This window comes from Rhea pennata, chromosome 25 (genome assembly GCF_028389875.1).
Source record: "Rhea pennata isolate bPtePen1 chromosome 25, bPtePen1.pri, whole genome shotgun sequence".
NCBI classification, from domain to species: domain Eukaryota; kingdom Metazoa; phylum Chordata; class Aves; order Rheiformes; family Rheidae; genus Rhea; species Rhea pennata.
In genome coordinates, this window is record NC_084687.1 from 1,142,611 (window position 1) to 1,363,833 (window position 221,223).

Here is a 221,223-nt window from a genome sequence, read left to right on the forward strand (position 1 = left end):
AGCTGGAGTGGTTTCAGGGGCAGGGCCTTTACTGCTGCACTGTACCTACTGTCCTGTGATGTAAGCAAGACACCACAGTGATAGGCATGCTGTCAGAGGTCTCCCTCTCTCTCCTCTGCTCCAGAATGGATGAAGCCTGGTTCCAGGTGCAAGGGTAATCTCCCAGCCTGGAGATCTCCCCACTGTATGAGGCTAGGACATGGCTATCCAGATTCTGCTGTACCACTGCAGCTCAGGCCAGCATAGCTTTCAAATATTCACAGTTTGCCAGGCACTTCCCCATCCCCCTGCTCCTTGTGGTAGCCTTTGCTGCTTCATGGAAAATGTGATGACTCGGCAGCCCCTGAGTTTCCAGGCCTGGTTCCAGCTGCTGGGTGGAGAAAACTTCTGAAGTTGTTTTTGGGTCTGGCACAACTGAAGGCTTTGCTGACAGGGGGACAAAAGGGGAGCTCTGGCATCCCCAGCTGTAGGCGGAGTCTGTGTTCTTGCCTGTGGCAAGCATGGTGTCACCAGAGTGGTCAGGCAGAGAGCAGCACTAACATATAATGAGTGGCCTCTTCCGTCCAGTATGGAAAGCTGCTGAGCCTCATGGCGCCAGGGACAAGGCCTGGGTTTGGCTCCAAGTAGCAATTCAGGCTGCTTTCCACCACAGGCATAGCCTGAAGTCCAGCTCAGAGCAGAACTACTGGGTCCATGGACAGGAATCAAAGTAGGCTTACATCTGTGGGACTGGCATAGACATGGGTTAGAGTGTGATGCTGCTAATGCCAAGGTTGTGGGTTCAATCCCCATACAAGGCTATGCTGAGGGTTGGACTAGATGATCTCCAGAGGTCCCTTCCAACCTTACCATTCTATGATTCTATGTCACCAAAGTCAGCAGGGTACCAACTCTGCCTGCCCTGTGCTGCACCATCAGCAACACACAGAGGCTGGAAAAGCAGCTGGGCTACTGCTGAAACTGAAGCACCTAATGATCAGCCCTAGCCCAGAGGGCAGCAAGGCAAGGTGCTGAGGCATCCAACCAGCCAATGCTCATGCAAGCCACAGGATAACCTCTTCTCCTACCCAGAGAAGCATGAGGCATCAGCACAGCATGGCAGGAGGTTCCAGTGGACATAGGGAAGACATGCTCGAGACATTCCTGCTCTACTCAACAACCTGCAGACTGAGGAGGGTAGGAGTGGTCTTTTGGTGCTCGGACAATGCTCAGAGAAACTAATCTGGTAGTGGAGTTGTATCCCCAGCACAGGGAGCTGGCAGCTGAAGTTGTTTGCCAACAAGCTCCTGAGATGGCACCACCCACCCACTTCCCTGGCAGCTCCATCCTGCCAAACCAGGATGGCTGTGTGTCCCTGTTTGTTCTCTTCACTGTTGGACCCCCTTGCCCATCTGTCAGACAGAGCAATTCCAAGGAGCCAAAATATGGGGCTCTATCATTGTGGCCACAAGACCACAGGAAAACCTGTGGTCCAAAAGCCAATGATTTTCTCGGCCTGCAGCTCTGCAACACTCCCAGTTTTGCCAGTGAAACGTGGGCATGCACTTCACAACTCTGCCAGCTCCTGTCTGTCCTGAGCCACGACCTCTAGTACCATGCTGCTGTGCACAGCTGGATACTGAGGGTATCCCAGAGCATGAAACACAGCTAGTGTGACACCAGGGAAGGGGTTTCAGCCCAGAGCTGCAGGGATGGAAGCATAGCTGACAGGCCCTCAAGAGTACACCCCGCACGGATCCAATCTGTCTGCACAGCAGCAGTGCACCATGGGCATCATACATACTATGTAAACAGTGACACACTCAGTCTGAGCTTCCAACCTCTACTAGTTTCCAGCCCTTAAGCCTCCTGTCCTAGAATGCAGGACATCCAAGGACTGGGATACCAAATCCTTGGAGATTTATGGGAATGCTCCTAATCCAGCAGGGAGACAGTTAATCTTGGCATGTCTAAGGCAACTGAACCTGCTGTATCGTACAGTGGCTGAGAGCTGTTCTGAGATGCAGGGAGGGCAGAGCAAGGGTAAGAATGGAAGGAATCTCTGGAGATCTTCTAGTCCAACCTCCCAGCTCAAGCAGGGTAGAAAGAGAGTTGCAGATCCTGTTCCCTTCTGTGCTTGTCCCCATCAACCTGGGAACTGTCAGGAGGCTTTGGGCATGGATCTGGGGTTGGAAAGGAGTCACAGTTTGGGGCACTTGAGAATAGTTGCCCCTCCATTTTATCTTTGTTCTCAGTTACTTGCTAGAGCCTTCCCAAAGCTTTGGCCCAGGCACTTGGGGCAAGTCTGGCCCTCACAGGTCCCACCTGATTAGCTTCAGAGCTTCCATGGGAGAGAATCCACCATCCTGTTGGCCAGTTGGGGGATGAGTCCCCGTGGGATCCCACCCTAACATGCCTGGGGCCTAACAGGCTCAGGGGCTCACAGAGTCTGGCAGGGCTTTAATAGCTACCCTTTGTGGCCATGCTGGCAACCAGGAAAGGCTCCCAGGACTTCCTGAATAGATGCATCACTGAACCTCTTCCAACACTGCTCCAGATCTCCAGTGCTGATGTGAAGACAATAGCATCTCCACTCTGAGTCAGAGCTGGCAACCAGCCACATATTGCACAGGCACAACACACTACCACACAGTGCATGGCACTGTGCATGGCTGGGAAGGCACAATGAACTCCCAAGAGCAGCATTGCAAAGCACATCTCCTACAGCCCAAGGGCAGATGTGGCACAGGTCAGAACCAGCCAATGCTTCAAATAAACAGAGCAGAGTCCAGTCACCTTTGCACCCATGGGAAACAGCACACACGAAACTCTCACAAACCCCCCACAGTTCCAATCTGTCTGCACAGCAGCAGTGCACCATGGGCACCATACAGAGACACACATCTCCCACGTCACCAGGCATGACCAAAGCTCACATTCCCCATCAGCATCATGCACAAACACACAGGCATACAGAGATAAAGGGTGTGTGAACATTCTGGGGATAGGGATACCTGGCAAAGTGCACAGCACCCTAGATCTACACTCATGCCAATGCCTCCTCCATACACACAAGCCCAGCTGCTGGAGGCTGTGGCCCGCCCTCTCCTTGCTGGGGGCTGGTTTGGCACTCCCTTCCAGCTCAGAGCCGCCATCTGGCCTATCCTGTCTCCTCCCCTCTCCTCCCCTCTCTGCACCAACACCCACAACTCTGCGGAGCTCCTGACAGCCAGACAGGGCTCCAGCATTGCAGAGACCTAGCCACAGCACCCCGCCGCCACACACACACACACATACACACACACACACACCCTCCAAGCCCCCCTTCCCCCCTCCCCCGGCAGGCAGCTCTCTGTCTGCAGCACACACACGCTCCACAGAAGAACAACTGCAAAGTCACCGCAGACAGACACAGATTCACAGGAACAATAGCAAATGCTCACAAGGAGACGCGCACGCACGCACACACTGGACCTCTCCCAGCCTGGAGGCGCACTCTGCCCCTGCCTAAGGACAGCTGGCAACGCTGATGTGCAACGCGCTGGCATGCAATGCCTGCTCTCACTGATGTCATCCTGTCCCTCGAGCTTGGGAAGCATGTGGGGACACAGCCCCTTGCTGCCATGGCATAAAGGACTAGCTGGGCACAGACACCACTAAGAAGCTCTCCCAATTTGCTATTCCTTTATTCTGCAGCTGCCCTGGTTCCAATGCAACTACTGCTCCTGTCACTGCTTGTCCTGTGGGAACCATGGCTCCTGGGAACCCTGGTAAAGGTAAGCCCTTGTCTCTTGAACCCTTCATTTGTCTGTGCGGGATCTTGGCTCCACATTCACTGGCAGTAAGGGGCTTGCATAGTCCTAGCACACTGAGGAATGACGGCATATTTCTGGGCTGCCTCTCCAGCCATGCAGCTGCACCAAATTAGCAACGTTTGCAATTATGAGCTGGCTCTTTCCTCTGCTTCCCCCCATGACTATGCCCTCTCGCCCCAGTGCCTGAGATCAGAGCTTGTTATTGCTGCCATGGCTGCATGGCTCTTCTTCCCAGGAACTGGCTGGTTGCTATTCCCAGGGGGTCCAAATCCCCCTCACTCCCCTCCACACACACTCCCAAAGGCAATTGGTGGAGGAGCCAGAAATGAGTCAGACACAAGAGCCGAGGGGGAAATAACTACAGAAAGATGAGTGCTCCTCTGTGGCTTGTTGCTGGACAGGGAGTGGATAGAGATATTTCCTTTAATGTGGAGGGAACTTGCCTCAACTTAAAGCAGAGCACACCCTGCTTGCCCCATTTGCCAGCAGACTGTGGAGAGATGGGTGTTCCGAGAGTTTGCTGAGCACCCATTGTGGGGCGGAGGGTGCTAGATGCTCTGAACCTATTAGGCCAAGCCCTTGCTTGGGAGCCTGCAGGGGATGGCAGCTAGTCTGAGTTCTGGGGCCCCTTCATCCTTCACCACGGCCATGGGAAGTGGTAGTACCTGTATAGGTAATGAGATTGCTAGGGCCTGTCCTGAACTCACTCCTACCCAAATCTTCCTCTTATGCTCTGATAGTTTCAGTGGGAAGTCTCCACACCATGGGCAGTGTCCCACGCATGTCTGCTGTCCCAGGACACATCCAAAAGGCCAAGGCATCCCAAAAGCTATGTCTGTCTCCCTGCCTTGTCTAGGGGAGGGCTGCCATTAAAGATGACCTGTGCTCTCCTGGAAAGACAGGGTCATAATCCCCAGATGTCATGGCTGAGTGGTACCTATGTCCAGCTATTCTGATCCCTGACCTGGCCCGCATCACCTGTCCTAGCCTTTAGTCTCTGTTTGGACCACCTCACCTCACCTCTGTCTCTCTTGATGACCTCACTCCCCCAGGGCGAGAGATGCAGCCAGATGGCATGGGCAGGGTTGGAAGGACAGGATGCACCAAATGATAGAGGTAAGTCAAAGATCAGGGAAACAAGGAGCTACCTTGGAAGTGGAGGATGGGCTTGGAGTCAAGGAGCTGGTAGATGAACAAGTGTGCTGGACTAGGACTTTTGGACATAAAAGTAGCTTTGCAAATATCTTGCATTAGACTCACTGCCCATTAAAGCTGATCGTGACCACAGAAGGGGAGGGTGTCAGCTCCATCCTCTTCTGGCACCTAGTCTCATGGGGGCCATGGGAACAGCCCTGTTTCTCCCAGCAGAGATGAGCTCCATGGAGGGCAGCATTTGGGAGAAGGAAAAGACTCCAAGCTCCCTTCTTCCCACAGAGCATCAAGTGGGCACAGCAGCGATGCAGCCACAGGTCCCCTACAGGGAGCCTTGGAAACAGTCAGGTGGGATTGTGCTTCATGGAGCTGCTCCATGGCTGTGTCGTGCTGGCTGAGGAGCGACACAGCCATGCTTGCTCTGCATCTAGTGCTTCCTCTTATGTGCTTGCATTTGGCTCATTCCCCAGCACTGCTCTGGCCTGTTCCAACAAGCACTCTCCCAGATAATCCACAGGCAAAATTTAGGGCACTGAATGTGTCTGGATGTGGTCGACTGTGATGTGGTTAACTGAACTTAGCTAGGCTTACATGGGCAGTATTATGGCCATGAGTCTCGGAGCCAGATGATGTGTCTGGCCTATTTTAGGCATTAGTGTAGCTTTACCATAGACCAGAAGATGCCTGGGAAATGACAGACGGAGGAAGGCTATTTAGTTTGTTGGAAATAGGACCATCAGACAAGCATGGGTGGAGAACTCCTACCTTTAGGGGACATGAAAGATCCCATAGTGGAAAACAATCCTGGCCTGTCTAAAGCTTCTTGAACTCTGTGCTGGGCATAGCTCATCTGGACATCTTCGGGAGGAGATTACGCAGGCCCTCAGCTCCATGTGCGACTGTGACTGGGTCTCTGCTGACAGCAAAGGGAGCCCAGGACAACTGGCCCAGGTGTTGATACCTAACTCACAGACACCCAGCTGCATTTACGTAACCCTTCCCAAGCAGACTATTTCCGTGCCTGTGTTTGAATTGCTCAGGGATGGCTCTCAGAAAGTGTTTTCTGGGACCTGGCTCCCTTTGCTCCCTTTTTGGCAGTCTAGTTTTCTCTATTCCATTTGCACCCTATCTATGGAGTAAAGCTCTCTTTAGCCTAGCAGCAGGCTCCAAATGACAGCACTACATGAAACAGAAATATAGTTATGAAAGCTTCATGCCTCTCCAGTTTTGTAGGAAACCTGCACAAAACACCTGAACAGTCCAGAAGATGTACCTGGCTCAAAGACTCACCCCACACTATTGCCCCTCTGCTGCATAAAGGCAGCCACTGACAGGCCTTTGGGGCAATACCGGTGCTTGTTTAAAGCTTTTTTGTCCTGCCAGATCACATGTAAGTCTGTTACAACACATTGCACATCATAAATTTTAAGTGCTAATTATTGCACAAATGTCCTATTAGCACTAGAACTGCAGATCATCCATGGTGTTTCCCAAAGGCCAAAAACAATAGAAAGCCTGTCGTTAACAATGATACTGAGGAGTGGAGAGTGTGTGACAATCTGTTAGCAGAGTGCTCCCCATCAGGGGCTTGTGGAGGCCTGACTCCATAACAAGGCAATGTGGAGGCATAGAGGAGTAGACATGGTGTGTGGAGGGGTCACATTACCAGCTTGGTCTCAACAGATAGGCTCTGTCTTGCTCTCTTTTGTTTGTAGGCAGTTTCTGAAAAATTCTAAGAGCAGGGATTCAGTGGCATTTTTGGCCATTGACCCACATATTAGACAAATCTCTATATGCCGTTTCCCATTCCCAGATGCTCTCTATCTGGGTGCCACAGCGCTGGCCCTGAAGCCACAGCATGCCGATGATGCCACTGCAGCAAGTACAGGACAGTGACACACCTTAGCAGTAGATTATGCAAATCTGGTGCCACAATTCCTGCTCTCCCTGTGTCTTCTCTACACTGAGCAGAGCAAAGCATAGCATTGGCCCCAGATACCTGGGTGGCACAGCAGGCCTCTGAATGCCCTGCACTGGGTGACCTTCACTGGGCTATGCTGCAGCCAAGTGCAGGACAAGCCCCAGGCCTGTTGCTTCCTAGCAATGAGTCTGATTTATCCATGTTTTGCAGGGACCAGAGTAGACATCTTGTCTTTCTCAGTCCAGCTACAAGTTTAGAAAGAACCTCCCTTGCCCTCAGCCTCAACAACCCTGTCTGCTCTGCACTGGTGACAGTGGGGTGTCAGTGCCTGGACCCCTCAAGGGCAGCCTTCACCATCTCCTTTGTTGGGGCTCACACAGAGACAGGTACTGCTGCAGGGAGAATAACTGCCCCACTGCCATTTCCACCCTGTTCTCATGATGTCCTTTGTTTTGCCCCTGCAGCTGCGTCTAGAGCTCTTTGATATCTTTTAGGGTGCCCATAGCAACCAAGGAAATACCATAAGATGACAAGCAGTGGATTATAACCAGACAAGGCAGCATTCCAGCCATAAACCTGGGGCTATCTGAGAACAACACAGGATGGCCTGAAGCTAGAGGCCTGGTTTTTGTCCACCAGAAGAGATGCTCTGTGCTTAGGAGAACCTCTTTCACGTAGTGTCTTTGACCTTCATTCCAAAGGGTTTTCAAACACTCTTGTGTTTCCAAATGCTGCTGAGACCTTGGGGTTAGGGGTATCTGGCTGCAGTGCATCAGTGCCCATGGAGTTGGCCTGTGTCAAGAAGTGCAGAGAAGGTTGGTGGGCTGGGGAGCCTGGCCCCGCACACTGGCTGCCCTCTATGCTTCTGCTGGGTCTAGCAGCACCACAGCTCTCTGCTGAGGCTTTCGGCTTTACCTCTCCAGGGACCTTTCTGAACCTCAGCGTGAGTGACTATGGCCGCTCAGACTCTCTCCTTCTATCCTGGGATGAGCCAGAGGGGGGTGCCATGGGATATTCACTCACCCTCTCTTCCCTGGCACCGGACATGCTGCTGCAGAACAGATCAGTTGAATCCAACAGCACCAGTTTCTGGTTCCACGGGCTGACACCTGGCACATGCTACAAGATTAAGATGACAGCTACTCTTGCCTACATGGACATCACCAGCCAGACAGTCACAGGACAGACAAGTAAGAGATTCCCCATGGACTGCAGAGTCAATGGGTCTAAGTACTCCTTCCTACCCTATCCTACCCTACCCTACCCTATCTTCACACTGGTTTGGAGGGGGCAAAGTTCAGGGCTATGTGGAATCCTGTGAATCCACGGGGAAGTTGGGTCATTCCCCACTTCCTGTCAGTTATAGTCCTTTCCTGATCCCCAGGACCCATGGGATTATCCTCTCATCCATGAGGAGGGAGGGTCCTGTCCCTGCACCTTGCACTAGTCAGTCTTCTCCCAGAATAATGCAACAAGTGATGGACCAAACCATGATATGGACTCTGCAAAGAGCTAAGGGATAGAAAGGGTCATGCTTGGAGGTCTAGAAAGAGGTACAAGGAAGTTATGTCAGCTCCATGATTTTGGCACACCTCTGGCAAACACTTGTTTGTGCACCAGCCCTTGCTCTTGGCCTTTCCTGGCTCATACCAAGGGACTAGGGGAAGGAAGAGCAGGGCTGATAAGTCTGTAGCTCAGGTGATGACATTAGCCATTGCCTGCTTCTCTCCAGAAGATTGTTGAGTAAATCAGTGCAGGTGAAGGTAGAAAGCCTGCTAAAGGAGGGCAGACCAAATGCAAGGGGTTGGCTGGAAGAACAAATGGGGAGAAGATGATGTCAGATTGCCATAGTGACTAGGAATCCATTTGGGAAGAGCAAGAGTTGGCTTACAGTACAGGGCTTACAGTAACGCAGTTGTCAGGCTCCACATGCCTGGAGGAATGGAGGGCCCTCACGCTGGATGAGCTTTCAGGCAGGTGTTGCTGGCCTTGCCTTTGTCAGTGCACATCCAGCATGTTGTCCCTGCCAGAGCTTCTCTGCCCAGCTTGAAGAGATTGTGCAGAGACTGATTTAACACCCATGGGAGACCAGGGGGGCTGGCAGGGAGCTAATGGGGCTGTGCTTTGGGTATTCAGTCTTGTGGTGGTGGTCAGTGGGACCTCGCCAGGTGAGCTGAGAAGCCACTGTCCCACCAACTCCTGGGCAAACTGGCAGATCAGACATAGCAAGGCAAAGAGCAAACCCTGTCTGTGCCATGCCTGACCTAGGTCCTTCACCTGTCCACAACTTGAGCCTGAGCAGTGATGGGAGATCTGCTGTGCTGCATGCCTCCTGGGAACATGCCACTGGGCAGCGAGACAGCTACCACCTTGCCCTGTACCACAGCGACTCCCAGACGCTCATGAGAAATGCATCCATCCTGCCAAATGCCTCTACATTCCTGTTTGATGGGTTGTTGGCTGGCAGTGAGTATGCCTTGAAGGTCAGCACACTGTCTGGAGCCAGCCAGGCCAGCACCAGTATCCATCAGTGGACAGGTAGGGAGGGATGGGTGTGCCTGCCCAAAGCATAAGGGAAGGGAAGGGATAGAGGTTAGAGTGGCTTTGGCAGGGGAAATGCAGCACGTGTGCCAGCTGGGCTGGCAGAGAGGGGGAGGAAGACTCCAGCTAGGATGGGAAGTGTGCATAAGTTAGGGAGCATCTGGAAAGTTTTCACATCCCTGCTGTAAGCTGAGAGATTTGATAAGGGCCATCTTTGCCCAATTTGTCAAGCCAAAGGGAAAGACCTGACACCTCAGTCCTGGTCTTGAAGAACAAGCCCACAACTCAAGCTTCTCTCCTCTATGTCCCCACAGGAGAAGGGCAGTATGGGGATCTTGGCAAAAGACCTTGGCTGGTCAGAGCTGTGGAAATGTTGCATTATCCAGACTGCCACCTTCCTCTGCCATGGGACCTAAGAAAATATGAAAGTATGGAGGGACCTCAAGACCTTTTCAGCCTGCCTGAGAAGGAATGTGGGAGCAAAATGCTGCAGCATTGCAGCAATGCCCCAGCCAGACCTTCAGCCCCTGGGCCAGCATAGAGAGCACCAATGGGTAGAGGAGACCCTGGGGAGGGAGAAGGTTCTTGAGCCCCGAGACCTATTCTGCCACTGCTGAATCTCACTACCTCCTGCTTTTCCCCTCAGCACCCTCCGTCCCCACGCAGCTAAGGCTCAGCCCAGGTTCCAGCACCAGCCTCTTTGCATCCTGGACTGGTGCTGAGGGGGCTGCCTGGCTGCACCTCACGCTCCGCAACCTCCTCACCCAGATGGTGACCAAGACCCTCTCAGCCAAGAGAGGCCTCACCAACTACACCTTCCAGCACCTCTACCCTGGCACCCAGTACTGGTTGGGTCTGAGTGCCATGGCCGGGCCTTACACCATGATGGGGCCAAATGCCACAGCTTGGACATGTGAGTACAGCACACTTGGGTTAGGGGAGGTGACCTCAGTTACCATTTATTTGTCTTTAGGCTCAGAACAGGCACTGCAAACCAAGGGCTCAGAAAACAGAGAAGATCAGTGAAGATCTGAAGAGCTGACTCTGTGCCTTGGTGACCATGGCTGTCTCCCTGGTCTTTTGTCCAGCCTTTGAATGTAAATGTCTCCTGCGAGAGCCCTGAGTGCAAAGGGCAATTCATCTTCTTGAATCCAATTTGAAGTTGCTCCAGAACCTAGCTCTGGAGCTCTGTGATAACAGACAAGGGGAATGGGGAAGCAGCAGAGCCAGGGAAGGTGAACAGCCTGTGAGTCTAGAACAAGCTGGAGAGTGCCCCAGAAGAATAGGAACACCAAGTCCTATAGAACCATGGGCAGAAACAGGGCTGCAACATAGGCTTTGAAGGAAGCCAGAGATGGCGGTCAGGGAGGGAACAGAGGGACAAATGAGACACAAGGAAAGGGCCTGGTTGTAGGACCAGTGTCCCCTTTGGGCAGGTGAAATCCCACTGCCTGGTTTGCAACAGGATAAGCCTGACTTCTCCCTGAGGATGGCTGTGGAATGGCCAGAGCCTAGGCACCAGACCTGACTGGTCTGCAGTACAGCTGGGGCCAGTCTCTCATGTGCCTGGGGGCTGTCCAAAGGCCCAAGAGGAAATGGGGAGCTAGGGGACAGCAATTTAGCGGGTATAAACTGGAGGCTTCTAAAGTGAAGCAGAGTTTTGTCCATCCTTGGTTGCTGTCAAGGGTGTGTTTTGGTAGCACCTGGAAACCTGCTTTAATGGATGTCCTTACTGCACTACATGCTATACACACATAGCCAAGGAATACAGTCTCTGGCAGGTCAGAAACTGAGGACAGCACTCCCAGATCCCAGCTAGTTGCCCCATTTAGCCCCCTGGCCTTCACCTTCTGATCTCTGGCTGATAAGGCCCCTGAGAAAGGATAACTTCCATCATCTTCCTTGTTTGCTGCCAACACTATGTGCACTGCCTTGTGAACAGTTCTTGCTGCAGACTCACTTTCCCAGACCTCTCCAGGAAACCACAGGGAAAATGAAGAGAGCAAATGCAGCCTCTCAGATAGTGCAAGATTCATGCCAAAAGCAAAGAAAACGGCCTTCTGTAAGGAAGAGCAACAAATTACGGAGATGTCAAACAACTGCAAACTCAAAAGTTCCTCTGCCCAGTGGCTCGGCCTGGTCCCAGGCAGAGACAATGGCTGATCATTGCCAGGTGTACACTGAAATCTGAGGACCTGGGAGCCACAAGATAGCAAGACAGCTCTTTCCTGTTCAGCCTGTTAGTCCAGAAAGCTGTGGCATGGAGCCCACTCACTGCTAAATCTGCAGCTGGGATTTTGGAAGGTTTCCACACCCCCAGCTGGTTTGTTTCTGCTATGAAGTGACTTCAACTACATCTCTGCAGTTACTGTCTATGGCTCTGATTTACCGGACCGCAAAAAAAAATGTCTTTGGTGCCAGATACAAAAGTCAGGGGCAGCCAGCCAGCAGTTTGATCTAGGCTAGTTCCCGGGAATATCAGCAAACTCAGGACAGGACACAAATGAAGATGAGAGGAATGTTTAGGAATTTCCCAGCAGGGCTGCCAAACTGATCTAAGCTTCACTAGACCAGGAATGGTTGCACTGGGGAATGAAAACAGCATGCTCTAGCAGAATGTTTAAGCCAGGCTTGTAATGGTCTTCCAAGTAAGGGAGCCGGGAATGATACTCAGGAGCATGTGGGGAGATCTGAGGATCTCGTATGGCATCTGCTCACACAGCAGTCTGTCTTCTTTGACTAAGCAGGACTGGACAGGAATGCAGGTGTGCCATATACCTCACAGCCCAGGACCTTCAGGCTAATAGGCTGTCCTTAAAGCTACAAATGCTTAAAGTGCTACAAAGTAAATCCTGGGAGGGCTGGGTTTGGGGTTCTGTGCACCTTGTAATCCAGACACACACAATATTGTTCCTTTCTCTTCCAGACCCCCTGAGCCCTGGCAATGTGACCCTGAGCAGCATGGAGGAACAGAGCTCCTTGCAGGCTCACTGGAACACCCCAGCAGGAGAGAGAGACTTTTATCTGGTGACTCTGCAGGAGGGAGAGGATGGTGCTCCGACCAGGAACATTTCTGTTGGAGGAGACAGCAGTCATGTCACCTTCCATGGGCTGAGCCCTGGGAAGCAATTCTCTGTCCAGGTGACAGCAGTGGCTGGGCCTTACCGGGCTTCTGCCTACAGCATGCCTACCTGGACACGTAAGTAAAAAGTCTAAGAACACCTCTTTGAGGCCATTTCTGCCTCGCCACAGAGGGACCAAGTTCTTCAATGCTGATGCCCAAAGTGAGGCCCATGGGGAGGGAAAGGGATGACTGCAGCAGATGGCGGAGATGGAGTTGTGTGGTATGATGGCACCTGGTCTCAAGAACAGGTGTGGGTCAGAATGACAAAACATTCTGCATCATGGATCCTCTTGAACAGTGGATATCAAAGCCTGTTGCAGACTCATGCCAGATAGTGTCAGGCACTAACCAAGCCCTGACCCTATTCAAAAACCTTCAGATTTAGCACTTGACAGGCATCAGGACAACTTCCCCTCCCTCTACTCACAACAGTGTGGTTCTGTGGATCCTGAAGCATTGTCAGAGCCATTAGAGCAGACTGGCATCTGTCCTGTACTCAGTTCCTCCTGGGTGAACCCCAAAGCCACAACCAGTTCTTATCCAATTGCCCCAAGGCTGCCAACCTGGGAGGGAATGACTGGAGCTCTCTCAGGAAGCACAGGGTGGGGAGGCACACACCCAGCCCCTGTGCTCAGAGCAGTAAAATGGTCTCCCTGCAGCCCTGGCTACCTGTGCTGTGGAGGGGACCACCACAGACTGTCCTGAGGCTAGCTGCCTCATCACTGCCCCACCCAGTGATGTGCATGATCCCATCTTTATCTTTTGTAGAGCCATTGGCACCATCCAGCGTGAGCCTCTGCAGCCAAGGTAGCTCCTCCAGGCTGCTAGCCCACTGGCAAGAGTCAATGGGAGAGGCGTATATGCTGGCCCTCAGTGCTGTGGAGCACCCTGTGAAGAACAGCTCCCTTCTCAGAGGTGTCACCAACTTCACATATGAGGGCCTTCACCCTGGAACCCTCTACAGCTTTGAGATCAGCACTGTGGCTGGCCCTCACACCTCTGCACCTCAGCGCATCACTAACTGGACATGTGAGTGCTACAGCCCTCACCCCAGCCAGCCTTTGGGGTTCTTGTTGGATTCTGCCCTTCCCAGTGTTCTCATGCCTCAGGCTGCGTGAAATCACAGATCCCTTGCAGCTTCACGCGATAGAAGGGCAGAAGGCTAGGGAAGAATGCAGAGCTATGGTTGGATGTACGCAACCCTGGTCTGCATCTTGATTGCATAGCATATGGGTTAGCAGAGTCCAATGCCCTCCTCTTCCCTTCATAAGAGAAAGATTCACCCACTGAGGTTCCCACTCCAGCTGAATTCCTCAGGCTCGATCTACCCTGAACCTGTTCCCTTCCACTCTGGTTCAGGCTGTGCTGCCCACATAGCCTTCTCTTGCCATGTTGCATTGGATTCTATGCTGCCCCAGCCCTAGGCACTTTGGGGATGCAACCCCCCACACACACCCCCACTAGTCTGTGGGGGTTAGAAAGGGTGATGGTGATCTGTTCAGATCTCATAAGTAGCCTGAGAGCTTGGCCTCACTGGGATGGGTGTGTTCCTAGGGAAGGGCTTCACATCAACACATCTGGGGTTGCACCTGGGCTAAGTGGCCCCTGTCAAGCTATAGCTGTGACTCTAGACCTTGTCTTTCCTAGATCCTTTGCCCCTTGAGCAACTGACCCTCACCAATCAAGGCCTCAGCACCTCTCTACAAGCTTCCTGGAAAGCAGCTTCTACTGGCAGCACTGGCTACACTGGCACCCTCTGGGAGACCAAATCCCAGAAGTGGGTCAGAAACATGACTGCAGGGAACAACTTGACAAATGTTACCTTTGAAGATCTGGTCCCAGGGCGACAGTATACACTGAAGATGGTTGCCATGGCCGGACCTTACAAATCTCCCATGCGATCAGCCACAGACTGGACATGTGAGTGCATAACCCACCCTCAGAGAGGGGCAGGACTCCTAGCCAAACCCTACTGCAAATTGCAATCACAATCTAGCCAAAAAGAGCAAAACGTTTTCAGCATAGAAGCAGGGCAGAGTAGGGTATTGGAAACAGGGATGACTAGGCAGAGGAAGGAAGAGTGGAAGGACAAGCTAAGCCACATTCAGCCAGACTGGAAGCAAAAGGGTCTTCAGTGCAGGACTTCACTAAATGTCAAACATCTCCAAATTTCACCCGGAAAGGTGAGAACAAGGTCCCATGCATGTTGCAGAGTGAATGTCTAGACTATTCTTAGGGTTTGGTATGCCAGCACCAATTTCTAACCCGATTCCATCAGAAACACGCAATCCACAGTGCCCAGGACTTGGAGACATACAGCCCTTTTTGCAGACAGCTCTCCAGCCCCCAACTCCCCTGTATTCTACCTCTGGAACAAGGAGCTCAAACTCATGCTAGGGCAGACATGGGGGTCTCCTGAGTCAACACAGCACCGCATCACCAGGCAGCAGCTTCCACCTCCACATTATGGCAGCTCCAACACAGCTACTTTTCACTGTCTGTATGTCTCTTCTTTCTCAGACCCTGTGGCTCCATCCGGTGTGACCTTGACCAACACTAGACGCCCATTAGGACTCTCTGCCTTCTGGGACAAGGCTGCTGGTGATGTGGACCAGTACCACCTCCAGCTCTACAACAAGAACCTTCCAGCACAAAGGAATGTCTCAGTGGGCCCAGAAACTCAGAATTATACATTTCTGGGGTTGACTCCTGGCATTCAGTACTTTCTGAAGGTGACTGTCCTCGCTGGCCCATACAGATCCTCGTCCTACTTTGCGACTGAGTGGACATGTGAGTGAGGGGTAATACCAGCCTGCTGCAGGGACAAGGCACACTGGCACTGTCCACAAGGTTTACAGTAACACAGACACAGCCAGGCTATCTATATAGGAGGGCTCTAGTGAGACCTGCGTGCTCCATAATCCTGGGAATCAGAGCGTGTGTCATGAGCTAGGTGCTGTATACTCATCTCAGAGCCTACAGCTCAGGCTTTCCCCAGTCATGCTGGAGCTCCTGCTTAGACCACTCATGATTCCAAGACCTGTTTGTGACTGCCAGGAGAGGGATGCAAGAGGGGAAGCACATAGATCCGTCTGGGCCTGCTGCTCCCTTTGCTTAGAGTAGAGCAGCCCACTGTGGAGCTGAATGCTCTTAGTACAGCACCTTCCTGTTAGCAGCACGCTAGGCATATGTATGGGCAGCTTCACAGCATGCAAGCAAAGGGAGACCTGGCAGCCAACTGTCACAGCTTATCCTTTAGTCCTATGACAGAAGTGCAGGCTGGGTCCTGGCTTCTCTCATTGCTTTCTTCTGCCATCTTATGTTTCTCCATGATGTGTCTCCCCCTAGATCCATTATCCCTGGCTAATGTGAGCATACAGCCTGGCCGGAGACCCCAGGAGCTGCATGTGAGCTGGGTAGAGTCAGGTGGTGGCAGAGAGCACTTGGTACAGCTCTCAGTGGCTGAATCCCTGTCCATCATCAGGAATGTGTCTGTTCCCCATGGAGTCACCCACCTTGACTTGGATGGGCTGGTGCCAGGGTCCCAATACCGTGTGGAGATCTTCTCACAGGCTGGGCCTCATCGCAGCTCCTCTCAGACTGCCATTGGCTACACTGGTAAGAATAGGGCTCTTCTGCAACTATCCCCATGCCTGGTACCATCCTGGCTGACCTGATGAGGATCTAGGAGCCAAGAGGATAGTTCCAGGGCTGTTCTGTGGGAGGGTACTTAGACCACATCACTGCTACACCATGGTATCTGTCTTGTACTCAATGTGCTGGCTATCTTTTTGGAACTCTCACAGCACAAAGTGCTCACCTTGAGCCCACCAAGCTCAACAGGGCATCCTGTCATGCCTGCCCCAGCCCTGTGGCAGAGAGAAGTCTCAGGCTGTGATTGCGACTCACTGCTACCACCTGGGACGTGGAGAGCAGGTTTGATCTGCAAGCACTCACTGCCATCAGCCCCTTTAGACAGCATCTTAGAGACTCGCAGTCCTGCAGCTTCCAGTTTCACACCCAAGCTACCCTCAGTCCTGGGCACACCAAGATTTGTCCACTCTAACGCTGCTTCTCTCCCACAGTTCCGCTACCTCCTCTCTCATTGTCAGCAATCCCTGTCAGCACTTCCTGGGCTCTGGCTGTGCACTGGGAGACCCCTGCTGGGCAGAGGGATGGATATCTACTCAGTGTGCATGAAGAGGGCTCCTCTTCATCAGAAAGGAATCTGGATGTAGGAAAAGACAGCACCAACATCACCCTAGCACAACTGACACCAGGAACTTGCTACCTTGTTGAGATCCGGACTGTAGCAGGACCCTACTGTTCCCTCCCCAAGAACATCACTGGCTGTACAGGTGATCATCCACACCACTGTCATGTGACTACAGGTGGGAGAGTTTCAAGGAGTTGTAGAAAGGAATGGGGACTGACGTTTGCCATCTAGAGAGAGGAGAGCAAGAGCAAGGTCAGGTTCCTGATTATGCTGGTCTGCAGTCATTTTCTGCCTCTTGCAGCCTTTTCCCACCAAGTGGGCACAGCATCACTGGCTGGCCTGACACTGTTGGTTGCCTAAGGGAAAGCAAGCCTCCTCTCCAGAGATGGCTACATGTTCAGAACTCAATTTTTCTCTCTCTGAATCATGTCTGTGTCTTTTCTTGCAGTTCCTGCTGCTCCTACAAATCTGAGCCTTACCAACACAGGCAGCTCCTCAGAGCTTTTCACATGCTGGAACAAGCCCCCTGGCAGAAGGGACCATTATCGTGTTACTATATATAGCCTTACCTCTCAGAGTAGGGAGAGGGTCCAGACCTTGAGGCCAGATGCCCAGAATGTTACCTGGACTCACCTGGAGGCAGGCAGCAGGTTTGCTGTGCAGGTCACTGCTGTGAAAGGCTCATTTGAAGCTTCTTCTGCCAATGTCACCCAATGGACATGTAAGTCTGATGCGGTACAGTGCTTTCTTGTGCCCCAGACCCACTATATGTGAGTCTTCAAGAGTATCCCCACCTCCCTCTTTCCCATCCCAAACCATCCCCACAGTGCCTCTGCACACTTAAGCCATTTTCTAGGTCACTAGCCCCCTCTCGCCCCCATATTGGGCCAGTCCCCCCATCCACCTCAAAGATGCTGGGTATATCTCATCTATTTTGCACATCTGCAAGTCCCAAAGATATTGTGCTTGGAGCCATGTGCACTGACTGCCCCCTTGCCTCCATGCTTTTCTGTGGGAGGATCTCTGGTAGCTCCTGCCCTACAGGAGCTTGGAGCTGGAATCCAGCCCATGGTACTGCCAGAGTACGAAGAGCCAGCTGGCAAAGCATACAAGCAATAGCAGTCAGCAGCGAATGGCAGCACACACAGGGGCTGACTATTTCCCTGTTGTGTTCCAGATCCTCTGGCTCCTGCCAACTTCACCCTGAGCAGCCCCTCTGCTTCCACACTGCAGGCCTCCTGGGCAGCAGAGGACAAGGGAGCAGAGGGCTACATGGTGGATCTCTATGACACAGCCTCCAGCAGTTGTGTTGGGCACATGGTGCTGAGTAGGCACACCAGGAGTCACACCTTCAGCAACCTGAGCCCTGGCACTTACTACAGCGTAGTAGTGAGGGCCACAGCTGGGCCCTACCATGCCAGCACCCTCAACCTCACCCACTGCACACGTGAGTATGTTGCAGTCAGGTGTCTTCCACCAGATCTCCTCCTTTCCAGTTCAAATCAGAGGCCATACTGGTCCAGCAAGATCCCTACCTTCCTCTCCTCACCCTGTGCTCATGACTAGTTGCATGTAGCATAGGGAAATTGTGCTGGACCCTGTGGCCTGGCCACCTGCCTCTCAAGTAGCCATCCACAGCCACTGGAGAGAGGGATGACTGGGGCACAAGCAGCACCAGGGAGGAGGGAGTCCCCAGAGGCAGTTGCCAGAGAGGTAAGGACAAAGCCAGCCTTTAGGACCTTGCAGGGCTGATCCACTGCCTGCAGCTCTAGGGGTTTGGTATGGAGATGAGACATCTCCCTTCTCTTCAGCTCAAACATGGCTCCTGCAATGACTTATATTTCCTCCCCAGACCCTCTTCCCCCTGAGGCCGTGCACTTTCTGAGCATGGGACACTCTGACAGGCTGAGTGCATCTTGGAGAGCTGCAGCTGGGAAGCGAGACGGCTATGTACTGACTCTGTACCACGTGAGGTTGAGCACCATGGTAGCAACAGCTTCAATTGGGAGAGACACCCACAACTTCACCTTCATGAGCCTGGACCCAGGATATGAGTACTCCCTGGAGGTCAGTGCCACAGCAGGACCATACCAGGCAGTGGCACAAAACATCAGTGGCTGGACACGTGAGTGCTCTGGAGTTCGGTGGGAGGCCTGGCACAACTGGATAGCCTTGAAGGCAACTGAAAGGTTTACAAAGCAACTGGTGCCTTTGGAGATGTGCATACACATGCATGAAAGCACCACATACTAGTTAGTGCTTGGGCACACTGTTATCCTCACAGACAAAAGGATGTTCATGCATGTAGGCTTGCATAAGGATGCGCTGACATATAGTGGTATCCATGGTGCCCGTGTGGGGACATCCCAGTCCCCATGCAGCTGAAAATCCCTACATAGCTGAGCACTCATACCCCCACTGAGTCTCCTCCAGCAAGTAGAAAACACACTATCATAAAGGTTCATGAAACAGTGCAGGAAGAAAAGGCATGGTCTAAGAAAAGACATGGTCTTCTCAAGAGAACAATCCTCTGCTGTGGAGATGGACCAGTCCAGTACCTCTGCTCATCCCAGAAAGATTTTAAGGCTGGACAGAGCATAGACTAGTCCTGCCCAAGGCTGACTTTGGCAGCTGCACTCCAAGCAGTGGAGTGGCAGAGAATGTCTGGAGAATGTATGTGCATGCAAAAGGGGGAATGGCACTCCAGCTGGGCTATGGAGAGATGGGTGAGAGATAGGAATTGGATGGAGAAGAGCTGGCACATGAGGGGCTACAAAGAATGAGCAGCATTAGAGATCAAGCAAGAGGGGAAGGGAAAAGACAAGAGTAAGATGGAAGAGCATGCCAGAGAAGGCCTGCTGCTCCCCAGCCCTCAGGGAGAATCTGTCCTGCTGTACAGTGTCCCATCAAGCATGTATTTCCTTCTGCATAGTCTCTGATCCCTAATATCAGGTCTGGTGAATCCCAGGTCCCCTGCCCCCTGCCACAGTGTGCCTGCTGAGCGAGGGGCACTCCGACAGGCTGAGAGCATCCTGGGGAGCAGCAGCCGGGGGACGAGATGGCTACGCGCTGACTCTGTACCATGTGAGCTTGGACTCTGTGGCAGCTACAGCTTCTTTGGGGAACAACACTCACAACTTCACCTTCATGGGCCTGGCTCCAGGAAGCAAGTATGTGTTAGAAGTGGTCTCCATAGCTGGGTCCTACTGGACACCCGCTGGGAATGTCAGCAACTGGACATGTGAGTACCATAGTTTTGAGGGTGAACTCAGGCTTTGCTGGGGCAGGGACAGCCTGCCCATCATGAAGGCTCACAGCAAAAAGAATACAAGCATACAACTCTGCTGGCCTTCATGGCAGATCCCAGACACCACCTTAACCCAAAGTAAATGTCAATGCTGCAGCGCTGAGCAGGGCTCTGCCCGTCAGCTCCACAACCCTGGATTAGGTCAGCTGCAGAGTCTGGGAGCTGTGGTTTAGAGGAGAGTTGGTCCCAAGGCACAGAAGAGAGAGCAAGAGAGCAGAAATTGAGAGCTGGACGACAGTGAGATGAGGAAATTCAGCTTCCCTTCTCTTGCAACTGGTTGGGTGCAACCTCTTCTCCCACCCCAGGGCAATCAAGGTAGCTCGCTCCATCTGGAACAGGACTGTCTTTGCTTAGTCAGGCAATAAGCAGTTTTCAGAAGTTGTTTTTAACAGCCTCCAGGTTATTAGGTGCTGCCATCCAGCCAAGATGAACTGCCCTGTCCTGTATGGTGCACTGTTTGCAATGACACTGCCAGGACACCTGAGCAATGTCCTCAGACCCTTCGCTAATACATCTGTCTCCCATCCTGTCTCTCCAGATCCCCTGGCACCACGTAATGTGTACATGACAAATCAGGGATATCCCAACAGGCTGAGCGTGTCCTGGAAAGAGGAGCCCAGAGGACACGACAGTTACAGGCTCCTTCTATACCATGTGGGATCAGGTATCATAGCAGGCAATGCATCTGTTGGGAAAGGCACCAACAAATTCACCTTCTCTGGCCTGGCTCCAGGGCACAAATATCTGCTGGAAGTCCTCTCCATGGCAGGGCCCTATGCAGCTTCAGCAGGGAACATCAGTGACTGGACAAGTAAGTGGCAAAAGCTAGAGGCTTTTGTGTCATAAGTGAGGTTCAGCCTTCATGAGGCAGGTAGGCTCAGCACTTGCAGTGAGAAGGTGCAGAGACAGGGCTGGGAGTTTTGCCTGGAAGCTAAAGCTACTATTGAAGCAGCTGGTTTATGATCTACCTGCCCTTGTGGAGGGGGGAGCAGGGGACTGCTGTTGTCCATAAGACAAGTCTGGCAGCTGTGGTCACTCGCTTAGGGCAGATCTACTGGCTTGCAGTCAAACTGATTATAAATTGCTGGTTCCTCCAAGTGTAAGTGATTTAACAAGAGCAAGGGATCCACTGGTGGTAGTGCTACTCTGATCAAGGACACTTTCACATCCTGGGAGACCATGAGGCCCTACAGTAGGGTGGGGGAACACTCTGCCGTGACACACTGCCATTTTCTCAGGCACTCAGGAAATTCCTCGCATAGGGGATAAGGGCAGGCTGGGCTTCTTCTTCTTCTTTTTTTTTTTTTTTTTTTTTTTTTTTTCCAGGGATGTGGAAATTGGAGATAAGCACAATAAGCCTTTTCATGTGCTTGTCCCCACAGACCATGCACTTCAGCTGGGGAATCCAGTGGTCTCTGCTCCCACGCTCAGCCAGCCCCTGGCAGGGTGCTAGGAGTCATGTGCAGAGCCCTTCAAGCAGGTCTTGAATACTTGCTAATTAGCAGGAGGAAGAACCCATCTCCTCATGCTCATCACTCTACATGTGTACCCATTACCATTTAACGGCCATTTCTAGTAGTAACAGTCAACAGCTGCAGAGATGTTACTACTAAAAGTAGGATATTTCTCTCCATATTTCCCATCTCCTGTTTCTGTCTCTGCAGAATGGAACTGGGGGTCTGGCATGGCAGTAACACTCCCCCAATGTGGTTTTCATTGTAGTCCCTTCAGTTCCCAAAAATCTCTCTGTGGTGGTTGGAAAGAACAAGACAATGCTCATCTCTTGGGACAGTGTTTCTGGCCAGCAAGATGACTGCCAACTGTGGCTGCGAGATCCCAAGAACAGCTCATTGCCCCAGCATCACACTGTCACCAAAGGTCAAGTACAGCACATCTTCCAGGGGCTTATCCCAGGAAGGAACTACTCCATCTCCTTGAGCTGTGTGGCTGGGCCCTACTGGAGCAGCACCAAACCCTTGGCAGTACCAATAGGTGGGTTTGATCTGCTGTGGGGCTGGTAAAAACATCTGGTTGCCTCAAGGCTGGACAAGCCCTTGGGGCTTGACAGCAGGGTGGGAAGTCTTCATGGTGGGAGATAAGGGAGACCAGCAAGGTGACGCTCTGGTAGCCATTAGCCCCCTGAGCTTTCCCCAGCACAGAGATTCGCTATTAGCCAATGGCCTGGCAACCAGTGAAGCAACGCGGATTCTGTAGAGGAAATCTGCAATGGTCTAATTCTCTTACAAAATACCTCCTTCCCATGCCCTGGCCCATTCACTTTGTCTTTTGGCCCTGAGCACAGATGGCTCTTGAGCTGCAGATGTCCAGCTCTGCCCTCTCCTATTGACCTAGGGACCAGCAGTACAGGGCCATAATGGCTCTGGGGTGATACATGGGTTGGTACTGGGATTTCTCTGATCCAATAAGTTCAGAGTCTGTTATATCCAGGGTTCTCTCTTTTGCAGAACCAAACCCAGTGGAGGATGTGCAATGCCTGCCGGAGTCCAGGAGTCTCTACTTGAACTGGACCAGCTCTTCTGGAGATGTGGAGGCCTACGAGGTGATGACAGAGAGACTTTCTGATGGACCTCCCACCTCCAAGTACTTTATGAGTGTCTCTAGAAGTGAGGCCAGCGTGGAAGGACTGGGGCCAAACTCTTTATATCGAATCACTGTGAGTACAGTGGGCAAGAACAGGATGAGGAGCCAGGCCTTATCTCTGCTATGCAACACAGCAGTGGAGGGTGAGTTCTCTCATTTCCTACAGCCTATCCACAAACCCCAGGAGAAGACATCCAGTGTTGCTAATAAGACTTAGGAACTTTTTCAGATATCTGTGAGCCAAATGTGGTCCTGCACTGGACTACAGTGGGGAACGGCTCTGAGGTGGTAGTGCTGGAGGCACTCACAAACTGAGTAGTGCATGATAGGTCTGTTGGAGCAAGAACACACTAATAGCCTGTGTTTGTTGGGTTCCTTTTCCAGCTCTGCCTCCACCCCTGCGAGCAGATGTCTTCCAAGTGGAAGCCAGCTCCACAGTTATCATTTCATCCGACCTGTTCAGTGAGGAGAATGGCCAGATTGAGTATTATGGTGTCATCGTTACCACTAATGACTCGTGTAAGTGCCCCTGCACATCCTAATCTCCAGTGACTCCCTGGAGGGCAGTAGTTCCCCTGGACATCACTCTGGGGCTACCACTGCCACTTTGTACCTTCCCATCCAGTGCTGTGGCCCACCCAGGAAATCATGTCTAGCACATGGTATGACCACTATTATGGAACAGAGGACTCCTACTTGGCTGTACTAATCCCCAATCCCTTCCATTCGAGCCCCAGGAGCTCCCCTAAAACCTGGCCAGTGCCAGTGGGAATAGAGGAGTGTGGCCAGTCCAGGACAACATGCAACGGGAAGCTGAAAGCTGACAAACAGTACAGGTAAGAGTTACTATCCTTCCTGGGGGGAAGGGGATGGAGGATTAAAGGGACTGCATATGTCCCCTGGCAAGGTGCCACCAGCTCCCTTGCCCCAGCCTCACTCTCATACTCAGCAGGCACCCGACAGTGGAGCTCCAGAGTTGCTCTGCAAAGCAGTGTTTGAGGAATGCAAGGGCTGACAAATCAAAGAATATTAGTGTCAGTAGGTAAGGAAAGGGACAGCAGAAACAAAAGCTGAGGCTGACAAGATTTGTGTAAGTGCTGCCTCAGCAGCTGATCAAATGTCCATCTCCAGGATAAGAACAAAACAGCCACATTGGCCTAGACCAAGATATTTTTGACGCCAGCAGCCTCAAAGAGAGTTTAACAACAGTACAAATATACTAAGATACCCTTTCATCCACCAGATACTTTTTCAGCCACCAGCTGGTCTGAGAGTGTTTACCAGCCCTTGCTGCTTTCCAGCAGAGAGCTGACATTTTCTCTGCAAGACTACTTCCTGCACAGAGGATGCAGATAGCTAATTCAGAGCCTATCACTGTGTCAGTAGCCTGCTTAGTGTGACTGAATAACATGTATTTAACTGTATAGTCACTCAAGAGTAGGAGATCCTTTTGTAGATTTTTATAGCTTGCTTTCATTTTGACAGCCATAAATAATGTGTATCTTCAGTAAATTGTGTTGTCTTTCTAGTTAGATCATTAGGAGTGTGATAAAAAGCACAGACCCCTCCAATGGCCCCTCTCCATTATAAAAGTTAACTCTTGTTTCCTATCTTTCAGCATCTTATTTATCCACAAGCTCTTATCTCTTATGCCATGGTATCTGCAGGCTCAGTTTCCAAAGACATCCTGATTTCTAGCACACCAGGTCTGGGGTGCTGCCAGAGGGAGTTCACACTCGATTCCACAAACTCTTTACTCCTAGAATCCAAAGCTGATTTTGAAAGTCCTAGCTTGCATTTAGGGCACATGAGGATCTACTCCTCCGGGTTAGCTGTTCAAAGGACAAGGAAGCCAGGTCTGTGGGGAGCTGTGATGCTTGCTGTGTGCATTGCTTGGAGTAGTAGGATCTAGGACTGAAGAAGAGAATACCCCACGGCCCACACACAATTCTGTGTGCCTGAGAATGGTTGTGAGTCTCAGCTCAGCATTTCCTGCAGAGGTGCCCTCTTTGGGCAGCTCAGCTCTCTCAGTAACTAGTGGATTGACATTAACCATGACAGTGACTCAGCCAAAACTTGATTTTCCCTAAATACTATTATCTTTCCCTGATCCTGTCCTGTAAGAGAGCAGCAACTTACTACCTGTCTCTTCAAAGAACCCTTCAGAGAAGAGCTGTTTTCTTTTTGTGCTTTCTGACATTTTTTCATGTTCTCCTAAGTGCAGCAAACTTGTCCAAGAGGCAAAAGTGGGAGGAAGGACCATTTCTACACATTACCTAAATTCCCATGAGAAGAAAAGCATCTTCTAATACAGCATTTCAAAACAGACGCAGCTGACATGTCCCTTTGGGTCTTCTGGCTGCTGACTGCATGGGTGTTGTGATAAGCTCAGCTTTCCCCTGGTTACAGGGCTCTGCTTTTCCATAGGTTCAGCATCGCAGCCTTCACCAGATATGACCCAGTAGCCCCTGCAGTGTCATTCACCACATTCTCAGGTAAGATGGAATTTATATCTCACAGCCATTTTGTCATCTTCCCTACTTGGTTGTGGAGGTAGAGATAATTGATAACAAGCTAATGGAAGGACAGAGGGGAGTTCAGGGGCTGCAGTAAATGTTGTAAATGCAGTAAATTTAGCCATTTACTGCCTCTGACTTCTGCCCCTTCTTTCTCTTTTTGACTTCAGCTGCTGGAGCCAGTGCAGATGCAACTCCATTCCCCATGCCAGTCATAGCTGGAATTGTCGTGGGATTTCTCTTGACACTCACAGCTATTTTTGCTTTAGTCTATCGGAAAAAGCTCAGAACAAAGAGGTGAATATAAGCCATCTTTTACTGAGTGGGTGCAGAGTGAGAATCTGATGCCAAATCTCACCTTCAGTGCCAGGCCAGGAGAAAGAGCAGTGAGCGGGTATAAAATGAACTTTGAACAAACTAGGACACCCTCTAGTTGGAGCTGTGCCTGAGAGTCACAGATAGGCACAGAACCATATCAGGCACCTATGATTAATTCACAGAGCCTTACAAATTTGCAAGGAAAAGTACATAATGTGAGTCGTGTATTCACAGGTGCTCTGTGAGCCAGCAGTTTGCAATATGCTTGTAGCATCAGTCCCTGAAATGTAAGGAAGAGTAACATCTGCACTTTGCTTTTAGAACCAAGAAGAGCAGCCTGCCCCAGGAAATGGTGACTTACAGCCTAAGGTAAGTGCTCCTGGCAGGGCTCTTTTCTTCTCCCTCCCCATTGCTTTGGGGAGCTCTCATGCTTTGAATCAGGAAAAATCAAGCTATTGTTCTCTCTTTTCAGTTGCTTTTAAATCCCAGGGTCTCCCATGCACAGTATTTATTGCCTAGCTCCATTCTAAGTCAATGGAAGTGGAAATGCATTGTCCACATCTCCTGTGTAAAGATTTCTGTAGTAGGGGAACATGTTCATCATTCTGAAATCCCTCCCAGTACTTAGATAAACAATGATCTGCAGAACCAACTTCTCTGGGCAATGACAAAGGATATAAACCATCCCTGTGTGTGTACATCTAGGTACTGCAGGTCTCAAGGTTGGACCATGTCATTGGCCACGTGTCCTGGCCTGCCGTACCTCTCAATAGCTAAGGCACATTCTTCTCTGGATTTCATTTCATGCAGAAATGTCCATCAGCCAATCCCCATACAGAACTTCAAGCAATACTATGAGATGAAGACAGCAAGTGGTAATCATTCTTTCTTCCAGGAGTTTGAGGTAAGAGAACACTCCTACTAGGGATGAGATTTAATTTCCCCTCTAGAACACTAGTTCAAATCCAGCCTGGCTCAAATGATGTTGTTAGGCCTCAGCCGTTGTGTGGCCTGTACATATTCCACATCTCCAGGGCCTGTAACCCACCTCTTCAGCAACCCAGCCACACTGCTAGACAGTCTAAGAGGCCAAAGACTAGATGGAACAAGTAGTCCATTGTTGAAGACCTGATTTGTCCAAGTTCTAGTAGTAGCACATGTTATGTGTGATAGGATGTGAACTAGCACTGTTGACAGCTGATGATGGACAAATCTCCCTGAGCAGGGCTCACCCTGCTGGTGAGGCCTGGACTGGAGGCAAAGATGCTGAGTGATGTTGCAGAGAGATCCATCTTGGCACTATCGGAAAAGAGTCTGCACCCAAAATGAAGGTATAGAGGCACTGTCAGAACTGTTGGACCAGGCTGTGAAGTTTACCTCAGACTAGCTTCACTGGCTCCCATAGCAATTTCACTGCAAACATCTGTAGGGTCTGATTTGCTCTACAGCCAGCCCCTTTAAAAGCCCCACCAATGACTGAAGCAGAAGCACCACAAGCTTTCATTTTTCATTTTTCTCAGCACAAAATGCTTGAGTCTCTCACAGATTTCAGACTTCTGGGAGTTTTTCTGTTTTTTCTCAATAATTCTTGTTGTTGTTCTGATGCTATTGGAAAAGGCACAGAGAAAAGCCACTAGTGGCTCAGAGTACATAGACTATGCTGGGGAAGGAGTAGAGCAGTTCCTTGTGCATGGGTAAGCCCTTTCCTGATGTCTTGAAATACTAGACAGAGCCATCACAATGGGCATGGAGCTAGCTCAACCAGGAACAATCTGTAGAGACACCTATCGTGCTCAGTTTCTCCATTGCCCTGCAGGAGCTGAAGGAAGTTGGAAAGGAGCAACCAAAGGTGGAGGCTGAGCTGTCTACCAATATCTCCAAGAACAGATATCCACATGTGCTGCCCTGTAAGTGCTGTCTCCTCCTTCCTTCTCCCGAGGGGCCCAGTGATGGGAGTTTGTGCTGTAACGGACAGGGAAGGATTTACCTTGCAGCACTGCAGAGTTTTCAGTACCTGGATCCTCTCCTGTTTCTCTCCTGGAAGGAGTCTTGTATGGCTCTACAGTTTCCCTTTTCCTGTTGAAGACTCAAGATTTAAGGGCTGAGCTGCCACCCTGCTCAGCTCCTCCATGTGGCTGTTGGGCAGCTGCTGGATGAGCCCTGCTCAGGGAGTATCCTGGCTATAGAGGAAGTAGAGACCATGAATATCCCATGGTGCCAGATGACAGACCAAGGAGGAGGAGCTGCTTTCAGCCACCCTCAGACTTCCCTGATGGGCCTCATAATAATAGCTCCTCTTTCTTATCCCCCTGCTAATCCAGGCAGGCTGGGAACACCTCCCTAGTGAGCAGTGTCTTGCCGGAGCACAGAGCATCATGGCTGTCTACATCCATGGAGCTAGAGGAGATGCTAGGGCTTGTGCAATGTGTTATTCCTGTGAAGGAATTGGCCATGTTTTGGTGAAGGGCTGCCTTGGGGAGTCACGTTTGTTTGGTCTCTTTCAGACGATCACTCGCGAGTCAAGCTGAGCCAACTGGGGGAGGATCCGCATTCAGACTATATCAATGCCAATTTCATGCCTGTGAGTGCTCGCTTGCTTTCCCTGGGCACAGAGACAGCACACGGCCACAGAGTACCAGCAGAGAAACTCTGCCTGGATTCAAGACATGAGGGCTGGTGGGCAACAGCTACCACTGAAATAGCAGCTGACACAGGCTGTGGCAAAGTCTTGGGAGTCAGGCAGAGATGAAGAGTTGCCTGCTAGCTGGGGTTGATGGAGACGAAGAGAGATGGTGGATGATTGCTGTGAATGCATAAGTGTGAGTGTGGGGAGACTGGCAAGGCTTTCTGCTTTCTCCTTGAGGACTATCTTCTTTCCAATCTCTCCCAGCTTACCGCTCCATCTATCTGTCTACTCTTTCTCCTTCTGGTCTGTACAGCTGCATTTGAACAACCCTGGACCTGTGCCCATGTCCTCCATCGGGGGGTGTTTCCCAGGTAACAGCTGGGGCACACAGCATGCATGGTTTTGTGGATTTGTAGTGCATGTGTGTGTTGAAGGGACAAAGGCAAAGAAGCTGGCGTGAGACCTTGCATGCTCTCCTTATCTCAAATAGTTGTTGGGAAGCACAAGAAAGACCCTGGTCTGTCTTTCTCTGATTGAAGCTGGATTAGGAACTCCTTCCAGATACATAATGAGCATGTGTTGAGGAGCCTCTGGGTAGCTGTGCCTACATGGGCAGCTAGGCTGAGGCAAATAGGTATCTCCTTGTCTACCACAAAGACAGACCAGTCACTGACTCTGTCCCAGGGCAGGACCCACCTGCCTTGGGAACTTGCCAACATTTTGTCTGGCTCTTGCTTAGGGCTATACATCCCAGCAGGAGTTCATTGCCACCCAGGGGCCCCTGAAGAAAACGATAGAGGACTTCTGGAGGCTAGTATGGGAGCAGAATGTCTGCAACATCATCATGTTGACAGTGTGCATGGAGAATGGGCGGGTAGGTATGCACTGCATGTTAACCACAGCCAAGCCATGGGTAATAAAACCTGAACAGGTCCATTTTTTTTGTGGGGTGGGGGGGCGTCTCTGGAATACAAGACAAAGGGAGGCGGAGAAGAGCTGTGCAAAGCTCCCAGTGGCAAATGGAATCATCCTTGCCTGTTCTCCACATTTCTGCCCCTGCTGTCCTGGCTTCCCCTGCAAAGTGGTCTCCAGTTGCTCCCAGAGAGCCATAAGGTGACCCCTGTGGGTTAGCTAGGTCTGTTCTTCTCTGTACTGGCCTTCCTGTGACCATGACCTGCTTGTGCTCTAGGTCCTCTGTGATCATTACTGGCCATCAGAATCTGCCCCAGTATCCTATGGGCAGGTCCAGGTCCACCTGCTGAAGCAGAGCAGCTCTGAAGAATGGACCATGCGTGAGTTCAAATTGTGGCATGTGAGTAAGAGCCCGAGAAGACAGACTCAGCACCCCATCAAAGCCTGTGGATTTGCTAAGGAGAGAACCTGTCACTGGATACAGTGGTATTTCTTCTCCTTGTTGGTAGATATCTGGAATATTCTCCTTTCTCTGGCAGTATCAGAGTTCAAGGCCTAGTCCCTGGCGAAATAGTCTGTCTCACCTTATAGTTTGGTTACACAGAGGTATTCAATGTGTACCATTCCTTCCTTCCTTCCCACTGGCCTGCCATCCTTGCAATGGAACATGACCTGGACCTTCAAGGAACTTTGCTGAACAGCTTTCAAGAGGCCACATTCTCAGAGTAGGCAAAGGAGGTCTCTTCCTTGCCACCTCCACACAACTCATCATGGCAGGGAGCTATGGAGAAAGGCCAGGTCAGTAGGAGCCATGTAACATTACAGTGGACTAGCATCTCTCCTAGCCAGATAACAGCCACATGCATAGAGCTCTGGCACTAACTCTGTGCAAAGAGACCAGAGCCAGCCAAGGGACGATGAGCTTTTCTCATATTTTCAGCTCCAGGATGGATGAGGAAAGGCAATGAGTCATCATGGCCTCTCTGCAGCTCCAGTACAGACATATCCAAATGCTGTTAGACAGACATCCATTTAACAGGGTATCCCAGGATCCAGCACTCCCAGAGCTGCAGACTGCATGCATGGCTGTCCCACCAATGATCAATGTCCCCTCTAACAGGAAGGTCTCCAGGCAGAGCGACATGTGTCCCACCTGCACTACACAGCATGGCCTGACCATGGAATCCCTGAGTCTACAACTTCTATTATGGCCTTCAGGGAGCTAGTCCGAGAACATATCAAGGGTGCCAAAGATGCTGGGCCAACTCTTGTGCACTGCAGGTGAGGCATTGCTCTGTGGGGAGAGGGCTGGTGCAGAAGGCAGGAGGGGAAGATGGGGAGAGCATGTGAGCTAAGATCCCCACTCTTGCATGAGCCCATGACCCCCTCCCTCTCCGAACCTGTGGAGGCTAGGGATCATGAGGAGGGAGAGCAGCATCTGGGGAACACAGCTGATCTGAAAAGAGTCTTCCTGCTTGGTTGATGGGGATTACAGGGAGCTTGTAGCCTGCCTTCCATTCCAGGGGACTGGGAAATCTGAGGATGGTCAGTACCCTCTCAACACAGTTTGAATGGTTCCTTAGCCCCAGAGTCACACTGGGGCAAGATCCCCAGGGTATAGTATCTGAAAGCTATTGCTAGGAGCTGAAGGGGAACCCATCAGTTACAGAGTTCAGCAAAGTTTATTCCTTGCTATCTGTACTGTCTCAGTGCCGGAGTGGGCCGCACTGGCACCTTCATTGCCCTGGACTGTCTGCTGCAGCAGATGAAGCAGGAGAAGATAGTGGACACTTTTGGTGTTGTTTACACCTTGCGGATGAACCGTTACCAGATGATTCAAACCCTGGTAAGCCATCTACTTTCTCTTCCTCAAGGCCTATCACTTCTTGGCATAAAAGCCAGCAGTGCTTGCAGGCATCAGCCAGCTCTAGAACCCCCCAGGCTGGTACCTGTCATCTTGCTGTGTCATCTGGCTGCTCAGAGCAGTGCTATCCCCCTTGATCAGCCAACTGGGGTGGAAATTGCTCTTCTTTCATGGGCTCTCCAACAGCCTCATGCCCTGCCAGACTCGCACTAACATGCAGAATCTCTGAGCCCTCCCAGCAGGCTCAGAAAAGCAATCTATGACCAGAAACAATCAGGAGCACCTAGCAACAAGATCAGGCCCTTTGCAGATGATTCTCGACCCATACCACATCATTAGCCTATGATGCTCCAAAACCCACAATCCAAAACAACTGATCATTAGCAGTGCTCAGGGTGGTGCTACCCTTCATGACAGATAAAAGATCCAGGGAAGGGACCCAGTGCTGCTGAGATTGAATTGGCCAGGGGTTTTGGAGCATGAACGTAGGACATATTCTGCCCACTATGTAGTGCTGTCCCCACCCATTCATGCCGTCTGTGTTGTGCAGGACTACTTTATACTATTATCTTCCTTTGTCTTCCAGTCCCAGTATATTTTCCTGCACAGCTGTATCCTGGAGAAGATATTGGAGGAGCCACTCCTGGGTCTATCTGAAACAGAGATGTAAGGGCCTTCAGCATGTTGCCTGCTACTTACCCACCCTGATCCACAGCCCATTCAGGCAGAAAGTTCAGATTCTGATGTCAACTTGCATCTTGGTTCTAGGACAGAAGGATTAGGCAACTCAAACAATCATCCCACCCTGTGTTTTGGCACAGTCCTGAAACTGGTTGTTCCCTGAAGTATGTGGAACCCAATCCAGAACCAGGAGGAAGTCACCGGGCACACAGAGAGGGCACAGGGGATTGCATCCTCCTTTCCTCCAGTAACAGAAGCGTATCAGTATGCTGGGCTGTGTCAGTGCCACAGCTATACTCTGCAAAGCTGTCTTCGGAAGGCATTTATATAAGTCTCTGAATCCTCAACCCACAGGAATGCACTAGCATTGAGTTCATACTGAAAAGGCTCATGGCAGCTGGGTAGCCTTGGGATGTCTCTCCTAACTGAGGCCATAAGGAGGGAGCTAGGTCAGACTGTGCCTGGTTTTGCCTTCCTTCCTTGTAGTCTCTGAGGCTACATCTGGAGGTCACACATCTGCACAGTCAAACTCTCTCCTCCCTCAAACAGGCTGGATATGTCTATGCTGCCCCTTGTGATTGGGATCTGGGTTCTGCTACACCTGAGACCTGGCCTTGCCTAAGGGAGAGCAGATAGGCATGAGCCAGAGACAGGCTGGTGTGCTTAAGGATCCAGGCTTATGAGGGGTAGTGATCTGTCCACAGCCCTGTGGACAACTACTGTGTACACAGAGGAACATAGTGTGGATGCTCTTGGGTTTGCTCAACCTCATCCTTACCCAAGTTTTTTTTCCCCAGGTCCTGCCCCATCCCGCTCAAAAGCTTTGCACAGCACTATGCCCAGAAAGCAGCCAAGTTCAATGGGGGATTCCTGAAGGAATATGAGGTGAGACGTGAGACTTGTCCTCGCAGGGCTGCATGGAGTGTCTCCACAGCCAGACAGACTGAGGCGGAAGTAGGGAGTGTTAGCCCCTGGCCTGGCTGGGTTACATCCAAGAAGTACCTTCCTGAGTAAATCCCATGCCTTGGTTTCCACCAGCCTGGCTATTCTGGCCATATCCCCTTCCCTCCCCGGCATTGCCTCTCTGGCTCCCTAACACATCCTGCACAGAGCAGGCACTCCCAGACCCCATGTAGGATAGGGACCTACATGAATGCCATTACCCTACAGTATGGTAGCAGAGAAATGCAGATGTCTCCTGGCAGTGCAGACCAGATTGACAGGCCACCTAACAGAGGCTTGTCTAGGTGGTTATGTAGCCAATGTATCCAACCCACTGCTGAGGACAAGTGTCCTCAGGAGCCCACAGATCCTCCTGCTCCTCCTGACCCATCTCTGCTCACTGCTTTCTCCACCCTCTTTCACTGTGGCAGACCCTCCTAGAGGCTGTTAAGGAAGAAGCCAGCTCTGCAACACCATCTTCAGGCAGCCAGCAAGCACAGCCCTCTTCCAGCATCCTCCCATGTAAGTGCTGCTAACACCTCCTTTACCTATGTGGAGCCAGACTGGACCAGGACTAGAGCTCTGCAGTACAAAAGAGTACAGTGACACATTGGTGCAAGTCCACCAGAAGGTTACCAAGGTGGTCAGGGGCTGGAACACATAATATATGAAGAGATATTTAGAGAGGTGGATTTGTTTAGTCTGCAGAAAAGAAGGCAAAAGGTAGCTGCTGTCTGCAGCTACCTGGTAGGAGCGTGTAGAGAAGATGGAGACAGACGCTTCTCAGAGGTGAACCCTAGAAGGGCAAGAGGCAACAGGGACAATTTGGAACACATGGAAAATCCCAACTTTATATAAGGAAAAAAATTCCCATGAGGGTGGTCAGCACTGGTCTAGGAACCCAGAGAAGCTATGGAATCTTCATCCTTCAGGATATACAGTACTCAGATGGACAAGACACTGAGTTCAACCTGCTCTACCTGGACTTGCTTTGAGCAGGAGATGGGCAGGAGACCTATGGACCTTTCCAACAATAGGAAAGAGTTCGCCTCTAGCATCTCCAGGAGAAGCTCTGAGGCTATCCCTAGGGGATGAGTGTTCATAAGGTGAACAGGACCACAGAAAAGGGTTAATTCTTTTCAGAGAAATGGAGAGATGGAAAGTTCGTTGATGGATATGTGCAGCTTTGGTAGGGTCTGCACTCAGTTTGCAAGAGCAGTATGAGCACAAAACTGCCCCGTCTCTCTTTGTATTCCACATATTTTCAGATGATCGTGCCAGAGTCAAGTTTTCCCTGCTGGAACAAGGCACTTCTTCAGGTCTCCTTCAGGTGTGGCGTATCCCAGTGAGTTGTCCCTCCACCCACAAAGCTGCCATACTCTCTATGCCGGGGCCTTGTTGCTTCCTTTTTCCACAGATGACAAGTGGTGCCCCTCTCTTCTTCACCCAACCTTTACTTTCTGCTGCCTGGTTCCACCAGGCACTGTTCCACCAGCTCCACTGGTCACTGCTGCTGCATCACTGAACTCTTGTGGAATGTGTGTCTTGTCTACAAGAGCACCATCTCTGGGGACTGAGGATAAGTCTTTTTCCTCTCCCCAGGTTAGCTGTACTCACTTCTCTTCCTCAGTGCTTTCGCCTCTCTCTTTACCTCCTGATGTATTGAACTTCCTATCTCTTCCTGACCTCCTCTCTCCTTCAGTCACTTGGCATGCCTGAATTCCCCTGTCTCTCTTTCCAGCTGGAGAGTGACTTTCTCATTTTCCACCCAGGGCTGCAGTTCTAGCAGGGATTATTTGGCTGTCCAGGGACCTGACAAGGTGACCATGGAGGAGTTCTGGACCTTGGTGTGGGAACAGGATGTCCACACAATCCTAACACTTCTCCCTTGGCACGAGAAGGGGGAGGTAAGGTGTTGTGCCCACCTCCACCTTGGTAAAGTGGAAATCTGTTTACTGTACTGGAATCTGGTGTAGCTCAAAAACTTAAACTCCTTTTATTGTGCCCTGAAGTTTGGATACAGAACTGGCTTGGCTAAAACCAAAATCCTTGTATGTCAAAATGCTCTTGGAGCATGTCACAGGAGACAGAGGGTTCTGTGCTGCCCAGCACTGGGTCCATGGGCTGGGTCGTTGGACTCAGCTGCCTCTCCCCTGTGAGTATTCTTCAAGCTGCATCTCAAGAGCACCCCAAGGACAGCAGCTGCTGCCTCTCTCCAGCTGTGGAGGAACAGAATGGAGGAGGTGGAGAGCTTCTACTGAGCAGAGTCCCACTGCCAAGCAGCTCTGTTTTAACAAAGAAGTTGGCTGCAATCTGCTGTTGTCTCCAAAACTCCCCTAGACTGCAGCTGGGGATGAACTCACATGCAGTGATGTGGGAGGTGGTCTCAGTCCAGCCCCATCACACACCCCTAAGATAGTGACTGATCTGAAATACGGCCATCATCAACATGAAGCCCAACTTGCTGTTGTGCACAGGTCCCAAGTGAGGCATGCTGGCCCCTGGAAGGAGACTCTCTCTGCACAGAGATGCTTACAATCCAGTGTGGTGCAGAGAAACCTGTCTCAGGATGGAGGTGTATCCAGCTCAAAATGAAACATGTATGTGTTTGTGGAATGTTCTTCACTACTGTCAAACAAGTCTGGAGGGATAAGGGCTCAAGGATCCATTGAGACTAGGCTGAGCTGGTAGAGCAAAATGTCAGTAGCCCATGAATGCAGGAGGGAATCTAGGATTGCAATATCTAGAAGAATATCTGTGAAGCAGACATAGGAGAGGCACAAGAGAAGCCTTGGAGGTTTCTCCCACCACCTGGCCAATAGGACTTTCTGACTCCTTTGCGAAGACTCATCCAGTTCTCAGTCTCTCTCTTTCTCTCAAGGGGCAAGGTAGGATGCCAAGAGGGAAGCATGGCAGGTGCCCAGATGCACCAACCCCACTGGGTAGGTGGTGGGCAATGCCCCAGCAGAGACTGTTTGGATAGTGTTATAGAACGTAGCACTTCAGCTCACAGAAAGCACCTGGCAGGCCAAGGGTTGGAGAGCTTGAACCCTTCCAAATCCAAACCCACCCTTCCTTCCCCAAAAGCCATGCCAACTCTTTATGTCTTACCAGGAGAAGAAAGCAAAGGAGAAGCAGGTGCAAAGATTCCTGTACACACTCTGGAACAGCAAGAAGCATCCAGATGTCCAAAGCCTGGTGGAGTTCCTCACTGCTGTCAAACGGTGCATACCCCATCGGAAGAGAGCCAGTCCTCTCATCCTGCACTGCAGGTATAGTGGAACAGATTTCTGCTTCTCTCATAGGGAGTCCCCAAGAGCCAGTACCCACCAGGCTGCACAGCACCCTAGCATGACCACCAGCAAACTAGTGCCCTTCACCAGAGACCTCAAGGTTTTGGGACATGTTGAAAGTCTGTGGGAGACAGAGAAGTTCTGGAGGTTGGGTGAAGAAGTGCTCTGCCAGCCCTATTGGAAAAGGGAAGACAAATTGGGCTGGGTTAGGGTCAGGGGGGACAAGTATTCCTGACTGAGGTGCCTGGGTCATCGCTGGGCTAACTGCTGAGGTCCTGGGGGCAGCCAAAGAGGTTCAGTTCAGTCTGGCCTGGAATCAGTGCCTCTCCCCTGTCCTTTGCAGCAGTGATGTGAGCCAGATGGGAACACTGATTGCCCTGGATAGCCTGTTGCACCAACTGAAAGCTGAAAGAAGCGTGGATGTCTATGGGGTAACCCTCCAGCTGATGAGAAGCTGCTGTCTCATGACCCCAACGCTGGTAGGTGGGAAGGAGGGAGATTGACAGGCAGGGAAAGACCTGGTAAGCAGCAAATGAGAAGAATGGGACATTCCTATAGAGCTGCTTGGAGCCAAGCGGGCTGTGTGCTGTACATTCCCACTCTATGAGTGTTGCCCATCACCTAGGATCCATCCAGTCTATGCAGTGCCTTTTTCCGTGTTGAAGTTCTGCCAGCTGCTGAAGGCTAAGGGTACTGTCTCTTCACAGTGACCACCCCCCCCCCAAGAATAAGTTTCTATCTCTTCAGTTATGGACCTAAAATATATTAAATATCATGTGAGCTCATAATAAATGCAAGCCAGATGCTTTTCCCATCCTGCCCCAGAAAGCATGAACCATTAGTTTGGTCCTGTATGGCCAGCTCTGGCTATCTTTGGGCCCCTGGAGCAGCTATCAGCCCAGATACCCAGAACCTGCTGGGTATCTGTGCTTTTCCCTGCCACATGCTCTGCCACCTAGATCCAGCTCCCAGCTGTAGCCTGCAGCATCAGCTACAGCCAGCTGAGAGGAGGTCAGCAGGACACCATGACATGTTTACAGCTGCCCTGTGGCTGCATGAGCCACAAGACTCTGGCACTGTTTGATGGTACTGCAATCAGGCCCTGCCACGCTAGCCCAGGACAGTCATGATCCATGCCTCCCAATATGCTACCCCCAATGGGCACTGTTGGCACAGATGCCCTCTGGATAGCACTTTAATTTACTGCTACCACTGAACAAGGCAATGTGGCATCCCTGGAAAACCTCTCCACAAGGGATAACAAAACTGGGGCAAATCTCTCTGGGGTTTCCCAGCTGCAGAGCTGCCTGCAAACAGCTAATCACATTCTTAATTAATATGAACCATGCACATGGTGGTAGCTGGAGGATGGCAAGGCCTCTGCTGCCCTTGCTTTGGAGCTTCTCTGTATTTCAGCAGTGGTCTTGCTGAGCAGAGACACAAGTGGCTAGCAAGCGCAGCAAGCACCAATCAAAATTTGCTAGCCCACTGAGGACAGAAGGGCCAGCAGAAGCAGCTGTCTCCCCACCTTGCAGCAAAACGTGGTCCCTCTGATCTCTCATGTGCTTCTCTGGCCCAGAAGGGACACACAGGGCTGGCCTTGAGCCCCATGCCTCTGCCATGTGGCTGCCAGCCTCCTCTGTCACCATGGGGACTTGCTGGGATGATGCCTTTATCTCTGGCGGGAGCACTCTCCTATTGTGCTTGGGGCATCAGCTGATTTTTGGAGGTTTCAGCAGCCAAAGAAGGGGAAAATTAACCTTTGAGTGATTGTTCATGTATAATCTGGGGGTGTTTAGGCACCTCCAACTCCAGCATGCGACGTGTCTCTGGGGATGAGCTCTTACATCTCACCAGGGGTTGAGAGCGCCCAGTCTGAAGCCAATTCCAAAATGTCACTCCAGATTTCTCAGTCAGTCCTGACTCATTGAAAACATGCTCTGGTGACCTGGAATCACAGCCATTGTGTGATTCATGGCTTTCCCAGTAGTTCAGTGGGGCTAAAACCAGTGCCAGCAAGAAAGTAGGCCCCTCATGACTTGCAGCTTAGCCAGTGTATTAGTGAGTTTGGAAGCCCCTCTGTCTACTGCCTAATCCCCCCTTCCTGCATACAATGTGATTTCAACCCACAGCATTTGCAGGCTGGCCCTGCCCTGCCCTTCGGCTTTGTACACTGAGCACAACCTCATTTACCTTTCCTACAACTTCAAAGGGGCCTTTCCCAGATTCCTGCCATTGCTGTCATCAATTCTCACCCCAACTTTCACATGTCCAGCACTTTCCCTTTCCTTTGTGGTCAATTTATAACATTTATAATATCCCAGATCCTGATATTTGTCCAGAATCTCTGATATCAAATCTCAAATGGTCTTGGAATCTCTGGACACGTATTTGGTGCCACCAAATTTTAGCCACCTTGAAAGTATATAAATGATGTAATTAGACTTAAAACACACAGATCTTTTTGTCTGCCTGAGTCAGGTGTGCTGGGAGCACTACAAAGGGAAACTCTCTGCTCCATAGATCTTTACCTGGCAAGACTCAGGTCACTGCCAGACTGCTTTGTGCACACCAACAAGCACCTTGCTTGCTGTCCTGCTGTGTCACTGGAGTTGCTCTGCTGTCTTGTTTTGGATATAAACCACAGTGCATATCGAAAAATTGCCAGGATGGTTTGAGGAAGCCAAATTACTGTGTTCCTCTCATGCAGCAGTGGAATTTGTCTTTAGTTTTTTACAAATGGAGATGATGAAGCTGAAGGAAAAAAAACACAGTGTATCTAAAGCTCCAGGCCTGATGTTTCCTTTCCAGGCAACTCTGGTGACACAGGACAGAACTGGACCATTTGGGGCAATGAACCTTACTCTACTATCAGATACTGCTAGCTAATCTCCTTCATGAAGCAGCTGTAGGCACTTTTAAAGCAAACTACAGAGTTAGTGCTTCAATAAGGAGGCCTGAGTCCCCCCTTTCAGAATCCCTTTTCTCTTTTGTAGGACCAGTACATGTTCCTGTACACCTGCATCCGGGACATCATTGCTCAAAAAGAGCCCTAAACCCTCTCAGCATTTTCTGGCACCTTTGTGGGGGTCCTAAGCAGAGCCAGAAGCTGGAGAGAGAGCTCTGTGGGACTCTTGGCACAAATGAGATCTACACCAAGAGGGGACCCATCTGAATGCAGCCGCTAATGGGTCCTACATGAATCACAGCTGCTGGCAGAGACATCAGGTCTTCTGAGGAGGCTCAGGCAGTGCTGATTCTGACACACACACTGCTGCAGCCCAGCCCCTCAGATTCCTGGTGCCTGGAAGATTAACCTAACTGTGGTGCGTAGTCCTTGCTTTGGAGTCCTGCAGAGCTCTTGCCCCTCAGTACCAGAAGGATAAAACCCTCTGTCTGCAGGCCCTATATCCAGCAGGCTGCTAACATCTGATGAAGGCCCTTGGCTGCATAGGCTATGTATGCATTTCACAGCACCTATGGGCACAGCATGCGCTGAGATGTCAAATGTTGCTGTGGACAGAGCATCCTGGGAGTAGACCTGTCTTGGCTGATGGATCAATATTAGGTACAAACAATAAACAGCCCTAGGGAAGAGTGTGCTCTTAGAAGTGGGTTGGCTTTCCTGGGGTCCCAGAGAGGTCCAGGACTTCCCCTGCTGCAGCAAAGTACCCATTCCAAAAGGGCAGCTGCGTCCCTATCCAGGAGGGCCATGAGTAATAGACTAGGTGCCTTCGGCCAAACCAGGCATCGCAGCCTATAGGTGTACATGTAGGAGCCATGGCTCAAATTCTGAATGTATTAAGAAGAGAGGGAGCTGCTGATATAAGAAAGACTGGTGCTCATCCCCTCAGACAGAGGAGGGATGGACCATGCCTGGAACAAAACCCAGCATTTCCCCACCAGCAGTGTTGGACAAATTCTTTGGCTTTTGTTTACAAAGTGTGGCCCAGAAATTCCAGGTGCTGAGCACAGTTAGGTCTCAAAGATGTGTGTAGATGCAAGCTTTAGCCTACTGTCCAATAAACTCTTATTCAAAGTGCACAGTGTCTATTGAAACCTAAGAAATATTTATATCTCTATGCTGTTGTGGTTTTTGATGCATAAAACACCCAATGTTGTTGGTCTCAGAAGATTTCAAGAATGTCTGTGAAGCTCCATGACTTGGGAAGTAGGGCTAGATCGCAAATACAGTGAAGATGTGAAGTAGGAGCCAAGGTCTTCAAACAGGATGTAAGCAAGAGCCTCATGAGGGACAGAGAAGCAAGATTATCTGAGATGGGCTTGCTCCCCGGAGCATGGCAGCCAGTGTGTGGGGCTCATGTGGCCACCCCCGCCACACACCCTACAATGATGTTCATTGCCCCTTTGTCTGAGTGTCATCCCATAGCTTGGGAAACTTACAGAAGCAAGGCTACCCTTGTTCAGCCAAGCACAGCTAGGATGGTCTCCCAAGAACCCGGCTCAAACTAAATGCTCAGAAAGGGGCAACGGCCAAGTTTAAGGAGGGGCAGGAACTCCCTGTTCCCTCATTCCCATTCTTCTGCAATTAGAGCTACCCTGTGGCTTTTAGAGTCATTATGCCTGGGGTTCTGCTCAAAGTAATATTCCCTGTAGAGAGGGGCTGGCTCTGTGTCTACAACTTGTGGCACAGAAGAGGACAGAGGCCTCACAGTGGGATAGTATTCCCAAGGCCTTCTTGTGAGCTCTGCAGAACTGTTGTCTTTCATGGAGCAAGAGCAGAACAGCCTCCACACAAGACAACTTGCCAATCCCCCCAGTTCACCCTTAGCTCATGGCAGCTGGCTGATCAATGCAGAGGGGTGAGTTCTCCTGGCACATGCCCCCACACCACCTCCGGTCCCAGTGGGATTCAGATCAGCACAGTATTGTCTGTCTGCCTCATCAGATGGACTATTGCATGAGGCCCTGTGTACAGCTCCTCAGAAAAGTGCTTGTCAGTTTTCTGTGTGTCTGTGTAGCACCAGCCATGGACCACAGAGACAGATATTATCCCAGGTCTGATGTGTGGAACCAGGCTCAGGGCGAGGAGTTCCTACAGGAATCAGCTCCAAGCTATCAAAAAGCAAATTAAATCCATAACAGGGGAGGCATGTTACTGTCTGCAGAGCTACCGTAAGTCCAGGAGCAAATGAACCCACAGCCCCCATATCTGGCAACAGCAACACTTTCCAGTAGAGCCTGCTGCCAAGGTGAACCTGTGGACATCTGCAACTAAAGTACAAGCTGCTCTATCAAGCATGAAGGGACCTTCTCCATAAATGGGAGAAGCACAGGGCAGGGAACAGGAATTTGTCAGGCAAGCTGGCCAACAGGTTTCACCAGGCCAGCTCTGTATGGCTGCCTAGTGGCACAACCTATTGCTGAGTTTCATGTCTCTATCTAACAGGAGGCTAACTTGGTGATTATGATGAATTTACGACCTCCCACCCACTGCTGCAACAGAATTGCGAACCACTGATGCTTACAGAGGATATCATGGGAGCTGTGGTTTGGGTGAATAATTTTCCAGCCCTGCAGCTCAGAGACATGAAACCCAGAGGGGGAGAGAAACAACAAAACAGTAAAACAAAACAAGCTTCAAGTTCGGGCCGCCCAGCAAGTTCTGGACTGTGCTGTGCTGTTCACATTTAGCCTGCTCCAGTCTGGCAGCATCCAGCTACCATCCTCCTCTACCAGTCGCCATGCAGAGGTCAGGACCCTGGAGATGAGAAGGACAATGTCTGGATCTCCTGTCTGTTCCACCTGATCCTGAGGCTTCCAGAGAGGGGCCAGACTGTGTTAGTGATGTTAAGTGAGAGAAGACCGGGGTACCCAACCCACAGACTCCTTGGAAGTTGCAGCCAGGGGAGTCTACTGGGACTGCTGAAGTACCATAGCACCCTTGGTCTCTTAGCCTCCCTGTTCACTTGTGCTGACACTCTGCCCTAACATCTCCCTTGTCCCCTGCTCCATCCAGGACACAGAGAGTACAGCAGTTGCTGCACTTTCCTTCTGACACAGTAACACGGCATTGCTTCCACCCAAGGGAGCCCATGGCACCCTGTCGGTGCAACCATACCCATTACCATGCTGAGTACTGCTGTGATATTAGGTATCTGGCACCAGATCATGGCTGCCCTGACTGTACCCATGCTGAGAGAATCCCCACTGCTCACTTAGTTGTGCCGGACACCTTCTTGCACCTGAGTTGCATCAGCACAAGGGAGCAGCAGAGTTGCAGCCTGCTCCTTCTCAGGATCTCCAGCATCCCCTTTCATCAACTACACATCCTAGAGAGCAGAAGCTCTGGGGCCACACAGATTCACACGGGGCAGATACAAACCATGAGGGGAATTCCTCCCTGGACAGCCCACTAGGAGGCAATGGTTGCTCCATTGCTCAGAGGTGAGGTTTTGTCCTGAACACCCTACTCTTGCACATGCTGGGCTTGGCATGGCCTCAGCTTCCTGACCCACTCAGTGCAGGAACTCTGATGAAGGAGGCAAATAAGACCTTCAACAGATAGGACACTCTAGGACAGGGTCTGATCCTGTAGGTCATGCATCTAACTCTACACTTCTGTCTCTCCTCCCTGTAGGGTATTGAGCCATCAGCCTGCCCCACGACATTTTATAAGCAGCCTTTCCCACAGTAAAGAGTTAAAGTACATCCAAGGAACCTAGTATGCTGTGCCTTGAGCATCAGGGTGGAATTATCCTTGTCCTTTTTTGTGCAACTCCATTGGCACCAGTCTTTCCAGCTAACAGGGATCATGGATGCCTTCAGCCCTTGGTCTCCTTCTGCCCAAGTCAGACAGCTGAGTACTGGAGGTTTCTGCTTGCTTTCAAGTCTTTGCATTTGCATTTTGGAAAGCCTCTGGGAGCCTTTGCTGGTCCTGGACTTACTTACAGCCTGGCTGTGATATTTCAGCCTTTGGATGGCCCTGGTGGGAGCATAGGCACAAGGAACAATTTCTGGCCTTTGTCCTTACACATGACCTCGAATGGCTCCCTGGGGCATTCTTTGGGTTTAGAAGCAGTCCATTCACATCCAAAACACTGGACACTTGGCTCCAGCTACCTTTAGCCCATCCTTGCTTTGTCAGGAACGCATTCTGCTCTCCCCAAAATCTGAAGGTCAAGCTTCAGGATCACTTAGGAGAAGCTGTGAAGATGATCAGAGGGCTGGAGCATCTGCCCTGTGAGGAACGGCTGCAAGAGCTGGACCCATTTAGCCTGGAGAAGACTGGGGGGGGGGTCTTATCAATGTCCATAAGGACCTGAAGGGAAGGTGTCAAGGGGATGGGGCTAAACTGTTTTCAGTTGTCCAGTGCAAACTGAAACACAGGAATTTCCACTTGAACGTGAGGAGGAATTTATTCACAGTGCACTGATGGAGCACTGGAGCAGATTGCCCAGAGAGATTGTGGAGTCTCCTTCTCTGAAGATATTCAAAGCCCGCCTGGATGCAACCCTGTCTAAGATGCTCTAGGTGATCCTGCTTGAGCAGGGAGGTTGGACTAGATGATCTCCAGAGGTCCCTTCCATCTTTACCAATTCTATGAAGCTGGAACCTGCAAGGAAGTCTGGAGGACTAATCTTATAGACAGATGCTGTTAGAAGAGTGACTGTCTCTTTAACAGAGATGTCATAGGAGAGGTGAATGAGTGCAGACCATCCATTCCCAGCAAGTGCTGGGACCACCTATTTTTCTCCTGTGTCCCTGTGCTTTCTGAAATTGCCTTGAGCATTCTCCATCTCTTGCCTTCCTCTGCAAGCTCCTCAGACTTGGAGGAGACTAGACTGCCTCTCTATTGCCTTTTTCAAGCATGCAGCACAATGAAGTCTTGGTTCCAGCTGTGACCTTAGCAATGAAAAATAGCTAGCATCTTCATGGTCTGCCATAGGGCTCAGCACAGGACAACAGCCAAACCAAGATTCCTCTCGGAATATTCAAGGGGTGATTCTGAACTGTCTAAAATTCAGAAGGGCATGAACAGATGGTTGCTTCATGGGAGCTGGGTAGAAGATACACATGCAGGTTTGTGCTAGGGTCCCTGGGCCTGACACATACTGAAGATAGGAGTACACAACCTAGAGCTCTTTGGCTCAACTAGCACAACCTGTCTTCCAGCTTGGGAAGGTTCCAGTTGGATTTCCCAAGGTGCTGACACCAGGGATCACTGAGGGAGCATTGGCAGCACCTTGGAAGGACTGACAGCACAACACTACCCACAACCTCCCTTCCCCTCTACAAGAACATTATTGAGTGACAAGGTCCAATTCAGAGAACTGTCCTATCCAGGCCCATAGAGTCATTTTGGCTCTCCAGGAAGGAATATCACCACTCCTTGTTAGGTTTTAGCAGCAACTCTGCCCCAGCTATACCCTACTCCCAAACAGCTCTAAAAAGCCTTATTAGCCACATTCCACAGACCAAAGATTCATTTCGGCATTTCTGCACTAATTCACAGAGAAGTTTTGACCAGTGCTGATACCCAGTGTCCCAGCATTCCTCAGATCCAAGACTTAAATCAGAGCCAAGCCATCTTGAGTGTATTGTGTTTGAGTGAATAATACAGCTCTTTCCCACCACTCCTGCCTCTTTTGTGCTCCTGACTTTGCAGTAATTGTATTTGTAGTAGCTTGCACTGGCCAGACCTTCTTCCCCAGTTAGGTTCTATTCTAAATTTGACCAAGGTTTTATCTGATTTGAAGCAAGCTGTAGGAAGACTTTTAGCAATGCACTGTGGAGGTAGCAAGAGAAATACCACTTAGAATGCCATATGCCATCCAGAGGTACCACTCACTGAAGTGTTGTGCTTGACCACAAACTCCTAGCATTTGATACCAAAGTTTGAGTTCTATTCTTTAAAGGCAGGTCCATGTGAAAGAGAGATGCAGCAGAGCATTTGGGGGATTCTGAGTGGATGAAGCAGTGTGAAAAGGTAGCCACAGCATGTTACCAGCTCAGGTGAGTAGAGAATGATGCTCAGCTTGCTATAGAGCTAACCTCTTCTCATCTTCCAAATCTTCAGCCTGCCACTAGAGGACAACACACAAACACATGTGAGCCTTGAAGAAAAACACATTTACACTAACAGGAATGAAATGGATCTGGAGTTCCCACTCCCTTTAATAAGGGCATGATACAGCCCACACTGCTCACAGTGAACTTCAATTTAAATGAGAACTGGCTGAAAAGTGACACTTTCACCCCAGTAGGATTTGTTTATGAATTCCAGGTTTACCATGGAAAAATCAAAGCTTGTTGGCTGAAATAACTTGATGTCCAGACTCTTCATTTTGCCAGCAGCCAGGTGGCACACAGGAATATCTAATATCTATGTATTATCAGGTCTCAAAAAATGAAACATGGAAATGAAATATCACAGCCACGCTGGAATAAAAAGCAAACGGAAAAGTCAAAGTAAAATGAGAAAGGCAGAGCAAAACCCTCCACTTCAGACCATGTTGCTCCAAAAACAATGTGAAAAATGTCATTGCAATCAATGCCTTCCTGGGGAGATGGTTTTATTTCAGCAGAATGGGAGTTGTCAATAGGAATCTCTTCAGAGTGATTTTTTTTAAAGTGCTTTATTAATAGCGTGCTTAGCCAGAATTCTGCATCCCCAAGGAGAATTCACTGAGCAAGAAATTGTCAGGAGCTCGCAATGTTGTTGTTGTCTGTCTGTTTAAGCTGGAGAAAGAGAGTGGGAGAGAGGAAAAAATTGTAGATAAAAGCCGCTATTGCAGCCAGGACCACAGTGATAGGCCTGACACTTTCTTCAGATTGACATCAAATTTCTGGCTGCTGCAGGACCAAATTTCTCACTTCAGGCCACACTAACGCTCCATGTCAAAGCTGGAGGGGAAGGGTTGTCAAGGAACCCAGTGAAGAACCCTCTCTCTAGGGAAGGATTCCCATCTTCCCACTAAGCCCTCCTCCACCCAGATGGCTGTGTTTTACATTTGGAGATGTCAAAGCACATTGCAAATGTTTAATTAATGATATCTCGAGAATTACCCATGATGGAAGTGGCTTAATTCCAGTTAAATCAGTTCCTGCTCTCAGACTAAAATTCTTGCTCCTCTGCACTCAGTGGCAAAGTTTCCATTGACTTCAGCAGCGAATGAATTTCAGCCTTGAGATTTTGGATTTTAAGGGACTCTGAAAATGAAATAGTTTCACATCATCATCCAGGTCAGCATGTGTGCATCACCCAAGCCTTGAGCTCAAGATAGAACAGAACTTTTTGGAAGGGATAGTCCATTATGACTCGAAGACCTACATGGAGGACAGAGTCCACTCCATATCCAGATTAATTGGAGCTTTGTTTGTTTCCCATTTTGCAGACATACCTTCCTGACCCCAAATATTTTCCCCAGCTCTTTCATCATGCGATAATGCAGATATCAATAAGGAAATTCTTTTTCCCAAAAGGCAAAGAATGTTCACAGGAAGTAGGCACCAGGGAAATAAAAAAGAAGAATAACTAGCTGAGGGAGACTAGGAGGGACAAGAGAAACACACTGTTACTCATATTATTCAAGATCCAGCTAAAGTTAGGCAGCCCAGTCGTTAGCTGTCTTTCTTCAACAATGAGAGATCCATATTCAGCTGCCCTCCTTGTTACACAGATGTATGTCCCTGTGGAGAAATCCAATGTGATGCAAACTGTGGTGCCAGACTTGGCGCCCATCACAGAATCCACTGTGATGGGAGGACAGTGATCATCCCAGCAAGTGGAACTGGGTAATCCTGAACAGCCAGCAACTGCAGTCATGAGAGAGGAATGGAAAGGCTGTGCAGAGCTGAACTTTAAAGCAGGTGCTTCAGGCACCCCTTTTGAAAGCAGGTCTGGGTGTTGCTCTATCCCTGCAAAAAACATTGCTGAAAGAATCCCTCTCTCCTCCCCTGGACAAACTCAGTAGTTCCTTCACACCCAATAGCAAGAAACTTTAATCTGATACTTGCACATCCCACACTTCCTGAGATACCTCTGGGCCTTGACCTGGCCTGGTAAACAGAATAACCCCCTAGTTCAACCAAACCTACCCCACTTCGCGTAAGAGAGCTCCAGGTCTGCTCAGGACTATGGGGTGATCAGTCAGCCTCTCACTGTGGTATGATATCACTTCAACCCTCGCTCCACACATTAGTCCTCTATTTTGACCTTTGACCATTTTACATGTGGCTAGAAACAGCTCTTGGAGCATTCAGAACCAGCCACCTACTCCTGGTGTCAGTGCCGATCAGTTTCTGCAAATGCAGCTCATGCATGCACACAACCTTTTTCTAGGTTAGTACGGCACAGCTGCAACAGCACCACATCCTGCCATCCAAGCGAGCAGAAAGGAGCCCTCACTGAGCTAAGCACTATGACACTGCTGTTCCATCCCCTGTATTTCCCACCCCAGACCCTGCCCTATACATAGGGTTGAGAGCAATGGCAGGAATGCTTCTGAGGCATGCAAGAGCAGCGGTGAGTGAAGGTCAAACCACAGGACAGACAAACCAATAGCCCTGAGCATGGTTGCTCCCAGCAAACAGCTAGATGTGAGTTCCCGCTCCCTTCTCCCCAGTTACACCCAGACTTTCCAGTTGCAGCTGGCTTTAGCAGCCAGTGCAGACACACAGAGTTCTTTATCTGGGGTTATATTTCAGCGTCCCAAAGTCTGGAGCACTTGAAGTGCTGGTTGGGTACTCCTGCCTCCCTATTTACACTCCTCTGCCCTGCCAGAGCCAGCTTTGCCTTCCCCTACACTGCTATCTCACAAAAATATTGTTACAAAACAAGCACAGGTCCTAGAGCTATGAACAGGTCTTTATTTGTTGAGGTTTCTTCCCCCCCCCCCCTTCCTTTTGAATGAAATTACTGCCAGCTCTAAGGGAGAGAGAGGGAAAAGAGTAGAAAGTTTAACTCCTCCCATTGGAGTGTCTCACGCCCCTGCCCAGCCCTTGAAACCCAATAACCAAGATCATTCAACAATGCTTTCCCTTCCCTGGCTACATCCTTGCTACATTCTGAACTGCATAAGATACCGTGCCTACAGTGTGTGAAGAAGCAGGGTCACTGATCTTGATCCAGCTCAGACTGGAGGGATAGTGTGAGCAAACAGCATATCGCACAATTCCTGTGGGCTGCAGCCAAGGCAAGGATGGACAAGCTCTTCTTCTGGGGCATTCTTCTGGCCTCCTCTATCTACTTCCAAGCAGTGTCTGAGGAGCAAGATGCTGCACACTCGTGCCCACTTCAATGCCACTGTGAAGAAGATGGCATCATGCTCTCGGTGGATTGCTCTGAGCTGGGGCTTTCAGAAGTCCCTAGCAACCTGAGCCCTCTAACAGCTTACCTGTAAGTACTGCCCTTGTTGTTTCTTTTGCAATGCTTTCTCCAGACCCCTTAGTCAGCTGCATCTTTGCTCAAGCTTGGGAGTTTCTGCCACATTTTCCTGAAATGAAATTTCCACCAGAAAACAGAAACAAAACAAAGCAATAAAAAGGGCAGCTATTACTCCAGGAGCTACCAAGTTAAGGCAGCTCCCCCTCCTCCCTGCACCCCTTTGCAAATGCTGTTTATATTGCCATGTTATGCATGCTTTGCTTCTTGATTACAGTGGATCAGAGGAGCTGATTTGCTGAGTAGATTCTGATTTTCTGAGAGCATAATGGAGTATTTATAGCAAGCAATTACTGCAAACTGTTCTGGGATCTATCTGTCAAACATTTCCATGGCTGTGATAACTCACGGCTTTTGGGGTTTGGGTTGAGCTGGCCACCATCAGTGTCCAATTTTCCTGTTTAAAATAAGTATGAAAGTCTTATAAAAAGGTGTGAGAGTGGGGTTTTTTTGGTTTGGCTTAAAAGTTCCTAAATCTCTGAATGTTCCCCTTCCCCTCTACTATTAATAGACCAAAGAGTTAAATTAGCACAAGGACTGGTGAGATCATTTCTAGTCCCAGAGACAGTATCGGGGTCCAATCTGATTAGTGATGATTGAGGATATCCCCAGGATGAGCAAAGGAGTCCATGAAAGGACCACAGAGTTTGACCAGCTCCATGTCTCCAGGAGAAGTAACCTGTTTCTCCGGGATACAAGTTGTCCCTGGCCTGCCCTAGGAAAATCTGGTCTGTTTATTCACAGAAAGTGCTGCAGTCACCAACCTCAGCTGTGCAGCATGTAGGCTGAGAAGGGCCTTGTCTTTCCCATCTAGGGATGCAGCTAAAAAGGAGCCAAAGGAAGCTGTGTGTATTACAATCATACACAGCAGCTGGTAGTCCCCAGGCAGTGATGAGGATATAAGTTTCATGCTCGTCACACCAAGAAGAAGCATGTGTCCATGTGTGCAATATGTATTGTGTTGCTGGTTTCCTAGTGTCCATGGCTTGTCCTGTGATCTGGTTGCTCTATGGTTAAGTTTAAGCACACTAACCAGTTCAGGAAGTGTTTTGCAAAGCCAGGTGGAAGCTGCTGTGGCTGAGTAAGAGCGAGCTTCTCTTCCCCATCTTACCTGCCTGAGGACCATGTTGCTTTATGTCTTGTGCTGACCATCAGGTGGCCAGAGTCATGCTGGGTCACCTGAGAAAGAAATACGACAGGAAAGGATGATTTTCACTGGAGAAAGATGAAGGAACTGTATAATACAAACTGTATTTCTATGGGAGAGGGAGCTATGGAACACTTAGCCCCTGAAGTGCATGCTGCATAGGAGTACCTCCTCTGTCCACATTCTGGGGCTAAGTTTGGAGCTAGCTGCCTATGAGTGTGATAAGTCACTATGGCTCTGGAGCCTGCCCCAGCAGAGGTGGTTAAAAACAGGTGAGCTGTAAGCTTGGAAGGTTGCAGAGCTCTGCAGCACCCATGCTACTATGAGGACAAATGATAGCCTCATCAGGGATACACTCCACTTTTGCAGTCCTCACAAGACAGGGTACATATGACTGGCTCTGAAGAGAATATGTTGCCATCCAGGTCTGCAGTGTTCCTCATTGGACTGTGAGCTACAGAGAGCTATGTTGCATGAACCAAGGTCGACCACTAAATAAAACGGTCCTCACTGTCATATTTACCCTGATGTGGTGGTCAGAGATGGGACATAGAGCCTAGGGATATGGATTCTGTGTGCAGGGTGTTCGGTGAGCAGATGTTTGAAGACGCTTTTGGTCTACTGCAGCAGGTTACTGTGCAGCTGCTTCTGGCAGAGTTCTGAGTATCTCTGGGACTCAGCCTTCAGGATGGCTCTGCAGTGCCCATTGATTTGGGAGTGTGTCCAGTTGCCTTGGTCACTGTTCTGCACTCCCCTGGGAAGCTGTGAGCTGCTACAGCAGCCTGCTTTATTCACATGGTGGCGCTAGTGACAGCAATTTGCAGGAGAAGCACCAGGAATAGAACCTCCCCAGCTCCATCACCTTGCAGGAAAAGCCAGGTGTAAAATCCTTATGATGGAAACTGGCAGGTGTTGGAAGGTACTGCATTTCCCCCTTCCTCTTAGAGCTGGATCTATATGAGGGATAAAAGCACATTTGTTTCATGACTCTCAAGTGCTGCCTGTGAGTTAATAAATAAGATAATATAACAGAGGTAGGAAGGAAGGATGAATTTGGAACTATTGGGAGAGGACTGAAGAACTGTGTTTGCTCTCCATTTCTGTCATTACCTTCTTGGTTTACCTTTGGCAAGTCAGAGAAGATTAGTTTCTCAGTTATGAAGTGCGGAGCCAGGACTGATTTTTCCAAGCAAATCAGCACAAATTTTGTTGAAACTGTGGCTCTTCAGGAGAGCTCTTAGCTCTTCAGGCAAACTCAGACTTTAAATCCACATTCAGATATGTAAAGAAATGACTCAGTTTCTTTGTAGAGCTGGAAGTACTGAAAAGAAAGCTTGTAATGGAAACAAAGATCATGGAGCTGAAGCTACTCCAAAAAGCATTCCAACTTTATTGATTTATGCTTTGTCTTCCAAGCAAATTACTCATGAGCCTTTCTGTAAAGAGTAGGTCTCTTAGGTGCAAAATAAAGCAAAGGATCTTCATAATAACCTCTGATTAGACACTGCCTCACCACTAATGAGCTTGCATTCGTGCCCCATCCTGACAACACCATGTCTCCATCATGCCTGTCTCTTTCCAAGAACTCTGTCCTTCTCTCTGTTATACCTACCTGAACAAGAGTTGCCTGATCCTGGGATCACCAATCCAAAAATAAGCTTTTTCAAGATGGAGGCACCATCAGTGAGTTTGCAACAGTGGTCAGAGATTAGAGAGAAACAAGTCACCTCTTACCAACAGGATTTCTCCAGTAGGCACTCAGACCTGTTGGTATCTCCTTCGTAGTCCTGGAGAGAGCCTAGGCAGCCAGCTCAGCTAGGGCTTGTCTGTGTTAAGAGACAGAACCCTGCAGGCAGCCTGAACTCATTCAGGTCTCATGCTGGCTCTACCATTCCATTTCTCTGTAGCAGCACAGACCACCCTGCCTGGTTCATGGCATGAAGGCTTGCCAGCCTTAGCAGAAAACCTGGCTGGGGGATCAAACTGTGTCTTAGCATGTCGTTAGAGCCCAGCCATGAGACACTAAGGATTAGCACACCCTGTCCTGTTCAGCTGCATCCAGACAGCCTAGGGCCTGTACTAACCCCAAAGTTTGGGCTATTTAGAGCGTAAGGTTAAGAGTTAGTTAACATGCCAGTAAGTCCTACCAACAGCATGACAAATATCACAGCTCCGTCTTCCACAGCCAGTATCATATGCAGGGGAGTTGCTGTTGGGGCTGGCAACAGAGGTGTGTTGGAGCTGATGGGAGATCTCTGGAGAGGACAGTAGCAAGCTAAGAGCAAGAAGGAGACTGGTGCTGCAAAGGGAAAAGTTCCTGTGACAGCAGAAAGGAGACTGTAAAGGAGCACTGAGGAAGATGGTGTCAGGTAACAGAGGAAAGCAGGGAGAGGAAGACTTGGCGCAGTGCAGAATATTAACTTGGCTTCACCTACCGGCACTGCTGTAAACTTTACGTGTGACCTGACTGAGTGATCTCACCTCAGATTCCCTGGGATATACAAGTGCCACCACCAATGAACTCGGGGAGGTGGCGATGGGGATGTCAGTCCCTGAGGTCTGGAAACAGGACTCTGACAAGCCTCAGATTTTCAGAGCAGATAAGTCCTACTACATAATTGCCCTGCAATGCAATCCTGATCCCACCTCTGACTCACCTGTATCTGGCTACTAGCCTCTTGACAAAGGGAATGGAAGGCAATGCTGGGGTAGTGGGAGGGTAAAAAAAAAAAGAAAAGAAAAGAAAAGGACACTGCTACAACGATGTTGCTGGTACCTGCCAGGTACCTCCTAGGATCAGGCTAGTTTGCTCAACCTTAATTGGCAGGAAACAGAGGACTCAAAGAGACATAGTTCCTCTAACATCAGCAGAGCACACCCTCATTAGTACCCACAGATGGAAAGTGGTGACAGTAGCACCATGGTTATGTGGTCAGGTCAACCCATAAACTCTGGCCAACCAGCACATGTATTGGTTAGAAAACAGACAGGTTGCAGTGGTGTCTTGTTTCTCACTCATCTCTGATCACTGTTGTAAACTCATTGATGGTGCCTCCATCTTGAAAAAGCTTATCTTTGGATTGGTGATCCCAGGATCAGGCAACTCTTGTTCAGGTAGGTATAACAGAGAGAAGGACAGAGTTCTTGGAAAGAGACAGGCAGGTTGCAGTGGCACTGCAGAGGTTGCAGTGCCTCTCACCCAGCCTGGACTTAGGGTATATGAAAAGGAACTGGGAGAATTCTCCAGAATCTCAGGATACTTTAGGAAGTCACCTCTGGATGTCTCTGATTCAACCCCCTGCCCAAAACAAGTCCAGCTTAACAGGTTGCTCAGGGCCTTGTCCTGTCAGGTTTTGAATATCTCCAGGATTCCTCCACCCCATCCCTGTTCCCATGTTTGACCACTCTCATGGGACTTTGTTTTTTCTTCATATCAAATTGGATTTTCCCATGTGCCAACTTCTGCTCATTACCTCTTGTCTTCTCTGTGTATCTCCAAGAGTTTGGCCCATCTTCTCTACACCATCCCAATAGGTAGTTGAGGACAGCACTAAGATTTCCCCATTTCATCTCTTGCAAAGACTGAACAAACCCACTTGCATCACAGAGCATGGAATATAGGCAGAGTTGGAAATAATACAATGAGAGAGAGGGGAGCATACAAGGAACTGGGGATATTTCACTGGAGATGATAAGGATGTAGAACACAAACCTGTAAGAAACTAGACATCACTAGCACTGCTGCTCACAGCTCAACTGGAGGAGATGTACATGGCTTTGGCCCTTTGGTGAGCTACTCCAAGCCATCCCTTCATTTCCTAGAGCCCCAGACCTTCCACAGCACCAGGAAAGTGTCAGACTCCACTTCTGCTCTATGCCCCATCTCCAGAAGTACTGGAGAAATCTGTATCCTTGCCATGTTTGCCCCTTGTCCCAAGACCTGTGCACACCTTGCAGTGGAAAAGGGTAACCGCTGCACAGCTCACTACATGCAATATTATTGCTCTATCCTTGCAAGCGGGGAAAGACCAGAGGTACAAGACAGACTGATGAGGTAGGCTATTGATGTCACAGCAAGATTTGCAGGGGGTAGAGGGAACAGGGTTGAGTCTTATTGCTCCTGGATATCACCAGGGATCTAAGGAGTCTGCCAAATGGAAAGCTTTTCATTCTCCATGCTGTTTCTATGGGGAATGGGGACAGGAGCTCTCAGGGTAGTTCTCATCCTGCAGAGATATTTCAAGCCATCACCTGGTATTTGGCAGCCCACTGGGAATCTGGGGCCAGGGTGCCACAACACCCGTGTTCTCCACTGAGCTGCCCTCTGGAGTCAGGTGGCTGCATGGACCTATCCCAGTGACTCTCAGGAAGCAGGTTGTTTGCTGCTCTGACATGATTTCTAATACTGTCACATGAAGCCAGGCAGCCATTTGCCTGGTCATGTAGCACTACATCACTGCATCCCGTGCAAGGAGAGCTTGAGGGAAGATATCTCTTTCCCAATATATATTTTCTAAGTACCCACAAAATTTTGGGTAGGGGAAACAACAGAGTTTTAAGGGTGACTCTGGAGCCACATCCGGAGCTCAGAGCAAGACAAGCACCAACACTGAAGGCAGCTTGTCTGCCTCCCCTCAACCCTAAGCTCTCCTTATTGCTCTGCCACAACCTCTGTCCCCCTGCTGCCTTCAGCTTGGGAAGGGGGAAGATGGACCCCATCACAGCCACCCTATGAAAAGCAGCAGCCCAGAAGATGAGCAGCTCTGGTGGCTGAACTACAGGACCCTGGGCAGGTGTCAGAGCAGTGGGGAGGGATGTTGGGGTTAAACGTGGGGTGACATGGAGATGGGATCTTCTGCTGCAGGGACTTCTGTGTGCCTTTGGGAGTGAGGTGACAAGCACACACCCTGGAGAGATACAGGGGGTATCCAAAAAGCCAGAAAGTTCCAAATCCAGAAAGTATGAAATCTTGTAAATAAAATCCTTCCTTGGAATCATCCTTGCTTTCTTCCCCAGGCAATTTCTCTCAGATAGACAAAGATCAGAGAGTCACCATCCTGCAGCTCATGTTTGCCCAGTACCAGGGCCCATCCACAGCCAATTCTCTGTGCCATGGTCACCAGAGGAGCCACAGCACTACACCAAGCCCCCTCTGCACCAAGCCTCATCCAGACACAGCACAAAGGTACAGACCCGCTCCAAAGATCTTCTAGTCCCTTCTTCTAAAGCTCCAATACAATATAGGTTTTCCAAAGCCATTCTCAGATCCTGGTGGCTACACTGATGCATTAAGGGCTGTCTTCCTCCTTGATCTTCTTCCTTCTCACAAGGCAAATGAGAAATGCCACTCCTGCCCTGTACAGCCAGAAGCCCATGGCCTCTCCCTTGGAAATGCCCCTCAGGCCTTCAGGAAATGGCAAACAGAGCAGAAACAAAAGGAAACATTTATGAGCTCAACGACCCAGACCTAGAAGATAAGGCTTGTAAGAGGCATTAGGAGAGCTGGGCTCAGGCACAGGCCCTGCAGCAGGTTTAGGATTTCCCATCTAACAACTTTAAGATACAGGGTTTTTCCTGGAATAGTGGGGATAATGAAAGTTTCTCTCCTCTGAGCACTTGATTTCCTCCACAGGGGCTCCGTGCCATACACAAGAGCCTGCTAGCTTTGTATAAGAGCTCCAAAAAGGACACAACCATGCTCTGCATCCTTGTTGCATCTTTGTCAACAGGAATGAAAGGGGGCCTCCTTCAGCACCCTGATTGCCTTCTTGTGTTCAGCCACTTAGCACGAGCTCACCCATTGGCATCCTCAGTAGAAGAGGATTAGGTCTTTGATATTTCTGTGTCTCTGCTTTATTTGTCTTGTAACTGCTCCCATACCCTCTGCGTGGGTTAATAACACATGCAAACTGCTGAGTGGCCATTCGAGTTTGGAAGATACTTGGACAGCGAATGGGAGAGAGGTTTAAGTCCCAGCTCTGCCATGGGGTTTTCATGCTATCTCAGGTGAGCCAGGCAGGCTCTGATTCCAGGCATTGTCTAGGTGCTGAGTGCCACAGTCTGTCTTGAAGTAAAAATGCAGCGTAGAATCCAGATGGTCCAGAACCACATGTATTCTGGCTCAGCATGCCCCAGCACATCTGCATGGTGTCCTGTAGCTCAAGGTGGCTCTTTGTCTGAAACAAAGAAGCAGGTGGAGAGCATTTTCCTGCATTAATGAACACTGACACTCTGGAATGACCTAGCAGGCCAGGCCAAACCAAGACCTGCCTCAGTCTCAGACATCAGGGAGAGCTGCCATCATTGATAACAAATCCATCATTGACTCTGGCTGGTTTTCCTTTCCTCGAGAACATAGATGAACGCTAATTCAAAGTAGCATAATTCCTCCTTCTATGCTCCCCAGCTTATAATGAAGAGAAAATCAAACTGAATAGATCTAAGATCAGGCACAGCTTGGGAGTGGCTTGTAAGAGAAACTGAAAAACAACCTGAAAAAGCCACTGCTACTGGGCATGTGCTTCCAAATGGCCTTGTGTCTAGGCAACATGTGACTCCTGCCCAGGCCACCAGCCAAAATTCTCCAGCCTCTGAGCCCATGGCAGCTCTCAGGGTGTTGCTGATTAGTGGCTGAGAGCAGAAGGCCTTCTTCCTTGGATTACTGTCGTGAGTCCTGGTGCTGCAGATGCTTGGTCATGCTTAAGCACAAGGCTCAGAGCAGAGCAGAAAGAACAGGCTGAGCTCTCCTAGAAAGCGGTCAAAATAGTTGTGTTGGAGTAGCATCTCAGGGGGATCAGCATACCTCACAGTGAAGCCAGAGTTGAAAGATCTACATTTAGCGGCTTATTCATTGAGGTCAGACCTAGAGTTGCCTAAAAAGCACATTTAGTGGAATGATTTTCCCAAAGAATGCATCATTTCATTGAAAGCAAAATGCTTAATAAAAATGGATCAGTGTTGATGGAACTGTGAATGGGAGAAACGTAGTAACAAGTTGAATCAAGAGAGGTTATTTCAATTTTTTCACTTCATTGTGACTTTTTTTTAAAAATTTCCATTTTCATATTTTCGCCTGCTATTGTTATGTTTACCTGTAGACCATTTAATATTCACATTGCAGGACTCCAGAATTATAAAAGAAAAGCATCCTGATGTTTCTAAAACACAACATATTGAATTTTTGGTCTATACTAAATATTGACATGTTAGTTCTTTGTTCGGGTGAGAGAAAAGTAAATGTTGAAGTCTCTGAATTTCCAATGAGATAGAAACTTTCAGGTTCTTTGCGGCTCTCCTCCCTCCTTCTTCTCATCCTCCACCCCCCTCTCTGTCATGAGCTCTGTTCCCTTTTGCCTCTTGACACATTGAGCAAGAAACACTTTGGGTCAGGGAGTGTTTTCCCCTGCATATCTGCCACTAGCCTGATCTGGACACTACTGGGATTCATTATATGCTGTGCTCTCTGGAGAGTGGCTAGTCTACAAGTGAAGATTGCAGCCTGCAAGTGCTTCCTGGTACGACAGGTAGTGCTGGGTGCAAGGGTTGAGACCTGACTTCAGAACTGCAGGCCACGGCTCAGTTCTTCCTGAGAGGTCACTTCAAATAAAAAGAATAATAATCTGCAGATATTTTTGTAAGTGTCAGAAGGATATTTGGGACATTGGATGTGAGCAGGTATCCGCTTCTTGGTGGGACACTATCTAAGGAGGGCCATGGATGGTGAGATGTGGGATCTACCTCATTCCAAAGCTAGCAACTGGTGCACATGTCTCTGTGCAGTCAAATGTTTTCTACACTTGCTTCACAGCTGGCAGTGAGCACTAAGCTTCCTGGCAGCAAGGGAGCAGGCATATGAACATGAGCATGATGAATGGGGATGGACAGTACAGTTGAGTGGTTAGAGCAAATATGAATGGGGATGAGGCTGTGGTCTTGGCTGGTCAGCAGCATGTGACTGTCAGTAAGCCTTATTGCTCATTCTCTGCTAGTGAAATGCAGCCAGGGCAATCTGTTTGGTGACTGCAGGTTACCAGTCTCTGCTTCTGCTTTGAGAGGTGTTCCACTCCTAGCCCAGCCCATCAGAACATGCAGTCGTTGGGCTGGGCTGCTGCAAATGCACTGTGTCCTCATGCTCCCTTCCAGTTGGTGCTTCTGTGCAGGAAGTACACCTGCAAGGGAGTTGCTGCTCTCCCTCAACATGCCCCTAGTCACAGTCAGCTCTGTTCTCACAGCCGATCTTGCAGTGTCCCTCCATCAAGCCCAAGAGCACCAGCCACAGCAGAGCTGGGCTTTCTGCAACATCACATAACTCCACTGCAGCCACCCTTCTTTGTCCTCCCCCCCTCTCCTCCCTACCTGCCCCCCAGGCTAAGCAATATGCCACAGCCTCCGCTCTCTCCCTCCCTTCCTCGAAGAATAAGCTCATAAATCTGCCTAGGGCAATGAAAACACTGAGCTCATGGCCCTTAGATCTGTGCGGGGAGGAGCTCTAGATGGCAATTAAAGGAGTTTAGGGTTTTCTTTGAAAAGCTCTTTGATTCTGTCAGAGGCTCTGGTGCCAAAAAGCAGCAATGAAACTGAAAATGCCTCTCCCCCTCTGCACCTGCCTGGGTCAGGGAGCAGAAGCAGCGTGGAGGAGGGAAAGGGAAGCTCAGCAATTCCCAGCTCACTGTAGTGGAAGCTAAGAGAGCCTTGTCTCCCTGTCACCCTCTGACAGCAGTGTGGGGTGCAAAGCTATCCTTAAGCACAGGGTATCAAAATGACTCCACTGATGTAGAACAAGAAGCCCCCACCATGTCCATCCATCAGGGAGCTGGGCTGGGTCATAGAAAGCCAGCCACCCAGGGAATGGAGAGTGACTCTTCCTCTTACCTACAGTGAGATGGCTCAGAAAGCATCAGATGTGGGCCAGACTTCTTGGGGACGTCATGCTGTAAGAACAGGAACACATTTGCGTACCACAGGGAAACAGCTTTGAGTGAGGAAAAGGGTGCTGAGTGAAGTACTGCATGGGCTGTCCAGCTCTCAGACCAATGCTGAGCTCCCTGCAGACAGCACAGAGCCATGCGAGGGTGCCAGGAAGCCAGGAGAGGCTATGAGGAGCCAGTAAGAAGTTGGGGCCATGGAGATGAGGACAGGACAGCAATCTCCACAGCAGTGTTTTTAAACACTGTCGGAAGGGAGAGGGGAGAATTGTCAGGCCTGGGAGGAGTCTGAGATCTTGGAGAAGGAATTGAGCTTGCCAGAAGCTGAAGAGAGATCAGAAACCACTTTCACAAAGAAGAGCAGGACCAAGTGCACGCATCTAGGGTTAGAGCAGAGACAAAACAGAACCAAGCTCCAGTCTGAGTTGAAGCAGGTATTGTGCCGGTGGGGGGAGCAAGGGGAGATCATGGAGTAGCTCAGTCAGTACCTCCAAGTTTGCAGGGACGTGTCAAGCGACCAGGAACAGGTAATGCAAGCTCTTCTTCCAGTTCTGTCAGCATAGATTTTTCTAACACTGATGAAGGAGGGCAGCTTCTTCTCCAGGTTCACCCATCCATGGGATGACAGAGTGTCATTTGTTATCTACAGTTCTTCATTTCCATTTGCCTTGTTTGCAGTCCTTCCTGTAGCTTTTAAGCCTCCTTGAAGGATCTGGAAATGAAAAGCAGCCCTCACTGGAGAGGAGTGAGTCAGACACATCTGTAAGGGTAGGACCTGCTGAAGGGACCTGGTCTCTCAGTGTGAGAAGCCACAGGTCCCACTACAAAGAAACCCTGTAGAGACAGAATAGTTTCCAGCACTGAACAGCCCAATAGGGCACCAATTAGAAGCATTTCCCTTCTTTCAAAGGGAAAGCGACACCCAAGCACAGCATCATCTTGTCAGGGCTGCACTTCTGTGAAGGGAACTGCAGGGCAGAGGGGGAAAAGAGAGGAAATGTTCTTTCCTCTGTTGAGTAAAGAGTGGGTATGACAAGGAGTGCAAGAACAGGGAGAGGGAACAAGTAAAGTCTGTTGTGAAGATGCCCCATTCCACACTTGTGTTCAAATGCTTTGTAATGTGACACTCACCCTGCAGAAATGCAGGGGCTCAGAGTCACATAGCTGATGGTTGCAGGAAGGATGGGCCATGCAACCTCTGGGAAATTCTTGCTGTCAAAGGTACCCCCTGGCCTGTGCCATTTCACAGTGCAAGCACTGCGTTGCATGCAGAGCAGAAAAGAGGCAAGAGGGACAGGCAATGAGTTGAAGCAAGGCCACAGCTGTTGTTGCCAGAGTGACTGTGTGGCCAAGCATGAGTGTGGAAAGCACTGGGGACCTCATGACCTTGCAGGATCTGAAAGCATAAACCACTTTCCTCAGGATATTATCTAGTGTAGGGATAAATCTGGGTGCCCATTTGGGGCAATTTCAACAGAACTCCCAATTCTAGATGCAGTTTATCTGTAGTAAAACAAGCTTTCACCAGCACATGTATGAAACTAGCAGTAAAAGCAAATACCTCATTTTCAAATATAAATTCATCTATTTTTCATGGAGAATACAAGAAGAAATTCTGGTTTCAGGGAATAATCTTTGCAGTTTTGCTTTACCGCCATTTCTGCAGCTACTCCACAGCACCATCCCAGTATGAGTGACAGTTTCCCCAGTGGCTTCCACGTGGATCCAAAAAGTCCAAAATCTGTGTGAGCATTTCCTTGGCTTCCCAGGCAGTGCTCTGAATCAATCTGATTACGGACATGAAAACAGCACTTCTGCTTTTGCTTAGTCAGCATTTTTGAATGTGAGCATGAGGCAGAGAGTCATGTAGCCACATTGTAAGACATCCTTCTCACTGCACATATGGGCACAGAAGTTATCAGATAGTGTCAGAGACTGGGAGGTCATCTCCATTAGTAGCATATGCTCCACACCAAAGGACATACATATATCTTTAAGGTCAGTGTGTTGTATTTGCTCAGATTAATCACCTGAAGTCAAAGGTACTACAATCAGGACAGGATCTTGTTTATAGGTGCAGGAAAGACTTTTGTTGCATTAATATCCTATGGCAATGAGTTCCACATGTTATGTGTCCACTGCACAGAGCAGTTTCAAGTACTCTCTGACAATTGCATGTGGGTTTTACAGAGCATAGTGTCAGCCTTACTAGACATACTGTCTGTAACTTTTTACCAGTTTGGGGTCAAATCAGCAAATTCTAGTGCTGTATGATATGTCTGCAGCTGCAATCCTGCACAGGAGAATGTCCAACAATTAAGGTATTGTTGCTCTTTCATGTGGTGTAAGACAGTGCAGGATTTATTAGTGACAAAAGCATGAATGCTAGAAACCATGATTTACTGAAGAAGGAGGAAAGGAAACGTTGCAGCCCATGCTGGTTAGTGTGATGTGCATCTGAGCTGAGTTTGACATGCTGTGAAAACCGCCCTGATCCTCCATGTGGTGCTCTGGCTCACTTGGTAATACTAAAAGGTTGAGCTCCCCTTCCAGCAGACTACTTCCCACTGACTGTCTTACAGATGCTTTGCAGAATGGGGTCTTCCCAGCATGGAGGGACACAAAGTCTTAGTTTCTTGGGAATGGCCAGATGCCCTATGGCCACAACATTGGCTCCCTTGTGTGATGGGGGTGGGAGATACAGAGGACTAGAGTGCATATTAAGAAACTTGAACTGTTTTCCATCTCTGTCCTAGCCACGTGATTTACTCTAGACATGTCATCTCTCCTTCCTGTGGCTCAGTCTCCCTACCTTTAAAGCATTGATACTAATCCCTTCTCTAATGCCTGTTGAAATCAACTGACTAAAAAATTGCTATAGAGACTCTTAACATTTTTCAGCCACATCTGGTCCTCTCAAGTTAAAATACTTTTTTAAAGTTTATTAAAAATTTCTTGAGTTTTATACTTGTGCAGCCACAACAAGAAGAAAAGCAATGCTAAACTCTCAAATTTGTAGCCTGCCTTTCATGTCCACTGACATGATAGTTCCTTCATTATGGATGTAGCCACAAGTCAGTAGAGCTACTGAAATACTCTTCTGGAGCTCAGCAGCTGTTAAAAATAAAAATATAGATTATATTAGTGTACTTCATAGAGGAAGTGAACTGATTTCTGAATCCAGCTGGTAAGCTGTAGTTTGGCTAGAATTGAATTTTTGTAAACTCCAATTCTTTAATGCACTCTGCTTTCTGTAGGAAGCTACCTTGCTTCCAGCATACTTCTTCTGAACATATCAGGGTAAGTAACAGCTATTTCAGTTCTTTGGATGAAATAAAAAAGAGAGGAAAGACTGATTTGGATTAAACAAATAGATTTTTTCAGGTTTCCTATGCGATTAAAAACAAAATGAAGCAAAACAAAACAAAACAAAATATGCTTACTTTGGGTATCCCTGAGACATTTTACTTTGACTCAAAAGGATTTTTTTCTTTTCATTTTCAGCTTACTTAAACATTTCTAAATCCTTTTTAGTTAGAGTTTATAATGACGTATTCCACTATCTCCCCTCCCTCATTCTTTCAGCAGAGCACAATATTTCTGCGAATTTAGTGTTGGTCAAAACATTATGAGTTCTGCCTGTGCTTGGAAAGTTACCTGGCTGAGTTTGGTCTGTGATTTCTTTTCCCTTTCAATACCACTTCCACATCTTTTCACCTTCCACTGCACAGACACACAGTACCGGAGGAGGCATCATCCTCAGCCCAGGGCTGTACTAGCTTTCCAGAGAGACTAAAGAGTGCCCAGGAGAGGGGAGGAAAGAGTCCATGAAGGCATCTTTTGGCTTCAGAGATCACTTCTGGCTCTTCTGAATATCTCCTGCTCATGCCAAGACACCTTCGAAACACCTTTGAAACAACTCCAGCATGTTGGGCATTGTGATTGGGCTGGAGGGGAAAATCCACATTCCCTTTGAAGTCTGGATACTTGAGCAGTTTTAGAATTACAGGGCTGTAATATACTGGAATGTGTGGGGATGTAATTGTGACTTGGATCCTTGGATGAAAGGTGCTATGTACATACAAAAGGTATTATTATTATTGCTATTATTATTGCCATTATAACTATCATTATTATTATTATAGAACTGCAATATGTGGGTTGGGGATGAAAGTAACGCCAAAAGACCCTAAATATGAGCTGTCTCTAAGGAAATTTCAGCCTGAAATTAGGTTTTTGTCTACATGGGGGAAACAGAGTAGCCAGGGTCTCCTGCAATGACAGCTCTGGAGCTTCTATGGAAGTCTTGTATGCAAACATGACTCCCAAATCCAAGTTGCTGTGATTCTCAGAAGAGTGCCTCCAGGAGGAGCTATCCCAGAGCATTTTTTTCAGAAAAAAATTACATTAGACAATTTCATCATTCCTTTTGAGACACTCTTAGTGCTACCAGGCAGACTGCAGTAGTCAAAAAACATGGCCCTGGCACATGAGGCATCCAGCGTGTGAAGTGTCAGAACTGGTGACTGTCAGCACAGCTTAGGGGCTGAGGTGGAAACTGGGGAGACATGAACTCCCGGTACTGCTGACTGGAAGCAAGAGCTCAGGTGTTCTTTCATCCTCCTTCTACACTTCAGCAGAGAAGGGGCCAGATCCAGAATCCTGAGCTTATCATCCTCTTTCCAGCCGTCAATCATATCCCTCACTGAACAGCCTGGGAGCAGAGAATGAAGGAAAACAGGAATCAGCTTTGATCCTCCATAAGGTCTGTGGATCTGCGCAGCCTTTGCCATCAACCTTGAAATGTTTCTCCTGTCATGTTCTGCACTGACATCTCGTTAACTTGGAGGAACTTAAGTGAAGTCAGACACAGACATGGGATTCCCTATGACAGCACCCGTGCTCATATTCTGTAATGTCACAGGCTCTGTGAAGCAGCAGGTTTTACCTGGGTGTGCAGTTCCACTTGCCCCTCCTGTGGCGTTTAGGGGGAGGATTTAATCTGCTCTGATTTCCATCGACTGAAAACCCAGGTAAAATAGCTTAGTTTTTTTCATCAACGTCAAGTATTTTTGGAAAAGGCTTTGGCCTCCTTCTTCAAGGACTATCACGTAGAAGTGTCCAGACAGGTGTCTGCACTCGGTTGTCTTGCTGAAAAGTTGAAGAAGAGGAGTAGAAGACAGGTGGAAAAGGAAAGGATTGTTTTGCTAGAGCTGGTCTCCCACTTAAATGAGGCTTTCTCCTTTCTTTGGTTATCACCTGAGAAGCAAAGCTGGCCTTTGGTTGCACAGAGTAACTCAGACACAGCATACCATGGCATACACTGAGATCTAACTAATGCACTCCAGCAAGACCCAAACATACCTTGGGAGATCTGGTCCCTTGAGCAAGCCAGGAAGCAGACTGAACTGACAGTACCAATGCACTCAGACACTCCTTTCAAGCTTCCTGGCCCACATTGTCCTGCAGCATTGTTTGAACTGGAAGGCAGCTACATGCATTAGCATGGAAGAGCTTTTGTTTCTGCTGTGATTACAGAGTGGGTTGACTTGTTCTGTCTACAAAGCTGGTATAGATATATACTCTTTTGCTGTTTCCCTTGAGCCTTCCTCTTGCTTGTTCAGGTGCCCAGCATGATGTGCAGCAGGGAATCTCTCTAGCAGCTTCATCCTGGATGGATTTTATTTCCATAGCAGTATGGAACCACTGCCGGAGCTGGATGTGCAGCGAATAACTCCATGCTGATAGCCATCTGTGGTGCCATTGGCTAGGGTGATTTTGCAAAAGAACGTCCTTTTCTCCTGTTGCTGTTTCTGACAAGTACAAAAAGGGAGGATTCAAAATCCCTGCAAGAAAGGGCTCATAAAGTTGTAGTATTATAACTGTGCTTCATGGTCTTGGAAAGAAGAGAAGGGAATCTAGAGTGCAAAACCCAGAGCCTCAAAAGAAACACCTTTCTTTAGAGATGTCCAGAAGCTTATTCTAGATGATGCATTCCAGATCAAACCAAGCCTCACCTGAAAAGTAGGGGCTGCCTGGAGAGCAGAACCTTGACATTGGAACTTTGATGCAGACATGTAGCAGAGAGTTGGCAAGCAAAAATCCCCACTAAATAAAGGAGGCACAGATTTTCAACAGCAATGAACTATTATTGGTGCCTCTGGAACAGGAGATCAGCTCAGAGATCTGGATATCCAGACAAAAAACTTCTTTCTTTATAAGATGTGTGCCAGAAACCTTTGGAAGGACTGTGAACCAAAGATACATCTCTAACATGTGGCCTGAGCTAGCTCTTGTGCTCCAGTCTGGAAAAGAAGAGGCCTGGCCAATGCTCCATGCATCCCCGGATAGGTCTCCTCGCTGCTGTGAGAATACCTGGCATTCATGTTTCCTCACGTCATAGGCTGTTGCACTGTTTCTTCAGCCACTCCTTTTCATGTCAGTTTGCTTCATGGCCAAAGCTTTCTAACCAAGGCATCCCACATGTACTGGCTTCCTGAAAATCTTTTGATTCTTCTGGTCAAAGATTGCCCCTGTTTTGCTGCTCTACATGCCTTATGAAATCAGACATGCAGAAGCAAGAGCATGGCATCTACCTGAACCACAGGGGTGATGGAGCAAAGGCTAGTTCACTTTGTGGATGGTGAGTCAGGTCCATCCACAGCAGCTTGTCCATTGCTAAACTCCCACAAGCAATGCCTTGCTCCTCAGCAAGAGGGTTCAGCCCCCCAGCCCTGCCCTTTCTCCCAATTAAACTGATAAGTTGAGCCTTTTCCCCAAGTAGAGTTGGGAGTGACAGTGACTCACCACAACTTCAGTGTGAACCATGCAGACAGGCACTCCAACAGCAACGTGTGTCGGAGACAGGAAGACTCTCAAGTAGAAAAAAAGGCTTTTCTTGGTGCGCAGGGCCCACTCACCAGAGAATGAGACAAAGCAACTGCTGTCATGCTCTAATATCTTGTGGCCTCCTGGTGACACTATAGGATCTCCTGCAGTTAATGGAAACCTGCTAGTTGCTCAGGATTGCAAAGATTGGCTCTGCCATTCTGCAGCTCTAGAAGGAGCAAGTACTTGACATCTCCAAAACACAGCCTGCTCTGTGAGAGGAGCTCTTAACTCCCTGCCAGACCATTGTTGGGTTTGGCTAGACAGCAACACACACAGCCTGAAACCCCGCAGGCCTTAGAAGGCAGCAAGCATGGTAAGGAGTGCAGCTGGTATTCATCTCTTATCTTGGGCTGTGAGCTTCAGCCAAAAAGCCAAACAAACAGTATGCAAAAGTTCTCCTCTGTTGTCATAAATACTCAGAAACTCTTCCTCTATAAATCACACACTGTTTTGGAAGGCAAGGCCTAGATGCAGAATAATTAGCCACAGAGACCCAGGCTTTTCTGGTTCACAGTAGCAGAAGGTGTTTCCAGGGAACAATAGTTCCTGGGAAAGCATTTAGAAATGGACAGATTCAATCACCCATTCCATCGCTGGTTCCACAAGGGTAGTCTGTCGGCATGTGTTTTATGAGTGGATAGAAGCAAAGCCAGACAGGATCCTGTTTGCCATGTGTCCCCATAACCAAGATGGATCCCTTGGGTTGAGTGCTCAGTTTCTACTTGCTGGGATTTCACAGCTACTGTCTTTGTTTATTGTGAAAAGACCAGAAGTCCAAAAAACATTTTTCAAAAGCTGTCAACAATAATGTTTCGTTTTGGCACGTCTTTAGTCTGAAAACAGATAATTTTCAGCCCAAAGTAGCTGAAAACCACCAGGAATTTTCTATTCTGATAAAAATGCATTCTCTATTTGACACTGTCAGCAATTGTTGTTTTTTACTCCTTGTTCATTACAGTTTCCTACAAGAAGAAACAAACATTCCCAGGCACTGATCCCCTGGGAACCACACCACCTAATCCATCTCTCTAAGCCAGCATAGTACCTTCTCCAGGGACAATTTATTTTACCTCCAGAGTACAAGGATATGCAGGAAAGTGCATCTGGCCCAGGGTTCTAAGTTATGTGTGGACAGGAAAATTATTTATTCTGCTCAATGGCTAATGGTTGCCTTCACAGTGAGGTTCAGCTCAAAGACAAAGGATAAACCACAGGCCAGAACGGTGCTGACAAATGAAGCCTTGGCTGGAAGTGGATAACAAATTGGGTAAGAGACTCAAGTGGGCAATAATTGGGGCAATAATAAGGCCCACAACTACCTGTGAGACTGTAGAAGCAGGAAACATTGCATAATAAAGCAGATGGGGAGCAGTCTCTCAGTCTGTGACTTAGGCACCTTCTTTGCAGGCAGTACAGGATTAGGGATTTAACAGCAGACTGGCAAGATTGTCCCAAGAAGGGCAGACTAGATTGGCTAAATGGATACTGTATGATACTCTTAAGGGAGTATCATGCTACAGTCTATGAAAAAGGAAAACATGGTAGGGTCTATGACATCCCAGAAGAGGCAGCCTGAAAACGGTACAGCTCAGCCCTCATTGTGGCTGCAGTGTTGCCATACAGAGATTGGATGATTTTCAATTAGTGTAAGGAATGACTGTGTGTTTTACCCCAAAGAGCTTGCCTGGATGACACCTCCATTGATTTGCTAGTCCCTGGCATCCATGAGCTTGTAGGTCTCTCTGGCAGGTTCATGCAGATGGTCAGCTGGTGAAGAGGGCAAGGCTCTGCTCCCAGATCCTTCTATCACTATCTGAATTCATGGCCTCAGCCTCCCTCAGGAAATTCTGCTGTACTATCCCTAGGAAGTCAGTTACTAAAATCAGCTCATGGAAGAAAGAGATAGGGAATTATGAGCAGATGAGAAATATGCATTCCTGTGTCCAGTTTTTCAAACTGAGGTACTATCTCCTCTTCAGAAATGGACTGAACACCAGATTAAAACCTCCCATTATTCAATCCTATTGCTGGACTAGATCCTCTAGATAATGGTCTAGATCATTGTTGCTGTTGTGGATGGGATTCTGCTTCTGATTTATCTGTTTTATTTACCCTTTACCCTGTTCTTTCTGTAATTCTGTTTGTCCATTAAATGACCTATTAAAACTTTTTAGGGGCAGGAAGGGAATATGTATATCCTGTAACTCCAGCTAGTGTTCCTTTTCCAGAGTCCCACACAACAGACTACATCACAAGCTTTCTAGGGCAGGACCCATCCATACTCTGACTTTTCTCAAGGTCCGACTAACGCTTTAATGATTAATTACAATGTTCTTCTGCCTGGCTGTTGTGAGGGAATGGCTGCGAAGTTTTTTGTCTCAGGTTAGATTGGTGACATCAGAAGAAGGTTCTGAAAATGCCCTAGGCTGTCCTAGCTATTCCTATTCTCTGCTGCAGTTTGAACATTTACCAATCCCAAAAGGTCCAGGACTAGACGTACATGAACTTTTTGGTCTCCTGTAACCGTGAGTTACCCTAGCAAGAAGATGATCTGTCCTAGCTGGGGGACTGCAGTTCCTCTTAGCACATGAAGGAATCTGATGACTGTACCAGAGGAATGAGCCTCAGCTTTGGCACCTTCTGTTATCCTTTATTTCTGTCACATTTAGAACATACAGGGAAACAGCAGCGTCCTTCCTTTTCACCTCAGCTGACTGGGTGGTATCCACAGCAAAGGAGATGCTGTGTGCAGGGCATTTCCCCTTCCCTTAGCCAGGTATTACCTGGGACTTCCCCACTTAGCATATGGCAGGTGGGAACAAAGCTCTGTCTGTCCTTTGGCCTTTGGAGTAGTGAGACAGGAAAAGGTTTAGCCCTCAGAAACCTGGAGCCTGTCATGGTCCCTGTACTTCCCCTTTGCTGGTCTTGTCTTCATCAGGGAACATATTTCACAGTACATATTACCTTCCTTAGAAACTACTCACCACTCTTTCCGTGATGGAGGGCTGTTCCCTGAAGTGCTGGCAAAGAAGGATCCTGGAAGCACTGGGCTCTCAGGTTTTGTCATCTTGGAATACTGCCAGCTTTTCTTGTTGCTCATGTTGGTGCAACTTGTCTGGGCAGGACAAGTGGTGCTTTGGTGCATGAGCAGAGGGAGTGCCACTGAGTCACTAGCAGGGCATCTGATTTCCAGATGTGCCCCACACATCTCATTGCCTTTCTTCCAGGAGGCCGGGGCACAGGTGCTGGGGACATCCCTTCATTGCTCTGTATCTAAAAGAGGAGGGAGCAAACCTGGCACTCCGGGCCTCCAGCTGGAGTAGCATCCATGGCTAGCAGGCAAAGCCTCTCACATCCAGTAGCTGCCATGAAGTTAAGAGCAAGAGCAGCTGGTGGAGAGACCCCCTCCTCTTCATGTGAAGCAACATCCCCTGCCTAAAGCTGTGGAAAGAAGAGAGTGAACAACAGGACTGCCCAGATCCTGCAGCAGGGAGAGTTCCTGGTAGCTCTCTCCACCTCAGAGCACTTGCAGATCCTGTCTTGCTGGCTGTAGTTGATATCAAAGTCCCTCAGCCACTGGACAGAGGATGGCCAAGACTGTGGAGACCCAGGCCAGGTGCACACAGTGTTAAGCACACTGGGACACATTACCCCAGTCCTAGCAAGTAAGTCCCAGTCCCTTTCATCAGTCAGGGTGCGCACAGCCTTCACATCAGCTAAACACTCCCTGGAACAGGGCTGGACCTCTCTGCCTGTGCGCACCTTAGAAGGAGAACAGGACTGATTTTCCCCTTGATGTCTGCTTTCCCATATAGTGATATTCCTCTGCTCACACAAGGTTTCTGCTTCCTGCCCCAGTTCTGTCCCTCTTACTACACAGTTTTGCCTGATGTCACTAGATGGAACAAGAAAGGGAGAAAGCTGAGAGCCCCAGTTGCTGCTCAAGCCACTGGCACCAGGAAGAGCTGAGTGAAAACAGAGCATTCAGGCTCTGGTCCAGTGTATGGCAGACAGAGTTGGAAGGTTTGCATTAGTTCTGTTTATGATTTCCCAGTCTGGGAGAGCATCAGGGAACATTCGAATCTGCCCTTAGAGACCAGCCATTGGTAGAGTAATCTCCTTCAATTTAAAAACACCTTGTAATTAATGAATCTTCCCTTTAAGAGTCACAATGGAATAATTTGTTACTACTAATTGTGCAAGCTCTGTATTCCTCTGGTTCTCTGAAATGCCGCTGATTCCTACAAGAATATGGAGACTGATCAATTTAAGATGAGGCTGTATCATCTGCATTGTCTTTGGTGGTTCACTAATTTCAGATACTGTTCTTCAACCCTTTGGAGTTTACCTACCATTTAATCCTCCACATCCAGCAGCTCCAACCACTGCAGCCAGGTGGATTTGTACTGGATCATAGCTGTCAAAAAAGAGAATTAGAAACATCCTGCTTGAGGGTGACTTCACTGTTCACATAATAGCAATCTGCAGGAATGTCATATGAGAGTTCAAACTTCCACTGTCTACTGTCAAACGTTTCTTTTTTCCCTGAAAATTCTCAATTACTCTAAAATTTTGAAGATAAAGAACACAGAAATTATTATCAGACACTACGGGAGTATTCTAACTGGCTAGTAATCCTTGTAGGCTGTGTGTACACATAGAGCAGGACTCACTCTGTTTATATGAGCTGTCTCTTTTGCATTTGTATGGGAGTAAGTTCCCAGAGAGGCACCACTGCGAATTCGGTAGGAGGGAGGTTAGTAGCAGCTGCAGTGTCAGCCCTTTCAGATAGAGATGGACAACATGGGAGAGCTGGTGAATGCCACAGTGCTTCAGCTCTAGAGGCAAAGCAGAGCAACAATCTGTGACTGTAACAGAGAGCTATGTCCCAGGAATTGCTTTCTTTCCTCTACCTGGAGGGCACCATGCCCAGGACAGAATAAGGTCGCCTATTAACAGTGTGCATCCAGTGGAAAGAGAAATTCTGCTCTCATGCCATTCTGCACCCATCCTGCACAGAGCAGGGACTTGCTCTCCGTTGAGGGAGATGCAAGATAAGCTCTGAAAACCATAGATTTAGTGAGCTAGCCTAGCATGGAGGTCAGAGACCTGTCAGCCACTTTCTGTTCCCATCTCATACCCTGCCTCATTCAGAATTATGTTGGAGAGAACAGAACGAGTCACTGCTGTGATTTCTTCAATGAACTGTGATTGTGTCAGGGTCATTCCCCAGATGAGACATTATCTGTGGGACCGATCTCTTGCTCATGCTACCCTCTTTCTGGTTATAGAACATGGCACCCTGGTACAGGCATGTGCCCATGGCAGATGATGACTGCCCCATGACTTGATAAAGTCTAACTTTGTGCAGGGGTTTATGACTTCCACAAAGTCATGCTGTCCACTGAAAGGCATGGCAGACCATACTTTCCATGCCAGAATACCTCTCCTTCCACTTGCTCTGCTCCTCACTTTCCACCTGTGTATATCCCAAGGCAGTGGATTTCTCTGCCCTAGGCCCAGGACAGAGGATAATGGACTTCTCTTAGGAAGTGTCCACTCTTTGCTAGCAGAGATTCTTCACACAGGTAGCTGACAGCGCCCCCTCCTCATTCTCTAGGCTACTCATATCTACAAGAAGCTGAAAGAGAAGAAAAAGTACAGGAACTCCTTTGACATGCTCAAACTGTGCTATGGGCCCCCACTGGCATGGCTTACTAGAATTAGAGCTGCTCCACTGAAGTAATCACTTAAACCAGAACAAAATTGAAACAGAGTAATTTTCCAGACAGAAACAAGAACTATGACATAGGACAAAGCTGGATTAGTGCTCAAAGCAGGAAGCATTAAGAGATGCACAGACAGACTTTAGGAGCTTTTGACAGCTGAAGTTAGGAAGCTCTCAGGATGGCTTTGAAGCATCTCATTGTTTCTCATCCAAGTGTAACATTATTGGAGATGAGTATGCAGCACATGGGACCTCCATAGAGAAAAACACCTACCTGTCATGAAATGGTCTAGATTTCTCGATGTCTGTTGGTTGGGGGATTTCTAGGGGGTTCTCAGTGGTTTTCCAAAGGTTCTCGAATGTGAATAATATGTCACACCCATGAAATGCTGTCTGTTTTCTCAGAATCCCAATATTTGTTGGATTTCATACTCCCAAGCGTCACCAACCTACATTGGATAGAGTAGTGTTTTTTTTCAAGAAAGGCTCTTCATGAAACAACAGAAGAACTCAAATCAGCAAATATGTAGTTTTTTGGGTGGATCTGAGCAGGAATTGTGAAAGCCTCACAATAAAACAATAGTTCTGTTTTTAGATAGAGTGAATTTTGTAGGTATTTTGTTTAGAACATCTCTCCTTTTGATGGAATTGGACCCTCATGACAGTAAAAACCTGTCTGGACTTTAAAGACTAAGGAAAAAAAAAACCCAAGGAAGTCTTTATTTTTCCTTAGGGGATTGTAAACCTCAGTGCACAGTTAGGGTTGACTAAGAAATCTATCCCTTTGTAATTTAGTGGAACTGAGAGTGGAATCACTGATAGACCTCTACAAGCTGAGTCCAGCATGAATGGAGTAGCTAAATGGAAATTGTGTAGGCAACATAAAATATACCCAGCCATCCAGATAATACTACCCTCACCATTGCCCCAGAGTTTAGTTTATTTTCTTTATTTACCCAGTAGCTTAAAGTGAATATGCAAAAGTAAAGACCTCTTTTATTCCCAATAGGATAAGAAGTTCTTTCCAAAACATGGGTGAAATATAAAGTTTCCAGTCCAAAATCATAGTAGGCAGCAGGTCTATAAGATATGAAAAGCTGAGCTATTTCCTTAATAGTAGGAGTGTAGGTGCAGGATAGAAGGTGCGTTGTCTTGGTTAAGATCTTTAATACGAACAAATAGCTGTTCTGGTGTTGTGTGGTGGCAGATCAAAAATGTAAACTAAAGAAAGAGCCTGTGCAATGAAAAATACAACAGTAGCACCAGTCTTGATGTAGCTTCAGGATTCAACATAAAGAATAAGCTTCAGACATTGCGGGCCAGTCAAAAGGAATATGATGAGAAGCTCATAATCCCAGAAATACCTACTGTGTCAGAAATGTGGCTTGCCTGGACCTTGAACCAAGCAGCCCCTTCCGGGCTTACAGTTGTCTCCTAGAACAAATAAGTAATGTCATATTTGCACGCTGCATGGGTACTGGCTTGGTTGAAGGCTATCAGCCGTCAATACCAGAAATCATGTTTTTGGGTGGCTGAAGGGACCTGAACAGGTTGCCCTCATAAAGTCCTGGTGCTTTTAAAACTGACCTCCAGGACTTTAGACCAGAGCTGGCTCGCTTATGTTTTTAACACAAAGCCAATTTTCCCCATCTTCCCAACAGACCGATATAACATGGTGAAATGAAAGATAAAAATTAGGAAATCCAGTGGGTTAACAACAGTTTAGTCTGCCAGCCATTCTGCTTTCGTCTCCTCAGCATTCCCATCCCACCTGGACAGGTGTGGCACTGCTGCATGTAGCACTGCTGTTGCTCAGAGATACATATCCTGCTCTAACATACATCTACTGTCAGTCATTAGAAATCACTTGTATAGGAAGGGAGCCATGACTGAGAGATCTTGAGCTGAGCTAACACTACTCCTTCAGCACAAGGAGAAACATCTGCTTCAACAATAAAGTGTTAGTTACGGTCTGTGTGTATGATGAATGGGACAATTATAAAAACCTGTTTAAAACTATCATGTATTTCCTAAGCAGCCAGGGTGAGATTTATCTCCACCTAAAATGCATACCCAAAATAGGTTGTATGAATCACACAGTAAAAGGGCTTGTTTCTCTCCATGGGACTATAAAGGGAATCCAAAGTCTAGCTCAGATGTAGACATACACATTGTAAGCATTTGAACTGAAATCTCCATCTTTACTAAGTCCAGGAATGGGGAGATCATTTGGTGAAGTCTTTAATTAATTATTAGTGATAAAAGTTAATGAAAGTAAGAAAGCACCAAAACCTAGTAACTGTCTTTGGCATGGCCAAGTCTGTGCTTTCTCAGGGTTCATTTTTATTGCCTCCAGGGAACTGTAGGAGCCCAGGAATACAATGGAAGACCTTTCAGAATTTCATCTCTCTAATTTGGCATATGGTTTGTGACAATTCAAATACTCCAGGTCTAATTTTACAAGCTGTTCAGGTTGGTTCATGTTCAGTGAAAAAATAATATTGTTGTCTAAGAGTATTATTATAAAGAAATCTAATAAATCTTTAAAAATATAATTAAAAATGTTGCAAGGTAACTGCAGCATTAGATAGGCCAAAGGGTGTGACCAAATAGTCAAAGTGTCTATCGCTGGTCCAAAAGATTGTTTTCTTTTTATCTTCTAGAGATATTCCTTCCAAATTATAGAAGTCTCTGTGTTGCAGTTTTGTAGGGATGTTGGCTGCTAATTGACTAATTTTCAAGAGCAAGAGGAAAAGATGATTTTTCTCACAACAATCTTCCACAATTTCCAAAACTTCAATGTGCAATTGAAACAAGCCATCCTACTTGCACGCAGAAAGAATACAAGGAGACCTATGGCAAAGCTGAGGGATGCAGAAACCCTTTGACTAGCTTTCAGAGGTGTATTCTGAGTGCTTTAGCAGTGACTCTGATCATGGATAAATGAAACCAAATCTGGCATCCAGGACCAAATGGCACAGTCATCTGCCCAAAGGGAGGATGGAGGGAAGCAGCATTGTGTTTCCATAGCCAAACACTGTATTGGCTAACAATACTTGTTTTCTAACTCAGGCAAGGCTGATGTAATGCCAAGGACTTTTCCTCCTGAGACCACGACTGGGTTGACATTACCTCTGATGAAATATTGGTGGAGACAAGTCAGAACTGGATGTTATCCCCTCACTCCAAAGGGCTAAAGACTGTTCAAGAAAAGCCAGTCAGCCCCTGCATAACTGCGAAATGGGATGAGTGAGCCAGACAAGAAAAGTTAATAACTAATTAATTTTGCAATGTAACAGAAACCATTACTAATAATATAAGTTTTTTTCCAACTCATCAGAAGCAAACAATCTAAAAGGCCAAAAGGTGGCAGAGATGTGGAAGGGGCTGCTCAAACACAGGGCTATTCTCAGCAAATGAAATAACTTTCTTTGTTTTTTCTTGAGAACAGGCTGTGAGCAGCTGGACAAATCTGAGAACTAACGGTTCAGATGAATAATAAAAATTGAGAGCTAATGGTTCAGATGGATAATAAACATTGTCAGGACCAGATGATACTTACACAGCTTCTAAAGGAATCCAAATCTGAGATTACTGACCTACTACCCATTCTGCTTAGTCCATTGCTCAAACCAGTCCTGCTGTCTGAAAAAAAAAAAAAAAAAAAAAAAAAAAAAAAAAGGAAGGTGACAAGTGCAGCACCAACTTTTGAAAGGCCTTCATGGATAATCCATTGAATCACAGACTAGCAAACCAATCAGATGAAATGAAGCTGCAAGTAAAAGAATTCGTAGATAAAGGGGAAAAGGGTAGATAGAACAGTACATAGAAAGGGGAAGGCTTGAGTAGATGAAATAGTTTAGTGAAGGTGTCCACAGACATCTGGTCCAATAAAAATTAGTTCTTACGTTTTCAGAAAGTCTTCAAGAGCGTCCTTCCTCAAACTCTCTTAAAGAAATTAAGTTGATAGAGAATGATGATCAATTAAGAAAGAGGAAGTGAAAGTATCAGAGGTCTTTTTCAGAACAGAGGGTGGGAGGAAACCAAGGATGCAAGGACAGTGTCATAGGAACTTGTGCCTCTATCAGATTCAAAGGTAACCAGGAAAAGGGGCAAACAGCAAGACAATGGAGTTTGGCTAGAACGAAGAAATAGAGAAGGAGAAATGAACACTGACTGCAAAGGGTTTCACAGCAGTCTCAAAGGAAACAACAGGCAAATTTAAGTGTTAAGAAAGTCAGGACAAAGCACAGGGTCAAATAGGTCTGTTATTGTGCACGTGCCAGTGGGTTGCATGGCTGTTACGTCCGCATGAGAAAGTGTTCATGGAGTCAGTACAGACAGCTTGATGAAAATGTGAGCTTGGACCTCAGAGTAATCAAAAAGACAGTTGTGTGGTACATTGCTCAGTAAAGAAATGGAAATAAATGTTGTTACTGCATAAGCCCTAGCTGCACCATATCTAGTTTCCCCACTCCAAAGGTGTGTTGTATGTCCATTGAAGCCAAAAGGGATAACTAGAGGTCTGAAGCAGCTTCTTTCCAAACTACAATAAAATATATAGCTTCAAAGATTCAGGAATCATAACTTAAAAACAAGACAGCAAAGCAAAGAAAAAAGTAGATCTCTAAAATCAGGTGAATCAGTTCTTTGGGTCAATTTCTAATCCTTGCTGCACTTAGTTACCTCAGGGGAGCCCAGTTTTCTGCCTTAGCCAGTTCCATATACTCTCTCCTGCTCTATCTCCTGTATCTCTTCAGTACAATTCCTGTGCTAAAAGCATGTTCGTGGAGAGAGTTGGCTTCAAGAGTGTTTTTTCCAGCACATCTTGAGTTCAGTGTGTTCTCAGTGTATGGGAATTGCTAGTGAAATTACTATAAAGCCACAGTCACTTCGCTGTCATGAAAATGACACAGAAAAGATTCATTAACTTCTACTACCTTTCCTTGTCTTGCTAAAATTACAGTATCTTGACAGGAACTTTATTCCATTTCTCCTACTTCATCCTATTTGGTCCATCATGGGCCAGAGAGGCCCAGGTTCTCTGAAGGATCTCCAATTAGATCCGTTTTTAAGTGTTCAACATATGGAATACTGGTCTGCTCAAAAGATTGAGCCGTTGTATCAGCAGGCACTGCTGAAGTTGCTTTCTTTTGAAATCCAGACTTTATTGAGGTGTGTACAAGGATGCTGAAAATCCAACTGCAAAACAAGCAGCTCCTGATATGAGATTTTCCTAGATGTACAGTCTGCACTGTGAATGCCACACACAGGTAGCTCAGGGCTGCTCAGTGGAAGAGGCAGAGTTTTTGTTTCAAGGCTTTTTCAGTTGAAAGAAATGTATTTCTCTTCAAATTCAATATTTTCTTCAGAAAATAGTCAAGTTTGCCAAAATGTTCCAAGTTTCCAGTGGAAAAGTTGACTCAACATGAGTTGACTTGAGTCCTCCAGTCCTCAGTCAAAGAATTTGTCTGGGTCAGAGAAACCAATATATGATTTCACAGTGACACTAAACAGTGCAATGGGATGCACCTGCTTAACTTGTAGTTCAAATATTCCTGCTAATATTTTTCCTGTCCCTGTCAATTTGACCTCCAGGAATGATTGTAATAGAGATGCTAATACTGGGAATTTTTATTCCACAGGGAAATGAGATATTTAAGTAAAACAAATATTGTATCTCAAGCTCTGCTTTTCTTCTAAAAAATATATTGGGAAAATTTCAGGAAAGCCTGATCAGAACACCTGGTCTTTCACCAATTTCTTTCTGATTGCTGCCTGGTGGTCTTTGTAAGTGGAAATGGATGAACTGTAGAAAACAAGAGAAAAATATCTTAAAATAAAATTCTCAAATACTTCCCACAAGTTGAATAAACAAGGGAATCTTTTCTAGATTGAAGAGAATATTTTGTCTGAACTGATTTGAGGTAGTTCAAATACATTTAACCATGTGAAAAATTCTCAGGGATGTCATGAAAATAGAGCACCTCAGTATTTTCAGAGTTTTATAGCATTTTTCCCCACAAATAATATTAAAAGCTGACATTGATTTGCCACTACTTACACTGTCATTGCATGAGTGTATCTGGCAAAGCAAACAGTCAAAAATCTTTTCCCCATCTCTGCAATAAGTTCATTTTTATTCCATTTTCTACTGGTCAAACACCCTAGCACAGCAAAGAGCAGTAAGCACAGTAGGATTATGACTGCCTAGTATAGGGAATAGAGTTGAACACATTTCTCTTGTGAATGTTGGAGCTTTCCACTAGAGTAGGATAGAGATCATTGAGGTAACTCACCACAACTGTGCCATTTATTAAGATGTTTGTTCACATCTTAAAATAGAGTAATTCTTTGGCAACAAACCAGGGGAAATATTTTCATTTTGCTCCTCCTTAGACTTTCATATCAAAAACTGTCTGTGTAACTCAACGGAAACAGTAGTTGCCTCTGGTGACAGGTGTTGAACACCAAGAGTCAAAGTTTGAAGTTGTGATAATGGTGCTTTGGCAGTGCCCTGCATGGGCCTACTGCCTGCACAGCTGGGGAGGAATGAACAGAGCTCTGTAGTAAAGGCTGGAAGCTCAACAGCAAACATGGGAAAAACTTCAATGTTTTCATCTAGCAAGTTTAAATGGAAAAAAACACAATCCTGATTTTGTATGGGGGAGTGCGGGCTGCAAACTGTCCAGCAGACGCTCCTCTCCAAGCATGGAGAGAAGAGCAGCTGGCTATATAGGCGGGGGGGCAGGGAGAGCCTGGACATGGGGACCATCTTTGAGGAGGAATATGACACCCCATCAGCTGGCACTTGTGCAGAAATTGCGAACAGGACAGTGTGAGCTGAGAGCAGAAGAAGCTGTGGGCTAAGTGGAGGTGCCAGCAGTGCTGCAGTGCCAGCTCCATGCATGTGGTGAGTCTATCCTGAGTATGCTGGTAGGAAGACTAACTACTTTGTGCCTATGCCTTACAGAACTTCTCTCTGCAGACTATCTGCAGGAGGCATTCGCTCTGTGTATAGCAGATCTGGGCTTGGTGCTTTCTTCTCCCCTGCTGTCAAGAGGATTTACAGCTTGTGGTAGGCAGTGGTATTAATACTGCAAAGAGGAAGTGGAGCCCTTTGAAGACACAAACTGAGTGGAAGAATTGTCTGGCAGAGCCAGGACCAAGAATTCCTACAGTCAAGCTCTTACAGCCTTCCTCACCAACTCCAACCCTGAGACTAGCCTTAAATTGTGTGGCACTAGGGGCTGCCACTTTTTGGAAAAAAACAGTTTCTGTTGAAACCACTGCACTGGTTGCTTTGGCTGGGGGGCAGAACCCTTGTGGTCAGAGTTCTGAGGTTTCCTAGCTGATGTGTGTGTGCTGGAGGAGATTGGACAGCATACAGTGTTGGTGCTCTCACCATGGTCTCTTATTATTTGACTGTTTTTGCTGTTTGACTCCAGGATCTTTGCAAGGGATAAAGCACTGTTCTGCTTGTTTTACAGGGGTTCCAAGGGCATGCTGAAAGGAAGGCAGAGGCAGTGACAGAGCTGAAACCAGCTGGGGTCAAACACTTCCAAACCTTCCTCCCCAATGCCAACTCTGTCCATCCTAGCTGCCTTCACGATGTATGCAGGGACATCCTCCATACAGTAGGATGTGGTCATTAGGCTCCAGACATGGCAATGTCAAGAGTTACCTGACTCTTGCCTATAACAGTGGAGAAGGCAGTGCAGCATTTCTTTGGGCTCCTATTCAACAGTAAGTAGAATGCAAATTCTGGCATCAGTTGCATGGACACTATTATTTGCTACTTCTGATCCTAAAGAGCTCCCAGTCTTCAAGAATTATTACTCACAATGCAGCAGAAGGATGGAGGACTTGGTAAGGGAAGGGGAGATGCACCAGTTACAATAATCAAAGACTCTGAGTACCTTCATTTTGGACTGGACATAGCAGTGGTTCTGGGTGTTGGCTTCCCATCTTCAACAGACATTAAGACGTGCCAGTATTGGAGTACGTGAAGCCAAACATCAGACTTGCTGATAACATCCCAGATCACTTTTCAAAAGATAAATTGGCAAGGAAGTGGGCAAGTGCCAATTATAGGAACAAGAAGGTAGAATAGAAGTGACTAGCAGCAGTATACTGGTGACAATGTCAAACTTTTACACTTCTTAGAGCTTCGTAGTAAAACATCAACTCCTACAATCATGTAGTTAAGAGTCTTTCATTATAAAAAGGCATTTTTCAATCCTCAGCCTCTAAAGGCTCAAAATTCAGAAGACAAAAAAAAGAAACCCAATATTGTTAACCTTTTTGCCCAAGCAAGCAGGCAATATTCAGAGTCACGAATGGCTGTTTTTGTTAGGATGAAAAGTAAATTATAGGAGTTGGGTGTATTCTTGATGTAATCTCATTTATTTACTAAGAACACACGCTTAGGCCTGTTTCTCTGAGAACTGTAGAACAAACAGCTGCTGGTAGCCTTGCTCAGAAATCCTCACACTTGCCCTGGGAAGCTTTGTTCTCCTGTCACTCACAGCAGCTTCTCCCCATCTAAGCTCTATCACTTGCAGCCTGACTCCAGGACCTGATATTGCAAATCCTGCACTCACACAGCCTTCAACCCGAGGTTCCTCTGTGGGAGTCAGTAGCATCAGGACAATGCTTTTTAAATCTGATTATTAAGATCAGTCTGACTTTTGGAGGTTGAATCAATGAGTGTTTGGAACCTACTGTGAAGTCGTTGATGGGAGAGAACTGGAATGCATTGAGGTGGTTGCCTTGAAAATCTTTTCCGTCTCTTTGAGATAGGTGACTACTTGCACCATTCTGCAAGCATATGGGACAGTTGAAGTGCACCCATCTAGTGCCCAAAACAAGATTGGAATTACTTGCACTGTAGTGAGGGGAACGCATGGATGCAGGTGGTTGTAATAAGGAGATAAGAATGTACTATTTAATGGAGCAGGGAAACCCAGAACACTACCAGGTGTCCAACTAATACTGAAATACTAAGTAGCAGAGAGGTAATCTAGACTTTTTCAATGGCTGAACAGGCAAGTCTGTTCAGAAATCTCAGGCGCATAGTCTTGTGGTGATTCAGGGCTCATTGTACCCAGTGCCCTAAAGCGCTCCTTTGCAATCCCATGTGGAAGTGGCCCTAACAATGGTGCCTGCGCAGCACTTTTTACAGCTACATTTGCTGTCAGCAAAGGCCCTACTGTAGGCCTTGTTCCAGGGTAATTTGTAAAAACTTTGCTGTATGATCACCAACAAGCTGTGATCACAGCATGTCAAACATCAATTCTTCTCATGCACCTTCTGCCTGGTAGGTGCCATTCCCCCTGTTCTTGCTGGAGTTATGAGCTATCTGTCACAACAGGTGCTAAGTGTGTTGATGATATTCGTCTCCCACTCTTCCATGCTTTGCTGCTTTTGTCTGAGATACAGAAACCTACTAAATAACGTGATATGGCTCAGAAAGAGGTGATGCAACATTCTAAGACAGCTGAGGACTGTACCTCCCATAAGCCTGTGCAGCAGTTTGTGTCCTTTCCCTGACCTGTCACCATCTCAGTTCTGAGAGAGCTGTGAGACATATCAAGGTGACTGGAGGGTACTCAGTTTCTAATAGCAAGAATTGCTCTCACAGCCAGGAACAAGAGCAGGCACAAGTCTGCAGTTCTCCAACAGAAATAAGTTTTCAAAAGTTAAAGGCATTTTCCACTAATACCTGAAAGTCCAGGTCTCTTTGCTGTTCTCTAGGCATGACATTGGTTTCTGTATGAGAAGCTGAATCACTGATCAGAGTTACAATGCTTGGATTGCCTGTGACCAGATCCCCATCTCCAACCCAGGCTGCACTTTACATTTCATGCGTTAAGTGAAGAGATGTTCCTACTGCAACAAGCAGTGCCAGGTGAAGACAGTAGAACCCACCACAGTTTGTGCCCATCTCTTCTGGGGTCACACTCTCATCTCCACTTCAAGCAAACCATCCATAAAAGGCAGTTTGACCTATCCCAGCTGCCTGCCATGAGCAGAGTGGGAACTGCTCAAGAGATCCTTCAGAACCACTGATTTTTAGCTTGTAGCAGTGATGAGCAGCCCAAGACAGTGAATGGCACATCTGGCTTGGAAAAGAACATTTGATATTTCAGGTTTAAACTGCACCAGATAAGAGCAAGATCCAACTGGAGCTGGGCATGGGTGCTGAACTAGCTTGAGCTCTGAGGGAAGGCTGCCCTGCAGCTGTCTCCCTGCCATCCAGAGATGCCATTTACCACCCTACAGTCATAAAAACGGTCAATGCAGGCCAAGGCTTTGAAGATAGTTTATGATGGAACAAGCTGCCAGTGATCGTTTCAATCATAGGAAGATATCTGCCCATTTTCCAAGGATTATGACCACATCCTGAATGAGAAGGCAGTCAAAACCCAAAGTATTCCCTGGATTACCCACACAAATGCCTCAGTCTCTGTGTCCAGTTCAAACAAGGCAGAGGAATCATCTGAGCCTGAGAATCACAGCATGGAGAGAGTCGCTGCAGAGAACAGTTGCCAGCAGCCAGAACCTTTCTGTGACTCCTCAAGGCAACATCCAGCTCCTCCCTGTTGCACCCCTCTCTCCTCTGCCCCACTGGGCTACAAATGAAAGCCCTCCTATCATGGGCTGTGCAAAAAGTGCCTGCTCATCCCAGCTGGCCAGAGTGACCTTAATATCACCCCAGCACAGTCATATATCTGTCCCAAAAGCCGCAAAGGACACTGGGTGCCCACTGCAGCCAACAGATTGCCAAAAGTGTGGAGCAGAGAAGAGATCACAGCAGAGTTGAGACAATTCAGGAAAGCAAACTTGTGGTTTCCTGACATTGGTAGACTGCTCTGTGACTACTGCTTGGTCCTGCCTCCAGCCTCCATCTTTTGCACACAACCCCAGAGAGCATCTAGAGCATGTTGCAGGTGATGTGACATCACAGTGTCTATCCAGAGCTCTACAGCAGCTGCTTCCCTTCTCTCCTGCACTCATATCTTTCAAAGCACTCATTATGCACTCAGCGGTCTTCAGGTGGCTGGTTGTCACTCAGTATGTCCTCAATCTTCTTATGATTTGCACAGCTCTGGATTCTCTCCTTCATTTCATCAGAGCTTGCATTTCACTTTAAATAAATCAAGAAGAAATACAGGGAAAAAAAAGAAAAGAAAAAAACACACACTTGTGTTCTTCTCACACTCCTGCTCAGCCGAAAAGCCTTCCACAAGTGACAGCTGCATTAACAGGCTAAAAGTCACTTGCTGTGCAGCAGCTTCCTTTATAGTTGCAGTTCCTGGTTCTTTCAAACAACTGAAAACACTTCAGCAAGCAGACCTTACTGCAGCTATTTCCCTTTTCTTGCACAGATATTCTGCAGGATACAGCAGGTAAACAGTGTCCTGTTGATTAAGTGCAGACTGGATTCATGTCTAATCCCACAGGAACATCAGTCTTTCCCAGGAACATCATTGCATCGGACTGTCTAAAGAAAGGGTGAGATTGTCTGTGTGTGGCTTTAGCAAGGCAGATAATGGCACCAAGCAGCAAGACTGGTATGAGCACTTTCTTTCATGTCTACAGTTTTTTAATCAATTAGGGAACATGCAGGCATCATCCTCTTCTCATGACCATCAGGTTTGGTGTCAGTAACACAGCAGTACTTCATTTGTGGTAAAGAACTGTGCCTGACAGTGTGGAGGGACATCAGAAGGAAATAGGAGATCTTTACTGATGCCTGCCAGATTGTTCTCATCAGCACTTAGGAGCTGTTTGTAGTAGAGTACCAATCTGCTCCCAGCAGCGTAGGTGGCTTGACCATGTGGGCAGTAAAGGTTTAGGGTGTGTGGACAGGATTTGGACAAAGTTGTAGGCAGCAGTTCCCTTCCAGGCCAGTAGTACCCCCCCACTCTCAGAAAACCTCCACACAGAGATGTCCCCAGCCCTTCCCAGCATAACACTTACCAGAATACAGCCCTTCTTGAATGACATCTGAGCAAGGCAAACAAGGCTGGATGCCTCTGGAAGCCAGACACCCATGCACTTGGGAGCTGCCTCTTAGAGACCTCCTCTCCACCTAGTTCTCCTTGACTCTTTCCCTTCTTCTTTATTCTTCCATTTTTTAATACATCCTTTTAATACATCGGATGTTACTAAAACCCACTGATTGTTCTCCCTTTTGTCCTGGGGCAGACAGATGGGCTCCTTACACAATAGACAGACTTTGCCAGTGTCTGGCAAAGAGAGGTGGAAGATTTACTTCCATGAGGTAATTGGTGGGAGGGATTTGAACTTTCTTTGCTTTAAGAACTGCCTCCATTGTCCTGCCTTGTCAGCAAAGCAGAGATAGGGAGCGTCTGGAGCACAGTGTGTTTGTAATAGAGTAGATTTACCTTTTAAAAGTCAGCTCTGTTCAGACCTGGGCCAGAACTTAAATCCTTGGGCTGTGACTGTGTTTTCTGCCTTTGGGTGCAGCTTGCCCCACCTGCTTCGACATTTCCTTTGCCAGATTTCCTAATCTGTCTGGTTGCTGACCCCTCACCCCCTTATTCACAGCATAAAAATGTTCCAACCCTTCTTCATTTACTCCATCAACAAGAATAAAAATGTCTTCCTGATACTTCTGATAGTATGTTAGAGAATGGACAAGTGGCATTGCATACCAGATAATGTAAGTGTGTGGGTGTATAGCAAGGCCAGTTGAAAGCTGTCAGTGAAAAAGGTGAGGGCTCATGGGTTACATGGGAGTAAGACCATATCCATTTTCAACTGGAAGAAACACTTTCACAACTTGTAACTGCCCGCATGGCATTTTTGCAATTCCTCCTTGATGTGGGTGTTGCAGGCACAGATCACAGAATCACAAAATTGTTCATGTTGAAAGGGGCCTGAGCCACTGGTGTTGGCAACAGGGTTTTGAAGATTGGGACATTGAAGATTAACAGCTGGTGGGGAGAGATGGGAGTCACCTCCCCAAGCAGGGCGCTTGTGCCTTTGCCAACAAATTGGCCAGCCTGGTAAAGAGGGCTTTAAAGTAGGTAAGAAAGGGGAAGGGGAGAATCATAGAGAGAGGGTAGTCAATAAAACACAATGTGGGTTGGGGGGTCTCTGCAGCTGGGGATGTGCCTGTGGCATATGGCTATGGAGGACAACCCTACACCGTTCCTGGGAAATCTGCATCTATGACTACCTCTCTGAAATGCCTGTACACCAATGAACTCAGCACGGGGAATAAACAGGAGGAACTGGAGATCTGTGTGTGGTTGCAGGGCCATGATCTCATTGCAGTCACAGAGACATGGTGGGATAGCTCGCATGACTGGAACGGTGTCATGGCTGGCTATGTGCTTTGGGGAAAGACAGGCCAGGAAGGTGAGGAGGTGGAGTTGCTCTTTATGTGAGAGAGCAACTGGAATGCATCAAGCTCTGCCTCAGGGTGGAGGAGGAGCCAGTTGAGAGATTATGGCTGAAGATCAAAGGGCAGGCTAACATGGGGGACACTGTTGTGGGTGTCTACTACAGCCCACCTGACAAGGAAGAGGAAGTTGATGAGGCCTTCTGGAGACAGCTGGAAGTAGCCTCACGATCACAGGCCCTGGTTCTCATGGGGGACATCAACCAATCTGACATCTGCTGGAAGGACAACATAGCTAGGCACAAACAGTCCACAAGGCTCCTGCAGTGCATCAGCAATAACTTCTTGTCACAGATGGTGGAGGAGCCTACGAGGAAGGGTATCCTGCTGGACCTTGTCCTAACCAATAAAGAAGGACTGGTTGGAGATGTGAAGGTTGGGGTCAGCCTTGGCTGCAGTGACCACGAGATGGTGGAGTTCAGGATCCTGCAGGAAAGAAGCAAGGCAATAAGCAGGATTGCAACCTTGGACTTCAGGAGAGCAGACTTTGGGCTCTTCAGAGACCTTCTTGGCAGAATCTCATGGGTTAAGGCCCTAGAAGGAAGGGGGAGTCCAGGAGAGCTGGCTAATATTCAAACATGACTTCCTCCAAGCTCAAGAGTGGTGCATCCCAAGGAGAAAGAAGTCCAGCAAAGGAACTGGAGACCTACATGGATGAACAAGGAGCTCCTGACAAACTCAGACAGAAGAAGCAAGTACACAGAATGTGGAAGAGGGGACAGGCTACTTGGGAGAATTATAGGAATGTTGTCAGAGTATGTAGAGATGCAGCAAGGAAGGCTAAGGCCGCTTTGGAATTGAGTCTGGCAAGGGATGTTAAGGACAACAGGAAGGGCTTCATCAAATACATCAGCAACAAGAGGAGGAATGGGGAAAATGTGGGCCAGCTACTGAATGGGGTGAGGGCCCTGGTGACAAGGGATACAGAGAAGGCAGAATTACTAAATGCTTTCTTTGTTTCAGTCTTCACTGCCAAGGGCAGCCCTCAGGAATCGTGTAGCCTGGACGTGAGGGAGAAAGTCTCAAGAAAGGAAGACTTTCCTTTGGTTGAGGAGGATAGGATTAGAGACCTTCTGGGCAGGCTTGACGTTCACAAATCTATGGGCCCGGATACCCACGGGTACTGAGGGAGCTGGCGGATGTTGTTGCCAGACCACTCTCCATCATCTTGGAAAGGTCCTGGAGAACTGGAGAGGTGCCTGAGGACTGTGAGAAAGCCAGTGTCACTCCAGTCTTCCAAAAGGGCAAAAAGGAGGACCCAGGCAACTATAGGTCAGTCAGCCTCACCTCCATCCCTGGAAAGGTGATGGAACAGCTCATTCTGGATGTCATCTCCAAGCTTATGGAGGAAAAGAAGATGATCAGGAGTAGTCAGCACAGCTTCACCAAGGGGAAGTCCTGCTTAACCAGTCTGATAGCCTTCTATGATGGAATGACTAGCTGGGTAGATGAGGGAAGAGCAGTGGACATTGTGTACCTTGACTTCAGGAAGGCTTCTGACACTGTCTCTGGTAACATCCCCCTAGATGAGCTCAGGAAGTGTGGGTTAGACGAGTGGACAGTGAGGTGGATTGAGAACTGGCTGAAAGGTAGAGCTCAGAGGGTCATCATCAGTAACGTGGAGTCTAGTTGGAGGCCTATGTCTAGTGGAATTCCCCAGGGCTCAGTGCTGGGTCCCATCCTGCTCAACTTCTTCATCAATGGCCTGGACGAAGGGACAGAGTGCGTCCTCAGCAAGTTTGCTGATGAAACTAAGTTGGGAGGAGTGGCTGGTATACCAGAGGGCTGTGCTGCCCTTCAGAGAGACCTGGACAGGCTGGAGAGTTGGGCAGAGAAAAACCTCCTGAGGTTCAACAAGGGCAAGTGCAGAGTCCTGCGCCTAGGGAGAAATAACCTTAGGCACCAGTACAAGCTGGGGGCTGACCTTTTGGAGGGCAGCTCTGCAGAGAAGGACCTGGGAGTGCTGGTGGGTGGATGACAAATTGACCATGAGCCAGCAATGTGCCCTTGTGGCCAGGAAGGCCTATGGCTCCTCAGGTGCATTAGGAAGAGTGTGGCCAGCAGGTCGAGGGAGATGATCCTGCCCCTCTCCTCAGCCCTTCTGAGGCCACATCTCGAGTCCTGCATCCAGTTCTGGGCTCCCCAGTACAAGAGAGACATGGAGCTACTGGAGAGAGTCCAGCACAGGGCTATGAAGATGATCAGAGGGCTGGATCATCTGCCCTGTGAGGAATGACTGTGAGAGCTTAGTCTCTTTAGCCTGTAGAAGAGAAGACTGAGGGGGGATCTTATCAATGTGTATAAGTACCTGAAGGGAGGGTGTCAAGGGGATGGGGACAATCTCTTTTCAGTTGTCCCATGTGACAGGACAAGAGGCAATGGGCACAAACTGAAACACAGGAAGTTCCACCTGAACGTGAGGAGGAATTTCTTCACTGTGAGATATTCAAAGCCCACGTGGATGCAACCCTGTCTAACATGTGCTAGGTGACCCTGTTTGAGCAGGGGGATGGGGGGGGAGACTAGATGATCTCCAGAGGTCATAGAATCATAGAATCAGTAAGGTTGCATAGAGCACGTTGCCCAGAACCCTGTCCAGACGGCTTTCGAATATCTCCAAAGATCAAGACTCTGCAAGCTCTTTGGGCAACCTGTACCAGAATTCTAAAAATCTAATAGTAAAGTAAAGTTTTCCTTATGTTCACATGGAACTTCTAGTGTTTTCAGTTTGTGCCCTTTGTCTCTTGTTCTGTCACTGAGCGCCACTAAAAAGAGTCTGCCCCCATCCTCTTTACACCCTCCCTTAAGATATTTGTATACATTGATAAAATCTCCCCTCAACCTTCTCTTCTCCAGACTGAACAAGCCCAGCTATCTCAGCCTTTCCTTAGATGAGAGATGCTTTAGGGCTTAGTAGCGCTTAGTAGCCCTTCCCTGGACTCGCTCCAGTAGCTTCGTATTTCTCTAATACTGGACAGTCTAAAACTGAATGCAGTACTCCAGATGTGATCTCCCCAGTTCTAAGTAGAGGAGAAGGATCACCTTCCTCGACCTGCTGGCCAGGCTCTTCCTAATGCAGCCCAGGATAAATGAGGGCACATTACTGGCTCATGTTCTGCCTGTCCACCAGAACCCCCTCATATCCCTCTCTGCAAGGTGCTTTCCAAGTAGTTGACACTCAGCTTGTTCTGGTGCATGGGGTTATTCCTTCCTAGGTTCAGGATTTTGCATTTCCCTTTATTTAAGTTCATAGGGTTCCTCTCTGCCCATCTCTCCAGCCTGTTGAGATCTCTCTGAATGGCAGCACAACCATCTGGTCTGTCAGCCAGTCTTCCAAGTTTTGTATCATTTGTGAACTTGCTGAGGGTGAATTTGGTCCACACATGCATGTCATTAATGAAGATGTTAAGCAGTATTTGCCTCAGTATCCACCCCTGTGGGACACCACGAGTGACTAGCCTCCAGCTACACTTCATGTCACTGATCATAACCCTCTAACAGCAGCAGTTCAGATCCTCCAGATGGGGTAATATATCAGAAATACATCCAGGGAACTATGGGGGCTCCAGACAAGGCATCATCACCCTTTTAGCTTGGACAGAATCATGTCTCATTTCTTCAGCTTGATTTCTGCACACCTCTTCCTACAGGGCTGGCTGTCTTGGTGATAACTGAGAATGAGCATATGCAGACCTACCTGGGAGCATCTCCAATACTGGCTCCATACCAACTGGCTGCTGAGGAAGGTACAGGAGCTGAGTGCTGGAGAGACCTACAAGGACAGTGATCATGCGCAAGCCAAGGGACTTCTGTGTCCTTCTTGGGGCTGGGTTGCTGTCCCTTCATCTATCCAGATCAGTAGTTGGAGTACCTGGCTAAGACCCCTAATCTTGATGTGGAAGCTACACTGAACAAAGAAAGCGGACAGTAGCTTCCTTTTGTGGGCTCTTCATAGCTGAGGGCGAAACACCACTGGTTTAGTGGTGTTAGACATAGTTGATTTGGGGAGCTTGGCAAGACTGGAGCACATTCCTCATCCTTTGCCAAGGCTCAGTCAGGACGTGATGTGGCTGCACAGCTGGCCATGGTTTGAGTAGCTCCAGTAGTCACTGAGATCAGCGTTGTCTCTGTCAGGTGCTGTGGGTGGCTTCCCCATTGCCACAGCATGCTGAGGCTATTACACACTGCTTTTTGGAGGCCAGCTAGCAATGTTTGCACTTTGTCAGAGGTCCTTAAGAGTGCAGGTAACAGGATAGGCCTTCTTCAAAAGATTCATCTTGTCTTCTGATTTCCTGCTCTTTGTGAGCTTTGCATCTGCCCCTGATAGATACCCTAGTAGATACACTTGTTGGACACCCCTGATGTGTATAAACCCAGGCCTTAATCTATGCACTGCCCAAAGCTCTGGTGTCCAGGTGGTCAGGGAAGGCCAACAGAGTCCACCTCTTGTAGATAATGGTGGGAGTTATCCAGACCCCTTCAGAGCGAAGGCAGAGTGAAGAGAGAACTGTGTGATGATGGTGATTTAAAAGTAGAATAAGCACTAGGTCCTTACATGTTCTGTCACAAGACTCTCTGGAATAGCTCCTGTGCCTCAGCACACCTGGGAGAAAGCCCAGACTCCCACATGTCCAAATGAGGTAGTTCAGCTGGGGGTGGTAGGGGAAGTTCAGTAGGGAGGACAGACATGGCTACTAATGCCAGAGCTGGGGTATCTATACAAGTATCATTCATCTGCTGTGACGGAGCAGTTCTGGAGCAGGACACTCTTACGTAGCTATTAACTCATCCACACACTGATCAACACCAGTAGCTGATGGGATGCTATCAGCAGGGAGGGCAGACTGTAGCAATACTGATCAACAATGCTCTGTCTGTGTTACACAGCATTAGTCGTGTGGAATACTGCCCCGTTACCAGGCATGAAGGCCAATGCTTAAATTATCTCTTCCTTTTCTTACATTTCCTCACTCTCTCCCTATATTAGAGGTCAGCCATAGATACTTAGACAACACGATGGTTGGGGTAGCTTGTGAATCCCACTTCAGAGCCCATCCTGCTTGCTTTAGTAAGGCAATATTTCCCTTTTCCCTCTGTCCAAATCCATCCTCCTACACAGAAAGGAAGGCAGGAATATTTTCTGAAGAAAATTTTTTGAGGTTTCCTTTACTCTAAGTCTCATGAGAGAAACAACACAATGTTCCCCACTGCTCTGGCATCACAGCCTGTGTCTCCTCCACAGACACTTGAGACAGTTAGTTAGGGCTCCAATTTTCATGGCCAAGTGGCCAAGCCAGCTGCCTCCACATTACCCGTGAGGACAAGGCTGGGGGTGAGCCAGACCCATTTGTGCCTTTCTCTGCCTCACAAGCTGGGTGGCCAGCTCCAGGTTTCAGGCATGTTAACATTGGCCATCACCTTATATGAGCTAATGCCACAGGATCAGGGAAGACAGGACATTGCAACCTTTCAGTGCCTATTCTGCAAAACCCATTCTGGACACTCGTACCAGGACAGCACACAGCACCAATGCTGGGTATATTGTCTGCCCTCTCACCACAGTGCTGGGAACATACGGTCTTTGTTTCCTCAGCCCACCTGATTGCATCATGGCACATAAATATAAGAAGCTGGAGGATACGACTGGGTAAGGAAGGGAGTCAGAGTCTTTCTCGGACCCACTTGTTTCTCCTAAGTAACACAGATACTTTGACATACAACATTAAAAAGGCTGGCCATTTCTTATCAAAGCCAGTATCATGCCTTCCCAAAAACATCTGACACCACCTAATTCCCAGGAAATAGAAGAGTGCAATTTTGCAAGCTTTCTTCATAGCTGAGAGTTAATGGTTGGCCATGCCATGAAGAAGGAGAGTTTAAACTATTCTGGAACAGGTGGAATGTGACAGAAAACCAGACTTCTGTTCCATAAAAGCACCTGCCAAGCCCAATTCTAAATATAAATCATTAGCAGTGCCAGACCATCCCAAGCTAGTTTTACTCCAGAGTGAATTATTGCTTTCTGTTCCTGCTTCAGCACATTAAATGTATTCAGCCTTGTTATGACGTGATTGTTCCTTCTCTTACTTGTTTTGGCACTGAACACATCTCCAAGATGAGTGAGCTGAAAAGCAAAGCCTGGACACTGTCTCGTTTCTAAGCAGGTGTTAGATTATGGCATGGTTTTCTCCTCTCAGGGCAGCCACTCTGCAGATGTCATTACTGTTTGCAAATTTGATACACATGCAATGACCTGGAAATATTTTTCAGGGCCGGTACTACTCACCTTCTCTGCTGCAGGTGACATCAACGCAGATAGCTCGGCCTGAGGCCTCTGAGCTGAGCCTGGACTTTCATCTGTTAAAGAGATGAATAACCTCCATGTATTCCATTTCCACCATGATGACAGGCAGGGCCCAGATAAAACTTAACCCAGTTTCCTGTGTGGTTAGCATTTTCAGGGCCTTCCTTAAGTTTCTTTGAAAATCCCAAACTGCTCAGGTAACCCCCTATCTCTGTGACACGTTCTCACATTCAAGACTAACACAGTACCACAAATCAGGTTTAAAAAAACAACTGCAAACCTTAAGAGAGGTTCTGCAATCCCACTGTCACAATAGGTAGTTCTGTCTGCAACTTACCTCCCGTCACCAGGGGGGCAGGCAACTAGGAGCTTTCATTATCATTGTGATATGTCTCACCACAGGCAAACAAGCCCTCACAGCGTAACAGTGCACTTTAGCCTGTGTTCACGGCAGCAGCGATAAAGCATACTGGCACAGAGCAGTGATTCCCCTCACAATTGGCAGCTCTTTTCCCACCTCTCTCGTGTTCCTCTGTGATCGTGCTTGGAAGAGGACCCTTCTGATCTGTCTGCTTGGGTCCAAAGTGCTTGTAAGAGAAGAAAGATGACTCAGAGGTCTATCTGCCAGCTCAGGATTGAACACAACCTTGGCTTTTTGTTTGGCCAAAGATTCACCAGGCTCTTTTGGGGTTGGATTCAGTTGCCCGCATAGAAGCTCTAAGTGCAATGTAAAATATCCTGAGGAATCTGAGACATTTGCACAATGGGCAGATATAATACAGGACCCACATGAAACCACTAGAGTGATGGCTGAAAGCTAAGGTGAATTCTAGGGTATCTCAGGGTCTCTGTTTAAGTAACTAAATTGTGCCTGCAGTGCAGGTCAATGCAGACAAGATCCAATCTGGAGGTATGAGGAGGCAGCTGTTCAGAGCCTGCTCTGGTGGGGGACTATATCCTGAGAGACAGACCCCCCACTAAGCCTCTCACAGTACAGCAGTGCTGGCAGCTGGACACCAGCTTTGAAGGTGCGTGTGAAAACCTGAGGGGAACACTTAACTAAAGCAGTGCTTTTCTTTGGTAATTATTGAATCATTAAAGTCAATACTTCTCTTTGCTGGCCAGGATATTTGAAGCATGTTCCACAGACCAGTGGGGAACTGAGCACCTAGAAAGCACAGGGGTCTAGCACCAACATCCATGAGCTTTCATGGTCCTCCACACTAGAGCGGCAGGGACAGGCATCAATTCCCTAATCTTAACGTGACCTGACAATAGTGAGCATTGGGCATCCACAGCCTCAGCAAAGGACAAAACTCAAGGATGCAAAGGAAATACCTTCCCTGTCTCTAGTATGCTGCTGATGTCTATGCCTGTGCTGATGCTTGTGCTGTACCTGGGCATGAGCTGTACTCACTATGCCCAGGTGACTGACGCTTGTGAAAAGACCTCAGCGAGATGCAGTCTGAGGCCTCACATCCAGATCTGCAGTCCAGATTAAGTTCTAACACATTTTAAAGTCAAGCCAGGCAGCATGAGAACTGTGTCCTTGCAGCGTGTGGGGCTGATGCCCGCTCAAGTCAAAGAAAGAGCTATGATTATTTGTTGTTCTGCTTGCAAAACAGGATATCCAAGAAATGCCAAGTTTTAGAGTGCTAAATCAACACTCTAAAATCTGGGCTTGATTTTCCAACATTGTCAAAAATGAAGGTGCTGATCCCAACACTCTCCATGTTGCTAACAGGCAGGGATGAACCTGAACTCAAGTTTACAAAGTGACTCTGAAAGTAATGCTTGTAAGAGCAAGAGCAAAAGAAACTTTACTTCATCATACATTACAAGCCAAATGGGAAAAGTTATATGAGCCCACCTTTTTGTATTTGTCAGCCAGCATTGCAACACAGCTGGCATAAGAGTTGGTTAGAGCAGTATCAGAGACATCAGAAATCATCCTTCCAAACCTATTTCAGGTATGAGAAACATCTCTGGCTCTTTGGTTGTTTATGTTACTGAATTGTCCTTGCTGGTTGGTGGTGGTGGCTAGGTTTGTTTAAAAAGTGCCATTTAACCAGAGTCTTTTGCAGCTCTAAATTTTTAAAAAATAAATATGGCAAGGGCCAAAGTATAAGTTTTTCTGGGAACTATTTCCCAAGCCAGAGTAGTGCCTACTTTAGTCCCTCCTGCCAGCTCTCAGACTGATGGCTTTCTCTTGGCTTTTGAGCAGCTATTTAGAGACCGGGAGGCCATGCCCATTACCAGAATGTCTGTTTGCAGGTTGAGACTGGCGTCTTTCAGTGCACGTGTAGTGCACACACGTTCTCCACAGCATGTCATAGACGCATGCATATGTCTCTAGATGCACTGTGTACTTGCAGCCCTATTTTCCTCTTTGTTGCATGCAGGCCTCATCAGAACCCTAGCTGCCATCCTGACCACCCCGCAGCAAAGAAGTCATGAGAGCAGTGAGAATCTAAGCAAAGCTTATAGCAAAAGGACTTGCAAGGGGTCCTTGGGGAGTGTTGAATCTGGAGAGCATCTTGACTGGGATAAATAGACCACAGCAGCCACTATGGGAAATACAATCTTGGGCATAGGGGGAGTTCAGGGTTGGACGCAGCATGGTGGTGAGAGGACAGTGGTTAGGAAAGTGGTGCTGCACACAGCCAAATCAAACCAAGCCAGGCTGTGCTCACAGGAGTGTCCCTTTCACTTAGACAACCTTCTCGAGATAAATCCTGCCTGGGATCTTAACCCTTGGAGTTCTACGTCCTTCATCTTCAGAAGGCTTTCTGATAAGTACTGTAGAAGCTATTCCTCTCTGTGAGGTCAAGGATTTTGGCATAAAGCCATCAGCTTGCATCTGGCAGATTAACTGCTCATTTTCTTCTGACCTTTTCCACCTTCTCAATGAGAGAATGAGAGAAATCAGTTATCAGTGGAGCTAACAACCTGCTCTGAGGATCCAGAAGCAGGAAGTAGGAAGACATAGGCTTCTCATCTAATCTTTTCCTACTAGTTCTTGCCAACAAAATTCTTGTGCTTTTACAGGAACTTTGAAGAATCTGTCCAAAAGTGCCAAACCAGGTAATAGGCTCCATAACCTGTTATCTGGACTCCTATTTTTGAGAGAATGGGAGCTGCGGTGTTGCCATCAAATTTGGAAAATCTAGGAGGTCACATGAAGGAGAGGAAGTAATACTCCCTATGTCAGCTTTTTTTTATTTTTATTTTTTTGTGTGCGTGTTGGTATCCCTCTGACACTTGAATCAGTACTAGCACTAATCAGTACCACTTGAATCATGGTACTAGCATGTGGTTTCTCAAATCAGGGCACTCACATCTCTGGAAATAACACAGGCTACTTCAAAGCAGCTTGCCAATGAAATAAAGAGAGAAACTCATCATCTTTCCATCAGGGGGAGATGGGGAATATCTCTTCTTGTGCCTAAACACAGCCTAGCACCAAGACCAGGCTTTCCTTCAGTGCCATAGACCTTTCCCACAGTGCACCCCAAAGTGCCTCATACTAGTAGTTTTCTCCTGAGCAACAAAGGGTCTCTTTATAATGCACAGGAAAACAAGATCTTTCTTTGAGGAAGAGTTTCCTACAAGAAAAATTACTCTTTGTTAAAACCAGAAATTTCTAGGCAAGGCAGACATTGAAATTTTTGAATGAAAAATATTGGAGCATTTTGAATCTGTAGTGAAAGATTTTGGTTTGATTTGGGTTTCATTTTACTTCTGACTTTTCAAAATTCAGTCTTAGGTTAATATATGTAGGTAATACAGGTAATTAAATACTGCATTATCACAAATTAGCACTTACCAAATGAAGTGTTTTGATATCCTTATAAAATATTTCAGTCAGTCATTCTGACATTTTCAACTAAAAAGTATATCAGAATTTATCTTCTGTAAAAAATATTTCCAATTTTTTCCTGTTTCTTCTGGTTCATGATGGACACCAGCTCTGTAGAGGTTCAGTAGTACCTCTCTGATCTTTGAGAGCCCTCTAGTTCTTGTGTACTTCTTTAATTGTCAATCCTAGGACTCTGGGATCAGATTCTGTGCCCTGTGCAAACTGATGTAACTCCCTGAACATACAGCTTGTAAAGAGAGAGGCAGCCTGGACCAGCACTCTGAATAGTGCGTTGCCCTGATTCTTCCCCAGCTCAGCAACAGGTTGTTTCTGCAGAGCAGCTTTGTCACACGTTGAAGTTGTACATTTCATGTGATCCACACAGCTTGACAGATCCTTTCTTATATTTCTTGCCAGCCAGAGAGCTAATAGGAATAGCTGCATGCTGCCAGAACCCCTCAATGTGGAAGAAACCAGAAAGTTTTCATATACTTCTGGTCTATTATAGGCTAGTGTTTTCCTCCCCACCAGCCTGGGGCTCTGCCATCTCATTTCAACAGGTCTGAAAATGAATAGAGTGGGGCTGGAGAGGGGCTTGAGACAGTGAGCACCAATTGTCTGGGACTCGCAAAAACAGCTGAGGGAGGGGTCAGAAGTTGTCAGTGATGGCAGGATGTATGCAATAAAGAGAAACAGAACAGAGATGATTGCTCTAGGCCAGATGTGCAGGGGGACTCTGATGTGCCCATTAAGTATGGGCATGTTAGAAGGAGTCCACCAGGGCTTTCACCTTTCAAGTAGAGTGGAATTTAGTATTCAAAGAGCTTTTTCTTCCAGCTTAAACCCTCTCTCCTTAGATTTCCAGCTGGTGTCTTGCTAGGATATGTGGGGACAAATGCACTTTGTGCAAACTCTGTGCAATGGAAAGGAGGGTGTGGATGGCAGCAGGTACATGTGCCCCTGATATGCATTTGGAAGCATGACTGCGAGCTGTGCACATAAACTATAATAGCTGCACTCTATCCAGCTCACAGGAGGGCAACCAGGACATTCAGCAAGTGTTCTGAAATAAGCACAGATACCTACCTGGGCCCCAGGTGCATGGTCTGAAAATTGCCTTAATCTGCCACGCTTGGCACAATCCTCCTGCTGACATTCTGAGTCAAACCAAAAAAACAGTGAACCTCAGTACTGGGTACACAGAACAATGAAACAGGAGTACTTCGGTCTTCAGCAAGGACTGTAAGAGTCTGTGCAGAACTCATGTTTTTGCTTAGGACTTCAGGGAAAAGAATAAGGAAATCATTGCCTTCAGCCTGGGAATGGCAATGGCAATGGCAGTCTCCATCCCCCAGCTCCTAAGAATCACTGGTTTAGGCACCCTTGAGCCAGATATGGCATTAGACAATCACTTTTAATAGTCAATGGTAGATTTATGCTCAGCAAACTACCTAAAGTAGCCTACTGTATTGACTACTCCATCTGTGAAGTGAAGAGATGCTAGAAGGAGGCTTTGAGTTCTTTTATGCCCTCCAAAGATATCTCTCAGCCCTCTTGGCTTAGTGTATGAGATATGCTCTCCAATTCCAGTGAAAGCAGCTTTATCCAAAGGGGCACTAGAAGCATTAGAGTGCTCATACTCCAATGGTCTTGCAAGCTGGAGGATATCAAACCCTAGCACGCTTAAAAAGCTGTATCTAGCAAGATGAGCAGGCTTCTCTCTACATTATCACAGTACAAATGTTTTCCCCTTTTATTATCATACAGAATTTCCTCTGTAAACCAGGACAGTTGCTGTCCAGCAACAGGGAGCCCCAGAGAAAAGACTTCATGAATATGATTAGCAAGATTCAAGTTTTGACTTTTTGGAAAAAATGCACTCACATTCTGATCTGAATTTCATCTCTGTCCCACAGCACAGCATATTCTGGATGCAGCTGCTTTCTGACTTTTAGCCATGTCTGCTCCCATGTGGCTGCAGTCTATTATTCCAAGTGACTTACCATTCTGCCTTCTCCTTTAGTGTGTGCCCCACACATCTTCTTGCTTTCTCCTCTGCTTTCTGTGGACAGACTTTCCCATAGCAGACCCTAGGATGAGATGATATTCACCAACAGCTCTGATGTGGCAGATGATTCCTAAACATTATTCCCTGATGTTCTCATGTTAATTGTTCCAAAGGGCAGAACTGCACTACCTCCTCTGCCCAGTCCCTTTCTGCTTTCATTCATGGAGGGCACATAATACAGTGCAGAGTCAGGACAGCTACAGGAGGAACTGGAAGTGGAGGAGTCAGTGCTGTATGACATCTATGTTTGCCATAGGTCATGGCACAGAGCGTATGTCTGAAGACCTGCTGGTGTTGGGCTGGGCTTAATCTCACCCAGGCAAATCAGCCTTGATGGAGTCTTTGTTGCTGAAGCTTTGTGGAGATCTCAGACAGGATCTACACACGGAGGATGGTCTAAGGTGACTAATCTGTTTTCAAATATGGAGTAGTGGGAGTAGAAAAAAGTTCTACTCTTACCTATTGCAGCAATATGGGATTGAAGCAGGGCCAGTGCCTCTAGATATGGTGTAATGCAAATGAGCTCTTATTGCTTTGATCTTTTTATCTTCCCTTTCTCCTTTTCTTTATGGAGTCTAGTCTTAGTGTAATTTTCAACCTATAGGCTTTTAGGAAAAATTTCAGGTAGCTCTATGCTTCTAAGAACCATTCTACCTGCAGTCCCAACTGTACTCCAAGCAATTCATGCATTTGGTGGTGACCTCAGAGATTTCAAGATAAAAAGAGATAACCTTTATGAATCACTCTAGCATAATCTGAAGAACTTCTAAAACCATCATTTATTACCTTTGGGCTTTCTTTTTTTAGCTGGTGTAATAGTACATTTTTTGCTGAATGCTAATGAGGATGAGAGTGGCCAGAAGACAGACAGAGACACTGCTCATGTCTAGTGATTTCAGCAAGACAAGAGTTCTCCATGCCTTGGGAGAATGGGTCCACTGTTGTACCATTCTCATTCTTGTGGATGAGAATTTTGCTCTAGTTTTGTGCATCTCCTATAGGAAAAAGACTGCTGGATCGGAACCAGGAGGTCTTAGTGCTATAGTTGTGCAATTAATTAATCAAGACCATACCAAGTCATTATCTTCTCCCCACAGTCATCTTACAAACTCAACTGCTTGAGCGTGAGGAAGCTCTTTCTCATGATCCAGGAATCCATATATTCAGCACGAGCACTGAAAGAGGCCAGAGTTATCGAGCCTGTGCTGGAATCAGACCACATAAATACCCTGGTCTTCTTAGAAAATGCAGAGCTATTGGTATAGTGGTTCAATGTGAGGCTTGAGAAGACAGTTGCCATTTGGGATGCTTATTAGTTTCCTATAGACTCAAAACCTGAAGATAGCAGTCAGGTATGTCCTTTGGGACAACCTTGTCTCCTTCCAGAGAACGAGTACAAGGTCCATTTTCCTAAACACTGAGGATCCAGATATCACCACTTGTATGGGATATCACCAGCAGGGAACAGTGGAGAATCCAGTGTACCCCCTGCTGAGTCCCTGAAGGTCTGCTCCTCAACTGCATCCTCAGCTCCCAGAAACATTATAAGCAAAGGTATGCTTGAAGGCAGTTACTTTCCCCTTCTTTCACAGCAGGACAATACAGGCTGCTGGTACAGCCAAGTAAGAGGGAGTCCCATGAAGAGCACTTCAGGAGACTGGAGCTAATGACCAGACTTTCTACCCTGTTGGAGTACAAAGAAGTGGCTTGGGAACATACTCATTGAGCAAGGAGCTGCTCTCTGTTCCCAGATACAAATATCCCAGTCCTATGATGGCCCCCAGGAGACTAGAATTTATCTTCTCATATGCACTTTGCAAATCTTGAACCAGATGCACATTTGACTTTCAGGATATGTGCCTGTCCTCAGCTGAAACCATATCACTTCAGATTTCACCTTAAACATTCCTGACTGAGCAGCTTCAATCTCCTTGTGTTGCTGCAACATGGCTTTATCCTGTTTTACTTCAGGTCTGCTGACCTCTGTTTGTGGTAATTCATACTAGGGTGCATCTTAGAGGAAACACTTTGCATGTGGCCTGGGAAGTACTTTATCAGGAATGTTGGGACTTCCGACTTCAGCAGCTAGTTTTTAGACCCCCTGGAATCTGAGTGAGACACATCAAGCCCCACTGCTCCTAGAGGTACATCCTGGAGGGTATCGTCACTTGGGCCTATCTTAGACAAGGCTCACAAGACGCCCTTCAGGTAGGCCCATATATTGTAACTTTAAAAACCTACCTTTTGTCCTAAGAACATGCGCTTCTTCAAGGATCATAGGTGCCTTCACCAGAGCTGGACAGAGCTGCTGCAACTGTTCTGCTCCCAGCAGGGACATCCACTGCTTCATATTTCAGAGTACCGCCATAACAGTTGTCATCCCACCTGCCTGAGAAATTATAGTAAAGAAAAATTCTTTAGATTTTTGAGGCTTATATCACGTCTGACTTAAAATATGTGGCACCTATCCTTTAGCATTGGTAGAAATGTGAGAGACAATCTTACTGGAGCACCCAAAGCATGGTCTGTGTCATATTATTTTTTGGTAAGGAAGACAAGCTAATCAGCTGATAATCAAAGGTTGTTCATGAAAGAAGGTGACATCAAAGCAAATAATTTAAGGAATCCCTTGAGGGTCAGTGGATTTTTAAGGTCTGAGGCCGAAACACATCGACTCAGTTTCCATGAACTGTGTCTCAGTTTTGTTGCAGGTACTAGTTAGAAATACTTACAATAAATGTTTAGAATTATTTAGGGAATTCAGGGTGTAATTAAATCACACTGATTATAGCCATGATGGCTTTGGTGCAGTGTCATTGGAAAACATAAGTAATGTGAACACCTAATGTTACAGGCCTTAAAAACATTGTTTTATGGGTAATTATGGGTGAGATGAGAACACAGTTTCAGTTTGGGGAATTTGTGTCCCTCTACTGTCAGCATTTCAGACCACAGCCACACAAAATAATTGGACAATGAAAGATTTCCAGCCATTATTTGACAGCTTGCTAGGACAGTCAGATCAGTAGTAGGGGAAAGAGAAACAGAGAGCTTTGGGACAGAGTAGGGTAGGGATGGCTTGTCCCAGTGTTGTAAGTGCCAATGCAGTGTGGTCTCATGAGTATGGCATGGAAATCAAAGGCGAGATATTGTACACTTCTTTTGCTGAACTTAGGTCGCAAGCCAGCATAAAGCTTTGTCACCCTGTCTGTTTCCTCTCCTGCCTTTCTGACTCCTTTTAGGTTTAAGGAACTGTGGGATCTGAATTGTGTATTCTGTGGCTTTGTATACTACTTGCTTCAGTGTGGTCCCCATCTGTGTGATTGCTTCTGCAGTGCCAATGATGATAGCCATGCTTAGATATGAGTTACCCAGCACTCATTTGACTCCAGTAGATGCTAGTCACTCAAAAGAGAGAGCTATTTTGAAAAGCCAGAGTAACTGACAGAGCTGAGAAAGGGCATGTAGTCCATGAAGTCCATGAATCCATGTCCATGAATCCATAATCCTTCTGCCAGATGTTTCTAGAGGGGGGGAGGAGGAAAAGCCAGGTTCAAATACCATGTGTTCCTTTTAGAATGAACTAAATGAGGCTAGCTCAAGTGACCAGACATAAATGTTCAAAGAGATAAAGAGCTTCCCTGATTACCTTGACAGGAAGTATTACCACTGTTGCATGCACTGGGGATGTGCATAATGTAAGAAACTCTACTAAGAGGAAAAGCACAAGCTTGGGAAAATACAGCAATAAGTCAACAATATGTTTGCATAAGTAATAAGTCAAACATTTACTCCCACACCACTTCAGGCAGGAATTATATGCCTCAGCTTTCACATAAGCATGGACAGCCTGTGGAGAAACATCTCATACTTTAGTGACTAGGAAAATCATTGAGTCCAGAACAATGCTCAGGAGGTTCACTTCCAGCCTCAGAGGCACTGTCTTCCTTCATACCATCTGTCCTTGTTCCATCCCCTCCATGCTACCCTCATGCTATGGACAGTTCAGGGACACTAGCCAGTTGTGATGCCCACTACTGTAGAGGTGCTGGTGTGGGGCCTCCCATGGAAATTATTTTACTCTGATATCACACAGGAGAATTAATGCAAAAGGATGAGGGAAGGGAGAAGATCATTGAAAGAAAAAAATCACTAAGTGAAACTGAGGTTGACAGAGTGATGGGATGACAGTGTTTCTCTCTTTATCTTTAGGAATATTTCTCAAGAAGCCAGTGCATTTTGTTTCTCATTAGGCGGTGTAGGTACTGATTAATGGGAATTGCTTTTTCTGGAGACATAGATTTACTAGGAAGGAAAGAAGGGATTGAAACATCTTTTGTCTTCCCCGCGCTGCACACTGCGCACTTCTTTGCCATGGGTATGACTGGTGTTAAGTACTATGTCCCTCATAGCACTCTCCTCATGACCTCTCCTCATCAGCCCAAGCTGTGGACAAACTATTGTCCCCATTGCACCTAGGAAGGTCTGGACACCTAAATCACAATGATCTGAAATTTGAAAAGTGGCTTCTGTGGCGAGCACTGTATTCCCTAAATTATTGGCAGAAGGCAACTTAAGGAATAAATCTCAATTTTGAGCACATTTTCTTGTTTCAGGTCTATATTTTGTTTCACAGTCTTTCATTTTACATTATTTTTTGTTATTTTTACATAGTTTCACAACATGTTGTAACATCAGACTGATTCATTACAATGTAAACAGCAGACACTTTGATGTAGAAAAAGAAAGATGTTTTAATGGGTGCTAAGTAGCAACTGCCCTTGGGGATTTAAAAATAAAAATAAAAATAGAAGCTGCACAAAATAATACTTTAACTCTTATATCATAATATTACCCAAATGTAAAGCACAGTATTGGATACCAAACAGTACAGACAATAATCTTACTTTATATTCATTCTGACAACAGAATTACAAATTCTCATAGACCACTTTGGGATTTTTCCACCACATTTTTGGAGATGGGAATTTTTAAAAGAAAAATAAACTTTGACAGGAGTCTCTTAAAATAGAACTCATGAAACTGTCCAGTTTTGTCACAGGACATGCCTCCAAATGAAATGCGGTGGCAGGTTTTGTATCTTCCCTAGGTGAATCTAGTCTCCACCAGTGCCAAAGGGTTCTAGTCAAAATGTTTAAGTTTTTGTGGAAAACTGGCAAAATGATGAAATTCCCTCCCCTTCTCCCCCCCCCCCAAAAAGAAAAACATTTTAAGTTTCATTACTAGCAAAACTCTGGCATTTTCTAGCTAAAGAACACAAAGCAATTAGAGTACTTTTTCAATAAATCTATTTTCCATTGAAGTGATTTCTGACTCAGGGCCCAAAGCCAGCCCATGATGTTCCGTGACATTTGATACACAACCTTTGAAGCACTAACAATGCTGCAGTATGTTAAGTCTTCAGAGTCTCAGTTGAAATGTCAGTGTGTTGTGAAGACAGGAGCCAGGTCAGAGAGCTTTCTTACCATCCTTCATGCTTCTAACTTAGTCTCAATTCTTGCCCTTGGTGTAAACTCCCTTCCTCCAGGCATTTGTCCATCCCCAGGTGGTTACAACTCCAAGACAGATTCCATTGACACTGGTGTGTCATGTCTTCCCTTAGGCTCATGAGATTTACTGAAAGAAGAAGTAAAATTAATCTATTTTTATATTATGCCTCCTTATTCTTACATTACAAGAGAGGAGGTTGACTATCTTTCCCACCTAGTCTACAGTTTGAATGAGACAAATGCTATACTGCATATATACAATGATCAAAAACAGTCCCTGCTGCTTCACACAGTTCCAGCCAGAGCCTAAGATGGCATTTGAGTAGGATGTCTTTACTGCTTGGCTTGGTAGGGAAAATGGCCCATTCATTCCCATTGTTTTTAAATATATCAGCTTGTGGTTCAGTCTCATTGTTCCATAGTTTTAAAATTGATGCTCACATGCAGTCATTTGGACACAACTTGCTCTACATTTCTGTAATAACTGGTGCTATTAGCTTTATAAGTAGCTGCCCATAAGGGCAGGGTTGCAGCTATTAAGTACCAGACCTCCTGAAGAGCCTCTGAACCAAAAAGTATCCTTCTTTTTTCCAACTACTAGCCAGTCTAATGCACCATTTGCTGCAGACTCTTCTACCTTTATATCCTGAGACCTGACAGCCCCAGAATTCTAGCTCCTGCTGTGGACAACATGCAATGACTTTGTATGGGCTAAGGGTTTGAGACTCAGTAGATGTCTTGGGCCCTTTGGTCCCTGCACAATCTGCATCACTGAGAGTTTGTCAGACTCTAAGCAGATAGAAAGTGAGCCTTTAGCTGGAGACCACAAAGACTAAGACTAGTATAATCAGATAGATTCCCTCTGCACCCTAAACTTAGACCTTGTCACCCACAGAGCAGGCTTAAGGCCCTAATTCTTGGTGTTGTCCTCTAGTTTTTCCAGTTTAGAGTAGGCCTGTTCTATAGGATGCACCCCTCTTCCACAGCTTGCTATCTCCTCAAAAGCAGTTGTGTATCAATTCCCTGGAAAAGCTGTCTGTAAGAGCTGACATGCCTAGTGGTGACAGAAAGATGCTTTGGGACCCAAAGACATAGTACACTGTTCTAGTATCGTTGGGCTTCCTGTCTAGTCCCAGGAATAAGTGAAATGCTAATATTCATTGTGCTGTTAGGAATTGTCATAATTTGCTTTCTAGCCTGCAGAAGTTCAAGTAGATCTCCCTGAGGAAGTGGTTACTTCACTGTGGTTACTTGCTTCCATCCACTTTGCAGGCTGATGTTGCAGGCATAGCCTGGCCTATAAGAAGATGCTGATGATGAAGCTTGAAAGGGCTTTTCTCTCTGAAATGTTTTCTTCCTTAGCAGCAAAGTGACATACAGAGGAAGGCCCTCCACCCCCGGCAGAAGCATTTAGTCTATGCAAATAACTCAAAGTAACTGATCAGAAATTTTTGTCTTTCTTCTTTCTTAGAGATCTGAGCATGAACAACATTAGCCAGCTGCAGCCTAGGACTCTCCGCCACCTGCGCTTCCTGGAGGAGCTGTAAGTATAGAGCAATTACACAGAGCAGAGCATGGTCAGGTGGGGGCAAGCTGGAGAGGTGCCTGTGGCTGTGGTAACAGCCCCTAGTGTTGTCTGTCATTGGAGTTAAAGGCTGGAATGGAAGGGGGCTGCATAGCTGGAAGAGGGTTTAATTGTTGCTAGAGTTGTGGGAGATGATTGACAAAGGATAATACCTTTAGATGCATGGGCCAGATGCCGAAAGAAAAGAGGGGCCAATCCATTATGCCAAAGGGGACCAAAAGTTCACATCTTACCCCAGAACAGAACGAGACAAACAAGTAGTTTCATTCACCTTTCTGCATACAGGGTCCCCTCACACCCCTCTGCATTATAAAGACATGTCGGTTCCTAGTCACTTTACATTTGGTACTGCAGTGAGCCTGGGCAATGGAAGTCCCCTAAAAGCAGCATTTGCTCCAGAGGCTAGGGTGTCTCAGCATGCACCCAGTGTGTGTACAGCAGTCTGAGCAAGCACACTCAGACACAGCAGCAATCCCAGGGAATCGGCATGTGGCTGTGTGTCAGTGAAGGAGTGGTCTCCTTCTGAAAGTACAAGACTAACTGCCACCATCAGAAACCACTGGAATCCCTTGGGAGCCCCAAAAATAGGAGCCTGGAGGGCAGAAGATTTAAGTTGGCTATTTCTGCGTGGGTAAATTGCACCTATATCATCTTATGCCACTTGACCATGAGAAATAGCTCCAGGTGTTGTTCTCATGCTGTTGTTCCTTTCAACACAACAGTTTCTGCTAGAAAACGCAGTTTCTTCAAAACATTGTTATTACATAGAATGAAATGCTAGTGTTAATTCTGCATTTGATGTATGTATTGTAAACTTAGTGTATCTATAATAATTACAACAGTTTAATCCGAGTCTAAATGAAATGGTTTGACTTTGCTGAACCACTCCTTGCAAACACTTTCACAAAAGGCATTGACATTTTAGCAACACTAGTTTCCAAAATATCAGAATTTCCTACAGAAAAGGAAATTTCACTAGCTAGAATAGAAACATTTACATCTTGCAGAGAGTCAATAAACAGCACTATCCCATGTGTTCAGCTACCTCTGTTGATGTTTATGAAGGCAGCTGAGTGACCCTCAATCAGAAGGATCCCATAATATTGTGTGATGTCGGTGATATGTGCTTTTTATGGTGCTAATCTGCTCCTCTTCTGCCTAACACCTTAGTGCTAGGAGCTTCAGTGTGTAGTACTCAGACAGTATGGTCACGAGCAGAAATTCTTGTGTGTGCATTTAAGATAGTTTGCACATGTATGTACTTAGATATGTGGATACACGTACACAGAGACAAAGTTGTTTCTCTGAATACTCAGTATTGCCTAAAGAAACCAGACCAGATACCAGTTTTCATTGTTTCTATAACAGGTCATAATTATCAAATCAGACTTCAGGTTATTAGTTTGAAATAGATTGCAGCTGGCAACCTCAGGAGTTGATAATCTTCCCCAGCTCACCACCTGGAAAATGGAAAAGAACAGGGTACAAGGAAAGGTGCATAGATAAAAGGTCTGCCTGTGAGGCCTGGGACATCGAGGATTACAGAATCACAGAATCGGTAAGGTTGGAAAGGACCTCTGGAGATCATCTAGTCCACTCTCCCTACTACAGCATGTTAGACAGGGTTGCATCGAGGCAGCCTTTGAATATCTTCAGAGGAGACTCAACAGCCTCTTTGGGCAACCTGTTCCAGTGCTCTGTCACTCTCACAGGGAAGAAATTCCTCCTCACATTCAGGCTCAACTTCCTGTGGTTCAATTTCTGCCCATTGCCTCCAGTCCTGTCACATGGGAAAACTGAAAAGAGAGTAAAGAGAGTCACATGTGAGGGCTATGCTTAGTAAGGATGTTCTTGTGCATTCAGCATTTGCACATTTATAGTTTGATATTTCAGATAAACCCAGGACTTTAACATCTGAAACTCTGGCCTTACATGAGTTGCTAAGAGTCTCTTCCAGGCAGTCACTCAGCATTTTCCTCTGGTCCTAATGTCTCATGAACAAACACATAATCCGAGGGACTAAGACATGCTTGGATGCCTGGGAGCCCTGTGAAAGTTATTGGTCTTTGAACAAGGCCAGGATAGAGTATCCTTTCAGACAGTCAAATGGCTTCGGTTGCAGTGAATGGTCTGGTCCCCAGCAAGAGCGAGTCTGTAAGCAGTGCTGTGGTCCCTCTCAGCAAACCAGATCTTTTTACAGTTTCATTGAAGATGCTGCAATTTACTGGTCAAACAACCTGAGTATATGCACTAGGATTATTACTGTATGGGCTGCACTAATGCTGGAAAAAATAACCCATCTGAGAAGAAATTTCTGCAGCAATGACCTTAACATATGGCTCTTCCGTACTGTCTGCCCAAGGTAACCACCCAGTCTACCACACATCCTGGAGTCACACCATGCTAGCAGGAACCACATTTGCTGGTCTCTGACTGGGTGTTTTACACTGCTGAAACTTACTCTTAGGCTGTGAAGTATCTGAGTAGGGCAGATGGCAGGAATAAGGCACACAGAATTTGTGACTCACTCACTATCTGTGTAACAGGGTATCAAACAGCATCCATGTTAGAATCATAGAATCGGTGAGGTTGGAAGGGACCTCTGGAGATCATCTAGTCCAACCCCCCTGCTGAAGCAGGGTCACCTACAGCATGTTAGACAGGGTTGCATCCAGGCGGGCTTTGAATATCTCCAGAGAAGGAAACTCCACAACCTCTCTGGGCAACCTGTTCCAGTGCTCTGTCACTCTCACAGAGAAGAAATTCCCCCTCACATTCAGATGGATCTTTCTGTGGTTCAGTTTTTGCCTGTTGCCTCTTGTCCTGTTACATGGGACAACTGAAAAGAGATTGTCCCTGTCCCCTTGACACCCTCCCTTCAGGTTCTTATAGATACTGATAAGATCCCTCCTCAGTCTTCTCTTCTGCAGGCTCAACAGGCCCAGCTCTTGCAACCATTCCTCATAGGGCAGACGCTCCAGCCCTCTGATCATCTTCATAGCCCTACGCTGGACTCTCTCCAGTAGCTCCATGTCTCTCTTGTACTGGGGAGCCCAGAACTGGATGCAGCACTTGAGATGTGGCCTCAGCAGGGCTGAGGAGAGGGGCAGGATCATCTCCCTCGACCTGCTGGACACACTCTTCCTAATGCACCTGAGGAGACCATTGGCCTTCCTGGCCACAAGGGCACATTGCTGGCTCATGGTCAATTTGTCATCCACCCACCAGCACTCCCAGGTCCTTCTCTGCAGAGCTGCCCTCCAGAAGGTCAGCCCCCAGCTTGTACTGGTGCCTAAGGTTATTTCTCCCTAGGCGCAGGACTCTGCACTTGCCCTTGTTGAACCTCAGGAGGTTTTTCTCTGCCCAACTCTCCAGCCTGTCCAGGTCTCTCTGAAGGGCAGCACAGCCCTCTGGTATACCAGCCACTCCTCCCAACTTAGTTTCATCAGCAAACTTGCTGAGGACGCACTCTGTCCCTTCGTCCAGGCCATTGATGAAGAAGTTGAGCAGGATGGGACCCAGTACTGAGCCCTGGGGAATTCCACTAGACATAGGCCTCCAACTAGACTCCACGTCACTGATGATGACCCTCTGAGCTCTACCTTTCAGCCAGTTCTCAATCCACCTCACTGTCCACTCGTCTAACCCACACTTCCTGAGCTCATCTGGGGGGATGTTACCAGAGACAGTGTCAAAAGCCTTCCTGAAGTCAAGGTACACAATGTCCACTGCTCTTCCCTCATCTACTCAGCTAGTCATTCCATCATAGAAGGCTAGCAGGTTGCTTAAGCAGCACTTCCCCTTGGTGAAGCTGTGCTGACTACTCCTGATCATCTTCTTTTCCTCCATAAGCTTGGAGATGACATCCAGAATGAGCTGTTCCATCACCTTTCCAGGGATGGAGGTGAGGCTGACTGGCCTGGGTCCTCCTTCTTGCCCTTTTGGAAGACTGGAGTGACATTGGCTTTCTCACAGTCCTCAGGCACCTCTCCAGTTCTCCAGGACCTTTCCAAGATGATGGAGAGCGGTCTGGCAACAACATCCGCCAGCTCCCTCAGTACCCGTGGGTGCATCCCATCCGGGCCCATAGATTTGTGAATGTCAAGCCTGCCCAGAAGGTCTCTAATCCTATCCTCCTCAACCAAAGGAAAGTCTTCCTTTCTTGAGACTTTCTCCCTCACATCCAGGCTACACGATTCCTGAGGGCTGCCCTTGGCAGTGAAGACTGAAACAAAGAAGGCATTTAGTAATTCTGCCTTCTCTGTATCCCTTGTCACCAGGGCCCTCACCCCATTCGGTAGCTGGCCCACATTTTCCCCATTCCTCCTCTTGTTGCTGATGTATTTGATGAAGCCCTTCCTGTTGTCCTTAACATCCCTTGCCAGACTCAATTCCAAAGCGGCCTTAGCCTTCCTTGCTGCATCTCTACATACTCTGACAACATTCCTATAATTCTCCCAAGTAGCCTGTCCCCTCTTCCACATTCTGTGTACTTGCTTCTTCTGTCTGAGTTTGTCAGGAGCTCCTTGTTCATCCATGTAGGTCTCCAGTTCCTTTGCTGGACTTCTTTCTCCTTGGGATGCACCACTCTTGAGCTTGGAGGAAGTCATGTTTGAATATTAGCCAGCTCTCCTGGACTCCCCCTTCCTTCTAGGGCCTTAACTCATGAGATTCTGCCAAGAAGGTCTCTGAAGAGCCCAAAGTCTGCTCTCCTGAAGTCCAAGGTTGCAATCCTGCTTATTGCCTTGCTTCTTTCCTGCAGGATCCTGAACTCCACCATCTCGTGGTCACTGCAGCCAAGGCTGACCCCAACCTTCACATCTCCAACCAGTCCTTCTTTATTGGTTAGGACAAGGTCCAGCAGGATACCCTTCCTCGTAGGCTCCTCCACCATCTGTGACAAGAAGTTATTGCTGATGCACTGCAGGAGCCTTGTGGACTGTTTGTGCCTAGCTATGTTGTCCTTCCAGCAGATGTCAGGGTGGTTGACGTCCTCCATGAGAACCAGGGCCTGTGATCGTGAGGCTACTTCCAGCTGTCAAGTCAAGTCCCTGTCCTTCTCATCCTGGACGGCATTAAATTGGTTCTTCAACTGTACGTCCAGGTCTACAGGAGGAGTAGGGGCCTTTCTTCTTCCATGAGAAGCAACTAGTTTCCAGCCTTCTTCTACAGTGCTTTGTTGTACTATTTCATTCTGCACAGAACCTTCCAGCAATTCCCCTGCTGCAGGGGATTGGGACTCCCAAAGCAGTATGGTCTCCAAGAATGCCCTGTTTACTCACTTTCTCAAGTTCTTCACATGTCATCCCACAAACCCTTGACTTGATGACACAAATTGTCAACAGCAGCACACCTCTTGCAGAAGGGCTGACTGTGAGTCCAGGCCTTCTGGAGAGGCCCTGAGACCTGTAGGGCTGCATCTGCTGTAAGAGGGTCTGTCTGGGCTGAAGGTGCTGACACAGCTGATGCAGCAATTCCAACAGCTACAGGCAAATATGCTTTGCAGCTAGTTATAACCATGTTTGTGAACGTAGGCTCTTCATAAGTTCTGGAAAAAGAGAAAGATGTTCTCTTGCACCTAATTGTGCTCCTCCTGTGCAAACTGCTGCATCTGTTTGCTGCTTCTGTTAGCTGCGTTCTGCCTGCCTGTGCTGATCCTGTTGTGACAGACCAGGGAACCCTGGCCAAGGATGCTGCTCATGAATTGTGCTGAGCAGTTGTCCAGGCTGGACTGAAAGAATCTGTTATTATCTCAGTGGTAAATTTCTTAACTTTTATAAAGATTTGCTTTGGTCCCTTTTGGTCTTCATCTGCCTGTAGTTTCTATTCATTAGACCTTGCTCTGCCTTAGTCTGCTTATAATGAGCTCCAGCTACTAGTATGCCCTTTACAATTTGGCATTTACAGACTGTGCAGTTATCATTTTTTACTCTTCTTTAGCTACCTGCGGAAGGTGAGTTTTCAAGGCCTCAAATCTATTTGGAATCTTTTTCTTTCCAGTTTTTCAGCATCTGTGTTCAAGTCTGAATACCCAAAGTATTCACAGGGGTAGTACTACTTTTCACACACAGAGACTAATTGTATACAATTAATGACTGTCTTGCTGCAAGCAATCAAGTCCTGATTACATGTCATGTACAAACAGAACAGTCTCAACTAGCACTGAATAAATATTCATAGAGTCCAAAAGAGCCAACTTTCCACAGCCAAAAATAATTACGAATGAAACAGACTAGGAGGAAAAAATTAAACAGGAAAATCTGAAAAAATAATTGGAAGTTATTAGAGAACATCTTACTAGAGGTTCAAAATGCCACAATTCCTCATTTGGAAAGAAAAGGTATTTTGACGAGGAAAAAACACCATAATTAGGAAAATAAATAGAAAATGCAACATTGTATGCCTATGTATACCCAAGTTCATGCTTGAATTTGACAGCAATAATATGGTGTTCCTCTGCATGGAAATCAAGTAACTGATATGAAGTCAATGAAGTAATAAAGAAGTAATAAAGTATTTTTATGCAATATCAGGAATTAAGTGATTCTCTCAACAACAGCATCTAGATAAATATTATACATTGGTCTGTCATGTCACTTGTAACTGTACCAAACTCTCATCCCAAAACTACATGAGAACCTTCACATTCAGGAGGGGAGTACCCTTTGTGCAAGGATGGGCAGTCCCACAAGAATTGACCAAAATTTGGCTGCTTACGAGCTCTGTTTGCTTGCATATCCTCAATAGATTTTTTTTTAGGCTTCACAGCTAAAATCTGTGCATAGTTTGTCTATCCTGAATATATTCTCTTGTATCTAAATGTTACCTTTAGAGTGACACATGAGGTCAAGCCTTCTGTTCACTCTCACCATGGCAGAACTGCTCACACCATGGCATGCTGAGACAGCAAAGGCCTGAAAGCCCTGCTGAAAAAATGAGGGACCATCCAGGTGTCTCAGTCTTAATGCCTTCTGGGTAGGAAAAAGTCCTGCCAATCATCTGTCTCATTTCTGGGCCAAGAAGGGCCTAAAAGAAAGAAAAGGCTCTGCTGCAGCCCCCTCAGGCCTGGGCAAGAGGCTTGAAGATACTAATAACAGAAGTGAGAATGGAGGACATACAGTGGTTCAAACCAGGGCAAGACTGGTTTGGAATTGTGGGCTGCAGTGATAGGGGATGGAGAGGGGACAGTAGAGATAAATGAGAAGGGAAGGGAGTAAGCTGATTTTGGCAGAGTGAAGCGGTTACCAGGAGACCTGGGAGATGGAACTAAAAAAGCCTGTCCTTGCTGCAATTACTCATCTTCAGTCAGATGGAAACCTCCTTTCAGTAAATTGCTCAACTCTAGGTATTTGGGTGACCTTCTAGCCCCAGTCTATCTTGTGCATTCCTATGTTCCCTGATACATCCTTGATAAATTGGTAATAGGCTTGAGGACTCAGCAAATGAAGAGAAAAATTGCAAAATTCAATTCAAGGTGAGGTAAAACTGGTAATCTGGGACTTTGATCAATGCAGAACAGTTCATTTGACCTGAAACAAAATACTTTTGTTTCATTTTCAGGCTACTTCTTCACATTTGTTGTTTTACATTGGGTCAAACTTGAAAAAAATGATATTTCAAAGTGAAAGCTGAAAAGGTTTGCTTCAAAGTTGCCCAAAAGAATTCTTGTACATTTTGGAAAAAAATCACATTTTCCTCAGCCAAAAATGTTTGCCAACTTCAACACGGATTTTCAGATCTTCTCCTCAGGTCCTCTGGAAACTACTGCTTGGTAGAGATAGCACTTCCTCCTGCTGTAATACTCAGAAACGTCCCTGTCACCCCTGACCCTTGAACGTATACAGATGTTATCTATCTCTCAATTTCTTTGAAAGTCCCAGAAAGTCCACGTTCCTCCTCCACAAGCTACTCATAATTTCTCTCTCCTATTCTGTTGCTGCCAGTCTTCCCTCTCATTAGATCTATCTCTAATAGCTCTTTGTCAAAGCAGCTTAGAAAAGGGCTGTTTTTTTTAACCTCACCTTTTGTAATTCCTTCTTTTTATGCACATCTATTTTAGCACCACTTGAGGCTCCCCATAAATGTGGAGCTTTATGAAAGTCAGGTATCAGCTGGGCTCAGGGCTCGGCTTGTACATTAAGCTGGCCATTTGTGTCCAGTCAGCCTGTGGTCCTACAAGGCCATGTCCTTATTTGCTCAGCTCCCCTCTGCAGACCAAATGGCCATGTCTCAAAGGGATCAGAGGCAGCTTTGTGGTTACAGCACAGATGAGGTCACTAGAACTTCTCCAGCTCTACCATTTACTCACTGCATGGTCTTGGTAAAGCAATTTTCCTCACTAATGCCTCTATTTACCCATCCATTCAGTGAAAAGAACAGGCCTTTCAGGTGCCCTAGATCCTCTAGATCCTGTTAGTCATTAATTTTTACTCTGAGCTGCTCAAGAAGGTGTTATGGATGCAGTTAGCACTCTGGCTCCAGGACTCCAAAGAGACCAGATTCTTCAGTTTCAGCCAGTTTTGAAGAGGCAACATCACTGAGGAATGTCCTCCAAAGGTGACTTTCTGACGGCTGTCTGTCAGTCTGCACTTCTGGCTCCCAAGACTTCCTCTGCTCCCTGCAACAACACTGCCTCTAGCTTCAGTGGGGAAACAGAACAAACTGCACTCAGAGCAGACGAGAGGCAGTGCGGGGAGCAAGCGTGTTCCCAGCGCAGGCACTCAATGACTCTTCCCACTGAAGAAAGTCTATTCTGACTCCACTGGCAGAGAGGTGTTCAGACATGGGCCTCACACAGACAGGGAGCAGCCTGGAGTTTAGTATGACTCCTCCTTGTTTCTTTCTTTTTTTTTTCTTTTTTTCTTTCTTTCTTTCTGGCAGCAGGAAGATTGTTTAAAGTTGCTAATAAATTCCAGTTAATGAAGCCTGAAAAGCCAAAGTCGGGAGCCAAGAGAAACAAGAGCAATCAGTACAGAAGGAATAGAAAAAGGATCTTGAAAGCCGGCCTGGGAATAATAACATGTTGAAATGTGTTCACCGGCAAGGGCTTTGTTACTGTTCTTTGAATCCAAACACAAGAGCTTAGTGCCAAGTAGAGAAACTGCAGCCAAAGGCAGGTGTTCATTGCCGTTCACCTCTTGCTTCAGGGCACAGCGGCAAGATCAGACTCTTTCCCAGCCACTGGCTCTTTCACCTGTGTCTTATGAGGCCTTGGGGGGCGAAAGGACTCACCAGCACAGGGAGTGCCTTGCCTGTGCATTTGGTTGAGTTCAGTAACAGCAGGCTCAAGATCCGCACCATGGCCTATCCTCGCAGACTATTCCCTATCCCATGCAGCTCTTATGACATCATGGACTGGAGGCCAAGCAACAGCATAAGAGTAAAATGAAACAAAATGCCAACATGTGCATTGGGAATGGGACCAGAGTAGCCCCCTCTTCCCCCTCTCCCATAGAGAACACCCTCCCCCCGCTTCCTTGTCCTCTTCCCTTGTGGGTGCAAGGGCTAGTGGAGCCATGACAGGTTACAGAGCATCAACATTGCATCATTATTCCCCTGCCTAGTATTGGAGCCACTCACTTCAGCTCATGGACATCTGTAACATTCATCTTTGGAGTATTGTCCAGCACAGGGTGTCAAAGGGTGCTGGGATTTCTGGGCAGTGTTTGAGTGTGCTGGCACCACAGTTGAAATGCCTTTCCTGGAGCAGTGGAATAACATGTCTGGAGCAGGGCACTCCTGGGAGAGCAGCTTTAGTAGGTGTCCTGATATTCCTGTGACAGAGTAGACTGCAGAAGTCTCTGGTAGAGAGACAGACACTTGCAGGACAGTGACCTCATGCAATCCTGGCCATCTCTACAAGGCAGCAGAACCTTACCTTGTCATGCCAAAACTTGGAGAGTCATCACCATTCCCTTGACAGCTGCCTCGCCTGACATGGCACTCTATTCCCAGATAGCCTGCCTGTGGCTGAGAAGTATTGATCTTTCTGTGAACTGCAGCTCCTCTGAACATTTGGAGACTGTTGTTCTCCTCCAGGACACTGCCTAACTCATGTCTGAGAAGGCATCAGAACACTATGATTGAGCACACTGCTGTGGGTCACCTCCAACTTGTTAGTGACAACAAGAATTGCCACAGTTTATATTATGTCCTCCTGGTTGACATTTCCTCCTCAGCAAAAGAAAACACTGATCACCAGTTCAGTACATGTGACAGCACAGGGAGAGTCAGAGGATAATTCTTCTGAAGAGGTCTTGCAATGGTCACTTCTGTGAAATCTGTCACGGTGTGGAGGCAGGCAATGGCCAAAGTACCAGGGAGGATGTGAGAAAAGGGCTTCTGTGGGATTCTCCATTGTGTACATTAAATGATAAAGCAAAGTTATTGATTTGGCCCAAAACAGATTTAAAATGTAGTGAAAATTTTATAGATTTTTGTTCCTTTTCTTTGCCATTTGGGCTAAGGATAGTATTCAGCATCTCAAAAGTCCTTGTGAATGAGTATAACTCACCCTGACTTTCCACAAGACTCCCTTCCAAATGACTACCTATGTTCTGGGGTATTCCAAGTGGGGCCCCTTAGTAGAGTAAAAAATAAAAGCAGGAGTGAAGGTTTGGAGGGAGCAAATGTCCCACAAAAATCTTGACAGCTTATATTATAAGGGAATAGAGAGAATACATTTAATGTCCTGTATTGGGTTGCTCACTAATGAGTTGTGTCTTATTAAATCTTACCTGGCAAATTAGTCTAAAATAGCTTGCATATGAATATTCATGTGGGTTGAAAACTGGTTTGAAGACCATAAACAAGACCATCAATCTATCGAGTTGGAACAGGCATTTGGTGGGTGCATGGAGAGCAGAGTTAAGAACAGGTTTGCATAGTCTCCTCCTCAGTGATGGAGTAAGGCAGTAAAGACCATGTTAGAGACCTCCACAGGATACCAAACTAGGATCAGCTGCGGATTCCTATGTGGGAAGGGAGAGTCCAAGCCTGAGTCTTTTCTCAAATACACTATGTTTTCACTTGTGTAACTTAATTGGCTTCATTCCTGTTTCATGCAAACATGAGAACAAACTCAAGTATAATGTGGAGAATTTGGTCCTTTGTGTTTCCAGGAGATGGCAAAGTCTAGGTGTGATGACACTGTTTAGACAGGAGTGCTGAGAATTTATCTGAGCACAGATTTGGCCTCGATAGCAAAAGTGTTTGAGAAATGAACTAGAGCAAGAGATCAAAGAAGTAAACTGACAAATACAATAAAGATCTGGCAAAGGAAAAATTCCACCAGATATAGACATACATGTTTGTCCTGTTCTGCCAATGGGCAATGTTCCTGCCTCCTAATGTGAATGATAAGGGCATCATCATGTTGCCTGAGCACATGACATGAGCAATCATGCCCAATAAACATCCCTTGGGTGTGCCATGGAAGCTGCAGCATGACCAAGAGGCCTAAGATACAGGAAGGGTAGGAGCCTATGGTAACTGAACTATAGCAACCATGAGCTGGTAAACCACGAGGCTGTTCCAACTTGGAGTGTATTGTGAATGCAGATTAAAGCATGGAGGAATGTTCCCAGAAATCACTGGGGGGGGGGGGCAGAATTCAAAATCCACTGAACATGCAAGCTTTCCAAAGCAAGCCAGTCAGCTCCAGCTCCCATCCTCCCCTTCCACCTGGCCTTTTTCTTCCTCTTCCACCAGCCACTTTTAGTCCAGAGCTCCCTTTTCCTCACAACTCCTATCTCATAATGGTTATAAGCGCCACTGGAGAACAGGACAGTAGGGCAAACAGCAGAATCAAGTCTGCCTGTTCTAAAGATAGACCTGAGCTGAAGTCCTATGCCTGAACAAGCCGGAGTGGAGCAATGCAGACCAGACATTCACTGCTGAAAGAGCAGCTCCCTATTCCCTTGTACACTAGGGGCGTAAGTGGATGCCACAGCTTAGTCATTTTTTACAGAGATATTTGGAAACATTGCTTCAGTCTTGCCCATGGAAGGAATGAATGAAGAGATGTCTCAGAGGAAGTCACACTAGCAACATCATTTAAAGTGTCATTATTCCCTTTTAAATAGAAAAGAAGGAACCATTTCAGAGAATTTCCTAGGATTTGTCTTCTAGAGATACAGTCAACTAGTGCCTGCTTGCCAGTCTGGGAGATTTCTGGAGAGTCTGGAAGGGAGAAATACGGAGGAGAGAATCAAGTCCTAGAGAGGCTGTCAAGTGCCAACGGACAATGGAAGAGTTACACACTGTGGGAACTCATTGTGTCTTGAGTCCCTTGTACAAATTGACCTAGCAGCTAAAGACATGGAAGCAGGCATTTCTTCCTGGCAGGCACCCCTACTACTTGGCAGTATACCTCAAAAGACCTATCCTTTCCTATCCTATTCTCAAAGGCATGGGACAGGCATGTCCTCTTGCCTGGGATACCTGGCTACCACTTCCAGCATCATGTAGTCGTCCTGGGCAGGTACAGCAAGCCTCCAAAGCCCACACTCCCAGAGCTGTGTGCACACCTCTGTCATATACCCTAGTAGGAAAGTGAAGCCACTGCCTATGTGCATGAACAGAGACATCTCCCATTCTCCCATCTCTACAAACGTGCAAGTTAGCACAGCCCGCCCTGGATTTCAGCAATTCTGGCAGTTGCCTTGGAAGACAGATTGAGTGAAGTGGATGTGGTTAGTGCATCCCCTTGTGCCCACTCCTCAGCTCAACACTTAGCTCTACACCTGGGGGAGAGAAGCTGAGCTGCCCTGGCAGTGAGGAGGAGGTAAGGATACCAGAGAGATGAGCTGGAGGATAGAGATAAGTTAGCGGCACAGCATAGTCTCAGTGTGACAGGGACAAGGATAGAGGCAGGAGCAACAGAGGGCCATTGCTGCCTTTTCCAGGACTGGAGAATTTTTTGTGCTTCTCAAATCACCCAGAGATGATATCCAGGGAGACCATGAACCTCCCTCTGCAGATTAGTTTTTCCCTCACATTCTGTTTTGTCCATGATGCTGAGAAGCCACAAGCTGGCATAGAATGTGTCCTACCAGCAAGCATTGGCCACCCTGCTTGGGGCCAAGAGTGCAAGCCTGGCCTTGATCCAAGTTGTTAGTGCTTCTGCTGCTAATCATAGAGGTCCCAGCTCTATCTGGGGACCTGGCAAGAGGGTTTGGGTCCCAAAGACACACCCAAGCACATGTAAACAAAGGCAAATAGCTGCCAGGAAATAAGCTAAAAGGCACATACAGCTGGGAATATGTGTGGAATCCTGCTGGCTGAGGCACAGGGGCAGACAGGAGCTCCAGGAAGGTGAGAACAGACAGCCCCCCATAGAGGACTCATTAAGACCTGGTGGGGTGTTGGGAGCCCACTGAGGATGCCGTGCTGAAACACCTCCCCTCCAGGCGAGCACTCTGGTCTCCTGGACAACACTCCTTCCCATGTGGAAATCAGCAATCAAAGAAGCAATTACTCCAAATCACAGCCCCCAAGTGACAAATAGCCCAGCCTGCCAGGCAGCTTGCATACTGCAAAGACGCAGGTTACAACCTGCTCTAACACATTAAAGAGACGACCCTGTGCTCTTTGTGCTGTCAGAGGCCTAATTATGGGAGCAATTTTCTCTAGATTCCTGAGGAGAGAGACAGGGAGGGAGAGAACTTGGGCATCCACACAAGCTTGCACAGCCACCAGTGACTGTGGCTCCCCAAAACAGCTCAAACCCTCTTCATGACCTTTTTAGTCCCCTCAGTGCAATGTATTCTGCTTCCAGCCTGGATTACACTGCTCATGTTGAACACCTGTCTCCTTCGCAGACAAAATTTTGAAAAAGGAAATGCTTTTCTTGCCAATACTAAATGAATATGCCATGTTTGCAAGCATATGTGCCCAATCTCTTCGTCCTGGTTTGAAGTTTCTCAGAGTTTCGAGATGTACCTGAGCACAAGCATGTTTATTATTGTCTTTTGGAGATGCAGTATTTCACTCCAAGTTGTGTGGACAAAAACAGTTTCTTACTCTGTGGCTATAGAAAAGTCCAACCTTGACCTCTCTTTGACCACTTGGGGATCATAAAGTAAAGCACAAATGCAGCAGTGATTTGAGGTTTTAACCTCATGATTTTTAAATTTGTCTTCATGATTTTTGGATGCTGGGCGTGAGGATGGGGTTCAGGTTTGTCCTTGTGGGAAAGCAGGAGGAGGGGAAGATCTCCAATTCCTACATTAAGCCTAGGATCAAAAATCCTGGATTTTATTCCTGGCTCCCCCACAGCCTCCCACTATAATTTTAGGACTACAGTCCCTATCTGTGAAAGTGATGGTAACAGTGAAAACTGTTTGCAGTTTTCAATGTCACTGAAAAACCCAAATCCATGTTAATGTCTCAGTCTGTTCTAGGTCTTGCTAAAATTTGGGCACACTGCTCAGATGATCCTATACAACAGTGAATACCAATTTTTCTTTGAGAATTTTTTCCATCATTCTGAATGTTGTCTCTTGCTCTTTGTGCTGTGACCCTGGTGGTCTCAGTCTCCTCCGGGATGCTGTTCTTCATTTTGTCTTTCTCTCCCCCATCCCTTCACATTCATCTCCTCCCACACTGTCCCTATTTTTGTCTTCCCTCCTATTGTTTTCTCTGACCACTGTTCATCCTCACTGCCTATCTGAGAACCACTTTTTCCAGCTCTGACCTGGTTTTGCAAACCATACTCAGATGAGCTGGCCCTCTTGTAGCATCTGCATGGTATTCCCCATCTCCTGCCCCTTCCCCAGTCTCCCCTTGCAAAAGCAGTATCAAACTCTCATGGGTGGAAAGGAGCTAAGTCTTTTCCGTGACCACCCAGGTCAAAGTAGGGCCAAGAATGATGAAGTGAAAGCAAACGAGGTGGAATAAGACTTTGACAAATTGATCTGTAAGGCAAAGCAGAACCTGCAGGATGCAGAAACAGGACACATCCAGATATCTGGGACAGCTAAGGGGCAAAAGCCATGATTTAGACATATCTCTCCCAGGACCCACTTATGCCTGAGCAGAAAGTAACTCTCCTCGTGCTACACCCTCACTGCAGATGTTTGGCTGTGAAGCAGGGCCTGAATGTTAGTCAGTGCCACTAGGCAAAGGTCTCTTATACAGGCAGCCACAGGAAGTCTGTGCTGTAGTATCTGTGAAGTGGGGTCCTTTCCAGGTATCTAGGGAATGACTTCAGCCACAAGCTATCCCCAAATGCTGAAAGCACTGAACTAAGGGCTGGCCATTATTTTCTTTGCATATGTTCCCCAGCCATAAAAGTGGATCATATACAAAGATTGCCTGAGCCCACACCTGCAGCTCAGCTTCCACGTGTCAAAGCACTCTCTCTGAGAAGTCTGTAGCAAGATGCATGAATTATTAAGCCTCTGCAGACAAGGGATTGTCATTACAAGGATGTTGACACATTGCTGGCTCTTCTTTTTGCTGCAGACGCCTCTCTGGAAACCAGATCTCCAGGATCCCAGGGGAAGCTTTTTCTGGCCTCTATAATCTGAAGATTCTGTAAGTAATTCACTCCTTCTGCACAGCTACCACCATCTCCCCTTGTTTCCCACAGCACCACAGTACTGGCCATGCACTGGGACTTGCAGCCAGCCAGAGGAAGCTGCGAAGTTACAAGGTGGTGTAGTGTCAGTTCTTAAACCCATGCCACCTAACATGCACACTTGGTGAGAGGAAGCTGCATCCCATCCCAGGTCCCACATGCCACTAACATCACTTCCTTGCTTCTGCTGCAACAGACTATGAGCAGATCATCTCCAGGGTACAGCCTTTCACGCCTTGCAGGGGGGAAAAAAAAGGAAAAAAAAAAAAAAAGAGAGAGAGAGAATTTGAAGAGGTTCATATTTTGGATAAAATGCCCAAAATATCCTATGGGTTACACTGCCCATATGTTCTCAGAGCTACAGGTGTGGTCTCCAGACCCCAAACTGGCACCCATCTGTCCTATCCAGTACAGCAGGGTCTTGGGATTGGGCTAGAACAACTGAAATGTCTAGATACCTGTGCACAGACAAGCACTTTGGAAAGACTGTGTATTCTGCTCAACTTGGCTACCTCTTTGCAACCAATCTGCCTTTTCTGCAAATTGAGTGCCTGACTGCAGGCAGGACAGATGGCCCAGGAGGTCTCTGGGAGGCTCTGAAGTTACCTGCCCCCAGGCGAGATAAAATCTTTGCACAGTATGACTACAGCCTGAGCTCAGCAGGCTCACAGGACAAGGAGGACATGTACAGATGGATCTCAGGAGCATTGCAGTGTTCAGGCCATGCCCAGAAACTACCAAACCAGGTAAATAAAGGTCTAGTCATTGTGGGCAGGCCACCCACCTCTGTCCATTCATTGGGAAAGGCTGGGACTGCCCATGCCTGCAGGAAGGTTTGAGTGACAAAGGTTACCAGCAAACTCCTCCCTAGGGACTGAAGGTGTCCCACTGGTCCTGATACGACATAGTTTTTGCATCCGTGAGACAAGCCCACAGAGTCTGTGCAGGGTATAGAGCGGCAAATCCCTCTTTCTCCCTTTCAGGAACCATTTCAAAAACCTCCTGCAATAAACATTTCATCCCCAAGGATGTTTTGAACTCAGCCGCAATGTGAATTTGTTGTAGCCAGCCCAGTTTATACAGAGCAAGCAGGTACAAACTTGCTCCCAGGATTAGAAAGTATAGGCTGTTTACTACATCTTCTGAAGATGTAAAGTATGAATCCTGCCCTAAATCTCAGGGCTTAGAGATTTATCCATCCCCTGCATTAGGCAACAAATCAAAGGAACAGTGGAAAAACCGCAGCTCTCCCACCCAATTTCAACAAGAGAAATTTTCTACTCTGGGAACTTGGGAGCTTTGAAAGCTGCTTTTGATCAATTTCTGCTTGTGTCAGGCCCAGCTAACTACTGATGCAGAATATAAGAATGAAGTCTCCCTTCCACAGCCAACACAGCTCCCAGCAGGTTGCAATAACAAGAAAAATATGCTCTCTCTGTCCTGCTGTCAGCATGCAGATGAGCTCATGGACGCCCCACAAGCTTCACCGTGGTTGCAGACACCAGGAAGGGCAGGTTCACAAGTGGCCCCATTCCAAGAAAAGCCCTAAAGGATTAGAGCATCTGTCTCTGTATTTCCAATTAGGATTTGGGGGGCAGGTTTAACTCAACCAGTTAGAGTGTGGTGCTGCTAATGCCAAGGTTGTGGGTTCAATCCCCGTATGGGCTATGCTGAGAGTTGGACTAGATGATCTCCAGAGGTCCCTTCCAACCTTACTATTCTATGATTCTAATACAGCTGCACAGAGAAACTTGCTCCAGACTATCTTGTGAGTTGAAGGGAGAGCTGTGGTCTGCGTCCTGATCCTTTAGGACAATTTGCCTTACTCAGCCAGACTGTGCCCAGTGACAGAGTATGGTAACTGGGCTGTCACAGCAAGCCCCTGCATCATAACCAATCCAGCGCTTCCTTAAATTTACATCAAAACCCCTGACTTTTCCCATGGAGATATGAAGAGGACAAGCCCAGATCAAAAGCCAAGGAAGGAAAGGTTGATGCTCATAGTGACTGGCCCATGCAGGCCCTGCTATGGGACTGTTATTTAAAGTTCCTCCTTTCTAAAAGCATGGCATTGCCAGCCTTCATATCACTGGAAGCATTTCTTTTTCCAAAGCTTTTGACACTTTCCTGGCCACATTTGCAGAGATACATTGGGCTATGGTGTGCTTTTGCTCTAGGAGCTGCTGTAACTATTTTCTGTAATAGTGTTGCTGGCTCCACAGGAGTGAGGTCATTGGATGTAGTTGTCAATTCCCTCCAGGCTTCTGGTACTTACTTCCTCCAGGAACAAAGATCATACACCCTCTTTTTTACTCCTCTGCCACCACGAGAGTGAGGCAAGCAGCAAGGGGTATGGAAAAGGTAGGCTAGTCCCTGGGAATTTGCTGGAACAGGATTAGAAAATCTGCCAGGATAGACTTTTGGAACATTCCAGCTTTAATCACACTGGAAGGGCTCTTGGCAAGGATAGGAATTCTCACTGATTTCTTCAGCTTAGAGAAGACAAAATAAAACTGCACAATGCTAAAGAAGGATGTTTCTCACTAGGCAGTGTCCCTGCTGGGGCTACACAAAAGACTGTAGGAGACGTATGGTTGAGGCCCTTTGGGGCTACTGTGATGTATAGGATAAGTTATCACAGGATCACACAGAATCGTTAAGGTTGGAAGGGACCTCTGGAGATCATCTAGTCCAACCTCCCTGCTCAAGCAGGGTCACCTAGAGCATGTTAGACAGGGTTGCATCCAGACGGACTTTGAATATCTTCAGAGAAGGAGACTCCACAACCTCTCTGGGCAACCTGTTCCAGTTGGGGGCCAAAGTAGCTCAGCTGGGAGAGCATTAGACTGAAGACCTAAAGATCTAAAGTTCAAGCCTGGGCTTCAGCAAGGGGGGTCCTTGTTACTGTAACCCTGTCTAAGATGCTCTAGGTAACCCTGCTTGAGTAGGGGGGTTGGACTAGATGATCTCCAGAGGTCCCTTCCAACCTTGCCAATTCTGTGATTCCATGGTTCAGTGCTCCGTCACTCTCACAGTGAAGAAATTTCTCCTCACATTCAGGCAGAACTTCCTGTGGTTCAGTTTCTGCCCATTCCCTCTTGTCCTGTCACATGAGACAACTGAAAAGATTTTAGCCCCATCTCCTTGACACCCTTCCTTCAGGTCCTTATAGACATTGATAAGATCCCCCCTCAGTCTTCTCTTCTCCAGGCTAATGGGGGTTTAAGCAAGTGTCAGGGAGGACAAAGAGGCATAAATTATTATGCATCATATGCGGTTTGGGGACTAGGTTTAGCTTGGTTGATTAGAGCATGGTGCTAATAATGCCAAGGTCGTGGCTTCGATCCCCATATGTGCCACTTGTTTGAGGTTTGGACTAGATGATCTCCAGAGGTCCCTTCCAACCTTACCAATTCTATGATTCTTGGAACTGATGTTACCACCTTCTATGATTCTGTGATCCACAGAAGCTCCACAGAGCACATGGAAGTGTACTCTGTACTAGTTGTACTTGGTACCTAGTGAGTGACAGTTTGGCCCCTCATACATTGATGGCCTAACAGGACTGCCATGAAAATACATTGCACAGAGTGTAAAACACAGTTGTTTTACACTGATACAAGCTGCACTGGTCCAAGTCCAGATCAAATCCTTGCTCCCTATGCTCTGTGTGTTTCTCAGCCCAGAACATACACACAGAGAATTTAGGACCGATAAAAAAATCCTAAGGTCATATAATTCTCTCTGAAATTTCTTCTCCACCAAAAAAAATATATGCATCTTGAAGGAGGTATCTAGAGAGACAATTTGCAGAGACCATGAGGCAGAAGAAATCAGAGAAATAGTGAGATGAAAGGTATTGAGAGAAACAGCAACAATCCTGTCTCTTAGCTTGAGTTAGAGCTGAGCCATCAAGCTTATACCTGATTTTCCTGACTCTGTAAGAAGCCAAGAGAGACAAGCACTCTGAGAGGGTGAGTCACCCTTCAGCCTGTACATTCAGATATTGGAGGTGCACTGAACTCTTCAGCTGATGCCAGACTCCCCTTCTCAGCCAGCAAAGGTACAGAGACAGACTCCAAAGCCAGATACCAAACTGGAGCCAGATGGCAACTAGGAAGTATGCTTTTTACCTCTACCGAGGCAACATGCACCTGCAAGATGCAGGACTCATAACGGCTTGGTTAATGGAAGCAACAACTGGAAGAAGCAGAATGCTGCAAGAGAGAGGCCAAAAGGAAAGCTCTGTAGACAGACAGGAATAATTGGCTGCACATCTACAGGTAGGGACTCACTGACAGTCCTGCAGAAATGGCCTGGGGTTGGTGGAGATCCCAGGAGACCTGAAGACTAATTTGCTCTTGGAAAAGGCAGACACCTTCTGGGCATGCCTAAATGGGGGTGCAATGGCAGGACATAAGTAGAAATCCTCCTGCTCCTCCTGATGCTAAGGAGCCCTTGGTTGGGCTGCACTCTCTCGTGATGGCCTTGCCCTGCAGACATGGAGCAGCTGGAGGGTATCCAGGGGACAATGGGCAGAAGGATCAGAAAATGACTGGTCAACATCTGTGAGGAGAACATAGTAAACACTACAAGGCTATAGAAGAATGTACTTAGGATAATTCATCCAGAATAGAAAAAACTAGGGAGACATCCTGAAAGCATCAAGCATAGAGATATGCAGGGTGCTAATTCCCACATCCCCCACATCATTGGGCAGGAGGGAGGGGGACCCTCTGCCTATGCCTTCTACCTGTATCTTCTGTGCAAGGCTGGTCTGTTGGCAGCACAGATGACCACGCTGAGTTGCCCAGGGTAGATCAGCAGCTGCTTAAACCTCAGACACTCTGACCATCTATAATTCCTGCTCTAGTGACTACTGCTACAGCTTTAACTATCCTGTCACTCCATTATCATCCCACCTGCCTGCTTCTCCCTGCATCCTGGCATTCTCAAAATGCTTCCCTGTTCCCCTTCCTGGAGGGATAAGAGAGAAAGGAATGGCCCTGTCAGGCACTCCTCTGAGCTTCTTGCTGGCTGCTCTGCATGGACACAGGCCAAACGTAGGGACCACCGAGCCCCATGAGCTTCAGTGCTGCTGTGCCCAGAACCTATTCCTGCCTGGTGCACACTGCAAGGCTAGTGTGACCCCTCCAAGGTGACTGTCACTCAGAGAGGGGTGTGAGGTCAGTGGCTAGTGGGAGAGGTGTGAATTGTGCCCTGTCAAGTCCATAATTAGAGTCCTCAGTTCTTCTCCCATGCAGTAAAACAGGAGTAACCAGGCTAAGTACAACTGCCTTGCTTGCCCAGCTGACTGATGCTTGTGAAAGGGGATCAAAAAACCCAACTCTAGATGTCCTGGGCGCTCTGTGCCCTGTGCCTCTGTGCAATCGAGTGGGATCAAGAAACTTGGCCAGGCTGATGGCAGGCACACAAGGACCAACACAATTTCTGAGGCTCCTGAATCCTACCCATGGGTTTGTCTCCACAGTCAAAGCGTACTGGGAGGATAAGACAGTGGTTCCTGTAGCACAGTGATGAATAATTCACGTTAGTTAAAAATAAGATTCAGGGCAGAGTTGTAGACTCTGCTGCTTCAGAAAGGGGCTTTAGGAATTACATTTCAGTGGACACCCATGGGATCTTGGAGTCACTATAAAATCTGAACTCAGTGCTAGGAGATGGTCAACAAAAGTATTAAAACAAAATCCATTGTCATGTTACTCTTGGTTCATGGTGCCTTGTATCTATTATGAGTCTCATCTCAAACCAGTATCACAGAATGAGAAACTCTCCAGATAGCCTTCAGCATGGAATGGTTTCCAAACTGACCGTTTTTGATGTAGAGAAGCCATGTTCAAAGAAGACATATCAGACATCTCTGAAACCACTAGACATTGTTATTTTCCACAACTGCAGGGCTGCTAGAGAAGTGATTGAACATCAAAGCTGGACACATAATTACCTCCAACTCATCATCACAGCATGATACAGAGAGGGTAAAATTAGAAAATAGTCTCAAACAGGATTAGGTAAGTTCCTAGGGGACAGGGCCACCCTGGTACTATTCCCAAAATTCTACGTACAGCCTAAGGCTCAGGAAAGCCCTAGGTTGGCTCACCAGGAGCTCAGGTGTGAGCAGGAAAAGACGTGCTGCATGCACTGACCATTGCTGGATGTTCCAGAATGCTTTTTCTTATGGTCTGGTATTAAGAACAACCCCCCTGTCAGGCTTCTGGTCACTACAGTCAAGCGTTACATGTCACATTAGCTCATTCTTGTATTTTTTTCATAAAAGGACATTTCAAAAACAACAGTAACAAATATTGCGTGATTTTATCAAAATCTCTAATGATAACACCAAGTTGATGGCAAGGTGGTCCCTAAGCATTAGCAGGAGTACATCTCCCTCACCGTAGCATGTGGTTCTCGGGGCTGCTCTGTGACTGGATTTCCTATCTACATCACACTTAGTCCTTCCACAGTACCAGAAATATCTTGGCACAGCTTCCTGAACTGTTTATATTTCATTACAGGCAGTATTTAAGCACCTGCTCCACAGGCAGATTCCTAAAGGATTTCCTCCCCTCCTCATGTCCCTCTCCTCTACTTAGAAGCCAACCCAGTATCTTGGACATCTTGCCTATGACTGGAAGGAAAATCATTTGACTGGATGGAGCCTATTGTGAGCTTGGGATTCATGAACAACTCCTCTCTGCTGTAGTCTCCGGGGGCTCAGGCCACTGGGGTGTGCAGCATATACTTAATAAACCCAGACAACATGAATTTAATCCAGATGCACTTTGAAATATTGCCATGAAGGCCAAGCTATGGAAAGGGCTAGGGAAGTTGTGATCCTTCCCGGACTTGGGAACAGAGGGATGCCTGCATGCTGCCACAAAAGGATGATGGCAAAAAGGTTCAGAAGGCAGCAGGGCATACAGAGAGCTGGGACAGTGTAACAGGGTCCCTCTCTGGCTGAATGGTGGCATTGTCCATTTTGGGATGCCCACTCCATATAAGTTAGATACAACATTGTAGATCACGGAGGAGAGCACTTCACAGCAGGAGTCCTGAGTTCCAGACTAGCACATTCTGCATTAAGGGTTCATAAGATGACATACATGAACACCACTGGGAACAGGGAATAACACTGAAAACCAGTCATGTCCAGACTCCTCATTCAAGAAAGACTCAGGTATATCCTCCCTGCATTCATAGCCCCTCAGGAAAGAAAGTTGCATGTACCAGGGTGTGTACATGTGGAATGGCACTGGGATCTGCATCAGAGTTGTAAGATAAGCCACAGAGTGATTGATTTCATGGTACAGACATGTTTGTGCACCTGGACCTCAGTCCACAAAATCACAGCAACCCCCAAATCCTAGATCAAAGTGATCTCAGCCTTTCTCCATCAGCTTTTGTCTCCATCCTTTCCTCTCTATCCTGACTCCAACTAAAACAAAATCCTTAAACTTAATCAACTTTCCTCAGTCAAAACTTGTTTTCTTGTGCCCATGGAGCAGTTTCAGCCTATTCCCACTCTGAATAGTGCAGAGCTGCTCAAGTGTTGAGTGTAGTTTTCTCTCTTCAACCGGTTGTGTCAGGAGACATCATAAGGAAAGTCCTACAAGAGCTAAATACGCCACAGAAATTCACAGACTGCTCCATTTCTACAAGGAAGCATGGCCAAGGGCAGCTAAGAAGAAGGGAACACCAGCCTCTGGCTGGGACAGTCAGCAGCTAACAGGAGAAGGAGGGCAAGTCATCATGGCTATGCTCAGTGCTATGCTCAGAATAGCACTCTTTGCCAGCCTTACCAGAGGAGTACAAGACCAGCACTGAGTGTACATGTTCCTAAGAGCTCTCAGTGACTTTTCTGGGGGCTAACAGACTGCAGTGCAGGCCAGTGTCCCTTCTGTGAAGGCACTGGTCTGGGAGTAGGAAAAAAGGGGACTATGTAGCTGAAAGGTGTGGAAGTCTTGCTCTTCTGTGCTTGGGAATGTAGGCAACTCTTCTCAGCTGCTGTGAGCCAAGCAGGGAATCTGACTTCAGAGAGGCTTGTATTCCATGAAGTTAATGGGGATGGATCCTGTCAGCTCAAGGGAGACAGCACCTGCATTTGTCCAATTGCAACAGGTTGCTCCCAGGCAGGTGTCTAGGAGAGTTGTGCTGATGAGCAACAGGGCAGGGCAGTCTCCTGAGAAAGGAGATCTGTGTATCAGTAGCTACTTGAGCAGAAGGTAGTTGCTCTGCTGAGAGGGAAATTCTGGATTTGATAACTTTTTTTCAACGAGAGGGACAAAAGAAATGTTCTTGCTTGTCACAGATGGAGCTACAGTGATCTTTACTGATGACCCACATTCAAACGCAGTCAAATAGAGCAGCAGGTCTTTTCGGTAAGCTGAGAACACTAATGAACATGATGATCAAGAACCATTCAGGTCAGCAAGTGCTCAAAATCAGGTCTGGATGTGAACTGTCACCTGGGGTTGGCACTGTTCAGGTAACCATTCCGAAACTGCAGACAGTGGCAGATATGGATGCACTGAACCAGTGGCCTGCAGCAAGCCAGTCCAATGGATCAGAAAAAATCACAGCTCTCCTAAGGTGTGACATTTCTTTTTTTGGAAAAAGAGGATTATTAGTTGGCAGAAACCACACCTGAATAACCAGAAAAATGCTGGGATCAGATCCCATCATACGAAGATCTTTGCACAAGGCAGTCTCGGCAGAGTTGTAGACCTCAGAGGTACAGGTCTGTGCATGACAAAATATTCTCATCTTAGGAGTTTGTGCCTTTTCTTCAGGCACTTTCCTCAGCCCACTTACTATGCTGGAATGTGTCTTCCTTCTCATCCACAGGAACATGTATCCATGATATACCAGTTCTAATAGCAGGAAGTAAGTTCAGGACAAAAGCTGTGTCCAGAGTCAGGAATCAGGCTCTGTCCAGTGATGCAGTGATACACAAAACCTGTAAACTCACATATGCAGTGCTCCAGGTGGCCAAGGAAAAAGATGTTAAAGGCTGCCCAAATTATAAATAGCCTTGGGATACTGTTCTGCCTTTTTCTGAATCACTACAGCCAGTCAGGCAGCTGCCCCTCGGATCAGAGGACTTTCACCTAATCTCTCTCCCTCTCCCAGTAAGTGCTGTAGTTACCCTAATGTCCATGACTCTTCTCTATGTCCTACACTCACTTTCATTTCCGAGGAATCCTAGTAAGCCCTTCTTGTCCAGTCCAACAGGTAGAGTCACTTGTTCTCTTCGAAGCCCCTGTTTTGTTTTGTTTTTTCCTCACATCCCACTTGGAACAGCTCCAGTTTCTGCTGCAATTTGTGCTGATACTGCAAATCCCCTTAGTGAAAGTTTAGTTATGGAGTGGCTCCTCAACAATTATGTCTGCCACAATCTCAAAGGTTGAATAAGAAAGCTACCCACAGGATAATTTCGATAGACTCTGCAGAGGTAATCACCCCTGAAGAAAGATCTCTTATACAAGTGAAAATATGGGATAACTGAGTTGAAAGCACTGGTATTACTCTGAACTAACAGAAAGCACAGCTTCTTCCTCAGTGCTGTGCAAGTCATCAAAATGTGCGTAATTCCAGAAACTCCATCTAGAAGAGCACTTAAATCTCTTCACCATCAATATGTGTACATTGTAGCAGTCCCTCTCCTGTCACATCCTCATAGCTGATCCCACAGCTCCCATTGCACCTAATTCTGGGACCTAATTCTTCCCAGGACCTTGCTGCAGGATGCTGGTGCTCCTAGATTCTGGCCTAGCCTGGATTGCAGCTCACTTGCTTGCATCCTGTGAGCTTGCCTAGGAGATGTGTGTGACAAGCAAACTGCTTTCCAGCTTCTCCAGTTTCCTCAAGAGAGTCCAAGATAACTCCGGAAACAAGCAACAACTTCCTCCAGTTTGTGTCAGACCTTTTTTTTTTTTTTTTTTTTTTTTTTTACAAAATTTTTCTTTCTAATTATAGGATGTTGCAGAACAACCAGCTGAGCTGCATCCCTGCAGAGGCACTGAGAGATCTGCCAAACCTCCAGTCTCTGTAAGTTATTAAAAATTGATGCTGTGAGCTGCAGAGTCCCTTGGGGCCCCTGGGTTCCCAGCATTTGAGTCATTAATTCCTTTGTCAAGGATATTCTGTCCCTTTTTCCTTTTCTTTTCCAATTAACATAAAGATTGCTGTCACTTAGTGTAGAAAGGAGGGGAGGGTGGTTTTCACAGAAGGAACACTGTCTTGGTAAAGGATGTTGAAATCACAGCTCCCCATGTGTGCGTTGTGATGAAAAGGACATTAGAACCAATGCACATTTCAAGAAACACTGGAAAATATCCATCCAGAAGGGGCTCTGTCCTCTCTGCTGTGGACCACAGTAGGGAAGGGATCAGCCAGGCAGCACAGAGGACACACGGGTCTGTCAGTGTGCAAGTTGCATTGTTGCGCCTGGATGAGCTTTAAAATACTTCCAGTGATGCAGCTGGGGGCGGGGGAAATGAAGCTGTGATGGTACTTTTCTTCTAGTATAACTATGTCTACAGCAGATTTGTGCTACTGTGGTCACTAAAATCACACGTCAGTGAAATAGCTGCAGTTTTCCTCTGTAAAGACCCACTTGCAGTCAGAGCTCTGTTCCTAGTAGTGCCACTGAATTTAGGGCAGATATGTCTGGTCATGACTTGGAGTAAGTAGTTCTTCTAAAGCTTTTAAGAGCATTGTTTTCTCATGTTGGATCACTGAAAAATTAACCTTAATCCTAATCCCTAACTCCAATTCTAGCTTTACTATGTCTCTTTACCATAGAAATGTTGGTTGGAAGTGGTCTCTGGAGGTATCTAGTCCAGACTAGTGGGCTTGAAGCAGGGCTATCACCAATATTAGATGGAGTTTTAGAGATTAGATTGCCTTCCAAGTGGTTTGGTACCCTCAGGGGAAGTATGGCATAGAAGGTGTCACTGCTATGGGGCTGCTCCAGCAATGGCCCTTTCATTCTTCAGCCTCTCTCTCTTCTGCCTATGAAAAGCATCAGCCAACCAGTGCCATCAAAGCCCACAGTTGGAAAGACCTAAATTTTGTACAACTCTGAAGTTTCATCTTCATTTCAGCAACCTGCAGGCAACTACTGTTGCTTGGGCCCCTATCCTGGGGAGCACACCACTGATAACAAACTGGGAGACTAAACCAATGGTCTCTCGCTCCTGTCTTTTTTAACATCTTCCCCTCTCCCAGGATTCTGATTTATATCTGAATTCAGGGGGGAATAAAAAGAAAAAGAATACTTACCAGGCTTGAGAAGACTTGGGTTCAAGGTACTGGGTCCTGGGGGAGGGAGGAAAGCCCTTCTGACCCTACATCAGTCCTGAAGGACTGCTCCATCTAATTCTCCTGACTATACCATCTGGGCTCATAGCTTATCCACCAGCTGCTAGGTACAACAAAAGAAAGTAAGTTCAGAGAGAAGGCTCTCACTGGGAAAGTAAGTGTTTCATCAGACAGAGCTTAAAATGTATCCTTTTCCACCTCTCATCTGATTTGCACATGAAAAGCCAGGAGATTTTTCCAGTTGCCTTGCAGTAACTCAGAGACCCTCTGCGGCTTCTGAGACTCTCTGCCTCATGCAGACACTGCCAGCCAGGAGAATGAATTGAACTGGCTGCAAGGCCTTTCCCTAGAGGAAGCACATTCACCTCATGAAAGTAAATGAACTGAGAGTCACCTGAAAGACAGAAAGCCCAGAATGAGATTCAGCCACACTAAGCGAGCTTTGCTGTGAGCTCTGGGCTTACTATAGAGACATTACACCAAGTCCCAGCACTGTCTGAGCTAGACTGAAGTAGTCAGGCCCTTTCTGCAATAGGACAGTATCTGAAAGAGGCCTGGATGCATATTCTAGCAACGTCACAAATTGCCCAGAGCTTCTGGATCTATCTTTACACAAATGACTATTTAAGTAAACACCCTTTTTAGAAGGCCCAGCTTCAAGAACTGACAAAGAGTATCAGAGAATAAGACATGGACAGCTGAAAGTTTGCACAGTTCCTTATGGCAGATCCTCTCTCAGCAACCTCTCAGTGCCCTGAGCCAGACAGGTATCCTGCTTACCCTCTCAGGAATATGGATCTGCTGTACCCAAGCTGGACCTTTCTCATCCCAATTCACCTGAACAGAGAACCTGGAAAATGATTAGCTGAGTTACAGTCAGCAAATTGGTGGGACCTGGCAGACACAGTGAACTACAGGGTAAGATGCTGTGGAGCTGATCTTTCCCTGTTAAGATAGTAACCTCACAAAGCCATTTTTATCTGTACACTCCAAAGTGCTTTACAGAGGAGTTTGCTCATTGTCAGTGCTTGCTGTCCACAGATAAGAAACATACAAGCATATGCAGGCAAAGTGAGCTCCCAAGGCCAGTGGCAAAGTCAGAAACAGGATCAAGGCATCCAGGTTCCATGTGCCAGTCCAAAATGCTTCCTTGTCTCCCTAGAGTCTTTGTAATGCCATGATCACGGATGCTCAGGCCAGAGACTGGCACTGTGGTTAACCTCTGCATGGCATGCCATGGCTATACAAGGGGTTCATCTGGACACCTTCCCTACCTTTCCTCTTGAGCCTCAGCTCTGATTCTTCAGTTAGTTTAGAGGTTTTCACATGTAGGTGCATAGAGGATAAAGCACATTTAGGGCTTTGGCTGAACTGCTACAGACACACAGAGTTGCATTCTGCATCATGGACCACCTTCAGTGACTAGATCAGCCTTCTCAAGATTAAGTCTGCTAAATGTGGCTAGGTCACAGTGTAGTCTGTATAACCATTAATCACCGGGAGAGAAGGCATTTGGGACAGGTCATGTTAAATGCAGCACGAAGAGAGTGGCTTCTATTCTGAAAGGCAAACAGCAGTATCTTTTGCGGGCCTGCCTCACTTATCCTGTCCTTGCTGTGCTCACAACATTTCAGGATAAACCTATTAAAGCAATTCTGGAATAAAATGAAGAAATGGGTCATGCCCCCCGTAGTCACTTTCTCAGGCTGTACCTATGAGGCTGAATCAAACACTTCAAAAGTGGAGGGGAAAGCCACTGCAAATGAAAGTTTCAAAGATATCCCAAGCAAAGGAGCCCTCTTCCTTCTCAGACTACCTGATTAAAGAATAAGTTTCAAAAGCATAGTGGGCTGCTTGGAAAGACCCTGCTACCTGATAGACCACTAACAGGTTGTTGTAAAATCTACCCTCAACATAAAGAATACAGGAGATGCAGGCAGACAGCTATGCTCTGAGAGGATGGGCATGAGCCAGCTCTGCCCCGTTTTAGCACTGCACCAAGCCTGAGGTATGTTTCTAGCTTGGACTCCCCACACTGCTTCAGCTCCATGTCTCATGGCTGCATCCTGCCCACATAGCAGGCATTCTGGGTACTGATTTTCTAAGAAAATGCCTGGAGTTATGGTCTGTAAAGCAGTGACTAGGGAGGCAACTGCCTGAGCTGCTTCTGCATCTTCTCTCAGTTTGGAAGCTAGAGTAGGTTGTCTAGTGATGATCCTAAAGCCAGTTGCTGAATTTGGCTAACACTGCAGAAGGGGAGTGAAGACTGGAAGCAGAGGATCTCTGACAAACTCTAGTTTCATTTAACAGTGGGACAAACCCATCCAGCAATGAAGTACCAAGCAAGTGCTTCAGAAGGAGCTAAATCAGAGCATTTTCTTAACATTTGTTCATGGATTTGCAAAGGTATGGAACATCAAAGTGATATTGCAAGTGTAAGAGCTGTTAGACTGTTTGGAAGTCATATGCACCTAGTGCACTAGGCCTCCTGACTCCAGAATTTGGTCAGAGAAGTAACTGTGTTCCCAGCTCTCCTGCCTCTAAGAGACAGGAGCTCAAGGAAGAAGCATATCCTGTGTTGCTCCATTCACTAAATGTTTTGGGTTACACTCAGCGTTCTAGCCAAAAGCTAGTTCAGAGCCCAGGTACAAGCCAGCAGAACTGTGCCACCAGTGTGGGTGATTCAGTACGGTACACATTGTGGGACATGCACCCCAGCTGAAGAGCTTATCTGAAAGGCTTTTAGCACAATATTGGAAAGTCCTATTTGAAAGCTTGGAGGTCATGAGTAGAAAAAGATGATGATTTGCACTTTCTCACTCTTTACACAGAAACTGTACAACAGAGAACCCTTGGTCACAGTGAAGGCCCAACAACCATGTCTGGTAATGATCCCAGCATGGCTATAAGGCATAGGCCTGCTCTGGATGGATCTGAATGTTTTTGAAGGCACATAACATGCACTGTGAGGGGCCTGCACCACTCTTACACTGGTGAATGCATGTCCTGTTAGGTCTTCACACTGTACTGATTTCCAGTTAGAGAAGCCAAAACTTGTGGAATCTTGCAATTCTCCTTGTAGCTCAATTTTAAAGTAGAAATGCTCTTCGGTAGTCATCTTTTCTTTTTCACTCCATTCCAGTAGGGAAATATTCCATTAAGATAAATAAGACCTGATTTGAAATGGATAAGTAGCTTAGTAAGGACTGTTAATGTGTCTTAAGGCAGATGTAGAACAAAGTTGCTCTGCTTGGATTTTACCTATGTTGCCATGACTTCTCTGAATGTGGTAACTAACCACAGGCCAAGATCTTCTAATACAATTCTGTATTAGAGATTTTTTTTTTCTTCTTTTTCAAGTATCTGAGTCATTTTCCATAAGTTTATGAGACTTGTGTATTCATTGCCAAAAATTTAGCCAGCCTGGAACACCCATAGGTCACCACTGTGCAGTTTCTGAGCATTACTGGTTAGGCTATCTGAGACCTAGTGTATTCCTGTTGCCCAGAGACTAGGTTTTTTTCCATTCAGAATAGGAAATGGCTTTATGGCACATCATGACAGTTCATGAGTTACTAGACTTGCATGGCATTTCATGGAATATTAACTATTTGCCTTGTAAGTTGGCAACACATAGTAAGCTGAAGAGGGGGGTAAAAATCGGTGTCAACAAGAGTAGGGAGGAACAAACAGCTCTACTAGGCAGAAAAAGATTGTGTGCAGGTTATTTTCTTGCTCTTTAAGATATTTGCATTTGATGTCCATGTTTGTCATTCTAGGATTCAGGTAGAATTTGAAGGGAAAGTATGTATCTCTTACGGACAACCTGACATAGTAGAAGAAAAACAGGCAGGTTTCTGGATACACAAGCCTTTTCTCAGGTCTAAAATAGAAGCAGCCAAACTAAGTAGAAGTTGAGAGTAACCGTCATCAGCTTACCTGTATCAGTGCAACTGATGGACAATTCCAGAGACTAAGTGGCTGAACAAGGGGGACAGAGGGGAATGCTTTAAACCCCTGTGGGACTGAGGGAGTTTGGCATTTACTACCTGTGCAGCACTGAGTTAGAGCTGAAACATAGCAAAAGCCCAATGTGTCAGTGGAGTCTTTACAACAAGAAAGTAAAAAAATAATGATTAAGATAAACTGTTGTCTCCAAAGACAGCTGCTTTCTTGCATGTTGAGTGTTCAGACGGGATGTCCACTGAGATAGGATATACTCACCCAAACCTCAGTAGCACTAGGAATTGAACTGTTGTGTCCCTTTTCTGCATTGCTACGATCCCAGATAGGAGACCAGGCGTGAGGCGTGTTCATACCTGTAGAGAAATCCCTTTGCTTGCTTGGCAAGACTGCAAGGTGGTGTGGCCAACCTGTCACTCCTCGAGTTCTGTGAGATCCATGCTGCGAGGCTATGGTACCAACTGCAAAGTTGGTAGCTAGTTTCAGAGACCCTAAAAGTAGGGGACTGACTCATACATATACACTCAAGGAGAGGAAAATCCAGCCAGAAAGAAACCCCAATAAAAGTTGACATCTAGTGAACAGAAGAAAAGTTATTCCTCCTTTATTTTATGGGGAGTATCGAACAGGGAAGTAGGAGTTTAGGAGAAGTTGTAAGAAAAGTAGGAGCCCAGGATGATCAGAAAGCCTGTGGCAGTCAGGATATGAACATGACTTTCCAAAGTGTCTTGGCCCCAGGACAGCTTCCTCCACATTGGAACCCTCTTGGATTGTACTTGTGCCCTATGTTCCTTCCTACACAGCCATTTATGGTGGCAGCCTGAACAAATGACTATGCCTCCGGGAAGAGAAAGAAGAAGCTCAAGTTAACACATCCTGGGTCTGGTCTCTAGAAGACTATAAACAAGGGAGGAGGAACACTGGCCAGATACCACAAAGAGACCATGCTCACACTGCACTCCCTCAGTGAGTATCAGGAGCAAGTGGACTGGAAGTTTACTTCTAGGCAGAAGGCTAGAAAAGGTTGCAGTGGAGTATATGCCACAGTGTCTACCCTATTGTCCTCTTGAGCCTAGCCAGAAAGTAGCTTTAGTGTTGAACTGGATCTCAAATCGTGACAGAGTGGCTATTCCCTGATAGAATGAGTGAGATCACGTTGTATTTTCTGATGCAAAGTCAGCTTGGGTCTCCAATGACTGTGTGTCTTGTGACTGAACACCGCCCTCTCCCCTTCTCTCCTGGTCCAGCAAAAATGAGGTTCTGTCCTTATGCAAGGAACCTTCTCAAAGCTGCCCATCCATGTTCACAGAACGGATGGTAGGGAAAAAAATGACTTTAGATTTCAGGCAAGTTGATGTCAGATGGGAAGGTCAGGAGGTTCCTCTGTGAATGCTCTGCCGGGAGACTTTCACATTGCCCTCCTTCTCCCCCCTATATCTTTACTAATCCAGGTACTCTCTGGTTTTGGCAAATAATGCTTCAGAGCAGCAGGGCTTCCTCCTGCAAACTCTAGCACAAATGCTGAGAAGACTGGCAAACTGGGTAGAAGTCTTCCAGCCGTTCAAGATAAATCTATGCCAACAGCATTTGTAGGTCTATAAGACTCATTCTCCATCACTTCATGTGCTGACCTGAAGCTCAGCGGCTGCTGTGTTTTACACACAGTGTATTATCAGGTATCACTCACCAGGGACTGTGAGTGGTCTGGGCCACCCCTCCTCCCATCATGAGACACCCAGTACAGGGGCCAAACAATTCCTAACTGAAGGCATTTATGGTCCAGTCTACCCCATGGATACAAGCCAGTCTGAGGAGGCGAATGTCAAAACTTCTTGTCAGAGAAATTAGAAATAGCATCACCTCCTGCCCAGCACACCTCCTGCCCTGTCCAGCATCAGTAACCATCTGTGGTAAAGCAACACTTGCCCAAAGATATTCTGATCTACTTTCTCTTAGTGAAGCCTTATTTCTCTCTTTCTCCTACAGGTTGTCTGCCTTTATCTCCCACTGTCATCTCTTCTTGTTGATTTCTTCTTCTACAGCCGTGAGATCCCAGTCTTCTCCACAGTTCTCTCTCCCCAGGAGTAGTCTCCCACCATATCAGATATACCAGTCTCCTCATCCATATCAGATATACCTTCACAAACACCCTCCATCTTAGCTCCTCTGAAGCTGCAGCCATGCCTGTGGGACTAGAGTCAGGCCTGCCCTGCTCTATATCAGCCACAGAATACAGATGCATCACTCCATGGAGTCCAAGGTATCAGGTAGGAGACTTCAGCAGAGATTACTAGATGATTACAAAGAGGTATTTGGATTTAAAAATAAGAGAACACAAAGCCCTAGAAACTGAGCCTCCTACCATGTGTTAGGGAGATGTTTCCCAGACAGACTTGCATTTCTGGGAAGCATGCTGGGAAGCACAATGAGGAAGATTAGAGAGAACATGTACATCTGATGGCAATGCTATGAACCCTGGAAGGGGTGCCAAGGCCTTACGTAATGCTCTGATCCAATTGTGATCCCGTGGTAGAGTATCTGGTTACCAGTAGTTTATAGGTGCACTAACAGCATACCATGTGTACTCTGGAAGAGTCGTGTGTCAGTCCAATTAACGACTTTGTGGTTTGTGAGCACTTACCTAAAGCAGATGGGCACTGTGTCTGTTCCTTTGCCAGGCAAAAGGAGTCCAAGGTATTTCAAAGTGAGTAGGTGCTATAAATTATAATTACCAGGTTTGCAGAGGTAGAGAAAGCAAACAGAAAAGAACCCTGATGGATTAAAAGATCAAGATAAATTTGGTTTTTCTTTCTCAAATACTCATGGAAAGTGATGAGAACAACTGGCTCCTTCTGGAGTTTCTCACAGATCAGCACTTCAGGAAGGTGCTTAGTACGTGGCTAGCTCAGCTGGAGTAGATGTTGCCTACAGCACATAGGCAAGGAAGGAGGACTAGGCTAGCCAGAAGGGTGTTAGAGATTTTCCAGTGTGAGTTGCTCTATGGTAGTTTCTCTCATCTGATTTTGAGTTCATGGGTTCTCAGGAGAAGATTTTTAAGCAGCCCAGTGCAGTTTCAAAAGCTACTGGCAGGCAATACCAGATGCGTTTTCAGCACGGTGATCTGATTTCTGGCCTATAGTCATGAATCCCAGAACTGTATGCATTTCTCCAGGTTTCAGACATTCTGAAGTGCTGGGATCACAGGAGACTTTGGGCATCCCTAGTACAGTAGCAGGTTGACTGAAGCAGGGAGACAAAGCAGCATAAGCACAAGCACAACTCCCAGGAGTCACATTTGTCCCTGCTGCACAGAGGAATCCACTCATTAACTCTTCCCCTATGGTAGCTCATCTATCCTCTCAGAGAAGCTTGTTGCTTCCCCCAGCCTTATGGACACCCCAAGCAGCTAGGGGCCAGAGTATGGACAAGCTGGCACAGAGATGCTAATCTACATAAAGTCATCTAACCCCTCCATGAAACACCAACACTGTGGGAGTCTTCATCTGCTTGTGTTGCTTCATAGCTCATCACTATGCAATGTATCTAAGCAATACCCTTTTGTCAAGAGATAGAAATACATGCTTTGGGGGCAAAATTCACCTCCAGATTCAAACACCTACCTTTGGAGATGAATCACTCACAGTAATGCCTGTTCCCCTCTGTTCACAGCAAGAAAAGTGCACACAGCTCAAAAGAGACATGGAGTAGCTGAGACAGCTCCTAGCTATAGTATCCACTCATGTGTCAAGGTTAAGCTTCATTAAGTCCTCACCACCTGAAGCATGGCACATGGATCAGAGAGTTTACTGTGGCTGTAACCCTTATCTGCATTCTCAGAGACTCTCCAGAAACATCTGAACACCTGATAACCTTGTTCCAGAGGAGAGACAACATGTGAATCATAGTCCATCAATGCTAAACTTTGTGATAAGATGAAACTGGAAACCTGGCATCTTGGCTAAAGTTCCTCAAGCCCCATTCAGACTAGGAAAGCCATTTTCAGATATTGCTGCCCAGTCCAAGTGGTCAGCAACAGCCATAGCTTTGGACCAGCCTTGACTGTAAGATTTCCCCCCAGTTGTCACTGCTCCTGGCAGTCTCAAGCATACAGAGCCCATGCCCTGCCTCACCCTTGCATTTGCAAGTACAGAGACCAGTTGTGGCACAGCTTAGCTCTGGCCCAACATGAGGCTTGGAAATTGGTTCTCAAGCACTTTTAGACAGACTCCAACATTTCATTCACCTCATCTTCTGCTCTCCAAGTCTTTATTATTTCTCAGTCATCCCTCATCCTGGCCCTGCCATGTTCCCTCTCCCCAATAGCAGCAGTAGCACTTCCTTTCATGAAGAGTGAATCCTAAAGATGTCCTAATAGTGTATGCTTCCTCAGGTATGGTCATGACATGCCTCAGACCACATTCCCCTGTAGCTGTTGGAGTCACTGCATCAGCTGTGTCAGAGGCTAGCATTGGTGATACTGTCATGGGTATTTACTACAGGTCACCTGATTAGGAAAAGGAAGTCAATGAGGTCTTGCACAGACAGCTGGAAATAGCCTAACAATCACAGGCCCTGGTTCTCATAGGGGACTTCAACCAGCCTGATATCTGCTGGAAAGACAACACAGTTAGGCACAAACAGCCCAGGGGGTTCTTGTAGAGCATTGACGATAACTTCTTGACACAGGTGGTGGAGGAGCCAACAAGTGGAGGTGTGCTACTGGACTTTGTACTAACAAATAAAGAAGGGCTGATTGGAGATGTGAGGGTTGGTGGCAGCCTTGGCTGCAGTGATCATGAGATGGTAAAGATGGTGAAGTTCAGGATCCTGTGTGGAGGAAGCAGGGCAATAAGTAGCATCACAACCCTGGACTTCAGGAGAGCAAATGTTGGCCTCTTCAGGGCCTACTTGGAGGAATCCCACGGTTTAGGGCCCTAGAAGAAATGGGGGTCCAGGAGAGATGGTTAATATTCAAGCATCACTTCCTCCAAGCTCAAGATCAGTGCATCCCTATGAGTAAAAAGTCAAGCAAAGAGGGCAGATCTGCAGGGATGAGCAAAAAGCTCCTGGCCAAACTCAGACAGAAGAGGAAAGTACACAGAATGTGGAAGAATGTGGAATCCCCCTTGCTTGAGGGGAATATAGGAACTTTGTCAGAGTATCCAGGGATGCGATGAGGAAGGCTAAGGCCCATTTGGAATTAAATCTGGTAAGGGATGTCAAGGACAATAAGAAGTGCTTCTTCAAACACATTAGTAGCAAAAGCGGGCTCACTGCTGAATGGAGTGGGAGTCCTGGTGACGAAGGGTACAGAGAAGGCAGAATTACTGAATGCTTCAGTAATTCTACAGAATTACTTCAGTAATTTCAGGTGAATTTGCTTCAGTCTTCACTGCTAAGGGCAACCCTCAGGAATCCCAGAGTCTGGAGACAAGAGAGAAAGTCTGGAAAAAGGAAGACTTTCCTTTGGTTGAGAAGGATAAGGTGAGAGATCATTTAGGCTTAGGCAAACTTGACACCCACCAATCCATGGACCCCGATGGGATGCACCCACAAGTGCTGAGAGAGCTGGCAGATGATATTGCTAGGCCACTCTCCATCATCTTTGAAAGGCCATGGAGAACAGGAGAGGTGCCTGAGGACTGGAAGAAAGCCAATATCACTCCAGTCTCCAGAAACTGGAGAAACTACAGGCCAGTCAGATTCACCTCCACCCCTGGAAAGGTGATGGAACAGTTCGTCTGGGGTGATGTCTCTAAGCATGTGGAGGAAAAGAAGGTGATTAGGAATAGTCAGCATGGAATCACCAAGGGAAAATTATGCTTAACCAATCTGATAGCCTTCTACAATGGAATGCCTGGCTGGGTAGATGAGGGGAGAGCAGTGGACGTTATATGCCTCAACTTCAGCAAGGCTTTTGACACTGTCTCCCATGACATCCTCAGAGGTAATCTCAGGAGGTGCGGTTTAGATGAGTGGACAATAAGATGGATTGAGAATTGGCTGAAAGGGAGAGCTCAGAAGGATGTGCTCAGCACCACAGGGTCTAATTGGAGTCCTGTGGCTAGTGGTGTCCCTCAGGGGCCAATACTGGGTCCAGTCTTGTTCAACCTTTTCATCAATGACCTTGAAGATGGGACAGAAAGCACCTTCGGCAGGTTTGCTAATGATACTAAACTGGGAGGAGTGTCTAATACATCAGAAGGCTGTGCTGCCATTCAGAGGGACCTCAGGCTGGAGAGCAGGGCAAAGAAGAACCTCATAAAGATCAACAAAGGCAAGTGCAATGTCCAGCACTTATGGAGGAGTAACCACATGCACTAGTACAGGTTGAGAGCTGACTTACTGAAAAGCAGTTCTGCAGAGAAGGACCTGGGAGTGCTTGTGGAAAACAAGTTAACCATGAGCCAGCAATGTGCCCTTGTAGGCAAGAAGGCCAATGGGGCCCTCTCAGGTCGAGGGAGGTGATCCTTCCCCTCTACTTAGCACTGGGGAGGCTTTATCTGAAGTACTGTGACCAGCTCTGGGCTCCCCAGTACAAGAGGGACATGTAACTACTGGAGAGAGTCCAATGTAGGGCTACGAAGATGATTAGGGGATTGGAGAATCTCTCTTCTGAGGAAAAACTGAAAGAGCTTGCAGAAGAGAAAACCAAGGGAGGGGATCTTATCAACGTATACAAATTTCTTAAGGGAGGCCAGACTCTTCTTCAGTGGTGCCAAGCAACAGGACAAGAAACAGGGGACACAAACCCCTGTTTGTGTACAGGAAGTTCTGTGTGAACATAAGGAAAAACTTCTTTACTGTTAGGATGTTTGAATACTGGGACAGGTTCCCCAGAGAGGCTGTGGAGTTCCTATCCTTGGAGGTATTCAAAAGCCATCTGGATAGGGTTCTGGGGAACGCACTCTAAGTGACGCTGCTTGAGTGGGGAGGCTGGACTAGATGATCTCCAGAGATCTTCTCCAATCTCAGGTATTCTGTGATTCTGTGATTCTATGAAGTCAGCCTTGGCCTCCCAGAGGAAGACTCCAGTGCTGTCTCTGTTGGTCCTGCTAACATCATCTTCCCATTTCATGTGCTTATGTGACAGCAATGTCCATTCTCTTTACATCTGTTCTGCAGAAGGTATCAATGCCTTCATATGCTGATGGGATACAATGTGACAAGACAAACTGTGCCATATACATTGTTCTTAAAAATATTGCAAGTATTTCCATGTTTTCTACAAATATCTTTTCCTCTGACATTCTGGTCTGACTCCATCTGACTTCACTTTGCTCATAATCTCTCAGCACTAAATCAACCTGCCATGGGCACTCCGTGCACACAGGTTAATTTTACCTCTTACTAAAATAATCTAGTTCTTCTACTCATTGATGTGCCACTTCTCTGGTATCTTGAACAGAGACTTTTTGGCGTTTTATGCATTAAAGTCTCCTTCAGCCCTTGCCCCTCAAGGCAGGTAATTATTTTTATACTATATGGCTGGAGAAAAAATGCAAAGAATGATTTATAGCAATTTTCAAACATGGAGTCTTTGATGTAGACAAAGAGAAAGCTCTTCCCACCAGATTAGACTCTCAGAAGCATATAAATTCTTATGACAAATGGAAGAAAAATCACTTCGGAATCAGCACGGCCTGAAGATCTTTGTCAAATTCCTTCTTTCAAATCTTTGATCTATGTGAGATTTGACAGTTCACTGTTAACAGCAATATTATTCTCTATAAATCATATGTGATGCAATAAGGTTTAAAAATGTGTTATTTCCGTTGGATGTTCACAGGATAAAAATTATGGAGAAAATAGGAATCTACAAAATTAGTATAACATAATGGTGACTCGCAACCTGTTGGCATAGAAGTTGTCTTGTGGCAAGACCAACTCAGTTCTGTAACATGATTTATCAGCCACAGGCTTTTTGGAGTACGATGGAAAAGAGATCAAGGAGGAGCAATCAGATAGTTCTTAACTGAGAATCACAAGATAAAGTGAAACAAATCAGTCTTGAGTACTTTCTTGATGATCTCTGCTGCTGAAAGTGCAGGTCTTTGAATTTATGTGATAGACCACTTTCAAAAAGAAAGGAGGACTCTAGTAGAAAATGAGAACTAAGGGCAAGTATCATAGAGCAGGTAGTGAGCTAAAGAAGTTCATTCCACTCCAGAGGTCAGTGGCTCCTCAAAACCTCCTTGACCCACCTATGAAGAGGACTTCAAGGGCAAGGACTCTTGTCCCTCAAGTCAGCTCTTTTCAGCAGCTAGCTTTGGAGAAGAACACAACTAAGTAGGCATGGGTTTTGTTTTCGGGAGACGTTTGGTCTCCATTTTAGCATTTAAGTGCTCAATGGTATTTCTATAATGAAGAAAGTCTAGGAGGAGCTGTTGAGCAAATGTCAAATGATGGTAAACTCAAGACTCGAAGGCCAAGTGTACACTGCAGTCAGACATATCAAATACATTTGAATGTACCTTGGCCAATGATGTAGCTGTGGTGTGGTGAGTCCTTGCTAAAGTCTGACTGTTAGTACTTCTTGTTAGTCATATGGAAGCAGAAGACTGTCTTCCTCCACGTTACGATCATTCCTCCCAGACCTACTGTGCACAATCTGAGATTCATCTGAAAAGGGCAAGGTGGCCCCTATAGCTTGTGTAGTTGAGCCAGCGCATAGGTAGTAAGGAAATGTTACAGGTGTGCTTCCTTTGTTTGATTTGAGATGGACTGATGGCCCTGGAAGGGACTGGGACTCTCTCGCTCTATGGCCACACCTCGTAATTTATTTAAGAAATGATAAGCCAAATTCAAATGAGTCACTGCTTTCTACCATAGACTCTGAGTAGAACAGATTTTTCTGTTTCCATATGCCACAGACTGTCATCCAATGTGCCACTCGTTAGTTCTTTTCTCCACTTCATTCAGTGCATGATAAGTCTGAACTGTCATTAACAGAGTTGTGATTGCCATTAAGACTGGCCACAATAGTTTGGCAATAGCAGACCAGATATGACAGAAAAAAGGAACCTCAGTATACAAGACCAGCTTAAGATTGCTGTGACCCAATGCATTCCCACTTTCATTAGTCCTTCATGCATTAAGCCCTGGCTCTGAGAAATGAGATGTTGTGAAGTGCATGTAAAGGAAACATCCAAATGGACCATGCTTGTGTCTCTGCTCTAAAATAATCTCTGACCTTATCTCCCAGGAAAAATGTCATGTTGTTTATCAGGCTAACAACTCAAAGTTTAGCAAAACTCAGTCACTATAACTTTTTTCATTATGTGGCAAAACTGACAAATAACACTAAAAATAGACGCCTGGCAAAATTGCTATCTGCGACCCAGTATGGTGTCAGTAGTTACAGAAACTACTCGTGACTGCCCTGGGTGTCTTACCTGTATAGATAGTATTTTAAAAACTAGTTACATCTCTTGACAGTGTTTGAGATTCTGCCCTGGAAAGCATAGAGAACAGACTATTTAGCTCACTTAAATCTTGAGTTGTACCATCACATTCATCTTTCAATTCTGTTGGTATTTCCCTATCTCAAGTCTTCTCTTGAGAATTCACTTTCTAACTCTTCCCTCCCTCCCCTCCCAATTAAGTTTGTGATTAGGCCTTCTTAGAACAGTACAAATACCTATTGCTATAACCGTCATGAACTGTAGTCACCTCCAAAATGATATATAAGCATGACTGTTAGCAATCTAGTATGGCAACCTGGAGCTCCATTTGGATAAATATTCAAGAGATTAACTACATTAGGCTGACATCAGTGGCTCCTTATCTGTATTGCTCCAGCTTGCGCTGCCCACATTTCAGTAACTGTAGTATCCACCTTTCAACAAGCCACCATCCCTCAAAGGAAACCTTGACAAACTCAGAAATTTAATTCCATTTTAATATACTTCTCATAAGAACTGTCAGCTCCTAGCTCAGACTGTAATAGCTTTCAGGAAAAGCCATAAGCCTTCTTGACTGATCTACCAGTGCCTAGAACATTGTAGACACTAAAGAAATAATAATTACAGCTCACATCCACACTCCACATATACACTCTCTTGGGTATGAGTCATACAGAAAGTTCCAATATGTTTTACGTTGACCTTTGTTATGGGGACTCATGAACCTTAATTTACTCACTTATACACATAAGTATCCAGGGCATGTTATATTTCCCTAGTGATGACTCAATACAGAAGATGGACAATGGGTCCCAGATGTTATATACAGTAGATATAACCACATAGCAGGGAAGATATGTCCCAGATATTACATACGGTAGATATATCGGTGCAAAAATAAAATGGATGTCAGATGTTACATGCATTGACTTCGTAAGCTCTCCTGATGAAATATAGAAAAGATCCAGATAAATTAGAGATAGCAAGGCAAGTAAATATGAACAATATTTTTAAACTGGCACCAACTATCTTTGTAAGACACAATCATGGCCCTGAATCTGCTCTCATCTTTAATTCTCTGCACCTTTCATAACTTCATGGAATTCAATGGATCATGAGCAAGCAATGTGCCCTCATGGTACAAAAGGCCAATGGTATTATCAATTGCATCAGGAGGGGCATGGCCAACAGGTTGAGGGAGGTGATCCTTCCCCTCTACTTAGCCTTGGGGAGGCCACACCTGGAATGCTGCACCAAGTTTTGAGCTTCCCAGTATAAGAGAGGTATGGAGCTACTGGAGTGAGTGCAGCGAAAAGCTACTAAGAAGGCCCTGAGATTAAGGGCCTAAAGCATCTCTCTTCTGAGGAAAAGCTGAAAGAGCTGGGCTTGTTCAGCCTGCAGAAGAGAAGGCTGAGGGAGGGGATCTTATCAACGTATACAAATTTCTTAAGGGAGGCCAGACTCTTCTTCAGTGGTGCCAAGCAACAGGACAAGAAACAGGGGACACAAACCCCTGTTTGTGTACAGGAAGTTCTGTGTGAACATAAGGAAAAACTTCTTTACTGTTAGGATGTTTGAATACTGGGACAGGTTCCCCAGAGAGGCTGTGGAGTTCCTATCCTTGGAGGTATTCAAAAGCGATCTGGATAGGATTCTGGCTAATGTGCTCTAAGCGACATTGCTTGAGAAGGGAGGTTGGACTAGATGATCTCCAGAGGTCCCTTCCAACTTCAACCAGTCTGTGATTCTGTGATTCAAGGAGTTACTCCCTTGAATAGCAGAAACAATGGGAGCATAGTCAGTCTAGTGAAACTCAGGGGTGAAAGTTGGTGCCGTAGAACTGTCTCATCTTTTAGTGTGAGGCATAGCAATCACTAGCTGTCTTGGTAGTACAAACAGCAAGTTAATTTTTAACCAAGTGATGTGATGTACATTATTGAAATTTTGGGGGCAGCTAAAGGCAGCTCTATGCATCACAAGATCTATTAGTCACGGTATCTTTGGCAATTGGAGCTCAATATAGTGATTCGTGAGGGCTCTTTTAGGCCACACTGTTGATGGTCCAAGTGTTCTGTCTCCTAAAAAGCATCCACTGTGCTAACCATTTCTGAAGGAAGAGAGCACGCTTCATAGTACCTTGCAAGGTGAGGTAAAGCTACTATTCCCTTTGTACAGTGGAAGAAGAAGGCAAAGAAAAGCCAAGTCTAGGGTCACACTGAGTTTGTGGCAGAGTAGAGGACATTGGACAACTAGTAGAGGACACTTAGCCAAGCAGCCTAAGTCCTATCCTCATGACTGAGTGTTATACCTATTAAGCTGCCCCTGCTTCCAGGTAGAAGCACAGTTTTCCAGTGCTCTGCAGCTGTAGTGTAGCTTGAAAGCTGGTGTGTCTTGCTCCAAGCATTTCTGAGTTCTCCTCTTGCATCTTGCCTTCCCTGCAGGCCAGGAAAGATGGCCTGTAGTGCTCCCTGTAACTGACTGAGAGTTGGGATTCCTAAACATAATTTCCCAGTACAGCTGCCCCAACACTTCTAGCTTCAAGCTGCCTCACCACCTCTGGCTTCACCTCTTCTCTGAGCTAATGAGAAAGGAGCTGTCCTGGGTTTGCCCATTTGTTCTGCTCCGCAGATCACTTTGCTCAAGCTCATGCCTAAGCTACGAATCTCAGAGCATTGAACACAAGCTTCTACCAGCCCAGCCTCACAAGATAGGTATTACTAGCAAACTGAGGAACTTAGTGCTCACTAGTGCCACTCACACATGGTCAAATTACAGGTAGTCTGGTCTACAGTAGGGTTATAACATGGTAAAACCTCAACTTTTTCTAAATGCAAAGTCTTAAAGGCCATTAACCTGCAGCAACTGTGGCCACTCAGAACAGATTTACTGCAGGTGGAGAGGTGGAGTAGTGGGTGGATCTCCATTAACAGAGCTCCGCTGGTACCACATGAGGTGGTGGAGGCAGCAGCTCTGTGGCACAGACTTACTGATAGCTTTCTGAAGTAAGGTTCAACCACGGAAATATTTGTGGGCCCCTTGACTTGAAGCCTGTTGATTTTACACACACTATGAACATCTCTTGTGGAGATCAAAATAAACTGGACCAGGCAACAACCTATTGAACTTTCTTCCTAAAGAGAAATACGTCCTGCTCTTTCCTGTCTCTGAGAACTGCCCTTCTTTCTCTTTTCCAGCAAACTTGCATGCTTGATGAACATTGAGGTCCACACTGCTTTGTTGGCCTTTAAGCCACTCTATTTGGTCTTTTGTTGTTTTCTGTATCCTCTTCATTTCTCCACTTGAGGTTCCTTGGTATCACGAGCAAGAGGGCAATGCCAGTGTTCCCAGGAAGAGGGCTAATCAGGGAGTTGGCACAAAAGTTCAGCTGCCCAACTGTCAGAAGTTTCTATAGCTGCACAGAAATTTTAGTAGTCCTCCTTGTACAATTCTGACCTAAGGAGGTTTGGAGGCATCTGTGACTGGAAATAACAAAGCCATCTTGTCTGTACCAAAGGCACTTTGTGTGGAGTTTAAGTATTTCTCTGATTTCGCTTCCTGAGCACTACCTTGTAAAGAGCTTCTCAGAGGCACATGTTCCATAAAGTCAAGAATAAATATTCATTGCAGTTGAAACAGAACTGTGCAAACGTTTCCACCAGGTCTTGTTCCAAAGCCAATGGCTTGGGAACACCTTTGTGTCTTGGACCTTAATGTGTTGCCTGGGATGCATTTCACAAGAGCTTTCAGTGTGGAAGTAGAGATAGGGGCCTCTTGCAGGTCTTGTTTGAGGGCTTTGAGCTGTCCTGTGGCAGGGGCAGAGAGCCCAGGCATTGAAGCAGGCCTGCAAGGCAAAGTTTTCTCTATTCAATAACATATCATTTCTATCAGAGTGACTGTAGCATCATATGATCACAAGGTCACGAAAGACACTTTGAACTCAAGTGGCCCAGCTTCCAGGCTAGCACTGTCCCTGATTGCCTTTCTACTATCCCATTCAATACTAGTTGATGGAAGAAGCCCTTGCTCCCCAGCAAGGTTACTCTGGAATGCTCAGAGACCCAGAAACCCATGCTTTTGTGTGTCCAGGCCTCATCAGATACTGGCACAGGAGACAGCTGAATGCTTGCACTATCATATACCCAGGGAGCTGTCTTATGGGGGAGTGGTAGAAGGGGGAGACAGTCTGGAAGCACTGAATATCTTTGAACAGGGTATTTTGTACAGCTATGGAGTCAGTCTCCCGTATTTTACCTTCAATTTCTTGTGCTGAGAATTCCCTGGGAGTTCACAAGCCAGGTACTAACTCAGGCACTGTGTCTGGAAGTTTTGTCTGAAAACAGAGCTGAGGTGTTGGCCCCAGTCATTAGTAAGTTATCGGAGAAGTTTAGCTGCAGTGACATCATTCCTTCTTATGTTACTACAAGGAACTTATATCCTATTATGGGATAGGAGGTATCTCAATGGAGCCTTTCAAGATAAACTCAGACAGGAAGAGAGACATGATTGCCTGAAGGCACCAATTAGACATTTCTGGTGAGATCAGCTCTGTTCAGCAGTCACACAAACACACTGGGGCCAGAAAGAAAGCAAGCTCTCACTCCTCTGGGAAAGAGGTGGATTCAGGGGGAAGTGGGGAATCCAGCTCTTCCTCCAACTGCTGCTGTGTCCATCCTCATTGCTTTAAGGGCAGCAACTCTCTCTCCTGAGCGTCTTTTCTTCATGCCCTATATTCTGCTGCTGACACAAGGGAAAACACAGGTCTCCACAATTCGGCTGGAGAAAATCCAATCGAGTGCTACCCAACACTGCCTGTGATCTCTGGTGGTGCATTTTCTCCAACTTTACCAAGGAAAATAACAGCTCAATATATTACACAGATTCTGGGAAGATGGATTGGGGTCTGAGGCCCCAGTGCCCTGCTGTGACTGGCCTGTGAGATGTCGGGGAACATCATAGAGTCTATACTTCAGACTGGTTACTGTGCACAGTTTTTATAAAGAATCCAAATAATCCACCATTATAAGCTCATTCTCCATGCAAGGAAGAAGAAATAGCAGCAAAAATCAGAATATCTCCTGACAGCATGTCATTGTGTTGGTTTCCTTGCTGCTACCCTCTCTATATATGCTCACAGTTAGAAAGACCTGGAAAGAGCTGGGAAAAGTGGCTTCTGCTCATGATAGTCTGAGATTTGTATCACATCTGCTAAGGAACAGAGAGAGTTCTTCTGGTTATCCACTCCGGCACACTGACTACCAGTCGTGTTACAGACAGCAGGATGTGTGTGCTTACAGATGTCTAGGAAACACAGACCTACATCCTCTGAAAGCACTCTGGAAGTAGTTCTTGGAATAAGACACATTACAGAAACTGATGGGACTGATGCACAGGAAACAAACAATCTCAAAGTAGAGTGAGAACTGTCAGAATGCATATGTGCCTCATGACATACTTGCTGCATTGGCAACTGCACAGAAGTGGCTGCACTGCTTACATTGGTTTCTCTTCTGCACACTGGGAAGGTGGAATCTCCCACTGTTGGCCTATTCTCATAGAAAAGGACTTTCCAACCTACTTAGATTGTTTTTGCTCTCAGCATCCTCTCTGGACTATTCTTAGCAAAGGGGCAGGCAATTCCTCCTCAGGCCTTTCTCAAACACAGACAACACACAAAGCAATGAAGTGGCTCTTCAAAGCCCAGATGAATCAGAGTCAGCTGTGATCCTGCACTATGCTGGCCTCTTAACCCTGTACCTGCAAGCAGGCTACCTGATACTGTCCTGCCCAAGGACAGGTTTCCCTTTTCCCACTCCTAACAGTTGCTAGACTTATACCAAAAGCCAAGGCACTTTCAAAGTTCTCGGGCAGTCCCCTCTCCTCACAGCGCTGTGGTCCTTAAAGCAGCAAATAGAGCAAAAATTGAGGTGATTCTGGGCACTTTTTTGGACTTATTTTGCTTTTAACTAAGTCTCATATTTGAGTTATATAAATGCCCCATAATCACCAGCAATAGATGCAGATCTAAAGCCAAAAGCCAAGACCTTCAAGTAGCTGTGATTTTCATGTGCCTTCATTCTTGAAAGTCCCTCCTAAAATCAACTCTCTTCACCTGCAGCTAGTGAGATAGATCTCTGTAGTGCCTTGATGTTTGGCTGACCTTGGAAATCTTATCTGTGTAGGTATCTAGGTCTGGGAACTACTGAGTGTCTCATTCACTGTGGGGCTGTAAGTCCCATAGACTCACAGCACTGCTCTATAGCAGACTCTATAGCAGACATGAGACAATGTCCCGCTTCCAAGCCATCAGGCAGCTCTATGAAGAGGACTCTGTTAGCCACAAATGGGTTAATGCTTGCAAGAAAAACCGAGTGAGTGATTTGGTGAAATGAAGATTAAAACATCTCTGTGGAAGGTGAGGAGCCAGCCTCAGCCTGTGCTGTCCCATTTACCCACTAATCGGCCCAATTATCTAAGGTATAAATCATAACAGAAAACACTTACAGAGCCAGAGTCACACACTGAAGAAAGGAGAGAACTGTTGGGTTCGTTTTTTTTTAGTATAATTGATATAATTACTAAAAAGTCTGTGCCAAGAACTTCAGCTTCTCTCCTTCCAGAACAGAGTCAAGAGCTGTCTGAAAGCCATAGCAATTAGCAACCCCCATATGCACAGCTTTTATTAGAAAGAATGTACCTATTCCAGAAAGATCTAGCAACTCCCTGAGGAGCAACTAAACAATTTGAAGACCTTTTGCTACCAGGAGCATAATCATCACTTAGTTTGTTCTCTATTCAAGTGTTGATGTTACAAAGGGACATAAAAAAATCCTGCCCATAATGCTACACGTAAAACATCTTTAACTGGACACTTCCATGTCCCTTATTTTAACTTCAGTAGCTCCAAATAGGAGTACTGTCTGGTGTACTATGTTCCAAATAGGCCACTGTTTACTGACTTTCTTCGGGCCCTTGTTGAGCTCACTGCAACCAGCAAAATGTCTCCTTTTTACTCCATCAAGGAATCTGGCTGAGGTCTGATTTCCACAAGCTGAAGCAGATTAACCCAGTGATTATGTGGCTGGAGCTTAGCAAGCACTTTCCCTTCCCTCCCTGAGCATACTGCCATGTGAGTGTCTCACATGGGCAGCAGCCACATCCATCACAACATGCCTAGATTTCATCAGCCACCCACCAAGAAGGTGAAGAGATAGAAGACTTGTGGTTTATTTTAGTTATACAGAAGTGACCTCTTGTTGACAAGAAGACAGAGACACAAAGAGTGGAGACAGACATGCTCCAGCCTGGCTCTAATGTTCTTGGATCCGCAGCATGCTCAAAGCTTCTCCCCATTCAGGAGCATTTACAGACTCCTCAGACAAATCACAATTATTGTCCCTGTGCTAAACATACAGATCCACAGAGGTAGGTAGGTATCTGAGCGATAGGTAAAGAGGCCAAACACAGTTGCCTCACAGGGGGAGACTGCCACAGCTCCATGCACCTAAGTCCAACCACTAGCAAAGTTGAGCATGTAATCCCAGTAAGTATCCACACCAATACACATACACAACATACATATATTTGTGCATGTATGCATGGCTTACATAGATCAATGTGGACAGATACTCTCAGCACTCACTCAGACACCTTACCCTGTTCCTCTTTCTGGCTGATCAGGAGGAAGGTCCATTAGGGGACATACACAAATACATTTGTATGATGTGGAGTCCTCCAGCAGCTGGGCTTAGACACTCAGACCACTCAATAGCTGGCCTTTGGATTGCCAGTCTCCCTAGTTGTTGGCACCGAGATATATGAGACCCTGAGGCCTGAAACCCTACTCCAGGTACTCACGCACACACACACAGATGGCCTTGGACACACAGTGCATTCAGTAGGTGATTCTGCATCCTTACTCTTCCAGGTGTCTCAGCTCTAGACACACACACACACACACACACACACACACACACAAATTTGGGTCTCAGTTGACATTCAGACCTCACAGTTTCCCTGACAGTCTGTCAGGAATCCCCTGGTTACCCCAGTAACCAACAACCTCTGTGGTCTTAGGGTCTTAGGGACACATGCACATATCTGACTCACAGGTCACTTCACCAACTTGCTGGCTAGTCTGGCTTCCTGTTCACTGGCAATCACACACACTCTTGCAGACCCTCACTTGCTTCATTTGCTGGAACCACAGACACATCAGCCCTCTGTCCGATGGTCTGACGCATGTTGCTTGTACTCAGACCCCCACACATACATGCATACAGAATAGAGAGTTCCTTATCCAGGACAGTTAGAAAGGAATTTAATAAGAAAACAGGATAGACTGCACTGATCAGGGGCAGAGTATGACCAGACAAGCATACTGAGCAGCCCCGTTTACATATGACCAGCCCCTTTTTATCCCCATATCCTTTTATTTTCCCATGTTTTTTCCTCCCCAGATCACCTAGATTCCTCACTTTCTACACCTTTGATTCCTCCCTTAAAAATCCCATAAGTCTTGCACAATCCCATATGCTCTTCCCCTGCATCCAGCAATGTGCCCAAGAGCCCTAGGCAGTAACCCCCACTCTGTCTGAAAGCTGCTTGGAAGGGCTACTCCATTTGCCTAATCTTGCTGATTTTCATATCCAATCCATGGGCAAAATGCTCTCCTGGAACAGCCCTGAGAGGAGCCCATACAAGGTGTCCTCCGAGTAGGTAATTTTTGTTCCCTACTACTGTCATGTTTCTGTGCTCTCTGTGCTTGTGGAGATGAACCCTTGACTGGTTCAACACTCTTCTGGGCCTGGGAGAAGCTGGAGCAGGATGTAGTTCAGGTTCCCCCACCTGTCATTGTCTCTCTGTGCGCCTTCATTATTTTGGAAATGAGTTTTTTACCTCGTAACCTAACACCAAGTACTTCAAACAAATCCACTAGTTTTCCATCCTACCTCATTGCCACTTCTCTGATACCTAAAGGGCCACAGACATAAAAAGGGCCTGCCCTGAGCGTACATTAAATAGCTGTGGAGAAAATCCAGCTGCATTAACTGTTTCCCTAACACCTGGGGCACCATGACATAGAAGACAAATTCCCCTGTGTCTTGTGCCTGTGGCTTTGCCCAAAAACTCATGACCAAAGTGGGATATGAAGCAAAACAGTCCAGGGGCCATCTCACTTTCTTACTATAAACAATTCTTATCACGAACAACTCAGCCTTGTTCCCCAGGCTTTACTTCTGTTTTAGCATTTCCATTTCTGAAAACTTAATTTGGTTTTAAAAAATGATAATTATTCTCAGTGGCTATTTTCATTGTCTGTTCTTTAATTAAACTTAAAACAGAACATTCATCTTAAAACAATTTTCAGTAAATATATAGAGATTTGGATGAAAGCACGTCTCCGTGAAAAGTAAGCAGTATTCTTTTTTTCTGAATAACAAATAATGATGCCAAAAAACTAACAAGACTCTTATGCTGAAAAAAGAATGGAAAAATAAAGCCAATATTAATGTTCCCCACACAAGTTTTAATTTTGGTCAAAAAGTTCTTGTTTATCCCAAAGCATTTTGACAGAACTTTTCAGCTACATTTTTCAGTCTTATCCTGAGCTGCTGCAGGATTTGCTTTTCTGCTCTTTATTCTTTAGATTTGCTTTCTCAAGAGGATGCAAGAAATTGTTCTCTGATTTGTCTGTAGTCTTGGTGACAGGAGATAAATTGAGGCAGTTTGCAACAAGGCCATTTTATTCAAGACAAAAATACACACTTTCTTGTGTTAGCCTTCTGGACAAAGAAGCAAATGCTATGGCAATGATACTGAAACTTGGGTGTGATTCATTCCTGTTATCTATAAAAGAGTCATTAGAGCTGACTGAAAAACTTTCAGTCAAACGGCCTTGCAAATGGAAATGCTGTTTCACAGCAATGCAAATGTATTGTAACCTGTGAAAAAAATCATTAATGTGGTAAAATGAGAGGACTGACATTGTTATTTAATCGACTTTGGAATTATCATTGCAGTTAATTGAGATGATTATGTTAAGACTTGCACATTACAACGTTGCATTTAAATGTCAGTTGTCCAAGGGAAGTCTAAGGAAGGCTCAACTACACTTCTGACCAGGTACATATTTCCAGATTCGGGGTAAGGGAAGAATGTCTGTTCAGGTCAGAGCTCAGCACAGGAAATTTCTTTTTCTGTAGTGTAAAAAAAGGTCCATTTCCTAGAAACACTTAAAATTTCACCTAGCAAATACCATCCTCACCTCACTGCAGAGACCTAAACTACAGCTTGTACTTGAGATATTTCCTGCTCCACAGCACATGACAGTGAAGCTTTTGGTTTCCTGCTACAGATTTGAAGTTCATTACAGAGTGTTGGTTTGTGATCTATGAATGTTCTCTGTGCTCTTTTGGATAACTGCTGGCTGGGGTGGGGGGGGAGGACTGTCTTGGGCTCTGTTCCAGTGTTCAACTTTTGCCAAAAATATTAATTTCTATAGTTAAAAAATGCTAATTTCTATACTACATGCTGTTTATGGAGGATCTTTGATTCAAGGAGACCCTAAGAGTTGCTAACTTCCTTTTCTAATGCTTTCATCAGAGAAAAAGTGTTTTCTCTTTGCAATTTGAATTCCAAGAGTTTTCTTTTAGACTATTTGGAAAAACAACAAGCTCTGTTGGCCATGAATTGAAATCTGAATTTTCTTTCTCCTTGATATAATTGGTTCCTGATACTTCTTCCAAATTTGAAGTGTTTTCCTCTAATAGCTTGATTTTAAAATCTACAGATAACACATTAAATCCTGCTCACCACTGTTGGAACAAGATATCTTTAAGAGAGATGATTCCCAAACCTGGTTTTTGAACTTTTTCGTTTCATAATAAGTTTTTTTTTTTTTTGGCTTCTCATTCTGATTTGGAACAAAAACACATCTTGAAAAATAAAGTTTCCAACTAAATTAAATTTCTGCTTTTCAACTGCCTTAAGGTTTCCACGATGATTTAAAAAAAAAAAAAGGCAATTGGCAAATTAAGGAGAAGGAAAGGCCTGAACATGTGCAACACAGAGAGTGCAGACTTATTTCCTGTGTTATGACATATGGTCTGACTTGCTCTCCGTGTTTCCTGCACCTCATACTTTTGTAGGTAGCTCTAAATATTTGGCTCTAATGCAGGACCTCAAGCAGGGCTTTCATATTATCTCAAATTTCCAGGCAAATCCTTTTCCTCTGGAATGAGACTTTGCCAATATTGTCTGGGTTTCCTGCATATCCTGCAGCAGTAGGTCTGAGTGAGCTGTGGAGTCCCCAGGACAGAGCACTGTTTGCACAAGTCGGAGACATAGTGCACAACACCTGCCCTGTAAGTTTCAGGCAGATCCACAGCAAGTCCAGTCCCAGGAAATGTAGTTTCGATCCTCACTTTTAAGTGGGGTGCCTGCAAGCCACAGCTGGTTAATAGCCGTTTGGTGGGTCCCCATGAAGGGACTTAGCCTGGACACTTTGTTTAAAGAGCTGGCAACTCTGACAGCAATAAATGGGCCATGTAAAACGAACCATCCTTAGTGCTGCCTTAGCAGGTCAAACATCCTCTGTGAGCACAGGCAGGAGCCTTGCACTGAGACTTTCTTATGCTTATCTCTATTTACAGACTACCTCAATCTTCCTGGTCATCAGTCCATCCCACCTCAGCACCAAAACTCCCTTTACATAACACTGTGGGCACAGAAATAAATGCTAGATCAGTCTCTCACTTATCCCCACCCTGTTTCTTTCCCACTCAGACGCCTGGATGCAAACCTTATCTCTGTGGTGCCTGAGAAGAGCTTTGAGGGGCTGCTTTCCTTACGTCACCTGTGGCTGGATGATAATGCCCTGACGGAGATCCCTGTCCAAGCTCTGAACCACCTGCCAGCACTGCAGGCCATGACCCTGGCTCTCAACCAGATCTGGCACATTCCCGATTACGCCTTCCAGAACCTCAGCAGCCTCGTGGTGCTGTAAGCCTTCTCCACTTGTTACTCCATCAAAGTCGCGGCATCTTCCAGCTGGGACAGTATGCTGACCAGGTCTGAGCAAGTGGTGTCCTTCTCTCCTGGGAAAGTCAGAGATCACAGGGGAAAGCCTTGCTCTTGCTCATGAGAAATAGCTGTTTCCTCCAGGGGTGGCAGCCAGAGGTTTTATTCAAGAGACTCAAAGAATTTCCATCATTTCATATGAAATGCTAAAATTCTCTTTCAAATTTCTTCATGGCTTCCCCATTTTTCACTGAGTAGTAAAAAAGCTCCCCAACATTTTTCAAAAAAATACTTTGCATAAGAAAGTCAGTATCTGAAAGTAAAGTGCATATTTTTTCCCACGAAATTCAAGCAGAAAATGTTTATCATTTCTATTTCCTCTCTGCTTCCATTTTTAAACTGCAGGAATTTCTATCTACATGGAAAAAAAAATTCCAACAATTTTCATTCAGTTCAGAAAGTAATATTTTTTTCTTGGAAAACATACCAGGCAGACTTTTTGAGCAACTTTGATGTTGAACAAAAGGTCTCATCTCAACACCTTCTCCACACCTGTGTGTGCTTACATGCATGACTGCATTATGCATACTGATCAGCTATGGAGTCTTTACAATGATCACAAACCCTTTGGTGCATGTTATTGTCCAGTTTGCATTACAAACACTTTACTGACACTGTTCAGAGCAATGCAGAGAATGCTGCTGCTCTCAGGAGTCACCTGGTCTGGATGGGATACATCTACATTTTTCACCATGGGGTGCATCCTTTCCATTGACAGAGGCTTGCATCTTATCTGTCTTTTAAATGAAAGTTTACACGTGCAAATTATCTGGTCACTATTTTTTGATGTTGATTAGTAAGTTCAATTGCCAGTAACTCCGGAAATCCTGTATCTACAAAAAATGCTACTTTTTATTTTGGTAATACGTATATTGCTACCAGGCTATTAAGTAACATTGGCATATAGTGCTGAGTGAAAGTCTCGCAACTATTTCACATTCAAAATTTGAAGTGTTTCCTGAATTAATCTCTCATAGAAAGTGCCTGGACAAAGCACTGTCCAGATTTTTATTAAGCATCAGCTTCAGCTGTTTAGACAAAGTGTAAGGGCTGATTTAGAAGGAATGCTAAGAACAACTTGAGAAATGTCAAATAAGTAGTTTTCACCCACAATAGTGCCCATTCTACCAAGGCATCCTTTGATCATCATAATGCAACCACTTCATTCAGCTATAATAACTAGCACCAAGGGTGAGCTGAGGGTTATTATTTCAGTTTCAAAAGCGTACTTCTTTCATTCTAGCTTATCCCATACTTTGGGTGAGAAGAAACGTCTTAATTAAACAGGCAAGCTTAAGAAATAAAAGTCATTGGCCATTAGGTCACAAGGGAGAGAATAATGTCCTACCACAGACAATCGGAACAGAACATATGTGTGATCCTGCCAGGCACTGTGGGACACTGGTAAATTTTTGTGGGATCACAAGTGCTTGGCAGAGCAAGCCCCATAAATCTCTCCCATGTTTCCATGCATACCCCTGTCAGTACCTAACCAGCAGGAAGTCTCCCAGTGTTCTTCCTGTACTCCTACTAGAGGTATTTCCTTGCTTCAGACTCATCTACTAAGCAGAGAAGCACACACTCTGAAAAGCCAGCCAAGCTAGGCAGTACACTTTGTAAGGAGACTTTCCCTACTGGGATGCAAATGGTACATATGTGCATTTTTATGCAAGTGTCTGAATTTGCACATAGATGGAAAAGAAGAGCTAGCTGCTACCATAACCTTCAGGAAACTTCTAGCCTGGGAGGTATTAAAATGAGCACCTGGGGGAGGAAAGTCAAGAGCATTGGGAAATCTTATTTATAGTGTGATTAATGCTCACGGACATGGCTGACCAAGGCTGAGGGCACGACCTTCCCAGGTGCAGAGACGTGCTTTTCCTCTACACACCTTGGGCCTTTGGGAGAGATGTGGCTGGAATGATGGAAAGAACCAACACCAGAATATACAAGCCTCAATCTGGAACAAGTTAAGGGGTTCAATCTCTGCTAATAAATTACACTTCTGTTGAGGAATTCCCTGATCTTATTCCCATCTATTGCTGTTGCAGGTTTCTGACAAGAGCTATAGGGTGTTCAATAAACAGAGCCTCATGTAAATCACTCATCATGAAATCTATGAGGCTCAGTAATTGGCACCATCCCTTCCCCAGCTTTGATAACAGGGGCTTCATTTGATGTGGTGCTGGCACTGCACTGTTAATGGTGGAAGGAAGATAGCTTGTTTGATTAGGGTAGTTCATGGGAATAGAATACTGAAGGTGTTACCTCCAAGTCTGATTTACTTGGGACAGAATGTGTCTTAACATCCACAAGCAGAACTGATCCCAAGCAGTTAATAATTTATATGAAACAAAGATTTTTTTTTTACAAGAAACATCTTTCCTGGGCATAAAAGATTTTTCGTTTAGAAGATGATCATCTGAAACCCACATGCTGCTGTACTGACAGGTTAATGAAGTGCATGACAGCGGTTCTCATTAGTGTTCCTGGTCTCCTCTGCGGGCTGAATTCAGCAGAATGTGCTGGAATCAAAGTGCTTCTTCCAGCCACAGTCCTTGGAAGGGTCCACTAGCCCAGATTTAAAATCTCAAATAAGCAAGTTTGGGAACTGTAGGCAGGAATTCCCACTCTGCAGTCTAAACAGACACAGGAAGGACACAGAGCCAGAGTGCCCTCTCCCCCATAGAGCTGGCAGCAGAGAAGTTTGCACTGCAGCCATATAATGATGCACCAGTTCTCTAGCTAGAGAAAGTCTTTGAAAGGTTTTACTTTCATTACAGGAAATTCCTTAAGTTGCAGCAAAGAAGGTCCAAATCTGAATCCTTCTCCATTCAAGTGTCCAGGGAGCCTTCACTCCTTGAAACATGACCAATTCAAACACCCCTATAATGCTGAAGGCCATGCTGTCAAAAGGATTATTTGCTGCCTCATATGGAGCAAGCTTGAAGCCAGTCAGTTGCCTTGGGCCCCTAATGCAGAAAGGATGTTCCATTCATCTTAACCTTGCCCTGATCAACTAGTCTGCCTGCTCACAGGTGTTTCAAAAACAGTCACTCTGGGAAAAGACAAGAACTTTTTAACAGCTACACTTCAGGGCAAACCAAAGGTATCTTCAGCCTTATAAGCCATCTCAGCATGGGCCAGCATCAAATGGCTAAAGAAAAATCTAAGAACAGGGTAAAATGATTGTTCTGCTTCCTCAGAATACATTCACAATTTCATTTGAGGTTCAGAGATTTCCCAAACCAGAGGTGAGTTTTTTTACTTTTAAGACCCATTGATGGAATTTTCGTCCATTAATTTGTCCAATTGCTTTTTGAAAAAAATAAAATAAATAAATAAATAAATTTTTAGTCATTCACCATTCACAATATATTGTGACAAGGAGTTCCACAGACTAATGACCCACAGTGTGAAAAGATACATCCTTACGCTATTTTCATCCTGCTGATGGTTAATTTTGCCTACTGCCCCCCTCACTCTTGCACTAGGAGAGACAATGAGCAGCCTCAATCTTGACTGTGCCATCCATGTATTTGCAGCTCTCCATCATACCCATCCTTTGATGTAACTTTTCCAATTCTGTCCAGTTAGCTATTTCATAATCAGAAGTTAGTCTGCAGGTCACACTTGTTTGTTCCTCTGCACTTTTGACGTGGAAACACAGAACTGTACATTGTAATGAAGACAAAGATGAATCATGAAATTATGCAGTGGCACAATGCTGTTCTGTAATCCATTTTTTTTTCTTTTCTAGTCATTCTTATAATTCAGTCTGCTTTTTGGCAGCTATTGAGCTCTAGGACCTCATTCCCACTCCTCAGTGGCTGTGGATATTTAAGGGACTACTACTGTATATGCTCCTGGAAGGTTGTTTTTCCTCCTTATTAAGAGCCTTTTATTGTATATGCTCCTGTAAGACTCTTTTTCCCCCTTCTACATCACTTAACATTCATGGGACCTGAATTTTAGCTGATATTTTATTGTGCAGGGCAAGCAACTAATTTGGGAGCACTTCCCTCCTAGGTCACCCACCAATCTTTCCAGCTGAGTGAAGTGTAGAGAACTGAAGTGTTGAGAACTGAAGCCAGAAAATGAAGGAGATTCTATTCAATTTTCTCTTTTGTACAGTTTTTATCATCTAAAGACATGATGCATCTTTACCTCTAAAAACATGCTTTAGTTACTAGAGGAAGCTAGTTTCCAAGACTCTTGGTTCCCATTCCCGTTTCAATCCTTGCTCAGGTGTTAGACAATTTGGTCAAATCTTTCATAAGGGGCCACTGATTTTCAGTTTCCTCCATGTCTGGGAGCAAATGTCAAACATCTCATCCCTGATTTCGAATGGTGCTGAGCACCAGTACTTTCAGCAGATATCACAGGATCTAGGGGGACTCAGACCCTCCCAATACAAGCCCCAGTGTATTAGATCAGAGCGCTGGGATGAGCCTGTGCATCACTTTCTACGCCTGTAAAATGGAGTAAATAAGTTCCCCTCTGAGAAGTGCTTTGGAAGCCCAGGGTTGGTGTGGGAAATGCCAGTCATGTGAAATTCATTATTATTACAAAAAAATTAAGAACCTAAAACATCTGGCCTTTTAATTGGCAAAGGTGCCTTTTGTCTCTGAAGGCCAAGTGTCCTCACTTGGCAAAAGTGAGTTTCCCTCTCCAGTGCTTCAGGAAGAAATGAATACTGCTCCTGATACAACACTGACAATGTCGCTTCTGAATGAGTTCTATTCTTCACCAAACAAGTCTAATGGCTGGTACTTCACTGCCAGAAGTAGCCCATGGGAATTTGTATTGTTTATGATTTACATTTCTTTTCTTATCCTTGACCAGAATGAGGAAAAGGACAGTGTTGCCATGATCAGGCTGGAAATTCATCATGGCAATGGCTGGTGTGGCAGGAGAACTCAGATCATGTAAATTTTTGAACTCAGTTCAAGATCGTCTTGAACTTATCTTTGATGAGACCTTCTATAGACAGCTGGAGGTAGCCTCACGATCAAAGGCCCTGGTTCTCATGGGGGACTTCAACCACCTTGACATCTACTGGAAGGACAACACAGCAAGGCACAAACAGTCCACAAGGCTCCTGCAACGCATTGATGATAACTTCTTGTCACAAATGGTGGAGGAGCCTACGAGGAAGGGTGTTCTGCTGGACCTTGTACTTACCCACAGAGAGGAACTGATTAGTGATGTGAAGGTTGGGGGCAGCCTTGGCTGCAGTGACCACAAGATAGTGGAGTTCAGGATCCTGCAAGAAAGAAGTAAGGCAACAAGCAGGATTGCAACTCTGAACTTCAGGAGAGCAGACTTTGGGCTCTTCAGAGACCTAATTGGTGGAGTGTCATGGGTTAAGGCCCTAGAAGGAAGGAGGGTCCAGGAGAGTTGGCTAATAGTAAAACATCACTTCCTCCAAGTTCGAGAGTGATGCATCCCTATGAGTAAGAAGTACAGCAAAAGGGGCAGGAGACTTGCATGGGTGAGCAAGGAGCTGTTGGCCAAATTCAAATAGAAGAAGAAAATACACAGAACGTGCAAGAGGGGACAAGCTACTTGGGAGAATTATAGGAATGTAGTCAGAGTATGTAGAGATGCTGCGAGGAAGGCTAAGCCCCTTTTGGAATTGAGTCTGGCAAGGGATGTTAAGGACAACAGGAAGGGCTTCATCAAATACATCAGCAGCAAGAGGAGGACTAGGGAAAATATGGGCCTCCTACTGAATGGGGCGGGGTCCCTGGTGACAAGGGATACAGAGAAGGCAGAGTTACTAAATGCCTTCTTCACTTCAGTCTTCACTGCCAAGGGCTGCCCTCAGGAATCGTGTAGCCTGGACATGAGGGAGAAAGTCTCAAGAAAGGAAGACTTTCCTTTGGTTGAGGAGGATAGGATTAGAGATCTTCTGGGCAGGCTTGACGTTCACAATCTATGGGCCCGGATGGGATGCACCCACGAGTACTGAGGGAGCTGGCGGATGTTGTTGCCAGACCGCTCTTCACCATCTTGGAAAGGTCCTGGAGAACTGGAGAGGTGCCTGAGGACTGGAAGAAAGCCAATGTCACTCCAGTCTTCCAAAAGGGCAAGAAGGAGGACCCAGGCCAGTCAGCCTCACCTCCATCCCTGGAAAGGTGATGGAACAGCTCATTCTGGATATCATCTCCAAGCTGAGAAGATGATCAGGAGTAGTAAGCACGGCTTCACCAAGGGGAAATCCTGCTTAAGCAACCTGCTAGCTTTCTATGATGGAATGACTAGCTGGGTAGATGAGGACAGAGCAGTGGACATTGTGTACCTCGACTTCAGGAAGGCTTTTGACACTGTCTCTGGTAACATCCCCCCAGATGAGCTCAGGAAGTGTGGGTTAGATGAGTGGACAGTGAGGTGGATTGACAACTGGCTTAAAGGCAGAGCTCAGAGGGTCATCATCAGTGACATGGAGTCTAGTTGGAGGACTGTGGCTAGTGGTGTCCCCCAGGGCTCAGTACTGGGTCCCATCCTGTTCAACTTCTTCATCAATGGCCTGGACGAAGGGACAGAGTGCATCCTCAGCAAGTTTGCTGATGAAACTAAGTTGGGAGGAGTGGCTGACACACCTGAGGTCTGTGCTGCCCTTCAGAGAGACCTGGACAGGCTAGAGAGTTGGGCGGAGAGGAACCTCCTCAGGTTCAACAAGGGCAAGTGCAGAGTCCTGCGCCTAGGGAGAAATAACCTTAGGCACCAGTACAAGCTGGGGGCTGACCTTCTGGAGGGCAGCTCTGTAGAGAAGGACCTGGGAGTGCTGGTGGGTGGATGACAAATTGACTATGAGCCAGCAATGTGCCCTTGTGGCCAGGAAGGCCAGTGGTCTCCTGGGGTGCATCGGGAAGACTGTTGCCAGCAGGTTGAGGGAGGTGATCTTGCCCCTCTATGCAGCTCTGCTGAGCCCTCATCTCCAGTTCTGGGCTCCCCAGTACAAGAGAGACATGGAGCTGCTGGAGAGAGTCTAGCGTTGGGCAACGAAGAAGATCAGAGGGCTGGAGTGTCTGCCCTATGAGGAACTGGGCCTGTGTAGCCTGCAGAAGAGAAGACTGAGGGGGACGGATCTTTTCAATGTGTATGAGTACCTGAAAGGAGGATGTCAGGGGGCTGGGGACAAACTCTTTTCAGTTGTCCCATGTGACAGGACAAGAGGCAATGGGCAGAAATCGAACCACAGGAAGTTCTGCCTGAATGTGAGGAGGAATTTCTTCCCTGTGAAAATGACGGAGCACTGGAACAGGTTGCCCAGAGAGGTTGTGGAGTCTCCTTCTCTGGAGATATTCAAAGCCCGCCTGGATGCAACCCTGTCTAAGATGCTGTAGGTGACCCTGCTGAGAGGGGGGTTGGACTAGATGATCTCCGGAGGTCCCTTCCAACCTTACAGATTCTATGATTCTATGATTCTATGATCTAATGCAAATAACTGATGGAAAATCATTGCATTTTTCCTTTATAAGAAGAAAAAATGAAATAGTTAGAAATGAAAGAGATGGAGAATCCAGCACTTCTCTTTGTAGTTTGTGGTTAATCATCCTCAGTGTTAACATTAAAAAAGGTCATATTTCCAATATGAACTTTTTTTGGCTTTGACTTCATACATTTGTTCTCACTATTCTTTTCTCCACTAAATCACAGAACCATTTTAGTACCCATTTTCTAACCAGGAAGGATCCTATACATTACACTGCAGTCATCCTCTTGACCTTTTTTTTTTAAGAAGTTACACAGATTGAATTCCTTAATTCTACATCCTATTTTTTTCCAGCCCTTGTATCATTTTTATGGCTCTTCTCTGCAACCATTCCAAAATATCAACGTCCAGTTAGCAATGTGGATACCAGAAATACATTTAACCTTCTAGAGCTGGTGTCACTCATGCACTACCCAGATGTAATATCAGTACCCTTTTCTTACAGTCTAGTCTCCTGTTTATGCGGGCAAGAACCCTTATTGAACTAGTGTTTAGCACATTAGGTCAAACTGGTTTGCCTTTTATGTAAGACAATACAATAGAGGTACCTTGTCCTCTTGGAAGGGGCATTTCCAGATGGAGCTGGGAGCCTGCAGTGCTATTGCTTGTGTTAGGTTATTTCTTCGGTCAATACAAGACTGTTCTCCACAGTCATTTCATTTCCTGGAAAAATACATGGAAATGAGAGTGAAACAAAAATGAAACCAATTCTGCAAGGACTTCTTCAAGGAGGATTTGGATTAATCTTATTTTAAGCCCATTTTGTGATAAGAAGCTGTTGGCTGGGACAGAAAATCTTCCTTCTAGAAACTGCTGATGTTTTTTGTGGGACGCAAATGAGTCTTATACATATTTTTTTTCTGGTGTGCTTCTGAAGTCTCATCAGGTGAGAGACTAAGCAAGGTGAAGTGTCCCTCTCTAACCTGTCCAAGGGATTCTGACAGTGTTGTGCTCTACAGCCATTGTGCAGCCACCGATTATGCTGCCTTTCAGTGCTGTACAGCATAGGTTCACCTGATTCAGCTGAAAAGGTAATGCATCTGGAAGTATGGTAAGCCATCATGACATGCAGTAATACACACTCTGCTGCAGGAGCGTGTGGGGAAATTGTGTATGATCCTATTGGAGACTAGTCAGCGGGAAAGCCTGCCATGGTGGTTGCTTTTGCAAAGAGATCCATCACTGTTTGCAAGAGCAGATATATTAAACACAGTTGGTGGAAAACACAGCCCATCCAGAGGCCAGCCTACAGAAAAACAGTGACCATCTTGCTCCTTCTTCAGCAAAACTACCTTCATGGATGATTGTCCCAAATTAAACCATGGTACTATGGTACTGCAAAGGGAGATACATTGATTTTTAAACTTGTTGCTCTTTGTGAGAACAGTGGTGGAAACCAGTATAGGTATAGGGAGTGCTTACAGAGTTCTCGTGTCTTTGCTTCAAGAGATGGTTGTTTATTGCCGAGAACCAAATATCTAGAGTTGCTATCAAATAAGCTGTAATTTGCAGGGCAGAATATAACAACATGTGGGCTGAGCTCAAATTGACAAACACTAGAGATGTTGTAATTCCACTTGTTAAAATGTGTTTACCAGAGGAGGGAAAAAAAAAAAAAAAAAAGACAGGATGCAAGAAAAGAATTTCTTTTCATGTGTTTACTTTTCCAGTCTATACTGCATTCAAACACTCATTTCTATTATTGTCATGTGGTTGAGCAAAAACTCTGGTGTTAAGCTTAGACAGCAATTTTCTTTATAACTCTATTTTCTATTTACTCGTAATTTTCTTACCAACAAAGAACACCCTTCTAAAGATTTTCATTACTTTGTCTTCAAACAAATTATTTTAGAGGCATTTAAATGCAGCAGGTGGTTGCTTCTCTGTTCTCTTTCTCTGTGTGACTTGAGTGACACTGGTCTGTTCAAACTGCTCAGAGTTTCCAAGCTGAGAAAAAAGATTGCCTGACATACCATCCTGATAAGCTCTAAGCAGCTCACATTTTCCCTAGGGCTAAGCATTTCCTCCTCATACTATCCCCTCACAGTATACAGAGGTATTGACCAAGTGATGGAGTTCCACTCAGCAGCTTGTCCCTATGGTACCTCTTGCTGGACTTACAGAAAGTGCAGATCCAAGTTGTCAATTTACCAAGTGCATTATCCACTGCTCAACGGGACACAAATGTCCGGCATCATCTTATGCTGGAAGTCCAAAGTGAAGAAAGGGCAATGCCATCTGAAACCACCCCATAAAATTTAACAGAAGAAACCATTCGGACTTGAACTTCTTATCTTGTAACAAAGATAAATTCCTCCTCTAAGCTCCTGACTTAGATTTTGATCTCAGATTTTTTTTTTCTCTAAGAATGACAAATAAACCAAGTTTTCTTGCAGGCAACTTCCTTTTCTTTTTCACCATTTGCTCAAAGGTGCAAACAGATTTTATCATACACCTTTCCCCTCCCTTCTCCTTCCTCTGAAATGTTTGTACATTCTTATCCTAATGACAAACATCCTTTTGCGGATGGTTTCTGAGCTGTGCACTGTTTTGCAAGTCCCTACCAAACTACCCTAGAGCCTGGCTGTTCTTCCATTCCCAGCTCCCTCCTGTTTTACCCCAGAATATTTGGCAGTAGGAGCTGTGTGTTCTCAGCCAAACAGTTCACACTTGGATCCAGGTGGATTGAAAGATTTTTCAGGATGAGATAGATTAAGATCAAGCAAAAAGCAACACAAAAATCTCTGATCCACCTGCCAGTGTGGAGTCTCCCCCAGGCTCTTGGAAGGAGGCAGCACTATTGGACAAAGCTGTTACATCCCAGAGTTTGGGCAAGGGAGAAAGAGATAAAGGCAACAGTACCACAAGGTACTCCAAGACTCCGTGTTAAAGGAGACACCTGGGATGTAAAATGAACTAATGGGGGAACCTGCATTGACAGACGAAAAGGAGTATCCTGCCCCAGAAGACCTTATGTCCTCCAAGGGCGTTTCTCCACATAGGTGTCCCAGCAAAAACATGGACATCATTAATGTGCTTAAGCACATACTGGTGGAAATGCAATCTGGACAACAGTATTTTGACTTCTGTTTTTCAGCAGACATTCCCCAGGTTGCCCACAACATCTTGAAAAAGTGGATAGAAATATCCACTTCAAGGTGCCCTTGAGTAGAATTTCAAAGGGACATTCTGTGCATCTGAGCACTAATTGTGCATTCAGATGCACAATTAGTCATGTGGTTCCCACGGCCTGTAATGGAAGCCTGGTGGTTAAATCTCTCACATGTTTGTGTGTGTGCATGTCACATTGCCCCTTCACTCCAGCCAGACACTTTGAAACATTAAGCTGAAGACAACATTTGCAGTCAGACCAGAGTTAACCCGGATCTGGTAGTGTATTCATTTTTTTGCAAGCAAAGTTAGTAAAACTGTGACTAATAGGATAATTCTTAACTCAAAGCCTTCTTGCTGCTACTAAGGCTCTGAGGAGCCCAAATAGGACTCTGTCCTTAGATAGCATCCAGTGTCTATGAATGGCTGCTGAAACTGCATAGCACTTTGCAGGATTGGGCCCAAATTGTGTTAGGTAAGATCAGATCTAGAGCATCTCATGAGGTTTCTTGTTTAAGCATGTTCATTCAAAGCCACTCAGCAGCTGTAAAAGTTGAGGTCTTGGGGAAACTCTTACGTCTGCCCTGGAGAAAATGGGAGCTCTGTAACCGCTATGCATGCACTATTGCATTTAGTATGTACTTTGCCTTATGAGACAAGAGGAAATCTCATAACACATGGTGTCATCCCTGCTCAGGCCATACTCAGCATGCAGGATGTCTCTGGATCATGTGTCAAATCAGCATGGAAAAATTAGCTAGGCTGCCTGTTGAATATCTCTGTTTTTTTCCCACAGGCACCTGCACAACAACCGGATCCAAAGCCTGGGCACCAATGGCTTTGATGGGCTGCACAGCTTGGAAACTTTGTGAGTTATCTGTTTTCTTCTCTGTGCTAAAGACCTGTGTGCACTCATCCTTAGTATGCTATGTTGCTGCCCAAGAACTGGGGCGCAGTGCATTCATGAGCCCCTTTGAGATCCACCATGCCCCCGGCAAGGATTGAGCACCTGTCAACATAGCTCATAGGAAAGGGCCATGTCTCCAGGTCAGCTCCCACTGTGCATCCACTCATACCCACCATCTGATGGTGCTCCAGAGAAAATCCAAGTGGGCAGAAGCCATGGGCATGATGCTGCCCAGGGCAGTGGCAGCCTGGCCTTTCTGTTTGTGTCAACATTCCAGCAGGCTGGATAGGCTGTGCTGTTGCAGCAGAAGGGATCTATGCCTGTGGGTGGCACAGGCTGGGGGGGGTCTCTGGAGCTCTGGCCACACATCTAGTCCTAGTTAAATCCAGAGAGCTTGCATACATGCCCTGCTTGCGGTGCATCCCCATTTCCTCACTACATGCACCTGATCCCAAAGACTCTGAAACACTTGATTCCACCAAAATGAAAATCTGGGGATGGTTTAAGTTATAGGCTGGTAAAATCTTTGGAGATCTTTGGAATCCCTTCTTGAAAGTTTTGCAATCACTTCATGTCACCTAGAAACACACAGAGCCAGCTGGCTTTGTCTGTGCCTTGCAGCATGACACAATTCTTGGCACTGCTGGGTAGGCATTCTATCAGAAGGCCGTGTGGAAAATGGGACACAGGAGTAAACTCTCCTCCAGGACATAATTTCATTAGCAGCAATTAAGAGGTGACTCTTAATTTAGAATGACTTAAATCTGAAGGCCTTACCTTGCACACACAATGTCTTTGGTTGTAGTGTGAGTTGCTTGGGTATCATCTGCCATGCACTGGTCGAGGAGAAAACATAAACAGGCAAATAAATTAAGGCCCTGAAAGACTGAAAGAGGCATGTGTTGTTCTCAGCTGTGCAGAAACACATCCCTCTGTGCAGGCCTTAGGGTCACAGGAAGGCCCACACTCCTTGACAAGAGCAACGGGGCCTGGGTCATATCAAAAAGAGAGGTGACACCTCCCAGCATTCCAGTACCTTTTAGGGAGACGGGGTCTTTCTGTGCTAAGCACAGTGCCAGAACACAGTGATCGGGTGAGACTGGAAGCAGCAGGCAAGTTCTTGGTTCCTAGACACACTCCTCAGGGGCAGGCTCGTGAAATGCATTGTCTCTTACTTTTAAACTGACAAATCCTGGGGCCACCGAGAAGGGCTCAGCTATGGAGAGGTTAAACTGTGCCAGGCAGGAGGCTGTGGATGGTGCAGAAAAGGAGGCGGGGATGGTCACTTCTGATGACCTACAGATCTCCCTCTGTCACTATGTCAGATTGGCCTTTTCCTCAAGAGTTTTTGGTGGCCACAGGCAAATACATGAGGTCAGAGTGATTGCATCCAGGCAGTATAAAGAAAGGCGCATTGCAGGAGGAAGTGGTGGACTCCTTGTTAGAGGAAAGCCCTGTCTGGGATGTAGCTCATAGAGACCATGCAGCAACACAGCAGTCTGCAGCCGAGGTGGCTGGAAAGACTAAAGGGTTTCTGCTGCCCTGAGAGAGCATCTGGCTTCCCTGGACACTTGCACTGAATGCTCATTTTCCATCTCCCCCTCGACTTCTGCTCTAGTGATACATTTACTTTTTGTTTCCTATCTGAGATACTCCCTTTTGAATGCTGTTTTCCCTAGCTCCAAAATGCTCCCTAAAAGTGGAGGGAGCTCAGTGTTTCCTGCTCTTATGCTCAACATCCTTCTCACAAGCACTGTTCCCAAGCATAGAACTGCTGTATGTTGTCCTGAAGGGGCAGGGCTCATAGCCTGCAAAGCACTGTAGGGACAGGGTCTTCCCATACTCCTGCAGGCCTGCAGCAATGCAAGCCCTGCCTCTGCAGATCAGGAAGAGCAGGTTTCTGCCTGACTCCATTACTCAACACTTATATCCAGACTCTAATAGCCCTGACATGCACATGTGAGCATCACACAGGCCCCCCTTCCTTTCCAAGTTGCCTGCAGAGGCAAGGACAGTGCTGTGGGAGACTTCTCTCAGCTAGAAGAGAGCTAGACTGAAGATCTACGGGTCCCTGGTTCAAGTCTGGGCTTCAGCAAGGCAGGGCGGGGAGTCCTTGTTGCTGCAATCCTGTCTAAGATGCTCTAGGTGACCCTGCTTGGGCAGGGGGTTGGACTAGATGACCTCCAGAGGTCCCTTCCAACCTTACCAATTCTATGATTCTATGATTTTCCAGACCCTCCTCACTGTCTGATCACACTGAAGGAATATTGTCTAGTGAGAGAGAGATGCCTTTTGTTCCTTTTGGCCTGAGAATCTAATTCTCACCTCCAGATCAGCCAGTAATTCACATCATTGCTCTCTGAGGAACGCTTTGCTCCTCAAGAGGAGCCAGCTCCCTCATCTTGACCTCCACTACTCATCTACCCTGCTGCACAAAAGATGGCCAATCACCAATCTCCTTGACCTTAAAAAAAAAAAAAAAAAAAAAAAAAAAAAAAAAAAGCTAAGCATTTGGCTGCATGAACCAGGTCAGGCTGCTAGACCTGCGCTCTACCTACCACCTACCAGCTCTCAGCTCCCATGCATGTGGAGACTGCTACAGTTTCTCATACATACCCTTTAAATCAGATTATGATTACATTCTGTTGACAGCACTTAGCACATTTTCCTGGCTTGTGCAAGTCAAACTGTGCTCTCAGTTACCCTGTGGGCATTACCTCCTGGAAGGCAGTGAGACGGTAAGACTTGGTAAAGATAGACACTTCTCCAAGGTTCCTAAAATGAGAATTCATGGTAAGACAGTGATCATAAACCAGGCACAACAGTTGAAGAACTGTAGAACTTGGAAGGGAAAATTTGTTTGGGGGTTTTCAGAGAAGCCTGGGAAGTTCAGATGCAGAATCCCCTGCTCCCCTGCAAGAAATGTTTCTCCTCGTATGCAGACAGAGAGGAAAACTCCTATTTCACAAATGCAGCCAGCACTTATAGGGTAAACAGCACCCACTGCTCCGTGCAGGCCTCAGCAATGTGCAAGCTGCCTAGGCACAATCACAACAGACACCTACACCAGACCCTATCATTTCTGCAAAAGCAAATTATGATGGAATATCTCTGTTCATGGGGATGGCTTGATATTTTTAAAGATCAGTTAATCTAGTAAAGGGTGAAGAGAACATGTGAAAGACTTCATCTTTCCTCTTCACTGACCTGCAGCTACTGTGCACAAGTGAGCAGCAGTATGTATCAGGTACACAACAAGAGCAGTTCTGTATTTTCCATGCTGCATATAGTGATGAGATGGGTGTGTGAGGGGCAGGGAGAAAGCACTGAATGTGCAATACTCACCAGGCTTTGGAGAAAGCAACTCAAAGAAAATGTCAGGGAAAGATCTGGCTGTTCACCAGCCCCCCAGCTTACTCCTCCTGGGTAGAAAACCTAGGCAGGCAGGCTGGAATTAAGTCAGAGCAGCTCTGGCCAAATTCCCAATAGAGTTTCAAAACAGCCTTGAAAACTAGTGTGTTTCCCTCATCTGTTCCCATAAACCTGTGGGAGAGATCACACAGAGCAACCTGCAGGGATGTGGGAAGAAAGCCCAAGCATGGCCAAGTCATGAAACGAGGCCTTAGATGGTCAAACTGGGTGATATCAGCCACTTCTTAGCCATCTCCCAAATACATAGGATAAATCACAGAGTGTAAATGTCCTTATGTGACATTTTCTGTAGCCCCTTAGATAAGAGGTCCTTTATATAGGTTGTAAGCTCTTGCCCATAAGACTCTTTTCCAGAAGGTGCTAGAGCAAAGCCAGTGGCAGTTGGCTCTGGCAAGCTCATCTACCTAATGAACATGGCTCTTGGGCCCACTGCATGCATGTGGCTTCTTCCTAGTAGGTCCAGTGCCTACAGCACAAAGAGCACAGTAACTTTTAAAGCCTTACGGTGACCAAGGAACCTACAAACAATCATAATCCACAGGAATGCCTAGAAGGGAAGATCCACCAGCAAGTTGCTCTCTGGGCAAGGGGAGCACTGCAGACTGCATGGTGTAGTGGGCTGGGGGCAACCCTGGAGGGAGAGAGGGGCTTTGGGTAAGGAGAGGGAAGTGAAATGAAGGAGAAAAAATAATAATAAAGTGAGAGAAAAGCACAATCTTTATAAGAAATAAGGCATGCAAAAGCTGAGATTCCCACCACAGAGCTTTTCATGTCACTTTGCTGTTCCTGTTTTGCCTTGTAAAACTTGCTCAGTAATATATTACTCTTTAGGCCATTTAACGTGAGCTATAAAACATTAGGCAGCATAAGCAACTTCCTGCCGTTTGTATGGAAGAACCTTAACTTTTATATTTCCTGATTATTTTGGTCTTAATCTCTCAATCTTTAGCAATGCAAGGTGGGAGGGGAGGGAGAGAATCAGATCATATCTGTTCTATAGCATTGGCTTGGCAGGTAGAAAATATTTTTAGAAAAGTTGCCAGTATAGAGGAATCAATTGCAGCTAGGAGGATCACTGAATGAAAGAGGTAGATTCTTGGAAAAATTCAGACTTTGTACGCTCAGGGCTGGAGGCACTGTGACAGAGGAGAAGATGCTTTGTCTTCAGAGCAGTAGCCAGGGAAAATGACACCCAAAGACCTGAAGGATGCTAGTGAGGGAACTGAGTTCCCCAGCAGTGAATGAAAACAATATTTCTCACAGAAGGAATTTCCAGGAATTTCCACAGTGACTCTGATCTTGTGCCCAGTTTTGTTTACTACTTTAGCCTGAAAAGCTGACCAGTTTCCTAAGGTTCTTAATCTTTGCAGCCAGTCTAGGCACAACCTAAAGGCCAAGACTGATGAATAATTATATCAAAACTACCCTAGTTTCTCCACACAACACAGTACCTGACTTTGACCTGGCTGTATAGATTGTGATAAACTAGTTAGCCATCTGCTTTCCCGGAACATAAATGTTTCATGGACCAGATCTGGAAAGAAGATGGATGTGCAAGCACCACCAGACAGCCCAACCTCAAGTCACTGTTCTCTGCAAAGTGGAGGGATGGAAGGGGTAGGTGACCTGAGAATCCAGAAATACATATATGCAAATATATCTATGTATGTGTACGTATATGTGTGTGTGTGTGTGTGTGTGTGTATATACATACATATAGAGAGAGAGCATGTGTGTATAAATATATGTATATACACACATGAATACATCTCCAGTGCTTTACAGATAGCCATGGAGAGGGAAGATAAACACAAAAGCTGAATTTCAGAGCTGGCCCCTGAGTCCCTAGCTCCATGCACCAGCACATATAAACCAATGTTCAGCACTTTCCAGTTTTACTGATGTTAGGAAGTCCTTAGCTTTGCCTGGTGTCCCTGTGGCAAAGCAGCACAAACCACAGGCAGCATATCAAGAGGGCAGCCAAAGAGGCAGAGAGGTTTCTGCATGGATCATTCTGTCTTTCACTGAAAAAGTAGTACCTCACTGAAAACACCCCTAGGCTTGAAGCTGATTCCTCAGCTTTGCAGAGAAAAAGAAAGTGTTTTTTATCCTATCAAGACTGTTTTGCCCAAGCAGCGAGAGCAGGTATTGTGGCCCTGAGCACTGGCTGCCATACACACATAATTAGGAAACCTGTTTAGGCAAGTTATTAGGGCTTCTGATACACTAATCAGGTAGGTGGGTAGCAGAGCAGTGGCTCCGGTAGGTCTATGATCTCGAATCACTGCCAGGTGAACACAAGCTAGCACTGCCAAGCGGCACCCCAGCCCGCCTAGCAGGGTGAGGGTCACTGGAGTGAGCACTGTGATGTGAATATGGGCTCGTCAGCTCCCAGTTCCCGTTGAGCGTCCCATCCAAGCAAATTGCGGCTTCAGGTATGCTTTGGCATTTGTCCCTGTGCGGTCTTGATTTTTGCTGCAGAAAGGCTCAAGGGCTGATTTTGTCCCTGAAGTGAAAGGCCCTCCATGAAGGAGGTTCGCACTGAACACTTCAGGTCCCCCAGTATGGAGGCCATGGAGCTGGCCCTTGACATTTGCTCAGGGCTCATTTTTTAGTTACTTCAGTTTCATTTTTGAGTTACTACAGATTCTCTGAGGCAAGGAAGCCTAGGGAGAAATAGAAGAATAAGAGCCATGGTCATCCCAGTGGCTGAGTCATAGAACCATAGAATCATAGAATCTGTAAGGTTGGAAGGGACCTCTGGAGATCATCTAGTCCAACCCCCCTGCTCAAGCAGGGTCACCTACAGCATCTTAGACAGGGTTGCATCCAGGCGGGCTTTGAATATCTCCAGAGAAGGAGACTCCACAACCTCTCTGGGCAATCTGTTCCAGTGCTCCATCATTCTCACAGGGAAGAAATTCCTCCTCACATTCAGGTGGAACTTCCTGTGGTTCGATTTTTACCCATTGCCTCTTGTCCTGTCACATGGCACTACTGAAAAGAGTTTGTCCCCAGCCCCCTGACATCCTCCTTTCAGGTACTCATACACATTGAAAAGATCTGCCCCCCTCAGTCTTCTCTTCTGCAGGCTACACAGGCCCAGCTCTCACAGACGTTCCTCATAGGGCAGATGCTCCAGCCCTCTGATCTTCTTTGTAGCCCTACGCTGGACTCTCTCCAGCAGCTCCATGTCTCTCTTGTACTGGGGAGCCCAGAACCGGATGCAGTACTCGAGATGAGGCCTCAGCAGGGCTGCGTAGAGGGGCAAGATCACCTCCCTCAACCTGCTGGCAACAGTGTTCCCGATGCACCTGAGGAGACCATTGGCCTTCCTGGCCACAAGGGCACATTGCTGGCTCATGGTCAATTTGTTATCCATCAGCACTCCCAGGTCCTTCCATATGTATAGAGCAAGGGCCTGAACCAAAAATCCGAGCCAAGTTTCTTCCCTGCCCAAAGACACACACCCAGAAAAGACCCTCTTTGCCCAAGCTGATGTTGACAGAGAGAAGCATGTCTCAGAGGCTTCCTTTCTCCCCATCCTGACGCAAGGCTGAGCTGGCAAGGTGGCTCCTAGTGCAGAGGCAGGGACAGGAAATAAACTGCTGCTTCTCAGGCCCAGCCCAGAATACTGAAGTTCTCCAGGCTATGGGTGAAGTAACAGCTCCTCATCCACACCGGAGAGGGTGATCTGCCCCCAGAGAGCTGCTCTTCTGGCTGTTTGGGCATCTGCAGCCTATTTCTGATATGGACATGAAGGAGGAATTGGTTAGAAATACCCTGCAGTCTATCTTCAAGCCCTTCACCTGAGATGACCTCACTGTTCCCTATCTTTCTAACTTTGTTCTCCTCATCTTTGCTCCTGCCAGCAACTCTGCTAGTCAGACAAAGGAGATAAATCATCTGGAAGGAAGAAATCTTCATTCATTTAAAAACCTTTTAAATTATTTTAAAAAATAGCGCTCATAAATTAAAAACGTCTCCCAGAAGGGCTGAATCCAAAACCCTCTGGCTCCAGGCATTTTATCTGCCTAACCTTGCCTCACAGGAAATGCCCTTACCACAGACTTTCACAGTGCGCTGCCCTATTATCTGGGTAATTAGCTGAGTCTATAAATGCAGAGCAAAGCTAGAACCTACTGACTCCTCCAGAGAGTTGGATTTTCTATGGGAGGCAAAAAAATTAATATAAAGTACACCTCAGGCAATGAAGGCAGGAGGAAGGAAATGGAAAATATCTCTACCACAGTTTACACAAGGATTGTTTAACCCTTTTAGGACTAGGTAGGCCTTGTTGTTCTCTTGGACACCTGTCTGCCAAATGATACTTCGCTATGATACCTATTTGAAAATTTTTATGCAGTCTCATGACTCCAATCCCAGCCTATACAATACCCTGAATAGCTTATCCTCTGAGGATGTCCCATTTGCGGCCCTGAGCTGCTGTGCTCCCTCATCAGAGGCCTGATGCTCCAGTCCTGTGGCATGGTAGTGTGGTCCCCAGGCAGCTCATGCATCCAGCGTCAGAGGCAGCTTGGCTCGGCAATCCCACCCTCCCAGAGGAGGAAGGGGACTTTAGCAGAAACCTCAGAATCCAGATTCAGAGGATGGAGAAACAAAGGTTGTTGGAGAGATGGACCACACATCAGGGATCCTATCGCATTAGTTCACTGCATCTGGACCAAGAACAGAACTCTAAAGTGTGTGTCACACTCCATCAAGTAAACGGAGGTGATGTTCCCAAGGAACAGGGAAAGCTTTCTTTAAATCTGCATTGGCAGATGCACTAGCCACTACCCAATAGCACTGGGACCAGACGGTTCTATTCTGTGGTCTCCATGGGCCAGTTGATCCCAGTTAGCTGCATCTACTCTCCTGAGAGCAGAACCCAGTTATACAACTCAGGTTCTGAACTGGTCATGTCCCTCCTGACCAAGGTCTGAGCAGAACCTTCCTTTAGCTGAACCTGATCCCAGGCAGATGTGGTATTTCAGAAGATTAGAAAAAGAGAGAAAGAAGCAGCTGAGATAAAAAATGGTCATTCTGGAGAAACTGTTTTTTCCATGGGTTGTGGCCCAGCCGTAAGCCTCAACCCTTTCCTAGTACTCTGAGTTTATTCTCCATTGCTGATCCCTCATTTTCCTCACTTAGTCCTCACTTTATCCTCTCTTGCACCCTGTCAGCTCTCCAGTCTGGTTTCCCCCATCCTGAAGTCACTGATCTTGCAATGACAGACAGCATTGAATCTCCCCAAACTACCACCCCTTTGGTCTCCAGACACGCTTGCTGTGACTTCTCAGAGGACTTCAATTCTTCTGCCTCCTTGTGCTTCATCTTCCTTGAAGCCTATTCCCAGCCCCATTCAGACATAGCCTCAGTGCTGCCTTTCACAGAGCAGCTGAGTTAGTACAGATGCCCATGCTGGAGAAAGGAAACCTGCTTCTAGAAACAAGTAAGAGTGAATTGCCTGTGAAAGGGAGGAAAGTATATTGCAGACAGCAAAAAAATAATAGGCAGACATGTTTTCACCATGGATGTGCAGATGAACATAAGCTCTGCCCACTTCCCTCCACTTGCACCCACTCTGTGCCCTGCTCTGCCAGCAGGATGTGCCCAGGATGCTGTGGACAGCTTGGTGCAGACCATTGCCAATTTGTGCACCTACATGGTAGATGCAGGTCCCCAGCTTCCTTCCCACAGCTCAGTTCAGGTAGACCTGTAGATCAGGTTTGCAAGTCTGCCTTCCCCTGCATGGCAAACTGCAGCAGACTTCTCCATGCCTCTCCTGCCTGAGTCATTAGCTTTATGGTTATTGTTTGTACATCCAAACGACTGAGATCCCCACTGCTCAGTTTTGTGGTCAATTCTTTTGTGTCTTGTAAATGATATGCGCATGGCAGTGCTTATGCTCCCAGGACCCCCCAGTAGATCCCACTCTCAAAGGCTTACTTCAACATTGTTAAATAAATCAAATGGAATTGAAAACATATTTAATTCAGTACCTTCATCAATTAGAGAACAGACAGAAATACTGGTTGGAACAGACACATTCTGGGCACTGCTGCATTTTTAAATGGGGAACAGAGCTGTGTGAGGAAGGACTGGCAGCTGCAGACATACAAGGCAGGGCCTACAGACAGGCTTCCCTCCCTCAGCAATAGACCTTTCTGTGCTACATAAACTCTGTAAAATGATCCAGCACTGTAAAAGTGAAGGCTGGGATGTTTCTAGGCAAGGCCATCAGAATGAATACTTGTACAGAGATTACTACTTGCTGCTGGTAGAAATTAGACACCATTAGGATCTCACAACCTTCCCATGGTGTGAGGGCACATCCCTGCCCCTTTGGGACACTGATGAACTCTGCCAGACTGGTTATCTGGGTTCTTCTTACAATTTGTGAAAATGAGCGTTTCCAAAAAAAAAATTCAGTAACCCAAGTAAAAATATTGACTGTAGAAAATGAAGAGGTCACTTCTTTCCCTTGCCTATAAAGGGACTTGTGCACACATACACATTACTCTCATATCTATCTCCATTTGGAGACGGAGTACGATGGTCAGAGAGTTGTCATCAGTGGCGTGGAGTCTAGTTGGAGGACTGTGGCTAGCGGTGTCCCCCAGGGCTCAGTACTGGGTCCCATCCTGCTCAATTTCTTCATCAATGACCTAGATGAACGGACAGAGTGCGTCTTCAGCAAATTTTCAGATGGTACCAAGCTGGGAGGAGTGGCTGACACACCTAAGGGCTGTGCTGCCATTCAGAGAGACCTGGACAGGCTAGAGAGTTGGGTGGAGAGGAACCTCCTCAGGTTCAACAAGGGCAAGTGCAGAGTCCTGCACCTAGGGAAGAATAACCCTAGGCACCAGTACAAGCTGGGGGCCGACCTTCTGGAGAGCAGCTCTGCAGAGAAGGACCTGGGAGTGCTGGTGGGTGGATGACAAATTGACCATGAGCCAGCAATGTGCCCTTGTGGCCAGGAAGGCCAATGGTCTCCTCAGGTGCATCGGGAACACTGTTGCCAGCAGGTTGAGGGAGGTGATCTTGCCCCTCTACGCAGCCCTGCTGAGGCCTCATCTCGAGTACTGCATCCGGTTCTGGGCTCCCCAGTACAAGAGAGACATGGAGCTGCTGGAGAGAGTCCAGCGTAGGGCTACAAAGAAGATCAGAGGGCTGGAGCATCTGCCCTATGAGGAACGTCTGTGAGAGCTGGGTGTCTTTAGCCTGCAGAAGAGAAGACTGAGGGGGGATCTTATCAATGTGTTTAAGTACCTGAAGGGAGGGTGTCAAGGGGCCGGGGACAAACTCTTTTCAGTAGTGCCATGTGACAGGACAAGAGGCAATGGGTAAAAATCGAACCACAGGAAGTTCCACCTGAATGTGAGGAGGAATTTCTTCCCTGTGAGAATGATGGAGCACTGGAACAGATTGCCCAGAGAGGTTGTGGAGTCTCCTTCTCTGGAGATATTCAAAGCCCGCCTGGATGCAACCCTGTCTAAGATGCTGTAGGTGACCCTGCTTGAGCAGGGGGGTTGGACTAGATGATCTCCGGAGGTCCCTTCCAACCTTACAGAATCTATGATTCTGCGGTCACACAGCTCCAACCTGGCTAGGAGTCAGATATGTATTCTGGGTCCTTTCATGTTCCCCTTCCCTCCTTTCACTTATTACATGCACTTGCTATGTCTCATCATCCAAACTGTCCTGGGGAAGGGCACATGCTTGCTGCGTGTGTTAATCACTACCAGGAGAATAGAGTTTGCACTGATGCTATGCAATAGAAATACAGCACCTAACTATTAACATTACCTACAGCTTATTAGGTTTAGTAAACCTTCCCAGGTCAACTCAGTCTCTGGTCACAAATATCAAAAGCAGCTGTGGTCTGCTGTGGGTTCAGTGACCTGTGCTAAGGGAGCCCACAGTGATCATTCACTGGATCCAGCAACCAGGTCTTAAAAAGAAAGCTGGCCTGAGTTTCCAGAGATGTGTAGGCACAACAGGAAGGATTCATATCCTCTAATCCTTTACAGTAGTGCCATCAATACATCAGACACCTATCAGGGAAACTAAATACCAAGGGCACCTAAATACCCTTTAAAACACTCCAAAATCCACCCTGGAGGCTTATAACATGGGGTGGAGAAGTGGCACAGGGGGCCAGTGCAGGGCATCATGACAATCTTAAACGTCCTCTGTCACACGGTAGAATCAGCCAAAGGTGCAGGAGTCAGCCAAGCATGGCCAGCTTCCTAAGCATCCCATTTTTACTTCCTTTTTGTACTATGGACTAGCCAGACAATTCTTCCCAGCTCAGGCTCAACCACAAGCCAAGCTTTGATATAAGGCATCTGGGTAAAGCTGCCTGGCCGGTGTTGGGCAAGAGGTCAAAATAAAAGGTCATAACAGCCCCTTGAGCTTTCAGACTACCAATTAAATCATTCCCAGTGCTTGATTTGGCCACAGTAACCAGCACAACTAGGAGCAGTGGTAGTTAAATTTACTGGCAGCTTGGTTAGATGCCAGCAAGGGACAGGTAGAAATGCAAGTCCTTATCAGAGGCTGTTGGAAGGCTCCCTCCAGGGCATCAGAGTGACATCTCAAACTACCGGCAGGAGTTTGCAGTGGGACTGAAATAGTTAGTAAATGTCCCATCTCCACCTTCTAATCTTATTGCATCTTCAGGTTTATTAGCTGCAAATTTGTGGTGTTTTGTGGCTTATGGAAGAATTTACAGTACTACATAATTCTTTTTTGGCTTCCTGTGTGGAACCACTAATAGTCCCTAGCAGGCAGAAAATTGACCTGAGATTCTTTCCCCTCCTCCTCTCCTTTTGGCCCAATTGAAGATATTAATAGTTCCAGGCTTCGTGTTGTCAGCTTCAAATCACTCTGGCAGTTAAAACCCAAAATAACTGTGCCTTTGATGTCAATTTACTTTTATTTCTAAATAAACAACAGAGTTGTTTAAGATCTTCCAAATGAAGCTATAGGCTCACTCTAGAAATAACAACAATGGAAAGCCACCCAGTTCATTCTGTCTTAGGCAGACTGTGTGACCTTTAAGAGGTTTTCATTTTATCTAAAAGACCAGACCAGAGTCCTTTCAACATCCCACTGTAAAGCCTAAAGCTGGTAACTTGGAGCACAACTAAGGAAAACAAAGGAAAAGTACAAGAGAGACATGGAGCTACTGGAGAGAGTCCAGCGTAGGGCTACAAAGAAGATCAGAGGGCTGGAGCATCTGCCCTATGAAGAACAGCTGTGAGAGCTGGGTGTCTTTAGCCTGCAGAAGAGAAGACTGAGGGGGAATCTTATCAATGTCTATAAGCACCTGAAGGGAGGGTGTCAAGGGGCCGGGGACAAACTCTTTTCCGTAGTGCCATGTGACAGGACAAGAGGCAATGGGTAAAAATCGAACCACAGGAAGTTCCACCTGAATGTGAGGAGGAATTTCTTCCCTGTGAGAGTGACAGAGCACTGGAAGAGGTTGCCCAGAGAGGTTGTGGAGTCTCCTTCTCTGGAGATATTCAAAGCCAGCCTGGATGCAATTCTGTCTAATATGCTGTAGGTGATCCTGCTTGAGCCGGGGTGGGGGGGAGGTTGGACTAGATGATCTCCGGAGGTCCCTTTCAACCTTACAGATTCTATGATTCTGTGAGTGATTTTGCTTCCAAAACCCTTTGGTAATGGGCAAAACTCTCTCGATTATGGCATGGACCTACTTTTTCCCCTTACATACAGTTTTATGAGGCCAGCCTAGCTATGCCAGAGCAGCCCAGTATGGATAGTGTCACCTGGTGGTAAGTTTGGCTTTTTGCAGCTTTGCTTGTGTCGTAGGAAAGATGGAAGTGGTGGAAAAGTGTCAGAGTATGGAGTTGGGACCAGCCAAAAATTGCCAAAACTAGTGGTGGGACAGCAAGCAGAAAGGAGTGGTATCTGGGACTGATGTAGCCTTGCTGATCTTAGATATCTGCAAAAAGATCTGAGGACTGAATTTCACAAAATGACCAGACGCATCCTGGTCCTGTGGAGCTTGCCACTGCCACAGGCTCCCACTTGGTGAAGCTTAGCAGGCATTTCTCAGTCATTCCTTGGACCAAGGCCTCCCTTGAGCTCTGAGGAAGGAGGGGAAGGTGTAGGGAAGCCATCCATATGTGTGGTCTTGGAACTGGATTTTGGGGAGGGCTGCCCCACTGAGGGAAGAGCTTAGGCCTGGGGAACATTGGGTGCAGGCTTCTTTCAGCCTCTCCAAACTAGATGAACTCTCTGAAACCAGCAGGGCTTGGCACAAGGCTGCCTTGGAGGCAAGTCAGGGCAGCTTGAATGGCACATAGATCGAGAGCAGGCAGCTGCTAGCAACACTTAGGGGAGCTGTTAATGAACACAATTGAGTTTATTTTCCATGAGGGAGACTCACCTCACTGATAACCAGGAAGCATTGGCAGCATAAGCCCATTGTCTCTCCTAAAAGGATTGGGGTTACTGGCAACCAGGCTGAAGTAGTATGACTACACCTGGTTGCATTTCCACTTTCCAACAAGCCTACTATATGCCAGAAGTCAGAGATGGCTTTTTTACCCAGAGGGATCTGCTGAACACAATGCTCTTTGTATCTGTTTATTACAGAGGGGGAGGGAGGCCCAGAGATGCTGCCAGGGCTGGGAAAAGGTATATGTTCATTCAGGAAGAACAGTTCCTGTACATACTTGCACACACAGTGAAGTACAAACAACATGTTCATCTGCTGATGAAAGAACAGACTGCCTGGAAGAAAAGCAAGCTGGAAAGGAAATGCATTTTTAGAGAAAGACAGGAACAAATATTACAGCATGTTGAATTATTCCTTGTAAATAGTATTGGTTACAGATCTAAGGTCACTTTTTCTGTTAGTGAATCACAGGTGAGCCAAGTCTCATCTTTATTGGGCAATATTTTCCATCTGTTGGCTGCTCACAAACATGTTGAGTATCGCTGAGGAGAAACTCACTCCCTGGGCCATCATAGAGAGCTTCCCATGGCGTCAGTGACACGACTACAGTGAGCAGTGTTGCACAGGGATGGTCTCACACTGCCTGTTCTCCAGGACTGGTCACTGATCACACAGTGTTGCACCAGCACCTGCATTTATGTTACAGAAAGCTTTACAAGGGGAAGAAAAACCACACAGCTCCCCACATCCAGCCTTGAGTGACCTCTGCAACTTCCTGTTCTGCTGTGAAGTCTCATTCTAACCTTGGAAAGAGATTGTAGGGTGATATTTTCAAAGATATTAAACACCTTACACACATAGAGAGATCTGTGAGAAACAGAGCTTAGGTTGTTAATTCCCTCTGATTTTATTCAGTGCAACGATCTAAAGGTTTTCAGGATTTGACTGAAATTTTCAAAAAGCACAATAGTGTACTATCTGCACTTTTAATCACTCTCTTTAAAAATCTACCTCTTTTCATCTTTGAGCTTTAATTCAGAGACTGTGCACCACAGTGGTCTTGCCCTGTCTTCTCTCAGTGCATATATATAATTGTGAAGCACTCGGACATGACAGTGATGGCTGCTCAGCAGGTACCATAGAGAGAAATTGGCTAAGAACATACAAATCGCAGATAATGAGCTATATGCACCTTGCAAATAGTGAGAAGCAGCAGCAGTCACATGTCAGATTATTTCTTCTTAGATAGCTCATTTTGGACTCAAGCAGAGAAGACTCAGAAAGATCCCTGATCCACTTGGACCTATATCAAAACTAAGTGCATCAAATCAAGCTCATTTATAAAGGAGGGGATCTCTCATATTTAATATATGTGAGCTGGCTAGAGGAGGGGATTTGTCACACCTGTTTCACTCTTAGGCCTTGAGGACACAAGCAGCAGCTTTTTTGTGCACTGGAAATCTGCCATCACATTGCCGGTTGGACTAGATTGGGAGGCAGAGCTTGTGGCCTTGTCCCCGGGCCTTTGATCCTCTCCTGCTGATTGCCAGCATTCGGATTTATTAGGCTATCTGGACCCTTTCCAAATCCTTTCATATGAAGTATATGTACTATAGGAGCAGGATTCATTTTCCCAAATCTACACTTACAATGTAGGCATCCAGACTCCTTCTGTAATAGGAGGAGAGAAAAGAGCTTTTGGTGTGAGGAGAAAGATTGTGCCATAGCAGGGCCTGCCTCTCCCCCACAAGATAAAACCCACTCAGGCCATGTCCTAGAGAACATTTACTGGGGAATGACCAAGTAGGGGACAGGGCCGGAGGAAAGATATGAAGTGAATCATAGACACAGAGTCCAGAAAGACCCAAGGGAAGAGCCATTTGGGGAGACTATCTGGGGTGATTTACTGGGTAAATATTCATCAAGGGCAAAGCTAAGATAGTGCTGTGGAGACATTTCCATGTACGGACACTAGTAAAGGAGAGGGACTAGGTAATTACCAGAGAGAAAGGGGTCAAGAAAGATCATAACATAATTACCATGCCTTGGCCCAGAGGTTGAGAATTACAAGGTAATTGGACAGCAGCTCATTGCTGTGTAAATGAATGGTTATTTCTGCTCTGTAAACCACAGTCCAGGTTACATAGCAATTACATTGAGGTCCATTAAGTGTAATTATACAGTAATCTCCAGGAGCCAGTAATTACCCTCATGTTCCAAAGTATCTATCACTTAAAACCCAGTGAGTTTCATGCAAGTAGGAAGCAGTCACATGCTATTCAGACTTTATTGCCTTAATCTGTGGGATGGACAGGATGGGGTCAAACAGTACCACTGCAGCTGGAATCACCTCTCCAAGGATGGTATTAGACAGGCTAGATAAGGAGTGTTACACATCCAAAGTTCAGTCAGTCTCCCTGAGCACCCTCTAGTCATCAACAGGATCATTACCTTCAGAGGGCTGTTCCTTCCATGCATGTCAGCACTGCCTCATAGCTCAAAAAATCATTTTCCAGAGATACTAGCCCATCCTTGGAGAAAAGAAATATAATCCATGAGGCTTATTCAGGCAGGTCTAGTTAGAGTAGGTAGACTCTGCACTTGTCACTACGATTGACTATATTAAATGTATTATATTTTACTTAATTTGTTAAATTGCAAATTAAACTTAACACTCAGCAGTGTCAATTCCTCCTCCACATCACTTCCATCTTTTGCTCACTATTTCTCAGTCATCAGAGTAAGAGCCTTCCTAGAGTCTGCTCTTCCCACTGGTCCCAGGCACAGCACGTCCCATTGGCAGCATAGTCAAGCATTCTGTCCCTAGGATGAGTCCCTCTGCTCTGCAAGTCCCTGCTGCCCTCTGCATCTCAGGGCAAGGGAAGCAGAGACACAGCTCTTTTGCAGGGCGCACAGAATTGAAGCTGCTTTTTTGTTTCTTGGTTTTTGTAACATCCCATTTTGGCTCTGGGAAAACCACTCATAGTATAGCATCCAAGGGTGTCTCTGAGAGAGGGGCAGGGCACTTTGAAGATGTGAACCAACAGAAAGGCCCAGCTCTGGGCACTGAGGGGTTCTGCTGAAGGGGTCCAGACAGCAGCAACCCCACAGCAACCATGCTTGAGCTGGCTCTTGCCTGACAGTGCTCCCAGCAGGGAATATTCCTGTTGCAAGAATGTGTGAGGGTTTGTTTCCAGGCAGTGGCTGGATCACTGTGGTAGGAAAAACCTATCTCTCTTGCTTAACAACCAAGTTTCCATGCCTTCAAAGCACAGATACACTCAGCTGAGTTCCTACAGGATTGTTAATGAATATTTTTCCCTTCTCTGTCTTTCAGGGATCTAAACTACAATGAGCTGTTGGAATTCCCTGGGGCTATTAGGACTTTGGGTCGACTACAGGAGCTGTGAGATTTTCTGTTTATTCCCTTTTAAAAGCATTCTCCAAAGGACCAATAAAGATCTGCATGTGCTCTGACCTAGGGAGAACACTCAGTCCAAGACTTCATTTGTCTTTCTGAGCACTCTCTACTGTATATATGGAAGCAGTTTAAACTCTTGATCGCCCTCTGCTTTAATAAAGCATTAATCTGCTTTAATACACAATCACCCATGGCTAGGGTGGGTTGAGGGGAGTGGGAGATCCCTCTGTAAGGCTTGGAGCAGATTCCTCCTCAGCTCTTTATTATCTGGTGGCATCTGATGCCAGCTCAGAGTCCATCTGATCCCAAGCTACTTAGAATGTCCTTTCCTCAGATCAGGTCCATAACCATCGACTAGTCTGTGAGATTGTAAGGTCATGGTTTCTGCATGCCCTGTGCCACTTCCTCTGATGTGCATGAACTATTTGATCTCCCATAGACAACTTTATAACAGGGAATCCCACAATTTTATAACCGCTTTATGGGCCAGCTGTCCTCTAACTGGCTAGCCTAAGGGACACTAAAAATGGGAGACTGTCCAAATTAGCACTGGCAAAAGTGGAATCCCCAAGACAGAGACAAGTCCAGTTCCATGGTCCCTGTGGACAGCTGTAACCTTAAGACTGTGTCACACCGGTGACAGGCTGGGATGGAAAAAAAGCAGTTGCTTTGGTGCTTCCGAGAGGCTGCAGAGAAAATCCGATGCTATCTTTTTCTTCTACTAAAAGAATTTATTTTGTAGGACATCAGATCTGATACCATCTTTACTCTGTCTTTCAAGCTGGGATCAAGATCCTCAGTCCACTTTGAGGTGGCTCTCGAAATACACATCACTAAAGAAGAGGCAAATTTCAAACAGCCACCTGACTAACCACTAAAGCAGACTGTTCTGGGATGAAATGACTTGGTCATCACCCAGAGCCCACACTTGGTGTTTGATACAGGATCCTATGCCTGCAGTTCTCTGGCCTTTGTTATACAGGAGATCAGACTGTGGCCACAGAGCTCTCTTCTGCTGTGAAACTTTGCTGGTAGCCATTTTCTCAAACTTAATCAAAAACTTCATGGCTAGATCTACAAATTCTTTAAAGTCAATAGGGCCAATATTTCACTGCGGACTGGACTCTGATTAACTGCTGTGGAGCTATAATTGAAGAGACCATCCACAAATATTTTAATCCCTGGGTGATGTAAAATATTTGTTTTGTTTGCTCCAGTTCCTTGAACTCTAAGTGTTTCCAGTTCCCTGGCCTATAAGTGTTAAATTTGATCTTGGTGAGTTGAGTGGAATGGCTTATGGAGCACCACACTGTTCAAAGAGTAAATGTAGCAGAATGAGAACTTTGTCCTGCCAAACAAGGAGAGATCTTGTTCTTTGCTGGGCTGACGCTACAGCTAGAACAGAGTATACGCCTTCCCTTTTATCACCTCTGTGTTTTGAAGACTCTTTGCCTTTTAAAATGTTGAGGAATAAAGGTGTCTCCAAGACTTTCTAATCCATTAATATAAAAATATTTGTTTCTCTCAACAGCGGTTTTCATAACAACAACATCAAAGCTATTCCAGAGAATGCATTTGTTGGGAATCCCCTTCTTCAAACAATGTAAGAAAATTAAACAGTGTTTTCTAAATCATTACATCCTCCAGAAAGGGGCATTTCCTGATGTCTTTGGTTGGGATTCCTGACAGTTGTCACAATGATTGCAATTTGATATTCATGATATATATGCTAATGTAAGCTGAAATCAGCTCCCTCTCAAGTATGCTTTAGCTTTTCTGCCATGGATTCTCCTTTCCCCTCAACTGAATTCTATTGTTGTATCAGGCTCATAACAAAGAAGGAACAATAAATCGTAGTCTGCATAGAAATCTTGATGTGCATATCAGAGGATTTTCCAAGATCTGATTGAGGTCTGCATGTACTTTTTCCTAGTCTTTAGAAATGCTGCTAGTTGGTTACAGCAGTGGCTGCATGTGCTGGGAACTGAGAGACAGAAGAGACAGTGTCACCCCAGATCAGTGTGTGTCTACCCCAAACCTTTGTACATGAAGTTCTGCAGAGAGATATGCAGACCTGCCAGTGCATTTCCATTCTGACACAGAGACAGCCAGAGATTCTAGACTGTTCTTCCCTGCATCAATCATGACAAGTGACAAAAGCTCTGCTTGGCTAGTCTGGAACTTAAGTTATAGAAATACCAACATCAAAGCAATGATAACACTGGGTGAAAATGATCATTGCTCCAGCCAGAGCAAATCAACCTCATTCCCATCTTCCTCAGACACTATCCTTAGTGCCATGTGGAGGTGGGACACATCCAGAATGCTGATGTCTCCACTGCCCATCTACAGTCTTTCACTGGTGAAAGTGATACTTCTAGGAGGTGATTCAACTTCTAAAGTTGGCTGGATCCTAAGAGAGTTTATTTCTCTCCACTGACTGTGAAAAGTAGGGAAGACACTGGTGCTTTAGAGTGTAAGATTAGACAAAGTGTCAAGTGCAGGGCATGTCCCAGCAGGTCAGAGTCTGTAGCAAGATTAAAAAGGGGCTTGCATCTTTCTAGCCTGCTTGGTTCATCAGGCCCCTAAACGGCCATCCCAAAGCAGCAGGATTTGAAATATCATTTGTACCAAAGTTCAGTCAAAACATTTCTAATGGGAGAGCCTAGGATTATCTGGAAAAGTACAGCTCTTCACTGGGTAGCCAGCATCTCCTACATAGCTTATTCCTAGATACTCTAAGGCTTGTAATGGCATCTTCTCTGGGATGCACAGAGAATCTAACCAGTTACTCATTTCCTTTGTAGCCATTTCTATGACAATCCCATCCAGTTTGTTGGACAGTCTGCTTTCCAGTACTTGCCAAAGCTACACACCCTGTAAGTTCATCAAGTAGCTCCTCAGAGGTAACACAACCAAGTTCCAAGCCTTGGGAGCTGGAGACTTTAGTGGCCTTCTCCCTTCCGCCTCCCCAGAGCTATTGTGCCAATAGAAGATCACGATGCTGCTCTTCCAGTCAGCCCTTAAAGACAGCAAGCAAAGGGGTAACCACTGCAGATGTTTTCTGCTGAGGGAGAATAACTTTGAGAAGGAGATTTTGGAGGGGAAAAATTCTTACTTCTATTGACCTAAATGGCAAGCACCTGAAGAGGCTTCCAGGGTCTCCATGTCTACATCAGCATCAGCAAAGACCATATTCACAAGTGCCACTGTATATGCTACTCACTGCTGAAACAATCTGCCCCAGGGTCTGCCACAGAAACCATTATACCCCAACAAACTGAAGGCATTGAAGGGACCTGCCTTCCTCCAAGGGAAGGAGAAATATAGGAACATTTGTGCCTTGTAACACCACCACCATGGCACAATCTGATTGGGCAGGAAGAACTGACAGTGCTTCCTTTGCATGTACGGTCCTAATTCTGCTCCACGGCCACTACCATGTGGTAGGTATCATCTGGACCAGAACAGTTGCTTCACATTGGCCTAACCTGACTGATTTTTCAGCTAAACTGTTGGAGCATAGTAGTAGGTATTAAGGCAGAGGCAACCTCAAAACCTCTCTCTTTACAAGCCTCACCCAGCCTCTCTCTGCAGGGACACACAGTCAGGCAAATAAAATAAATCCTCCAAATACACATGCATTCTTTAGCTCCAATATAAAATCTCTGGGAGGCTTGGGTGGGATGCCCCACTTGCATTCCCCATGGCAATTGTTTCTTTTCGTTAATTTAATTTGTGTAGACAGTATGCCAAGAATGTCAGCTGCTCTGAGCCTGCCAAGTCTTCCTGGATAGAAAGGCCCAACTCTGGTTCACTGCATCTGTGCTGCATGTGAGATGTTTGCTCCAACAGCCAGTGAGCAATGGCACACTCATAGGAGTGGCATCTTTGGACATGGGCCTCCCTTTGCCACATTTGAGTGTACAGAAGCAAATTTGCCAGTATGGCATTTGGGAGCAGATGATCTGGGACCTTGGGCAGTTGCAGTCACTTCCAGTTCCTCTGTGCATTTATGTTACCCTTATTTCTCTGCAGGTCACTCAATGGTGCAACAGACATCAGAGAATTCCCAGACCTTAAAGGAACCACCAGCCTAGAGGTTTTGTGAGTGGCAAATCTCTCCCTTTTACTCTGCTGTCTGTGCTGTTCCTTCTTCAAGGTGGTCTAGGCTATTTCACTGAGAACAACTTCTGCAGTGCTGTTCTGTTCATTATCTTCAGCTCTGACTCTTCCTGGTCACTCACCTCTCTGCTTAGTTTCATTCCTGTGCCTCCTGAAAGCAGCCTTCTTTGTGAGTTGCTCTTTCAGTAATGTTAGAGTGTGCTCCAATCTTTTTTTTTTCTTCTCTTCCTTCTGCATCTGTGAAGGAATAAGTCTTTGGGTGCACTGTTTCAGCATGATCTGTTGAGACCCAGTGCTTCCCAGGACCAGCACTGGCAGTATAGTGCAGGGATAGAAACCTCTGCTGTGTTTGTAACAATTTGCTTCCCTGGCTGGGGGCTCCTGGAGCTGGTCAGGCCCCATCCTTACACTGCCAGACCCAGGAGAGGGGGAGCCCTAGAGGACATGCTGTTTTTGGCTGCACATGGTTCTCCTCTCCATGGCACTAGGCCCACAAGCTGTGCTCAGACTGCAGGGCTTGGGAGCACTTCTGAGCTCCAAGCCCAGGTATGTGCCCTGGCCATGCCATACCATCCGCACCAGCACCCATATACTAGTTTCTGAGGCAGCCATAGCTCCAGGCAAATCACTAGTCTAGACAACAGAAAATTGAGATAGCAGAGCATGCTGCAGAGAGAGTGCTACCCATGCTAGATGTGGCCAGGAACATCAATGAATTCAGTACTCAGCAATGTTCCAGAATTTGTTAGAGGAATATACTCCCTTTGCCAGGTCCAACAACATTGCCTGCTTTTACCCAGTCTCCATTTCTAAGTCAGCTTTCATTTCTCTGCAAGTGTTTCACTATCCCATTTATGTTGTCTCTCTTGCTAGCAACTGGAGCTGGTAGTTAGACTTGGGGGTAGCAGAATCTGTGTGCTGGCTCTCAGCAATACCATTTCTTCTCTCTCCTCCGCTCCTCTAGGACCTTGACCCGGGCAGGTATCCATTTACTTCCCAGAGGGATGTGCCAGCAGCTGCCCAGCCTCCGAGTCCTGTGAGTAACATGTGGTTCTCTGTCCTGCCTGATCTTTGGGAAGATGGCATCAGAAATTGGGCTTGTTCCTTGTCCAGCCCAGGGAGGGAACCAGCTATGGAAGACCATCCTATGGAGCCAATGTTCTTGCACTTGCTACCTTTCCCGTGCAGAAAACAATACCTTGGGCAGTGCCATGATCTCTGTATATTCTTGAACTTACTTGCCTCATCCCAGTGTAGCCCCAGAGTGACGCTCTGTGGTCAGGACTGTAAGTGATGAGACAAATTCACATTGGCCTCCTCCTTGCACTGCGTCACCAGGAACCGTGTGCTCCATCCATGAAAGTAAGGTAGAGTGAGTACAAAGGGCAGTGGGTCAGAATGGCAGCATTTCACAGCTCCTAGGTATGTGCTGCGCAAAAGGCAGGTGTAAATCATGATTCACACAAGCCTTTGCTCCAAGGTTGACCTCCCCCAGTTGGAGCTCCAGGAAGTGCAGTCTTCTGGAGGAAGGATCCTGTTGCACAGCCCAGGAGAGCGCAGGCCTGATCTGATAAAGAGCTGCAAGGTCATATGTCTCCTCAAAAGGTACAGCAGTGGCAGAACAGGATTTTGCCCCAAGACTCTAAATCACTTTGGCCGCATCTGCTTTGCAAGGCACTGAATGATGCTGAGTGGGATAGGTACTTCTTCTTTAACATGATACATGATGAAATCAGCCCCCAAAATGCTTCCTACATCTTCTCAGGAAGCACTCCCCTCTGAGATCCTCAACTTTCTCTTCAGTTGAAGACATCCTCTGTAATGAGCCATGAGCCAGATTTATACAAGTTTGCTGCCTTAGGGCAAGCAGGAGGCTTGCCTCTCGTCAGTTAGCCTTTATCCAAGCAAGCTGAAAATGAAAACAAGTTTGTTCCAGGAAAGCAACAGGAGTGAATTTTTGATCACTGAAGTTGGAAACACGAGAAAAACATAAAAATAAAAGAACATAATTAGTAACTTAGCAGATCACAGAACTTTGGCTCCAGCTGTCCCTGTAGGGAAGATCTCTCAGTTTTAGACATCTGGACCAATTCAATGGACAACTTGCCACCAAAATGTAGCCTTTGGAATGGCCAAAGCTGTAGGGTCCTGTAGGTTCTATTTATATTTGCAAGTTATCAGAATGTAAACCTTCACAGCAGAGCCTGCACTCCATCCCTGCCCCCTTCCTTGTGGAAGAGTTTTATGGGGACACCCCACCTTATTCCTTCTTTCTAGTTAATTATACTGACATTAATTGCATTGCTTTCAGGGTTTGAAGACAGGTTATATGGGCCAATATTTGTGCATGTTTACATCTCCCTTGCCTTCTGAGACACATCATTAGCTTTGTCTTTGAAATTCATTGGTCTGTCTCCTCACAGAGATACCAGTTGCCCTCCCTGCTTTCCCTCACTTTGCCAGCCCCTTGGTAGTGTGTCAGAGGCTGATGGTGTGTCAGTATGTCACATTACAGCTCACACACAACCAAACATAGGTGATATTATTTACACCACATTTCTGGTCTCCCACTGACCACATCATGCCACAGGTTTTCTGCACAGATCTTTCATGGTGGCTGTTAAGACAGCAGATTTGGCATTTAGGGTCCCCAGGCTCCCCCCAACCTGTTTGGTTTTGACTTTCAATCCACTGATGCACCCCACACTGCATTTTCACCTCCAAAATCTTGGGCCCTCTGCCAAGCTGATCAGGCAGGAGTCTGACCCACCACAGGGGTGTGAGTCTAGTGGGCATGCTGTGAAACTGGCCTGTGCATGGGCACTGAGCCCAGCACACCCAGGGCAGGGCAGTCTTGCCAAGCTCATGCTTGGTGTCAACCTGACATTGTTCTGCTGCTTTGTCCGGAGCTTATGTGGCTCAGGGGACAGATTTGTCTTTCTTCTCAGGCAGAAATAGCTGTGTCTTTCCTGAGCAGAGCTAAAGTCTCTTTGATCCCAGCAGAACCTTTGCCCTGATATGTCCAGAGCACAGCATCAGTAACCAGGTTTTTCACATGCCTACTGGGCTGCATTTGATTAACTCTGGAGTGGCCAGAAATAATCACTGAGGGATAAGTTCTCCCTCTGCTATGGTTTAGCTAAGGAATCACCCTGTCAAAACCTGTGGATTGACAGGGGGCCAGTGAGAAGTGACTGATCCTATAGCTGTCACCATCTGTACTGGGTGACTGAAATACAATAATGTTGTTTGGTTGTTTTTTCCCTTCCTCCTCTTCCCCACCACGGAAAACTGAGGGAGGGAGGGAGAGGGTGGGCAAAAAAATAATTAAATAAATAATTGAAATGTTTTAGCAGCAACTTATTGGCAGAAAGATGGAAACTGAGATTGAAAAATCTGCTTAGAGGCCACATACAAATCTTTCTTCTAGGGCACCTTTTCCTTGAAGAGTCATGAATCCAGTCTCTTGTTGGGAGGGAAAAGATCTTAAGCATTTTGTTTTGTCTTTCAATCCACTGATGCACCCCACACTGCATTTTCACCTTCAAAATCTTGGGCCCTCTGCCCTCCTCTCTAGGCCCATTTTAGTTTTAATAAGTTCACATCAAAGTTGTGCTAGGATAGTTTCCCTCTGACTACAAAGTCACTCTGCCTTTGACGCTAACACGCCACCAGACTATGAAGTAGTAGGAACAGGAGTTTGCTGGGAATGGTTTCCTGGCTACTGCACCAATGGCAGCACTTGAAAGAAGGAGGATCAGCAATTTTCACATTCTGTAATGTCCTGCATCAATTTCCTGTCTGTGCCACAGCTCCCTTTCCTGAAAAGAAGCCAGGAAAGGCTGAATGGAGAGCAAGCAGTGGGTAGTTCAGTTAGGTTTGCTACACCACAAAGGAGACAAGGCAGATGACTGGTTGCTCTGCTGGCCAAAACCTCCCCAGGCTCTGAACGCACATCTGCAGCTTTTGTGAGTTCCTCCATCCACAAAGGCAGGAGGAGAACTCTGGCACAAACACCCCTCTGGTTTGCCCACAGAAAAGCAAGGCTGTGCATGGCAGAAATTGGCACAGACACATTTTAAAGCTGACTTGGGGCTGGGGAGGAGCGTGGCCTTGAGGAAAAACTGTAGAAGCCTAGCCAGCTCCTTCAGTCTGTTGCTTGTGCTGGAGGGAGCTGGGCTGGGACTGGATTAGCAGGTAAACCACTGAGCAATGACTGCATAGCACAAAGACATTCAGAGCAAGTGTCAGGTCTGAGATCTCCCTTGCCTGGAGTTACTGCTCTCCGTTGCTGTGTAAAATGGAGTTCAGGTCATTCCTCTCTCCAACAAATACCTGCTTTTCCAGAGAGGGCTCAGGAGCACTCACTTTCGATCTCCTAACATTTCTGTGCTGGTCTTCCCTCTGCAGAGAACTCTCTCACAATCAAATCGAAGAGTTGCCCAGTTTCCACCAGTGTCAGCGGCTGGAAGAACTGTGAGTAAAGAGATCTCTTCGCTCATGTCTTGATCAGGGGGAAAGGGGCTTCCTGAGGGACAGAGACAGCTCCCAAATATAAACCTCACCTAAAGCATCACTGGATCTTGAGATTAGAAAGATGTGTAGAAGTGAAAAGTCTGATTCAATCACACTGGGCACACTCGTGGTGCACACAGGAGGCTCTGGGCCCAGAGGAGAGCTCCTTTCACTAAGCACTAGGAAAGGTGAGCATTATAGCTATCATCTGGACTGCAAAGGAACAGAGCTCTATACTGTATTTGCCCCTGTGCACATATAACAAAAATGCATTCCCTATGCATAAGAACTTAATGCACTAAAGTCTTTTCACAGGTCCCAGCTGCAGGAAACAGAAACAGGGCAGGACAGCACTAAGTTTTACTTTACTAACTTGAAGTTCCAGGTATGAGCTAATTCAGGGTGGGGTGTAGCTATACCACGAACATTTTCTGTTCCCATGCCAAGTGCTCAGACACAGAGCAGCTCACAGCCGCACTGCTGAGGGCTAGTCACTCTATTGGGAATATTGACTCTTTCCTCATGAACAGCACTTGATCTGGGTCTCCTCTGGGCCCTGAGAGGCACCTCCATTGCTCTGAGACAGTTAATCATGCTCAGTTCAAAGTATCTGGACTCTCAGAGCTGACCCTGCCTCTCATATCCAGCCAACGAGAGTTCTTGGCCATCATGAGGGGGGAAAAACAGCAAAATAATAAACACTATAGTTTCTTTCTAGAATTCTGTACTATAGGATTCCCCTCCCACATGGCATGGGTTTATGCCAGGGGATGTGCAGGGGCTCTGGCATTCCTTTCCCTCTGCACACTAGTCCTGGCTGTTGAGTGGAACTATAGAATTCTGCTCTATAAGATGTACACATCTTATAGACGTGTAGGAGCAGCATCCCACCAAAACACAGAAGTCACTTAGAGAGGTTGTCCCTGCCCTCTGCAGCATCACAACCTGAAGAGCCAGACCTCTTCATCCAGCCTCAGCAAGACTGAGAATTAGGACAGTGCGTGAAATCATATGAAACTGAGAGTTGCACAGCCCATGTTGCTTCTTTGGGAGCTCTGAGGGCAGAAGTGGGCAGAAATTTTTCATTCTCCAGACAAAAAACACTGATCTTTAATATTGATTGGGTATGTATGTGTGTAGAGGGGAGTATTGTAATAATTTTGTCTAAAGTATACCCAAGAAAATGTTTTAAAAATATTTTAAAATACCCAAAAAAAGAAAAGCTTTTGGAATTCTGAATTTGTAGTTTCACTCATGATGCCTGTATTTCTTTTTAATATATTTCATAATATGACAAATTCTAGTTTGTCATTAACACAAAAGCATAGTAAATCCCTCTTTCAGATCTCTTATGTTAGACAGACCATGTCTTAAATTAATGGGGTTTTTTTGCAAAATGGAAATCTAGTCCCTTAAGCCCAAACTTATTATCCTGTTAGCCCCACCCCCACCAGATATCTGCACTTCTTCTGGGAAACGAGTTGGAAACAAGTTTGGCGGTGCATGGCATGCATGGCATGTATTGTATGCATGGTAGCCTGGCATGCAAACAACTTACATGTGCCAGTCGCTCTACTGTAACTATCAATGTGCAGGTTTTTACCTGCAGCGCACATGTGGTCCCTTGCAGCTAAACATCCTTGAATTACCTTTCACTAGCTCGCTCCAATATTCCTTCTTCCCAAGCTCCACATCCCCAAATCAGTGCACATCCAGTCCTGCTACTCGAGACCCCTATCTCCCCAAATTTGTGCATAGAGTTCTCTAAGGCCCACACCTGAAATCTAGATCATAGGTACAAGAATTGCCTTTTGACTACACAGCACCCTAAGAAACCATCAGTAGAGTAGGTGTGAGAGCCTCAAGCTCCTCTGACACATGAACATATGGCCAAACACCAGCTAAGACGTGACAGCCATTGCTTGCTGACCTTTGTGAGCATTTGTGAGATGAGTCAAGGTCATTTCTGAGTCTGAAATGTAGGTTAGCTACCCAAGAAACGTCCTGAGGGTTGTTATAGGTAAAGCACTGCAGAGTGGCTATCTCCCTTTGCAGAATATCACATATCAAGGAAGACCCTTTTGCAGGTCTGAGAATTCATGATGGCCATTTTGCAGGAAATCTTTGGAGTATTCACCATTATTCAAAACAAGAGGAAATAAAACTGACAAATTGTGAGTGTTTCCCACAAAGTGGATGCTTGGATCAGTTCTGGATGTCTCCACAGGGGCATGGGAAATAGATAGTCCAGTCTGCTAACAGCACAGCCAGCTCTAACCCTCTTCCCTCTCCTGCCCCTGAGAATGCAGGAGGTGTTGCTGGAAGGAACTGTGAAGGGGCTGAGGTACTTTATCAAAAAAACATGCAAGATTTGGATAGCAGGTTCAGCAGGATTGTTCTTCATAAGCAGCTGAGTTCCCTTCAGCCCTCAGATCCCCTTCATCATCACTAGTGCAAAGGGCAGCACTATGTATTCCTTCCTGAAGAGCCACATGGAGCTGCATTTGCTAATTCATTGGCTCCAAGCCCTTCTCTGGAATGGAGCCCTGCTCTGGAACAGAGCATCTGTAGGCTCAGAGTGGAACAGAGTGGGGAACTGAATGGCTTTGGAGATGACCAGGAACCTTTAACCATTCTGCATCAGTGGCACTTTACTGTGCCACAATAACATCTAAAGGAGAAGCTGTCTGAGTGCTGGAGCTGCCCTCAGGAGAAGATAACTTTGAGCTATTTTTTTTGCTCAGCCTGTTTATCCCTTGAAATAAGAGCAGGTTTCCCAACCTCACATGGCTCAAATGGCAACTTTCACTGTGACACTATTTACTTCTGTTGCAGTCGAACAGAGATCCCTCAAAGTATGAATATGACTTCAGCTATTTTTTAAAGCCAGCTTCTGTCTTTTCAGTGGTCTCCAGCACAATAAGATCCATGAAATCAGAGCAGATACCTTTGGGCAGCTAATGGCCCTGCGCTCCATGTAAGTATAGCCAGGCTTGTTGGTAGTGGGAATGACTGACCTTTTTGCTGGGTGGAAAGGGGAACCATTAGCATCCAGTCAAGCTGACAGGGATTTTCCCAACTCTCCTCCCTCTATCTCTACTGGGAGGCTTTGCTTTCATCACTAAGCTATCTGGTTCCAACCTTCTTCCACCTCCTCTTGTAAAAGAACATGGGCAGCAGGGCTCTGGGCAGAAACCTTCACCTTGATCTCCCTGCTGCATGCAGAGCCACTGGACTGGACTGGCATTGATGGAAGCTGTGAGTTGGCCAGTGAAGCTGTGTTTAGCAGTGCATAGGATACACCAGCCCAGGATGTATCTGATACACAAATGCCATCCATCATGTACAACACACACTTGGCACATGCAGACACCACCTGTAAATAAACTCATCATTACATGCCACTTGTACTGACCACACACTGGAGCTCATATGTTGCACACCATTTAATGGGCACTTAGCTCCCACGCGGCATGGGTTTATGCCAGGGGGTGTGCAGGGGCTCTAGCACTCCTTTTCCTCTGCATACTAATCCCAGCTGTTGAGGGGAACACTTCTGGGCCTCACATCTGTGCAAAGCATCTCATTTCATTTGGGACTGTCTCCCCACAACTCAATGCATATGCTAGCCATGTTAAGTGGACAAAAGCATGTACATAGCATACATATCAGCCCACTTAAGTGCATGGCACCTTTCAGAAGCTAGTAAAACACCTTTAGCTCTGCTCAAAGTCACTCTCCCTGTGATGCACAGGAAGAGCCCTCCAAGTGCTGATGGTCTGCACTTGCTATTCTCTTAGTGAAATGAATCGCATAAAAGCTTTTTCCTATGGTGCAGCAATTTCTGTGTCCTTTAATAGATCTGCATTCCTAGTCCTGTCATGAACACCATGCTGACTAACTATGCAGTTATTCATGTATTGCATGTAACACTACAGATAGCACATACACAAATATGACAACGTTGCTGCCACAAAACAGTCACACAAGCCTATGTGTAGGCATGTACACCAGCATTTGTCTTTGGGTATTTTCTGGGTCCTTGTGGGAAGGACTCACCTCACCTAAACTTCAGACTTCTGCAGCACGACAGATACATCTGCCTCAGGTAACCCTGGCTCAGAGTGAGATGTGACCTCTAGCTCAGATGGAGGCAGAAAGTAAAAGTTTGTTGAGGCACCTCAATGATCCTCCCCATACTAAGCCAACTGTACATGACAAGACACACTTAAGTTGACCTTGTTCCATCTTCCGCACACATCCTAACCATATTACCCTAGCTTGGGCACCCAGCATTGTGACTGCATTAGGGATGTTCTGGCACTAAGGAAGGCATAACCTGTGTAGTGCTCTGAGGATTCACATGCAAGCATAAGATCTCCAAATTGAAACAAATGAATCCAGAAAGGAACCTGTTGCCTTAGAATCAGTGGAGGAGCTGCTGCAAAGCATACTCTTGTGCTCTCTGTTAGAAACCACCTAGATGAAGACTCCAATGATATTTGCCTCCAAGGAGCTGGAATGAGGCAGGCCAAGAAGCTGCAGATCCCACATTTGTTTGCATCTAATCCCTTGCCTAGGCCAGTGTCAGCAGCTTGACCATTCTACTCTACATCACTCTTACTGGCATATGCTTGCCTTGCAGAGACCTGAGTTGGAATCACATCCAGTTTATTCATCCTGAAGCCTTTGTGACTCTGCACTCACTCAGCAAGCTGTAAGTTGCAGTGATATTGATTTTGCAGTATGCTATAGAAAGCAGGTATCTGAGGACCTCAGACTGACTTTCCAAGCTGCCAGGGCACTTGGCATTTAGATTTCAGAAGGGTGCAGTGCTGAGACATTCAGTCTTACCAGAGGTGCTTGACTCAGGGCTTTATCTGGGCAAACCAAGTTCCAAGGCATCCTGTCAATATTAGAGGGAGTATGAGAGTGCAGAAATGGCCATCTTCAGTGTGCTCACACCCTGAACACTTAACATATTATATTCACTTTCTGATGTTCTCATACCTGCCTGATGCCTTTATTACAGTTCAGCATAACAGTCCATTTCAACAAGAGTTACCACAGACCATCTTCATTGGTTCTGGAGGGGTCCACAGTCCTCAGACCCCCAGCTAAGACTCATCAGTATTTTACAACCCATGAGCTACAGTCATATCTGATCTATCATAGGGGGAAGTGGTGGCAGGAGAATATATACGTGCATAGGGAGGTAGATATCACACAGCGCTTTTAGCCGGAGCATTAACCCCTACCTCCCCCTCCCAATTTTCTCCAAGGACTGCAGTATCAATCCATTTATTTCTAGAGGAGCCTGGCCATCATGCAACACCCAGCCCCATTTCAGTAACTCGTTTCGGGGAGCAACCACAGCAGACATCATGACTCCCTGAACTTCTGCTTGGCTGAGATATCACTAGCACCAAAACCCTAATCCCTCTTTGCTTTTCATTCACCAGGGACTTGACTGATAACCAGCTGGTCACACTACCTCTGGATGGTTTGGGTGGACTGACGCATCTGAAGCTTCAAGGCAACCTGGCTCTCTCTGAGCCCTTCTCCAAGGAAAGCTTCCCCAAAATGAGGTACTGATAGTGCCCTGGGCTGTGTTCACTCCTTTACTTCTGGCTCTCAACATAGCCTGTATTTGTTGATAGCAATGAGCATTCTGTTTTCCTTGTTTACCTCATGCTTTTCTCCATCCTTTCAGGCCAGTAGGTTGAACAAGCCTCGTCTGCTGCCAATGCTCCTCATTTATCTTTTAAGGTCTTCCATGGGGAAGTGATGATACACTCCCGTGCCCATTGGCCCTACCCCCACCACACACACACAAGTAGAACTCATGAACAAGGCCCAGCTCAGGGCTCCACTCAATGGAAAACAGTCTCAGAAGCCAATCCTAGCTAATGACATCCAGCTTTCGTTCAGTAAACTCTGTTTGTGTGGCCGTGCTTTGTCTGCTATAGATTAATGAGGAGCCTGAAGGGGTCAAGCTGAGCAAAATGAGGCTGCAAAAGACTTGCAGTTCAGTGCTGCACTGCAGGCTCTGGCTCTCCAGTCTCTTCATTAGCAGTGGATCTCCAGCACTCCACCTTCCCTCACACTGGGGGACCCACTGTACAGTGTTCTAGGTGATTTGAATCCCCCTGAGATGAGACCATGGCCCGCTTGAGTCTCATGGGTAATCGCCTTGAGGATATGTTGTCAGCAAAGATGTGTGAGCTCACTCAACCAATACAAGTTGAGAGTTCCCAAGGGTGGAGTTTCTCAAATTTAGGCCCCCACTGTTGGAGTCACAGGTCACTGTACCAAGGCTGAGCTTAATAGATCAGGTCTAATGAGAAGAAGTGTTGAGCTGTCATAGAATCATAGAATGATAAGGTTGAAAGGGACCTCTGGAGATCATCTAGTCCAACCCTAAGCGTAGCCCTTACAGGGATTGAACCCATGACCTTGGCATTAGCAGTACCATGCTCTAACCATCTGAGCCTTCAGTTTGCCTTGGCAGTAGTGCCTGTAAGGCTTTTTCTTCTGATTTTTCTGACTCATCATAACTGAGATCTGCTGCATGACTGTTTTCCCAATGGCTGGGGATCTCAAAAATTTCTGGAGGGCTTTCCATAACCAAGATGGCAATTCTTTGTGCAGAGTGGGTCAAATTCAGCAACTGCAAGGGCATTCCTAATCTACAGTAATTCCATTGACATCTGTGGAGCTGGTTTGGATTTGTACCAAAAAGACTGAGACTGCAGGACTGATTCATTGAACCAGGCCTGCCAACAGACCCATTAGCATTTCCCAAATCTGGGGGTATTGCCACTAAGTAATTTTATTCTTAGAACATAACATGTCTGAAGAAATCATCTGAGAACAGTTCTTAGCCTGGGATGTGTTGCACCTCCCTATCACCTTTCAATAATAGGATTTAATTAGGAGTTTATAACAGGAAGCAAGTTTGTATATAGAGTTTCCATAGCCTCCTGGAGATCAGCCAGAAAAGTTTGGGAACTTACTTAAAATACAAGTGTATTTTTAGAATATACAGTTTCACTATATTTACTGATCTTGTCAGAAGATCTTAATTGTCTGGAAATCTTAAGGTTTGTTTGACTTCAGCAATCTTTCAGACTTTCAGCAAAGAAGTAAGAGCTTGCTATCTTTGAAAAAAATGCAACTTCTAACTGATAGCCTAGTATTTTTTCTAGATGCTCTTCAGCTGCTGTTTAATGAATCATGTAACATACACAATAATTAACAACTAACAATTCTACTTTCTGTTAGAACGTAGACATATTAAAATAACTTTCTACATTTGAGATAGCTGAGACTTCCCTGCCAAGGATGGTAGCAGGGAGCCACAGTCACGGAATCAGAGTTTGGATGTGCATCTCTGACCTGCTGCAACAAGCAAGGGGGACCTTGCACTTGCCCAAGCTCTGGGGAAGCCCCTCACCATAGTGAAGAACAAAAGAAGGGATGTCCAAGATGGACCCAAGGCAAAAATTGATGATTCCACATGCAAAGGAAGTGCATATGGCACATAGCAAGCAAACATGGAAAAGTGAGGCAGTCTTAGGAGATCTGCAGAAAGGTTTTGGGGAATGGTCTAGGAAATCCAGCACAACTTCCAAACATGGTGTTTGATGATATCCCATTGGCAGGCAGGCAGTCTTTTAAGCACCAAAAATGGGGCATTGCAGAGGCACAGTGGGGGCGACCAGATCCTCACTCTGTCCTACCCTGAGTGTAAGGACTCTACAGAGAAGTTGCGCTCCAGTGTAACCATCAGGTGATACACTGGCTTTCACCACATGTGAAAATTACACACAAAGCACCCAGTGATGGAGAATCAAGTCATGGAATTCTTAAAAGTTCTGCTTTCCTCCTTTGCAGAGTCCTTGAGGTACCTTATGCTTACCAGTGCTGTGCTTATGGAAGCTGCAGCAGCTTCTTCAAGGTTTCAAACCAATGGGAAGCAGAAGACATGAGTCCTGAGGAGGAGGATCCCCATAAGAGGACCATGGAATTGTTTCAAGGTCACACTGATAACCATTGTAAGTAAAATTGGCTGAATGGTGACCAACCTGTGGGCTGGGCCATGCTGTGAACTTGGATGTGATCCTGCATTTGCAGGAGTGTTTCCATTGCAGACCATGGAGTTACATATGCCTCAGAGAGAAGGCAGACTGATCTTTCTCCTTTTGTAGTAGCAAGTTTCGGTGAATGGGCTTCATCAGCCCAGTGCACTGACTGCATTGGAGGAAACAAGGAAGAACTTAACCGGCGCTTCTAAACTTTCACAGTCTAACCAAAAGATCTGGCAGTCTTCAATAGCATGGACGCAGGCACTAATTGGACTATGCTATCTATAGAGGGAGGCCACACAAGCCACCCACCTGAGTGAGGTTGCTGAGGTTACATGGAACAGTTTCTGGCCTTGGTCATTAGGCTTCTGGACAGTATAGAGTCTCTGGCAGGATGTCAGTTTTTGTTGCTATGACACACAGTTGAGGATAGTCTCTGAGATTAATATGAGCCTGAAGGACTGGAACCTGCAGATAGCTGGATAAGTTCAGCACGGAGGCTGGGCTATGCAGGTCAGAAGTGGTCCCACAGTTAAGACTAAGCAGGGATTTCTGTTCCAGAATCAATTTTTTTCAGTTCTCCAAAATGCACTTCTACATGGACTCTCTTGAAATCTGTTGTACACACAGCTTCACATATCAGTGCAAGCTCCATGCCAAAAGCTGGCCTGATCCCTTTTGAAAGGAATCTCTGAAAAATGCAAAGAAAAACACAAGTTCTTTTGTTTCTTCTGTAACTGCTAGAGAGCAGAAATAGCATTTTAGGATGCAGCTTGGGCACTGCATTGTTACTGTGTAAATATAGAGGCCATGTGCACTTGCGAGGCTGGGGCATCCTGTAAGCAGAAGTACATCTCACTGCTTTCCTTCAGGAAATAGACAGGGTGCTGAGCCCTTCAGGATCAGTAGTACAGCCACACTTTATTCACCTGCTCCTGGGAGCACCATAAGCCCAGCCAGAAACAAGGAGTCAGTAAGGTCTCCTGTTGCTTCCTAAGCAGGCAAGCCCAATCCAGAGAAAGATACTGACCCAGAGCTTGACCCAGAGCAGCTGGGTTTACATGGCGAACTCTGTGCTATAGCAGTGATGGGAGGCAGGGTGAGGTGGATTGACAACTGGATGAAAGGCAGAGCTCAGAGGGTTGTCATCAGTGGCGTGGAGTCTAGTTGGAGGACTGTGGCTAGTGGCGTCCCCCAGGGCTCAGTACTGGGTCCCATCCTCTTCAATTTTTTCTTCAATGACCTAGATGAAAGGACAGAGTGCCTCTTCAGCAAGTTTGCTGATGAACCAAGCTGTGAGGAGTGGCTGGTACACCAGAGGGCTGTGCTGCCATTCAGAGAGACCTGGACAGGCTAGAGAGTTGGGTGGAGAGGAACCTCCTGAGGTTCAACAAGGGCAAGTGCAGAGTCCTGCACCTAGGGAAAAATAACCCTAGGCACCAGTACAAGCTGGGGGCCGACCTTCTGGAGAGCAGCTCTGCAGAGAAGGACCTGGGAGTGCTGGTGGGTGGATGACAAATTGACCATGAGCCAGCAATGTGCCCTTGTGGCCAGGAAGGCCAATGGTCTCCTCAGGTGCATTAGGAACAGTGTTGCCAGCAGGTCAAGGCAAGTGATCCTGCCCCTCTCCTCAGCCCTGCTGAGGCCTTATCTCGAGTACTGCATCCAGTTCTGGGCTCCCCAGTACAAGAGAGACATGGAGCTACTGGAGAGAGTCCAGTGCAGGGCTACAAAGAAGATCAGAGGGCTGGAGCATCTGCCCTATGAGGAACGGTTGCGAGAGCTGGGCCTGTTCAGCTTGCAGAAGAGAAGACTGAGGGGGGATCTTATCAGTATCTATAAGTACCTGAAGGTAGGGTGTCAAGGGGCCGGGGACAAACTCTTTTCTGTAGTGCCATGTGACAGGACAAGAGCCAATGGGCAAAAATTGAACCACAGAAAGTTCCACCTGAATGTGAGGAGGAATTTCTTCCCTGTGAGAATGATGGAGCACTGGAACCAGTTGCCCAGACAGGTTGTGGAGTCTCCTCTGGAGATATTCAAAGCCCGCCTGGATGCAACCCTGTCTAACATGCTGTAGGTGACCCTGCTTGAGCAGGGGGGTTGGACTAGATGATCTCCAGAGGTCCCTTCCAACCTCACCGATTCTATGATTCTAATATGGATGCTGTTTGATACCCTGTTACACAGATAGTGAGTGAGTCACAAGCCCTGTGTGCCTTATTCCTGCCATCTGCCCTACTCAGATACTTCACAGCCTAAGAGTAAGTTTCAGCAGTGTAAAACACCCAGTCAGAGACCAGCAAATGTGATTCCTGCTAGCATGGTGTGACTCCAGGATGTGTGGTAGACTGGGTGGTTACCTTGGGCAGACAGTACGGAAGAGCCATATGTTAAGGTCATTGCTGCAGAAATTTCTTCTCAGATGGGTTATTTTTTCCAGCATTAGTGCAGCCCATACAGTAATAATCCTAGTACATATACTCAGGTTGTTTGACCAGTAAATTGCAGCATCTTCAATGAAACTGTAAAAAGATCTGGTTTGCTGAGAGGGACCACAGCACTGCTTACAGACTCGCTCTTGCTGGGGACCAGACCATTCACTGCAACCGAAGCCATTTGACTATCTGAAAGGATACTCTATCCTGGCCTTGTTCAAAGACCAATAACTTTCACAGAGCTCCCAGGCATCCAAGCATGTCTTAGTCCCTCGGATTATGTGTTTGTTCATGAGACATTAGGACCAGAGGAAAATGCTGAGTGACTGCCTGGAAGAGACTCTTAGCAACTCATGTAAGGCCAGAGTTTCAGATGTTAAAGTCCTGGGTTTATCTGAAATATCAAACTATAAATGTGCAAATGCTGAATGCACAAGAACATCCTTACTAAGCATAGCCCTCACACGTGACTCTCTTTACCATTCAGGAAAATGGTCTATTGCATGGCCTATATGTGTGGTCTATTCTTGACAATGAGGGTTTTATAATATTGTTATTTTGGTTAATTAATTGTTGGCTTATTTCTGTTCTCAAAGCCTCCTTTCTGATGGTCACCAGTGGTATTCAGTTCTATTGTATGAATCTTGTAACAGTTCCTCATTACGGAGGAACAAAACTCCCAGACATTCCTTCCCTGAAAGAGATAAAGTGGTCTCATTAAGAGCAAATAACTCAGGACATTTTCCCTGCAGTGTGTGGCCAGACTCATCAGGGCAGTGCTGTGGACAACTTGTGAGAGAGGGATGGGGTAAGTTTCCAGATAATGATGTCCTCTAGATTTTACATAATGCTTCCAGCAGGGACTGAGGAGCCCTTTACAAACAAGTTGGCAGAATTTCACAGATGGACAATGTGAGGTGCAGGTATCTGGCCAGATATGTACAGTGCTCACAGACAAGAAATGGGTCCTCAAGTCACACAGTCCTGCTCCAGCAGCCAGGTAACACTTCTTCCTAGTGTGTGTCCCAGGTAGTCTCTGACACATAGCATCCAGTCTTCAGCAGAGCCCCTGTACCAAGTGACCATCTGAAGTGCAACCACAGATATTTGTGGCTGTAACAGACCCTGGGGGCTCCTCTGCTCTCTCCTGGCTTCCCAGGGACCTAGACTCCCAGGATCCCCTGCCTGCTGGGTAGGAGACACAACTCAAGCATACCTATTTGCCTCTGAGTAATGACCACCCTGGACCTGAAGGAGTGCAGTAGTGCAGGTCTGATTATTCAGCCACCTTCTCATTAGATATTTAAGGTTTTTATTTCTTAAACTTTTTATATACTTTGGATATACTTTTTGGATTAAAATTGGAAGTGCTTAGCAGATATCCCTGCTGCAAGTCTATCCCATGTGGCTAGACTTGATAGCTCATGGGCTCATGGGCTTGTCACATAGCACATCTGCCCTTATTCTCTTTCCTGCCATCCTCCCAAAATTGGTTGCAAAAGGAGGGTAGGCAAAGTGCAAGCATTACCATTGTCATTGGGGTGCTTCCATCACATTCCCAGCATCCCTCTTGAGGATCACTGGCTTGAGGATAGAAAAGCATACACTTATTTAAAAGAATATGTTTGTAATAACAGACCAAAGCTACAGAGGGAGAAAAGGTCACACACCTATGCTTGTCTTTGGCCATAAGTCACAGTCTTACCCAGCCCAGCATCTCCATTAGCTTGTAAAACTGACTAATTAACTGCTGCAACCATTCAATGAGCCCTGGAGAGCCCTTAATACTACACTTTTCCTACTCCTGTCATTCAAGAAGCCCACTAGAGTCTTACAAAAGCAGATGTCCAGGCACCTTGTTCCTTATGTAGCCTAAGCTGGAATGAGCCCTTCTATCTGCCCTGCTTTGATTTATCTGCCAGCATCCTTCTCTGTGACTGAGTGCTGAAATCCAGGTGATATGGGGGGAAATAGGTCATTCATTGTATTCTGTCACACCTTTTTATGAGCACGTCTGTGGTATAACAAAATTAACTGAACATTTCTGAATGTAGGTTATAAGCTGTTTTCTCCAATTTACAACCTTATTAAAACATCATGAATACTAACATATGAGCTCCTGTTTCATCAGCCATAAGGTTATTTTGCTAAAATTTTACAGAGAACATACACATGACAGAGATCTGGGAAAGCTGTGTGTAAGAACACATAGTACAAGCCGCTTTATTAGACTCAGGGGAATGTTTTGGAGATTCATCACTGTGATGTACAGAGAAAATTCTATTCTTCTACCTGATGGACAGCAGTCTCTTGTGAAATGCCATCATTCAGTACTGCACAGAAATACTTGAAGATCTACTGCCCAGGAGCTCCTCTGAAGCCTTCAAGTGCTGCTACAGTACTACCACTATCAAAGAAGGGAGACATTAGTTTCCCTTAGAGGCAAAATCAAATTCTGGTCTCATTACATAGTACTTACAAGTTAGGTTGATATTACTATATCTTGGATTTTTAGCTAAACAGAGATGGAACAGATACACCACATGTAGGAACTGAGATGAGTAAACTAGCTGGATTTATGTCTTCAGACAAATCAAACTCTCAGGGCTTAGATGCCCACTGCTTGAAATGATACTCAGATTCCCCTGCCTTCCTTGGTGCTGACATTTGTTAAGAATTCTTTTCATTGTCAGAATCTAATAGTTTGGCCACAAAAATAAAAACAATTCTCTGAAAGTAATATCTGTTTATAAACCAGGAATTTAACATTTCAGTAAAACATCTTAAATCTAAAATTCTGAACTGAGCTAAAATAGCAGCATTCAACCTGGTGTCCAGTAAAGGTCTGACAGATTAAGGTTTAAGGGATCCAGTTTAAGCACCAGGGAGCATAAAAAGTGGCTATGTCTCAGAAGGGACAAATGATAGTAAGGCAGGAAGGTTAGTATCCTCACCAACAGTCACAGTCCCACTGTATCGGAGCAAGATGAACAGAGCAGGTGTGGCAACACTGATCAAGCTCAGCCAACAGTTCATATCACCAGGCAAGTACACAGAAAAGAAGCAGGTCTGTTGGTCAGGCCAACAAGCCAAGTCTGTAAGTCAGGGTCAGGATCAGGAAGGCACAAGATCGGGCACACTTGTACCTGCAACATAGCTTAGGCCGGGACCAAATGCAAGAGCCTGAGCTTAAAAACAGCTCTCAAGTGAAGGGGGAGCTGGTTCATGCTAAGGCATCTCATAGCTCCTTGATTCAAGGCCAGAGAGCTATGCTGTCAGCAATGGCCCTTAGCCCAGGCAGCCAAACCCATAGGATAGGATATGCATACAGGGCCATCACAAGCTGGACCCTATGGCACCAGATAACAGCATGGCCTCTTCTCTTGCCCACAGGCTGACAGCTGACAGGAGAAAAGCAGCACTGCTCGTTGCTGGGCAGCAGCCCATGTCCTAACTCTGAGGGAAAGAGGAATTACGGGTAAACCCCCGAATAGGGTCGGCCTTGTATGAGGCAGATGATACAGAAGGGGAAGAAGCATCCAGTCCCACATTTTTCATTCTCTTTCTCTTCTCCAGCAGTTCTCCTCCTCTTCCTCCCACATTGGCATTCATGCAGCTTGATGGAGACCATTTGTCACTGAATGGGTTAAGCGTTTTTTCTCTCTTTTTTTTTTCCCACGAGGCCTCAGAAACTGGAGGTGTCTTAACAGAATTCTAACAAATATAGTCTAACTCAAAAACAATGCAGTCTGCCTTACTAGAATAAAATAGAAGTTTTCATTTCTCTACAGTTCCCCAGCTGAGAGAAGTACCAATTTCCAGCAAAGGAAATTTTCTGCTTTGAATCCTGCTGTGCTGGCCAAGGACTGTTCTACAATTCACAGCCAGCTTGTTAGCCCAGGCAAAACAAAAGATCACTGCCTTCACCTCATGCAAATATTTAACTTATACCTAAAACCAGCCTTTGTGCATTCTGGCCTGTTGAAGAGAAAAGAAATGGGGGCAGATTGCATTTTAACTTTACCAGGGGTTGGGTGGCAGGGGGCACAGAAAGTGTAAATCTCTGCATTGATTTGAGTACTGTGACTATACATCACAACTTCTGTACTGTGGAGGGAAAATACACTGGAGATTTATGAGACTATAAAATACAGAAAGGAAATATTTTTCCATCCCACTGTTAGTGTTTTCTTGCCAGACTCCAGAGCAGCAGCAATATTCCAACTTTTATACAGACAGTTTTTAAAAATGACATTTTTTTCCAAAGCTCACTGAAATTGAGAAAGCCACAACGCTTGTCAGGAGGCAGTAAAGATAGAACATTATTTGTCATCATTCTTTAATCAAATAATCCCAGTCTTATTTTCAAACATAGGTACAAAGCAAACCTCATGAGAAGGACCATTTCTAAGTCTACTAGGCATGTAAATCATGCTGGAGTTAGTCACATCTTCAGCACCTTAACACCATAAAAACTTGCTTTTCTGGCCAGAGTGTTTGGAGCTGTCACAGACTGTGCACACTCATTGCTGTGCACCAGGGTACCAACATCCATCCTCATCATCCGAGGGAGAGTTCATTCCACAGCCACAGATCTGGTCTAAGCTCTCTGGCTATCAAGCTGTAGCAAGCAGAAAACACAGCCTCTCTCCTTCCTTTCACCTGCAGAAAAATCTCCAGAGTTCCCCCGTGGGAGCAGAATGCCATGCTGGTGGCATGGGTAGGGATGGTGCAGCAGCACAGCACCTGTCCTCACTGTGCCATTCCCAGCGCTGTGAATCAGCAGTGGTTTGAGAAGGGCAACAGGTAACAAAGCAGAAAAGCATGTCTTGGATTAGACTAAAAGGATGCCATTTGCTTTGGTGATGACCTCCACCATTTGGCCCACAGACGGAAAACACATGGAAAATACAGCTGAGGTCTTGGCCCCATTCTCTTCCAGCAGCTTCTCCCCCAGCCAAAGAGTCTCTGTCTCCCCCTTCAGAGAGCCCAAGCCTAGCTCAGAGTGCAGCTGCCAGAGGCTGGGCTGTGAGCGTGGTGCAGTCTGGTTCACAATTGCATAGATCGCAAGGATCCAGAACCTGCTTGCATGGAAGATCAGTCTGTCACTGAGCAAAACCAGGACTGGGAACCTCCAGGGTTAAAAAAAAAAGGCATCACAGTCCCTAAAAATCATAAGATATAAAATAAACCAGTAAATGCTGGGGGCGGAGGTTGTCTTTTTGCTTCTGAGTCATTTGGTGGTGGTACTGGCTGCTGATGAAGAATTTTTACTGAAGCAGAGGTTAAGAGCTCTCTTAGAACAAAGCTCCAAAGTCCTTGTTGATGAGCTAATATCGGACATGTCCTTCCCAGAGAGCTTCCATCTACAGGATGCATTTAAAGGCTTTGTTTTCTGTAACCACATAGGCCAGAGTATTTCTTTTTGTAACAAAGCAAGCTCGAAGGAGGGATCAGCAGTCACACAACTCTGGGGCTCTAATAATTCAAATACTGGGAGGAACTTTCTTAAAACAGAGTGACTGACCGTACTGCAATGCATCAGCATTTACAAGACAGCTCCGTGACTTCTCCTTCCATAGTAGTGACTGGAGGGGACAAACTGGACACAGAAGCTACTTAGAACTTGTGGGCTGGGAACTGGCTGGGAAGGTCTTTGTCAAAGGAAACAGGCAGTGAGGAAACCTGATGGCTCTGCTCATTCTCCTCTGAGCACCATTTTTCTGTTGTTTTCTCCCCAGATGACCTAGATGCAGATGACATCCAGTTGGATCTTGAGGAATCAAAGCTGCATCCCTCTATACAGTGCACACCCAGCCCTGGTAAGCAGCCAGGCAAAATCTTTCCTTCAAACACATCTGAGATCCTCTGAGCTTCTCTAAATCCAGAGGCTCCCACAGCCCCTCCTGCAGTGTCTCTCAGATGTGCAGATCACAAGCCTTAATGGGTGGGCTCTGGCCAAGGGGGGGACAAATGAGGAGGACATCTCACCTCTCCCACTCCTTCTCCACACAACACAGCACCACTGCAGCATTCTTCTCCACACAAAGGAGAAGTGGCAATGTTGAGATTTGACCATTTTACATTTTAGGAGCCCTCATAAGTTTGGCCTTTCTCATCTCACATGCTCTCTTCCTACACTGCATGCCTGTCCGAGACAAGTCCTGACATCAGGCTCTAGTCTGCATGCTAGTGTGCACTCCAGTGCAGGGATGAGCACAAGGGGGGCTGGGACAGAGCCAAAAGGTGGCATTAAATGTTACATGCAGATCCTGCTGCAGAAGAGGGCAGACAATGTTGTATACCTCTTTCCAGCCCTTGACATTCAATAAGCATGGAGTTGGTGGGCTGGGACCTGCTCCAAACAGCAGCACTAGAGCAGAGCAGGATATTCTGGGTATAACTTTGGGCTTTGTTTTCCTTCAGGTCCCCTCAAGCCTTGTGATCACTTGTTCGAGAGCTGGATCATCCGCCTGGGAGTCTGGGTCATTGTTCTGGTCTCAGTGCTCTGCAATGGGCTGGTCATTTTGGCTGTCTTTGCCTCTCCCAGTTACCTCTCCCCAGTCAAATTTGTCATTGGCTCCATAGCTGGAGCCAATATGTTGACTGGCATTTACTGCAGTATGCTGGCTTTTGTCGATTCCCTGACCTACGGCCAGTTTGCTAATTATGGTGCCAGGTGGGAGACTGGCGTAGGCTGCAGGGTGACGGGGTTCCTGTCTGTGTTTGCCTCGGAGGCTGCCATCTTTCTGCTGACTCTGGCTGCTGTGCAGTGCAGCATTTCAGTCTCCTGTGTGCGGGGGTATGGGAAGTTACCCTCATTAGGCAAGGTCAAGGCTGCTGCCCTTTGCTGCCTGTTGCTGTCCTCTGTTGCTGCAGCTCTGCCTCTCTTCTCCATTGGAGAATATGGAGCATCTCCTCTCTGCCTCCCGTATCCCATCCCAGATGGGAAACCTGCCACCCTAGGCTTCACTGTGGCCTTAGTGATGACAAACATGCTCTGCTTCCTGACTATCACAGGCACCTACATCCGACTCTACTGCAACCTGCTGAAAGGCGAGTTCAGTGCTGTCTGGGACTGTGCCATGGTTAAGCATGTGGCCTGGCTGATCTTCACCAACTGCCTCCTCTACTGTCCAGTGGCCTTCCTCACCTTCTCCTCCATGCTCAACCTCTTCCTCATCACCCCAGAGGTCATCAGATCCATCCTCCTTGTGGTCCTGCCCTTGCCTGCCTGCCTGAACCCCCTGCTCTACCTGTTGTTCAACCCCCGCTTCAAAGACGATCTCCGCCTGCTGAGGCAGAAGGGCCAGGACAAGGGAAGCTACCCCCAGTCCTGTAGGGTTGACAACATGGAGAAAAGCTCCTATGACTCCACCCAGGCTCTCGTGAACTTCTCTGACATCAACCACATTTTCGAGACGTCTGACTCCCTAGTAGTGCACCCCGTACTTGACAGCTACAGCTTTCCCTCCATGACACTCATTCCCTGCCAGCAAAGGGTGGGCACCAGGGGGAAGGAGAGGAGCTACCCTGAGCATTGCCCCTGTCTCAATGACAATGAGGTTCTGATCACTTCAGAAAGCCGAGATCCAGCCAGCAGCAGCCTCCGGATAGCCTTCTTCTCCTCCCCGCCCACACCACCCTACACATCTCACTTATAAACCTCCTCTGAGTAGCCGTGCAGAACAGCCCCACACCACACACAGATGGCCAGCCCCAATTCTCGGTGGCCAGCAAGGTGACAGCAGGCTGCTTCATGTAAAGCACCGACACAACCCATCCACCCTCATCCCCCATCATATAAGCCTTGGCAACAGGCACCACACTGCCAGCTGCCACTCGCCTGGAAGGGCTCTAACTGAGCTCCAGCTACTCAGAGCAGGCCATGGCAGGAAATAAACCTCCCATGTGAGTGCTTCCTCTGCTAGTGATTGCATGGGAGAGAGCCCCATCAGCTCAGGAAATGCATTAGGGAGGCCCTGCTCCTAATAATCCTGTAGCATCACAAGCTGAGAAGAGCCCTGAGCTGAAAGCAGAAGCCTGCAGCAAAGCCAAGCATGTCTTATCAAGGGAGAGACATCTTAGCAAGCAAAAGCCATTGCTCTCTAGCAAAAATGGGTGGAAATGGCCTGCCGCAATGCCAATGCCTCAGGCCTTGCCCCTTGGAGCCCTCTGCTGGCCCCACTGACCCCAGGAAATAGGCTTGTGTCTGACCCATGCCATTGACAGGAAGAGCAAAGGAAGTGGATTAAAAAGCAGCATATTCATGTGTGCACCTGAGGTTTGGAATGCCTCCATTTTGGGAGGCTCTTGTTTGCCCACCAGGAGCCACATGAGTTAGGCAGGACCCACACTTTCAGCTGATGTCAGAAGCGGAATGCTCAGCCCCTCTTTCAGTCCAGTCCACAGTGTCTAACAAGAGGATCTCTAACCCTAAGGCAGTCAAATCCGAAACATCCCTTAGAGAAATGACTCTACATGTCTTGCTGAGATAATGCAGCAACTCCTGGCCAGTGCCCCCAAGGGAACACAGAACTCTCTCCCACCTTGTTCATTCCCTTCAAGGGGTGGTTTTGCACACTGGAACACACCACGGGGCACTTCTGCCTGTACCACCTGGCTTCTGGACAGGTATAATGAAAACAAGACTTGGATCACTCACTGTCCCCAAACTTCACTCCTAGAAGAGGTTTTCAGTTTTTGGTTACACGTTCCCCATGCAGAATAGTCAGCTTGGGGACTGTGTTTGCCATCCCATATTTTGAGGGCAGCTCATGCAGGAGGGAATAGAGGCCAGCCATGTGTGCCGATGGCATCAGGAGGACACAGGCCACTGGAGAGAGCCCCAAATTCACTCCCTGCAGCTCAGGGATCTCCCAAATCCATCTACTCTACCACAGTCTCTCCCACTGCCATCAATGCAGCAGGGAGTCCCTGCAGTCAGAGCTCAGGCCCTGGGCAAAGCTTCAGTTCTGCTGACATTACTGCAGCTATATAAGTCATTCATTCTTGTGAGACAATAAATGAGCCCTATTGCTGACCAGCGTCTGGCTTCTGTCCTCTTGTGTGTGAAAAGCTCCTCTTTGGTTCTTTCAGCAGCTGACTACCTGCTTCTCCCAGTCAAAACAGAGCTACCATGCCTCAGATGCTATCTGCATTCCTTCAGTGAGGACTGAAGAACTGGGCCCCTCATTAAACTCAACATATACAGGGAATGAAGGATGAGACCCTGAGGGCAATGCTGCTTCTGCAGAAGAGCACAATGATGATTACACTGTCACTATCCCTCTCTAGACCCCATGGGCCAGATCCACCTGCTTGCATCCCCTGATTTGCTGCTCTGCTGCATCCTATGTACAGTTCTGTGCACAGAACAGCCGCTGCTGCATGGCAGTTCAGGGACACTGTATAACAGGGTCCCCCATACAAAACAGACTCCCAAACCACAACATACCTTTGCTTCCCTTCTCTGCACATGCCCCCTATAGTCTTATCTCAGGCACAAAGAGAGAAAAACTTGAGAGATCAGCAGGAAATAAGCAGAACGAGAACTTAAGATTACAGAAGATGAAGGACACCTCAGATTTAGTAACAGAATTCAAAGCTCTGCTCTGCAGCCCAGGTGGAGGTTATGAAAAGTAAGTCCTGTTACAATATTTGGATCCTGATCCAGAGTTCTAACATCCTACATATGTTCAAAATCAACTCTCATGCTTGGTCCTTTAAAAATACTGAGCCATTTTGTTCTGTTTCCTCAGGACTGCTTATCTGCAGCTGAATGGGAAAGATTCATATGTGGTTTGAATTGCAGAAATAAAATGTTCCTTCAGAAGTGGGATTACATACCTCCAGCATAAATCATAACGCCATAAGGAAATTCCACATTACAAGACACCCCAAAATTACCTTAAAGCCCACTCAAAAGTCCCAGTGACATTCATAAGATGAGCATCACTGCATGTCACATAACATTGCAACACTGTCTGAAATCCCCTGCACTGCAGCCAAGAGCACTCACGCCACACAGAGGAGCACTTGACAGACAGGTGGCCCAGATGGCTGGAGCTCCTGAGCGCTCTGTGGGCACTGGGCCATGAGGGGAAAGTCACACTATATTATGATAGCAGGAGCTGAGCAGTACTGTGGACAACGAAAACAGGGTGCCACATGGCCGATGTGGCAAGAATTGGGTCCCAAGTTGTCCAAGCTGATACATGGGATTTTTAAAACTTATGGATGTTATGCATACTTCCTATGTGCATAGACATGCTGCCATACCTGGAGAGACTGTGGGATACAGCCAATAGCTCTTGGGATTATGTGAATTGCAGCCCTCATCAAACCTGCCTGTTCCCTATACAGTCTCAGTCAACCTGGGCACAACTTGCTGTGCTGTTGACACGCATGTCTCAGATAGCAATGACCACGGGACAGACCAACTGGCTAACAGCATTACAGATATTCTCCATGGTACTGAATACAGAGGAAGCAGTGATGCTGAGTTCACAGACTGCTAGGTGACTAGCATGGCCAGTTTTCCAGGGCTTGTACCCATCATTTCTGGATCTGGATGAAGAGGGGAGAGAAGATCTGAGAGTGTCTAAGCCAAGAATAGCCTGCAATGCCTAGGACAGGGACAGGATTGATGCAGGCACAGATGATGTTGCACCTTTCCTCCCAAGAGCAATGCCATTTCTTCAAAAAGCTGAGGAAAACTTCACTGTGGGGCTGGGCAAAGATCCTTCAAAGTGTGCAGGCAACCTTCAGCCAGTGTGGAATTTCCTGCTCCTGTCTCACAGATCGACCAATGCCCAATAGCCCCGCTAGTTTTCTCTCTGCCAGAGCCCAGCACAGCCCAGCTGAGCTCTGTGCCCCTCGGCCTATGCATGTCCTGATCATTACCCCCTCATGTCCATAATCCCAAGCCCAGTTCCACCCTGCCTTCTACCTCATTTGTGTCTTCAGGCACATGCCTGCATGCCCTCCAGAGGGACACTGTCCATGTCAAGGATAAATCACAGAGGAGAAGCACTTCCAGGAAAGGAGGGACTAAGAGAGGACCAGGCCTCTCAAAAAGGCATCAAGTCCAGAAAGCAGACTCGCGAAAAAGTGCAGAAGTACTTGACTGCCATTCAGTGTGAAACTCTTTACTGTTGTCAAGGGCCTGCAGGCTGCCACAGCCTCATCCAGGGAAGTACTAGCAAAACAGTCACCCCGAAAGCCAGTGCCTGTCTTATGGCAGTCCAGGGACTGTCTGCCCCAGAGAGAATAGCGCTATCAGGCACAGATCCTGTGCAATGTGCAAGCCAACATCCTCTTTCCTACCCTGCAGAGCCAGCTCTCACCAGGCTCAGAGCTCTTCCTCACGGTACTTCTGCACAGGTCAGTCTCCTTGCTTAACTGCATGCAAGCTTGTCACAGAGAAGGGATGAGAACTGCTGCCCCTGCATTCCTGGGGCCCCTCAGAGCCATTCCAAACAAAAGCACCCTGAAGCACTCTCTTGGCTGTGGCTCCAACAAGAATACTGACAGGAAAGGGGGAGCCTAAACACAGAGAATGTTCTGGCCTGACCTGTAAAGGCACCAAAGAAACAGTGAGTGTAGATGGATCTGCAGAGGTGCTGGGAGCAGAACCTGGCATCTTATCCTCTACCGTTGCAGGCCATAAATTCAGAGTACAAACCCTCTGGCAAGTGCTCATTAAAGCGCCTTTCATCACATCTGTAATACAATGTACACATGGCTTCCCATCCTGTGAAACACTAAATTCAATAATTAACAAAAATAGAAACAAAAGCAGCCCTACACCCCTACATCTCTCTGCTTAGCAGTTCTTTTGTCCTTTACCAGTGCCAGGCTGAATATCTTTTTTTCAGACAGCTTAGCCCTTTGCCAGTTATGAGGTAACTGAGTGTAAGCCTGCTGGTCCATTCCCATAGGTAACACCACCAGCCTGGACTACACAGTCCCATGGGCTTCAGCTCCAGCAGTCAGCCTGAACTATGTAGATCATTGCTGGCCAACCAACAGAAGTGTGAGATGACTACAGCAAGCCCATGACAGCTATGAGGAGGAAAGGTCTTGTTCCCTATCCTCCAGCAGCAAGGACTGAGGAGGCTGTTTTTCTCCTGCCTCCTGGACTAAGCTTTGGAAGTGAAATAACACACTGGATAGCCTTCTGGATGATCTTCATGGATGCCAAATGTTATCATAGCCCTTTCAATAGCATCCAGATGTCCTTGAGGCATTATGAGCTCTTTTCACTGGAGACAGGGCTCCCCTGGATTCAGCCTTAATCTGTGAGTCTGTGAGGACAAGGCTTGCTCCCTGCTGATCTGGAAGGCTGCTCTGGTGGGCTGGAAAGGCATACCAGGCTTACATGCAGTCTCTGACCTCTGTAGCTGATGCCATCAAGCAAATGGCACATGGACTGTGGGAAGCTACATTCCCAAGCAGAGTGTGCTTTTGGGAATGCAATTAAGAGGTAAGAGAGAAATTTAAATCTGCCTCCCACCTCCTGCCCTCCCTCCATCCCAGTAAGATTGCGGCTGGCTAGAAGAGGCCTGGTAGTCAGAGAGCCTCAGACAGCAGCCTGTGAGTTGAACTTCTTGGCTGGATAAATGGAACTGGGATGTGAAAGTCACCATGGCAGAGCTGCAGCTCTGTGTGATAGACTGTGCTGCTAATCTCCACTCAGCTGGTGGCCCCCTCTGACACACAAAGGGTTGCCAGGACCTGATGGTGGCATGGTTTGTAGGCACTGCCTGCTGTATACTAAGAATGAGGGCACAGAGGTGTTCAGTCGTGTTGTAGGGGAGGAGAACCAGGCCAAACTGCCTCGTAGGATATATTTTGGCTGATGCAGAGTATTCCAGGCAGAGGCTCTCTGGGTAGCTGGATGACTTGCAGAGCTGCTCTGGATGCCATTATGAGGGCTGGGCACCTTTGAGGTTTCCCCTGCACGTCAGCAAGGCACTGTCAGGACACCCTGAAAGGGATGGACAGCATGCTTGACTAAAAGTTTGGCCCTGAGGGACCCGGAAGCATTGTCTAACAGGACAATGTGGGGATAGTTTGTAGGCCCTCTCAGATGTCATTTTTTTCATTTGTCCAGCCCTTACGGATGAAGATGTGCAACTCCTCTGAAACAAAGCCAGTGAAGCAAGCACCCTACAGTATTATGTTTTCAGTCTCATTGTTTTTTCCATCAATGTTGGGATTTCTGGAAGCATGAGCCACAATTTGGAACACACGGGATGACAGTGCTGCCACAGCCATAGGAATGCAAACAATGAGAGGCAGGCTTTGCATGGGATGGCAATATCTGGGACTGGCCAAGGAGGTTGGAAAAAGCAGAGACATTCTGGAGAATGAAAGCTCTTCTTCTGGACAGAAAGATACCTCACAATAGCTCTGGCAGCTGACCTCAGCAGTTTCAGGTTAAATCTTAAGGTATCAAAGGATTAATGTCTCTTTCCTACTCTCCAGCAACACAAAACCATATTTATGTTTTCAGATCATCATACCAAATATATCCTGTGATCTATTACTGCTCAAGACCTGACTGAGAACTTCCAGGCTATCCCATTAACAGAACGCATGCTGGTCTGATGCCTGTGCACCACTGAAAAGAGTCTGCCACATCCTCTTTACATTCTCTCTTCAGAATCTTATACACATTAATAAGAGCCCCCTCTGCCTTCTCTTCTCCAGGCTAAACAGGCCCAGCTCTCACAGCCTTTCGTTGTATGAGAGATGCTCTGGTCCCTTAGTCATCTTAGTAGCCCTCTGCTGAGCTCACTAAACTAGCTCCATGTCTCTCTCGTACTGGGGAGCCCAGAACTGGACACAGAACTCGACATCTGGCATCACCAGGGCTGAGGAGAGGAGGAGGATCACCTCCCTCGACCTGCTGGCGACACTGTTCCTAATACACCCCAGGATACCATTGGCCTTCTTGGCCACAAGGGCACATTGCTGGCTCACAGTCAATCTGTCATCCACCAGCACTCCTAGGTCTTTCTCTGCAGAGCTGCTCTCCAGAAGGTCGGCCCCCAGCTTGTACTAGTGCGTAGGGTTATTTTTCCCTAGGTGCAGGACTCTGCACTTGCCCTTGCTGAACCTGAGGAGGTTCCTCTCCACCCAACTCTCCAGCCTGTCCAGGTCTCTTTGAATGTCAGCACAGCCCTTAGGTGTATCAGCCACTCCTCCCAGTTCTGTATCAGCAAATGCATGTAGCATTGCTGAGAGTGCACTCTGTCCCCTCATCCAGGTCGTTGATGAATAAGTTGAACAAGATCGGACCCAGTATTGACCCCTGGGTTACATTGATCACATCCCTCTGAGCTCTGCCATTCAGTGTGTCAAAGGGATGGGGACAAACTCTTTTCAGTTGTCCCATGTGACAGGACAAGAGCCAATGGGCAAAAATTGAACCACAGGAAGTTCCGCCTAAATGTGAGGAGGATTTTTTTCCCTGTGAGGGTGACAGAGCACTGGAACCAGTTGCCCAGACAGGTTGTGGAGTCTCCTTCTCTGGAGATATTCAAAGCCCGCCTGCATGCAACCCTGTCTAACGTGCTATAGGTGACCCTGCTTGAGCAGGGATGTTGGACTAGATGATCTCCAGAGGTCCCTTCCAACCTTACTGATTCCATGATTCTATGATACAATTTTCAGTCTACCTCACCATCTGCTCATCTTCACTCCTTCTCTACTAGGTAAATGCCACACTGCTTTCATGCAGTGGAAGGCTGGCTGTCCTACCAGCACTTACAGCCTTCAATCATTAGTCTGAAATTCGGGTGTTCTAGGAATGAAGTCAAAGCCACAAATCAGTCTGAAATCTACCTTGCCTCCAGCTCTACCCCTGCTTCTTATATCCAGAGGAGGAAGAGCCACTACTTTGAAAGGTGATATGCAGTGACATGGTGTGGAGGAGGCAGGCTTGCAAGGAGCTAAGGAGTTAAAGACTTGTTCTGATTTCTCTGGGAATGCCATCTTGCTCTTCTGCAGTGGCTCCAGTATTCTCAAAAGTATTCTGCTGGGAGATTTCTTGGGCTTTGGATGAAAGAGGGGAGGCACAGGGTCTGTCCAGCCATGTTTCAGAGTATTTCAGTAAACTCAAGATCCTTTTAAAGCAGCAGTGCCCGCTTAGGCTTGGCACTTTCTTTTGTGGACAGTAGGTGTGGATGTAAGGATGCAGACACCACTCTATACCAGAATGGCTCCAGCTAAAGCACTCTCTGTCCTTCAAACAGCGGATGCTAGTGGAGATGGCTTCTGCTGTGTCTGCTTCCTGCACAATGGGCTTGCCAATTCCCTCATGCCAGTGCCATGGAGGTCTTGAAATGCTCCACAGTGCTGGTTGTTCTATAGGAATTAGGACTAAGTGCATCTCTGAGAGTTCTCAGAGATCAGCCTTCTTCTGGTTTTCAGTTAGGTTAATTTGCTTCACAACAAGGATGGAGAGAGTGCACTGCATTAGCTACCTGTGGAGAGCATTGCTCCCAAGCAGCAGATGCTGTCTCATTCCCTCCAGAAGTGATTAATAGGAGCTCAGGTGCTTCCCCGAACAGCCTGAGGGGAAAAACAAAGCACTGATTTCTTGATTAGCAGACACACTGGCAAAAGTCAGACTGCGCTGTGCTGAATTCCAACCTGGAGGAGCATTTTTATCCTCCCTTTTTGGCTTCCAGTGCCACAAGCTATTCATGATAGTAAGTCCATTTAAGTCAGACTTATCAGTATGATGTCTGACATCTCTCCTTCATTGCATCCCACCATGAGAGGGTATCTGCACTTAAACCCACCCATGGGATTTTGTATAAAATTCTCTTTCTTGACAAGTGCTTCCAAATCATCATCTCTTCTCCCTCTTTATTCTGCAGATAAGCTTCTTCTATATGCTCAAAGGCTGTCTGTCATTTGTCTTCTAAATTATAATAATATTACTCTCAAATACCATACTTAGGTATATTAGTTGTCCTACTGGTGGGTAAGATACTGTCAGGCATAGTCTACTTTTATAGATTAACATTCTCATAATTATTCTTAACATTCATTCCGCACTATTTCAAATGTACATCAGGAATAAGCCTCTGCAGAATCAATAAAAGATTCTACATAGGCTGCTCTGCATTTCTGTACTCTGTAGATGTTTCTGCATGTATATTTGACTTCAGACAGGTAAACACACATACACACGCATAGATGTGCAGTAGCCACACATGCGTGTACACTATGTACTTATTTCTTTGTAAAAAATCTCATCCCCAAAATCCCTCTCCTCCAATCCTGAACTATGCCTTGCACATTGTCCTGAGAGAGCAAGGAAATTGTTTTCTATTGCAGTATGTAAAGCTGGGCTTATTCATAGCCTTAATGTAGAGCAGTAATCAAGCCTTCCAAGTGCAGAAAGAAAGGAATTAGGGACTTTTCTACAGCATCCAACACTGTTAGAGAGGACACAGAACTGTATTAGCATGACAATCCTAACTCATGTTCTTTCCAGAACTGTTGTTTCTGTCAGCTAGGTCAATCCATGCCTTGTCTTTCTTTTGACAAAATGTTGGAATTGTTCTGTTACCCACAGTGGCTCAGTAAACACAGTTCCATCTACCAGGCCTGGCATTCGGCACTGCAAACTACCTAACCCCAGTGACAGCAATCTCATTTACACCTATGCACTGATATGTAAGGGGAGTTACATTGGTGGAATTTCAATGGTAGGAAACCAGAAGAAACAGGAATCATAGAATCATGGAATCAGTAAGGTTGGAAGGGACCTCTGGAGATCATCTAGTCCAACCCCCCTGCTCAAGCAGGGTCACCTACAGCATCTTAGACAGGGTTGCATCCAGGCGGGCTTTGAATATCTCCAGAGAAGGAGACTCCACAACCCGTCTGGGCAACCTGTTCCAGTGCCCTGTCATTCTCACAGAGAAGAAATTCCTCCCCTCATTCAGGCAGAACTTCCTGTGCTTCAATTTCTGCCCATTGGCTCTTGTCCTGTCACATGGCACTACTGAAAAGAGTTTGTCCCCATCCCCTTGACACCCTACCTTCAGGTACTTAAACACATTGATAAGATCCCCCCTCAGTCTTCTCTTCCACAGGCTAAGCAGACCCAGCTCTCACAGTCGTTCCTCATAGGGCAGATGCTCTAGTCCTCTGATCATCCTCATAGCCCTACGCTGGACTCTCTCCAGTAGCT

The 221,223-nt window shown here is 46.6% G+C and overlaps 2 protein-coding genes across 12 annotated transcripts; both read left to right on the forward strand.

Annotated features, from left to right (window-relative positions):
• Positions 1 to 3,265: 3,265 nt before the first annotated feature.
• On the forward strand, positions 3,266 to 39,846 carry LOC134150855 (receptor-type tyrosine-protein phosphatase V-like). Of its 11 annotated transcripts, none has more exons than XM_062594983.1 (39): positions 3,273 to 3,755; positions 4,847 to 4,910; positions 7,791 to 8,057; positions 9,136 to 9,405; positions 10,055 to 10,321; positions 12,335 to 12,607; positions 13,301 to 13,561; positions 14,180 to 14,452; positions 15,053 to 15,322; positions 15,881 to 16,150; positions 16,618 to 16,890; positions 17,197 to 17,469; positions 17,926 to 18,195; positions 18,601 to 18,873; positions 19,717 to 19,989; positions 20,594 to 20,866; positions 21,778 to 22,047; positions 22,521 to 22,799; positions 23,041 to 23,175; positions 23,282 to 23,492; positions 25,084 to 25,151; positions 25,343 to 25,469; positions 25,812 to 25,859; positions 26,301 to 26,394; positions 27,307 to 27,397; positions 27,995 to 28,071; positions 28,856 to 28,990; positions 29,306 to 29,428; positions 30,149 to 30,309; positions 30,739 to 30,874; positions 31,479 to 31,558; positions 32,371 to 32,458; positions 32,947 to 33,037; positions 33,784 to 33,860; positions 34,288 to 34,422; positions 34,993 to 35,115; positions 35,630 to 35,787; positions 36,155 to 36,287; positions 38,805 to 39,846. In XM_062594983.1, the coding sequence occupies exons 1-39, from the start codon at positions 3,690 to 3,692 to the stop codon at positions 38,862 to 38,864; spliced, it is 6,816 nt and encodes a 2,271-aa protein (XP_062450967.1). In that variant the 5' UTR covers positions 3,273 to 3,689; the 3' UTR covers positions 38,865 to 39,846. The 11 variants fall into 11 exon arrangements, with proteins under 11 accessions (XP_062450977.1, XP_062450976.1, XP_062450975.1 ...); XM_062594984.1 differs by having other exon boundaries at positions 33,784 to 33,845; positions 36,152 to 36,287; XM_062594982.1 differs by having other exon boundaries at positions 3,274 to 3,755; positions 36,152 to 36,287.
• A 5,110-nt stretch (positions 39,847 to 44,956) lies between these two features.
• LGR6 (leucine rich repeat containing G protein-coupled receptor 6) lies at positions 44,957 to 211,669 on the forward strand. The gene is made up of 20 exons (XM_062594778.1): positions 44,957 to 45,031; positions 45,511 to 45,577; positions 47,962 to 48,169; positions 103,552 to 103,623; positions 119,131 to 119,202; positions 129,242 to 129,313; positions 155,740 to 155,955; positions 167,442 to 167,513; positions 184,757 to 184,825; positions 186,372 to 186,443; positions 187,648 to 187,719; positions 188,879 to 188,947; positions 189,930 to 190,001; positions 193,376 to 193,441; positions 196,386 to 196,457; positions 198,126 to 198,197; positions 198,943 to 199,068; positions 201,377 to 201,537; positions 209,747 to 209,827; positions 210,432 to 211,669. Exons 1-20 carry the CDS (start codon positions 44,957 to 44,959, stop codon positions 211,667 to 211,669), a joined length of 3,024 nt encoding a protein of 1,007 aa, XP_062450762.1.
• The last annotated feature ends 9,554 nt before the right edge of the window (positions 211,670 to 221,223 follow it).

Excerpts from the sequence above, each read along its gene's own strand:
- LOC134150855 (XM_062594982.1), top strand. The coding sequence starts at position 3,690 with ATGCAACTACTGCTCCTGTCACTGCTTGTCCTGTGGGAACCATGGCTC. Across the intron at positions 15,323-15,880 it reads CTTTGCGACTGAGTGGACAT|ATCCATTATCCCTGGCTAAT; the intron begins GTGAGTGAGGGG and ends GTCTCCCCCTAG. Across the intron at positions 17,470-17,925 it reads CAATGTCACCCAATGGACAT|ATCCTCTGGCTCCTGCCAAC; the intron begins GTAAGTCTGATG and ends GTTGTGTTCCAG.
- LGR6 (XM_062594778.1), top strand. The coding sequence starts at position 44,957 with ATGATACAGCCCACACTGCTCACAGTGAACTTCAATTTAAATGAGAAC. Across the intron at positions 196,458-198,125 it reads CTAATGGCCCTGCGCTCCAT|AGACCTGAGTTGGAATCACA; the intron begins GTAAGTATAGCC and ends CTTGCCTTGCAG. Across the intron at positions 201,538-209,746 it reads AGGTCACACTGATAACCATT|ATGACCTAGATGCAGATGAC; the intron begins GTAAGTAAAATT and ends TTTTCTCCCCAG.